Consider the following 238,697-nt stretch of genomic DNA (forward strand, 5'->3'; position numbering starts at 1 on the left):
AATCGATATGGCATTATCAAAGTTTTCATTGCAATCAATAATATCACCTGGCATTAGTAATTAGCATTACATAGAAAACAGTATCCCCACAAAATTACCCTGAACATGCAGAGTAGCAAACCCTCATGGAATGAAATCTCCACCGAATCCCAAAAAACTCAAAACCGACAGCAATGAACAATTGAGCTGCGAATACAATTCAATCAAAACTCAAACCAAGATATTATATATATCAAATCTTTCCAAGTAATCAGCTAGATAATTAAATCAAACCCAAATCAGAAAAACTAAAAATATAAACTCGTTCCTGGTGGCGAACTCGACGCCAATGGTAGACTTGGACTCCAAATTAAACTCGTTCCTGGTGAACCTAGAAAACAGGTTCGACTTTCCCATCCTAGAAAGTCTTGGTTACGCCGATGGTAGACAGTAGCCGTCGAGGGAGTCGAGGCTCGAGGGAGTGACGGTGGAGACTGGAGAGGTGGGGTGGGGTGTGGGAGTGAGAGAGTGAGTAGCAGGGTGTGTGTGCTTGTCTGTATGTGTGGCTTGCTTGTGGTTGGCCGGAGTCGTGTCGGAGAAGGTGGACGAAGGAGTGGCGCCATGGATTCGAGAGAGCTGAGAGGGTTAGGGAGTGTTGGAGAGATCGAGATTCGAGAGTTACTGAGAGTCTGAAACTGATTTGGATTTTGGAAACCTAAGTTACAAATTAACGGTTCAGATTGAATGATAGGTTATCATTCAATCTCGATCGTTGATTATAATTAGAAACGGGCCGGTCCGGGGCCTCGTTTTTCTAAAGTTTAAGAACCGGCCCGCCCCGTAAATAACCATGGCCCGCCCCGCCCAGCCCCGTTTGTTCCCAAAAAAAAGAGGACTCGGCCTGTACCCGCCCCGAACCTACATTACCCGCCCCTACCCGCGGTTCCTTTACCCGTTTGCCCACCCCTACTTTGTATATATTTTAAAGGTAAAGTTTAAGAAACAAGTTATCTAAAGCTGGTTGGAGAGGGCTAACTGTAGAAAGTGTGACAGTTATGAGACAATTAGATAGAGAGAGACGGAAAGTTTAGAGAGAGATTGAATCTAAAGAATGTATTCTCATTGACCATCTATGAATGTACATGTAGAGTATTTATACATAAATAACAATATGCCCACTATACTTGCTGACTAAGCAATTTTACATAACTAACACATACTGCATACAAGCTAATCTAACAAGTTAGATACTAATCTGGTGCTTTACTCCTAATACACCCTCAAGCTAAAGGAAGGTGAACGAACTGGGAGCTTGTGAGATATTGTAGCAAATCTGTCAACAAGAAGAGACTTGGTAAAAATGTCTACAATTTGAAGAAGAGAGGCAACATGTTGAACCCCAATATTTCCAAGAAGAACTTTGTCTCTAATGAAATGGTAATCGATCTCCACATGTTTAGTCCTTACATGGATGACAGGATTGAAGGCCAAAGCTATGGCACTCTTGTTATCACATAATATAATAGGAGTTTTGAGAAGAGGAAAATATATGTCTTGAAGAATTTTGCATACCCAAGTGAGTTTTGCAACAATGTTGGCCAGAGATCGATATTCTGCTTCAATTAAGGACCTGGCCAATGTATTCTGCTTCTTGGCACTCCATGATACAAGATTTGGACCTAAGGAAACACAATATTGACTAGTAGACCTTATATCAACATGGAAACCTGCCCAATCAGCATCAGACCAAGCAGTGAGGTATAAAGGACCTTTAGTGAACCATATACCTGAACCAACTGTGCCTTTAAGGTACTTGAGGATCCTTTTTACAACCTACAAATGAATAGACTAAGGAGATTGCATGTACTGACAAACTTGGTTGACAGCAAATGCTAGATCAGGCTTAGTCCAAGTAAGGTATTGGAGAGCACACATTGTGGAGAAGATGGGATCAAACAATAAAGTTCCAAAATGATCTAATTTGGAAGAACTAACTAGAGTACTATAGGGCTTGACACCAAGCATATCTGTCTTTTTAAGCAAATCCAATGCATACTTAGATCGAGGCAAAAAGAGACCTTTGGATGATCTCTAAACCTCAATTCCCAAAAAATAATGAATATCCCCTAAATCTTTTATAGGGAACATTGCTTGTAATTGAGAAATGATGGATTGACAAACACAAGAAGAGGTAGTGATGATTATATCATTAACATACACTACAAGAATGAAACGAAAAATCAGGATTTCCATGGAGAATAATGAAAACCACGGAAGTAAAAATGAGAATTATAAGATTTGAATAATGTGAGGGTGTATGTAGAAAATGTAAGCTGTATGTTAAGAATGTGGGGTGTAAGGGTGTTATGGGAAGTATGTGAGGTTTATTAAGATAATTTTTAATGAAAAAAAACAAATATGAGGTGCATTAAGTATGTGGGGTGTTAATATAATAAGCCTAATACTAAATAATTTTAACTTTAATATAATGACATTAAATAAGATATCTATTAAATATTAAAACAAAAATATAATAAAAATTTGAATTAAGTACACATTAGAGAACTAAAATCAATATCTAATCTAACACTAGATTTTTATTAAATTTTAATCTTTTTCCAGAATTAAAGTTCAAAAACCCATATTCCTTTTTAGCTGGCCACTTTCACCAGAATTCGGCCTCAATGTCGAGAGCTCACTCTCTAATCTCACTTGAAATCACTGTATTTTATTCCTTTCATTCTTTTCAGCCCACCTATTCCTTCGAATTCCATTTCTTTTATTCCTTTCTTTCCATCATGCTAGATTCCCCACCATAGAAATATTTTCTTTCCATCGTGCTAGATTCCCACCATAGAAATATTTTCTTTCCATCATGCTAGATTCCCCACCATAGAAATATTAATTCTTGCAACTTTCGGCTAATGGAGTCCAACTGGAGTGTAGGTTCATTCTTAAACCAAATGGAACACATTTTAATGGGCTACTTGTTTGAGAGGAGCATTTGTTCTTCCGTTTGCATATTTTTCCACCAAAATCAATGTGGTGTGAGAGGTAGTCATGTCAATGTAATTCCAAGCTCCTTTAAATCATCATATGTAAACCAATGAGCTATTCATGGGACAAACACTATTCACTCATATTTGTGGATTAATTTGTCTCGCTCAAGTTATCTCATTGTACATGCTTTCATATGCTTGCTTGTCCACCTAACTCGATATCAATGATGTTGCAACCAAATTCGTGCACCTTCAAGCAGCTTGCAAAATTGCACACAACCGTGAGCAAGCCTAAGATTGGGGGTGTGTGCAGGCCAAAGGCCCTCCGACGATAAAGTTAGTGGATGATATGAGACTCCAATAGTAGGCTAGAGAATTAAAGCATTTAGATTGCGTTACCTATATGAACCCTAAGAGGGTGTATTTATATCATGGGAGAGAGACATTTTTGGGTATAGAATCCTTGTTCTAAGCCGAGAGAATCATGAAGGATATCTAGTAAGTAGATATTGCTTCATTTTAGGGGTTGTGATCATTTACGGCACATGCATGTTCCTAGATTGTAGGAACTCCAAGACTTATAAAATTTGATTGTATCCAATTCCAGATCAGATCACTTGTCTTGCAGAACAAGCATGGTCATCTAGTAGAATCACTTGGACTCCACCTAGTGCCCAGGAGTAGAGTGATGGTGGCACCATGTTCCGTCCGGAGCTGAGTTCATGACTAGACTCAGGGGCTGAGCCACCAAGGGACTAGGGTAGTCCCTGGCCCATCCTGACTTCATCTGAGGTGTGAACCTCATGGAAGAAGATGAAGCAAACGATATCGTTGAGCTGTTTTGATTTTAAATCTTTTCGGATGTCTAATGAAACAATAAGTTTGACAGAGGAGTTTTAAAAGAGATGTGCAATTTTAAATGGAAAAAGTAACCCCACTTCCTCTCACCTAACAGTAATATACACTCTATAATTTTCTAAAGCAACCCACCTTCTTTATTTGCAAACCTCTCCCCCTTTTCCTTCTTTTTCTACTTCTTTGTATTTTCTTTAGCCTTCCACAACGTATCTCTTACTTGGTTGTTTGGGTTTTTACATTTTCTCCTTCTTAGTATTGAATTTAAGAGATTTTTTTTCAGTTTTGTGAGGATTACACAAATTGCATATGTCAACATGTTACGAATTCAACTTTTTACACTCATATATATATATATATATATATATATATATATATATATATATATACATATTTGTGAAAGGCCCCTTCTCATTCAGAATTCTGGCTCCGCCACTGACTAAACTTATGAGGTAGCAGCATTCAGATTAGCCTTCCTCTAGCCCTAGAAAATCATGGTCCCACAAATAAAAAGTAACAACTCAAATTAAAGGTCTTCAACAAAGTTATAATCTGGTTGAGGGATAAATGGCTAAACAGAAAAAGTTATAGAAAACAAAGTCTAAGGAAAACGTAGAGCATAGAAAATTTCTTCACAATAGAGAGATCCAACTGCATTGTAGAAACTTCGAAGCACTTACAACATAAGAGCATCACCATTTTTTCGTTTTTTTTTTTTTTGAATTTCATGGCACAATTTTTTCTCTCTTTTTACTTTTTTTCTTAACAGAATTTTTTTTATCACTACATTCATCCTTCATGGCACTAATAATTTAGTCCATCATACCTAGGATGTGATGACGGTGGATGTTGTTGGGATGGTTATACCAAAGCGTGGCAATTTAATAAAGTAACCGCGGCCAATATAGAAAAAGTGACACTAGTGGCGCATCTTTTGAGTTTTTACCACGCTTCGAACTCTCCAGACCTTCTTGTTCAAAAAAGTTGACCAACAGTACAGGAAGCACAGAATGGCAGGCAATGGAAAAAGGAAAATTATCATAACTATAACCAAATCGAATAACAATCCCGATAAGGTTCACACTGATATTCAATCATACCATACATATGAAACACGGAAATCAAAGCACATTTGTAAAAATGCATGTGTGAAAGACGGAAATCGATCAAATCAAGCGTAGCAACTCTTGAGCTGACTCCCTTGAATGAAATAAATTGTCCATGTAGCGTATCAGAGGATCCAATGCAATAACTGTCCTTTGCATCAGAACAAAAGCCGAAGCCTCTGATAAAATAGAATACCAAACAAATTGTGTAACCAATTAAGTCCCACCCTAAAATACCCATGTACATATAGCATTCATAGTAAATTCATGTTAATTATATATGCTCAATATTTGAACGAAAGATTTTTTTTTTTCTTCTTCTTCTCTATATCGGATATGAAAAAAAGAACCTGCAACCGGCCACGGTAGCTACCGCTACCATGAGCAGTCGAACCTATCAATCCCAAATCTCTAGCCTAATGTCAATATATATAAGCTAGTCTGCTAGAAGCCTGGGTTGGAAGCAGATAATATGACAATAATGAGTTACATACTAGAATAGTCTTACCATCTAATTTTAGCCTTTTCAAGAACAGTGACTTTGTAGGAAGAGTGTGCAGTGCACCCGCAACAGCCTTTCTGGTAGCCCATCCGTGGTAGGGGTAAAAAACTTGTTTATATGCTGTGTTAACCGGATCCATGATTGAATATCCGCTGCCCAAGTAAAAAAAGAAAAAGAAATTCAAGTTATAAGTAACTGTGAATCTGTGATAGTAAAATAACAGCTAGCTGCAAAATTATAGACATACAAAAATTAGAGATAGCAGTCATTGATTTAGGGTTTGTTCTTTTGTGAATAATTAATTCAAAGATTAGTCAATAAATAATTATGTGCCTTAAGTAGACTATTTAAGTCATGGTATAATGGATATCATGGGTTTAGAACGAGGAGTCTATGAGCTCGTTTGGAAGTGATTTTAAAATGATTAAAAATGCGTTTGTTGAGAGTACTTTTGAAACTAATCCTTAGTAAAAATACAAGTGAATCCCGAAAAAACATTTGAAGTGCTTCCTACAAATCACATAATTGGATACTTCTTGCAAGAAGCACTTTAAGTGCTTTGAAACCCAAAAAAACTTTCATTAAAAGTGTTTTCAGTTATTTTAAAAACACTTAATGAATATTAAATATTAAAAAAAATTCATGATGAACGGAAATATAGAATTAAGTGGATATGAGAAAATAGAACATATGAGTGGACGTAGAAGCACACTTAAGATGAAATTGCATTTGCAAACGAAAATGATTTTAGACATGTTAATGAAACAATGAATTCAGAGAAGATCGAGGCTAGGTTTGAGATAAGTCAAACCTTGAGGCCATAGTTTGCTCGAATATTATCTTAAGCATCTCAAGTGAACGCTTCACTCTGATGAGAATTCTCGAACCACTACTGTGGCGCTTAATGGTATTCTGTTGTATTTCACGGTCAAGCAAATCTTCTAGGGTATTAACTGACTTTCCTGCCTTTTCAATCCCACTAACCTGGCAACCACCACATTAATCAAAATTTAATTAGAAAAAAAAAAAAAAAAAACCCAAAGAAACACTCACAAGGGGAAGTATATATGAACAAAATCAAAAGGAAAATATAAATAATTAAGATCATCTTTGAAATATGTAAAATGTCTTAAAATGTGTATTATGTAACTTAAAAATATATTTCAAATTCAATGCACCTGAATTTCAATATCGAAATTACTCACCCTCGCCAGAAGATGTAAACAAAAAGGTAATTTTTTACATCTCATGCATCACGATACATAAGAATAATACAAAATATTTAGGAATTAATATAATTGATTTTTTTATTTAGTATTTTTGCCTTCCTTTTATTATTTTAAAGCAATGAATAAAAATTTCATCACATTAAATTTTAAAAAAAATCAATAACAAAAAAAAGTTAGATGCATTTCATTTTCATCATGAAATTTATATTCTCCTACTAGAGCAAAACATGTCTCTAGAGTTATAACATGTTCATTTACATTCTCAATTTTACATCCTTGCACAGGAAGTTGCTCTAAGAAACTAAATTAGCTGAAACCATTAAATCAACATGTGATTCAATATCTCTTAAGTGTAAATGGTGTTGGGTTTCCACCCATTCCGAGTTCGAAACTCTCCCTCTCCTAAATTATTGTAATAGTTTAAAACCCTCTCTCTCCCATTAATAATAATATTTTTTTATAAAAAAAATCCATTAAATCAAAAGGAAATATGAGAAAATCATTTATAAAGTTGAGGAACACTGAATAAACAATAAGGACGTATATAATATAAAATTTGGTCCCTTTTTATTGGCTGTATAGTATCGTCTAGTTTTATTATTTATTTAAAAATGAGTAACTCATTTAATCATGTGTATATTTCCCATGAGTCAAATGCACCAAAGAAATCAAAGCACTCATCAATCACAATCCACCAAACCCTAAAGAACACCCAAGTTTTCCATCAAACTTTTGAAATTTGATTCAAATGTAGAAGACAATGACAAGGTTGCAACCTAAATCTCTCCATCACCAAAAAGCATCAAACTCTCAAGTTTAAGAGATGAATAATACCTTATCAGAGTACTCTATGTCGGCGAACTTCATAGCGACGCCTAAGTGTCGAATGAGAGGAGAAACGAGACGACATGCTTGGGTGAACTTGCCAATTTCCATGGTGATCGGTGTCGGAGAGTTCAGATGAGCGGCCAGTTGTTCGAACTCATCTGCCATCCTTGTCAGAATTCTCTCATCTTTCCTTATCACTACCCTTGCCATTCTATAACTTTTTTTCACCAAGTCTCTGCTCCTCTCTCAGACACTTTCATTTTATAGGAAAATTTGGACCCCAAATAAAATTATAGCCATTACTTTAAAACTTTAAATTTATAATAATTATAACCAAAAGTTGATACGAAAATATTAATATACCCTTAATCACTAAATTCTACTCTTTTTCTAAACCCATTGGGATGCTCTTTGTTCATTGATATATATTAGCCCACGTTGCTTAGATCTAATGCTAAAATATCAATATGTCGCTCGAAAAGGAATAACTTTTAGGAATATATGCTCCTCATATTCTCTTCTTAAAAGAAATTCCTCGTGTCCTTATTTGCAGCGGCAATCCAAAAGAGGAGCCTGGTGCAATTGTTTGCAGAATTTCTCGATCCTCAGTTAAAATCAAATTAACTTGCCGAAAAGAGAAGTACCTTCTTCATCCGGGTTTTGATTTCGGATTTCCGGGATTTGTTGTAAATCCTCCTCTTTTCGGCCTGCCAAGCTCTCTTCACAGCAGAGTCGCGCTTCTTCGTGGCGACCTCACAAACAACGGAATGTCGAACCGGCCTCTGAAGTGGGCTCACAGCCACATACCTTGAAACAGTGAATTCAGAGAAGATCGAGGCTAGGTTTGAGATAAGTAAAACCTTGAGGCCATAGTTTGCTCGAATATTATCTTAAGCATCTCAAGCGAACGCTTCACTCTGTTGAGGGATCTCGAAGCACTACTTTGGTCCTTCATGGTGTTCTGTTGTATTTCACGGTCAAGCAAATCTTCTAGGGTATTAACTGACTTTACTGCCTTTGAATCCCATTAACCTGGCAACCACCACATTAATCAAAATTTAATTAAAAAAAAAAAACAACAAAGAAACACTCACATCAAAGGGAAGTATGTATGAACAAAATCAAAAGGAAAATATAAATAATTAAGATCATCTTTGAAATATGTAAAATGTCTTAATTGTGTATTATATAACTTAAAAATATATTTGAAATTCAGTGCACCGGAATTTCAATATCAGAATTACTCACCCTCACCAGAAGATGTAAAAAAAAAAGTAGTATATTTTCATTTTTACATCTCAAGCATCACCATACATAAGTATAATAAGAAATATTTAGGAATTTATGTAATTGAGTTTTTATTTAGTATTTTTTTTCTTCCTTTTATTATTTTAACGCAATGAAGAAAAATTTCATCACATTAAATTAAAAAAAAAACAATAACAAAAAAAGTCAGATGCATTTCATTTTCATGAAATTTATATTCTCCTACTAGGGCAAAACATGTCTCTAGAGTTATAAAATGTTAATTTACATTCTCAATTTTACATCCTTGCACAGGAAGTTGCTCTAAGAAACTGAATTAGCTGAAACCATTAAATCAGCATGCGGTTCAATATCTTAAGTGTATATGGTGTTGGGTTTCCACCCATTTCGAATTCAAAACTCTCTCTCTCTCCTAAATAATTGTAACAGTTTAAAACTCTCTCCCTCCCATTAATAATAATACTTTTTTATATAAAAAAAAATCCATTAAATCAAAAGGAAATATGAGCAAATCAATTATAAAGTTGAGGAACACTGAATAAACAATAAGGATGTAAAAAAAAAATTTGGTCCCTTTTTATTGTCTGTATAGTATCGTCTAGTTTTATTATTTATTTAAAAATGAGTAACTGATTTAATCATGTGCATATTTCCCATGAGTCAAATGCACCAAAGAAATCAAAGCACTCATCAATCACAACCCACCTAAGCATAAAGAACACCCAAATTTTATATCAAACTTCTGAAATTTGATTCAAATGTAGAAGACAATGACAAGGTTGCAACCCAAATCTCCCCTTCACCAAAAAGCATCAAACTCTCAAGTTTAAGAGATGAATAATACCTCAGCAGAGTACTCTATGTCGGCGAACTTCAAAGCGACGCCTAAGTGTCGAATGAGAGGAGAAACGAGACGACAGGTTTGGGTGAACTTGCCAATTTCCATGGTGATCGGTGCCGGAGAGTTCAGCTGAGCGGTCAGTTGTTCGAACTCATCTGCCAGCCTCGTCAGAATTCTCTCATCTTTCCTTTTCACTACCCTTGCCGTTCTATAGCTTGTTTTCACCAAGTCTCTGCTCCTCTCTCAGACACATACCTTGAAAATAGTCAAGAACCTGCACCAACAATTAAAAACAGACAAACACAACATGATTGAAGAACACAGATCGGAATTAGAAGCGATCTAATTTTGGGAAAACCGTATAGAAGTTACCTGATGCACTGAGGAATCGTTTTTGACCAGCTTCGACACGGCCTTCGCCGGAATCGTAGCAAAAAAATTCGGAAAGCGGAGGAACGTAACAGGAATGTACTGCTGAGAAAAGGGTGGGATGGGGGGATTTGACGAAGGGAAAGAAAAGGGGATGGAAACGGACGGAAAAGTAGTCAAAGCAATCCACGATGATTGACGCGTGGGCGCCCTTCCACTGTGCAAAGCGGTGACAATTTCGTAAATAAATTAAAATTTACAATCTGAACGGCAGTGAAGAAGTGGTGGCAATTTTGTCAATAACTCAATATCCACCCCCAAGCCACTGTTAATTTGAACAGTGCAATTGGAATCCTCACTTTAGACTAAAGTACTGAGTAGAAGCGAGAATTTATCTTTCAACACAGGCAACGAAGAAGTTCTTGATCTGACATCTAACAAGTATGATGCAGGTAACCATTTTTCCGTTGGAGTAAAGGTGTTGGTGCACAGTCCTACTTGGTTCAGTAGTTTTGTGAGAAGTTTTGTTTTCCTGGCCAAGTTAGTGGTGTGGTGGCCTCCCATATCGGGCATGGACAGTGATTAAGATGGGATGGTAAATCTCGTGTGTGCAATGTACACTTTGAACTAATTAAGATGCAATTGGCTTCTTCAGCTTCTGCTGTTGATACTGCCGTCCGTGCTGCAGCACATTACTCAGGGACCATCTTATTATTTTTAATAGGACTTCGTCATTGTGTATCACAGAATGTGATGATTTGATGCATCGCCAGTTTCTCTCTAGCTTATATAGTTTTTAGCGCAACATTTCTGCCAATGTGGTTGCTACAATTGAGAATGGCATTCTCACTTTATGCTGAACCTTGGTCTTTTCTCTCATCTACCCTTGCCGCCACTCTGAAAATAATTTCTGATAAAAGTTCTACACTCGGGCGTACTTAATTACTTGTTTTTATGAACTTCGCTCCCATCATAATTTTTTTAACAGCTTGGGTGGTGCAGGTTGTTGAGAGTATTGCTTCCTTGGTTGCCAGATGGCAGGGGGTTGGTTTTACTCACGGTGTGTTGAACCCTGACAATATGAGCATTATGGGTCTTACAATTGATCATGGTCTTTTCGGATTTCTGGATGCATTTGCTCCAAGTTACACGCCGAATACAACGGATCTTCCTGGGAGGGGATATTGTTTTGCAAATCAGCCTGATATTGGCTTGTGGAATATTGCACAATTCACCAGAACTCTTGTAGTTGCCAAGTGTTGGCATGAGTCAACTATATGTTTTAGGAATGTCATCAGAATAGGATCACATGATTGATTCATTGTATATTTGGGATTCTTAATTCCTAAACTATAGGACCTCTTGTACAATTATATATGTGCTTCCTAGAGAGAAGAATAAACAGAACAATTAAACCCTAAACACATAGACTTTTATCTTGGCATCAGAGTAGGTTTCGCCCTGTCTCTTCCCAAACCAAACCCCAAAACCAGGCAAACGTGCAAACTGCAACCAAGGTTGCATCACAAGCAACTTCTGGTGTTCTTAAAATTTGAACCCAGGAATCAAAAATCTATGTGGCGTTGTAATCATCAAGGCTGCATCAAATTCAACCTTATTAAATTAAAAACCAATTTGGTTCGATGGCTGAAGAAAGAAAAACTAGTGACTTGGTTACCATCCAATCCGTGTCCATTCTGAATGAATCTACCAACATCAGTGGCATTCCGTTTGGATACAGATTGAACGACACAAACTAGAAAGTGTGGTCGAAGATGATGGAGGTCCATGCTTCAGGCCTCGGCAAGCATGGGTATTTGACTGGAAAAATACTAGTTATTGTGTAAGACTCTTAGGGATACACCAAGTGGGTCACCGAAGATGCTATTGTGCGAGGGTGGCTATTGAAAACCATGGAACCACACCTGTTGAGTCTCTTCATTGATGTGCCAACAGCTAACGATATATGGAAAAGTGCAAGCCAGATGTTCCATGAAGGATCTGACGAGTCTTCGCATTATGAATTGAGATGCAAGGCTACACAGACTAGACAAGACGGTCGTCCGATAAATTTATATTTTACAGAACTAAAGGGATTGTGGCAAGATCTTGATAAAAGGCGTCTTATCAAGATGGTGTGTGCGATTGACCTTCAAACTCGCAAGGAAGAGCTGTCAAAGGACAAGGTGTATGCTTTCCTTGCCAGAATGGCTTTTACCAAGTCCGGAGTGATATCTTAAGAACGAAACCCATTCCTGGGATTAAAGAGTGTTTCATTTTGGTTGGACATGAAGCACAAAGACAGGCCACCATGCTTGGAACAAAAGCCACGATAGCAAGCTCTTCTATGACAATGATCACCAAGTCCCCGTCACCATCCCTACGTCCATCAACCATTGGAGCACCTCGCCCAAGTTGTACCCAAGAAGACATTGACAAGGACAAGCTTCATTGTAATCACTGCAATGGAAATAGGCACACTGAAGAAACTTTTTTTGAGATCCACGAGTACCCAGAATGGTACTGGGAAAGAAAAAAAGAATTGAAGGCAAAGAGGAGACTCAAGGGTCAGGCCAAACTGGCCGAGTCTGGAGTTGGAGAGGCTTATGTGGTAGCAAGCCAAGCAAGGCCCAATTATGATGTTGGGAAAGTTACTATTGCAACAAGTCGTCCTGGGCCCAAGTCAAATGTTGATGTCTAAGACATGGAGGAAAAAAAGGGCCAAAGCCTTTAAAAAAGGTCACCGCTTGCAGCGCCTCAAGAGGAAAATGACCAGATGCTATCTTTAATTAAGCAAATTTCAAATGAGGATCCGGGTAAAATCGATATTGCACTCATAGCATCCACTAAACGAGATTTTGGTTGGATAATAGACTCTGGGGTCCAGAAATTTACGAAACAGAAGGGTATTTTCGTATTTTCACTTTGGTTAGGTTTCATTTGTTTAGAATATTTCTTTTTAGGTCTTATTTTGTGTGCCACTTAGGGCCACTTTCCTTTTTGGTTCCCTTTTGACACATCCCGACTGGAGTCAAGACGTGTTGGCAATCACTTGAAGGTGACTTAACCAAAAGTGCAACAGAGTAGGTCAGCTATCTAGGACCTGGAGGGGCGAAAAACAGAAGGGTGAGTGGGCACAAAAGCAAGAATTTAATAAAACCATTTGTTTTATGAACATACTAACCCTTCGTCGTAAAACAAGTATGGTTTTTCGAAAATCATATTACGTATAAGTATGAAATCAAATGCTTGCCAACAATAAATTCAGAAATATGCCACAGCAGAATATCTCAATGGCAATATAAATATAATCATGTACTTAACAAGCTATACTAGCACACAAGTCGGAGTCACCCAATGTGACATGTACGACACACGAGTCGGGGCCCCCTAATGTGACATGTACGACATGGCTAGGTGTAATAATATACGCTCTAGTGCTATGATCACGTGAAGGCTAGCGCTATGCGTGTCACCTACAAGTCGGAGCCTAATGTGACCTGTACGACAGGGCTAGCACCTACTTGAATTCAAGGCGAGCGTGTGGTGTGAGCTGAACATCAAGTGAACGACTGGCCCTAGCTCGGGGCGGAGCACTAACACTGGGTGTAACAATGATGAGCCACTATATGAAAATGAGCATGCTATAACTCAAACATTCCAAATAACACAATAAACTCACCTAAACTTACATGCGCGACCTGTAGAATTACTTAGCATTTCATAATAACATAGTATTTATAACAGGTAAAATGCATATGAATATGCCATAATCAAATATAAATCTCAACCACCACAGCATTATTATAAAAGTAAGTAAAACGTGGCATAACATGCATAAATCAACTTAAAAACATTTGTGGAAACTATACAATATATATATATATGAAAACAAAATGCCCACTCACTGGTATGTCGTAGGATCGTAGCCTCTAGTCTCGCTTGTCCTCGAATATCCTCGGGGTAAGTCTCCCTTATATGCGAAACAACTAAATTAAATTAATTAATAAGGACATATAATAAAAACTAGGAATAACTCCCCATAATTTGCTCAAACGGAAGGTTTGAATATACAAAAATGTTCTACTCGAAGTCACGAACTAGTACGTGTTAACCACTCGCCAGCCAGAAGCCGGACGAGCCCTCAATCGCCTTCCAACCCACGACCATACTCGCAGGCAGAGACTGACGGAGGCCTTAACAGCCATTAAGAATATTTCATTAAATGTTAACGCCTTTAGGATATTCCGTCATAGTTGACGGAATATTTCGTCATCTTCGTCGGAAGCTGGAAAAACTCGTTGGTTTTCTGGAAAATTTTCAAACCTTTATAACTTCTTCATTTCTCAGCCATTTTCCATGAAATTTATATGGATTTGAAGCTTATGAAGAGTAGAACAAAGTTATACCTTTCAAAAGTCCAAAAGTGGATGGGAAATGGCCTGATATGGCTGGAAGGTCTTGGCCAAAAGCTCAACTCTTTGAACGTGCTTGGTTCGACGTCAACACCTCACCAAAATTGGTCTAGGAACCTTAAGGAGTTATGTATAAGCTTTCCTGAGTCTTAAAACTTTGTAACTCAGTCGGGATCGTGTTGAAGCAAAGTCCATCGAGTTGGCAAGTCAAAACTCGTCCAAATTGTGATCTGAGGGTACGGTTGAGTTCGTGGGCTTAAGGGGAGTACCATGGAGGTAATTTCAGCCTCGATCTATGAAGGTTTGATGTTGATCTTGAAGGTTGCAGAGAAAGAGAGCTTTGGTGAGGGAGAAAGAAAAAAGAGAGAATGAAGGTCAGTTCTGATTGGACAAGAGAGAGGGAAGTGTGTCTGATTGGTAAGGGAAAATAGGAAGGAATTTGATTGGTGAAAAGCAAATGGCATGGGTCCAATTTAAAAAGGACAAGGGATATGATTTTTCAGATTTCCTATAGTAAAAGTAATAAGAAAATCTATCCAGAACAGTGTTTCTAACACTAATAAATTAAACGTACACTTGTAACAACGAGTACAAAATAATTATGATAGCGAGAAAAAAAAATTAAGAACGAATAACCACGTCCACGTCACTTGCCAACGAGGCAATAAATGTTAATTAACATACTCGGAGAGAAATTACATAGAAAATTAAGGATGGGTCTTTACAACCTACCCCCTTTATGAAATTTCGTGCCTGAAATTTCAACACTGACTACATATTAATCAAAGAACAAATGTGGATACAAATCTCGCATGCGCTCATCTGTCTCCCAAGTAGCTTCCTCAACTGAGTGGTTCCTCCACAAGACTTTAACCATTCGAATGGTCTTGTTCTTGAGAACTTTATCTTTCCAATCAAGAATAGTCATTGGAACCTTGTCATAAGTCAAGTTTGGATTAATCTCTAACGACTGAGGAGGAATCACATGTGACAGATTAGCGACATATCTCCGTAGCATCGACACGTGGAACACATTATGTACCCTCGATAACTCTGGAGGTAGATCAAGTTGGTAGGCAACTTCACCAACTCGTTCAATAATCTGGTACGACCCGATGTAAAGAAGGTTTAGCTTCCCTTTCTTCCCGAATCGTACCACTCATTTCCATGGTGACAACTTCAAGAATACCCAATCACCAACCTTATAAACTATGTCGGTGGAATGTCTATCGGCGATACTCTTCTGCTGATCCTAGGTTGCTTGCAAGTTAGTTTTTATCACCTGAATATTCTGCGTCGTCTCATCCACAATCTCAGGGCCCACCAAAACCCTTTCGCCGACTTCTGACCAACACAATAGAGTACGACATGGTTTTCCATACAACACTTTAAATGGTGACATAGCAATGCTAGAATGGAACTGTTGTTGTAGGCGAATTCTATCAACGACAAGCACTTGTGCTAAATGTCTCCAAACTGCAGAACTGACGATCTCAACATATTCTCCAGTGTCTGAATAGTTCTCTCTGATTGCTCATCGGTTTAAGGATGATAGGCGGTGTTGTAGAGTAGTCTCGATCCCAAAGCTTCTTGAAAAGCTACCCAGAACTTCGAAGTAAATTTGGGGTCCTGGTAGAAAATAATGCTGACTGGAACACCATGATACTTGACAATTTCAAAGATGAACAGTTCCGCTAACTGACTCAACGAGTAATTTTCATGAATGGGTAGGAAGTGTGCTAACTTGCTAAGCCGATCTATTATTACCTAAATAATGTCATAACCATTTCGCGTACGAGGTAACTTGTACACGAAATCCATTGTGATATCTTCACCTTTCCACTAGGGTATCGGGAGTGGCTGTAGCAATGGCTTCTTTCTTTCCGCCTTGACCCGCTGACAAACTGCACAACAGCTCACATACTCAGGAATTTATCTTTTCATACCTGGCCAGTAGTAGAAAGGTCGGATGGTATGATACATTTTGGTACTCCTAGGATGCATCACATAAGCTGAAATATGCGATTCTTCCATTATTTCTTTCTTCAGTTATTCTACATTCGACACATACATCTGATCGCCTTGCATCAGCATGCCATCAGACATTCGTAAATCAAAATTGAACATAACTATAGCTGGACCAAATTTCACTAAAGGCCGGGAAATAGCCTAATACAAATTTTAATAAAGCCCATTACTCAAAATTAAATCCAAATTTCATAAGAAAATAAAGAAAGAAAAACAAACTTACTAGTCGAATTGAAGAATTTAAGTCAAACTTAGTAGACAAAAATCTAAATTTCAGAAGAAAATAAAAAAGCAGCAAAATCACTAGTAAAAATCAATAAATTTTTATGCCTGGACTTCTCTTTGCTTAATATTAAAATTTTGGTTCCCTACTTTGGATGTTAGTACTCTTTCAAAAACAATGTTTAATTCTCTGCCAAACGTACCCTAAGCATAAAAAATCTTCTTGTATTGTTAGTTGCTCAAAGCAACTCCACCCCTAAAAAATGCGCCAGCACCCAGCCCAGCTAATCCACTAAGTGAACAGTGATAAACCCAATGAATAGTAATTGGTCAAAAACATCTCCACCCCTAAAAAATGCACTGGCACAAAGTCTAAAAAATGCGCTGGCACTCAGTCCATTTAAACTATTATTAATTTTTTATGAAATAATAAATAAATAAAATTTAATTTTAATTTCGAATAAGATTTTTAATCAATCTTGTCGCGCCACATGTCATTATCCGAAAGTACTATTTTGTGGATAGATGTTCGATAAGATTTTCAACCAATCCCGACGAGCCACATGTCACTATCTGTTTACAATAATTTAGCCAATATTTCGATCATATTTTCAACCAATCTTGTCACAACACATGTCATTATCTGAAAGTATTATTTTATGGATAGATTTCTGATAAGATTTTCAATCAATCCCAACGCGCCATGTGTCACTATCTGTTTATAATAATTTAGCCAATATTTCGATCAGATTCTCAACCAACCATGTAGTGCCAAGTGACATTGTCCAGAACTTCATCCTTTTTTTGTCCATATAAACCCTACATCCATCCTCATTCATACACCAAACTCAATCTTTTTTTTTTTTAGCTTAGAATCCTTCTTCATCGTTTTTAAACCTTGAGTTCTTACAATGTCTTCTTCAAGAAAATTGTATGAAATCGATGAGCATGGGAAAAACTTGTTGGCACAATATGAAGAATTGTTCAATGTGGAGGAAGGTGGAGATAAGGCTTTCACAATGGAAGATGATGAGGATGATGAAGATAGAAGACAGAGGGCTCACATTCCCGTCGTGTCATGGAAGCTGTGGGTCAAATAGCCAAACCCAGACGTGCCGCAAACTTCGATAGAAGGAGGGAAAGATGAGGTAAAGATCTATTTGAAGATTATTTTATCCCTAATAGTGTATTCCTTGATCATATTTTTAGACGTCGTTTTAGAATGCAACGAAGTTTGTTCGACAAAATCATGAGTACTGTTTGCAACCATGATCCATACTTTGTGCAAAAAAAAATATATGTTTTTCATGTTCTAGGTCTTTTTCTTGAACAAAAAATTACGGATGCCTTGCGGATGCTTGCGTACAGAGCATTTGTAGATCAAGTGGATGAGATAGCGAGGATGGGAAAATAACTGTTATGGAGTTCCTGATGCGGTTTTGCTCCGCAATCGAAGCCCTGTACACCAATGAGTACCTTTGGAAACCTACACTAAGGGACATGCAAAGGCTTCTGAAGAAGGATAAGATGTGAGGCTTTCCTGGCATGATTAGAAGCATAGACTGCATGCATTGGACTTGGAAAAATTGTCCAAGTGCGTGGCAAAGAGCTTATGGTAATAGAAAATGAGCCAAAAGTATCATTTTGGAAGCGATAGCTTCATTTGATACATGGATTTGGCATGCTTTTTTTGGTGTTCTAGGAACTCAAAATGACCTCAATGTCTTGGCCCAATCTCCAGTGTTCGACAAGGTTCTGCAAGGAAAAGTACCGAGGATATTGGGTGAATGACCATACATACGAAGGAGTATACTACCTAGCAAACAACATTTACCCAAGGTGGTCAACATTTGTCAAAACAGTGCCACATCCACAAAGTGAAAAAGAAAAACACTTCGCAAAATGTGAAGATGAGTGTAGGAAGGATGTGGAGCGTTGGTTTGGTATCCTGCAAGCTCGTTAGGCAATTATCAGGGCTACTGCCAGAATGTTTGTTGTCAAGGATCTTCAATCCATCATGATGATGTGTATCATCCTCCACAACATGATTGTGGAAGATGAGTATGATTATGATGTCGTTAAGGAATACGAGTCAGACACGATTAACAACTCAAGGACATGCATTTATTGTGCTCATAACCACACCGAAGATCATGTGCAACAGGAGCCATTGGAACGGGATAGATGTTACAATCACTTGATCGTGGAACGGTACACAAATATGCAAATACCATACTGGCACTTAACCGGTCAAACTGACTTGATTGAGCACCAGTGGAGATTGCAACAAAGTGAATATTAAAAAGAGCTTGTGGTGGAAGAATACAATTATTAGTTTATGTAATTTTAAGTTTATTTTAAAGTTATTCGTGTGTTTTAAGTTTATTTGGTACTAAAAATAAATAAGAAATTACATCTATTACTAAAAATAAATAAGAAATTACATAAAGTACTAAAAATAAATAAGAAATTACGTCTAGTACTAAAAATAAATAAGAAATTATACAAAGTCAGAGGAGCTAGGATATGTGGTGCTAGGATCTTTGTTGTTAGGATATGTGTAGCTAGAACTTCCTCGACTTTTTTCCTCGTCTCTTGCACGCCTCATTCGCACCACATCTTTTTTTTCCGATGTCCAACAATATTTAGAATTCGAAGACATTCCTTCTAAAGGCTTGTTCATAGTGTCACAATCTGATTTAGCCATCCTTTATTCTCTAAGCAACTGGCTTTCTCAATTAAGTATTTCTCTTTGTCTCTCATTAGCCGCATCACATCTCTCAGTAGCTATTAAGATTGCTTCCATAGCCACAACTTTTGTCTCATCTCTAGCCGCTTCCCATGCCATGTTCGGTTCACATTGGCGCACAAGTTCGCCCATATATTTTGTGTATTCATTTTTGGAAGAATTCATTTTTTTCCTTTGCAGCCTTTTTACCTTGAGGCCTTAGGGACTGACGAGTTGGCTGCGTCTCCGGCAATTCTTTAGGAGTCCCTTCCGTCTCTTCAAATGCGTCGTCTTCCTATTCCGCCATGTGTGCTTCTGGTGAACTGTGAGGAACACCGTGCATGACAACTTTTGGACCGATTGGCACAAATTTGTATATGGGACAATATTTGACAATTTCCCAACATTCCCATTTGTTGAATGATTTGTTGTTGTTCTTTGCATTGTAGAATGCTTGTGCTTGTAGTGTTTATAAATTATGGGTGTAACACAAATAAATAATTTAAAATTTTGATGTGGGTGTAACACAAATAAATAAATTAAAATATTGATGCGGGTGGAATACATATAAATAAATAAATAATGTTGTCACTTAATCCGCTAAACTTGTCCCACTACGCAGATTAGTGGAAGCATGAGAGAGAGCGTTTTTCCAACAAGTAAACGCTATGTTGAGTTTTTTCCAACGACCTTGAAGACCTTGACTACTTCTTGTGCGATCTCCAAGCTTCTCGCAAAACTCTTCCCTAATTCTACTCCACATTTCTCGCAACTCCATCTCATTACCCCTAAGCGAGTCATGCATAATGTGAACCTAACATTGACACAAAGTAACATCTTCGATGAGCTTCCACGTAGCCATTTTTTGAACAAAAAAAATATATGAAAGCTTTGGTTGAAAGTGTTGAAAATATTGAAATTTGGTTAAAGGTGGAAGATGATGGTTAGGTATTTATAGAAAAAAAATTTAAATTTTTTTTTTTTTGTATTTTTAAACAATTTTGTATTAATTTTTATTAACTTAATTAATCTGGACCGTTGGATTTGAAAAAAGATTCAAATCCAATAGGCCAGATGTTGACACATGGACCAACGGTCATAAGTCTGATTGTTTGTTTGTTTTTTTCAGTATTTTTTTAAACGAAAATCGTCGATCGTTGATCTTGGATCGGACAACCCAGAAAGCGCCACGTCAACTAGCCGTTAGGTTCAAATTCCAAATTTTTTTTACTGTTGAAAATCCAATGGCCCATAACGAGCCACATGGCCACTCACAGGTGCAAATTGGTGAGCTGCAATGACGGGCCCCACCACCTTTTTTTGTTTGGGACGCGCCCCCACTCGCGCGTGTTTCACATGCACCTGACGCAAAAAAAAATTCAATGGGCTTTGACGTCAGGTTGATGCAAGCCTGACGTTAGATGACCCGTCCCATAGCTCATCACATTTTGGGCTGGCCTGGATACTGGCTTGTCTGGGTGCCAACCGGGCTGGAGCGAAAAAAGGGAATGTTGGTCTATTTGTGTGCTGTGAATCGGCCTATCAACATAGAGTGGGCTTGCTCTCAGACAATTATAGGCTGTCTAATTTGTTTTGGGTTAGATAAGTAAATTTAATTCCCATAGTCAAATTAAGAGGCCAAACAAAGGAAAAACACCCATATAACTTAGAGTTCAATACATAACAGGCTCTTTCTCTGCATTCTTGCTGGATGGTGATCTATATTTCTCCCGCAGTCATCACTCTTAGTGGAGAAGGACTTATGAATACCGAGTTCGTCACTATATAGACATTGAATCAATAACATGATACTATATAAAGAGATATTTATACTAGTCTATATTAACTCAAGACGCCACATAGTTTTCGAGGCGGGCACGCAAAACATACCTACCAACTTGGGTTGCTGAGGGCTTCCCCCTATTTTTCCTTCGTCGTTGTTTCGATTGGTTGTTGAGGGTGTATTTGGTATGAAAGGAAGCAACAACTTTTTAAACTATATGCAAGTACTCATACATACCTTTATAGAAGTAGGATTCTCTCCTCTCATATTTTGATCTCCTTTCTTCCTTCCTCTCGCACTTTGGTTTTTGTCTTATTATCTCTATAAAAAAATCAATATAAGATGTTGAAGTGACTTAATTGTAACGGTCAATTAGGAGGGGAAGGAATGAGAGAGATTTTTGTTTTTTCTTTTTTTTGGGGGGGGGGGGATCCTCCTCCTTATTTTTTTCAATTATCAAGGACAAACTGAACACAAAAGTATATTATGAGGCTAAACTCACCCTTTTTTTCTTAGTGTAGATAATATCGTTTGTTAAAAATATTGAACACAAAAGTCACTGAAAAGATGCTTGTTGAAAAAACAATTTTGATGAATTTAAGTAATGGTTCATCTTTAATTAGAAGTTAAATTTATTTGGTTTTTTATGTATGAAATACGTGGTGGTATTACAACTATTAGAAAACAATTCGAAGAAGTGGTTGGTGTATTGGAAAGCTATATAAACCAATGTGAAGGAGTGGGTATGCCAGTATGTCTTTCTCTTCTCTAAACCCTAAACTGTAGCAGGTTCAAGTCCCGTTCCACACGAGCCCGTCCCTTCTATGTTCTTTTCTATATTGCATTGTCCTTCTTTGCTTAAAATAGACTATTAAAGGCTACTCCTTATTGGACGTACGGACCATATATTCTTTAAACGCAGGGGAACTGTAAAACCTCTCCCAAAAGATTTCCTTGTAATTTTACAATTAGTGAAATTTGCAATATGGTACCTTGGACACTTACCCTATCCGGACCCTTTTGGGATTTCCTATCTATCATGACTTGCCACGTGGCAAGTCCCCAACTCCTCCCCCTCATTTCCCCGGTCTCTCTTCTCTCTCACTCTCACTTTCAGTTTTCTCTCTCTCTTTCACTCTCTAACTCTCTCTCTCCCCGATCGAATCCACACCCACACCACTACCTCGACGAAGTCACAGCATCACCACCACCTCGAGGACCTTCCTTCCCTCTCTCTCTCGTCTCCGTGAAGTGGGAAAACCCAAAAAACCCCAGACAAACTCCCGTGGGTTTCGAACGAGATTCTGGCCACCACCGGTTTTTCCACGGTGAACCCCTGGTACCAAGTTACTCATCTCACCTCCCTCTTCAATTTGACACCTAGATCATAGTCTAAGGTTTAGTTTTGACGTCGACCGGAGCACAGGAGGTTCCAGCCTCCTCCCGTTGAGAAATGGGTCGGTGACCCAAGTTCAGTGAAACCAGGCCTTGTGGGCCATTTTAGAACTCGGGCTTAGGCCCGTTTGAAACCTAACCCAACCATTTCTTTTTTTATTTTATGTTATTTATTTAATTCTAAAACCTAAAGGCCTTTGGGTCATTTCCTTTAGGGTCTTAGGCCCGTAGATCCTTTTAACCCAAAACCTTGGGCCAGGCTTCTAAGCCCATGCTCATGTGAGCAACCCAGGGCTTCAAGCCCTTTCAGATAGGTCTTCGAGCCCTTTCAGATAGGCCTTCGAGCCATGTGAGAAGTCGGGCCTTAGACCCGTTACTCTTTTAACCCTAAACCCTAATCGGCCCAACCCATTACCCTTTAAACCCTAAACCCTAATCGGCCCAACCCATTACCCTTTAAACCCTAAACCCTTAAGCCCAAACCTTAAACCCCATGGCCCAAAACCCTTAGGGCCCAACCCGGTCCTACCCTAAACCGATTTGACCTGACCGTTGACTTTGACCCGGACCCTTTGACTTTGATCGGTCAACATTGACTTTTAGACCGTTTTTCGAGTTTTTGTCCGGGACCCCTCATAGGCTAATTTCAACGTCCTGGACCAGTTTATGACATCCGTTTTCCCAAATTCATTTGTTTGAGTATAGTTTCATTAATTGTACTCTTATGTGCTTTGTGCAATTAGGGGCAATTCTGTCATTCTTATTTTGTATGGCTCTTCTACGATGGAGTATCTATGAATGAACCCCTTCCAAAATGCATGTTTTATTAGTAGAAATGCATACATGAAAAACATGATTTACTGAATAGGTTTTGTGAATGTTTTATGAGAAATTGATTATCATGCTATATTGAGCTTACTTTGGAATACCATATTTTCTATCGAACCCATGTTCTTGTAGGGTATCTGATGGATGACGATATACTATTTAGAACATGTTTTCACACACTTCTTTATAGTATAGATGATGGATGACTTTATACTATGAAGATGATTTTGAGATATATGTACGCATGTTTGAAAATATTATGTTCAATGTTTTGTGTGTTTCTAGTGGTCATTATTCTACCTGGGGCGAGGATCTGGTGATGGCATGTGGGCCGGGAGAAATAATCCCTGGCTTCGGGCCGAGGGACATGGAGCTAGCAAGGGGCCTGGAGAAATAATCTCTGACTTCAGGTCGAGAGACATGAAGCTGGCAATGGGCCGGGAGATATTATTGTTTGATACCACTATTTAGCACACTATATACGAGATATGCTTTTTGAGATGTTTTATGGCATGCTAGGTTTTCAGAAAACCTATCACTTATTATGCTATTAATTTTCATAAAACTTGGGGGTTAGTATATTGATAACTGTTTTAGTAATATTATATACATCAACTTGGTCCACTCATGTTTGTTTTGCACCCCCTCATGACCTAGGTACGAGGAATACAACCCGAGCTATGAGGCATTCCCCTACTAGTTACATCGTGTTATTTTCTCTCTGCTTTGGCATCTATTGTAATACCACTTCTCTATCTTACCTTCCACTTGTACTCTGTATTAGTTGTATGCTCTGAACATGTCATGCATTATCATAACAATTCATTGTTGGCAGTTGAATCTTAGTTTTGTGTTAATACTCTACTACTGCATGAATAGTCACATCTTCTTGTCTAGATACAATTTATGTGCATGTTTACATGTTCTCAACATTTGCATTAATTAAATGGCTTTCGTCACCCTCAGGTTTGGCCAACACGTGACCATCCTAATGTTTCGAGGACATCGAGATCAAGGCGTGTCAAGAACCAGGCCAAGCGACCAAACCAAAAAGACAGTCAACAACCCCAAGCAAAGTGGAACATGCATGAGGGAATCAGAAGCAAGAAGCAACACTGGCCAAGCAAAACAATATTACTCATCGCTCAACTATGAGGGATATATTCCATGGCTTCCCAAAGGTGGAATTTGCAACTATTGTTCGTGGTGCAGACATTAATTGTTCTGGATTAGGCTTGTTCATATGAGGTCGGCCCAATTGATATCATGTGTGGTCAAGGGGGAGATATATTGTGGAGCCAAAAATATTTACTAGGCGACACGTGAACTTTTGGACAAAAGAGGACAAAAATACCCTTGAGGCATACCGGGATTCCTACACGCAAGCAGCGGGCAATTATCTTTCAACCAAGTCAAAAGTGTCCAAAATAGGTAACAATTTAAAGCCTATTTCATCAAATTCTTTCTATAAGGTAATTCCCAAAATCTAATTTATTCTATATGTTTTATATTCCATTATTTAGTTAATAAATTAGCTAAATAATATATTCCTTTCATATTTCCTAAAATTGACTAATTAAGGGATAATTACCTAATCAATCCCTTAATTATCAATTAAACCACCAAATTATAACCAAAAAACATACCAAAGGCCGGTTACCCAGTAGGGCCGGCCATGCCTTTTATTTTTTGCTTTTTGCTACCATTTTGTTCCCTTTTATGACATTCAAATAGCTAGTTAATTAGGTTATTATTATTTTCTAATTAACTAGCCAATTATTTCCATAACTCCCCAAAATAACTAGCCGATTATCTCCATAACCCCCAAAAATAAATCATCATTGGCCTAATGGCCGGCCACACCCTTCCTCTCCTATATATTGGTTCCCATTTTCACCAAACACTAATTCCAATTCTCTTACAAAAAAATCCTAAATACTCTAAACACTATTTCTCTCTAAAATTCTAACTTTGGCATCGGAGGTTCTTCGGCCAAAGTCCCCCCATTCATTGTGGGCGCGTGAGGCTTTTGGCCTTAACCTAAGATACTAGTTGTTTTGTAGGTGCAAAATCGTCCAAGATCGAGGAGGAGAAAATTTGCATCCACATATATTATTTCATGTCATGCCACATTAGATTTGGTTTCTCGGTTGGAAAATATTTCTTACCATTATTATTGATTTGAACATTTTGACATCTTATTTGAAGATGCTCTTAAAAATTTGTACTTACTCTAACAAGAAATTTCTGAGTGGCTTACAGTTTGAGTGTTGTTAGTTGGGTTAGCTTAATTCGGCTATGGAACTGTGCCATTGATAGGTTTGATTGTGCTTTCATTTCTTGCTTTGAGTAAGTACAAAATTCTAAGCAGTTATGTAGAACATTTAACAACTTTTCCGATTTGGGCATGTGCAAAATAATAAAAGAAGAGATGTTTCGAGAGAGAAAGGAATAGATTTCCAATAAAAAGAAGATAAATTACTAATAAAATATTAATACATATGAATTGAATAATATAATATTAGATTTTATTAATTATTTTATTTTTTAGTCTGATACTGTACAAAACGCTTTACTAAATCAGTCAAGCTTATTTCGTGAAGCAATTTCAATTTAAAATAGTCTGATGCAACAAACGCACCCTCAATGTTCGTATTCAGATCTGTTTTTACCTCTGCACAAGAACCTTGTGGTTTGTACTTTAGGAAATTGGATCAGTGTGTAAATAACATGACACTGCTATTATAGCTCGTATGTGGAAATATGGTAAATTAGTCTCCCAGATATTGTAATACTACTCTTCTTGTGGAACCTGAAAAATCTCCTCTTGCTTTTATCATCAGCTTCTTCTTCCAGGAAAATTAATTACCTCTGCTCCCACAACCTTTTGGTCAATTCAAAATAAAGGAGAAGTATAAGTCAACAATTTGCTTTGGTTTTTGCTCTCCAAACAAATTTATAACTGTTTCTGTAATTTCAAGCTTTAAAAGAAATTCAAAGAAAAAGATAAACAAACTAGCTGCATTATGATAATAAGTTACTCAATTGCTTTAAAAGAAAAGATTTGAATGTATGTAAATGACAATTAGTAATGTTGCTGCAGATCATTAATTGGACCCTTTTTCAATTTATTTTCAAATTTCAATGTCAATAATTGATTGATGAAGGGGGGTTCTCTCAAAATTGAGACTTTCCATGAACTCGTTGCTATTGCCAATTCTCGTGCCAATATTATAAAACATTGTGCTAAAATTATGATGTGACAAAGAGTCTTACATTTGAGAGAATCTCATTAACATTTCTCATTGATTGATTGTTGTCGATAATTTTAATTTTGATCAGTTCAACATTGGTATTTGATTTGTGATAATTTTAGCCATTTCCTTTGAAGGAAATAGAGAAAATACAATGAAAAAGAAAAGACAAATGAAATTTACGCATGAAACAGGTGTACCTTTTCCTTAGGAAGAGGAAATGTTGCTCATTGTTTAGTTGGACTTGCATCTTGCTGTGGAAGTCAGAAGTAGAGGTTAAAAACCGGGGGCAGTCAAGCACATGCAAGTATTCCAGTGAAGGGAACAAAAGTCTAGCACTTCCAGCGGAGACGCTTGTCAGCGATGAAAGACTTTGCAATGCTAAGTTCTTTAGTTGTCGAAAAATGATCTCGTAATCCTGCACTATAAATCCCTCGCTTAGGCCGAAAAGTTTGTCTAAGCTATGACATTCCTCCACCCAAAGCTCTTCCAATTGCCGCAGACATTGAGCTACATCGAATGTGAAGAGAGTTTTCAATTTCTTGCACTTGGAAATCGTCAGAGATTTAAGATTATGAAACATGTCAGGCTGAGAAGGACCGTTCCATATGTTTGTCAGTTCCGGTAGATTCTCCAGTTTCATCTCTCCCAATTTTGTCAAGACCGTTTCTCCTTGTTCAAGCCCTTGAGATTTGAATATATAATCGATACCAGTGGCACATACAATAAGTACTTCAAGATTTTGTAGTCTCTGCAACAGATTAGATGGAACAAGTGCCTCCGCCACACCTTCACACTGCTCCACCTCCAAGAACTTGAGATTTCCAAGCGACCCCGGCAGTAATTCACCAATACATAACTGTTGCAAGCAGTCCCAGCAGAAGACATGCAACTCTTCCAAGCTCTCGAGCACAGGCTTATTTGGAACCCTGGTTACTGTGTTTATCAAAGTTACTATCTCACGGCACTCTTGGAGATGCAAAAACTTGAGTCCATGTAACTTCCCATGATCATACTCCACAAGAATGTCAGTTAAACTTCTAGGCTCCAAGTAGATTATTTTCTCCACTCTCTCCGTAACTGTGGTGTTAAACCAATCCGGCAGTGTATTGATTGATGTGTCCAGAAACAAGGCTCTTGAATATGGAGTAACAATATTCTTTGATAAGTGGACATTCATGGACCGATGAACTGGGTCTCTGCTGATACATATATCGAAATTTACCCAATTTCGAAGGAACCCTACATTTTTCGGAAGGCATTCTGCATCAGATATGTCAACCTTCAAAATGTTTAAGGAAGACAAGCTAATTAGCTCATCAAAACTAGCATTAGTTTTGTCATCTTCTCCTTCAACTTTCTTGCCCCAATCAGCGAAACTCAGTTGCATGTATAGTTCTTCTAATTTGGACAGCTGCGATATCACTTTGGATGGAATTGTTGCAATGTAGGTACTCATAGTGAGATCCAACATCCTTAAATTGGTCAAATGTCCAATTTCTTCCGGCAATTCCTCAATACCAGATTCTCTCAAACTAAGAACCTCCAGTTTTTTCAGTTCTCCGAGAATTGATACATCCGTTATTGACTGACAACGATCTAGATGCAGCGTTTGGAGCTTGGTTAAGAGATTAAATGATGATGGTAATGAAGAAATTTCGGTACTACTTATGTCGAATACCCTTAATGCATTTGGGCTTTTGAAAAAATCTTCTGGGATCTCCTGTACTTCAAAATTTGACTGTAGTAATAAAATCTGGAGTTTTGGACATACCAACTCGTCAGGAAGATTGCAAATTTCATTCCCCATTAGGGAGATTGCAGAGTAGTCTTCAAGTGAATTCGTTGGCCAATCCTTTAAGTGGCAGCCAGCTTTTACGAAAAATCCTTGGCCATCCCCAGATGATGCAATTCGCATTGCCATGTCCCGAATCACATCATGCATTCTTACACATCCATCTTGTTCACCATCCAAAACCAAGCTACAAGCTTTAAGGTACTTGGCCACCAAATGTGCTGTGCTTCTGGCATCTTGCATTGAATTGGCATCTCGAAACAATCCTTTCCCAAAACCATACTTCAGCAAGTCTTCGATTTGGATATCAGAGTCCTCCGGGAATAAGCAGCAAAGTAAGAAAAATGACTTCGCGTCATTGCCTTTCAAGTAATCGTAGCTCAGCTTTATACATCTGAACACATCCTCCTCGTCATCAAGGTTGGTAGTTTGGGACATCTCTAGTCGTCGAGCTGCTTCTCTCCATTCTTCCAAGTCCTTATCTCCGAGTGCTCTTGCAACTGCAATCAAAGCAATTGGGAGACCACCACATTCTCTGGCTACCTTCCTTGCTATGTCACATAAATTGGTTGATTCAAAAGACCTGTTTGCCTTCTTCACAAACAAGGCCCAAGAATCTTCTTCTGAAAGGATATCGAGATGGATCTTTTCTTGGCTCTTCATGGCATGACATACATTCCATATCCTTGTGGTGAGTAGGACTTTGGAGTTGCAGTTTTGGAGCTCGCAATGATCGGGGATCCCTATGCGAGACAAATCTATTGTCCTCCAAATGTCATCTAAAATTATAAGGATCTTTTTACCTCTCATTATTCTCTCCTTCAATCTAGCTGCTCTGGCTATTTCTGTCTGCTCATTCAAATTCAAGGCGAGCATTTCAGCAAGCTGTTGTTGAATCTTTACCAGGTTTGGGTTTTGGGAAATGACAGCCATAATAACATGATCAAAGAGCTTGTCTTTACACGCTTGCACACCAACATGTTTCACCATGGTTGTCTTGCCTATGCCTCCCATTCCATGAACCCCGATGACAGTGATGTTATCATCTTTCAGCGCCTTCATGACCCCATCCATGGCTTGCCTTGTTGCTTCAAATGCTTCGAAATCTCCTGTTGACATGGTGGACTCAAACTCAACGGGTCGGCGAACTTGAAGCGAAACTGTTTCAAACCTTTTCTCTTCTTTAATCTTGTTCAATTCTTCTGTCTCATTAACTGCTCTCTTGCTTAAAGTGTAACGCCATTTCAAATTCGGGCAGCAGCCACCAAGACATGTTTTGTTTTCTCCGGCTTCATTATTCAGTCTTTTCGCATCGATTATGGCCTTTTCAGCATCCTTGAGCCATTTTTGAACCTCGGACCTAACTTCGTCTCCATTCATTAACGCCGCATCCACGCTTCGCTGGTAATCATTCTTCGTGGTCTCAAGCTTTTCTACCAGAACTTCAAGAGACTGTATGTGCCTCTTGTAATGCACCAAGTAACCCACATTACGCTTCACTGGATTCCATAACAACTCACCAACTTGTAGTACGGAACTAACAATTTCCATACCTGTCCTTTTTTTAAAAAAAAAAATTAACAGAGAAAAAAAATTGTAAGATTCAAAGTTCAAACAATGAATAGGTATCACCGAAAACGGAGAAAAACTACGTAGGACTTTGACAACTAGATGACTAACCTGGATCTTCTTTAGCTTCAACTGGTACAGACTTTGAGAACGTTTTGTGCCTCGGACGAATCTCAATGACTATGAGAGGATGGTTAGGCTTAGTTTCTGATGTCTGATAACAGAAAAGGTAGACGAAGGATCAGCAGAGAAAAGAATCCAACTAATTTTTTTTTTTTCGTTTGTAGTTTTTGGAGTAGGACTGGGAACGGACTCTTTAAACACTTTCGAGCATCTCTAATCATTCTTCGAGAAATTTTCAGTTTGCCGAGAGCATGCCCGGGTACCAAGCGTCATAATACAATTGATTATAAATTTTTTTATTTTCAAATTTTCAACCAGTTATATTATGTCACTTTATGCACTGTGCATCAGCCATTTTCTCTTCACACTAAAAATCTCTCTCATCCTTCCTATTTTGAAGTTAAATTAAATTTTAGCTAAACTTCAACTGGACTTTCTGGTTGTCTGTTAATTAAAAAAGGATACTTTGGACTTTCTAGTTGTCTGCTAATTAAAAAGAGTTTGTTTAGATTCAGTCCAAAACTCTAATTTGTTTTCTAAATTGAGTCTAATTGTAACATACCTAAATTATAATAAGACTAAAAATATTTCAACCGAAATATATTTAAGATAGTATTGAATAGGGGTGTGCTATCCACACACTCTTGTTTACTTCTCACACATACCTTGTTAATTTATGTCCATTGATCTTCTTCAATTCATCCGATCCGACGATCAAAAACAAAAAAAAAATGTGGGAGAAGTAAAAAAGAGTGTGTGGATATCACACCCCTATTGAATATAACTAATTATAAAGGGGTAGATTATAAGCAAAAAATATCTATAATATAAGCAACTGTTGTAAACTTTTCTAGTTTATGTGTGATTGTGTAAATCCTAAATTAGATTTGATTATGGTTATTTTTTCCTATTAGGACTTCTATTCCTTGGAGGAGAATGATTTCTTCTCGACCCTCGACCTAAAGCCCAGGCTTTCCCCGTCGATTTTTCAGACGAAACACGATCGGCAGTCGTGTGATTTGGACGAAACTCATCGTTTTCACCAATGATTTTTTGAAATTCCAGAAGAATTTCGTGAGTTTTTAATCAGATTTAATCGAATCCCTTTGGTTCCTCCCCCATGGACATTGAGATTCCACTTCCATTGTTCAATTTTGGTTCTCCGATGAACCAACGGCTTGCACTGACCATGGAACACTGCCTAAAGCGGTGCCGTCAACCAGCTTCTGTAGATCCGCACATCCAGTGCCGCTAGGGTGGCTTGAAGGTCCCACTCGAGCCCTAACGGGCCACAAATTCCATTCGGTCCATTCGCACAGTAACCTTATTTTTTGGCCTGCTTGTGTCGAGAGTTTTGACCCACATCACCAGCCTTTTGGGCTTTGGTAATAACCCGGCCCGAGAACCAGTTGAGCCCATCTAGGCTCTTACCATTTCTCTCATGCATTGCGTCACATAGAATCCTAGCTTCTACTGGTGTGTGTGTGTGTGTACTGCACCGGATCCCAACTTCACTGGAGTATCTATGCTCCCGTGTCTGCATCACAACTGATTAGTGCCCTTCATGGGCCCCTATTTTGGGCTTGCACATGCAACCCACTTATTTTGTGATGTTGGGACAGCCTGCATGATTGGCCCAAGACCAAACCTGCCCAATATTTGGGCTTGGGACGCACGACACCTATTTGATTAGCCCACCCGTGGGCTTTAGCCTTATTTTGGACCCTGAGTTTAATTGCCTAATTATTTTAGGCCCAATGAGTTTTTATATTTTTCTCCCTCACTTTAAATTTGGCCCAAAGTCCAAATAATTAATTCAATTATAATTATAGATTTTAAGTTCTATTTGCATATTTTCTTGTTGCATATTTATGTGTATATATTTGTGTTTGCCTGCAGGAACATAAGAACCTGAAGTTCATAATTACTTCAAAACTTGAAGTTTCTATAAAAATGCATTGTTTGAAAACCTGAAGTTTTTCATTAGAAACATCACCCATGAAAACCCGAAGTTTTTCATGCAAATTTAAACCAATACATGTCTATTAGAACTAGAATGTTCTACTCATATGTGAATGGATTGATTTTTCTCCATTACACTAACCACATCTTGTCCATCTATTTTGTGATAGGAACATGTCCAATTTGAACAAACTCAACTTCACCACTTTGAACTGGAAGGAACTACCTCAAGTGGGTCCAAGATGTGAAACTCCACCTCACTGCAAAGAATTTGCGTCCTACCATTGAAGATGAGACGGACAATCTGGTTGGCAAAGCTGAGAAAGCCACCGCTATGATCTTCATCCGATGACATTTATAACGCTCTACAAACTAAATATCTTGCTGAGAAGGATTGGCGAACACTATGGGTCGCTTTGGCTGATCGTTTTGATCACCAAAAGAACATCTTATTGCCTAAAGAAAGACATGATTGGCAACATTTGTGCTTCTAAGACTTTAAGTTTGTGAATGAATATAATTTTGAAGTTTGTCGAATCCAATCACTTCTCAAGTTTTGTAATGAAACTTTGACCAAATAGGATCTCTTAGAGAAGACCTATTCGACCTTCTCTGCTACTAATATTGTCCTGCAGCAACATTATTGAGCTCAGAAGTTCACTAAAGTTTTCGGATTTGATCTCTATTTTACTTCTCGCTGAAAAACAAAATCAGTTGTTGATGAAGAATCATCAAGCTTGACTTACTGGGCGACTGTTGTGCTTGAAGCACACTATAGCACAAACCAACGCCTAAAACGCCAAAAGAGGCTTGGTAGGGGCGGTCAGAAGCCAACCCGTCAAGGTCGACAGAGTCAAGGCCCACTTAAGAAAGGAAACAAAGCCCATAAGCGCCCAAATCTCGCTCCCAATGCCCTGAACTTCAAGAATAAGGGTAAAGCACTTGAAACCATGGATGCAGATATGTGTTATCACTGTGGTTCAAATGACCATTGGTCCAGTGTTTGCCGAGCTCCCTATAAGGTTGTAGCTGAATATCATTCTCGTCATAAGAAATTTGAATCACACTTTATGCAAGTGGACGAACCGGAGATTACAAAGATGAAGGTTTCTTACTTTCAAGAAGATACCACCCCTATGGAAGATTAGTATCTTAGACATAAACTATTTGTTAGTTGAAATAAGATGTTGGGGCCGAATTCCACATGATGCGGCTAAACCCCCCTTGTTTTTTAGTTGAATTTTGAACAATTTTTTACTTTATGCTTGGATTATTTGTTGGTGATTTGTTTTTGGATATTAAGTTTTTAATTAATTACCATCCTTGAATAAATGAAATTATTTTGAATGGATATTTGTTTTTAAGAACTTTTATGCATGTGACCAATTCAAATTAATTTTTCATTCTAGGTATGACTAGTGAGGAAGTTAGTTGTCAGGCAAATAATGCAACCACGCACATTGTTTTGCATGAACGCATCTATTTCACTAACTTTATACCTAAGAATGCACATCTGACAACCCTTTCAGGCCATCCAACCTGATTGAAAGATACGATAAGGCACGTATAATGTTGTACAATGGTACAATCTTGACCATTGATGAAGCACTTTATTCTCCACGTTCCGAAAGAACGTTGTTGAGTTTCAAGGATATTAGAGAAAACAATTATCACGTAGAAAATAGAGTTGAATTTATATGCATAACATCTTACGAATATGGCTAGAAGTATATTCTAGAGAAGATTAAGCATGTCTTGAGTGGTCTGTATACTACGACCATACGCCCCATAGAATGCCACTATGTGGCTAGCCCTACCTCTGGTACTGCACATGAAATTACACTTTGGTATGATCGTTTGGGACATCCTGGGTGAATAGTGATGCGCCGTATCCTCAAATCATTACATGGGTATCCACTAACCCGAAGGTTAGGTTCGATTCAAGGAATCACATGTCAAACCTGCTCCATATGAAAGCTTATCATTAAGCCTTCTTATAACAAGATTCGTTCGAATTCTCCCATTTTTCTACAACGGATTTATGGGGACATGTGGACCGATTCACCCTTTATGCGGACCATTTAGATATTTTATGGTTTTGGTTGATGCTTCCACACGTTGGTCACATGTGTGCTTGTTGTCCACAAGGAACGCTGCATTCTCCAAACTGTTGGCTCAGGTTATCAAGCTTATGGCTCACCACCCTGATTATCCGATCAAATATATTCGATTGGATAATGCTAGAGAATTCACATCTAAAACTTTTGATGACTATTTCATGTCGGTTGGGGTTGAAGTTGAACATTCTGTACGCCATGTTCACACCAAGAACGACCTAGCAAAGGCATTCATTAAGTGCTTACAAATGATTGCTCGAACGTTGGTCATATGTACCAAGCTCATAATCGCTGCTTTGGGCCATGCAATATTGCACGCAGCTAAGTTAGTTTGTCTAAGGTCTGTTGCAACAAAATCATATAGCTTCCTTTAGTTGGTTACCAAATACAAACTCGACATATTGTATCTGCGCATTTTTTGTTGTGGTCTATATGCTGATTTCGCCGCCCTTACATACAAAAATGGGGCCTTAGAGAATGATGGGAATCTATGCTGGATATGATTCTCCTTCGATCATTTGTTACTTAGAACCTTTGACAAATGATCTGTTTACCGTTTATTTTGCATATTGTCACTTCTATGAGACAATCTTCTCGTCGTTAGGGGGAGATAAGAATGTCAACGTTCCTGAATAACGACACGAATTATCGTGGACGACTCCCACTTTGTCTCATTTAGATCCTCTCACCACTTAGTCTGAAACTAAAGTGTAGTGCATATTAGATCTCCAGAGCATAACTTAGAGCATGCCAGATGCTTTCAACTGCAAAGATCACATATTCCAATTGCAAATACGCCTGCAAAGATAGATGTACCAAATGTAATACGGACTTCTCTCATGGAGGCCCGGGACACCACTTTGGCTGATCCACGTACATTAGAAGCTAGCCAATCATCTACCCCTACACAAAAGTATGGCAGACCTCTTGGTTCAAAGGATTCACACCCCCAGAAGAGGAAACCCATGATACAGGCACCTAAAGAGCCTACTGTGAATCCAATTGTCGCTTACTCATTCTATCCAACTCATGAGGAAATTCTAGATTATGGAAACGTCCTTGAAATGACGAATCCTTCTTTCGAGAATCGTGAGATTTCGGTCTATTATGCTAGCTTAGATGATTTGTGGTGTAGAAATGAGATGATCGTCGACGATGCATTGCATTTGCAGTAGTTACTGAGATCATGTTGAATGATGACATTGAACCGTATTCCGTTTATGAACGTCGATGTAGAATTGATTGGTCAAATTAGAAACAAGCAATCCAAGTCGAACTCAATTCGCTTGCAAAACATAAGGTGTTTGGACCTGTAGTTCCTACTCCTCGTGAAGCCCGTTGGTTACAAGTGGGTTTTCGTTTAAAAACGTAATGAGAAGAACAAAATTGTGCGTTACAAAGCTCGTCTTGTTGCACAATGCTTCACATAATGCCCTGGGATTGACTATGACGAAACTTATTCACCCATTATGGATATGATTACTTTTCGCTACTTTATCAGTTTGGTAGTTTCCGAAAAACTGAATATGCAGCTGATAAACGTAGTAATTGCATATCTCTATGGGGATCTTGATACGGAAATTTACATGAAAGTTCCCGAAGGACTTACATTGACTAGATCAAATATTTCCAAACCTCATAACACACTCTCAATTCGGCTGAGGCATTCACTTGATGGTTTGAAGCAATCCGGAATAATGTGGTATAACCGTTTGAGTGAGTATTTGACTAGTCAAGGATATGTGAACAACGAACTATGCCCCTGTGTGTTCATTAAGAAGTCACATTCCGGATTTACGATTGTTGCAGTATATGTCAATGACATGAATCTTATCCGAACTCCTGAAGAGATCGCGAGAACTGCTACGCACTTGAAGTCGAAATTTGAGATGAAAGATTTAGGAAAGACTCGATATTGTCTCGGTCTCAAGATAGAGCATTGTTCGGATGAAATCTTAATTCATCAATCAAACTACACCCAGAAGGTGTTGCGCCGCTTTAACGAGGATAAAGTGAATCCTTCGAGTACTCATATAGTCATTCGATCGCTAGATGCAAAACGAGGTCTCTTCCGTTCGAAGGAAGATGATGAAGAGATTTTGGAGCTTGAAGTTCCTTATCTAAGTGCGATATGCACTTTATTGTACTTAGCTCAATGCACTAGACCCGACATATCTTCGCTGTTAATCTTTTGGCCAGATACAATAATGCACCAACAAGCAGACACTGGACTGGCATTAAAGACGTATTCCGTTACCTTAGGGGTACTACATATTTGGGCTTATTCTATCCCTACGGATTCTTGAATGATGTCGCACCCCCTGCTTCTCGAGTCGATTCTCGCCTTGTTGGTTATGATGACGCAGGATACTTATCTGATCTGCACAAGACACGTTCTCAAATGGGTTATGTCTTACCGTTTGAGGCACCGCAATCTCTTGGAGGTCAACTAAATAGACCTTAGTTGCCACTTCGTCTAACCATACTAAAATTCTCACCTTACATGAAGCAACTCGAGAATGCTTTTGGTTGAGAGCAATAGTGGGCCATATTCGAAGCTTCTGCGATCTTTACCCCGTTGTAGATGTCCCGATGACAATTTATGAAGACAATGCAGCATGCATTGAACAGCTTAAGAAGGGTTACATCAAAGGAGACAACGCCAAGCATATTGCGCTACAATTCTTCTTCTTACATCAACAACAAGAGCATCAGAATATTGAAGTCAATCAAATCCATTCACAATACAATCTGGTCGACCTCTTCACCAAATCACTGCCGAAGACGATGTTTCAGAAGCTTGTTCAAGGAATTGGAGTTGTAACATTACTAGTTCTCTTTGGAATTGTGTCAAACTCAAGGGAAGTATCCTAAAGTATACTTGTTTGATCTTAATGTACTTTTTTTCCCTACGATTCGGAGCATTTTTCCCATTGGGTTTTTGCTACCTAACGAGGTTTTAACGAGGCACCTCCCTTGGGCTGGTCATATCCCTAATGACGTCTCATAGACGTTTCTTTTGACTTTATATTTCTCATGCATTTTTCCTTAAACTGAGGATTTTGTCTCTACTTGGGTTTTTTACCATAGCCATAGGATTTTTTGTGAGACTTACTTCCTTATGCAAGTTCATATCTTATTGAAAATAAGCGTTGTTCCCATAATCAGTGTCGACGAGTTGACTTCCTCAACCTCTACATGATGCTGAATCTACTTGAGTATTTACACACTCAAGGGGCAGTGTTGTAAACTTTCCTAGTTTATGTGGGATTGTGTAAATCCTAGATTTGATTTGATTCTAGTTATTCTTTCCTATTAGGACTTGTATTCCTTGGAGGAGAAGGATTTCTTCTCTACCTTATTACTATAAATAAAGGCACTACGTAGGGGGAATAATATATCTCTCAACACACATTCCCCTACAATTCTATAAACGCATCTCTCTCCTTGCCGCCGACCCCCTTTCCCTTGTCAGATAAAATAGGCTACAACAACAACAAAATTAAATTTTAGCTAAACTTCAACTGGACTTTCTAGTTGTCTGTTAATTAAAAAAGGATACTTGGACTTTCTAGTTGTCTGCTAATTAAAAAGAGTTTGTTTAGATTCAGTCCAAAAATCTAATTTGTTTTCAAAATTGAGTCTACTTGTCACATACTTATATAATAATAATAAGACTATAAAATGTTTCAACCGAAATTTATTTAAGATAGTATTGAATACAACTAATTATAAAGAGGTAGATTATAAGAAAAAAATATCTATAATATAGGCAACTAAAAACGATTTATTCGTGATATACGTAAATTATTGACAAAAAAGTTAATATATCAGTATATTTTTTTAGTCAAGTAATAGCATTACTGCATTAGTAAGTTAAATGTTATATTAGATACCGATGAAGTTCGAACCACGTAGTCATGCAAGAGCATAACACCTTTCCACCATTGTGGTACAGAATCACTTGCATTAGTATATTATTTAGTACAGAGACTGAATGCGCTACAGTTGAAGGAATTTATTTTTCCAATTCCTTAAAATTTTCAGTTTTATCACTGACTTAACAAAAAGATAATCAATGGACCTATTTTTAGAAATTAGTCATTCCTAATAATAACATCACAAAATTGGATTTATATTGAATTTATCCTTAAAAAGAATACCATGATGTCTAGTTTCTGAGAGTTACAACGACTAGTGGCCTATATAACTAAACAAAAGATGTTTATTAGTGATTGTAATTTGGAGTGCGTGATTACTATTTTTAAGTATTTACAACCATTAAAAAAGATATCTATAACCTATTTACAAGGAACTAGTAGAGTTCATTTTTAAGATGGTAGAGACTTAGTGCATATTATGGTTATGGTTGGGCTTTTAAATTCCAACTTTAAATTTCAAGTAAATAGTTTCATTTCTAAATTTTTACAAGTTATAGTTATCATCTCCTTCACTCTTACACACCCACTACCCAAGACTCTATCACCATCATGCCACAACCACCTTGCCATCACCACCTGCACCACGCCCACCATTATCGTCGTTAGTGCCGCTGCTGCAACCGTTACTCCACTCCCATCACCATTGTTGTAAACACCACAACTATGACTTCCACTATAAACACCGCTACCAATCATCAAACCGCCGTCACCACCCACTAGACTATCACCTGGCCCCTAGCACATTTACCAATTACCAACCTTCTTTATTTAAATTTTATTATACTTTTAAATTGGGTAATGTTAGGAAAATCAAATTCTAAATCTAATTTTGTAAAGCAAATGATTGAATTATTACTTAAGTGTTTTTTAACATGTTTATTTTTTATTAGTGACATGTCATTGGTTTGCAAATTTAGTTTAAAAAATTAATCTCCTTAACATTATCCTTTTAAATTATTAGACAAATAAAAAAGCGCACAAATTCTAAAAATATTAAAATCCATAATTTCAAATTCTGTTATTTTGAAATTAATTAGTAATTTTAAATCTCCTCTTCTGGACAGAGAGTTAAGAAAATAACTTAGAAATAAAATGACATCCGTAATTCACTCTCAATATCTAATCTAAGTAAATTAAATACATAATTTCCAACAGGTTGTACATTTGCGTTTTCTCTTTATACCTGACAACTTGATGATCTGAGATTTGATTCACCAACTAGACTCCGCCGCCATGGCCGTCCAGTTGAACTTCGACTAGGTTGCTGTTGGGGTGGGGTGTTAGCACAGCTATTCACTCAGATAATTCTCTCTAGTTGTAGAGCTGTAGATGGACTCACTGTTCTAAAATTCGGTCACAAGATCGTAAAGCATATTAGACGGACGCCTGGACAGAATTAGGCGGAGCTGGCAGGGGCTGGGAGGACGTATATGGAGAACGCCGAAATCTGGAAAAAAATATTTGTTGCAGAGGCTCCGTTCGGTGTTCGCGCGAAGAAGAGCCTCCATTTTTATCTCTTTGAGATGGGCCCTCCATCTTCTCTTTTCTTTCTTTTATTTTCTTTTATTTTATTAGCCCCTTGTCATCTTCTCTTATACTCCTAATCTCACCAAAACAATCATTTTATGATCTTAAATTTTTTATTAGGTATTATTTAATGAATTTTTTTAGACCACACCAAGGAAGAAAATATCGGTAATATCGGAAATATCGGTAGTCCGAAAACACGGAAATATCGGGATAATATCGATATCGATAAAAATTACATGAAAACCACGGAAATTGTAAGAAAAACTTGGAAATTTTTATTGAAACTTTGCAGGATGTTTATTTAGTCAATTATCTATTAGTTTATCACAAAAAATTGGAAGGAAATGCATTACATGATGGATTTAACTGATTTAAGTTGATTATACAGCGTGCTGGCAAACACTGTGAGTGAAGAAAATATGTAGTAATTAATGAAAAAAAAAATTAAACACATCATAATCATTTATATATAATGATTTACTACAACTTTCGAGTAAAACTCATATTTTAGTTTTTAAATCTACCCTAATTCTGACATACTGCCGCACCCATCGTTTCTCTTCTACCTTTCGTCCTTCTTCACGTGGGATGTACCTCCCTCATTTTCTATTATTTCTTTCCTTTCCACACACACACGCGCACACAGACACACCCTACTCTCTCATTTTCTATTATTTCTTTCCTTTCCACACACATATTTTCTATTATTTCTTTCCTTTCCACACACATACACACGCACAGACACACCCCACTCCCTCATTTTCTATTATTTATTTCTTTCATTTCCTTTCCTCCACACACAGACACACCCCACTCCCTCATTTTCTATTATTTATTTCTTTCATTTCCTTTCCTCCACACACAGACACACCTCACTCCCTCATCTCTCGATCCATCTCTCAAATCCTCCTCGTCCGCGTCTCCCTCTGCTCCTCCCTCGCCTTCCTTCTCGTCGAGCCCGTCCCGTGACCTCTACCTCTCCTCCGTCGTCCCCATCGGCGTGATCCTCCTCATCCGCGTCTCCCTCTGCTCCTCCCTCGCCTTCTTCCTCGTCGAGCCCGTCAATATGTCCCGCGACCTCTACCTCTCCTCCGTCGTCCCCATCGGCGCGATCCTCCTTGTCCGCGTCTCCCTCTGCTCCTCCCTCGCCTTCCTCCTTGTCGAGCCGTCGCCGTCTACTCCATCGGCGTCGCCTTCAAGCAATGTCGCGATAATATCGCTAATATCGCGATATTATCGATATTATCGATATTATTTCGATATTTTGACGAAAATCTATTGGATATGTGTAGAAATATCGGACTTCCAAAAAAAAAGATAATATCGGCGAAATATCGCCGATATTATCGATTTTTTATACCATGGACCACACCATATAATATGTACTCAAAACTCTCACCTTAAACATCCATGGTGGGTTATGTGTGTTAAAGGGTTAATAACTTAAAAATTAAAATTTTCCACCACTAGCATAAAAACACGTGGTGTACCATCCCTATCCCGTCACAACTAAATTTTTTCCCTTTCTTTGCATTCTTGCTAGATGGTGATCTACAAGCTATTCCGCCACGAGCAGTCATTCCACATGCCCCTGAGCACAAAAACTTCTGGAATATAGACCCTATTGGCCCAGAAGACAGGACAACGATTTGGGGACAATGACATGGGCAGAAGGGAAAATTCATATTGAAATTCTACTCTGAAATTCAAAGATGTGGTAGAAAGGCTAGCTACGTCATCCACAGGGGATCACGTCGTAAATGGTTGATACATTTCGGAAAAAATACAAGACATGTTGTCTGAACAAAACCACATCAGATGGCATCCCTTCTTACTCCTATAATTGACAAGAACTTATCTAGACCGAGTTCGGCGCTATGTTAACATTTTAAATCAATAATGCAGTACTATATAAAGAGATATTTACACATATCAGTCTATATTGGATCAAGACGCCACGTAGTTTCCCGAGGGGTGCATGCAAAACTTGCCAACCCGCTTGGGGGCTGTTGAACTTGAGGGCTTCCCCCTGTTTTGCCGTCGTCCTTGTTTTGATTGGTCGTTCCGGGTGTGCTTTGATATGAAAGGAAGCCACAACTTTTTCCAATTATCAAGTTGGACACAAAAGTCCATGAAAACATGCCGTGAATTGACGTAGCATTTGTCATTATATAAGGGCAGAGGAAAGAATTTGAAATGAGGGTGGGCTAATATCTATAATCCCATCCTTCAACGTTGGATTTGTTATTTTCTTTCCTTTTTGCTGCAAAACCCGACCATATGGGACCAGGGACATGAACCTTCCCTGCTTTCCGCACACAGCCAACCCTTATCCTTTTTTTTTTCTTTTATCAAACGTCAACCCTTAAACAACCAGTCATAACCCTAACTCAACCCAAAATTGAAAGGGAAAATGAAGTAACAATTTTAGCTTCACACGTGAAACTCAAATGCGAGCTATTAATGAAAATTTTAATTTTGGGTTCGAATTCTTACGGACTTATCCATAAGAGCTTAATTTCTAATTATTTTATACAGGGTTATCTTCTAAATACTCTATAACCACAAAAATTATTAATCCAACTTAGCCTATACTTAAAACAAATAATCTAGCCCATATACCTAAGATGTGATGTGTAAGTGCACTACAAGAAAAGGGAAAATACCCACGGTGGATGTTGTTGGGATAGTTATACCAAAGCGTGACAAAAAGGTAAAGAACCCGTGGCCAATATGAAAAGGTGACTTGTTACCACGCTTCGAACTGTGGCCAGACCTTCTAGTTCAAAAAAGTTGACCAACAGTACACGAAGTATGGAATAGAATGGAATGGAATGGCAGGGGCAATGAAGATAAGAAAAATATCATAATTACAACAAAATCAAATAACAATCTGATTCCTTATAAGATTCATCACACTAATGTAACATCCCACATCGCCTAGGCGGGTGGATCATGTAAGTCTTATACGTATATTCTCATATCTACCTAGCACGAGGCATTTTGGGAGCTCACTGGCTTCGCGTTCCATCGGAAATCCGAAGTTAAGCGAGAATTGGGCCCAAGCATTCTCAAGTTGGGTGACCCATTGGGAAGTTCTGCTCACGTGAGTTCCCAGAAACAAAACCGTGAGAGCGTGGTCGGAGCCCAAAACGGACAATATCGTACTACGGTGTAGTCAAGCCCGGAATGTGGTGGGAGCCCGGGCCAGGATGTGACACTAATATTCAATCATACAATACACATGAAATACGGAAATCAAAGCATACTTGTAAAAATGCATAAAGTGCGAAAGAATGAAATCAATCAAAGCAAGCATAGTAACTCTTGAACTGACTCCCTTGAACGGAATAAGTTGTCAATGTAGTGTATCAGAGGATCCAATGCAGTAACTGTCATTTGCATCTGAACAAAAGCCGATGCCTCTGACAAAATAGAATACCAAACAAATTGTGTTACCAATCAAGTCCAACCCTAAAATAGCCATGGATCAATATAGAACTAGGGTTACAGTTATAGCAAATAAGCAACAAGTATACCAAGACATGCATGCAGTGCAAAGCAGAAGCACTTACATGCAGTGCGAAGCAGAAGCACTTACATGCAGGCATGGCCATTCTCGGTGCAAACAGAAGTAGTCTTCTACTTCCTATGGACTCTATTAACGAAATAGGTTTGTAGTTTTGTGAGATTCGACTGGTATGGAAGCAGGGACTGCTACCTTGTTTTATAGCTAGGGCTTTCATCAAATCCAGCCCATTAACGAAAAAGATTTCAGCCCAAACTCTATTAAATCAATTAGAGTCCCATAATAATTCTATATCTTGTGTTTACGTAATAAGGGTCCTCATAGATTGTATAGGGTTAAGGCTCCAATATATTTACTCCATTAGGGCACAGAGAATCCTTGAGAGTCTAATGTCTTGTAAACCAAGTCATCTAGCCTCCCAAATATTCTCGGCATAATTCATTGTCACTGATATTAGAATTTACATATATAGCATTCATAGTAAGTTCATGTTAATTATGCTCAATATCTCAACCTAAGAATTTTTTTCTTCTTCTTCTTCTCTATATTTTTTTTTTCCAATTGTTCTCTATATTGGATATGAAAGAAAGAACCTGCAACTGGCCACGGTAGCTATCGAAACCTGGTTTGGGAGCAGATAGTATGACGACAATGATGAGTTACATACTAGAATAGTCTTACCATCTACTTTTAGCCTTTTGAAGAACAGTGACTTTGAAGGAAGGTTTTGCAGTGCACCCGCAACAGTCTTTCTACTAGCCCATCCGTAGTAGGGGTAAAAAACTTGTTTATATGCTGTGTTAACCGGATCCATGAGAGTATTTTCGCTGTCCAAGTGAAAAAAGAAAAAGAACATGTGAACGGAAATATAAATCAAGTGGATATGAGAAAATATAACATATGAGTGGACGTAGCAGCACAACTACGGATGAAACTGTATTTGCAAACGAAAATGATCTTATAAGACATGTCAATGAAGCAACGAACTAAGAGAAGATCGAGGCTAGGGTTGAGATAAGTAAAACCTTGAGGCCATAATTTTCTCGAATATTATCTTAAGCAGCTCAAGCGAACGCTTCACTCTGATGAGCATTCTCGAGCTACTACTAAAGTGCTTAATAGTATTCTTCTGTATGTCACGGTCAAGCAAATCTTCTAGGGTATTAACTGACTTTCCTGCCTTTAACACCCCACTAACCTGGTAACCACATCCACATTAATCAAAATATAACCACAAAACCCAAAGAAACACTCACATCAAAGGGAAGTATTGAACAAAATCAAAAGAAAAATATGAATAAAATCATCTTTGAAATATGTAAAATGTCTTAAAATGAGCGTTTTATAACTTAAGAGCTTGTTTGAAATTGCTTTTAAAATGACTAAAACTATTTTTAGAGAAAGTATTTTTGAGTTTTAGAAGCACTTGAAATGCTTTCTGGAATGATCACTCTTCTAAGAAGCACTTGAAGTGATTTTTCCGAATTTAAGGATTGATTCTAAAAAATATTTTCATAAAAAACGATTTCAGATGTTTTAAAAACACTTAAGAAATCAAACCCCTCATCAATCACAATCCACCAAAACCCTAAAGAACACCCAAGTTCTGTATGAAACTTTAGAAACTTGATTCAGATTAATGTAGAAGAAAATGACAAGGTATCAAGCCAAATCTACCCATCGCCAAAAAGCATCAAACTCTCATCAAGTTTAAGAGATGAATAATACCTTAGCAGAGTACTCGATGTCGGCGAACTTCATAGCGACGCCCAAGTGTCGAATGAGAGGAGAAACGAGACGACAGGATTGAGTGAACTTGTCAATTTCCATGGTTGGTACCGGAGAATTCAGCTGAGCGGCCAGTTGTTCGAATTCATCTGCCAGCCTTGTCAGAATTTTCTCATCTTTCCTTCCCACTACCCTTGCCATTCTATAATTTTTGTTCACCATGTCTCTGCTCCTCTCTCAGACTTTTATAAGTACCAGTTGGAAAATTTTTTAGTTGTGACAGAAACATGGATGGTACATCACGTGTTTTTATGTAAGTGGTGAAAAATTTTAATTTTTAAGTTATTAACATTTTAACATACATAACTCATCATTTATATAAGAAAACGTGGTGTATCACTTCGTGTGACGAGAACACCGAAAAATCTCTTCAACCAGTCAAAATTTGTAAACAAAGACTTCGTTGACGCAGACTTGTCAAATGGTCAGTTTATATTTAATTTTAATAATTTTTCTATTGTATAACAAAAATTATTCAATGTATAAATTAACGGTGGTTGATCGTTTAGAGCAGTTCCATCCCTTCCAATTGGGGCATTCAATCCCCCAAATCGACAAAAGCATCTCTAGCCCACGCCCATCAGTTAGGCGATCTTGTGGGCCCAACACCGACGGTCCGAGCCATCGGGCTATTCCCACCCACCTCAGCGCCTGAATCTATTTGATGTCAATGTCCCCCTCCTGCACACCAAGCACTGAGTCGCAATAACCAATGAACCTCTGGAAACGGTACAGAGCTCCAGCTACCTCTGTGGCTCGGCGACCTGTGACGGTCGACGACGCTCCAAAAACCAGATATCAGAAATCCCAAAAAACAAAAATAAAAAAATTGAAGAAAACCCAAAAATCCCAACAAACATTGAACAAAAATCAGAAATCCCAACAAACCTTGAACAAAAACTAGAAATCCCAGAAACCTGATCTACAAAACAGAAATTCTAGAGATTGGCATTTCAGCCAAACTGGTCATTGAAGTTGGCATAACTCTTAACTTTGGTCACTGATATTTGAAATTGATAGAATTGGTCTTTAACTTTGTCCACGGTCAATCATTTTAATTATTTCGTGAAAAAATGAACTAAAATGACAAAAATATCCTTTATTTAATAAACAACAGGCCATAATGACGTGACAAAATATTAAGAGTATTTTTGTCATTTTATCTTTATTTAATGAAGATTTTTCGCATAATGACTAAAATGATTGACGGTGGAAAACTCATGAAGTAATTCTATCGATTTTAAATTTCAACAACCAAAGTAAATAGTTATACCAATATAAAGAGCTATTTTGGCCAAAAAACATATAAAATATCCTTACATAATTGTTGACCCTAAAAACTATCAAGCCTACTTGGCGCGTAGGCCTAGTAATTAATAAGCTAACTACGTCATTCGGTTGTGTGCGGGGTGTGTCAACTTGTCAATCGAGCTCGGCCAAGAAGTAAAATATGTTGATGTTGCGTTGAGCGCGCTGCTGACTTCTTGATCTTGCGATTGCAGCCGAGGAAGGAACACGTCTCGACCCTTGGGTTCTAGAGCCTGAAGGCAAGGCTGCTAGTTTTGCGAAGTTCAATATCAGATTCGGCTTTCAATGTGCCGAATGTAGTAACCTGCTAACACCTCACTTTGCCTAGAAGGCTGATGAGATGACATCTACCAAAATATTATATTAATTAAGGGTTTAGGGAACTACTGATTCTAGCTAAGTAGTCCAGTCTAGTGAAACTTAAGCCGGCCAAACAAACGCGCCCGTAAAGTGTTAAGTTTTAATTTTAATAAGAGTAGTGTTATTCATATATCTCTTTTTATTTCTCACACACTATTGTTGATTTGTATCTATTGATCTTCTTCAATTCATTTGATATGATAGTCGAAAATTAAGAAAGATGTGTGATAGGTAAAAATGGGTATGTGGATACCACCCTTTAATAATTCTTCTTTTGCATAAGAATAATTTATAGCTCATTTGGATATGTTTTTAAAATTACTAAAAACACTTTTAGTGAAAATGTTTTTGGAACAAATTTTTAATAAAAATGCAAGTAAATTCTGAAAAAATACTTAAAGTGCTTCCTGGAAGAAGCACATAACTGGTGCTTCTTCCAAAAATCACTTCAAGTGCTTTTGGAACCAAAAAATATTTTCTCTAAAAGTGCTTTCAATCATTTTAAAAGTACATCCAAACGAGCGCTTAATGTATAAATTAACTAAGCAGTCTGAGCTTGTAGCTCAAATGGTTACGAACGTGCCTTATCTAGGTCCTACGTAGGAGTTTTCTCACTTAATATTGTTTATATATATATAAAAAAAAAGAACTATTATTAGCACTCCAAAAAATCTCATTCTACACTCCTCATAAGTGTATTTGTCTTTCTAATTATAAGAAGTTTGGAGTGCCAAATGAGATTTTTGAAATGCTAATAACAATTACAAAAAAAAAAATCAATTATTTAACGACGATAGTGTTAAATGTTAATGTTCAAGTTTTAGTATTTTTGTTTTGGCTTATCTCCTATTTTCTATAATCTTAATATTTTGACAATTTCCAATTGCAAGAAATTGAAAAATGGGTTCATATGACCAGTTTTCCATAGTTGAAGAACTTAGCATTGCAGTCTTCCACTGCTCACAAGTGCTGGTATTGGAGCTGGAATAACGATATGAACACTCATATAAATATAAGAAATTGCGGGCCACAGACAACTCCTTCTTTTACACATCCCCCTCCATCATCTGCATCTTTTGGTTCCGCCACCTTTATCCTCAATTTCGGTTGGTTATCGCCTTCGTTTACTGTGAGTTGTTCTGCATCTTTGGCAAGGTGTGTGGTGTGTAGAGTTTTAGCTCGGGTACTTGCACTACCACCATTGTTGACCATTATTGGTCCTGCTTGTTGTTCACCCTTATCGATGATGTTGCTCGTGCATTCTCCCTGTGTGCTTCCTTGTTCTCATGGCGGTGGTTCCTGCTGGTTCTTTGAGGATGTTGCGGCCTCTTGCTTCATCAATTCTGGGGTTCTTGATGGTGTGATCTTAGGTGATTGTGTTGGGAGGTGGTTCGTGAAGATTGTTGAGTGGTTCTCTGGCAATGGCAAGAAGACTAGTTTTCTAAGGTTTTTCTATTTGCTTGGTTTGTGTGTGCTGGGCTCCAAGGGTGGTCTTGGAGCTTTGTTTTTTGTGTGTGTTGTGGCCCATTTTTGTTTGTGCTTAACTTGTTTTGAGCCTTTGTTGTACATATGGTTGTGGTAATGAAATTTACCCTTTGACAAAAAAAAAAAAAAAAACAGCAGACTTCAAAAGTCACAATCAAGCATTGACCAAAAAGAAAAAAAAAATCACTCATACAAATATAGAAATCTGAAGCAAACTCTTATTTTTATAGGCAACGTTTCCAAATCCTAATCTTACAAGCTTACTCAGAATATTTCCTTGCATAATAATGAACTAGGTTAAATTTATCAACACTCCCGTAAAACTCATGATGGTAATAGCATGAGTTTGCCAACAAGAAAAACGACATGAAAATGCATATGCAAATTTCCACGGCAACAATACACTAATCAGATTACTATGCGGGGAAATGCTTACGAGAATTTCTCAAAAGTGAAACTCACTATAGACTCTCTGTCATCTTTTTTTTTTTTGCATAGTGTTTTATAATGTGGTCACTATAATTGACGTTAAACTATGAAATGACAGAGAGTACATGAAGAGTCTCACTTTTAGAGAATTTACTTAACATTTCTCTACTATTCCTATATGCAAGAAACCTTAATCAATTGAGACAATAAATAATCAGAAATCAAGAAGGAAAATATGAAAAAGAAAAAGAATTAGAAGATGAATAGCCCTAATCAACTTTTTGGCCGAAATTCGGCCTTCCCTTCCGTTTAGATTCGGCGAGCAGCAACCACACCAAGCCCTTTGAGCCGTGCACAAACAAACACTGTATCTGAAAAGAAAAGAACCAAAATCTAGAAACAGTGACTTAAATTTCAGAAACAGTGACTTAGATTCCAGAAACAGTGTTACTTAAAATCCAGAAATAGTTTATTTTTACATTCCAGAAACAGTGACTTAGATTCCAGAAACAATATTGCTTAAAATCCAGAAACAATTTATTTTTACATTCCAGAAACAGTGCCCGTCGTTCTTTTTGAATAACATGCATATCTCAAATATTTTTTCTGGAGAAACAAATGATGAACTTCACTGACGAAGAAAAATTGAAAAACAGTACCTCGAAATGAATAATAACGACGATTACATTTCAACGAAATAATACAAAATATAAATTAAATAGCATGAGGATCTATATTTTTGTTTCAAAGAAAAAGAAGAAGGTTTGCAACCACATCAATTGAAAAATTTGCAAAACCCAAAGAAAGAAAAGAAAAAGACTAAAACCAAAAACATGGTTTTTTATTAAACAAAACTTATAACATGGTTTTTTTATTAAAACTAAAACTTATAACATGGTTTTTAATTAAGCAAAGTTTTCCTTTAAATTTTTACACTTGGATTATTTTATTCTTTAAATGTTTCAGAAAAGAAAAAGAAAAATAATCCTGAAATCAAGAGATTAAATACTTGTGTGATAAATTTGGTATAGAAATAAAGATGTGGGGCTCATCGGACCTATTTCAATCGTAACAAATAAAGTGGATTATTTATAAAATTGGCTAACAAAATTGTAGTTATATTCAAGGTTCTAAAAAACATTAAGCGTTAGTCAGGCGGTAAACAAGAATAAGAGTTTAGATGAGGCAGCCAAGATGGTTGTTTGTACCATACATAGGGCCTCCGTATTTAGATCTCGTATAAATACTCGGAAGACTCAAAAGTAATTATATAATAAATGAAGGGGCAAATATGTAATAAGTGAGAAGCCTTTATTCTATAAAAGGACTCATCACCCTCCTCATTAAGGAGGGCCAAATCTTAGGCCATGGGAAGAGAGCACACGACATCTAGCCTTCTTGTATATTCGCCATTCAGAGTGAAACAATATCAACATCAGTGTGAACGTAGCCCAAACATTGGGATGAACCACGATACATCTTGTGTTCTTTACTTTCTTGCAGATTCAAGGTTGGATTTACGTTGTTCCAAGACCCCTCCGGTTTTGTGCATCAACAATGGTTATTATATATATTTTTTAATTTGAATTAAATTTATTATATAATATACAAATAAATATCTATTTATATTATAAAAAATATATAATTGTATTCGACACATAAATTGTAAAATAAATGACATAAATATTATAAAGTATAGAGCATATTGAAAACATGTGAAACAAACATGTAATGAGTGTTCATCTAAATATTCAACAAGTCATTACAATTTATTGTAAAAATAAAATGCAAAATGAAAATTATCTATGTTCTGTTAAAGTAAGAGTCGTGACCTAAGAGAGTTTAGACGGATGTCTAGGCAGATCTAAAAGTTTTTTTTTTAATTTTTAAACGCCTATTAATTAAAGGAAAACTAATGAAAATGACTTGAAAACTTTGAGTTTAAACGATAAGGACAAAATAAAGGATAAAGTGAATAGTACCATGATTGACTTTTTAGTATAAAAATATGATTTTTCGTTAAAATGAACAGTAATAAGAACTTTTCATTAAAGTTCACGTAAATTAATCGAATGATGCCAATCACTTAACGAGACCTATGTGGCGCTAGTCGAAAATTTTTAGAACAATGGTTATATCAATTTTACTCATATTTTATTTAGATAGACGAAAAAGCCCGACAGAAGAAAATGCAAATCCTTTCGCATTTCTCCTCTAAAGCCTCCTCCACACTCTCCTCACTTTCCCTCCCACGCCTCTCTCTATCTACCGCCCTCAACTTCCGCCGTCGCCCTTCCAAATTCCCATTTTACCCCTCCAACAACTTTGGAATTCCCAGGCTGCCCCTCCTCGCATGCAGCCTCAGCTCCGGCCGCAGCCAACAGCAAGCTCCCATGGACTCACCCCCGCCGGAGGCCACCGCCGCGTCGGTCGACTCCGTGACGCACGATTTGCAGAATCAGAGCTTGGCCGGCGATGAGAAGATTCGCAAGAGCGAGAGCAATGGTGTAAGTAACACTCAGAGGGTTAGGTTGAAGCTCGAAGATCTAAATTGGGACAACTCTTTTACCAGAGAGCTACCTGGCGATCCCCGGACTGATACGATTCCACGAGAGGTTAGCTTTGATTTTTTCTGTGTATTAGGAATTGGGTTATTTTCTGTTTGGTTGCTGAGAAAGTGAAGGAAAAAGGAAAGTGTATCGTACATGTGGGGTGTGTGTTTGCTACTAGCTCAAGGCTTCCACTTGCATTTTTTATTTGTGCCAACTCGGAAAAGTTGTTAAATTTAATCATAAATTCTTTGAAAATTGTAGTTACTCAATCGAGAAGTGGCCAAGTGATTTACGATTTTTGATTGTGAATTGGGTTCTGTTTGGTTGCTGAGAAAGTGGAGAAAAACCAAAAGAAAATGAAACATATGTGGCGTGTATGTTTGTGTACTCGTTAAAGGCTTTCACTTGCGCTATTGTTTCGTCCCCAAATTGGAAAAAGTTGTTAAATTTATACATAACTGCTTAGAAATTTGTACTTACTCAATCTAGAAATTTGTACTTGCTCATTCAAGAAATTGCTGAGTGGCTTACAGTTTGAGTGTTGTTAGTTGGGTTAGCTTGATTTGGCTATGGAACTGTGCCATTGATAGTTTGATTGTGATTTGATTTCTTGCTTTGAGCTCCAGTTTGATGATAACTAGCTGAGGGGGGGTGTTATGTTGTGATTAGAATCGTGAAAGACAGATAGATCCTTATCGCCATAATTTGGCTATGGAACTGTGCTATTGATAGGCTTGATTGTGATAGATCTCTTGCTCTGAGCTATACTTTGAACTTTTTTCTAGCTGAGGGGGTGTTATGTTGCAATTTGATGTTATGCATTCTGCGTTTTGATTATCAGGTGTTGCATGCTTGTTATACAAAAGTGTCCCCGTCAGCTGAAGTCGAAAATCCTCAGCTTGTTGCATGGTCAGAATCCGTCGCCGAGTTTCTTGATTTGGATCCTAAAGAGTGAGTATTTGTTTCTTGTGCTCCTGGGAAGTGTTAATGCTTTTCTAGAACATGGATGAGAAAATAAACTTCATCTTAAGAGTGAGTTTAGTAGAATAAGAAAGAGGGAAAGATTGTGTTTGACAGCATGTATTATGGATAATGGTTTTGATGGTCCTTTGATGTTCGAATGTGGACCTGTTTTCACCTGTGCACAAGAACCTTGTGATTAGCACTTTAGGAAATTAGATCATTGTGTAAATAACATGACCTACTATTATAACTCATATGTGGAAATATGGTAAATTGGTCTCCAGATATTTATACATATGGAGTCACCACATTTTCACATGGTTTGTCAAGATTCCTGTTATTGATAGAAATTTCCTTTTCTTCGAGTGCTGATATTTTCCTGAGATTATTGTTTCCTATGCACATGTGTTTTTCATCTTGTATATCAGATGATTGCTTTGGTTTACTGCTGTGCCTTGAACCATTGACTGATATACCATAGTACTTCACTTTGATGAATGATGCACGAGTACATATGTTTTGCACGTGTGGTATGCCATGTTTCATGGGACTAATTTGCCACCTCGTTTGGAGTTACAGATTTGAAAGGCCAGACTTCCCTCTTTTATTCTCTGGGGCGTCTCCTTTAGTGGGATCGTAAGTGCTTCTCTGAATATTATGTAAGGAGATTCAAATTTGGGCTTTGTTGTCTTTTTTTCATGCAGCCTGGATGGATGCTTTATTTATGCAGGTTGCCTTATGCTCAATGCTATGGTGGACATCAATTCGGCATGTGGGCTGGGCAGTTGGGAGATGGGCGGGCTATTACTCTTGGGGAAGTTCTTAATTCTAAGTCTGAGAGATGGGAACTTCAGCTTAAAGGTGCTGGGAAGACTCCTTACAGTCGGTTTGCAGATGGCCTTGCTGTGCTTCGCAGTAGCATCCGGGAATTCCTCTGCAGTGAAGCAATTCATAATCTTGGAATTCCAACAACTCGAGCTCTCTGTCTTGTGACCACAGGAAAATTTGTCACGCGTGACATGTTCTATGAGTATGTTAATTAGATTTCTATGCAATTGAGTAGTTTTCTACCCAATCATGTTTTACTGTGAGAACCATACACACCATTTTGTTTTTTGAGATATATTAGCCTTGTTGGTTTGATCTTATGTTAAACTATCACTCTCTTGCTTGAAAAGGAATAAATTTTAGGAATATATGTTTCTCATGTTCTCTTATGAAAAGAAATTCCTCATGTCGTCATTTGCAGTGGCAATCCAAAAGAGGAGCCCGGTGCAATTGTTTGCAGGGTTTCTCCATCATTTCTGCGTTTTGGGTCGTACCAAATACACGCCGCTAGAGAAAAAGAGGACCTTGAAATTGTTCGTACTCTTGCAGACTATGCCATTAGGCATCACTTTCCTCATATAGAGAACATGAGTAGAAGCGAGAGTTTATCTTTCAACACAGGCAATGAAGAAGTTCTTGATCTGACATCTAACAAGTATGCAGGTAATTGTTTTTCTAATTTTCCTTTAGAGTAAAGGTGCTGGTGTCATTGTGGATCACAGAATGTGATGATTTGATGCATTGCCAGTTTCTATCTGGCTTATATAGTTTTTAGTGATAGATTTGTTAGTGCAAGATTTCTGCCAATGTGGTTACTACTATTGAGATTTTTATACTGAACCTTGGTCTTTTCTCTCATCTACCCTTGCTGCCACTCCGAAAATAGTTTCTGATAGAAGTTTTACACTCGGGCATACCTAATGAGCTTTTTTTCTGAACTTTCTCCGATCATGGTTTTTTTAACAGCTTGGGTGGTGGAGGTTGCTGAGCGTACTGCTTCCTTGGTTGCCAGATGGCAGGGGGTTGGTTTTACTCACGGTGTGTTGAACACTGACAATATGAGCATTTTGGGTCTTACCATTGATTATGGTCCTTTTGGATTTCTGGATGCATTTGATCCAAGTTACACACCAAATACCACGGATCTTCCTGGGAGGAGATATTGTTTTGCAAATCAGCCTGATATTGGCTTGTGGAATATTGCACAATTCACTAGAACTCTTGTAGCTGCCAAGTTGATAGATGATAAGGAGGCGAATTATGCAATGGAAAGGTAATTGTCATTCCTACACCTTTATCCTAATTAAATGTATGTTGAAGTAGGAGTTACCTAAATTTTTTATTTTTCGGGGGATCATTTACAGATATGGAACCAAATTCATGGATGACTATCAAGCTATAATGACCAAAAAACTTGGTCTCCCCAAGTACATTAAACAGCTGATCAGTAAACTTCTTAATAACATGGCTATCGACAAAGTGGATTACACAAACTTTTTTCGGTTGCTATCCAATATCAAAGCTGATCCTAACATTCCCGAAGAGGAGTTGTTGAACCCACTAAAAGCTGTTCTATTAGATATTGGGCAGGAGCGAAAGGAGGCATGGATCAGCTGGGTGAAAATCTACATAGAGGAGGTACGCTGAACTCTGGTTTTCTTATGATTTCTATCTCGGAAAAGTATATTGGTTTGCTACCAACATTGTATTCATTATAAAAATTGTTTTGCTCAGAAGATGTATTTAACTCGTCCAGTGCCTAGTCTCATCAAAAGCAACATATATCATATGATTTTCTCACACATTATGGTTGTTGCTTGCACAGCTGGCCTCTAGCGGCATCTCAGATGAGGAGAGGAAGGCATCAATGAATGCGGTGAACCCTAAATATGTTCTTAGAAACTACTTGTGCCAGAGTGCCATCGATGCAGCTGAACAAGGTGATTTTGAGGAGGTTCGGAGGGTGCTTAAAGTAATGGAACGACCATATGATGAGCAACCGGGAATGGAGAAATACGCTCGCTTGCCCCCTGCGTGGGCTTATAGACCTGGAGTTTGCATGCTGTCCTGCTCTTCATGAGTATGGTTATCTGATTACCATGTTATATAGATGGCACAAAGAGATTTTTGTTTTGTTTTTCCTCGACAGTTTTATCGTTCGTCATGTCATAGTAAGTTATCGTATATAATAGTCAGATTCGGATTTTTGTTCTCCGTCGTTTACATCGGACGATAAAATAAAGTGACGATGTTGTACGATTCATGTTTCTATACAATTGATACAGCTTATTGAAATGCAAGAAAAACCAGCTCAAAGGGAACATGTTCCTGAAAGATTGGCTATGAGTTTTTCAATAGGAAAGAACTATTGAAGCTACAATTTGTATTGGTGTCTGAGTTCAAATTTCATGATCGGCAGTTACTAAATCAACCATAAACTTAAAAGCGGAATAAACTTCCTCGATCGAGATTTGAGACTATTGCGAAGCGGCTGGTGCTTGTAGCTCAAGCGGTTAAGAGTTAAGAACAGTTATTTTATCTGTACTTTTGTATTCTAATCTCCCGAGCATGGATACTTTCTAAGAATGCGTATTCTTGCTCATACTGATTTTTGACCAAGCATGCGTTTATTAACACACCAGGAGTAAAGAAAATAAGTGAGTTTCATATCAAAACCGGTTATCCCTTAAGAAAAAAACATGTATGATTGCTTGTTGGGAAGTGCTTTTAAAATGATCAAAAGCACATTTTGTGAAAATGTTTTTAGAACCGTTTTATAGTTAAAACACAAGTGAATCCTGAAAAATTACTTGAAATGCTTCATGAAAGAGGGAGTATTTAAGTGCTTTTAGATCCTAAAAGCATTTTCTGATAAAAACAGTTTTAGTCATTTTAATAGCAATTACAGACGATAAACATGCCAATACGCACAAGTAAAACGCTGCGTTCAACTTTAGCAGATTAGATTGCGCGAAGTGCTGTCACAGCCAGCAAAGTCCGGGTCCCTCTGAACCACCCTCTCTCTTTTCTCTGCAGTGACTGGTTCAGCTTTCGTAAGACTCTTAATTTTGTTCTTTTTATTGCTTGAATCAATGAATCAACGCTTAACATTCGATGCCCATTAACTGTTAGATGAAATGCTTCTTTGAACTTTGTATCATTGGTATTTGGTAGTGTAAATTTTGAATCTTTTGCTACATTGAATCTGTGAGCTCAAGCTTAACATTTAATGCCCATCAACTGTTTGATGAAATGCCGCTTACACAATGGCCTTTGAAGCGTATTGGGTTTAATCCAGTTTGCATTTTGGTTGTAGCTCTATCCAAATTGAGCTGCCATGGCACCCCAATTGTCAAGCTTTAGTCTGTCTGTGTATGTTTAAACAGGAATTCTATGTGCGGAGAACGGACTGTATTAATATTCTGGGAAATGCATCGAAAACCATCACGAATTTCCGTTTATAGCGCCAAACTTCGAGTGATTTAAATTTATTTCTCCAGTATCTTACAATGTGCCAACACTTATTCCCCCATTTATAGAAAAGTAGAGAACAAGTTTGCTCAAATTCGTATATCATCTCTTCAGTAAACTCTGAAGTTCTTGTCTTTTCACTTTTCTTTGGAAAACTTATATCATGCCTTATCAGCTTATACCTGGAAGTTGAGTTCTTGTCGACTTATATCATGCATTAACTGTAAAGTTCGTGACTTGGAGTGATTGCTCTTTGTCCCGAGTGACTTCACCCTTCTCTTGGTTTATTCTGATCTATGAATTTGTAACATGCCAATCATTTCTTTAGAGTCTATATACATCATGTGATATGAAGTTGGAACAAGTTATGTTGAGTTAATTCCGTGCGATGATAAAACTAAGATGCATAATTGGTTATACAGTGGTTTGCAGGAAATGAGGGTTTCACGAAATCTTGAGGTCTTGAAAATGGGCACTATCAGCTATCTGGAAGCACTTAAGCTGCAGGAAAAGCTGGTAGCTGATAGAAAAAGTCATAACATTCCAGATACCCTTGTGACCCTGCAACATCCACCTACGTATACCCTTGGCAAACGACGAACCGATCACAATCTGTTGATTCCGGAGACTGAACTCAAAAGAATAGGAGCTGAACTGTACTACACACAAAGAGGAGGAGACATTACATTTCATGGTCCACATCAAGCCATCCTGTATCCCATTATTGCTCTTCATGATATGGGGCTTGGTGCTCGTAAATATGTGGAGAAACTTGAGTCGACTATGATTGGCTTGGCGTCTCTGTATGGCGTGAAAGCTTGCCCTGGAAATAAATGTGAAACGGGGGTTTGGGTTGGAGAGAGAAAAATCGGAGCCATTGGTGTACAGATTTCGTATGGAGTGACCTCTGATGGGTTGGCATTCAACATTGATCCATATTTGAGCTACTTTAAGCATATTGTGCCTTGTGGAATTGCAAATAAAGACATTACATCATTGAGAAGGGAGATGGGCTTGGTGCTGCCTACGGAAGATGTAGTTCTGGACCAGTTGATTTCTTGTTTTGCAAGCCAATTTGGTTATGGTGATCTTGTATGGAAGGATGCTGCTTCAGTATCGTCAGACAATGGGGAAACTGAATGAGGTTACAAATGTATGCCAAAGATGATTAAACGATGTAAGTGTTATACTCTTCCATTCATTTGTTTGTTGAAACAATTGATTTGAAAATTGCTGGATTTGTATATCTTGCTTAAAATTACGTAATTTCTGACATAAATGTATTCACTAAATCTTTAACCATAACAAGACTTTAATTAATATTCTTTGAAAAACTGAGTTATTGATTAATTAAATAAAAGATTTAATTTTGAAAAATCTTCAATGCGTTTGAAAAGAACACGCCTTAGACTTAACAGAAATTGTACCTCAATAGTCGAACTACAATGGTAGACTACTAAAGGAAATACCATGTCAATTCAAGGAGCAAATGATGCATCGAGACATTTTCCAGACCAAACGAAGCAAGTAAGGGTGCTCAAGGGACAGAACTAGCATAACATTAGACATTGAGGATTTCAATGGTTAAAATACTTACCATATTTGGAAGTTAGTTGCACAATAACCTGAAACTCCAAACTTAACCTTCAACCCTGCATAAACATATAAAAATGGAAATGTACTGCAACTGCTGAGTTACTAATGCTAACCGTTGACAACCATTCAGTTTAACTCTACCATTGGTTTAAGGGATCCATGATCATACATGTATGTATGTTCTGAATAATGTAAATTTCCTTACTTCTAATGAAATAAAACACCGACGAATGCGGCTAAATTAGGCAGATAGTAACATGTGTGTAATAGTTTTCCATGTGCCACACGTTTTACACAATACAGGTCCTATATCTGAACCACTAACTCAAAAGTTCCAAACGAAAATTCCACTGGAGTCACTTGTGCTAGTAATGGATCCATGTGGCACATGGAAAACTATTACACACTTGTTACTATCTGCCTAATTTAGCTGCATTCGTAGGTGTTTTATTTTATTAGAAGTAAGGAAATTTACATTATTCAGCACATACATACAGGTATGATCATGGATCCCTTAAACTAGTGGTAGAGTTAAACTGAATGGTTGTCAGCGGTTAGCATTAGTAACTCAGCAGTTGCAGTACATTTCCATTTTTATATGTTTATGCAGGGTTGAAGGTTGAGTTTGGAGTTTTAGGTTATTGTGCAACTAACGTCCAAATATGGTAAGTATTTTAACTGGTTTTTTAACCATCGAAATCCTCAATGTCTAATGTTCTGCTAGTTCTGTCACTTGAGCACCCTTACTTGCTTCGTTTGGTCTGGAAAATGTCTCGACGCGTCATTAGCTCTTTGAATTGACATGGTATTTCTTTTAGTAGTCTGCTATTGAGGTACAATTGTTGTTAAGTCTAAGGTGTGTTCTTTTCAAACGCATTGTAGATTTTTCAGAATTAAATCTTTTATTTAATTAATCAATAACTCAGTTTTTCAAAGAACATTAATTAAAGTCTTGTTATGGTTAAAGATTTAGTGAATACATTTATGTCAGAAATTACATAATTTTCAGCACATATTGTATCTCAAAACTGTGTTTTATATCAAACAAAATTCTTCCATTTTAACATGAGTCTGGAACGTGTGGCTTTATCTACCTTTTTTGCTAATGCACTTGTTCACTTTTAGCATACTTTGTTTATTGCTGAGTTTTTGCTGTCACCATTTTTCAGATTATTGCTGTACTTGTCAGTGTGTTAATTATTTACGAAATTGGAAAATCTTACTCCAGGTCCCAAATTCTTGACAATGAAAAGCGAACTCTAAGTACTACAGTTTGACCATTCACTATGATTATATGAAAAACACTATCTAATCTGGTCATCTCTTGTACACGGCATCTATATGAAGCATAACTGGAAATAAAGATAGTTCTACACGTGTAGTAAATGCGTTTCAGTAATGTACACGTTACTAATGAACAAGAAAATCCGCTGGTTACATTGATTTTCACCAACTCTTCCTGAGGAATATATACCCTAACCCTCGTAGTATTCGCCCTGTAGAATTCCTCAGCAAACTTCAGTCTTAGCTCTAATTTCTTGCTTTTCCTTTGAAATTTCCTAGATAAAGATGAGAATTCAAAATAGCCGGTCAAATTTCTCTCAGATGACTCCACCTGACACCACACCTGCGGCTGCTCATCTTCGTTCACAACATGGTTCAGATGATCGCTTTGTAGTTGAAGAAGAGAATCGGCGCATTGGATGGTCCAGCTATACAAAAAAAGAATTCCCTGCTCAAGTTTCAAGTAAGGATCAATTGCATGATGAGTTGGAAGCAGCAAGCAGTACAGAAATTGGGCCTTTGAACTGTCTTGATAAGGGGAAAGATGTGAAACATTGCATGCAAATGAATACAAATCTGGTAATTAATCTTTTACTCATCCTTTCATTTTCACTTTAGGAATTTGCGATTTGTTGATTTTGCTGAAGATCAATTTTGTTATTGTTTAATTAGTGTATTCTTGTTCAAGCTTCATCACACTTGAGAAGTTAAGAGCAACTAAGATCCTTTCATTTACAAAAGGTATGATATAAATGTTATTTTGCATTTAGGCCTCAGAAGGGCAGAGTGAAGGAGAAGCAGATAAAGGGAAACAATTTACTGCATGTGCTGGTTCTCAGGGGTAACTATTTCTTGTCCTTTCTCATCTCTTGAACCTGTTGAATTTATATTCGCCATTTATTCATTCTAATTGGGAAATATGGATTCTTTTCTAATCTGCAATTTTGAGATCTGTGATGAATACATAGTTATTTTACACATCCCTTTTCACATTCTCTTGTGATGGAACATAAATTCCAGATCTGTTTATTTATAATTTAAATAGTCATAAATTGATGGCGAAAGTAAAATTTTCCATTTACTCATTGATTTCTATGCAGAAGTGCAACTTGTGATCTATAAAATTGAAATAACTATGGTTTTGCTGCAGGGGTGGAGAAGGCGTAACTTCTCCAGTTACAGCTGGGATCGCTCGTCCTTTTTCTTTTTCCCACCTAGGTAAGCTACTCTTAAATTAGATTCCTCATGGAGACCAAGTCTTGAGGGTAATTTTTCAGTGAATTTCTTGTTGATTTAAGAGATTTGTCATATCAGTTCTTATGATTGGGTTGAATTGAAAGGAATCCCAGTACTAGGCGTTCACTGTGGAGTACATGATTATACATCTAATATATAGAGTCATATGATGCTAGCATATGGGAAATGTAATGATAGCTAAAGCCATCTTGTGTGTGTAATTACTAGGTAAACATGAGGTTTTCTATTTTCTTACATCAGTCGGCATGTGATGTATTTCAGCTCGATTGTTCTTGTTGCATTTATAGTTTATATAGGTATCAATCGAAATCGATTATAACCCTTAGAGGTGACATGTGCAAGGGACTAACAGAAAAGGTTCTGAGACCGAAGCTGCATTTCTTTACATGTCTTTTTGGCTCTAAGATTTTCTTGTTTCGTTGACATGGAAAATTTGTTGTTCTAACTTTATATATTGAATTATTGATTGATGTTCTGAATCAGGTAACAAACTTCCGTTTAAGAAAAGAAGACCTTATAACTACACAGAGACTGAAGTAGAGATGGAAAGAGAGAAAGTAGAAGATGGATTGCTAGAAGTAAAAGTGGAAGATGCGGTAATGGAAGCAAAAGAAAGATGGGTGCCTGTAGAAGTTGAAACGGAAAATCAGTTAGCAGAAGTTAAGGAAGATGAGCCAAAAGAAGTGAAGGCTGATGATGCAACAGCTGACAAGGAAGATGAATCACTCGAGGAGGGGGAACTGAGAGAGGAAACTGAGGAGGAGACAAAAAAAATGGGTGGGCATGAACTCTTCAATGAAGATGAAGATTACCAGAGGACTCAGAGCATTATCCGCACTGTTACCTGTGGGTCGTATGTACCTCATCTGGCCATTGATGAGAACCAGGAGGACAGCAAGAAAGAAGAACTTGGTCTAGAAGAGACAGCAGGTGAACCAATTGAGAAGCCAAGAAGGGGAAGGAAGAGGCGCAGATCTGGTGCTAGCTCTAGCAGCGATGAGCCTCGTCAGTAAGTACCCCGGATGAATACAAAATACTCCCATTAATGCTTTCTATCATGAAAAATGGTATGACTTTCACTGCTATGGATGTTCTGTTTTTCCCCTGATGGTTCACAGAGCTGATGTTCTTGACCTTTTCTTTGATGGACTCATATGTAGGTATAGAATTGCCACATAAAGTTCTTCCAATCCTTTAAGAGAGTCTGGAAAGAGCTCATATATAATATCATCTATGGTTTTATCTACTGCAATGCGTTCACTTAAGGACATTGTTGTATTTTCAAATATACTGAGACATAGAGTAAATTTTGAAATGCAAAGGCGACCATGTATATCCATGAGATGTTCACTTGCTCCTTCATCTCCGTCCATTTAATTATATTTGCTCATGATACTCTCACGATGTGTTTGTGCATCTACAAAAACATGGTCATCTATGTGTATGGTTTTCTAGTGGGTTTGGAGAAAATTAATAAATCTGACCATGAACACACAGGGGAAGGCGAGAACTAAAGAGAGGAAGGGCAAAGAGGATGCAAGATCCAGTTGAGGCAAATCAAGGGTATATTCGCATCCCTCCCTCCCCCTATGTTCTCTATGTGTGTGTGTTTGAACATGTGTTTCGGATCCAATTTATGTGTGTTGTGTGCATGCATATATCCTCTGCCCGTGGACATAATAAACAACAATACTTTTGCTATGAAGGTGTGTAGATATTGCCCCAAGAAGAGGTCGCTCCAAGGGGGATACAGAGGCATCATTTCATTCATACAATAGGTACCCAAGAAGAGGTCGTTACAAGAAGGACACAGAAGAGTCCTTTTCTTCAAACAAAAGGAAGCCAAGAAGGGGTCGCTCCAAGAGGAGCACAGAGGAATCACCTCATTCAAACACTAGGCACTCTCTCGATACAGAGGAATCGTCGTCTTCAAACAATAGGAAGACAAGAAGGGGTCACCCCAAGAGGAGCACAGAGGAATCACCTGATTCAAACAATAGGTACTCTCTCTCTCTCTCTCTCTTTCTCTTTTTCTCTCTCTTTCTCTCTCTCTTTCTCTCTGCGGGTTAGAAATCTGTGGCTAAAAATTTAATAAAACAGGAATGCTGAAATGCCAAAGCCTAAGAGGGGAGGCCAAAGAGGGTGAAGGATTAACCAGCCAGCCAGTTAATGTAAAACGTAGGGACTCCGATGTCTTATATCATTATAAGACTTTGGTAGAGTTTCTCTTGTAATAAATGACTCCATAGTCTGCAAGTATATTTCTATGCCTTAAAACTTTTAGGATTTATGTTTTATGGTCTATAACAGAAGAGACCAAAGTGAAAGCTGAAAACTTGTATTTGTAGTGCATATTTACCAATGTGTCAATGCAATATGCTATTATCAATTATCTCGCCATCCTGATTATAAAAGTAACAAAATATTGTTGGTGGGAATTTAATGCATCTCCTTCAGTTTCGTTTTGTTATCATTGACAGATTGTCCTGCCTCACATTTTTCAGTTTCATTTGTATACCTGTGACCTATGATACATGGTAGGCATAGATCAAAACAATGTTTTTGAGTATATCGGGATATTCATATAACCAAAAAACAAATAAAAAATGAAAACTTCTATATTTTTTATATCCTGAATATATTCAAGGACATTTTTTTTCCCAGAAAATTAGCATCGTGTCAGTTATATATCCATGTACATTTTTTCCAGCAAAAGCATTACTAATCGACAGGTCTTCTTTGTGTAAGCAATCTTGTGTTTACCTGTATGGCCAATTTAGGCATCAAAATTGTTTAGTTTTGCTGCATTGAACTCTTGTATGACTTGTCCTTTGTTTTCTGCATAGACATTTTCATTGAAACAGCCTGATTTTCTTACAGGGAAGTTACATGCTATCCTTATTAGGTTACCTAATATGTAGAATTGCCATTTCATATGAAATTTATGACCATATCTGCTACGATTTTCTTCTATGTTCTCAATGGAAATTAGAAATATCAAAATTTAATGACATCTAGTCTCACATTTAATTTTTAGTCTTTTACTCTTTACGGGTTGAGGGGCACCATGCGACCTAGTAAGGTGAGAGCCAGGCGTCAGACCATCCACCAGGTGTAAGTCATGGAGAAATTTTTGCTTAAAATGCAGTCTAATAAGTCTAATCTTTCTGTTTCTTTCTGTCTGTATGTGAGTTTCTAGGTCTTTCCCTTTTACTCATCTCTTGCTAGACATTGATTTTTCCTTCAGATTCATTAGTTGAAACAACGATCTTTGAGGAATTGAGTGTATACAACGAGATCATATTTTGGTACTCTTGGATAATTTTGAAAATGAGAATCAGGGGCAGACGGATCGTCAAACCACCTCCTCCTCAAACTAGCTCAGTTGGTTCATCAGAAGATCCCCCAGCACAGCAAGATGAGCAAGAGGTTTCATCATTGCCCTTCAATGGTGCTATTTTTCTGTCCTACCAAAGATATCTGCATGATCAGTCCATTAAAGAGGTAAAGAGGGGTTCAGGATGTGCAAATCTGTTGTGATTTTGAGTTATTTTTATGTTAATTGAATAAACCAAAGATCGAATCATAGGTAAAGAGAGGATTCAGGATGCGAAATCCATTGCGATTTAAATTTAGTTTTGTTAATTGAATAAACCTAACATCAAATCAGAGGTAAAGAAGGATTCAGTATGTGCAAACCATTGCGATTTTAAGTTCTTTTTTATGTTAATTGTTTTCTACTACCTCCTACTGCCTCTCCAATTTTATTCACTGGTTCTACAATTCATCGGTCTTTGGAATCTCAGATCTAGGTATAACTCTAAAATTCTAAATCAAAATCCACTCAGTTTGTTGTTATCATGCAACAAATTCTGCTCCACAATCCCAGATCTAGGTATCCTTGCCTACATCTTTAGATCCAGGCAACGCTATATTTTCTGAAGTTCGGGCTGGTGTAACACCCGTAGTCTCATCTGTTTTTTGTTACTATGCACTAATTCTGTTCCACATCTTTTTTATAGAACACTGCTGGATGTGTATCTGAAGATAAGGTGATCTCAGATTCCTGTGCTGCTCAAAGGTAAGTTATTTTCTTTATGTAATTATGTGGATTAATTGAGCAGGGCAACGTCCCCATGGTTTGTAGGCTTGAAGTTGACAGGAGACACAGTATCGTCATCTTTCATGTGTCCATCTGATTTAATAAAAGTAAAGGGGGTCATCTCTACTCAATGTGTTTCATAAAGTATCAAAATAAGGTTCCTGCGTACTCATTCAATACGCACCTAAAATTTAAATTGCATAAGTAGTAAATTCAAACTGATACTTTGAAGGAAACTAGTTGTTTTATCGTGATTGTGAGAACATTTGAATCACTGTGTACACATTATTAAATGGATTTCCTTTTTGGTGATCATAAAGGAGGGGAAACATCTCAAATGCAGCTGTACCTGCCCAACAGAATGTAATCGTCATATCTTCTGATGATGGTACGCCTTTTTCACTTTCTTTAAAGAGTTCAAATAATGGTTATCAGGAAATTAATAAATTTTGTATCAAGCACTATTGATATAAAGTATGCTTTTGGGAACATCTTTGTACAAAATTCTCAATGCAGAGAAGATTAATGACTTGTAAACTAGGTGAACTTGTCTGCGTCATTTAATAGCATTATAAAGAAATATGATAGAGGTCGCACTTGGTGCGATGGCAAGTGCCTTCGCCCATGAGCGGTAGGTCTTGGGTTCGAGACTTGGGAGCAGCCTCTTCATAAAATGGGGGTAAGGCTAGCCGACATTCACCTCTCCCAGACCCTGCGTAAAGCGGGAGCCTTGTGCACTGGGTACGACCTTATAAAGAAATATGATAATTCTTCGGAATATTGAAAAGAAATTCTTCAGATTATCGAAAACTGTTTTTCTTTTTCTTTCTTTCTCTGAAACCCTTCAAAGCATCAGTTAGCTCCTCCAAAGAATAGCCTACCCGCCATCAGTACTATTTTTAGCATTCCTTTTTAGGATATTCTCAAAATGCAACAGCCAAAAAGAAAGCCATGTCGTTGGGAAACTTCCACAACCCGCCACGAACCAGCGTATATATGTTACAATGGTGATTTGCAAATCAGGTTAGATACAGATTTCCTTAGCTCCCATAGTAAAAGAAGCATGGAAATAAAGGTCAGATATGATATCTTATTCAATGGATGAACTTTGTCAAGAAAACACATTTTATTGATATTTAAGCCTTTTCCCAACGTATCGTTTCTGTTCTAATAACTTTGCTTAGTCTTGAGGGGGAAGATATTTGGTGTTGGCTTGCTTTGTACTTCATGACGTTCACGTATTATAATACCATCTCACCATTTTCATATATGGAAATGATTTTGTGGATCAAATATGCATATTACCAGACTACTTAGTGTCTTTGCTAATAATAATGATGCATATAGATGGTCCGCCTATTCTTCTTCTAGAGTTTTGTTCTTGCTTTATTATGTGTCATCCACTCGATACTTATTTAAGAAGTAAATACTTTAGCTTCTTGTGATCTGATTCTCAAAGGCCGCGAGATGTGAAATTGCAAGAAAATTAGCCTTAGCGTTTGTTGTTATTATTAGGTTCTGTTTCGTCGTATGCCGTTTCTTATTGGATTCTTAATTTATTAACATGGAAAAGCAGATGAACCTGCACTGAGGAACGAGAAGGTAGACACGGATGAAGTTACCAGCAGAAGGATTCGCAGGAGAATGGACAGCAGGGATGTCAATATGGGAAGATCGAACTGCGCACACAATGAGATGACTCAGGCGGGACATGCACGCGTACGCACCTCAGGTGTGGCAAGAGCTAGGGGCATGCACAGCCTTATGCGCAACCTGAACCTAATGCCTTCTCGTCCCAGATTTGAAGAGGAGCTCATTAAGAACGTTAATGGTGAGGCAAAGAATGCGCAAAGGAAAAGGTTCAGGCTTCTGAGCGAATTCTATGGTGTTTAGAAAAAGCTTGAGGCAGTGAGGAACCTCATTTGGACTAGAGCAATGGTTTTCTGAGTTGCATGTTTTTCCGTTTCCTAGTGTTGTTGTTTCCGTCTTAGTTTTTTGAGGAGGTTTGGGCTGTTAAACTAAAACAATGCTTTTCTGAGTTTCATGTTTTTCGATTTCGTAGAGTCATCGTTTGTCTGAGATTTGTTAAAATTTGGTTTTCTGATTTGGACTTGAATTTCATACCATGATTCTATGCACGAGTGTTCAATCTTGAGTGACCTCCACATGACTTGGAGCTTGCTCTACCTTTACCTCATCTCTTACCTTCCTCTGCAGTATCGAATATGGGTCAAGTGGTAGGCAATGTCCAACCTGGTACGAAATGGCTGGCCCGACCTGATGAGATGAAATGGCATATCAGCCTTGTCTTGATCTATACGGGCTTCGAATGCTCGTCGAACCATGCCTGAAACCGGTGATATCTCAGCTCGGCCTCCGGTGTTTTACCCTAACGATGTATATCATACAAGTTTAAAAACTTTAGTTAGTACTTAGTTTTTGGTGAATACATAAATGAACAGAGATGTTTGGCATTTTTCAAGAGTCTATCACTTGAAGACTTGGTAGTTTTTGTTTGATCATGGAAGTCTATTTTCCAAGTTTTCCCCAGTTATGTCCTACTCCTGCCCCACTGAAAACATGAACTTCAGCTTTGACACCACCTCTATCCGTCCTCTAATTTGCATTTACTTTTCACATTTTCCGGCTTCGATGGAAGGTAAAGTGAAGACGGGATTCAAACTCTGATCTCGAACGCAAAGGTAAATGCTTTCAATTCAACCACCCGAAATTGAAGTCTTCTTACCAATCTTTGAATTTTGCTGCTTGTCCTTTGTTCTGGTAGGCTTGAATGGTCAGCAAATGATTGAGTCATGCTCATATTTACTATAGTTTTTTGGTTTGAAACATTCATATATATATATACACACACACACACACACACACACACACACTATAGTATTTTTGGTTTGAAACATTCACACATACATACGTATACATATATATAATATTAATATAATATTGTATAGTCGAACGTAAAACTTCGAGTGTAGTGGTAAATGTTCTTAACTACTTAAGATACAAGTCATTTGCTAGTTTGAAACATTCATAAGCGCTTAAGTAAGTAGAATTGTAAAATGAGTGAGGGACGAGAATATGATGAAAAAAGATTTGAGAAAGACAAATCAGCGGGCCGTTGCTAATCACATCAATATTGCCCCAACTTGCATTCTCTTACCACCTATTAGCAAAGTAGTTACGGAGTAGGTATCAGTTTCATTAAATATAGAACTATTCAATTATATTATTCTCTCAAAAAGTGGAATTCTTGTATTTTGAACGAGGACTAAATGTGTATTATATGTGCAGGTTAGGAGAAATTGTTGTGTGTGAAGCTAGCGAGGGGAGGCCATGCGTGGTTGTTGGCTAATATATACTTAAAGAAATGTGGTACACGCATTTACTTCCAGGAAAAAACTTAAGACAATGACAGGCATGGAGATTAGTCAAGCCTAATTAAGATATATATTTAATTAAGCTAGGTTGAAGAAATATAGCTCATTAAGCTAGGTTGAAGAATTGGTGCTTTGCAATGGCAATGGCTTTTTCTGTACGGATGCTTTTGTTCTCCTCATTGTTTTTGCTACCAATTTATGTGTTTTCCCAAAATAATGGAAGAGTAGTAGTTGGGAGTTCTCTAACTGCAACTACAGGCAACTCCTCATCATGGCTTTCTCCATCCGGTGATTTCGCGTTTGGATTTTCGCCCCTCGGAAACAATGATCTTTTCTTGCTTTCGATATGGTATGCGAAAATCCCAGACGAAACCGTAGTTTGGTATGCATATGACGGTAACAACCCCATCGTTGCACCAAGGGGATCAGTTCTGAACTTGACTGCCAACAGTGGACTAGTTCTTAACAATCCTCAGGGTGGAGAGATATGGAAATCCGAAACAACTTTCGGGATTGTTGAGAACGGGGTCATGAATGACACCGGAAACTTTGTCCTTCAAGACCAAAACTCAGGGAGCTTGTGGGAGACCTTCAGCAATCCTACAGACACCGTTTTGCCTGGACAGACAATTGAGAAAAATGGGAAGCTTTCGTGTAGACAATCGGAGACAAACTACGCAAAAGGGCGGTTCCAGCTGCGCTTGCAAGATGATGGAAACCTCGTGCTCAACACCGTCAACTTGCCAACAGATTATGCCAACAACCCTTACTTCGCCACGAACACCACCGCAGGGACTGTAGAAGGTAGTCAAGGTAAACAATTGGTGTTCAACAGCTCAGGGGACATGTTTGTTCTGAGAGAAAATGGTGGAAGATTCACTCTTACAAGGACACAGGGAGTTTCGGTGAGGGACAACTACATAAGGGCAACTCTTGATTTTGATGGGATTTTCGCTTTATATTCTCACCCGAAAAATTTCACTGGAAATGCAAGCTGGAGTAATCCTCTGTGGTATAAGCCGGATGATATTTGCCTAACACTTCGTGAAGTCCTGGGCGTTGGTGTTTGCGGATATAACAGTGTCTGTAAGCTCAAACCAGATAATAGGCCAACCTGCGAATGCCCAAAAGGGTTTTCTTTTCTTGATCCGCAGGATATATACCGAGGCTGCAAACCCGATTTTATACAAGGCTGTGAAGAAGATGAGCTACGAAGTCCCAGAAAAGATTTGTATGATGTCGAAGTGCTGACAAATACTGATTGGCCAACCTCAGATTATGTGCAGCTAAACTCTTTTACCGCAGACGAGTGCAACGAGTCCTGCTATCAAGATTGTTTGTGCGCTGTTGCTGTTTTCAGGTCTGAAACCTGCTGGAAAAAGAAGTTACCTCTCTCAAACGGGAGAGTGGATGTCAGTCTTAATTCACAGACCTTCATAAAAGTCCGAAAGGATAATGCCACTCTGCAGTCTCTTCCAAAGCCAATTCCAGATGATAAAGAGAAGAGACGGAAATCTGTGATACGAGTGGAATCAGTATTATTAGGTACCTCTATCTTTGTTAATTTTGTCTTAAGTTCTGCTCTCTGTCTTGGGTTTTTCTTCATATTCCGGAAGAAACCTGTAAGACCTGGTACCGATATTGTTTTGGACTCGAATTTGCGCTCTTTTAGCTATGAAGAGCTACGAGAAGCTACAAATGGATTCAAGGAAGAATTAGGAAAGGGTGCTTTTGGAGTGGTTTTCAAAGGGGTGATGCAAATTGGTTCTGGTGTCGAAGTGGCGGTGAAGAAGCTAAACTGTGTTATGGCAGATGTCGAGAAGGAGTTTAAAACAGAAGTGAATGTAATTGGTCACACGCATCACAAGAATCTGGTTCGTCTATTTGGATATTGTGACGAGGGGCAGCAGAGATTACTAGTTTATGAGTTATTGAGCAATGGCACATTGGCAAGCTTTCTTTTTTCTGATATCAAACCAAGTTGGAGACAGCGAATTGAAATCGTTTATGGCGTTGCGAAGGGGCTTTTGTACTTGCATGAAGAGTGCAGCACGCAGATTATCCATTGTGACATAAAGCCGCAGAACATACTTCTCGATGAGTATTACACCGCTCGGATCTCTGATTTTGGATTGGCAAAACTTTTGATGATGAATCAGAGCCAGACTCATACCGCCATCCGAGGAACAAAAGGTTATGTTGCACCTGAGTGGTTCAGGAACTTGCCAATCACTACCAAAGTTGATGTATACAGCTTTGGTGTTGTGCTGCTGGAGATCATTTGTTGTAGGAGAAGCGTTGACATGGAAGGTAACTGTGAAGAGAAAGCAATTTTAACGTACTGGGTTTATGATTGCTACATTGAAGGAGTACTAGATGATGTTGTAGATCATGAAGTCGAGGCCTTGGGTGATCGAACGACACTGGAAAAGTTTGTGATGGTTGCGATTTGGTGTATTCAGGAAGATCCGTCTCTTAGGCCTACTATGAGGAAGGTTGTGCAGATGCTTGAAGGAGTTGCCGAAGTGCCTGTTCCACCATGTCCATCGCCATATACCAGATAAGGTTGAACCACCGTTGTATATATTGTCACAGTAGTAGCTAGCTTGTTTCCTTCTTATCAATCTTTTTTTAGTTTAACAATTTGTGGCTTTGTAATGTGATGATTTGTTACGAAAACATTTTCATTTGCTTAATCTATTGCTGCTGATGAAGTTTGTGGTTTATCTTGTACGGATTGGAATTATCGCTGGCCCCGCTACTCCCTACTGTTCTTTGTAGAGAGGGTGGCGGCGAATTATGATCCTTTTTATCGGCAAATACTAGTTCAGTATAGTTTTCAGCCACGCTACAAACTTCATTCACATTGGAAAGAGTAGCAGATTCTGAATTCAAAATGAACACCGCTGCAGTCTCATTACACGAAATTGCAGCTGGATATTACTCCTAATTCCTTCCATTCATCGTTCCCCTCAGACGGGTTTTCTTATATCTTCACTCTGATTTGGTTTTGTTGCTACCAGTTTGCTTCTACTCTACGCAAGCAGATAAACCTTGCTTCATTTAAATCCTCCTAAAAAGAACAGATGAATTGCCCTTATTTCAACACTGCTTCTATAAATTGCCCTTTGTACTAGTTTTATAGAGACAGCCCAGCGGCCCACTACTAATTACCATCAATACTGACCTTAACTTAACTACATGTGCAATTCAATAGGTGTGGTTTATACAAAATTAAGCAATTAGTAGTCGAACTTTTCTATATAAGAGGATTTAAACTTTATCAAGTTTCCGATGTGGCCATGTGGGACATGCTTCAACATACTTAATTGGTATAAACAGAAAATACACTTCTTTGTGTGTTTTGGACAAAAGGCTGGTTTCTCCATAATCTAGACATCTTGGAGTCCCAAGTACAAATCGTGCAGTGAGCTGCTTTGAAGTGGAATAGTATTTTTCCTGTTTGCGGGGTGACTTCCATTGTGAAAAGTCAGAACCGAGTTATAGTGTCGAAGAAGAAGATTTGAAGGCTCTCCCAATTTTCCCATAAAGTATGCGACCCCTGTCCTTGAAGAAGACATCTAAGATCTGCCAAAACGTACTTCTCTGAAATTTTCTAGATCAAGAAAAACCTCGAAAACATGCCTACAACCTGACTGATGCGCTATCTAGTCAAAGTAGGATTTCTACAGTACTCTTTTTATTTGGATTTCCTTTTATGTTTAAGGTTTTGTTTTGCATGGGATAGTTGTCTAAATCCTGAAACTGAAATTTAAATAAGACCGGCGAAAGGACATACAAGAGAGAAGTGGAAGACGGGAGAGTAATTGGGAGTTTTGGAAGTGCTGGTTGCTTATATCTAAGTAATAAAGGATATGTATGATAAAGTAAGGAAGTAGTAAGAACTCATGAATGACAAATCGAAAGCTTTCCCATAATCATAGAGTTACACCAGGGCTGAGCTTTAAGATCTTACCTTTTTGCATTAGTAATGGACGAGTTAACAAGATACATTCAAGATGATATATCTTGGTGTATGCTTTTAGTAGATGATATAGTCCTGAAAGATGAAATGCAAGAAGAAATTGCGATGGGATGTGTTGGAATCTAAAGGTCTCCACCTAAGTAGGTCAAAGAAAGAGTATATGGAGTGTAAGTTCATGGGAATGGGGATTCAAATGAGTAGGGGCGAGGATTGGAGATCAGAAAGTTCAAAGGCTAAGTGCTTAGGATGAGTGCTTTCATTATCTTGGATTTATCTTGCAAAAAAACAAAGAATTGGATAAAGATCTCAACCACAGAATACAAGTTGAACGGATGAAGTGGAAAAGTACATCGGGTGTGTCGTGCAATAGTCATATGCCGCCAAAGTTCAAGGAAATTTTTTATAGGACGGCAATAAGGTCAACAATGTTTTAGGGCACGAAATGTTGGGTGGTCAAAAAATAACATGTGCAAAAAATAATAACCGCAGAGATGAGAATGTTTCAATAGATATGTGACCACATGGGAAATGATAAGATTAAGAAGGAGAATATCTGAGGTAAAGTAGCAGTGGCTGCAATTAAAGATAGTATGAAAGAAAATCAGTTAAGGTGGTTAGGGCACGTAAACCAAAGACCTACTGACACACCCTGATCCCGATATTCTACGAACACTAGGATAGGCACGTGCTGGCTAACACCCGAGGGTGACGAAAGCCATTTATTGAATGCAAATGCTGAGGATAAGGAATAAATAAGACTTATAAATATAAATATAATGAATATGCATTTAAGGAACATGTTCAGAGCATATAACTAACTAGAATACTAAAAGAAATAATATAAAATTGAATGAATAAAAGAATGGGTCCTACACCGAGAAGACTCGAAGATGCCGATGTGGAAATGCGTTGACGCCAGGAATGTATGCCTCAATTCTAAGTCCTGAAAGGGGCACAAAACAAACATGAGTGAACCAAGTTGATATATATATATATATATATATATATATATATATATTAAAACAGTTATCAACATACTAACCCCCAAGTTATATGAAAACACATATAACATGATAAATAAAATAGGTTTTCTGAAACCTAGCATGCCGTGCAATGTCTCAAATCAAAACTCATATATATCATAATTAATGAATGTCCCTCCAAGCCCCATGCCAGCTCCCCGTCTTTGTGCCAATTGCCAGACGAAAATCACCCCTAGGCCCCGTGCCAGCTCCTCGTCCCTGTGCTAATAGCCAGAGGAAAACCATATTCAAGCCCTATGCCAACACCGTAACGGTCACCCGAGACGGAATCTATCCTTCACCCCGTAGCAGAATAGGGACCACTAGGTAAGTACAAAATCATTGAACATACATATATTTGAAAAGCAACTTCATAGCATAATGTCATCTATCATCTATACGATAAAGAGGTGCTCTAAACATGTTCTAAATAGTATATCGCTATCCATAAGATATTCTATAAAGAACACAGGTTATAGGAAAAATAGTAGTAATTCAATCTAGCCTCAGTAAGCATGTTATCCCAAAGCGTTTCATAGAACATAATTGTTAAATCATGCTTTTTCATGTATGCATTTCTACTATCAAAACATGCATTTTAGAAGGGTCCACTCACAGATACTTAGCCACTAAAGAACCACGCAAACTAGCGAACACGGAAACACCATAATAATTGCCTCTAAGCACATAAATGGTCTAATTAATAAAACTCTATTACAACAACTGAATTTGGGAAAACAAACATCGAAAATAGATTCAGGACGTCAAATTACCCTAAGAAGGGTCCTGGGTAAATTTCGTATAAGTCAATAGAAAGATTATTATCTGACATAATATTCCCTAATGGAATATTTCCTAACAGAATATTCCCCATAAATGGGCCGATTAGGGTTTAGGTTTTGAAAAATTAAAGGGTTTAGTGGTTAAGGCCCTAGGTTAAAAGGGTTTGGGCAAGGGTGGAGCCGAAACCGAAGGCATGAGCTGCTAGAATCTCACGTATGGTGTCGTCGTTGTCGTCATCCATGTCCTTGATCCTGAACCAGTCGTAATACACTCTGCATCTCAAGCTCCAGAGGCTATGCCGCTTCACTCTGAGGTTCCTTAATTGGGGACTGGAGAAGTCCAGTTTCCAATGCTACCATCGCCAGAAGTTGCAGCCTCAGCCACAAAGAAGGAATCTTGGCTGCAGTATCTCCAGAAACTTCTCGAATTCCAACACCAATGTTTCTCTCTCCGGCCAGTCTGGTGGCCCCAGCCTCCGCCACTTCGTCACTCAAGCTACTTTCATCGGTGCTGAAGCCTAGCCTTAGTGAGTCCACAGTTCACGCCCACACACAGTGTCTTTCAATGTTTTTGTTAATTTTTTAGGAATTTATGCAATGATTCGAATTGGGTTGTCTTGGAAAGAGGATGGTGGTGGTGATGATGATGAAGGTGGCGGTGGGATCTTACATGTGCTATGGTCTGCTTCATTAGAGGAGCATTTTTGGGGAGTTCAGAAACGGTAAAGTTACAAATTAAAAATCAAATTATTAATTTTTATTATTTTATAATAAAAATTAATAATATTTTAATAAAATTGACTAGGCTATTTAATTTTAGGGGTGGAGATGCATTTGGTCTATTACTGTTCATTGGGGTCTATCATTGCTCACTGAATGGATAAATGCGTTGGGTGCTAGCGCATTTGTGTTAGGGGTGGAACTGCTCTGAGAGAGAAGAGAGAGAGAGAGATCAGGGGACACAAATCAGGGGGTGGGTCCCTTGGGCTCACCAATCAAGGCCCTAAAAATAATTTTTAAATAAAAATCCAAAACTATCTTTAAAATCGGGGGTGGGGTGTAACACCTACACATGCTTCGGTTAGACGATGCGAGTATGAGACAGAGACTCGAGTAAAAAGGGATAGAAGAAGATCTATGAAGACTTGAAAATAGACTTTAAGAAAATATATGGAATACCTGGTGCAAAACAGAGACTGTTCTAGGATTCATACAACCCACCCTATTTAATGGGATAAGGGTTGGTTGTTGTTGTTGTGTGGAAGAGTGCGGCAAAGTCATTCAATTTTTGTTATTTTTCTCTTCTGCTTTTGCTTATGACAATTATAATGACTATGAGTAACTAAGCTCTTTTTGCTAGGGCATGATGCAACCCTAGTATTACAATCTATTGATCATCTCTGCGATGTTGGATTCTTACTAATAGTGAGCAATTCTAGGTTAATTAAGAGTTAAATTCTAGGTTGAAATTTTGTATGAAAGCACTAAATTAGATATAGAGTATGTTTTTGGAAACATCTTTGTACAAAATTCTCAACGCAAGAAGATTAATGACTGGTGAACTAGGTGAATCTGATAATTCTTCGGAATATTGAAAAGAAATTCTTCAGATTATCGAAAATTAAGCGATTTTTTTTCCTAAAACCCTTCAAAGCATCAATTAGCTCCTCAAAGAACAGCCTACCCACTATTAGTATTATTTTTAGCCTTCCTTTTTAGGATATTCTCAAAATGCAACAGCCAAAGAGAAAGCCATGTCGTTGGGCAATAAAATAGAAGCATGGAAAGTTGGAAACAAAGGTCACATATGATATCTTATTCAACGGATAAACTTTGTCAAGAAAACGCATTTTATTGATATTTAAGTAAGCCGTTTCCCAACGTATCATTTCTGTTCTAATAACTTGTGCAGATTGTTTTATTGGTATAGGAAACTGTATCTGTTATGTACTTTGCTTAGTCTTGAGGAGGAAGTATATTGATGCTGGCTTGCTTTGTACTTCATCCCGTTCACATATTAAAATACCATCTAACCGTTTTCATTCCATGGAAATGATTTTGCCGATGCAATACGCATAATATCATACTAGTTAGTGTCATTGCTAGTAATAATGATGCATAAAGGCGGTCCGCCTCTTCTCCTACTAGAGTTTTGCTCTTGGTTTATTATGTATCATCTACTTGAAACTTATTTAAGAAGTAAATACTTTAGCTTTTTGTAATCTCAACGGCCGCGAGATATGAAATTGCAAGAAAATTAGCTAAGTTTTATTGTTATTAGTAGGTTCTGTTTTGTCAAATGCTGTTTCTTATGGGATTCTTATATTTATTAACATGGAAAAGCAGATGAACATGCACTGAGAAGCAAGAAAGTACACCCGGAGGAAGTCACCGGCAGAAGGATTCGCAGGAGAATAGACAACAAGGATGTCAATATGGGAAGATCTAACTGCGCACGTAATGAGATAACTCAGGTCGGACATGCACGTGTACGCGCCTCAGGTGTGGCAAGGGCTAGGGGCATGCACGGCATTGTGCACAACCTAATGCCTTCTCGTCCCAAATTTGAAGAGGAGCTCATTAAAACGTTGATGGTGAAGCAAAGAAGGCACAAAGGAAAAGGTTCAGGCTTCTAAGCGAATTCTATGGTGCTTAGAAAAGCTTGAGGCAGTGAGGTACCTCATTTGGACTAGAGCAATGGTTTCTGAGTTGCATGTTTTTGTTGATTATTGACTCAAACATGTAGTCAAAGTCTAAATCTTTGGGCTACTTTGTGGTAATGGGAGGCAAACAAGATTTGTGCCTAACTCCTTTTGACTTGATGGTAGGCCTTTGGCCATTGATGTCTTTGAGAAGCTTTTCTTTGGCTATAAAAGGAGAGCAAGGTGCAACCCATAAGCATGGAGAAGTAGAGAAGAACAAGGAAGAGAGAAAAATAGCAAGAAGCCATTTGGCATAGAGAAGAATTTTCTCAAATTGTCTTGCTTTGTATTTTTGGTTTTCTCTTCCTATTGTAAGTGTGAGAGCTTGGGGTTATTTGGGTCTTTGGGAAATTGAGTGATAAACACTATTGTATGTTCTCATTGATTATAGTGGAATACTCCGTCGTCTCCAAACTGGATGTAGGCATTGCTGAACCAGTATAAATCTTGGTGTTCTTGTTGGTGTTGTTTTTATTCTGTTCTGTCTTACTATTCACTTACAGTCGAATGCCGCTTCCGCACAACAAGTGGTATCAGAGCCCAGTTCCGTGAATAGTGTTGGCGCTACAGTTCCGTGAACAGTGAACTGCTACAGTATCTGTGAATAGTGCCGAGTAGATGGCTGGAGATAAAGATGAATCTGTAAAGAAGGGGTCAGCATCGTCTTCATCTAATAGACATTCAACCATTACTACAAGGTTAGAGGTTGATAAATTCAATGGCTCTAATAATTTTGGTATGTGGCAATGTGAAGTTATGGATGTGTTGTATCAACAAGAGTTGGATATGGTTCTGGAAGATAAACCAGAAGATATTGATGACAAGCAGTGGACGCGAATTAATCTTCATGCTTGTGCTGCTATTCGATCATTCCTTGATAAGGAGTTGAAATACCCGTATATGAAGGAAACTTCTGCTAAGGAGTTATGGACGAAATTGGAGGAGAAGTATATGACCAAGAGCGCAGAAAATCGTCTCTTCTTGAAGAAGCGACTCTTCCGATTTCAGTATCATCCAGGTATCTCTATGCACGAACACCTCAATGATTATAATAAAATACTTGCTGATTTAGCAAACCTTGATGTGAAAATTCCTGACGAGGACAAGACATTATGTTTGTTAAATTCATTGCCTGATGATTATGATCATTTGACAACTACTCTATTGTATGGAAAATCCGAGGTGAAACTTGATGAGGTGTCTGCGGCATTGGTGAATCATGAGTGTCGTAAGAAGGAACTGAAGACTCACAATTCACAAACCGAGGCATTTGTTGCAAGGGGTCGAACAGAGGAAAGAAAATCTGGGAAGCGGGGAAAATCTCGTTCAAAGTCACGAGGGAAGTTTCCTGCTAAAGATGAATGTGCTTTTTGTCGCCAAAAGGGTCATTGGAAGAAAGACTGCCCCAAATTGAAGAACAAAGAGAAGGAGAAAGCGGGTACTGAAGCAAATATTGCAAAATCTGGAGATGATGATTTCGAGTTTGCTTTGGCTAGTTCATATGCTGATGGTCACTCAAATGAGTGGATTTTGGATTCAGGTTGCACCTATCATATGTGTCCCATTCGGGAATGGTTTTCTAATTTCGAGGAGCTGGATGGTGGAGTTGTTTTGATGGGTAATAATAATGCCTGCAAAACACAAGGGATAGGCAAAATCTGTTTGAAGATGCATGATGGAACAGTCAGAGAATTAAGTGATGTTCGGTATGTACCCGATATGAAGAAAAATCTCATCTCACTGGGTGCATTGGAATCCAAGGGTCTCAAGATCACCATGGAGGGTGGAGTTCTTAAAGCTGTGTACGGGGCACTGGTGGTGATGAAAGGTACAAGACGAAATAACTTGTATTTCTTGCAGGGGAGTACAGTTATTGGTGGAGCAGCTGTCACCGAAGCTGCTGACGCAGATAGCACAGACACCACGAGGTTATGGCATATGCGTCTTGGGCATGCTGGTGAAAAAGCGTTGCAAGGATTGGTGAAGCAAGACTTATTGAAATGTGCAAAGGCATGCAAATTGGAATTCTGTGAGCATTGTGTGTTGGGTAAGCAAACTAGAGTAAAATTTGGCACTGCTATTCACCACACTAAAGGCATTCTTGATTATGTTCACACTGATGTTTGGGGACCTTCCAAGAATGCATCTTGGGGAGGTAGCCATTATTTTGTCTCCTTTGTTGATGACTTCTCTAGAAGAATATGGGTGTACACCATGAAGCGTAAAGATGAAGTCTTGAAGATATTCCTGAAGTGGAAAAAGATGATTGAAACGCAAAGCGGTCGAAATTTCAAGACTCTCAGATCAGACAATGGGGGTGAATATAAGTCTGATCCTTTCTTGAAAGTTTGTCAAGATGAGGGTATTGTGAGGCACTTCACGGTTAGGGAGACACCGCAACAGAATGGGGTGACGGAGCGCATGAACCGTACTTTGCTTGAGAAAGTTCGGTGTATGTTGTCTAATGCTGGATTAGGCAAGGCATTTTGGGCTGAGGCAATTACTTATGCAAGCCATCTTATTAACAGATTACCAGCTGCTGCGAACGAGGGCAAAACGCCCATGGAGGTATGGTCTGGTAAACCTTGTACTGATTACAAGTTTTTACACATATTTGGTTGTTCTGCTTACTATTATGTCAGAGAAAGCAAGTTGGATCCAAGAGCAAAGAAAGCTCTATTTATGGGCTTTAGCACTGGCGTGAAGGGATACCGACTATGGTGTCCAGATGAGAAGAAATTTGTTGTAAGCAGAGATGTGACTTTTGATGAGGCTGCTATGGTTAATCAGAACAAGCATGAAGGTGAAACTAAAACGACCGAGACCATGAGTAGCTCAAAGCAGGTGGAGTTACTAAAGACTCCAGTTGTTCCAGTAAGGTCTGATGTTTCAAACACTAGTCCTACAGTTAATTCTGATGATGAGGACGAGGATGATGAAGAGGAGGCACCTACCCAAGAGCCTCCACAGCAACAAGACTATATTGCAACCAGAAGATCGAGAAGGGAAATTCGAAAGCCTGCTCGATTTACTGATATTGTGGCATATGCACTTCCCGTTATTGAAGATGATATTCCATCCGCCTACAAAGAAGCTGTCATGAGTTCAGAGTGCGAGTTGTGGAAGAAATCTATGGATGAGGAGATGAAATCTCTTCATAAAAATGAGACTTGGAAGCTGGTTCAGTTACCAAATGGGAAGAAAGCAATTGGTTGTAAATGGGTGTATGCCAAAAAGATGGAATCTTTGGGAAAAGACAATGTAAGATTCAAAGCCAGATTGGTAGCTAAAGGCTACGCTCAGAAGGAAGGCATTGACCACAATGGGGTATTTTCTCCTGTAGTAAAACATTCTTCTATTCGTATTTTGTTGGCTTTGGTTGTGCAGTTTAACCTTGAGTTGGCCCAACTTGATGTCAAAACTGCATTCTTACATGATGATTTGGAGGAGGAGATTTATATGTCTCAACCAGAAGGTTTTAAGGTTGCTGGAAAGGAAAATTGGGTTTGCAAATTGGAAAAATCATTGTATGGCTTGAAGCAGTCTCCAAGACAATGGTACAAGCGATTTGATAGATTTATGATCGGGCAGAAGTACATAAGAAGTCACTATGACCATTGTGTATACTTTCGCAAACTACAAGATGGAACCTTCATTTATCTGCTTTTATATGTTGATGATATGCTTATAGCATGTAAGAGCAAAGTGGAGATTACAAGGTTGAAGACTCAACTAAGTAATGAATTTGAGATGAAGGACTTGGGATAAGCTCGGAAGATACTAGGTATGGAAATTGAAAGAGATAGAGCGAAGGGCAAGATTAGTCTGTGTCAGAAGCAGTATTTGAAGAAGGTACTACAACGTTTCAGGATGAATGAAAATTCAAAACCGGTTAGTACACCTCTTGCCTCTCATTTCAAACTTAGCGCTTCTATGTCTCCTAAAACTGTTGAAGAGAGTCAGTACATGGCTCAAATTCCTTATGCAAATGTTGTTGGTAGTTTGATGTATGCTATGGTGTGTACTAGGCCTGATATTTCACAAGCTGTTAGTATTGTCAGTAGATATATGCATAATCCAGGAAAAGGGCATTGGCAAGCTGTGAAATGGATTCTACGGTATATTCTGGGTACTGTGGATGTTGGTTTATTGTTCCAGCAGGATAAAGTTACTGGTCAATGTGTTGTTGGATATGTGGATTCTGATTACGCAGGTGATTTAGACAAGCGTAGGTCCACTACTGGTTTTGTATTCACTATTGCTGGAGGTCCAGTAAGTTGGAGGTCGATTCTGCAATCTACAGTTGCTTTGTCGACTACTGAGGCAGAATACATGGCTGTGACAGAAGCTATAAAGGAAGCCATCTGGCTTCAAGGGTTGCTTGATGACTTAGGAGTTCAACAAGACCATGTGGATGTTCATTGCGACAGTCAGAGTGCTATTCATTTAGCAAAGAATCAAGTTCATCATGCACGTACGAAACACATTGACGTGAGGTTCCATTTTGTTCGTGAGGTTATTGACGAGGGAGATATTCTTCTTCAGAAGATTGGGACCGCTGACAATCCTGCGGATATGTTAACAAAACCAGTTTCATTGCACAAGTTTAAGCACTGCTTAGACTTGATTGGCATTTGTAAAATTTGTTGATTGCCCCATGGGGGATTGGGAGACGACTATTAGGAGTTCTACTTAGAGGGTTTGAGTCAAGGTGGAGATTGTTGATTATTGACTCAAACATGTAGTCAAAGTCTAAATCTTTGGGTTACTTTGTGGTAATGGGAGGCAAACAAGATTTGTGCCTAATTTGTGCCTAACTCCTTTTGACTTGATGGTAGGCCTTTGACCATTGATGTCTTTGAGAAGCTTTTCTTTGGCTATAAAAGGAGAGCAAGGTGCAACCCATAAGCATGGAGAAGTAGAGAAGAACAAGGAAGAGAGAAAAATAGCAAGAAGCCATTTGGCATAGAGAAGAATTTTCTCAAATTGTCTTGCTTTGTATTTTTGGTTTTCTCTTCCTATTGTAAGTGTGAGAGCTTGGGGTTATTTGGGTCTTTGGGAAATTGAGTGATAAACACTATTGTATGTTCTCATTGATTATAGTGGAATACTCCGTCGTCTCCAAACTGGATGTAGGCATTGCCGAACCAGTATAAATCTTGGTGTTCTTGTTGGTGTTGTTTTTATTCTGTTCTGTCTTACTATTCACTTACAGTCGAATGCCGCTTCCGCACAACAGTTTTTCCGTTTCCTAGTGTCGTCGTTTTTGTCCAAGTTTTTTAAGGAAGTTTGGGTTGTTGGACTAAAACAATGCTTTTCGTGGTTGCACGTTTCGGTTTTGCAGTGTTAAAATTTGGTTAAAATTTGGACATGAATTTGATACTATGATTCTATGAACGTGCGTTCAATCCCGAGTGACCTCCACATGACTTGGAGCTTAGCATCGATCGAATTCGGATCGAGCTGAGGTGGGCTTTACACACACCAGGGTCCAGATTCATCATCTAATGAGCCCATGAGTCCATTTGGTTGCGGTAGGCAATATCCAAGCGCCTGACCAGGGATCCAATTTGGTACGAAATGGCTGACCCGACCTGGTGAGATGAACCACACCTCAACGAGCTTCAAATGGTCGAACCATACCTCAAACCCGAAATCAGATCTTTCCGAATCTCGCAATCCGGAGTCGATGGATCACTGTTCAAGAGAGGTGAGAGAGAGATTCGGACCCTTTGTGTGAGGTGGGCAAAAAAAATAAGCTAATAAGGACTATATGATTTAAAATGAGAATCTGGATCTTTGCAACCGTCGATGCTGGACTGCGAGATTCAACTCGCCCATCCTTTTGGGCACAGGGACCGGAGAACCAATCCCAGAGGATCTCGATTCCTCAAACCTGTGATTATCCCAGCTTGGCCTCGGGTGTTTTACCCCAACGGCGTATATGTTACATTAAAGACTTTAGTTCATACATAGTTTTTCGTGAATACATAAATGGAGAGAAGATATTTTTGCATTTTTCAGAAGTCTCTATCACCCTAAGACCTAGTCCTCTTTGTTTAATCATGGAGGTCTGTTTTCCTATCTTTTCCACAGTTGTGTCCATACTCCTAGAGAAATATTTTATTGTGACGGAAATATGACACGTGTTTTTATGTAAGTAGTGGAAAATTTTATTTTTTAAGTTATTAACATTTTTACATATATATTTCATCATTTATATAATAACAAATAATATACCAGCTCGTGTACCGATCAAACTAAAAAATCTCTCATACTCCTGCCCCGCTGTATCCGTCCTCAATCTCCATTAACTTTTCACATTTTCTTTGTCAGCCCCATTGTTGAATTTTGACTGGTGGACTTGAATGGCCGGCACATGCTTGAGTCATGGTCGTATTTAATAAAAGTCTTTTTGGTTCGGAACATTCATATATATTATTATATATTATATAATTGAACCTAAAATCTCAAAGTCATAAGTACTTTACCGGTTTGGAACATTCATAAGTGCTCATAAAATAGACGAGGGACGAGAAAAAGATGAAAAGATATTTGAGAGAGACAAGTCAGCGGATCATTACTAATAATCACATCAATATTGGCTCAACTTGCAACATTACAAAGAGTTGAGAGAGACAATGAGTTCTATCACAGAAACTCTTAGTGTCATTATGTATAGAACTATTCATTATATTATTTTCTCAAAGTGAAATTCTTGTATTTTGAACAACGATTAAACTAATTTGACCAAGATATGTGTAGGTTCGGAGAAACTAATGTATAGGCTCGGAGGAATTATTATGTGTGACCGTAGCGGGGTCTGAGGTCATGTCGTGGCTGATGGTTAACAATGACTTGAAAAAATGGGGTAGTCAAGCCTAAACTATGGTGCACGCACATTTATATGAAGAAATAACAAGGAACCAATGCTTTATCAAGAAATATGGCTAATCAATTAAGCTAAGTTGAAAAATTGCTTCTTTTGCAATGGCAGTGGCTCTTTCTGTAGAGATGCTTCTGTTCTCCTCATTGTTTTTGCTACTAATTTCTGTGATTTCCCAAAACAATGGAAGAGTAGCAGTTGGGAGTTCTCTAACTGCAACTACAGGCAACACCTCATCATGGCTTTCTCCATCCGGTGATTTCGCGTTTGGATTTTCGCCCCTTGGAAACAATGATCTTTTCATGCTTTCGATATGGTATGCGAAAATCCCAGACAAAACTGTAGTTTGGCATGCATGTAAGGATAACAACCTCGTAGTTGCACCTGGGGGATCAATTTTGAACTTGACTGCCAACAGTGGACTAGTTCTTAACAATCCTCAGGGTGGAGAGATATGGATATTCGGAACAGCCTCCGTGATTGTTGCGAACGGGGTCATGAATGACACCGGAAACTTTGTCCTTCAAGACGAAAACTCGAGGAGCTTGTGGGAGACCTACAGCAATCCTACAGACACCGTTTTGCCTGGACAGACAATTGAGAGAAATGGGAAGCTTTCGTCTAGACAATCGGAGACTAACTACACAAAAGGGCGGTTCCAGCTGCGCTTGCAAGATGATGGAAACCTTGTGCTCAACACCGTCAACTTGCCAACAGATTTTGCCAACAAACCCTACTTCGACACGGAAACGACCGCAGGGATAGTGCCAGGTAGTGAAGGCAAACAATTGGTGTTCAGCAACTCAGGGGAAATATTTGTTCTGAGAGAAAATGGTGGAAGATTCAATCTTACGGGGACAGAGGGTGTGTCGGTGAGGGACAACTACATAAGGGCGACTCTTGATTTTGATGGGATTTTCGCTTTATATTCTCACCCGAAAAACTTCACTGGAAATGCAAGCTGGAGAAGTCCTCTGTGGTATACGCCGGTTAATATTTGCCTAACACGGGGCGCTGGTGTTTGCGGTAACAACAGTATCTGTAAGCTCAATCCAGATAATAGGCCAACCTGCGAATGCCCAAAAGGGTTTTCTTTTCTTGATCCGAAGGATATATACCGAGGCTGCAAACCCGATTTTAAACAAGGCTGTGAAGAAGATGAGCTGCAAGGTCCCAGAAAAGATTTGTATGATGTCGAAGTGCTGACAAATACTGATTGGCCAAACTCAGATTATGTGCAGCTAAACTCTTCTACCGCGGACAAGTGCAACGAGTCCTGCTATCAAGATTGTTTGTGCGCTGTAGCTGTTTTCCGGTCTGAAACCTGCTGGAAAAATAAGTTACCTCTCTCGAACGGGAGAGTGGATGTCAGTCTTAACTCACAGGTCTTCATAAAAGTCCGAAAGGATAATGCCACTCTGCAGTCTCCTCCAAAGCCAATTCCAGATGATAAAGAGAAGAGCCGGAAATCTGTGATACGCGTGGAATCAGTATTATTAGGTACCTCTATCTTTGTTAATGTTGTCTTAAGTTCTGCTGTCTGTCTCGGTTTTTTCTTCATTTTCCGGAAGAAACCTGAAAAACCTAGTACCGATATTGTTTTGGACTCGAATTTGCGCTCTTTTAGCTATGAAGAGCTACAAGAAGCTACAAATGGGTTCAATGAAGAATTAGGAAAGGGTGCTTTTGGAGTGGTTTTCAAAGGGGTGATGCAAATTAGTTCTGGTGTTGAAGTGGCGGTGAAGAAGCTAAACTGCTTTACGGGCGATACGGTGGATGCCGAGAAGGAGTTTAAAACAGAATTGAATGTAATTTGTCAGACGCATCACAAGAATCTGGTTCGTCTTTTTGGATATTGTGACGAGGGGCAACAGAGATTACTAGTTTATGAGTTCTTGAGCAATGGCACATTGGCAAGCTTTCTTTTTTCTGATATCAAACCGAGTTGGAGACAGCGAATTGAAATCGCTTATGGCGTTGCCAAGGGGCTTTTGTACTTGCATGAAGAGTGCCGCACGCAGATTATCCATTGTGACATAAAGCCGCAGAACATACTTCTCGATGATTATTACACCCCTCTGATCTCTGATTTTGGATTGGCAAAACTTTTGCTGATGAATCAGAGCCAGACTCTTACCGCCATCCGAGGAACAAGAGGTTACGTTGCACCTGAGTGGTTCAGGAACTTGGCAATCACCACCAAAGTTGATGTATACAGCTTTGGTGTTGTGCTGCTGGAGATCATTTGTTGTAGCAGAAGCGTTGACAATGAAGGTAACTTTGTAGAGAAAGCAATTTTAACGTACTGGGTTTATGACTGCTATATTGAAGGAGCGCTAGATGCTGTTGTAGATCATGAAGTCGAGGCCTTGGGTGATCGAATGACACTGGAAAAGTTTGTGATGGTTGCGATTTGGTGTACTCAGGAAGATTCGTCTGTTAGGCCTACTATGATGAAGGTTGTGCAAATGCTTGAAGGAGTTGCCGAAGTGCCTGTTCCACCATGTCCATCCCCATATACCAGATAAGGTTGAACAGCCGTCGTATTTATTGTCACAGTAGTGGCTAGCTTGTTTCCTTCCTGCTTATCCACCATTTTTTAGTTTAACAATTTGTGGTTTTGTAATGTGATGATTTGTTACGATAACTTTTTCATTTTCGTTTGCTTAATCTATTGCTGCTGATGAAGTTTGTGGTTTATCTTGTACGGATTGGAATTATCGCCGCCCTCGCTACTCCCTAGGGTGGCGGCGAATTATGGTCTTTTTATCGGCAAATACTTGTTCAGTATAGTTTTCAGCCACGTTACAAACTTCATTCACATTGGAAAGAGTAGCACACTCTGAATTCAAAATGAACACCGCCGCAGTCTCATCACACGAAATTGCAGCTGGATATTACGTTAGTCTAAAGTAGGAGGGGAAATTGCACTATTCATATGAACAGTGTTTTGTAAAACCTCGACAAAACACAATTCCCCTTCTGCAAAAGCTCGAGAGTTTTCTCTCTCTGAGAATTAAAAAATGTGAGCTCGCTGATCTCTCTGAGAAACCATGGCCTCCATTTTTGTCAAAAACCAAACTCAGGCCTTGAGTTCACAAAAGCTGGAGAGCTTTCTCTCTCGCTTTGCTCTCTATGTAAGCCCGAGAGAAATTCCATGGAAACATCACGCCTGCAAAACGAAGTTGCAGGCTCACACACAAGCAAACTCCATCTGAAAGCCGAAGAATCCAAAGGTAAATCCCTTCCAACTCTTCGATTATGAACATCCATCGTCTTCCACCTCATCTTCTTCTTCTGCTGCTGCTTCGACCAGTAGGGATACTTCAGGCGGTGCTGCTGCTGCTTCCGGCGAAACATCACCACAGAACCATCACCATTCAATTCAAAACCAATAAGTAATGATAAGTACATTATTGTCTTTCCCAATACACAACAAATTGGAACAAAAACTATATATATATATATATATATAACACTTCCATATGCTTATTTCTCTTTCTTAGATGAAATTATCCATAAGTCAAATAAACCATAGTGGATAATTTCACTTCATTATATATAACACTTCCATATGCTTATTGTTGGTATTCACAAGAGTTTACTAACTCAATACCAAAATATGTGGGTGATAAGTTTACAAACTCTATCACACCTCTCACTTTGCACTCTCAATAAAATTGGACAAAGAAATAGAAAAAGGAGGGAAGCTACAAGCTTTGGCAAACAATGCACTTTGATATATTTAAAAAAGTTTGCAAACACACTTCTGAAATGGAATGACAAATCAGAGACATTTTCTAAAGCCTTACGAGAGGCTTATTTATACAAGTAGAAAATGAAGGACCACTCAAGTGCTTTTAATAAAATAAACACAACAGCACACACAAACATATCATATGAACTTTGGACAGTCTAACACACATATGCAGCTATCTTTCCAGCTTGCAATCAACACACTTTCGGCTAGCACATCGCATGGCAGCACACTGCTATCTTGTAATTAGCTTTAGGCTAACAGATGGAGGGAACAATGTTGTTTGTAGTTGCTGGAAACAACCTGGAAAGAATAGTTAGCATCACATGGACAGACAGCTAGACATCACATTGCTTTTTTATTTGAATTTCCAACACTTATTTCACTTCATTATTTTTTGCATTCCAGTTGGTCTTTGTTTCGTTCTCAGACAATTATTGGCATAGATAAAGTAAAATTTCGTTCTTGGCTCTCTTTTTCTTTACTGTAGCACCTGTTTATCTGTTAATGTAAATTTGGGTTATGTTGGATTTTTCAATTTGATTCTCCAATATATTTTTTTGGTGACAAACTGTTCTAATCAGTAATTCCCCACTCTGAGAACTTGAGACCTTGGACTAATATGCATTTATGAGATTTTCTGGTATACTCACAGACCCCTGAGATTTTCGTGTCTCCAGAGTTCTCCAGCCAACCACAGACCCCTGGTTGATGTACTTTCGTTGCATGCAGATCTTCTGGTATACTCACTAAGCATAAATTTAATGGTTTACAGAAACTTTTAATAGTTCCATCCTAAATATCTTCCTTTATTCTTGATGCCATGCTTACTTGCTCGACCCTTTCTTGCATCAGTTGTGTAACCTAAAATTAAAATGAAATGAAATAGTTTCCCTACATGCTTAATGTTGTGAATGCCGCTGATGTTAGAAATTTAGTGATTGTTGCTCTCTTTAATATATCTGTACTCATGTGTTTTACAGATGCGCAGTTCAAAAGAACTGGTTACTGCTTGAGAGGTGTATAATTTCATTAAAAAAAAAAACTGTTTTGGTTGCTGGTGGTGGTTTATCTGTATTCTTGCTTTGGAGTTGGATGCATTTTGTGTAATGGATTGTGATTTGTTTGAAAATATCTTTGGTGATGATTTTGAGTATAATGTGTTTTCCTAATACTATTTTTCACCCTCTTTGTAGTCCAATCTTGCAGAAGACATCTCCATTAACTGGTAACAGATGAAATTGTTTGCTGTCGAGGTTCCCGTGCAGAAGAGCCAAAATGCTACAAGTGGCGGGTAGATAACAACTCAAGACACATGGTATGAGGGTGCAGGTAAACTGTACATATGCATCTGGAAAAAGTAAAAAGTTAAGGCGGGTTGGTTGTAGCTTATCCTTCTCGCCACAACAGAAAATATTTTTGAACTGCATTAAACTGTTAATAAATTAAGCGTAAGCTATATTTTACTTATCAAAAATGGGTAAACTGTTTTAAATAGGAAAATTACATCCTTATATCAGGTAAACTGTCACTTTTACAAAGTTTTCTGGTAAATTAGATATATAGTTGAATTCGAAGAGTTGTATTGACCTTTACTTTTGTTAAATTATATAGTTTAATTACGTCCCTTTTGTCCAATCCCTATATATATCTGCTCAACTCTTGGGTCAGTTATTTGCCAGTAGGAGTGTTTAATTGCTTGATCAATGATGTCGATTCAATTTGAAGAAGAAATAGGACTTTTGTTCAATAGGGATTTGAAATAGGGATTGAGACTTTCACATATGAGTAAGATGTCTCAATTGTTCATTGATTCTTAGGTGCTACATCTTTTTAGTTGCTTTGCGTGGAAACTATTCATACTTGTTGCAACTAATACATTCAAGTCCCGCAGCAACGCGCGGGAATATTTTCTCGTTACTTTAGTCTAAAGTAGAAGGGGGTACGGCACTGTGCAATTTTGGGGAAGATTTCATTTTATTTACGAAATCGCCACTGAGTCTCCCTGCCCCCTGATTTAATGTTATTTGCAAAATTGCCACTGGGCTTCAGGAAGGGTTTTGGGTCTTTGGGCTGGATGTGGTCTTTCACTCGGGGAGAGAGACGGAAGGGGGACGGAAGGTTTGACGTGTTGGAGGGAGACGTTCGCCAGGATTTAGGGGAGAGGATTTCGGCAGGGTGGGCGTCCTGTGGCTGATGCATCGGTCAGAGGGTTGTTGGAGGGATGAGAGTTTCTCTCTCTCCTCTCTCTCTGTGCATTAGACATGCTTTCAATTTTTCTGCAGAATCGCCGGCGGAGTTCTTTGCGGAGAACAAGAACATTGCTGGGTTCGATAATGTATGCTTTTTCTTTTACATTATTGTTTTACCATTCTTTTTTGGACGAAAGTTGGAATCTTTTGGTTTTTAATTTAAAGACTAGGAATTTGAATGGTGTAGTGGAGGTTGAAGTTGTTTCCCACAATTTTGTTATGAATTCTCAATGTTTGATGAATTCGGGAAATCAATTGTGTTATCTTTTATGCAGTTATGATCGTATGAGTTGGAATTTGGATTTTCACACACACATGTAAACTGAATAAAGAAAATAGACTTTCGTAATTCGAAGTTAGCTCTAAACAATAGAAGCATGGAAGTTTATGTGGACCTTAGATTGTATTGAAAAATAATTGATTGATTCAAGAAAGCAAAGAGCTTGGAACCTTAACTGTCTCATTGTAATCCTTCACCAAGTTCTGGTAATTTATGTTCTATTTATTCTGTCATCTGAAACTGAATTGCATTTGGGTGTTTGTGTTTGATGCTATTTTTTGGATGTAGGTAACTAGATTCTTATTCTCTGGGAATTGTATTCGTTTTTTGGATGTGGGTGTCCTGTGGCTGATGCATCGGTCAGAGGGTTGTTGGAGGGATGGGAGGCCATGCCGCTCTGGGATCGAGATAGAGAGACAGAAGAAGAGGGAGACAGAGCGACAGTGAGAGAGCGGGAGAGGGAGGAGTGGGGATCCTCGATTTCATGAGTGGGAGAGGGGGTACAGTCAGAGAAAAGCATGGGGGCTGTCGGGATTTGAGGGGTAGGCTGATTTCCAGGGATTTCTCAAACCCTCCTTGCCTCTTCCGTCTCGCAGACCCCGTGAGAACGACGGTCTCGCGCCTCCATCCTATCCTCCTCTCGCCTCCGTCGTCTTACTCCTCCTTTCTCTGTCTCTAGAATCGATCGATCTATTCGAATAGGATCGACAGTTTTTTTTGGGGCGAAGATTTGATTGGGAATTTGAAATGGAAGCTCGAGGGAGCAACAAGAGCCAGACGGAGCCTAAGAAACGCCAATCGAAGACGCCCAGAAAGCCCAGAGATAGTGTTCTCGAACATAGTTTCTCTCTCTCCTCTCTCTCTCTCTCTGTGCCTTCGTTTTCTGTACGCATGTTTTAGTTTGAATATTCATTATATTTGATGTTATCTTTCTTTTTGGATACACAGACTGCAGAATAGAATCCCATTCCCATCTGCTTTTTGAAGGATGTGATTTACTTTTCTTTTTTTTGAATGGATTTGTTCTTCTTTAACTGTTTGGAAAGATAGGGACATTGGTCCAACCATATAAGACATTTGGGGTCTAAAAATGGCGTTTTGGTAAGAAAGATATTGATGGCTACAGAGAGAGGGAGAGCACCATGGAAATGTAATAAAACCACCATGCCGTTAGAAATCTCTTCGATTCTCTTTCTCAGAAACTATCGAAGCATAACGACCTCTTGCTGAAAAACCGTGAATTTGGTCCCAATTCGAAGGAAATTTTAAGCCCAGAAAAGCCTTGGTTTCCTGGTGAGTTCTCCGGCCGATTTGAAGTAGGTAATTTTGTGATTTGCAGTTTATTTTGAGAAATGATTGACGGGTTTGCAGTTCATTTTTCCATTTCATTTTGCAGTTTATTTTGGGGGTTTACACTCAAATTGAGAAAGCACGTATGAACGCAAAGGCTCGAGGATGTACGACAACTTGGATATGATAGGGTACAAGTTGTGACATTTCTACAAATTTAGTTTTTTTTTTTTAGATATATATATATATATATATATTTTTTTTTTCATTTTAGGGGGTTTTTTAACTGTTTAGTTTTTGGGTTTTATCTAATTTTTGTGGTCTGCTTTATAGATTGTTCTCTTTGGAATTCTAGCCTTGAGCTTCTTCTTGCCTGGTGCCTTCTCATTGAGTATTGGAGCATTAAAACACAGGTGTGTGTTTTGTCGACGTAAGAGGAGAATGACATAAGAACATCTGTTTTTGTATTTTTTTTGTGCTTTTTCTAACCCATCAATTTCTTTTGAGTCAACCAAATAGTCCCAGCTTGCAACATATGTTGTAAAGTATTATTGTCTGAAAAATTTAAGTATGTATGTATATTTTATGTGTGTGCGCGTGCACACCTCCGCATGGTGTTAATCTCTGTGGGTCATCTATATATATGTAGACATATATGTGTGTGTGTGGAATACAACTTATCGGATTTAGGTTATATTGTGCATAGTTCTATTGTCTATTGTTATCTGTGCTATACCATTTCTATGCAGGCTCTGAAAGTTATTCATGAGCTTTATAAGCACTTTCCATAATTTAAGCAGTCTGTTGTGGGTTCTTTTCATTAGGTCATTAGCTACTGATTAATGGAGAAACGAGGACCATGCCACTGATTTTGGGTTCTGTCTCTAATTTTTTGATTTTGGGGTTTTGCAGGGGGTTCTGATGTACTGATTTTCTGGGATTTTTTTTTTGTCCTTGCAGGATTTTTGGTTTTTGAAATGGGTACGTGTTGTTTCTCGCATGTTCCGTTCTTCGTTGCTTTGTGATTCTCATTTTTCAGTGTTGGGTGATGAAATTTGTAAAAATAGTTGTAGTTTTTTTTTTTTTTTTTTAGAGAAAGTTGGCATTTTTAGTTATATTTTCTGTTTAGAGAAAGTTGGCATCTTTTCCCGATTGGTTACAAGGGTTATGTTCTCTTCAATTGGTTCACCTAATTTTGATTGGTTATAAGTTTTGTCTTCTGTGCTGTAATGAGAGATTTCTGTTGGCCTTTCGGATTTCGGCATGAGAAAGTTCACTTATTTGTCTAATTAGATTGCTTATGCGTTCGATTCTTTATTTAATTGTTCTGTTTGCATTCGAGTGTGATGGTCTAAAATTTTATGTTTGGAATTATCCACTTAACACCAATTTGTTACATTCAGGTCTCCACTCCACATTTCATAAGTTCAAATTCCATAGAAGTTGATTCTGCATATTGCTTCTTAGTTACACTCAGATGATAATGTATTTACAGTCCTTGACATGTTTTTGAAGTTTGCATTTTTAATGCATATTTCATTAACTAAGCTTTATCAGTGGGATATCATCACAAAATTTGTTACGGAAAATGCTAGTGCATTCAAGTCCTGCAGCAACGCACGGGCATTTTTTCTAGTTACTCCTAATTCCTTCTGTTCATCGTTTCCCTCATACGGTTTTTCTTATATCTTCACTCTGATTTGGTTTTGTTGCTACCAGTTTGCTTCTACTCTATGCAAGCAGATAAACCTTTCTTCATATGTATCCTTCAAAAAAGAACAGATGAACTGCCCTTATCTCAACACTGCTTCTATAAATTGCCCTTTGTACCAGTTTTTAGAAGACGGCCCATCGGCCCACTACTAATTACCATCAATACTAACCTTAACTTAAGCACGTGTGCAGTTCAATAGGTATGGTTTTATACAAAATTAAGGCCTCAAGGCAATTAGTAGTCGAACTATCTATATAAGAGGATTTAAACTTCAAAAAGTTTCCGATGTGGCCATGTGGGACATGCTTCAACACACTTAATTGGTATAAACGGAAAATACACTTCTTTGTGTGTTTTGGACAAAATGCTGGTTTCTCCATAATCTAGACATCTTGGAGTCCAAGTACGAATCGTGCCGTCAGCTGCTTTGAAGTGGAAAAGCAGATGAACATGCACTGAGGATGAAGTCAAGTTTTGTTGTTATTATTAGGTTCTGTTTTGTCAAATGCTGTTTCTTACGGGATTCCTATATTTATTAACATGGAAAAGCAGATGAACATGCACTGAGGAGCAAGAAAATGGACCCGGATGAAGTCACCAGCAGAAGGATTCGCAGGAGAATAGACAGCAGGGATGTCAATATGGGAAGATCTAACTGCGCGCGTAATGAGATAACTCAGGTCGGACATGCACGCGTACGCGCCTAGGGTGTGGCAAGGGCTAGGGGCATTTACGTCATTGTGCACAACCTAATGCCTGCTCGTCCCAAATTTGAAGAGGAGCTCATTAAGAACGTTTCTGGTGAAGCAAAGAAGGCGCAAAGAAAAGGTTCAGGCTATGGTGTTTAGAAAAGCTTGAGGCATTGAGGAACCTCATTTGGACTAGAGCAATGGTTTTCTGAGTTGCATGTTTTTCCGTTTCCTAGTGTTGTTGTTTTTGTCTTAGTTTTTTAAGGAAGTTTGGGTTGTTGGATTGAAACAATGCTTTTCGGAGTTGCATGCTTTTCGGTTTCGTAGTGTTAAAATTTGGACTCGAATTTGATACTATGATTCTATGAACGTGTGTTCAATCTCGACTGACCTCCACATGACTTGGAGCTTACTCTACCTTTATATCATCTCCACCTTCTCTGTAGTATCGATTGAACATGGATCGAGCTGAGGTGGGCTTTACACCCACCAGGGTCCAGATTCATCATCTAATGAGCCCATGAGTCCATTTGGTCGCTGTAGGCAATATACAAGCGCCTCGTCTGTCAGGTCCATCTTAGGCGAATGAAATGGCTGGCCTGACCTGGGATCCAACCTGGTTCGAAATGGCTGACCCGATCTGATGAGATGAACCACACCTCAACGGGCTTCAAAAGGTTGTCGAACCACACCTCAAACCCGAAATCAGATCCTATCTGAATCTTGCAGTGCTAAATCGACAGACCAATATATTCAAACCGTTCAAGAGAGGGGAGAGAGAGATTTGGACCCCTTGTGTGATGTGGGCCAATAGGATATACTAATGAAGGCAGTTTGATTTAAAATAAGTGGCCAAGATCTCTGCGTCCGTTTGCGCCATATTATGACATTCGGAGAGGATCTCGATTCCTCAACCCCGTGATTATCTCAACTCGGCCTCGGGTGTTTTACCCCAACGACCTATATCATACATTAAAAACTTCAGTTAGTACTTTGTTTTTTGTGAATACATGAATGGAGACGTAGTCGTCTTTGTTTTTGTGAAGATATTTTTGCATTTTTCGTTAGTCTCTTATCACTAGAAGACTTAGTCGTCTTTGTTTGGTCATGGAGGTCTGTTTTCAGATTTGACACCACCTGTATCCGTCCTCAATCTGTATTTACTTTTCAAATTGTCTTTGTGAGCCCCATTGTTGAATTTTGACTGGTGGACTTGAATGGCCGGCAGATGCGTGAGTCATGCTCGTATTTACTAGTCTTTTTGATTTGGAACATTCATGTATATTATATATTATATACTGAAACCAAGAATCTCGAGTGTAGTGATAAATGTTCTTAACTATTTAAGTTACAAGTCATTTGCTGGTTTGGAACATATATAAGTGCTTAAGTAGAATCATAAAATGGACGAGGGATGAGAATAGGATAAAAAGAAATTGGAGAGAGACAAGTCAGCATGCCATTATTAATTACATCAATATTGCTCCAACTTGCAACATTACAAAGAGTTGAGAAAGACAGTAAGTTATATCATAAAAAATCTCGGTGTCATTATGTATAAAACTATTTATTATATTATTTTTTTCAGAGTGCAATCTTGTATTTTGAACAATGATGAAATGTGTAATTTGACCATGATATGTGTAGATTCGAAGAAATTATTGTGTAGGCTCGGAGAAATTTTTGTGTGTGACCGTGGCGAGGTCTGAGGTCACGTCGTGGCTGATGGGTAACACGGACTTCAAAAAATGGGGTAGACGCCTTTAATTCCAGAAAAAAAAACTTAGAAAATGACGGGCATGGAGATTGGTCAAGTCTAAACTATGGTGCAAGCACATTTACTTAAAGAGATCTATTCAACAATATAATTTGTGACCTCGAATGGTCTACGGATTTTAAATAATTAATTTCCTGAAAAATATAAAATCTCAATAATATCAATACGTATAATATAACAGTGAAATTCAGGAACGGGATTTCACATTCTTCCCCCTAAAAAAAATTTCGTCCTCGAAATTTCAGTACCAATCCATATCCACTAATGCCACATATCAAATAGATAACAATTCACAATTTGCATTCACTCTTTAATTATACTCAAATTTAGCTAGCATCAAACTCGACAATATCAAACCATTGCTCGCAAATACAATTATCATCGTCTCAATACGATCTCAACACCCATCTTTATACAAGCATCGAAAACGCCACTACTAACAAGAATTCTTTGATATACTCATGATTATGACAACCAAACCAACCAATTTGCAATTACGAACTTTCTCCAACGTTCCATTTATAGTGAATAAATTATAACCTCAACCTAGGAGTTTATTCAAGCTCAAAATAAATAAATCAACGAAGATCATCGTGATTCTCACCCATATACTTAGATTCCTAGCAAAATTTATTGGCAGAATAATTATCAGGAATTCTAGCCATACTCATTGTCAAAATATTTATCAAACATCAAGTCGCAGTCTTCATAACTTAACTAAATTATCAAATCACATTTACTATTGGTTAGACAGACACTAACATAATACTTACAATCATTGGTAACCCATCCACAATCATTGGCTATACATATTCGTAACTACGATTCTTTCTCAAAATTTCTAGTCACATTCCTTGCAAAATAATATCAACCTTAAGCCATAAGTCTTGTTGGCTAAATATTAAAATTGACAAATCAAGGTCCAAATTTCCAACCAAAATTATTGGAATTTCCAATCACATCACTAGGTAATGGAAAGAAGAATACCAAGTGATCACAAATGAATCGAATTATGAGTCATTGATCAAATTATTTCCATATCATCTATTATATGCTTATTTTTGCTCAAAAGCAAAATTTGACATTTCTTTCGTGTTGTTTTCAGAGCATACCTACGTCATATTTTACTACACAAGGTACGAGATCATAAGTATCAATGTGAACGTTGTGAAAACAATCTTTGAATCAAGAATAGCTATCATGGCAGCAGTTATTCTCTTTCTTACGAATGAAGGGTTAAACTTTAGTCAATATGCCACATTTAACCAATTTGTTCCCAATCTTTCACCAAACAGATTATACAATCAGTTCATGTATCAATTTAAAGATAGTCTGAATCATAGAACTAACTTATCTCACATTGACAAAGTCACATGCCAAATCTCAAACCATGACTAACGTGGCTAACAAAATATCGGAATTTCACACCATAATGTGTTAATGGCAAACCAACCAATCAAGTTTATAATTATCAACCTTTCCGTCAATTCTTTTCATCAGGCGAAGAACTTAGTTGGGGAAAGCATTTATATTAAATGAATTCAAAATTTTCATTCCATAGTTTCATTCATATTCACCCACCATTCTCATTATAATGGCAAACCATAATTACAGTTTATAATTTCATTCCCCTTCAACAAATCACCATATCTTCCTTAAATATTAACATTTCCAACCACAATTATCGTTGCACGCCCTGATTTTCGGGTCGGGGTGTGTCACGTTGGCCATAACATTTTAAAATTTCTATCCACACTTATCATTGACAGAATAATGATTCCACCATCATTTTCTTTTATTTCAATATGTGACTAGTAGGCTGGAAAAGATTGTAATACACCTGACCAATACACATCACACTTTCTTTTTTCCTTTCTTCTTTGTCTCCTTCTTCTTCTTTTTTTTTCTTTTTTTTTTCCTCACATCTACGGACCTTTTCCGTCCATTTTCACATCTACGGGCCTTTCTCGCCCAATTTCACATATCCACCCTTATATCCACGGCATTTTTGCCCAATTCAATTTCTCAAGTGCCAGGTGTAATACAAATTCTCCATCTACTTACCACCACCTCACAATCACCTTAACATTCAACATTTTCATAATATATAGAAAATAACTAAGTAGGCAGTGACGTGACTCCCCAACGCGGATTAACCAAGCAGAGTCATACCTAAAGAACTGTTAGGCAGTGATCACCCAATGCGGATTAACCAAGCATGATCACCCCTAAGTATAAATGGCCATAAGGATCGCCCAATGCAGATTAACCAAACGTGATCCATATATAGTATGGTCTCCCAATGCGGATTAACCAAGCAGGACCACTAATGACCCCCTGTCGCGGATATACCAAGCAGGGTCATGGTCTCCTACTAGCCCTCAATTTAACAACCATTCCAATATGCAATTCAATTCACTTTTCCAAAAATATTATCAATCCAATTTACTTCACTTCATGATGATTCACAACATAAATATACTTCTCACATAACTTTCTCATTACTCAAAGAACTTAGCGAATAATGCAATACCAATGCAAATCATAATATCCATTAATGAGATTTTTCATAATCACCATGGAAATTTCACCACAAACACAATGCAATTCATATATGTATCTCAAATATATATGTGTCCATGTATCACATGAATGCATCTTTATGCCAAAAAATTATAAAATCATGCAACCACAATGCATATCGTAATTCACGACCATAGAGTAGGATCATTTGCTTTGATACCATTAAAATTGTCACGCCCCGATCCTGACATACGTCCAGGATTGACACGTGACGTCACCAAATACCCGTATATCTAACATACCCGTCTCCGAGTTATGTACCAAGCACATGCCATGCCTCGAATTGCATAGTAATTTTTCGAATACTTTGTGGCTGCATCTAACATCCTCGTTAGATTGCCTACGTACCCTCAATAGGGATCAAGTCGATCGTAGTTCGTCTTTCACTACCCATCTACATTTACCACAGTACGTTCAAGCCGAAAGATATAACATTCTTCAATCAATCATTAGAACTTGACAAGTATGGAAGTACTAGATTCAGGGCTACATAACAATCTAATATGACAATCAACATTTTCACTTCATCTGTCTTATAAATCACTATGTTTTCAACATGGAACCTAAATCCACCACATGTAACATATCCAAGAACCAACAAAGCACAATATTATTCTCAAGCCACTTAGAGCAACGAAACTAATCATAATAATAACAATCATATCCCACATCATTCCGCAATCATTCTACTTAATCAATTCTGAAAATCAAAGGTACGTGATATCTATAATTACTATGCTATTCAATCAATAAGGTCCCATATCACTTCACAAATTTTAATAAGGGATCCCTACATAATTCCCCACCTGGATTTCAAGTACTAACATGATAAGTCTAATTTATGCACAATGTCTACTGTGAACAATTCATATTCACTCGACTCTAAGGTCGGACTACCCTTATGGAAATGAGCAAGAGTAGGGATTCCAGATGACTCAACAGAATCCAACCAAAATACCAAGCGATCTCTTGTAATCTCTTCAGACTTGACATCTATACAATCAGTGCTTACACCATGAGAATGGTGCATCGACATCAAGAACTCAGATAAGCTGCGATGCTCGGGTGAGTTATAATAATGCAAGTATGTGATAATAATGATAAAGCCAGCCATCAATCACAGTTTACATCTCTTGAATATAAATCATTCATAAGAATTCAATACCACACATTTGTAAACTCCGAATGAGTCACCCAAACATCCAACGGTTCGTCTGAACAAATCACAACCGCTCACAATCATAATCTCATACAACACAATGAAAAGTAGGGTTAAAGTGACACAGTTCGGCCAAAGCCTACATCTATGAAGCTATCTCAATTCAAATTCAATGAATCCTAAGGTGAGTACGATCTCGGACCATCACTCAACGGAATTGCGAAATAGGAGGGATTCCGGACCATCTCTCAACGGAATCCAAGTGGATACGATTCCGGACCCTCACTTTACGGAATCGCGAAATAGGAGGAATTCCGGACCATCTCTCAACGGAATCCAAGTGGATACGATTCCGGACCATCACTCAACGAAATCGCGAAGCACAATGCATAACCACCACTAAATGAAACCCAAGTTAGATACGATTCCGGAACATCACTCAACGAAATCGCGGATTAGAAGGGATTCTGGACCATCTCTCAACGGAATCCAAACAAGCATATGATTCCGGACCATCACTCAACGAAATCACAGAATAGAAGGGATTCCGGACCATCACTCAACGGAATCCAAGCAAGCATATGGTACCTACCAAATGTACCAGGTATATCTAAACCTCATCATCTCCATAATTACAACGTAGTCACCTACCATATTCACTTCTCGTGGCCACCAACTAATATGTTCCACCAGCATATAAGTTCCACATAATACTTCTAATAGGATTCTAAGATCACATGGTCATAACATTTATCATACTTATCATTCCCATTACTAAAAGATAATTAACACACATATATTACAATCCTCATCAGTAAACAAACCAAATCATATTTAATAAATGTAGGTCTATGACTAAATATATATAAATCACATTTTTATAGAAATCACATTTATAAAACCAAGTCGTAATCACAATTGATATTAATATAAGAATTTAAGGTAATCACCATAGCCCATATTTTCAAGTCACTCTCTAACCAATGTAGGCCCACTCGGCCTCACTGCATTTCCCGTAGTACCAATTTTTGTATTTAGAACATTTCGAGACATGTTGACCAAAAGTCACCTCTCGATCAAATGTAAGGTTCACATTTCTACATAACTCGATCCATAAGATCCGCACATTGGATTTCAGATCTGAAACTTTCTAAAGTCCACATTATGCTTCTAAAACAACCTACCAAAATTTCATCATGATCCGATGGTCGGATCCCCGCTAATTACAATTTCAAGTGACAACCATTGCTTGATTTTACAAACTTAGAAATCTAATTCGGGAAGATCCGTACATCGGATTCCCGATCCGTCAGTTCCAGTTATCCTTAAATATTATGTTCTGTAGCGCATTAAAGTTTGGTGACGATGCAATGGTCGGATCGTCGATTCACATTTTGACCAAGTAAGGTATCGTAATGAAACTAAGTCCAGACAATCAAATTACGCCATACGGATATCAATTATGAAATCAAAGCATCTATTTGAACTTAAAAGGACATCATCGGCCCACTGGCCAGGCCGCCATCGCACGCACCGTCGCACGTGGCGATCGGCCGCCTCGACTTGCCGGAAAATTTCAACTATTTTTTAAAATGACCAAAAATTACAGAAATGAAGATCTCAAAGAGTAGAGAAAAATGTATACATGTGGCCAAGTCCAATTTGGCCGGGAAACACCTCAATTTCACTCAAACCTGCTGAAACCCTAGAAAAAGGGTGTGCTTTGATTCGGCTTCCAATCGAACTCCGACGCCTCCAACACTGATTGGGCTTTGTTCAGGGGCTCAAGGGAAGTCTTTTGGTGGTGGTCATTGGGTGTAAACATTTTGGATTTGGGAGATTTGAACACACACACCCGCCGCACCCTTAGTGCGATTTCTCCCTAATTCAAGTCCAAAGCCTTTGATGTTTGGGGTGAAACATGTAGAGGGAAGTTCAAGGGAGTGTTTCCAAGTGGTTGTTTGAAGAAATTCGTCGGAAAACCGTCGAAAAATGGAGATGGGTGGCCGGCAATACACACGGGTCGTACAGACCCGTTTCTTTTTCCTTCTTCCCCTTTTCTTTTCTCACGCCACCCCCGTGGCATTTTTTTTCCTTCTTTTCTTTTAGCCACTGCCGTGGCTTTTTCTTCTCCTTTCATTTATTTTTTAATTTTTTTTAGCAACGCAACTTCGAACGTCCGTAATTATACCGTTATAATCCGGACTCGCAAACGGTTTTCACCTATGCGTTCGTGATCTCGATATCTATTCAACAATATAATTTGTGACCTCGAATGGTCTACGGATTTTAAATAATTAATTTCTCGAAAAATATAAAATCTCAATAATACCAATACGTATAATATAACACTGAAATTCAAGAACGGGATATCACAACAAATCTTTTGCTGGTTTGGAACATTTACAAGTGCTTAAGTAAGTAGAATCATAATATAGACAAGGGAGGACAATAGGATGAAAAGAGATTTGAGAGAGACGAGTCAGCGGACCATTACTAATCACATCAACATAGCTCCAACTTGCAACATTACAAAGAGTTGAGAGAGAGAATAAGTTCTATCACAAAAAGTCTCGGTGTCTTTATGTATAGAACTATTCATTATATTATTTTCTCAAAGTGAAATTCTTGTATTTTGAACAATGATTAAATGTGTAATTTGACCACGGTATGTGTAGGTTCGGAGAAATCGTTGTGTAGGTTCAGAGAAATTATTGTTAGGCATAAATTTTTGTCTGTGACCGTAACGAAGTCTGAGGTCACGTCGTGGCTGATGGTTGACACGGACTTCAAAATGGGGTAGACGCCTTTACTTCCAGGAAAAAAAACTTAGAAAATGCCAGGCATGGAGATTAGTCAAGCCTAAACTATGGTGCACACGCATTTACTTGAAGAAATAACAAGGAGTCAATGCTTTATTAAGAAATATAGCTAATCAATAAAGCTAAGTTGAAAAATTGGTGCTTTTGCAATGGCAGTGCCTCTTTCTGTAGAGATGCTTTTGTTCTCCTCACTGTTTTTGCTACCAATTTCTGTGTTTTCCCAAAATAATGGACGAGTAGCAGTTGGGAGTTCTCTGACTGCAAGTACAGGCGACTCCTCATCATGGCTTTCTCCATCCGGTGATTTCGCGTTTGGATTTTCCCCCCTCGGAAACAATGATCTTTTCTTGCTTTCGATATGGTATGCGAAAATCCCAGAAACCGTAGTTTGGCATGCATATGAGGATAACAACCCCGTAGTTGCACCTGGGGGATCAATTTTGAACTTGACTGCAAACAGTGGACTAGTTCTTAACAATCCTCAGGGTGGAGAGATATGGAAATCCGGAACAACCTCCCGGATTGTTGCTAACGGGGTCATGAATGACACCGGAAACTTTGTCCTTCAAGACAAAAACTCAGGGAGCTTGTGGGAGACCTTCAGCAATCCCACAGACACCGTTTTGCCTGGGCAGACAATTGAGAGAAATGGGAAGCTTTCGTCTAGACGATCGGAGACTAACTACACAAAAGGGCGGTTCCAGCTGCGCTTGCAAGATGATGGAAACCTCGTGCTCAACACCGTCAACTTGCCATCAGATTTTGCCAACAACCCTTACTTCGCCACGGACACGACCGCAGGGACTGTGGAAGGTAGTGAAGGTAAACAATTGGTGTTCAACAGCTCAGGGTACATGTTTGTTCTGAGAGAAAATGGTGGAAGATTCATTCTTACAAGGACAGAGGGAGTCTCGACGAGGGACAACTACATAAGGGCAACTCTTGATTTTGATGGGATTTTCGCTTTATATTCTCACCCGAAAAACTTCACTGGAAAAGCAAGCTGGAGTACTCCGTGGTATATGCCGGATGGCGATATTTGCCAAACACTTCGTGAAGACACGGGTGTTGGTGTTTGCGGTTACAACAGTATCTGTAAGCTCAAAACAGATAATAGGCCAACCTGCGAATGCCCAAAAGGGTTTTCTTTTCTTGATCCGAATGATATATACCGAGGCTGCAGTTCCAATTTTATACAAAGCTGTGAAGAAGATGAGCTGCAAGGTCCCAGAAAAGATTTGTATGTCGAAGTGCTGGCAAATACTGATTGGCCAACCTCAGATTATGTGCAGCTAAAGCCTTCTACCGCGGACAACTGCAACGAGTCTTGCTTTCAAGACTGTTTGTGCGCTGTTGCTGTTTTCCGGTCTGAAACCTGCTGGAAAAAGAAGTTACCTCTCTCGAACGGGAGAGTGGATGTCAGTCTTAACTCACAGACCTTCATAAAAGTCCGAAAGGATAATGCCACTCTGCAGTCTCCTCCAAAGCCAATTCCAGATGATAAAGAGAAGAGCCGGAAATCTGTGATACGCGTGGAATCAGTATTATTAGGTACCTCTATCTTTTTTAATGTTGTCTTAAGTTCTGCACTCTGTCTTGGTTTTTTCTACATTTTCCGGAAGAAACCTGTAAGACCTAGTACCGATATTGTTTTGGACTCGAATTTGCGCTCTTTTAGCTATGAAGAGCTACTAGAAGCTACAAATGGATTCAAGGAAGAATTAGGAAAGGGTGCTTTTGGAGTGGTTTTCAAAGGGGTGATGCAAATTAGTCCTGGTGTCGAAGTGGCGGTGAAGAAGCTAAACTGCTTTACGGGCAATACGGTGGATGTCGAGAAGGAGTTTAAAACAGAAGTGAATGTAATTGGTCAGACGCATCACAAGAATCTGGTTCGTCTTTTTGGATATTGTGACGAGGGGCAACAGAGATTACTAGTTTATGAGTTCTTGAGCAATGGCACATTGGCAAGCTTTCTTTTTTCTGATATCAAACCGAGTTGGAGACAGCGAATTGAAATCGCTTATGGCGTTGCGAAGGGGCTTTTGTACTTGCATGAAGAGTGCCGCACGCAGATTATCCATTGTGACATAAAGCCGCAGAACATACTTCTCGATGATTATTACACCCCTCTGATCTCTGATTTTGGATTGGCAAAACTTTTGCTGATGAATCAGAGCCAGACTCTTACCGCCATCCGAGGAACAAGAGGTTACGTTGCACCTGAGTGGTTCAGGAGCTTGCCAATCACCACCAAAGTTGATGTATACAGCTTTGGTGTTGTGCTGCTGGAGATCATTTGTTGTAGGAGAAGCGTTGACAATGAAGGTAACTGTGAAGAGAAAGCAATTTTAACGTACTGGGTTTATGATTGCTACATTGAAGGAGCGCTAGATGATGTTGTAGATCATGAAGTCGAGGCCTTGTGTGATCGAACGATACTGGAAAAGTTTGTGATGGTTGCGATTTGGTGTATTCAGGAAGATCCGTCTCTTAGGCCTACTATGATGAAGGTTGTGCAGATGCTTGAAGGAGTTGCCGAAGTGCCTGTTCCACCATGTCCATCCCCATATACCAGATAAGGTTGAACCACCGTTGTATTTATTGTCACAGTAGTGACTAGCTTGTTTCCTGGTTATCAACCATTTTTTAGTTTAACAATTTGTGGTTTTGTAATGTGATGATTTGTTACGATAACTTTTTCATTTTCGTTTGCTTAATCTATTGCTGCCGATGAAGTATGTGGTTTATCTTGTACGGATTGGAATTATCGCCGCCCTCGCTACTCCCTGGAGTTCTTTGTAGAAAGGGTGGCGGTGAATTATGATCTTTTTATCGGCAAATACTTGTTCAGTATAGTTTTCAGCCACGTTACAAACTTCATTCACATCGGAAAGAGTAGCAGACTCTGAATTCAAAATGAACACCGCTGCAGTCTCATTACACGGAATTGCAGTTGGATATTACTTTAGTCTAAAGTAGAAGGGGGAACGGCACTGCGCAATTTTGGGGTAGATTTCATTTTATTTACGAAATCACCACTGAGTGTCCTTGCCCCCTGATTTAACGTTATTTGCAAAATTGCCTCTGGGCTTCAGAAGGGGTTTTGGGTCTTTGGGCCGGATGTGGCCTTTCACTCGTGTTGGAGGGAGACGTTCATCGGGATTTAGGGGGAGAGGATTTTCGGCAGGGTAGGTGTCCTGTGGCTGTTGCATTGGTCAGAGGTTTGTTGGAGGGATAAGAGTTTCTCTCTCCCCTCTCTCTCTGTGCCTTCGTTTTCTGTACGCATGTTTTAGTTTGAATATTCATTAGACATGCTTTCAATTTTTCTGCAAAATCGCCGGCGGAGTTCTTTGCAGAGAACAAGAACATTGCTGGGTTCGATAATGTATGCTTTTTCTTTCACATTATTGTTTTACGGGTTTTAATCACAAATGGTCCCTGACATTAATTAAACACATTATTTTGATCCTTGACATTGAAAATCAATAGAAATGGTCCCTGAGACTGTCCACCATCCATCATTTTGGTCATTCCGTTAAAAACTCCGTTAAGTGTCCCGGAGCTCTTGGCCGGAAGTTTGGGCAATTTTCAAAGGTTCGTAACTCAATCGTTTCTTAACAAAATTTGACCCATAATATATCAAAATGAAGATAGGAAAGTGTAGAATAAGATTATACATATTTCTAAGCCCAATGGTTGCCGGAGATGGCCGGAAAATAGCCTCAAAGTTGACTGGTCCGAGCGAAAACTAGAAAACTCGCCGGAAACTGGGTAAACTTTAAACGTTCATAACTTCTTCAATACTCAATAAAATCAAGTGATTCAAAACAAAAATCATACTTCTCGATGAGATGAAAAGAATGGTACCTTTTTCGACTGCTAACTCGCCGTGGTTTGGCCGAAAAATGGCTCGAAAGTGGCTAACTCGAAACCAAGACAGCCACTTTCGAGCCGTTTTTTGGCTAAAAAACGGCGAGTTTGCCGTCGAAAGAGGTACCATTCTCTTTGTCTCGTCCAGAAGTATGATTTTTCATTTTTGAATCACTTGATTTCGTTGAGTATTGAAGAAGTTATGAACATTTAAAGTTTACCCAGTTTCCGGCGAGTTTTCCAGTTTTCGCTCGGACCAGTCAACTTTGAGGCTATTTTCTAGCCATCTTCGGCAACCATTGGGCTTCCAAATGGTATAATCTTATTCTACACTTTCCAATCTTCATTTTGATATATTATGGGTCAAATTTGGTTAAGAAACGATTGAGTTACGAAACTTTGAAAATTGCCCAAACTTCTGACCAAGAGTTCCGGGATACTTAACGGAGTTTTTAACGGAAGGACCAAAATAATGGATGGTGGACAATCTCAGGGACCATTTCTATTGATTTTCAATGTCAGTGACCAAAATGATGTGTTTGATAAATGTCAGGGACCATTTGTGATTAAAACCCTTGTTTTAACTTTCTTTTTTGGACGAAAGTTGGAATCTTATGGTTTTAAATTTAAAGACTAGGAATTTGAATGGTGTAGTGGAGGTTGAAGTTGTTTCCCACAATTTTGTTATGAATTCTCAATGTTTGATGAATTCGGGAAATCAATTTTGTTATCTTTTATGCAGTTATGATCGTATGAGTTGGAATTTGGATTTTCACACACACATGTAAAATGAAAAGAAAATAGATTTTCGTAATTCGAAGTTAGCTCTAAACTATAGAAGCAGAAGTTTATGTGGACCTTAGATTGTTTTGAAAAATAATTGATTGATTCAAGAAAGCAAAGAGGTCAGAGATTTTGGAAATCTATTGGTATGCATTTTCTGGGAGTAAATGATAGAGGTCAAAGATTGCTTAATATTTGGGTTTTTCACACAGCTAATGTTTTATCTCCTACGGTTTTATCTACTTCAAGTCAACATATTACTATTCAATTTTTAGTAGCTGGCAATGCCCACTGTATTACTTTTGTTTATGTTGCTACAACAGTGGTGGAACGTCGACCACTTTGGCTTTCTATTGCTCAAGTTTGTGCCGGCTTTTCAGGTCCTTCACTTATTTTGGGTGATTTTAATGCGGTTCTTGGCGCGCATGAGAAAATGGGGGGTATTTTGCCTCGTTGAATAGCATGTGAGGAGTTTCAAGCTACAGTGGATACATGTGGTTTGGTTCCGATTGATGTTAAGGGCTCCCCTTTCACTTGGACTAATGGACGTGGCATATCATCTCATATTGAAATGTTATTAGATCGGTGATTTTGTTCTACTGCATGGATGAATGCCTGGCCTATCACCAATTACTCCACGTTGGTTCGTCATTCTTCGGATCATAATCCTCTTCTAGTTTGTTTTCAAAAGTTTGTAGCACAAGTACCTACTCCTTTTCGCTTTCATCGCATGTGGTTAGATCATCCTGATTTTATTAATTTGGTTTTTTTTTCATGGCAGTCTATTCAAGTTTATGGTTGTCCTATGTTTATTCTTCAACAAAAGCTCAAGTTGCTAAAGCCTATTCTAAGACATTGGAATGCTGATGTTTTTGGAAATGTCAATGTTACCGTGGACAATGCTAGAGAGGCTTTAGAAACAATTCAGTTAGAAATCTCCACAGAGGGTTTTACTGATGAATGTCATGAGGCTGAATTACAAGCTCATTCTACTTTGTCTCATGCGCTGCTAGTTCAAGAAAATTTTTGGCAGGATAAAACACGATCTAAATGGTTGCGAGATGGAGACCGTAATACGAGTTATTTTCATACTTTGGCAAAAATTCACAGGACTCGTAATTTTATTTCTTCTTTGCGTATTGATTCGGAATTGGTTGAGGATGTTGAGATTTTGCGCAATCATGTGGTGGAGCATTTTTTTTAATGCTTTTCATGATGATGGTCTTGCTATTGACACAGGTTTGGTTACTCGTCTTATTCCTCCTTTGGTTACTACACCTGAAAATGATACTTTGTGGGCTATTCCCACATTGGAGGAGATTAAACAAACTGTATTTTCTATGAATCCGGATAGTGCTCCAGGTCCAGATGGTTTTGGTGGTTATTTTTTCCATGCTTGCTGTGTTACAACCACCCCAAATAATTACATTATTGATATTTTCACCCCCATTTGCCACGTGTCATCATCAAACTCTCATTCTTTTCTTCTTCCCCGTCCCCCACCCCCGTGACTTCCTTTCTTCTTCTTCTCTCCCTCTCAACTCTCCCGTGTATCTCTCTCTCCCTCTCAACCTCTCGCATCTCTCTCTCTATCCTCCTGGACTCACGAAGGCCATACCATCCTCAGGAGAGGCTTGTAGCAAGCCCCGGACTTCCCCTGCCCGCGAGACCGACGGCACGGAGCAAAGCTCCGGCGAGTTTTCTTCCATTTTCCCGTCGGGTAGGTCTCAAATCTCTCACTCTCGTACCTAGATTGTGGTTTGGTTGTGATTTAGAAGCTTGAACCTTACCTTTTTACGTAGGTTTTTGCTTCGGAACTGTCGTGGGTGAGCACACCCATTTTCCGGCGAACAGTGAACCTTGGGAGCTTTTTCCGGTCACCTCCGACCGAGTTTCGGCGTTTGGAAGGTAGAAATCTCTTCCTCTCTCCTTGTTCTTCATGTTCGTACCTAGATCGGAGCTTGAAACCATAGTTTTCGGGTGACCGGAGCTGTAGCAGCTCCGGCCTTCTTCTTCCCCCGCACCAGGCCAGTTGGCCTTTCCCCATTTCCTTCCATGGGCCTTAGGGCCTTCTTCAGTTAATTGGGGCTTAAAGCCCGGTTGTTGGGTTCTAGGCCTACGGGCCGTGTGGTGTGTGTGTGTGTGTGTATGCAGGCTGTGCATATATGTGTGTGTGTGTGTTTTATTGTGTGTGTTTGGGCTAAAGCCCAAACCCCAATTATTTTCCATCCTTAACCCTTTTAGCCTAAAACCCTAAGTTCCTAAAACCCTTTTAACCCAAACCTTTAGGTTTCTAAAATCCATTTAAAACCCTAAACCCATCCAAACCCAATTCTCTTATTTTATTTAATTCAAACCCAATCTTTTAGAAAATCCTTTTTATTTAATTATTAATTACATTCTTGTTCTTAGGTAAAATTGCTAGTGGAGAAATTCTATATCCTTATTTGCACGACTCTTCTGCTAAGGAATATTTGTGAGTGGACCCCTTCTAAAATTACATGATTTTATAGAAATTGCATAAATGATTAGCATGCCTACGAATTTTGTGAATTGATTTATATCAATCATGTTTACTGAATTTATTGATTATCGTCTCGTGTTTTGGTGAAGAATTAATTGTTAGCCTATTTTGATCTATATTTTAATATATCGTATTTTCTATAAAAACCATGAACTGGTAGACTATCTGATAGATGCTGATAGGATGCTAGAACATGTTTTTGAAACCCTCTTTATAGTGTAGACGATGATCGGTGACCTATACTATGAAGTGGTTATTTAAGAGAGACGTAATTATTTGTGCGTACCTAGTAGACACTATGCCGCCTGGGGCGAGGATCTGGTGTTGGCATTTAGGCCGGGAGAAATAATCCCTAGCTACGGGCTGAGGGACATGAAGAGGCATTGGGCCGGGTGGTAGTTATCTCTGGCTACGGACGCAGAGACTTAGGTGCAGGCATTGGGCCGGGAGTTATATTTATTCGGTGATCCTACTAGCAGCACACCGCGGTTACGAGACGATTTACGAGATGTTTTACGCGATGATTTATATGATGTTTTCCGCGTTATGGCTTTTGAGATATTTTGGCATGCTAGAATTTTTATTAAATCCATCATTTATTATGCTAGTAGTTTTCATTATATAAACTGTGGGGGTTAGTATGTTGATAACTGTTTATTATTATTGTATATATGAACTTGGTCCACTCACCTTTGTTTTGCGCCCCCATTCAGGTCATAGAAACGAGGAATACGACTGGACGTACGAGGCATTCCCCTACCAGTAGCACTCTATCACCCACTTGTGTGATATCTTGTAATGTTCTTTCTTTTTTGTAAATCTCGTTTTGAATTGTGTTTAGTTCGTTCTAGACACTTCCTTGAACGTCGTTTATTACTCTTAAATTCTGATGTTATTCATGAATATTTTCTTCTAATCATTTCTCTTATAATCAATTAATGGCTTTCGTCACCTTGGGTGTTGGCCAGCACGTGTCTATCCTGATATTCGAAGAATATCAGGGTCGGGGCGTGTCATGCTGGGATTTTGTTGGATTTGAGGTTTCTTTGGCCGTCCAAGATTTCTTCAAGACAGGTTATATTTTACCCAATTTGAATTCTAGTTTTGTGGCTCTAATTCCTAAAGTCCAAGAGGCAGATTCTATCTCTCAATTTCGACCGATAGCCATGACTAATTTTATATTCAAAGTCATTACAAAGATTCTTGCAGATAGGCTTGCTCTTGTGGCTACTCGAATTATTTTGCCGAATCAATACGCATTTCTTAAGGGCATGCATATTTCAGATTGCATTTTGTTGGCCTCGGAGTGTGTTAATTTATTGGACAATAAGTGTTTTGGGGGTAATGTTGCTATTAAGTTTGATGTTGCTAAAGCTTTTGATACTCTCAATTGGGACTTTCTAGATCGGGTGCTTAGAGCTTTTGGTTTCCATGACACTTTTGTTCAATGGGTTTGTGTAATCCTTTCCTCAGCCCGGCTATCTATATTATTCAATGGTTCACCTGTTGGATTTTTCGAATGTAGTAGGGGTGTTCGTCAGGGGGATCCTCTATCCCCTCTTCTTTTTTGTCTTGCTGAAGAGGTTTTTAGTCGAGGTCTAGTGGATCTTGTAAATTCTGGAAAGGTTAAACCCATTTCTTCCCCTCAGGGAATGACTGCTCCTTCTCATATTCTCTATGCGGATGACATAATGGTTTTTTGAAGAGGCGACAAGCGCAGCCTTCTGAACCTTATGCATTTTATTGAAGAATATGGTGTGAATTCTGGTCAACGTATTAGTAAAGTTAAATCTCGTATTTATATTAGGAAATCAACTTCTGTGCATCGTTTGTGTATTTTATCATGGCTCAATGTCTCTGAAGGTGAGCTTCCATTTACTTATTTAGGGGTTCCTATTTTTAAAGGCAAACCTAAGAGGGCATATTTCAAGCATTAGCAGATAGAATACGTTCTTGTCTTTCTCAATGGCAAGATCACACTCTCTCAATGGCTGGTCGAGTTACTTTGGTCAAGTCAGTTGTGGTAAGCATGTTGTCTCATTCTTTCTCGATTTATTCTTGGCCACCTACGGTATTAAATCAGGTTCGTAGTTGGACTCGAAATTTCATTTGGACGGGATGTGCTGATTCTTGTGGATTTTCTATTGTGGCATGGAAAAAATGTTGTGTTCCTTTAAATGAAGGAGGTCTTGGCATTCGTAATTTTTCAGCTTTAAATAAGGCTTTTTTGTTGAAAAAGTTTTGGGATATTTTGGTTACCTCATCTATGGCGTCACGGTTTTTTCAAGGTCGGTTTTTTAATTGTCTTGGACAGCTGTGTTCTACATACAAGAGTTCCTCCATTTGGCCTGGTTTACGCCCTATTTTTTCAGATATTTTTCATGGATCAAAATGGGTGATAGGTTATGGTCAAAATATTAATTTTTGGCATGCGAGATGGTTAGATTTTCCAATAGTTGATAGGTTTGGTATTCCACCAGATTTATGCAAGGCTTTTCGAGCTAAAGTTTCTGATTTTATTGTGGATGGTTGTTGGATTCCCCCACCTACTTTACATTCATGGCTAGCGCCTATTTGGGATGATATTTCTATTGGGCTTCCTTCAAAGTACGGGATTGATGAAAAAATGGTTTGGTTGTCTGCTTCAAATGGTGACCTTTCTTTATCTTTGGCTTATGATTTTAAGCGTAATAAACAACCAGTGGTTCAATGAGATCGATGGGTTTGGCAATCTTGCTTTCGCCCTTGTAATTCGGTTACATTGTGGAAGTATTTACATGGTAAGATGTTAACTGATGATCTCTTGCAACAAAGAGGTTTTGCTATAGCATCTATGTGCTCTCTTTGTTGTGAAGGTATGGAAACTGCTTCACATATTTTCTTTGAGTGCTCTTTTGCACGTCAAATTTGGTCTACTGTTTTGGAATTATTCAGAGTTCAATATTTATTTCAAGATATGTTTAGCCTTTTCCATTATCCTTTACAACAAGGTTTTGGTACCCAAGTGCAACTGCTTTGGTGGGGTATGATTGGAGTTGGTTTTTATTCTATTTGGCATGCTCGCAACGTTGTTCGTTTTCATGAGGAGGTTGTTTCCATCAATTATGTTGTAAGGTCTATTAAATGTCAACTCCTTGATATTGATTCTCTCAATTCCGGCTGTATGAAGAATTATGTGGAAGAGCTTTGCATTCTTCATTCTATTAGTGTTCGTGGACATCCTGCTAAGGCTCCAAAAATTATTGAGGTGTTGTGGCGCCCGCCTTCTCAGTCTTGGATCAAAGTGAATACTGATGGTGCTGCAAGAGGTTCCCCTTGTGTGGCTGCATTTGGTGGTATCTTTCGGGATTTTACGGGTAATTCTCTTGGTTGTTTTGCGGGTTCAATAGGCTTGGCCTCTTCTTTGGATGCCGAACTACGCGCTGTTATTCATGCTGTATCTTTAGCTTAGGATAAAGGTTGGCATTCCTTATGGATTGAATGTAACTCCTCACTAGTTGTTCATCTTCTTTCTTCATCCTCACCTTCCTTGACATCTATCCCTTGGAGACTGTTGGTCAGTTGGTGTAACTGTCGAGTTTTACTATCCTTCATGCATGTTTAGATTTCTCATATTTTTAGAGAGGGTAATCAAGTTGCTGATTGTTTGGCCAATTATGGTGTTGATCACCCCGGTGTCCATTGGTGGGATTCATGCCCTCCTTGTGCTGCAGTTGCTTATTCTCACAACCTTTCTAAGCTTCCTTGTTTTTGCTGAAAGAGGTTTTGAATTGTTGTTATGAATTCTTTATTGGTTTGGGTTTGGCCTCATGTTCCTCCTGACATATTGTATTTTTCTTGTTTATCAATAAATTCTCCTCAAAGTCTCTTCCCATGATAGCAATGCTGGAGTGGGACGGACTTTGCGGCCAAATTAAAAAAAAAAAAAAAAAGAGCTTGGAACCTTAACTGTCTCATTGTAATCCTTCACCAAGTTCTGGTAATTTATGTTCTATTTATTCTGTCATCTGAAACTGAATTGCATTTGGGTGTTTGTGTTTGATGCTATTTTTTGGATGTAGGTAAATAGATTCTTATTCTCTGGGAATTGTATTCGTTTGTTCAATCTCAATATTTTACCAATATTCTCATGATGTCCTTTGTTTTTAATCTATAATTTATTTTGTCCAATTCATGAAATTTCCTTCTCTTTTTTTTTTTGACGATTTAAAATAAATAGGAGCAATTTAATTATCCGGCTTGGAGGGTTTTGATCTAATTGCAGTATTTATCTGTTATCTGTAGGTTTGTGAAGGTCTGTGAATAACAGTTGATGAAAAAGTTGCAGTTTTGGAAATGACTGTCAGCAATCAAGACGTGAAAAAGAAGGTTTCTTTTCCTTATTTTTGTTTCCAAATTCTTCTTCTTTTCTGTTATGTGGATAAAAAAAAAAAAAAAAAGGATCTTTCGGCAAAAAGAATGGTGTTTTTTTTATCAGATTTTGTTAATTAATTGGATTTTGTGTTTACCCTTTTGTTTTAGTCTTTTATTCATAAAATGTTCACCACAAAGGAGAAAGAAGGAAGCGGCTCTTCTGATTTCTCAGGTGAGTCTCTAATGTGTTTCTTTCTGGTTTCAATTCAATCACTTATCACCATTATTTTCCATTGGAGAAAATCTAGAGAGAGAGAGAGAGAGAGAGGATATTCCTTGCAATTGGGGACTCATATTATAGTTGATGTTATCTTTCTTTTTGGATACACAGACTGCAGAATAGAATCCCATTCCCATCTGCTTTATGAAGGATGTGATTTACTTTTCTTTTTTTGAATGGATTTGTTCTTCTTTAACTGTTTGGAAAGATAGGGACATTGGTCCAACCATATAAGACATTTGGGGTCTAAAAATGGCGTTTTTGGTAAGAAAGATATCGACGGCTACTGAGAGAGGGAGAGCACCATGGAAATGTAATAAAACCACCAAGCCGTTCGAAATCTCTTCGATTCTCTTTCTCAGAAACTATCGAAGCATAACAACCTCTTGCTGGAAAACCGTGAATTTGGTCCCAATTCGAAGGAAATTTTAAGCCCAGAAAAGCCTTGGTTTCCTGGTGAGTTCTCCGGCCGATTTGGAGTAGGTAATTTTGTGATTTGCAGTTTAATTTGAGAAATGATTGACGGGTTTGCAGTTCATTGTACCATTTCATTTTGCAGTTTATTTTGGGGGTTTACACTCAAATTGTGAAAGCACATATGAACGCAAAGGCTTGAGGATGTACGACAACTTGGATATGATAGGGTACAAGCTGTGACATTTCTGCAAATTTAGTTTTTTTTTTTTTAGATATATATATATATATATATATATATATATTTTCATTTTAGGGGTTTTTTAACTGTTTAGTTTTTGGATTTTGTCTAATTTTTGTGGTCTGCTTTATAGATTGTTCTCTTTGGAATTCCAGCCTTGAGCTTCTTCTTGCCTGGTGCCTTGTCATTGAGTATTGGAGCATTAAAACACATGTGTGTGTTTTGTCGACGTAAGAGGAGAATGACATAAGAACATCCGTCTTTGTATTTTTTTTTTGTGCTTTTTCTAACCCATCAATTTCTTTTGAGTCAACCAAATAGTCCCAGCTTGCAACATATGTTGTGAAGTATTATTGTCTGAAAAATTTAAGTATGCATGTATATTTTATGTGTGCGCGCGTGCACACCTCCGCATGGTGTTAATCTCTGTGGGTCATCTATATATATGTAGACATATCTGTGTGTGTGTGAAATGCAACTTATCGGATTTAAGTTATACTGTGCATAGTTCTATTGTCTATTGTTATTTGTGCTATACCATTTCTATGCAGGCTCTAAAAGTTATTCATGAGCTTTATAAGCACTTTCCATAATTTAAGCAGTCTGTTGTGGGTTCTTTTTCATTAGGTCATTAGCTACTGATTAATGGAGAAACGAGGACCATGCCACTGATTTTGGGTTCTTTTTCTAATTTTTTTTTATTTTGGGGTTTTGGAGGGAGTGGAGGTCAAAACGAGTTAGGGGTGAGGATCGGAGATCAAGAAATACCAAAGAGCGACCGTTTTCGTTACCTAGGATCTATCTTGCAAAAGAACGGAGAATTAGATGGAGATCTCAACCATAGAATACAAACTGGATGGATGAAGTGGAAGAGTGCATCCGGCGTGTTGTGTGACCGCCGTATGCCACTAAAGCTCAAGGGAAAATTTTATAGGACAGCAATAAGGCCGGCGATGCTGTATGGCACAGAATGTTGGGCGGTGAAGCATCAACACGTACACAAAATGGGTGTAGCGGAGATGAGAATGCTTCGTTGGATGTGTGGGCACACGAGAAAGGATAAGATTAGGAATGAGGATATCCGGGGTAAAGTAGGAGTAGCCGAAATTGAAGGAAAGATGAGAGAAAATCGGTTACGGTGGTTTGGACATGTGCAAAGAAGGCCTACTGACGCTCCGATTAGAAGATGCGACTATGGGACAGAGGTTCAGGGCCGAAGGGGTAGAGGAAGACCTAGGAAAACTTTGGAAGAGACTCTAAGAAAAGACTTAGAGTACTTGGATCTAACGAAGGACATGACACAGGACCGAGCACAATGGCGTTCTAAGATTCATATAGCCGATCCCACTCATTGACTTGGATTTTCCAAGTCTCTAACCGAGAAGTTTTCCCCACTCAGGAAATTAAGGGAACACTACCTCAACCTACATGCTCCACTCACAAAGCTTCAACAAAAGAAAATTCAAAGAACTTAGCGAAGAAGGCTTTGGTGTATTTAACACAATACGTTGAAATGAAGGAAAGCTTATTTATTGATATTCCCGATAAGCTACAAATATGTACATATACATAAGTCAAAATAAACAAACAAGAGGGAGCCTTCACAAAGGTTGCTTAGGAGAAGTCTCAGCAGTCGGTAGAGCCCCAGAAAGAGAAGGCACCGGAGGGGGATCATTCGGAGCCTCAGTACTGGACAGAACCCTAGAAGGAGGAGGCATCAGAGGTTGATCATTTGGAGCTTCATTACGCGGTACAGCCCCAGAAGACGAAGGCAATAAATGCCTTTGGAATAAACCCACAAATCTCTGATGATCAAGTAAAACCTGACCATCAGATTCCTTCATCTGGTCAAGCTTCCTCTTCATGTTTGTAGCATAGTCATGTGCGAGCCGGTGCAACTGTTTATTCTCATGCTTGAGCCCTCTAATCTCCTATTTGAGACTCATCACTTCAGCCGCCAATGATTCAACTTGGCGGGTTCGAGCAAATAGGCGTTGGGCCATATTAGACACAGAACCTGCACACTGAACACTGAGAGCTAGAGAATCCTTAACAGCTAACTCATCAGACCGTTTGGAAAGTAGTCTGTTATCTTTGGGAGTGAGAAGGTTCCTGGCCACCACCGCAGCGGTCATATCATTCTTCATCACGGAATCCCCAACGGTAAGAGGACCAGTAGGGGAGACGAAGGATGGACGCCATATGTTGTCAGGAGAAGGCGGGGCTGCCTCTTCAACAAGGTTCAAGTCAAAACGACGGTCGGAGGGGCCAGACATTTTCAAAGGTGTTGAAGAGAGAAGAGGTCGGACAAATCAAGATCTTAGAAGTGCAAGAATGGAGCTTCTACTGGTGGAGATTCAAGTGTGCTTTGGAACTTAATGCCAGCCCCTATAAAAATCTGCACTCGACGGAGCTTTAGAAATCGAAGAGGCGCCTGCTCAGAAATCGAAGAGGCGTTTGCTTTCTCAAAAGCAAGGCTGCTCAGATACCACGAGGGTCGATCTCAGAAATCGAAGAGGCGTTTGCTTTCTCAAAAGCTGGGCTGCGCAAAGACCACGAAGGCCGATCTCAGAAATCGAAGAGGCGCTTGCTTTCTCAAAAGCTGGGCTGCTCAGAGACCACGAGGGTCGATCTCAGAAATCGAAGAGGCACCTACTTTTCCAGCCTTGTCAGCACCTGTCACACGCACACTCAGCTTTGCGGAAATTATGGGCATTCGGTCGAAGACTTCTGGTGAAGTAGAAAGCACATGAGTCTTACTGTTCAATCACCCACTTCCCACACGCAACAGTAGCTCATGGGTACCACAGATAACTTTGCCAAAGTTCTCTGCCAAAGTTGAACACGTGAAGCTTGCAGCTCCCACTACATTGCTCTGACCAAGAAGGGTAAAGAATAGCAAAGAAACAACACTAACAAAGTTTAGACACATAAATTTTGAAGGTCTAGCTACCATATTATTACCCACAAGGGTAAAGGAACAGTACCACTGCTGGATAATTGGAAAGTCCCTGTGTGTCAACCTCTGTGTTTCGTGGCAAGGTAGACTAGCAAACATGCCCAACCTTTAATCACATTCGAGAAAACTCCCAACAAGATTGCTTGCTCCAAAATCGAAGAGGCACCGTCCTCCGAATCTCGAGAGCCAGACTCCCAACATGACTACTTTCTCAAAAATCGAAGAGGGTAAAGGAACAGTACCATTGCTGGATAATTGGAAAGTCCTTGTGTGTCAACCTCTGTGCTTCGTGGCAAGGTAGACTAGCAAACATGCCCAACCTTTACTCACATTCGAGAAAACACTCCCAACAAGATTGCTTGCTCCAAAATCGAAGAGGCACCGCCCTCCGAATCTCGAGAGCCAGACTCCTAACATGATTACTTTCTCAAAAATCGAAGAGACACCGCTCTCCGAATCTCGAGAGCCAGACCCCCAGCATGATTGCTTTCTCAAAAATCGAAGAGGCATCGTTCTCCGAATCTCGAGAGTCAGATCCTCGATAGGATTGCTTGTTCGAAAACCGAAGAGGCAACACTTTCCCAACTTCAAGAGCCGGATCTCCTTGGATAAAGCTGTCTGTAATCTTCACACGCAACATCAGCTTTCCAGATACCACAAACCACTTTTTCAAAGTGCTCTGACAGCGTTAAAACATGTGAAGCTGACAGCTCCCACTACCGTGCTATGACCAAGTAGGGTAAAAGAATAGCATTACTACTTGTTGTTAAGGATACTCCTATATATGTCGACCTCCATCCCCAACGGACAGGCAGACCTGCAAAAATGCTCAACCCTTCCTCATATCTGAGAGGGCACTCCCAACGAAGCCTTTCGAAATATTCAGCTTTCTTTCCCCCCGATAATACCTCTGCAAACAAGCTATACTAGAGCAAGAATATCTCATATCATCAGGGTTAAAAGCAAGAGTATCCCATATCATGCTTTTTCCCTGTCTTTTCCTTTGACCTTGTTCTTACCTGCAAGACAAGGAGAAAGAGAGCAATCAGTTAGTACTTGGAATCAAGCTTCCAGCCAGGAACTGACTGCCTGGAACCCCTTACCTGATTACTTACCTGACATTGCTCTCGAGTACTCATCTTCAACATCTTATGCTTCCAGGGAAGATACCGCATCTGCCTGAGGAACAGATAGGGCAAGGGAGAAGGATACAAGGAAGCATGTGGAGACAAGCGTAACAGCACACGTGCCGATACATCCATTACTCTGTCAAAGCAAAAGTATCCCATATCAGCAGGGTCGAACGTACTCTAGATTTGATGGACTTGTTTTGACCCTCAAATTCTTCAGTCGGCCTTATACTCTGGAGGAAACCAGAAAACCCTCCAGCTCAGTTCAAGAATAAGCCTGTGGAAAGTTACTTCTTCAAAAGCAAAAGTATCCCATATCATCTCTTCTCATTTTCTTCTCTTTATCCTTCATGCTGCCTGCAAGATAGGGAGACTGTGAACAATCAGCCGGAGCTATGATTGCTTACCTTGTCTGTCACCTCTTTCAGCAGATCCCCTAGCTCGGCGACTTGGGGGACTCCTACTACATGGTTTGTATCGCGCTTGACCAAGCCTGAAACTACAAGTAAGCTTCAAGTGAAATTGATACATTACCTTGTGCATCTCCACCAGTTAAAGATACCACCCCTGGATGGAGGAAGAGTACTTCCAGAGAAGATACCCCATCTACCTATGAGATAGATAAGACACGTCAAGACGATACCACACTCCGATACTTAGAAGTTTCGTGATCACGAGATCATTCTCCCACAATATTTCCTAATGTCATTTGTACTAAATCATTCACTTGTACTCACTAAAGGAGAGCTTGAACCTATGTACTTGTGTAAACCCTTCACAATTAATGAGAACTCCTCTATTCCGTGGACGTAGCCAATCTGGGTGAACCACGTACATCTTGTGTTCGCTTTCCTATCTCTATCCATTTATATACTTATCCATACTAATGACCGGAGCAATCTAGCGAAGATCACAAAAAGCGACCGTTTTCGCTACCTAAGATCTATCGTGCAAGAGAACGGAGAATTAGATGGAGATCTCAACCATAGAATACAAGCTGGATGGATGAAGTGTAAGAGTGCATCCGGCGTGTTGTGTGACCGTCATAGGTCACTGAAGCTCAAGGGAAAATTTTATAGGACGGCAATAAGGCCAGCGATGTTGTATGACACAGAATGTTGGGCGGTGAAGCATCAACACGTACAAAAAATGGGTGTGGCGGAGATGAGGATGCTTCGTGGGTTGTGTGGGCACACGAGAAAGGATAAGATTGGGAATGAGGATATCCGAGGTAAAGTAGGAGTAGCCGAAATTGAAGGAAAGATGAGAGAAAATCGGTTCCGGTGATTTGGACATGTGCAAAGAAGGCCTACTGACGCTCCGGTTCGAAGATGTCATTACTGGACAGAGGTTCAGGGCCGAAGGGGTAGAGGAAGACCTAGGAAAACTTTGGAAGAGACTCTAAGAAAAGACTTAGAGTACTTGGATCTAACGGAGGACATGACACAAAACCGAGCGCAATGGCGTTCTAGGATTCATATAGCCGACCCCACTTAGTGGGAAAAGGCTTTGTTGTTGTTGTTGTTGTTGGGGTTTTGGAGGGAGTGCTGATGTACTGATTTCTGGGATTTTTTTTTTGTCCTTGCAGGATTTTTGGTCTTTGAAATGGGTACGTGTTGTTTTTAACATTTTGTTTCTCGCGTGTTCCGTTCTTCATTGCTTCGTGATTCTCATTTTTCAGTGTTGGGTGATGGAAATTTGTAAAAATAGTTGTAGTTTTTTTTTTTTTTTAGAGAAAGTTGGCATTTTTAGTTATATTTTCTGTTTAATCCCAAATGTAAGACTGTAAAATAATTGAAATGATAGTTTTCTAAGAACTCTTAATTTTTTTTCGGGGATTTAAAAGCATCTTTTCCCGATTGGTTACAAGGGTTATGTTCTCTTCAATTGGTTCACCTAATTTTGATTAGTTATAAGTTTTGTCCTCTGTGCTGTAATGAGAGATTTCTGTTGGCCTTTCGGATTTTGGCATGGGAAAGTTCACTTATTTGTCTAATTAGATTGCGTATGCGTTCGATTCTTTATTTAATTGTTCTGTTTGCGTTCGGGTGTGATGGTCTAAAATTTTATATGTTTGGAACTATCCACTTAACACCAATTTGTTACATTCAGGTCTCCACTCCACATTTCATAAGTTCAAATTCCGTAGAAGTTGATTCTGCAGATTGCTTCTTAGTTACACTCAGATGATAATGTATTTACAGTCCTTGACATGTTTTTAAAGTTTGCATTTTTAATGCATATTTCATTAACTAAGCTTTATCAGTGGGATATCATCACAAAATTTGTTACAGAAAATACTATTGCTAGATTCTGATATATCTACTTTAGTTTTAAGGATTCCACATTGTTTTACGATATAAAATAGATGTTCTGCCTTGATTTGATGCTGGTGTATGCATTAGCTAACATTAATTCTGCTTAGTATTTCTCAAATTCTATGGTGTGGAAGACTCTTTCTGAGAATGGCTGACTGCAACTGAATATCCTTCTTCCTTTCTTCTTTATTTGAAACAGTGATAACTCAGTCAACTATGAGTAGATGTATAGCGCGGCCTGCTTCAGTGCTCACTTGGTAAAGTTTTTTGGTCACTTAAAGGTGCTGGAGTTGGGAACATTTTGGATCTTAAATCATTGGTTGCCGAACATTCTCTATATCGAAAGGCATCATTTTTGTTACCACATTCTATATATTTTAGACAATGAATTTGAGTGCAGTGGACTATGAGTCAGTGAACAGGGAGTTAATTTTGTTATGTGAGATTTGGTTAAATGTCTAATACACATAGTTGCTTAGGTTTGTTTACATTGGTGGTAAATTCTTGCTTTCTTTTCAATTTTGTTTTATTGTAATTCGTCTTGGTTTATGGATCTTGCATTGCTTACGTGAAATGGTTATATTTCAGTGTTTGTGAGATGTCGAATTGTGTGTTTGTGGCATAGTGAGAGTTAGATTTAGATTGTGTAGAAAATGTGGACTTCGGAGTGTAACCCAATTAGCAATTTGGAGTGATTGAGAAGAAGTATTCTGAGCTGCAGTGGGACTTGGTGAGACCATGCCGTCGGGAGAGAGAAGAGAGGGAGAGATATAGGGATTTGGTGAGAGGAAGAGAGAGGAGGGCTGCGAATTTTGACTCGGAGAGAGATGATTGTGCCTGTTGCTTCGGTCAGAGCGTCGTTGGGGGAGGACAGAGGGACTGACAGATTGGAGAGAGATGGGAGCTAGGGGTTTCGACTCAGTGAGATTGTGAGGGAGTGGGGGATGGCAGAGACAGATGAGAGTGTTGGAAATTCAAATAAAAAAGCCATGTGATGTCTAACTGTCTGTCCATGTGATGCTAGCTTTTCTTTCCAGGTTTTTTCCAGCAAATATAAACATCATTGCTCCCTCCATCTGATTAACCGAAAGCTGATTACAAGACAGTTGTGTGCTGCCATGTGATGTGCTAGCCGAAACTGTGTTGATTGCAAGCTGGAAAGATAGCTGCATATGTGTGCTAGACAGTCCAAAGTTCATATGATCTGTTTGTGTGTGCTATTGTGTTTATTTTATTAAAAGCACTTGAGTGGTCCTTCATTTTCTGCTTGTATAAATAAGCCTCCCGTAAAGCTTTAGTAATTTGTCTCTGATTTGTCATTCCATTTCAGAAGTGTGTTTGCAAACTCTTTTAAATATATCAAAGTGCATTGTTTGCCGAAGCTTGTAGCTTCCCTCCTTTCTCTATTTCTTTGTCCAATTTTTATTAAGAGTGCAAAGTGAGAGGTGTGATAGAGTTTGTAAACTTATCACCCACATATTTTGGTATTGAGTTAGTAAACTTTTTGAATACCAACAATTGGTATCAGAGCCAGAATACCATTCTGGCAGGTGCAGCAGTTATGGCATCCAACTTAGTGCAGCTCCAAGTTCCCACATTGAAGAAAGAAAATTATGAAAGATGGTGCATCCAATTCAAAGCATTGTTTGGATCACAAGAGCTATGGGACATTGTCAGTAGTGGGTATGTTGTACCCACTACCGAGCAAGAAGCCACATATACTGCAGATCAAAGGAACACTCTCAAGGATTTACGAAAGAAGGACCAGAAGGCGTTGTATCTTCTCTATCAAGGATTAGAAGATTCAACGTTCGAGAAGGTTGCAAAAGCAACAACGAGCAAGCAAGTATGGGACACACTCAGTACAATCTACAAAGGAGTAGATCGAGTCAAGAAAGTGAGGTTACAGTCACTTCGAGCAGATTTTGAAACTGCTCACATGAATGAAGGGGAGAGCATCTCTGACTATCACTCAAGGCTCATTGTGATAGTAAATCAGATGAGGAGAAATGGCGAGAGACTCGATGAAGTACGAGTTGTGGAGAAGATACTCCGGTCACTCACATCTAAGTTTGAGCATGTGGTGACTGCCATTGAGGAATCCAAGGATTTGGAGGCGATGAGTGCAGAGGAGCTACTAAGATCCCTCCTAGTTCACGAGCAACGTATTCAGAAGAATGCAAGCCCCACAACGCTAGAGCAAGCTTTGGAGTCAAAGTTGAATATTGACAAACCAAATAAAGGTCGTGGGCAGTGGAACTCACGTCATGGGAGTTCATCCAACCGTAGCCGAGGAAGAGCCCGAGGAAGAGGTCGAGGCTATGAACAAAACCGAGGTCAATCTCAAGAGTGGAGATCTACCCGAGGAAAGGCGCATATCCAATGTCACACTTGCAAGCAATATGGACATTATGCAAATGAATGTTCGTATAAAAATGGTGAGCATGTCAACATGGCAGAATCAAATGGAAATGCTGGTGAGGAATTTACAGTCTTACTAGCACACCATGATATCAGTAGCCAACAAGATGTTTGGTATTTAGACTGTGGTGCAAGCAACCACATGTGTGGAAAGAAAGAGTTTTTTGCCGAACTCAAAGATGGGCCTTATGGATCTGTGAGTCTTGGTAACTCCTCAAAGTTGCCAGTTGAAGGCAAAGGAAAGATCAAAATCATCCAGAAAGATGGTAAAGAAAAATACATCTCCGATACCTACTACATACCAGGTATGAAGAGCAACATTCTGAGCATTGGTCAACTGCTCCAGAAAGGGTATGTTATACATATGGAGGATATGTTTCTCACTCTCAGGAATGCAAGGAGAAAGCTTATTGCACGTGTTCAAATGTCAAAAAATCGAATGTTCCTGTTGAAGTTGAACACAAAGATTGGGAGTTGCAACATCGGTGTAATGGAAGATGAGTCATGGAAATGGCATCTTCGGTATGGCCATCTTCATTTCAATGGCCTAAAGTTGTTGTCAAATGGAGGAATGGTTCGTGGTCTACCCCAAATTGAAGCCACACGCCAAGTATGTGAAGGTTGTGGGCTTGGCAAGCAAACACGACTATCATTCCATGTTGGTGATACATGGAGAGCAAAGGCACCACTACAGATGGTACACACGGATATATGTGGTCCATTGGATCCTATGTCTTATGGAGGTAATAGGTATTTTATTACTTTCATTGATGATTTTAGTAGGAAGACTTGGGTTTATTTTCTCAAGGAGAAGTCGGCTGCCCTAAAAATCTTCAAGGAGTTCAAGGCACTCACAGAGGCTAAAAGCAACCACAAGCTTGTGGCTGTGAGATCAGAGAGAGGTGGAGAGTACACCTACAATGTTTTCCAAGCATACTGCAAAGAGCAAGGAATTAGGCATCAATTGATTGCTACCTATACACCACAGCAAAATGGGATAGCCGAAAGAAAGAATCGAACCGTCCTTGACATGACAAGGTCCATGCTTAAGGAGAAGAATTTGCCAAAAGAATTATGGGTAGAAGCTGTAGCTTGTTCGATTTATTTGTTGAATTGATGTCCAACAAAGAGTGTTAAAAAGATGACACCACAAGAGGCTTGGAGTGGATATAAGCCGAATGTTGCACACCTAAGAGTTTCTGGGTGTGTTGCATATGCTCAGGTTCCAAAAGCCAAGCGGAGAAAGCTCGATGATCGAGGTGAAAAGTGTGTGTTTGTGGGCTATAGTGAAGAGTCCAAGGCATACAAGCTCTACAACCCACTAACTGGCAAATTAGTGGTCAGTAGAGATGTCATCTTCAGTGAAGAAGAGGCATGGAAGAGGAACAACAAAGAAGTCAGTAAAGGGAAGATCGTCTCCACTGATTTTGAAGAACCAGAAGTTGTACCACCTGTTGAGCAACAACCTACTCAAACAAACACAACAACTCCATTGCACATAACTGCAAGGAGTGGTCCTACATCCAGTGAAGAAAGCAGCTCCTCAACTCCAGTGAGGCTAAGAAGTCTTACCGAGATATATGGACAAGAAGAAGAAGAAGAAACCAACCTTTTCTACTTGTATGCAGACCACGAGCCTCTCTCATTCAATGAAGTTGTGGAAGAAGATCGTTAGAGAATAGCCATGGAGGAAGAAATCCATGCTATCGAGAAGAATGACACTTGGGAGTTGACAAAGCTCCCACCAAATCAAAAGGCTATTGGTGTTAAGTGGGTTTACAAGATCAAACGCATTGCAGATGGGAGTGTGGATCGATACAAATCAAGGCTTGTAGCAAAGGGCTACAAACAGAAGTATGGAGTGGACTACGATGAAGTCTATGCTCCAGTTGCAAGACTTGACACGGTAAGATTACTAATCTCTCTTGCCACTCAGCATAAATGGAAAATTTATCAATTAGATGTCAAGTCAGCCTTCCTTAATGGAGTTCTTGAGGAAGAAGTGCATGTGGAACAACCAGAAGGCTTTCAAGTACAAGGAAAAGAAGATAAGGTGTATCGTTTGACGAAGGCTTTGTATGGCCTCAAGCAAGCACCACGAGCTTGGAACTCAAGGATTGACAACTACCTTCACCTAAATGGATTTCAGAAATGTCCATACGAGCATTCAGTTTACATGAAGAATGGTGCAAAAGGGGAGTTCTTAATTATTTGTCTCTATGTAGATGACTTGTTGTTTACAAGAAACAATGAAGCAATGTTCAGTGAGTTCAAGCAATCCATGTTCAATGAATTCGAGATGACTGACAATGGATTAATGTCATACTTTCTTGGCATAGAGGTGAAGCAAGAAAGTGATGGTATCTACATCTCTCAATAAAAGTACATGAGAGATATATTAGAGAAATTCAATATGGACAAGTGCAATATTGTCAACACTCCAGTTGCAACTGGATTGAAGCTGTCTAAGGAAGGAGAAGGTGAGTTTGTAAACTCAACCGTGTACAAAAGCTTGGTTGGAAGTCTAAGGTACCTTACAATCACAAGACCTGATATAGTTTATGGTGTTGGACTCGTGAGTCGATACATGGAAACACCAAGGGAGTCTCATTGGCTGGCTGCCAAGAGAATTTTGAGGTACATAAGAGGTACTCTAAACTATGGTCTGTTTTATAATTTTGGTGAAGATGCAAAATTATTTGGTTATTCAGATAGTGATTGGGGAGGCGACCAAGATGAAAGGAAAAGCACAACTGGCTATGTGTTTTTTCTAGGATCAACAGCTTTCTCATGGACTTCAAAGAAGCAATCAATTGTTGCTTTGTCATCATGTGAAGTCGAGTATGTTGCTGTAGCCTCAACAGTGTGTGAGGCAATTTGGTTAAGAAATCTATTGAAGTCAGTGTGTCATCCACAAGTAGAATCGACTGTGATTCATGTGGATAACATGTCTGCAATCAAGCTTGCAAAGAATCCTGTTCAACATGGAAGGAGCAAGCACATTGATACCAGGTTCCATTTTCTAAGGGACCATGTGAAGCAAAAGACAATTGAGCTTGTCTATTGTCACACGAATAAACAAGTGGCAGACATCTTCACTAAGCCACTACCAGTTGAATCATTCCGGCTGCTACGTGAAATGCTAGGCATGAAGGCGTTTTAATTTGAGGGGGCATGTTGGAAATTCAAATAAAAAAGCCATGTGATATCTAACTGTCTGTCCATGTGATGCTAGCTTTTCTTTCCAGGTTGTTTCCAGCAAATATAAACATCATTGCTCCCTCCATCTGATTAACCGAAAGCTGATTACAAGACAGTTGTGTGCTGCCATGTGATGTGCTAGCCGAAACTGTGTTGATTGCAAGCTGGAAAGATGGCTGCATATGTGTGCTAGACTGTCCAAAGTTCATATGATCTGTTTGTGTGTGCTGTTGTGTTTATTTTATTAAAAGCACTTGAGTGGTCCTTCATTTTCTGCTTGTATAAATAAGTCTCCCGTAAGGCTTTAGTAATTTGTCTCTGATTTGTCATTCCATTTCAGAAGTGTGTTTGCAAACTCTTTTTAATATATCAAAGTGCATTGTTTGCCGAAGCTTGTAGCTTCCCTCCTTTCTCTATTTCTTTGTCCAATTTTTATTAAGAGTGCAAAGTGAGAGGTGTGATAGAGTTTGTAAACTTATCACCCACATATTTTGGTATTGAGTTAGTAAACTTTTTGAATACCAACATAGAGGGAGCTGGGCATGGGAATTGCAGAGAGAGAAAGAGAACTCAGAAGATATTTTTTGTTGAGAGCTGACAAAAGAAGGGGAGAAACAACGACAAAGTGACCGAATCTGAGAATCTGAAGCAAAAAATGATTAGTGGGGTTTTAGCTTCTGGCACTTTCTTCCCTGCTTTCTAAACCCATTTTTCTCTGCACGCCTTCAAATTCTAGAAGTGTTCGCACAGATTGGAGCTCAAAAGCGTCAGATTTTATGGAACAAATGGTCTCAGAGAAGCAGATTACACTGCGCAGTAGCAGCACAGGACCCGGTGGGCCTGGTTTGGTATTGTTCTTACCTCTGTTTCTTCAATTTTTTTTAATTTCTTTTATATGCAATTTCTGTGCTTGCTGTTGAAATGAATATGGTAGTGGAAACTATTGTTTTATATGAATTAGGTTTTTCACTAAATTAATAAAGATCAAATCTTTGTGGTTCTTTGTTGTTTATCTCAACCTTGCTTCGCCTGCAGCCGCTTGAAGATGACGTGGTCCTGATAGTTGGTCACTTCGGCGACAGTTCCGAACAAAGGATTCGGTTCCCAAGCTCCGACGATTGTCTGTGGCAAAGAGAATTCAGGAAGAGTGGAAGATCCTGGAGAAGGATTTGCCAGGCGAGTTCTTTTGTTTTTTTATTTTGAATTTCCTTTTAAATAACTGTTTTGAATTAATGGTAGTGAAGTTTTCCCATACTTAGCCTATTCATTTTTATCAAATATTTAGCACCGACTATTTCATAATGCTGTCTGCGTTTCGAAAACGTGTTTTTAAGGTACCTTTAACTCCTAATTGCCATTTGGCATTCAATATACTCAAATGCTTGCTGGGGTTTACCCTTTTGAGCATTTTATTACGTTTCTTCTTGCTCTCTGACTGAAAATTTTAAATGCTATAGGTGAATGCAAACGTTGCAAAACCCGGTCTAAAAAACGGACGAAAGCCAGCATTTCGACTTGCTGCTGCAATACACAGGTGTATTGAAAACTTTCCCAAATCCTCTGTGCTTACACAATTATACATGTGTATATATGTACAGCTTTATACATGCATTTGTGGAAATACATACGTTGGAGCCTGGTTTTTGTTTTAGATTTATATGCTGGTTGTCAGGTTCTGCCTATGTAAAGTTTATGTCTTTAATTTTAATTTTTTTTTGAAGTAGCTCATGTTTGCTTACCCGGCGGTGGTTATTCTAATTTAGTGGTTAAAAATGGAAATTTCACTCGCAGTAAGGGATTAATTGAGGTTCATGCATGCATCCTTGGTGTAAATTTGAGAGATGGAATAATATATGTGTGTAAAGTCCCTTCTTTCAGTTTTTTATTGCATTGTCTAGGTGGTGAATTGCACGGAAAATGGGGGAAGAGAGGGGTACAATTTATTTAATTTGAGCAAAACAATGACATTTAAGTTTAGTTGGTTAGTGAGGATTAGAGTCAATAAGGCGCCATCTGTCTTTATCTGAAATCTGAATTCGTTGAATGATGAATGAGGTTGTAGTGTGAGAGAAATTGAGAAAGTAAAGAAAAGATGGAAGATGAAGCTACAAATATATGACAAACAATAGTGATAGATCAATTCATCTATGTTGGTGTATTAAACTTGGTCAAGCAAGCCTTTTGTTTTTATTGGGATATAGTTTGGTACTTTCGTACTAATTTCCATAGTTTATAATAGTTAACCAACCAAAGGTGCTTTCTTTTCATTATTTTCCAATATATTTTAGCCAGTTGACAATCTTAAAAGATTTACTTAGACAGACAACAAATCTGTGTATTATACACATACCTAAGATATAATGCTAGATGTCTTTTTATAGTTGTCTCATATTATATAAAAAAAAATTAAGTACTCTCTCTGTGCATGAATTTGAAACTTTTTATAATTTCTAGAAAGAGAGACAATGCAATTGCGTTTTATTGTTAGAGAAAAAGATGTGTCAGCTTGGGTTTGACTGATTAATGGGATTTCACTCAATTAGACCAAATTGATTTGATGTTTTTGTATTTGAAGTTGAGGAGTCAGATTGGTGGGAAGCAATTCAGTGGCACGTCGTCTTCTAACTGGGTCGTCGTCGTCTTCTTTCTTCACTTATGAGTTTTTCGGGTTGAAGGAGTCATCTGCTTCTTCTGGGATTTTCGGGGCCATATTTGCGCCTTCTTCTGGTGTCGTTTATTGGTAAGTTCTAAAACCTTTGTAGACCTCATGTTCATTTCAGATTTTTGTATCAATCTTTGTACTATAATGGAATTGCAAATCAAGTATATCTTAGATTCTTAGTTGCATACTCACCTTCTCACAACTATTATAATGTCTCTTGACCGGATGAATTTTTATAATTTCCTGGATCTACGGTAACAATGCTTTCTATCCTTTTTGTTCGTTTATGATTATATTGAATTTTTTAAGGTTAAATGTGTCTTATTCATGTAGTTAAGGCTGGTGCATTCAAGTCCCGCAGCAACGCACCAGGGTCCAGATTCATCATCTAATGAGCCCATAAGTCCATTTGGTCGCGGTAGGCTAATGAAATGGCTGGCCTGACCTGGGATCCAACCTAGTACGAAATGGCTGACCCAATCTAATGAGATGAACCACACCTCAACGGGCATCAAAAGGTTGTCGAACCACACCTCAAACCCGAAATCAGATCCTATCTGAATCTTGCAGTACAAAATCGACAAACCGAGATATTCAAACCGTTCAAGAGAGAGGAGAGAGAGATTTGGACCCCTTATGTGATGTGGGCCAATAGGATAGGTTAATGGAGGCCATATGATTTAAAATAAGTGCGTCCGGATCTCTGTGTCCGTTTGCGCCAGATTGTGAGATTTGGACCCCTTATGTGATGTGGGCCAATAGGATAGGTTAATGGAGGCCATATGATTTAAAATAAGTGCGTCCGGATCTCTGTGTCCGTTTGCGCCAGATTGTGACATTCGGAGAGGATCTCGATTCCTCAACCCTGTGATTATCTCAACTCGGCCTCGGGTGTTTTACCCCAACGATGTATATCATACATTAAAAACTTCAGTTAGTACATAGTTTTTTGTGAATACATAAATGGAGACTTTGTCGTCTCTTATCACTTGAAGACTTAGTCGTCTTTGTTTGGTCATGGAGGTCTGTTTTCAGATTTGACACCACCTGTATCCGTCCGCAATCTGTATTTACATTTCAAATTTTCTTTGTGAGCCCCATTGTTGAATTTTGACTGGTGGACTTGAATGGCCGGCAGATGCGTGAGTCATGCTCGCATTTACTAGTCTTTTTGGTTTGGAACATTCATATATATTATATATTATATACTGAAACCAAGAATCTCGAGTGTAGTGATAAATGTTCTTAACTATTTAGGGTTTAGGTAAGTGCTTAAGTATTTAAAAAGTCATTTGCTGGTTTGGAACATTTTTTGGTTTCGACGTTTATAAGTGCTTAAGTAAGTAGAATCATAAAATGGACGAGGGACGAGAATGGGATAAAAAGAAATTGGAGAGAGACAAGTTAGCAGGCCATTACTAATTACATCAATATTGCTTCAACTTGCAACATTACAAAGAGTTGAGAAAGACAGTAAGTTATATCACAAAAAATCTCAATGTCATTATGTATAAAACTATTCATTATATTATTTTTTTCAGAGTGCAATCTTGTATTTTGAACAATGATTAAATGTGTAATTTGACCACGATATGAGTAGATTCGGAGAAATTTTTGTGTAGGCCCGGAGAAATTTTTGTGTGTGACCGTAGCGAGGTCTGAGGTCACGTCGTGGCTGATGGGTCACACGGACTTCAAAAAATGGGGTAGACGCCTTTAATTCCAGAAAACAACTTAGAAAATGACAGGCATGGAGATTAGTCAAGTCTAAACCATTGTGCACGCACATTTACTTGAAGAGATAGCAGGGAGGGAACCAATGCTTTATTAAGAACTATAACTAATCAATAAGGCTAAGTTGAAAAATTGGTGCTTTTGCAATGGCAGTGGAATCAGTATTATTCAGTACCTCTATCTTTGTTAATGTTGTCTTAAGTTCTGCTCTCTGTCTCGGTTTTTTCTTCATTTTCCGGAAGAAACCTGCAAGACCTAGTACCGATATTGTTTTGGACTCGAATTTGCGCTCTTTTAGCTATGAAGAGCTACAAGAAGCTACAAATGGATTCAAGGAAGAATTAGGAAGGGGTGCTTTCGGAGTGGTTTTCAAAGGGGTGATGCAAATTGGTTCTGGTGTCGAAGTGGCGGTGAAGAAGCTAAACAGTGTTATGGCAGATGTCGAGAAGGAGTTTAAAACAGAAGTGAATGTAATTGGTCAGACGCATCACAAGAATCTGGTTCGTCTTTTTGGATATTGTGACGAGGGGCAACAGAGATTACTAGTTTATGAGTTCTTGAGCAATGGCACATTGGCGAGCTTTCTTTTTTCTGATATCAAACCGAGTTGGAGACAGCGAATTGAAATCGCTTATGGCGTTGCGAAGGGGCTTTTGTACTTGCATGAAGAGTGCCGCACGCAGATTATCCATTGTGACATAAAGCCGCAGAACATACTTCTCGATGATTATTACACCCCTCTGATATCTGATTTTGGATTGGCAAAACTTTTGCTGATGAATCAGAGCCAGACTCTTACCGCCATCCGAGGAACAAGAGGTTATGTTGCACCTGAGTGGTTCAGGAGCTTGCCAATCACCACCAAAGTTGATGTATACAGCTTTGGTGTTCTGCTGCTGGAGATCATTTGTTGTAGGAGAAGCGTTGACAATGAAGGTAACTGTGTAGAGAAAGCAATTTTAACGTACTGGGTTTATGATTGCTACATTGAAGGAGAACTAGATGCTGTTGTAGATCATGAAGTCGAGGCCTTGGGTGATCGAACGACACTGGAAAAGTTCGTGATGGTTGCGATTTGGTGTACTCAAGAAGATCCGTCTCTTAGGCCTACTATGATGAAGGTTGTGCAGATGCTTGAAGGAGTTGCCGAAGTGCCTGTTCCGCCATGTCCATCCCCATATACCAGATAAGGTTGAACCGCTGTTGTATTTATTGTCACAGTAGTAGCTAGCTTGTTTCCTGCTTATCAATCTTTTTTTAGTTTAACAATTTGTGGTTTTGTAATGTGATGATTTGTTACGAAAACATTTCCGTTTGCTTAATCTATTGCTGCTGATGAAGTTTGTGGTTTATCTTGTACGGATTGGAATAATCACCGCCCTTGCTACTCCCTAGTTTGTGGTTTATCTTGTAATGTGATGATTTGTTACGAAAACATTTCCGTTTGCTTAATCTATTGCTGCTGATGAAGTTTGTGGTTTATCTTGTACGGATTGGAATAATCACCGCCCTTGCTACTCCCTAGTTTGTGGTTTATCTTGTAATGTGATGATTTGTTACGAAAACATTTTCGTTTGCTTAATCTATTGCTGCTGATGAAGTTTGTGGTTTATCTTGTACGCATTGGAATTATCGCTGCCCTCACTACTCCGTGTTCTTTGTAGAGAGGGTGGCGGCGAATTAGGTTCCTTTTTATCGGCAAATACTTGTTCAGTATAGTTTTCATCCACGCTACAAACTTCATTCACATTGGAAAGAGTAGCAGACTCTCAAATTCAAAATGAAAACCGCTGCAGTCTCATTACACGAAATTGCAGCTGGATATTACTCCTAATTCCTTCCGTTCATCGTCCCCCTCAGACAGTTTTTTTATATCTTCACTCTGATTTGGTTTTGTTGCTACCAGTTTGCTTCTACTCTACGTAAGCAGATAAACCTTGCTTCATTAAAATCCTCCTAAAAAGAACAGATGAATTGCCCTTATCTCAACACTGCTTCTATAAATTGCCCTTTGTACTAGGTTTTTAGAGACGGTCCAGTGGCCCACTACTAATTACCATCAATACTGACCTTAACTTAACCACATGTGCAATTCAATAGGTGTGGTTTTATACAAAATTAAGGCCTCAAAGCAATTAGTAGTCCAAATTTTCTATATAGAGGATTTAAACTTCATCAAGTTTCCGATGTGGCCATGTGGGACATGCTTCAACACATTTAATTGGTATAAACAGAAAATACACTTCTTTGTGTGTTTTGGAAAAAAGGCTGGTTTCTCCATAATCTAGACATCTTGGAGTCCCAAGTACGAATTCGTGCCATCAGCTGCTTTGAAGTGGAAGAGTATTTTTCCTGTTGGCGGAGTGACTTCCATTGGAAGTCAGAACCGAGTTATAGTGTCGAAGAAGAAGACTTGAAGGCTCTCCAGACTTTCCCATAAAAGTATGCATCTAAGACCTGCCAAAACGTACTTTTCTGAAATTTTCTAGGCCAAGAAAATCTCTAAAACGTGCGTACCACCTGACTGATGCGTTATCTAGTCAAAGTAGGATTTATACAGTACTCTTTTTATTTGGATTTCCTTTTATGTTTAAGGTTTTGTTTTGCATGGGATAGTTGTCTAAACCCTAAAACTGAAATTTAAATACGACCGGCAAAAGGACATACAAGAGAGAAGTCGAGGACGGGAGAGTAATTGGGAGTTTTGGAAGAGTGCTGGTGGCTTACATCTAAGCAATAAAGGATATGTATGATGGAATAAGGAAGTAATAAGAACTCATGAATGAAAAATTGAAAGCTTTCCCATAATCATAGAGTTGCACCAAGGCTGAGCTTTAAGTTCTTACCTTTTTGCATTAGTAATGGAAGAGTTAACGAGATATATTCAAGATGATATATCTTGGTGTATGCTTTTAGCAGATGATATAGTCCTAATGGATGAAATGCAAGAAGGAGAAAATGTGAAGATTAACCTTTGGTGGGATGTGTTGGTATCTATAGGTCTTCGCCTAAGTAGGTCAAAGATAGAGTATATGGAGTGTAAGTTCGTGGGAATGGGGGTTCAAATGAGTAGGGGCGAGGATTGGAGATCAGAAAGTTCAAAGGGTGAGTGCTTTCATTATCTCGGATCTATCTTGCAAAAGAACGAAGAATTGGATGAAGATCTCAACCACATAATACAAGCTGAACGGATGAAGTGGAAGAGTGCATCGGGTGTGTCGTGCAATGGTCGTATGCCGCCAAATCTCAAGGAAAAATTTTATAGGATAGCAATAAGGTCAACAATGGTTTAGGGCACAAAATGTTGGGTGGTCAAAAAATAACACATGCAAAAAATAGTATCCGAAAATATCCGAGGTAAAGTAGCAGTGGCGGCAATTAAAGATAATATGAGAGAAAATCAGTTAAGGTGGTTTGGGCACGTAAACTGAGGACCTACACATGCTCCGGTTCGAAGATGCGAGTATGAGATGGAGGCTCGAGTCCAAAGGGGTAGAGAAAGACCTACGAAGACTTGGCAATAGATTTTAAGAAAATATATGGAATACTTGGTGTTAACGGAAGACTTGATGCAAAACATTGAGCATTCTAAGATTCATACAGCTGACCCTACTTAATGGGATAAGGGTTAGTTGTTGTTGTTGTGTGGAAGAGTGCGGCAAAGTCATTCAGTTTTTGTTATTTTTCTCTTATGCTTTTGCTTTAAGCGATTTTTTCCTAAAACCCTTCAAAGCATCAGTTAGCTCCTCAAAGAACAGCCTACCTACTATTAGTATTATTTTTAGCCTTCCTTTTTAGGATATTCTCAAAATGCAACAGCCAAAGAGAAAGCCATGTCGTTGGGCAACTTCCATAACCCGCCATGAACCAGTTTATTTATGTTACAATGGTGATTTCCAAATCAGGTTAGATACAGATCCCCTTAGGCCATCTCCAATGATGGTTGGCTAGATGGCTCGTTTTAGCCATCTGGTCCTCCAAGATATTAATATTTTAATGAACAGTACATGACCATATTTGCCTCCGTCTCCAACCGAGGGCCATAGGGCTCATTTTAGCCCTGTCACAAAAAACCGTCTTCAACCGATGGCCAAAGGGCCAAACATAATTTATTATATAAATTTAAAAACTACAACAACTTAAATTCAAAGGCCCAAAAAACCTATAAAAAAAATTAGGACTATATCATCTGCTAAAAAACCTATAAAAAAAATTTCAAATGCAACGGCTAGCGTCAGCTAGCCGTTGCATTTGAATTTTTTTCTTAAGCATTCATGTCGGTTATAACCGACAGGAAAGATGATTTTTCTGGCCAGCCTAGGGCTGGCTGGCTAGCTAGAAGTGGCCAGCCCTCTAGCCTTGACACGCCCCGATCCCGATATCCTCAGGATATCAGGATGGTCACGTGCTGGCCGACACCCGAGGGTGACGAAAGCCATTTATTGAGTGCAATTGCTGAAAATAAAGGATAGATAAAACTTATAAATGTAAAAGAATAAGGAATATGCATTTAAGGAACGTGTTCAGAGCATACAACTAACTAGAACACTAAAAGAATGATATAAAATGGAATGAATAAAAGAATGAGTCCCACACCAAGAGGACTCGAAGATGCCGATGCGGAAGTGCCTTGATTGTCGGGATTGTACGCCTCGATCCTAAATCCTGAAGGGGGCGCAAAACAAACATGAGTGGACCAAGTTGATATATATATAATAAAACAGTTATCAATATACTAACCCCCAGGTTTATGAAAACAAATATATAATGATGAACATAGGTTTTCCGAAACCTAGCATGATGTGCAGTATCTCAAATCATAACTCATATATAATAATCACTAGTGAATTGTCCGATAACCTGCAGGCCCCATGCCGGCTCCCCGTCTCTGAGCAGACAGTCAGAGGAAAATACACTTCAGGCCCCATGCCGGCTCCCCGTCCCTGTGCTAAATAGCCAGAGGAAACACACTCCAGGCCCTATGCCAACACCAAACCGTCGCCCGGGACGGACCGAAATCTATCCCTACGTCCCGTAGCGGAAAGGACCACTAGGTAAGTACAAAACCATTGAACATACATATATTGAAAAACAACTTCATAGTATAAAGTCATCCATCATCTATACTATAAAGAGGTGTTCGAAACATGTTCTAAATATCATATCGTCATCCATCAGATATTCTATAAGAACACGGGTTATAGGAAAAATAGTAATAATTTAAGGTAGCCTCAGTAAGCATGTTATCTCAAAACGTTTCATAAAACGTAATCATTAAATCATGCATTTCATGTATGCATTTCTACTATTAAAACATGCTTTTGAAGGGGTCCACTCACAGTACTTAGCCGCCGAAGAGCCACGCAAACTAACGTCACCAATAATTGCCCCTAAGCACATAAAGGGTCCAATTAATAAAACTATATAATAGCAATTGAATTTGGGAAAACGGACGTTGGAAACGGATTCAGAACGTCGAATTACCCTAAGAAGGGTCCCGGACGAAAACCCGAAAAGTCAACTCTAAAGTCAATGTTAACCGGAGGTCAACGGTCAAATTAGGTCTAACGGGTTTTAGGCTTGAAATCCGGATTAGGGTTTAGGTTAAATAGGATTAGGATTTATTGGGTTTTGAATTTAGGGTTCTAAGGTTAAAAGGGTTTAGGGTTAAAATGGGTGGTTTGGATTTCTAAGGTTTTGGGTTAAAATGGTTTAGGGTTAGGAAAGGGGTTTGGGTTTAAGCCCAAACACATACATATAGCCCAAACACATACATATACTATAAACACACACACACACACACACACACACACTACACAAGGCCCTAAGGCCTCCTAACAGAAATCAGGGCTTTAAGCCCTTGGTTGAAAACCGGCCCAAGGCCAACCAAAACTAGGGCCCAAGCCCTTTGGGTTTTAAAAACATATAAACTAAAAATAAAAACTGAATGGGTTAGGGTACTGGGCTAAGGCAACACGGGCCTAAGGCCCGAGGGAGAGGGAAAGGCCGGATGGCCTGGGTTTGTCGAAGGAGAAGGTCGGAATTTCGGCCGGGAAACCACCCAACTTTAAATGGCCATAACTTTGTCAATACTCAACGAAATCAAGCAAGACAAAAATGAAAGTTGTAGCCCTTGAAGAGACGAAGAGAATGGTACCTCACACGACGTCTAACTCGCCGTGGTTTGGCCGGAAAATGCCTTGAAAGCCGTCGGACTCGCCGGAAACTGGGTAAGATTCAAATGAGTATAACTTCTTCAATACTCAACGAAATTAAGTGAAACAAAAAGGAAAGTTGTAGTACTCGACGAGACGAAGAGATTGATACCTTACACGCCGGCCAACTCGCCGTGGTTTGGCCGGAAATGGCCTCGAAAGGGGCGGTGCTCGCCGGAGCTTACTCCGTGTCGTCGAACTCGCAGGGTAGGGTCCGGGGTTCGTTGCGAGCCTCTCTTCGATGGTGACTCGGTCCTAGTGAGTCCAGGGGAAGAGAGAGATGCGAGAGGTTGAGGGAGAGAGGTACGGGATAGCTGAGAGGGAGAGAGCTAAGGGAGAGTTACGGGGGAGAGAGACGAAGAAGAAGGAAGAGAGAGATGGGAGGCTGGGGACAGAAATCAGGGGTGGGTCCCCCTTGGCTCACCAATTAAGACTAACAATATTTAAAAAAATGGGGTGGGGTGTTTCAATCTACCACCCTTATAAAAAAATTTCGTCCTCGAAATTTAAAACAACATACTACACCGAAAATACTTGAAAATAGGAAGAAGAATAATATATATATATATATGTAACGAAGAGATCAGGTAAGAGCGGTTTCACAAAAGAGAAAATGCCACGCCGTCGCGATCGGCTGCAATGATTCCATCTTTCATGCCTCCAGGCTCAAACTTTTTTTTTTCCATCAGTGTAAAAATAGAACACATACTTTAATAAAATATAAAGTTGAAAACACAAAATAGCTTAAGGCCAGATAACGTCAAAATAGATATGTACTAACATATAGTTCAAAAACTCGAATCAACTTAAAAATGAAAACAGAAATACTTTTCCAAAAACATTTGTAACGCCAAAACAATTAACTAGAGTAAAGGGAGTTCAAAATACTTATACTGAAAATCAAAACTGAAAAATGAGAGTGGGTCTCGCCCAAGAATTCGAAATGTCATATATTCCGAGAATAGATGTGCCTTTAGGTCGAGTCCCAAGAAATACAAATTCTGAATCTGCATCAGCTGCTGTAGACGAATCTTCTTGCCCACTTGCTTAACGAACCCACCAAATAAGTTATCGATATCACAGTCTGCAGCCCGCAATATCGACCTCACATTTGTTGTCTCGATAGGCAAGTAGTAATTTCTCAAATGGTGTACAATTTCACATATCGTAGGATCGATCCTCCAAATACAAGTTCGCAAGACTTTTCAGTCAACCAGTGTTTTCCATGAAAAACTATCGTACCAGGTCGTAAAAAGTACCATACACCAAACCGAACAAAACAGAAACTGTCGTCGTAACACTCTATCCAGCACCAAGCATCCTATCCTCCTCAGTTCTTCCAAATGTGACCAACTACTTCAGAATTTCACCAGTAAGGAACCCATTTGAAAATTGTACCTTGGGATTCAAGAGAAGTGGCTACCATGTTAGTAGTAGACCCAAAAGCTCAAATCAAGCAAGCAGAAAACGAGAAGTCATCTTCCTCAACACGCAGTATCTCTTACGAACTGTTGTAGTGCTCAATCCACCTCTCCATTTTTGCTTAGTTGCAGATTTCAAGTCAAACAAGATCAAAGTTGGTGGAAAGAAGAACGACTCGCAAATGGTCATCCTAACAACCAAAGACAACACGCACATTTCGAGAGAAGTGTAAAGATTATCCAATTCTCGCTTCGATCGTCCTGTAGTGCCATCTCAGAATGCACCAAACAGATCTGCTAGAAATGTTTTAACAACCACGTACTCACAATAATAAGGTTCAGAAATGAAGCAGTGGAAATATGCGTCGAGACGAACACATATAGTTGGAAAATAACCAATGTGATGCCTATGAATTCTAGTAAGATGGTGATACAATATGCTGACCTTCTGCACCAAAATCTTCACCAGTCTCTTACCAAAATACAGCTTAAACCTCATACCCACATGGAATTCTTTATGGTAAGTCTGGTAAGCTTGTGAAAAGATTATGCTCCCAACATTCATGTCCGAATCAACACGAACTGGGTGCCCACTTTCACCGAAACGATCGATTGTGAATTTCTCACTGGTTAGGCGAGAAACCATGTCGAGAAGGCTAAAAGAATACTCAAGAATTTGAGGATCAAAACAAGTCCATAAAAAGATAGATTACAAGAAATCAGGATTTGAACCAGAAACCACGCCAAGAACAAGCTCATATTGTTCCGGCATGATTCAATTTTTACATTGAGAAACCAACAAGCGAAGGAAGATAAAGATGCAGAAATAGAGTCATTGTTTCTGATTATTTTGCAAATCATCACAGTATGGTCAACTGGTTCTTAGCCAAAAGGAAATAGGGCTAAGCTCAAGGATAGTTAAGAACTGATAATAAGATTTGACGAGGTCAAAAACATTACGAGATTCACAATACTTTGTGAGAGTTGTTTCAAAGTTCAGAAATTAAACATAGAACCTCTGAATCAGCAGAATGACGAAGAAGAAAGATACAAAGCAACCTGCGTATGCATGCAGTGACACGATTGGCTACCTTAAAATGATGCTCTTGAGCAAACCAAAGCTCAATGAGTCCAGAGAAGTTTAGAGTAAAGTTCGATCTTCGTACAATGATAAACATGGTAGAGTCTCAAGCCATTACAATGAAAATTACAAGACTGAACATTTAGGCTGCAAGCAATAGACTAAGTTCACCTTCGCCAAAAAGTACGCGGACGAGGAACTAGGGTTTGCCACCAGGTACCCAACCCAGGTGAAATTCAAGGAATCTGTTTATCCAAACAAAACTGGATATTCATCATCCAAATCCAACTACAACAACAACAAGAATTGCAACTCAATTTGAAAATTGATGAGAATAACGTCTGCTACTGAGGAGTTTCTCAAGATTTCAATGTAGAGCCGACTCCGCCCGCAATTCCTAGGGAACGCATGTTGCAGAGTGGCATCGCCATTTCAAATCTACAGCTGGTCTTAACCAGAATTCCTCAAATTGAGATTTCTAAAACACGTCGCTGAGTATTGATCCGATGCTGAAAGTCGTCCAACGATTCAAACACGTCACCGATGAGGCACAATCCCGACACGAATTCTTGAATTTCAACAAGAAGGTGACAATTCAATCAGAGAGAGATTCACACAACTGCACCGACTAGCACAAAATCCGGAAGTCGTGACATCCAAATGATGTCAAAACCAACACTTTAAGATAATAGAAAAGAACCCTAAGTATGCTCTGAACAAACCACGCTCTGATACCAATCTGACACGCCCCGATCCCGATATCCTCGGGATATCAGGATGGTCACGTGCTGGCCGACACCCGAGGGTGACGAAAGCCATTTATTGAGTGCAATTGCTGAAAATAAAGGATAGATAAAACTTATAAATGTAAAAGAATAAGGAATATGCATTTAAGGAACGTGTTCAGAGCATACAACTAACTAGAACACTAAAAGAATGATATAAAATGGAATGAATAAAAGAATGAGTCCCACACCAAGAGGACTCGAAGATGCCGATGCGGAAGTGCCTTGATTGTCGGGATTGTACGCCTCGATCCTAAATCCTGAAGGGGGCGCAAAACAAACATGAGTGGACCAAGTTGATATATATATAATAAAACAGTTATCAATATACTAACCCCCAGGTTTATGAAAACAAATATATAATGATGAACATAGGTTTTCCGAAACCTAGCATGATGTGCAGTATCTCAAATCATAACTCATATATAATAATCACTAGTGAATTGTCCGATAACCTGCAGGCCCCATGCCGGCTCCCCGTCTCTGAGCAGACAGTCAGAGGAAAATACACTTCAGGCCCCATGCCGGCTCCCCGTCCCTGTGCTAAATAGCCAGAGGAAACACACTCCAGGCCCTATGCCAACACCAAACCGTCACCCGGGACGGACCGGAATCTATCCCTACGTCCCGTAGCGGAAAGGACCACTAGGTAAGTACAAAACCATTGAACATACATATATTGAAAAACAACTTCATAGTATAAAGTCATCCATCATCTATACTATAAAGAGGTGTTCGAAACATGTTCTAAATATCATATCGTCATCCATCAGATATTCTATAAGAACACGGGTTATAGGAAAAATAGTAATAATTTAAGGTAGCATCAGTAAGCATGTTATCTCAAAACGTTTCATAAAACGTAATCATTAAATCATGCATTTCATGTATGCATTTCTACTATTAAAACATGCTTTTGAAGGGGTCCACTCACAGTACTTAGCCGCCGAAGAGCCACGCAAACTAACGTCACCAATAATTGCCCCTAAGCACATAAAGGGTCCAATTAATAAAACTATATAATAGCAATTGAATTTGGGAAAACGGACGTTGGAAACGGATTCAGAACGTCGAATTACCCTAAGAAGGGTCCCGGACGAAAACCCGAAAAGTCAACTCTAAAGTCAATGTTAACCGAAGGTCAACGGTCAAATTAGGTCTAACGGGTTTTAGGCTTGAAATCCGGATTAGGGTTTAGGTTAAATAGGATTAGGATTTATTGGGTTTTGAATTTAGGGTTCTAAGGTTAAAAGGGTTTAGGGTTAAAATTGGTGGTTTGGATTTCTAAGGTTTTGGGTTAAAATGGTTTAGGGTTAGGAAAGGGGTTTGGGTTTAAGCCCAAACACATACATATAGCCCAAACACATACATATACTATAAACACACACACACACACACACACACACACTACACAAGGCCCTAAGGCCTCCTAACAGAAATCAGGGCTTTAAGCCCTTGGTTGAAAACCGGCCCAAGGCCAACCAAAACTAGGGCCCAAGCCCTTTGGGTTTTAAAAACATATAACTAAAAATAAAAACTGAATGGGTTAGGGTACTGGGCTAAGGCAACACGGGCCTAAGGCCCGAGGGAGAGGGAAAGGCCGGATGGCCTGGGTTTGTCGAAGGAGAAGGTCGGAATTTCGGCCGGGAAACCACCCAACTTTAAATGGCCATAACTTTGTCAATACTCAACGAAATCAAGCAAGACAAAAATGAAAGTTGTAGCCCTTGAAGAGACGAAGAGAATGGTACCTCACACGACGTCTAACTCGCCGTGGTTTGGCCGGAAAATGCCTTGAAAGCCGTCGGACTCGCCGGAAACTGGGTAAGATTCAAATGAGTATAACTTCTTCAATACTCAACGAAATTAAGTGAAACAAAAAGGAAAGTTGTAGTACTCGACGAGACGAAGAGATTGATACCTTACACGCCGGCCAACTCGCCGTGGTTTGGCCGGAAATGGCCTCGAAAGGGGCGGTGCTCGCCGGAGCTTACTCCGTGTCGTCGAACTCGCAGGGTAGGGTCCGGGGTTCGTTGCGAGCCTCTCTTCGATGGTGACTCGGTCCTAGTGAGTCCAGGGGAAGAGAGAGATGCGAGAGGTTGAGGGAGAGAGGTACGGGATAGCTGAGAGGGAGAGAGCTGAGGGAGAGTTACGGGGGAGAGAGACGAAGAAGAAGGAAGAGAGAGATGGGAGGCTGGGGACAGAAATCAGGGGTGGGTCCCCCTTGGCTCACCAATTAAGACTAACAATATTTAAAAAAATGGGGTGGGGTGTTTCAAGCCTTTTGACCCTTTCCGATTCAGTAGGGCCCTCTGGCCTAGCCCTCGGTTGGAGATGGTTTTCGGGCTATTTTCGGCCATCTGACTCTTTGGACCCTTCGGTTGGAGATGGCCTTAGCTCCCAAAGTAGAAAAGAAGCATGGAAACAAAGGTCGCATATGATATCTTATTCAATGGATAAACTTAATTTGTCAAGAATACACATTTTATTGATATTTAAGTAGCCGTTTCCCAACGTATCGTTTCTGTTCTAATAACCTGTGCAGATTGCTTTGTTGGTATAAGAAACTGTATCTGTTATGTACTTTGCTTAGTCTTGAGGAGGAAGTATAATGGTGCTGGCTTGCTTTGTACTTCATGACGTTCCCATATTAAAATACCATCTGACCGTTTTGATTCCATGGAAATGATTTTGCGGATGCAATACGTATATTACCATACTAGTTAGTGTCTTTGATAGTAATAATGATGCATAAAGGCGGTCCGCCTCTTCTTCTTCTAGAGTTTTGTCTTGCTTTATTATGCATCATCTACTTGAAACTTATTTAAGAAGTAAATACTTTAGCTTTTTGTAATCTCAAAGGCCACGAGATATGAAATTGCAAGAAAATTAGCCAAGTGTTTGTTGTTATTATTAGGTTCTGTTTTGTCAAATGCTGTTTCTTATGGGATTCTTGTATTTATTGCCATGGAAAAGCAGATGAACATGCACCGAGGAGCAAGAAAATAGACCCGGATTAACTCACCAGCAGAAGGATTCGCAGGAGAATAGACAGCAGGGATGTCAATATGGGAAGATCTAACTGCGCATGTAATGAGATAACTCAGGTCGGACATGCACACGTACGCCCCTCCTGTGCGGCAAGGGCTAGTGGCATTTACAGCATTGTGCACAACCTAATGCCTGCTCGTCCCAAGTTTGCAGAGGAGCTCATTAAGAACGTTTCTGGTGAAGCAAAGAAGGCGCAAGGGAAAAGGTTCAGGCTATGGTGTTTATAAAAGCTTGAGGCATTGAGGGACCACATTTGGACTAGAGCAATGGTTTTCTGAGTTGCACGTTTTTCCGTTTCGTAATGTCGTTGTTTTTATCTTAGTTTTTTAAGGAAGTTTGGATTGTTGGACTGAAACAATGCTTTTCGGAGTTGCACGATGCACGCTTTTCAGTTTCGTAGTGTTAAAATTTGGACTTGAATTTGATACTATGATTCTATGAACCTGTGTTCAATCTCGACTGACCTCCACATGACTTGGAGCTTACTCTACCTTTATCTCATCTCCACCACCTCTGTAGTATCGACCGAATATGGATCGAGCTGAGGTGGGCTTTACACACACCAGGGTCCAGATTCATCATCTAATGAGCCCATAAGTCCATTTGGTCGCGGTAGGCAATATCCAAGCGCTTATCTGTTGGGTTCATCTTATGCTAATGAAATGGCTGGCCTGACCTAGAATCCAACCTGGTACGAAATGGCTGACCCGATCTGATGAGATGAACCACACCTCAACGGGCTTCAAAAGGTCGTCGAACCACACCTCAGATCCTATCTGAATCTCGTAGTCCAAAATTCACAAACCAAGATATTCAAACCGTTCAAGAGAGGGGAGAGAGAATTCGGACCCCATGTGTGATGTGGGCCAATAGGATAGGCTAATGGATGCCGTATGATTTAAAATGAATGGTCCGGATCTCTGCGTCCGTTTGTGCCAGATTGTGACATTCGGAGAGGATCTCGATTGCTCAACCCCGTGATTATCTCAACTCGGCCTCGAGTGTTTTACCCCAATGACGTATATCATACATTAAAAACCTTCAGTTAGTACTTAGTTTTTTTTTTAATATATAAATGGAGACTTAGTCGTCTTTGTTTTTGTGAAGATATTTTTGCATTTTTCATAAGTCTCTTATCACTTGAAGACTTTGTTTGGTCATTGAGGTCTGTTTTCAGATTTGACACCACCTGTATCCGTCCTCAATCAGCATTTTCTTTTCAAATTTTCTTTGTGAGCCCCATTATTGATTTTGACTGGTGGACTTGAATGGCCGGCAGATGCGTGAGTCATGCTCGTATTTACTAGTCTTTTTGGTTTGGAACATTCATATATATTATATATTATACACTGAAACCTAGAATAGTGATAAATATTCTTAACTATTTAAGTTAGTCATTTGCTGGTTTGGAACATTTATAAGTGCTTAAGTAGAATCATAAAACAGACGAGGGACGAGAGTAGGATGAAAAGAGATTTGGGAGAGACAAGTCAACGGGTCATTACTAATTAAATCAATATTGCTCCAACTTGCAATATTACAAAGAGTTGAGGGAGACAATAAGTTCTATTACAAAAAGTCTCGGTGTTATTATGTATAAAACTATTCATTATATTTTTTTTTTTCAAAGTGAAATTCTTGTATTTTTACCAATGATTCAATGTGTAATTTGATATCAATATGTGTAGGTTCGGAGAAATTGTTGCGTAGGTCCGGAGAAATTTTTGTGTGTAACCGTAGCGAGGTCTGAGGTCATGTCGTGGCTGATGGTGTAACACGGACTTCAAAAAATGGGGTAGACGCCTGTAATTCCAGAAAACAACTTAGAAAATGACAGGCATGGAGATTAGTCAAGTCTAAACTATGGTGCACGCACATTTACTTGAAGAGATAACAGGGAACCAATGCTTTATTAAGAAAAATATAGCTAATCAATAAAGCTAAGTGGAAAAATTGGTGCTTTTGCAATGGCAGTGGCTCTTTCTGTACGGATGCTTTTGTTCTTCTCACTGTTTTTGCTACCAATTTCTGTGTTTTCCCAAAATAATGGAAGAGTAGCAGTTGGGAGTTCTCTGACTGCAAGTACAGGCGACTCCTCATCATGGCTTTCTCCATCCGGCGATTTCGCGTTTGGATTTTCGCCTCTCGGAAACAATGATCTTTTCTTGCTTTCGATATGGTATGCGAAAATCCCAGAAACCATAGTTTGGCATGCATATGACGATAACAACCCCGTACTTGCACCTGGGGGATCAATTTTGAACTTGACTGCCAACAGTGGACTAGTTCTTAACAATCCTCAGGGTGGAGAGATATGGAAATCCGAAACAACTTTCGGGATTGTTGAGAATGGGGTCATGAATGACACCGGAAACTTTGTCCTTCAAGACAAAAACTCGGGGAGCTTGTGGGAGACCTTCAGCAATCCTACAGACACCGTTTTGCCTGGACAGACAATTGAGAAAAATGGGAAGCTTTCGTCTAGACAATCGGAGACTAACTACACAAAAGGGCGGTTCCAGCTGCGCTTGCAAGATGATGGAAACCTCGTGCTCAACACCGTCAACTTGCCAACAGATTTTGCCAACAACCCTTACTTCGCCACGGACACGACCGCAGGGACTGTGGAAGGTAGTCAAGGTAAACAATTGGTGTTCAACAGCTCAGGGTATATGTTTGTTCTGAGAGAAAATGGTGGAAGAGTCACTCTTACAGGGCCACAGGGAGTCTCGACGAGGGACAACTACATAAGGGCAACTCTTGATTTTGATGGGATTTTCACTTTATATTCTCACCCGAAAAACTTCACTGGAAATCCAAGCTGGAGTAGTCCTCTGTGGTCTAATCCGGATGATATTTGCCAAACACTTCGTGAAGACATGGGCGTTGGTGTTTGTGGTTACAACAGTGTCTGTAAGCTCAATCCAGATAGTAATAGGCCAACCTGCGAATGCCCGCAAGGGTTTTCTTTTCTTGATCCGAAGGATATATACCGAGGCTGCAAACCCGATTTTATACAAGGCTGTGAAGAAGATGAGCTGCAAGGTCCCAGAAACGATTTGTATAATGTCGAAGTGCTGACAAATACTGATTGGCCAACCTCAGATTATGTGCAGCTAAAGCCTTCTACGGCGGACAAGTGCAACGAGTCTTGCTTTCAAGACTGTTTGTGCGCTGTTGCTGTGTTCCGGTCTGAAACCTGCTGGAAAAAGAAGTTACCTCTCTCAAACGGGAGAGTGGATGTCAGTCTTAATTCACGGACCTTCATAAAAGTCCGAAAGGATAATGTAACCCTGCCGTTTCCTCCAAAGCCAATTACAGATGATAAAGAGAAGAGCCGGAAATCTGTGATACGCGTAGAATCAGTACTATTAGGTACCTCTATCTTTGTTAATTTTATCTTAAGTTCTGCTCTTTGTTTCGGTATTTTCTTCATTTTCCGGAAGAAACCTGTAACATCTAGTACCGATATTGTTTTGGACTCGAATTTGCGCTCTTTTAGCTATGAAGAGCTGCGAGAAGCTACAAATGGTTTCACGGAAGAATTAGGAAAGGGTGGTTTTGGAGTGGTTTTCAAAGGGGTGATGCAAATTGGTTCTGGTGTCGAAGTGGCGGTGAAGAAGCTAAACTATGTTATGCAAGATGTCGAGAAGGAGTTTAAAACAGAACTGAAAGTAATTGGTCAGACGCATCACAAGAATCTGGTTCGTCTTTTTGGATATTGTGACGAGGGGCAACAGAGATTACTAGTTTATGAGTTCTTGAGAAATGGCACATTGGCAAGCTTTCTTTTTTCTGATATCAAACCAAGTTGGAGACAGCGAATTGACATCGCTTATGGCGTTGCGCAGGGGCTTCTGTACTTGCATGAAGAGTGCAGCACGCAGATTATCCATTGTGACATAAAGCCGCAGAACATACTTCTCGATGATTATTACACTGCTCGGATCTCTGATTTTGGTTTGGCAAAACTTATGCTGATGAATCAGAGCCAGACTCATACTGCCATCCGAGGAACAAAAGGTTATGTTGCACCTGAGTGGTTCAGGAACTTGCCAATCACTACCAAAGTTGATGTGTACAGCTTTGGTGTTGTGCTGCTAGAAATCGTTTGTTGTAGGAGAAGCGTTGACATGGAAGGTAACTGTGAAGAGAGCGCAATTTTAACGTATTGGGTTTATGATTGCTACGTTGAAGGAGGACTAGATGCTGTTGTAGATTATGAAGTTGAGGCCTTGGGTGATCGAACGACACTGGAAAAGTTTGTGATGGTTGCGATTTGGTGTATTCAGGAAGATCCATCTCTTAGGCCTACTATGAGGAAGGTTGTGCAGATGCTTGAAGGAGTTGTCGAAGTGCCTGTTCCACCATGTCCATCCCCATATACCAGATAAGGTTGAACCGCCATTATTTGTATTGCAGCGAAGGTGTATTTATTGTCACAGTAGTAGCTAGCTTGTTTCCTCTTTGTCAATCTGTGTTTAATTTACCAATTTGTGGTTTTGTAATGCAATGATTTAGATCAAAACGGTAAATGCTTTATGTATGTAACACTTGTTATGAATGATAAAGTTTGTTATGAAAACATTTTCGTTTGCTTAGTCTGTTGGTGCTGATGAAGTTTGTGGCTTATCTTTTACGAATTGGACTTATCGCTGCCCTCTCTATTCCCTAGTGTTCTTAGTAGAGAGGGCAGCGATTTACGATCCTTTTTATTGGCAAGTACTTGTTCAGTTTAGTTTTCAGCTGCCGTACAAACTTCATTCACATTGGTAAGAGTAGCAGACTTTGAATTCAAAAAGAACAGCAGCCGCAGTCTCATTACACAAAATTGCAGCTGGATATTACTCCTAAATCCTTCCGTTCATCGTCTCCCTCAGACGGTTTTATATGTTCACTCTGATTTGGTTTTGTTGCTACCAATTTGATTCTACTCTATGCAAGCAGATAAAACTTGCATCATTGGAATCCTCCTAAAAAAAAACAGATGAATTGCCCTTATCCAAACACTGCTTATACAAATTACAATCCATTAGCTAATATCAGCAGGATCCTGATAGGTTCATAATTCACTTACATTGTACTAGTTTTAATTAATTTGCAGGAGAGAAGTGATTCAAAAGGACATATTTCTTTATTTTATCTATTTTCAGCTTTCAAACAAACTTTTGGAGACGGTCCAACGGCCCACTATTAATTAACATCAATACTGACCTTAATTTAACCACATGTGCAATCCAATAGGTCTGGTTTTATACAAAATTAAGGCCTCAAAGCAATTAGTAGTCGAACTTTTCAATATAAGGGGATTTAATTTCATCAAGTTTCCGATGTTGCCATGTGGGACATGCTTCAACACACTTAATTAGTTTAAGCAGAAAATACATTTCTTTGTGTGTTTCCCACAAAAGGCCGTTTCTCCATAATCTGGTCATCTTGGAGTCGAAGTACGAATCGTGCCGTCAGCTGCTTTGAAGTGGAAGAGTATTTTTCCTGTTGGTCGAGTGACTTCCATTGCTGAAAATACAGAACCGAGTTATAGCGTCGAAGAAGAAGATTTGAAGGCTCTCCCGATTTTTCCATGAAGTATGCGACCCCAATCCTTGAAGAAGACATCCAAGACTTGGCCAAAAAATATTTTTCCGAAATTTTCTAGACCAAGAAAAAACCCTAAAACGTGCCTACAACCTGACTGATGCGCTATCTATCTAGTCAAAGTAGGATTTCTACAGTACTCTTTTTGTTTGGATTTCCTTTTATTTTAAGGTTTGTTTTGCTTTGTGCCAAATGTTCTGACCCCACTCATCCGACGAAGCTTTGTTCTTCTAGTATCCCAGAGTTCAACCAGGAGCAAAATGATCCTTATCGAATAATGCAATTACAATGTTGGCTGTAAAGACCTTCTAACTTTCTCCTTGAACAACCAACAAGAAGTTTGTCATTCATCTCTCGAAAATCTGAATGCTCAATTAAAGCAGGCCACCCAACAACAAAATACAATAATGCAAGCTTCCATCACCAAATTCCCCAGCCAACCTGAAATAAAATTCGAGTCCAAAACAATTTTGGGTTCAAATCTGTGTTCTTTTAGCTATGAAGAGATTCAAGAAGATACTAACGGATTCAAGAGGTAGCTAAAAGCCATATTGGTGCTGTTGTTTCTATACGAAACTTGTGTGAATTTGGTTAGAGGCAGCTATCCTGACATTATACTTTAACTGAACTGCAATTCTGCCTCCTTTATAGCAGCATTCCTTTCCAAAAAAAAGGGGTAAGAGAAGAAAGTTAGTGCTCATGGACCTCCTTGTTTTGTTGAGAACTAGGACAGGGTGCTTTTGGAGTTATTTACAAAGGGGTAATGCAAATTGATTCTGGTGTCGAATTAGTGGCAGTGAAGAAGGTAAACTATGTACTGCACGACATTGAGAAGGGTTTACAACATAATTGAATGTCCTTGGTCAGATACATCACAAGAATCTGGTTCACCTTTCCGGATATTGTGATGAGGGACTAGTTTAAAAATTCTTGAGAAATGGCACATTAGAAAGCTTTCTTTTCGCTGAGGTGAAACCAAGTTGGAGACAACGAATTGAAATTGCTTATGGAGTTGCCAGAGGACTTCTTTACTTGCATGAAGAGTGCATCACGCAAATTGTCCAGTGTGATATAAAGCCTGAGAACATACTTCTCGATGATTATTACAATGCTCGGATCTCTGATTTTGGATCACCAATTTTGACAATGAATCAGAGCCAGATTCATATTGCCATTCGGAGAGCAAAAGGTTATGTTGCATGTGCACATGAGTGGTTTCGTATCTTGCGAATCACTATCAAAGTTGGCGTGTACAGCTTCGATGTTGTACAGCTAGAGATCATTTATTGTAAGAGAAGCGTTGATGTTGAAAGAAACTGCAAAGAGAGCAAATATAACAGATTGGGTGTAAAACTGCTAGTTAATGGAGAATTATGTGTTGTAGTAGATTATGAACCCCAGGCCTTTCTTGAACAATGGAAACTGCAAAAGTTCGTGATGGTTGCGCTTTGGTGTGTTCAAGAAGACCAATCTCTTAGGCCTACCATGAGGAAGGTTGTGCAGATGCTTGAAGAAAAGGTGGAACTACATGTTCAACCTTGACCGTGTCCATTCCCATATACCAGAACTGGTTAAAACCGGCGTTGTTTGGATGGCATGGCATCCAAACTGTGGGTTATCAATCTATTGTTAGTCGACTAATTTTTGGTTTGCTTTCCAAGTCTTGCTTTAGTTTATGATATCGTATCAAGAACTATAAAGTTTGCTACGAAACTGTGTGTTTTCCCAAGCGATTGGTATTGATGAAATTTGTGGCCTATCTCTTTTCCTGTTTAGCATTCTCGCCACCCTCTCTACTCCATTGTCTTCTCTTTGTAGGGAGGGCCTGAATTATGATCATGTTTATTGGCAAGAACTTGTTGAATATAGTTTTTAGCTGCGAGCGCAACTCCATCCACATTGGTTAGAATTCAAAATGAACTTCTGCAGTCTGAGACGACCTTGTCTTCACTGCTTTGTGAAAACAATGGCCATGGCTTTTGCTTCTGCCAATAAAAATTCCAGAATGGAAAGTATTCTCACTGCAGGTGAAGAGCCTGCTTGGTGGTTTTCAACTTACAGTGATTTTGCGTTCAGGTTTCGAGTACTTAACAGCGATGTCTTCTTGCTTGCCATATGGTATCAAAAGATATTACTACAAACGCACAACTTTGGTCTTATCGAATTATAATGGCATCCGAATTTTGATTTTTCAGTTAGTTTTTTTCCTTAGGAACTCAAAAATGCAAAAATTTGGTCTTATCAAAACATAATGGCATCATATTTAATTTTCAGTTACTTCTTTTTTCCTTATGAACTCAAAACGCACACATATTTGGTTTTGTCAAAACATAATGGCATACCCTTTTTTGGCATCTTTCGTTGGTTCAATCTTTATTCTCTGTGGAAAACTCGTGAAATTACTATCGTAACCTATTGAAAATACACACAAATTTGGTCTTATGGTAACATAATGGCCTTAGATTTTCATTTTTCAGTTACTTTTTTTTCTTATGAACTCAAAACACACGATTTGGTCTTAGCAAAGCATAATGGTCTTCCCTCTTTTGGCATCTTTCGTTTGTTCAATCTTTATTCTCTATGGTAAACCACATGAACTTACACTTACACTCATGAAAAAACATACAGATTTGGTCTTATTGAAACATAATGGCCTCAAGTTCTATGTTTCAGTTACTCTTTTTCCTTGTAAACTCAAGATGCACAAATTTCTTCTTACCAAAAGGAAGTGTTGTTCCCTCTTTTGGCATCTTTCTTTGGTTCAATCTCTATTGTATGTGGAAAATAACTCATGAATTTATTGTTGTAACCTCTTGAAAATGCATAGATTGGTCTTATCGAAACATAATGGCCTCGTATTTTAAATTTTCAGTTACTCTTTCTACTTATGAACTCATAATCCATAGATTAATTCTTATCAAAACGTCTTCCCTCTTTTCACATCTTTTGTGGTCCATTATGAAATTGGCATCTATCATTAGATCAGTAGGTATCATGTGTGGAAAAACAAGAAGTTAATTTTTTTTAGTTACTCTTTTTCCTTATGAACTCAAATCCCATAGATTTGGTCTTATCAAAACATAATGGCCTCCCCTCTTTTGGCATCTTTCGTTGTGTAATATCCCACATCGCCCAGGGAAGTGATCCTTAAATGTATATTCTCATCCCTACCTAGCACGAGGCCTTTTGGGAGCTTACTGGCTTCGAATTCCGTAGGAACTCTGAAGTTAAGCGAAAAGAAGGCCATAACACTCCCAGGATGGGTGACCCATTGGGAAGTTACTCGTAAGTTTCCAAAAACAAAACCGTGAGGGAATGGTAAGCCCAAAGCGGACAATATCGTGCTACGGTGGTGGAACGAGCACTGGATGTGGTGGACCCGGGCCGAGATGTGACAAATTGGTATCAGAGCCAATCCCTAGCTGGAAGCGTGCCAACGAGGACGTCGGGTCTCTAAGGGGGGTGGATTGTAACATCTCACATCGACCAGGGGAGTGATCCTCAAATGTATATTCTCATCCCTACCTAGCACGAGGCCTTTTGGGAGTTCACTGGCTTGGGGTTCCGTATGAACTTCGAAGTTAAGCGAGAAGGAAGCTAGAGCATTCCTAGGATGGGTGGCCCACTGGGAAGTTGCTTAAGCGAGAAGGAAGCCAGAGCACTCCTAGGATGGGTGACCCACTGGGAAGTTACTTGTGAGTTCTCAAAAACAAAACCGTGAGGGAATGGTAAGCCCAAAGCGGACAATATCGTGCTACCGTGGTGGAACGGGCTCGGGATGTGGTGGACCCGGGCCGAGATGTGACACATTGCTTCAATCTTTATTCTTCGTGCAAAAATCTGAAACTAATGTACCGACATCCCAAGAAACACACACATATTCAGTCTTATCGAAACATAATGATCTCCATTTTTTTTTTAGTTATTATTTTTCCTTATGAACTCAATAACATAGGGATTTGTTCTTAGGGAAACATAATGCTCTTCCCTCTTTTGGCATCTTTCGTTGGTTCAATCTCTATTATTTGTGGCAAAACAAGTGAAATTACAGTTATGCTCTTGAAAAAAACACACATATTTGGTCTTATTAAAATGGCCTCAAGTTTTATTTTTCAGTTACTATTTTTCCTTATAAACTCAAAAGGCACGGATTTTATATTATCAAACTATAGTGGCGTTTCCTCGTTTGGCATCTTTCATTGGTTCAATCTCTATCCTATGTGAAAGATAAATAGTGAATTTACTATTGTACCCTCCCAAAAAATGCGCGAATTTAGTGATCTTATCGAAACATAATAGCCTCATATTTGAAATTTTCAGTTATTCTTTCTCCTAATGAACTCATAACGCACAAATTTATTTTTTTTCGAAACGTCTTCCCTCATTCGACATCTTATGTGGTCCATTATGTATTTTGCCATCTTTCATTGGACCATTATGTATTTTGGCATCTTTTGTTGGACTAGTAGTATTAATTGAAAAAACTTGTGAACTCCTCTTGAAAAACGCATAGATTTGGTTTTATCAAGACAATTGCATCACATTTTAATTTTTTTGTTACTTTTTTTCCTCATGAACTGAAAGCCCACGGATTTGGTCTTATCAAAACATAATGACCCTTACTCTTTTGGCATCTTTCATTGGTTAAATCTTTATTCTTTGCGCAAAACTCGTGACACTACCCTTGTACTGGCATCCTGAGAAAACGCACAAATTCAGTCTTATCGAAGCATAATGACCTGATTTTAATTTTTTAGTTACTTTTTTTCCTTATGAACTCAATAACACACGGATTTGACCTTATCAAAACATAATGATCTTCCCTCTTTTTGCATTTTTTCGTTGGTTCAATCTCTATTCTCCGTAGTAAAACACGTGAAATTACAGTTATGCTCTTGAAAAAAACACACAAATTTGGTCTTATTGAAATGGCCTCAAGTTTTATTTTTCAGTTACTATTTTTCCTTATAAACTCAAAAGGCACAGATTTTATCTTATCAAAACATAGTGGCGTTCCCTCTTTTTGCATCTTTTGTTGGTTCAATCTCTATTCTATGTGGAAAATAACTTGTGAATTTACTATTGTACCCTCTCAAAAAACGCACATATTTAGTGATCTTATCGAAACATAATAGTCTCCTATTTTAATTTTTTAGTTACTCTTTCTCCTTATGAACTCCTAATGCACAAATTTATTCTTATCGAAACGTCTTCCCTCTTTCGACATCTTATGTGGTCCATTATGTATTTTGCCATCTTTCGTTGGACCATTATCTATTTTGGCATCTTTCGTTGGACCAGTAGGTATTAATTGATAAAACTCGTGAACCTCTTGAAAAAAAACGCATAGATTTGGTTTTATCGAAACAAAATTGCATCAAATTTTAATTTTTTTTTTGTTACTTTTTTTTCCTTATGAACTCAAAGCCCATGGATTTGGTCTTATCAAAACATGATGACCCTCCCTCTTTTGGCATCTTTCATTGGTTCAATCTTTATTCTTACACAAAACTCGTGACACTGTTGTTGTACCGGCATCTCAAGAAAACGCACAAATTCAGTCTTATCGAAACATAATGACCTGATTTTAATTTTTCAATTACCTTTTTTCCTTATGAACTCAATAACGCACGGATTTAGTCTTATCAAAACACAATGGTCTTCTCGCTTTTGGCTTCTTTCGTTGGTCCAATCAGTATTCTCCGTGACAAAACTCGTGAAATTACCGTTGTCACTTCCCAAGCAAGAATTCATCCCAACCTCCCTATATAACCCAACATGGTGAAAGCTAAGACGAACAAACATATCGACCATTCAAGTCATTTACCTTGTGTACCTCGCTCAACTCTCATGGTTTATATAATTGAGTTTCGAACTCAATTATTTCAGCGTTCTTTCACCATCCAACTTCTCCAATCCACTTCAATCAATCACATCACGGATTCATTCATGATGATCATCATCCTCCTTTATGATGAAGTCATGCCTAATGACGCCAGTCCGCAAAATCCCGACCCTCCAACTCCTGATATCCGAGAGTCCAGTCTTGCCAAGGGAGTCCACCGTCCGTCAGACAAAGACGACGGCCGTGGTGATCAAGAAAATGTTTCCATTGATGATGAGAATATTATTTCTCATCTGGGAGATGATGATGGACGGATACACAGCCTCCCTCAAGGAGGGGTGGATCGTGACGATTTTGTGGTGCCGTTCGATCACCGGAACAGAAGCACTCTGGTGGTGGGTCGTCATGATCACGAGGCAAACTTGAAATTACCGTTGTACACTAACCCATATTCTAAGCTCCTAGCAGAACGCTACGACAGAACAAAACGGAGAATAATCGTACTTTACCCAAATTCCCATTTCCGTCAACCTTCATCCCACCTTCAATTTAACATGTCATCCTCATTTCCCAAACTCCATTTCCGCTAAGCAAAACAATGGATCCGGCAGACCCGTCAGCAGCACCACCACAACCAGCAGCAGCAAACCATCTTGGTCAGTCGGCTGATCCACTCAGCTTTCACCGAGAAGCTCAAACCCCAACTTCACCAGTCCCGAGGAGCATGCCTATAACGACACTATCAAGGAGGGGCTGCAGCGCCACCACAACCAGCAGCAGCAAGCCATCTTGGTCACTCGGCTGATCCACTCACCTTTCACTGAGAAGCTCAAACCCCACCTCCACGGGTCCAGAGGAGCATGCCGATAACGACGCAATCAAGGAGGGCTGCAGCACCACCACAACCAGCAGCAGCAAGCCATCTTGGTCACTCGGCTGATCCACTCAGCTTTTTCCGAGAAGCTCAAACCCCACCTTCACCCGTCCCGAGGAGCATGCCAATAACGACGCTAGGAGGGGCTGCGGCCGCTTGATGTGGAAATTATTTCTCATCTGGGAGCTGGTGAGCGGATACTCAGCATGAATTCGGTCATATCAAAACATAATATCCTCGGATTTTAATCACAGTTACTCTTTTTTTTTCTTCTGATGAACCCCAAACGCACGAATTCGGTCATATCAAAACACAGTAGCCTCGTATTTTATTTGCAGTTATGCTTTTTTCTTCTGAACTCAGAATGTACTTTTGGTCTTATTGAAAACATAATGGCCTCATATTTTAATTTTTCAGTTACTGTTTTTCCTTATGAACTAAAAGGGCTCAGATTTTAATTTTCCTTATGAACTCAAAACACACAAATTTGATCTTATCAGCTACTAATTTTCTTATATACTCAAAATGCACAGATTCAATCTAATCGAAACTTCTTCCCTCTTCTAGCATCTTTTGTGGTCCACTATGTATTTTGGCATCTTTTGTTGGACCAGTAGGAATTATATGAGGAAAATTCGTGAAGTTACGATCGTACCCTCTTGAGAAAATTCATAAATTTGGTCTTATCGAAACAAAATGGCCTCAATTTTCTTTTTTGTTACTTTTTTTTCTTATGAACTCAAAATGCATAGATTTGGCCTTATCGAAATATAATCATCTTCCCTCTTTTGGCATCTTTCGTTGCATCAATCTTTATTCTTCAAGCTAAAATTCGTGAAATTACCATTGTATCGGGATCTTTAAAAAACGCATAGATTTGGTCCTATTGAACATAATGGCCCCACATTTAGAGTCTTCAGTTACTCATTCTCCCTAGAACTTGTAACGCACATAATTATTATAGGAACGTCTTCCCTCTTTTGGCATCTGTAGTGGTCCACTATGTATTTTGGTATCTCTCATTAGACCAATAGGTATTACCTGTAGAAAAAATTGTGAAATCACGGTTGCACTTCTTGGAAAAACGCATGGATGTTTGATCTTATTGAAACAAAATAGCCTTAGATTTTAATTTCTATTTTACTCTTTTTCATTATTATACTCAAAACACACAGATTTAGTCTTGTCGAAACATAATGGCCTTGGACTTTAATATTTTTCACTTACTCTTTCCTTATGAACTCAAAGCGTAATTATTGGTCTTAATTATCAAACATAATGCTCCCGTGTTTTAATTTTCAGTTACTTTTTTCCTTGCCATACTCATGGATTTGGGCTTATCGAAACAAAAAGATTTCGTGTTTTAATTTTTCAGTTACATTTTTTCTTGAACAACAAACATGTGAATTTAGTCTTATCGAAGCAAAAAGATCCCGTGTTTCAAATTTTCAGTTACTTTCTTCCTCGAACACCAAACACGTGAATTTGGTCTTTTCGAAACATTACTACCATTTTTTTTTATGACCTTGTTCTCTTAAGAACTCAAAACGCACAAATTCGTTCTTATCAAAACATATCGATCTCATGTTTAATTTTTCATTTACTCATTTTCCTTGTGAACTCACAATGTACATAATAGATCTTATCAAAACATCATGGTCACAGATTTTAATTTTCAATTCCAATTTTTCCTGGTGAACTCAAAATGCGTGGATTCGGTCTTATCGCAACATAATGGTCTTAGACTTTAATTTTTTTTCACTTACTCTTTTCCTTATGAACTCAAAACACACATTTTGGTCTTGTTGAAACATAACGCTCTCGTGTTTTAATTTATTTAGTTACTCTTATTCCTTATGAACTCAAAAAGCACAGATTTCATGTCTTAATTTTTCAATAACTTTTTTCCTCTAACGCCAAACGTATGGATTTGGTCTTATTGAAACAGAAAGATTCCCTGTTTTAACTTTTCAGTTACTTTTCCCCAAACGCCAAACGCATGGAATTGGTCTCATCAAAACATAAAGATTATGTGTTTTAACTTTTCAGCTGTTTTCTTCCTTGAATGCAAAATGCATGGATTTGGTCTCATTGAAACATAATGGCCACATATTTTATTTTTTTCAGTTACTCTTTTTTTTTATGAACTTAAAATGCACAGATTCGGTCCTATCAAAACAAAAGGGTCTTGTGTTTTAATTTTTCAACTACTTTTTCCCTTATGAACTCAAAACACACATATTTGATCTTATAAAAACATAATGGCCACATATTTTAATTTTGAGTTACTCTTTTTCCTTATGAACTCAAACACACACATATTCAGTCTTATTGAAACATAATGGACTCGGACTTTAATTTTTTTTCATTTATTCTTTTTCCTTATGAACTCAAAACGTACATATTGATCTTATCGAAACATAACGCTCTTGTTTTAATTTATCAGTTGCTTTTTTTTATTATGAACTCAAAATGGCAAGATTCCGTGTTTCGGATTTTCTGTTACTTTTTTCCTCTAACGCCAAAATGAATAGATTTGGTCTTATCGAAGACAAAAGAATTATGTGTTTTAATTTTTCAATTGCTTTTTTTCCTTAATGCCAAACGCATGGATTTGGTCTTTGTCAAAACCAAAAGATTCTCGTGTTTTAATTTTTCAATTACTTTCTTTCTTCAACGCCAAACACATGGATTTGATCTTATCAAAACATAATGGCCACATATATTTTTTTTAGTTACTCTATTTCCCAAAACACAAAGATATGGTCTTATCATAACATCTCGTGTTTGAATTTTTCAATTACTTTTTTTTTTACGCAAAAAACGCATAAAATTTGTCTTATTGAAATATAATGATCTCAGATTTTACATTTTCAATTGTTCTTTTTCCTGAAACACAAAACACACATATTCGGTCTTATCATAACATCTCGTGTTTGAATTTTTCAGTTTTTTTTTTTAACGCAAAAAACGCATAAATTTTGTCTTATTGAAATGTAATGATCTCATATTTTAAATTTTCAATTGTTCTTTTTCTTGAAACACAAAACACACATTCGGTCTTATCGAAAAAAATGATGACAGGTTTTAATTTTTTGTTATTTTTTTCCATATAAATCAAGGTTCGGTAACAAAAAGGCCTCGGGATTTTAATTTTCTTTGTTGGTCCAATCCAATTTGTATTCTCCGTTACCAAAAAAAGAATTCATGAACTTACCATTGTGCCCTTGCGAGAAAGAATTCCTCCCATGCCTCTCTAATCTCTATATAACCTAGTAAGGAGAAGCCTAAGAGAACAAAACAAATATCGACCATTGAAGCCATTTATCCTGTGTTTCGCTCAACTCTCATTGTTTATATAAATTGAGTTTCGAACTTAATTATTAAGGTTTTCTTTCACCATTCAACTTCTCAAATTTTCACTTCAATCAATTGCATCGTGGATACATGCATGATCATTGTCATCAAAACTTGATGTCATCAAAACTTGATGTCCCTCGCCCAGGGAATCGATCATGTGAAGGAACAGATCTATGCCGGCCAACGTTCTGATAAAGAATTGGTCTGCCATAGTTGGTATTAGGTACAAATCTCCACGAGGTTTGAGCTCTTTCAGGTTTCACCGAAACCCCACCCCTTACCAACAGAATGGCGACGATGATGTCGAGGAGGAACTTCAGTAGAAGTTTGACGATATCGAGGAAAATATTATTTCTCAAATGGGAGCTACACACCGCGGATCAAATAATTGGTGCAATTGTCCAATATGCCTCGGAGTGTACGAGTCACCACAGCTAATCTCGGCTCACACCGGCGTTCACTACAGGGCCCTGAGCACTGCAGCAAACGCAATAAGATTCCGTCGGAAGCACAATAGGGAGATTCAAAACTCCAGCTTCTGGAATTTGACGACGGCAGTGTCCCTGTGGTGCCTGTAAATCCTACAAGCACCATGGCAAAGAAGAGAGGCCGGAAGAGGAAGATCAATCTTCTTGTTGATGCTGTTGCTGCTCTCTGTGGAGGAGTGCATCATTGGAATGGAACCAGTCTGGTGGTGGGTCGGCATGATCACGAGGCGAGTACGAACTAATTAGCAAAAGAGAGCTCGGGCATTAGGTATTGGTGGTGGTGTTGCTGAGCCTCAGTCCGGAAGAAGGGTGCACGATGACCATAAGGTGTCTTTGATGACTAGAGGACCAAAACCAAACCTCTCTGGTTGTGGCTGCAGAAGAGCATGCCGCTAGTACTTCAGGCTATGTCCATGAGTCCATAAGAACCAAGAAGAGAAGAGCTCGTGCAATGTCAGCACGACGACAGTACTTCCGGCTATGTCCATGAGTCCATAAGAGCGAAGAAGAGAAGAGCTCGTGCAATGTCAAGTTAGCACAACGCTAGTACTTCAGGCTATGTCCATGAGTCCATAAGAGCGAAGAAGGGAAGAGCTCGTGCAATGTCAAGTTAATTTGTAATGTTTATAAGTTAATTTGTAACAAATTGGTAGTCCATATTAATTAAATTTTCTCAGAACATTTTATCTCTTATTACCTTTTTACCAGTGCCATTCCAAATTACCGTCAAGAATTCCATTTTTTACTGCCCAAATAAGGGCACAATACAATTGGGAATTAGCTAATTAAGCACCATAGAATTTCGATTTATTATACCAAAAAAAAAACATAAAATTGCACTTACAAGATAAAATAAATTGTGCAGATGGAAATTTCATCTCCTTTTCATACCAAAACACTAAATCTAAAAACTTCATAGTCGTCGTCCCCTTGCCACTTCTCCTAGCCAACCTTCCTCCTTCCTCTTTTCATTGATCGTTGCATTTTTGTTTTTTGCTTTAGTATTTCCGTCTATAAGTGCCTTTTTTGATGAAGTATTAGTATCCCTTAGTGATTATTTTAATTTTGTGTTCATGTATTATGGGCTTCTAGTGTGTCTACTTCATTGTTACTGGTGGTTTTGTTAATGGTGCTGAGCACAAAATTCATGTTGGTATGGACACTCATTGGTTCCTTGCTAGTTCCTCTTTAAAGTTGGCACTGCTCGTTGTCAAAGAGTGTCCTCATGTTCGTTATATTACAGTTTTTGTGCACAAAATTTTTTCAAGCACCAAATCGCAAAGTGTTTGACCCTTTCACTCGGAATGGAGTTCATTTGGAGTGCCATCTCAATTTTCTGAGTTTGTGTGTAAACGATTTCAAGACTTGGATGCTTTCCTTAGCTTATTTTCAAGCATGTATCGCCCTCATATTTTAATTTCAATAACTATTTTTCCTTATGAACTCAAAACACACAAATTCGTCTCATCGAAGCATAATGGCCTCGAATTTGTTCGTTCAGTTACTCATTTTCCTTTTGAGCCCAAATACATAGATTCCTCCTTATCGAAACATAATAACCTGATATTTTAATTTTTCATTTACTCTTTCCTTTCACATATTCTGTCTTATCAAAACATATGGTTTCGGAATTGAATTTTCAATTACTCATTTTCCTTATGAACTCAAAACGCATAGATTCAACCTTATTCAGACATAATGGCCTCAGATTTTAATGTTTCAATTACTCTTTTTCCATGTGAGCTCAAAATGCACAAATTCAATCTTATCGAAATATAATGGTCATGAATTTTAATTTTTCAATTACTTGTTTTCTTATGAACTTAAAACACACAAAATCAACCTTATGATAACAGACTCAAATTTTAATTTACAGTTTCTTTTTTTTCTTTATAAATTCAAACACACATAACCAACCAAACGGCCCCCAAATTTTATTTTACGGTTTCTCTTTTTCCTTATGAATTCAAAACGCACAAGTTTGGTCTTATCTAAACATAATGGCGGTCCTCTCAAATTAAATAGAATTCATCCCAACCTCCCTATATAACCCAATAAGGTGAAAGGTTAGACACAAAAGATCGACCACTCGAGTTATCAACCGGTATTGAACATCGTTGTGGAGGAAAAGTGTTGTGGTGACTCGTACACTCCGAACCATGTCAGACAAGTGTACGAATCATTGAACCATCGATGCAAGCTGTACATCTAACTTCCTCTCCCAAATGAAAAACAATATTTGCAACATCAACAAAAACTGGGAGACAAGTAGATATACAGCTTGCCTTGATGATTGAATGATCCATACATGTCCGGCATAAAACGAGAGTGTACGACTTCACAACTCTTTGCCGCCCACATTGGGATTAAGACAACCACAACATAACTTCACAATTTAATTAAACAACTGCAAACGTTTCATTTCAAATCACGAAAAGATATACAAATTCAAGCCCAGCAGCTAATTCATGATTGTGAGTAACAATCAAATTCTTAAAACCCTAAATCAACTACAAGTTATCGAAACAAGAAACCCAAGAAATTGCGGATTTTTATTTTCTTAAGCCCTCTCGCCTCTGATCCTACGAGCGAGCTGGATGTCCTTGGGCATGATCGTGACCCTCTTAGCATGAATGGCGCAGAGGTTGGTGTCCTCGAACAGACCCACCAAGTACGCCTCCGCCGCCTCCTGAAGCGCCGCGACAGCACTGCTCTGGAACCTCAGATCGGTCTTGAAGTCCTGAGCGATCTCCCTCACAAGCCTCTGGAACGGAAGCTTGCGGATCAGAAGCTCAGTGCTCTTCTGGTACTTCCTGATCTCCCTCAGCGCCACGGTTCCGGGCCTAAAGCGGTGGGGCTTCTTCACTCCTCCTGTCGCCGGAGCCGACTTCCGGGCAGCCTTGGTGGCCAGCTGCTTCCGTGGAGCCTTGCCTCCGGTGGATTTGCGAGCAGTCTGCTTCGTACGAGCCATTTGGGATTGGAGTTGGGAAGATTGAAGGATTTGGAGGGATTTGGGATGTTTTGGGCTGTTTGTTTCTCGGGAAAATCAGTGAGAAAATGCGATGAATTTGTGAATTTTGAAGGATTTGATCGGATTAATTTATACAGTGGAAGAGTAGAAGAAGCGGCGAGTTTGAAATATTTGGGGAATTTGAAAATTTTGGATGAGGTAATACAGAGCGTTGATTTGTTCTTGTTATCAACGGTGAAGATTGTTTTTTGTAGAGTGAAGCGGATAGCGATCCGTGTGCTCCGCACGCTAGCCAATAGGATTTGTTTTTACAGCGGCTACTGGATTTTCAGTGCTTTTCGACTTTTAGAGTTGGCGAGTCACCAGTTTTCAGTATCGCTTTGTAACAAAAAAAAGTTGGGGGGTCAAGTTTTCATTTTTTTGGGTCAGATGGCGGGTCAAGTTTTGGGTGTTCTGCACATGGGCTGGACCGGAAAATTATGCAAATGTGAAAGGGGCCCAATGAGATGAGATTCATGGAACATGTGAGTTTAAACTTTAAGCCCAAAGATGGGGGAAGGGTTGAACTCGATAGGGGTAAGGGTTTGGACTCAGAAGGGAGGTGAGTTTAAATTCAAAATGCAGTGAGTTGAAAAGAATCAAAAGGTACTATAATCATCAGAACAATTCACTATTGTAGGCTAAGGAAAATACTTGGAGTAATAGATCTTCAAATTATCAATGACCTGACTCCCCCTTCTCCTCTTTCATCGTAGTTCATCTTTTCATTAAGAATCTCACAATTTTTTAGTAGTTCACGCGAACTGCTGCCATGCGTAAGAAAGAGAGAATGATCGATTGTTGACTAAATAAACTCGAACTTAGGGCATAATTGCATTCTTGTATGATCATTATTGTATTTGTATTGATGAGATAAGACAAATGTCCAAATGAAAATTGTTGTGCAATGTACTTTATCACAATGTCAAACGAAACTATCTATTGAATCGTGAGTCGTGAGAATCATTGATAACTTGATATATAGTCGTTCTTAATTGAGACATAATTTGAGTTTCATCTCGGAACATTACCGGGTTAGGAGTACTTGTGTAAGTTATTTGCGTACGTAATATATATTTTAAGTATAATTACTTGTTCATGGTTACATCATCACAGTTTTAGCCTTTTTCCAAATTAAACGAGATCGACTACATAAATTATTTCCCTCAATCTTAATTACTATAGCATTATCATTTTTGCAGACTTGTAGCAACATTTCATGTTGTGTTACTATCACATACAATAATATTTTTATTTTACACTGCATAATTTCTTTTCAACTTAGTTTTTAGGATTACGTACGGATCACTATCTAGTTTTTTAGGTGATTCTAATTTAGTCATAACTTTTTAAAATATTCCTAATAACTATGTAACTTTGAAAAGTGGTCGACGTATGTTAGCTTTATTAAGGATACTAATGTAAATACAATAGTTAGTTAATACTTAGAGATATAGTTCAATATTTGTTAATTAGTTTAGATATGTAGTTAGTTGGTTGGAGAGTAGTTGACAGTGATATGTGTAAATGAGTTGTATATATACAACTATCTTGTAATTTTATTCATTGAAATGAAAAGTTATTCTTTCTCAAACATGGTATCCCTCGCCTCTGTCTAACGACTCGATCCCCTGTCTTTCGCTACAACGTTTTCTGCGACTCTGCGAATCTTCCTTGCTAAGCTTCCATCTCCATGTAGCTTCTTGCATCTGAAACCCTAATTTCTTCTGTACTCTTCCATGGCGACATCGGCTTCTCCCTCTTCTGACTCTGATTCTCACCTTCATCCTCCTCCAATCATCGCTTCCAGCCCCAATCTCTCTACCACATCTCACGCTCCTTCCATCACGATCCAAAACATTGGATCTCTGGTACTGATCAAACTGACCACGACGAATTACTTGACTTGGAGTGCCTTATTTGCTCCAATTTTCCGTCGGTACAATCTTACAGGCATTGTTGATAGCTTGGTTCCTCCACCGCCTCAATTTCTCACTGATGCAACTGGATCTCGTGCTCTGAATCTAGCTTATGTTACCTGGTTTGAGAATGATCAGAACATTCTCATCTGGATCAACTCTACACTCTCTGATTCACTGATTCCTTACATTGTTGGAGTCACCTCTTCCAAAGAATTGTGGGCAAAATTGGAATCAAGGCTTACAACTGCTTCTCAATCGCACATTCATGAACTCAGATCTCATCTTCGCAGTCTGACTAAGGGAGATTCTTCTGCTGCACGATTCCTTCAACAAATTGAAGAAATTGTTGACGCTTTTGCCAGTGCCGGAGCTCCAATTGAATATTCCGAGCTAATTTCTGTCATTTCATGGACTTCCAGCTGAAAACGACTTATGTGTTAACGCAATTCAGTTTCACCTCGGTTCCACAACAATTGATGAACTTCATGGCCTTCTTCTTAGTAAGGAGATTCAATTAACGAATTGGAATAAAACATCTCCGTCTTCGCCATTTCAAGCCTTTAATTCCTCTGCTGGTCTTCTTCCTACGCCTCATTCTCAAGCTCTTATGGCAGCTCAACACTTCAATTCTCAAGGCCGTGGTCCAAATCGCAACAATTCTCAAACTCGAGGTTCAGTCTACACTCCTTGAAATTTTCAAGGTCGCAGCAATTTTCGATCTAATAATTTTCGCCAGAATTCCAAGCGCTGAGGCTATCACAATTATAATCGCGATGGTCGCTCCAATTTCTCCTCATCTGACAAAAAGACTTCTTGTCAAATTTGTCAACAATTTGGCCATGAAGCATTTGTTTATCCTTAGCGAATGAATCCAAACTTTTCTGGTCATTCTTCTCCCTCTACAATGGTTGCCAGTACAACTTCTTCTTCTCCAACTTGGCTTGTGGACTCTGGCACCAACACTCACATGATGAATTCGTATACCAATCTCCAGAATCCAGAACCTTACACATGCCCTGAGCAAGTTTTTATTGGTGATGGCAAAGGTTTGCCAATTCTTCATTCCGGATCCTCTCAATTACCTACTTCTTATTATAATTTTCAGCTTCGTAATGTGTTACATGTTCCTGTATTGAAACATAATTTGCTTTCTGCAAATCAATTTCTCATTGATAATTGGTGTTCTATGCATCTTTATCCCTTTCACTTCACTATGAAGGATATTTCTTCGGGGAAGATGCTCTTTAAAGGACCAGTGCGAAATGGTTTCTATCCTTTTCAACCTCTGAACTCTGATTTGGTGATTGATCCTCATCATGCATTTGGTGCTTCTGTCAATTCTTCCAGGGATGTCTGGCATCAACGATTAGGCCACCCCCTCTACTAAGATTCTACATAAGTTGAAATCTGAGTCTTGTATTTCTGTTTCTGGTAATACTCATACTACTTTCTGTAATGGTTGTGCATTAAGCAAGAGTTCTAGGCTACCTTTTGTTACTGTGCCAAGTTGGACATGCAAACCTTTAAAACTCATTCACACAAATGTTTAGGGGCCATCATCACAAGTATTATGTCATCTTTGTGGATGATTTTACCAAATATTGTTGGTTATTTCCTATACAATACAAATCTGATGTTTTCAGTATCTTTGTGAAGTTCAAAGCTCATGTTGAGAATCTGTTGTGCACCAAAATTATAACTCTGCGTTCTGACTCTGGTGATGAATATTTGAGTTCTCAATTTTCTAATTTTCTTGTTGAGCATGGCATTCACCATTAACTAAGATGTCCGCATACCCCGGAGCAAAATGGTTGCTCTGAATGTAAACATCGCCACTTAGTGGAGACTGCCAGGACATTATTGACAGTTTCTCAAGTTCCTCACATCTATTGGGATCATGCTTTTGCTACTGCAGTTTATTTGATCAATAGAATGCCTACTGCATCCAAGGCCTCTCCATGGGAATTGCTATTCAACAGAACCCCCTCTTATCACACACTGAAAATATTTGGTTGCAATTGCTTTCCTTGGTTGCAGCCTTATTCTACATCAAAGTTGGATCCTAAAAGCAAACAGTGTATCTTTCTGGGTTACAGTCTTAACCACAAGGGTTATAAATGTCTTGATCTCACCTCTCAACGGATCTATGTGTCCAGACATGTTATCTTCAATGAGTCAAGTTTTCCATTTCACAAGCAAGTCTCTGCAACATCCTTCCCATCATGTCCTGCTACTCCCAATCCCTCTATTCCATCTCAATTAACCTTTTTTACCACCACAATCAACCCAAGTACCTCATCTCCATCACCTTATATTCGTGCCCTCCATCACCTCATATTCGTGCCTCTTCAACTCCATCACCTCTTATCTGTGCCTCTCCATCACCTCCACCTCCACATTCACCTTCTCCCACAAATATTCATCCTATGCAAACCCGATCTAAATCTGGCATTTACAAGCCTAAGGCCTTAACTGCAACCAAGTATCATCTACCTTCTCATCTTTCTCATGACTTTATTCCCATTACATATCTTCAGGTTTCTAAATATCTTCACTGGGTTAAAGCTATGCAAGATGAGTTTCTTGCACTGACACAAACTGGAACCTGGTCTTTAGTTCCTCTATCTCACTTTACCAATGTAGTAGGATGCAAGTGGGTTTTTCGAATCAAAAGGAAACCCGATGGTATAATTGACAGGTACAAGGCACGTCTAGTTGCAAAAAGTTTTCACCAGCAAGAAGGATTAGACTATATAGAAACCTTTAGTCCGGTTGCTAAACCAGTCACTATTTGAATTCTTCTCACTTTGGCAGCTCAATATGACTGGTTTCTAAATCAGCTTGATGTCAGCAATGCATTCCTGCATGGTAATCTCTCTGAACAAGTGTTTATGCAACAGCCACCTAGCTTTGAAAACTCTACTCATCCCAATCACATTTGTCATCTCCATAAGCCTCTCTATGGCCTAAAACAAACTCCCCGAGCTTGGTATGAAAAACTTCATGGAGCACTGACCTTTTTGGGATTTACTAGTTCTCAATCAAATCACTCTTTGTTTGTCAAGATAGATCCAATGGTGTTCATCTTAGTTTATGTTGATGACATTATTGTCACTGGACCGTCTGCTTCAGCCTGTCAACAAGTTATCACTCAACTTAGTTCTATGTTCCCTATCAAGGATTTCAGTGCTTTACACTATTTACTTGGCATTGAGGTGAAACGATCATCCAAGGGCATTTACATATCACAAACCAAATACATACTGGATTTGTTGAAGAAATCTCAAATGGATAGGGCAAAACCTTGTGCCACTCATCTAAGTACATCAAAGCTCGATCATACATCTCCGTAACTTACAATGCTGCAAACTACCGATCTCTTATGAGAGCTCTTCAATACTAAACCTGGACCCGGCCTGATCTTTCCTTTGTTGTGAATTTAGTGTGTCAATATATGCATAGTCCTCTTCCTCTATCAATCATAGCATTCTCTGATGCTGATTGGGCAGGTTATCCTCTTGACAGAAAGTCCACTGGCGGCTTCTGTATTTTCCTTGGTTCTTTCCTTATTAGCTGGAGTGCTAAAAAGCAACCTACTGTTGCTCGCTTATCCACTGAGGCTGAGTATCGGTCACTTGCCAATACTGCTGCAAAAATCACTTGGATATGCAAACTTTTAGTGGATATTGCCTACAAACCACCTTCTATTCCCCAACTGTGGTGTGATAATGTCTCTACTCTTTCTCTTGCCAAAAATCCATTGTTCCATACTCGTACCAAGCATGTTGAGATTGATTACCATTACATTCGAGAGAAAGTTTTGGCCAAAGAAATCTTTGTTCACTATATTTGCACTCAGCAATAGATTGCAGATATCTGTACTAAGGCTCTTGCTAAGGACTGTTTTCAAACTCTCAGATCCAAACTCTCTCTTCGAACTCCTCAGCTCAGTTTGCGGGGGGATATTAAGGATACTTATGTAAATACAATAGTTAGTTAATACTTAGAGATATAGTTCAATATTTGTTAATTAGTTGAGATGTGTAGTTAGTTGGTTGAAGAGTAGTTGACAGTGATATGTGTAAATGAGTTGTATATATACAACTATCTTGTAATTTTATTCATTGAAATGAAAAGTTATTCTTTCTCAAACAAGCTTCACTAGCATTAAGTGATGATATGAAAAATAGGTTTTTACTCTCAAGTCATCTATGGAGCTTCTTTTTTTCTTTTTTTGTCAAACGATAGATTTTATTAGATTAGATGTTAGATTAGCCACTAATAAGGTTCAAACCCACGTCATCATGCAAGGGCTTAACATATTTCCACAAATGTGGTAAAGGGCCACGTCATCTATGGAGCTTTGAATGGACGTAGTTTAGCTAATCAAATTTATGGCTTAACTTGGCTAAAAGGAGTCAATTTAGAGAATTAAAGCTCCAAAAACGACGATTAGTAGAGACCAAGATTATGGACTGAAACTTGTGGTTGATAAGAGTATTTCAAGATTATGTGTGGAGATGGATTCAGATCTTGTGGTTAATTTGATTAATAATATATGACTAATATCAGCTTTCATTCTCTTGCCAACATCATTGATCAATGTGGACAACTTATGATATGCATAGCCGAATGCGAGTTAGTGCATGTTTACCGGGAGAAGAACATGGTGGCAAATGACATTTCCAATTGGAGCTATAATATGGATCTTGAGTACCATTATTTTGATAATCTTCTTGATTGGATTGGAACTCGATTATTTGATGATATGATGGGAGTCCCTCGAACTTGCATTATCTGTAATAACTCTTTGAGCTAGTTTTTTTTGGGTGGTCCACCCCCTTCTGTTACCAAAAAAAAAAAAAACTTTAGTATTTGTCTTCATCATCATTTAATGCTAGAAACATCATCGTTTAGTGTTGGTAAAGTCATCACTTAATGCCGGTGACCTAACATATGTTTACTTTTTAAAATGTTAAATAATTGAAATGTTTTAAGAGATTAAAACTAATTTAGAATCACCTCGAAAGATTAGTTAGTTATTTGTACTTGACTCTAGTTATCTCTATACTTATAAGGCATAAGAAAACATATTACAGGCAACTAGATATGAATAATTTGAGCTTCCAACACTTTTCAAGTTAGCTTTTTGTATTGCATTGAAGTAGTGATTCCTTCTTTGAATTGAAAACACAACTTTAGGTTCTTTCATATTAATATAAAAAAGTTCTACCTCCAATGTATTTGTTGGGTGAAAAAGGTTCAACATAAAGAGTGGCTACTGCTTATACAGTACAGTCGGACATCGACATTTCAATTTAGAAGCAAAAAGTTACCCAAAAAGCTACCAAACCAACTTTATAGAAAAGGGCTGAAAGTTGGTATATTTAAGATTGAAGACAAGAGTGTCTAATCACGGGTCAAGATTAAGATTGGCATGACTAATTAGGCACCTAATTAATTACTTCTCCTGTAGGATTAGGAGATATTTAACTTATTTTATTTGTCTTGGTTGTTATTTCTTTTACAAATTAAATCAGATCAACTGTATAAATTATTAGAAAATATAAAGGAGAGTACTTTAGAGATATGATTAAATTTGAGATTTGATTTGATTTGATTTGGTATAAGTTTTCTGTCTTGTGGACAAAAGTTTTATATGATTTATTTTCTATTAGGCTCCTTTGTAATCTTATAAAAAAAAAAAAACTCTTTATGTACAAGAATAAAGTATTTGATCGAGTTTGTGAGATTATTAAATATATTAGTCATAAATGTTTTATTTTCAATTTGATATCAAAGCAGAGTTCAATTATTGGTTGAACTTTGTTGTGAGCGTTTACCTGTGAGTGCACAAAGTTAATTTTTCTTCATGCACCCACAACCAAAAAGGAAGATTGTCTATGATTGTCAAGAGATTTATTTATAGGGCATTCGGAAAAAAAAGAACGTTATGGCCTTTCGAAAAGAGACATTAGTTTCAAGGATTATGATTTGTTGGTCAAGCAAGAAGTGTTTGTTCTAATTGGGCTTTCGAAAAGATTGGTGCTTGTTTCAGCTAAGCATTCAAAAAGAGACGTTAGTTCTGACAAATTATGATTTGATGATAACAAATTATAATTTGATGAGCTTTCGAAAAGATTAGCATTAGTTTCAGTATATCGACAAAGAATTTCCTACACACGTTGCTCACTAAAATGTGTGGTTTCACGTGATGGGGTTGAATTTGCTGAGTTTCAAATTCGATTTGATTTTTTTTCTTGGCTATCATGAGTTTGATCTCTCTTACAGATCCTCCCTACTTCTACTAATCTCGAGGGTACTTCATCTTTTTACACAATGTCAAGATACACAACGTAAATGCTCAAACGCCATAGCCCTAAACAACCGTCATTGTCGTTTCAGAAGCAACCTCTCTACTTAACCATCGGAAAAAATTTCTTTAGCAAATACCACTACGTCGTTCTCCAACTCCAGTGCCCATTTTCCTGTTCATTCTGTAGGGTTATTATTTTAAATAACAAGAAATATTCTATACTAAATTCATATAAATTACGAGAAGAATAATTTAAATTTAGATAGTATATAGGGAACACTTTATCGTGGTCAACTTCGCTAAACTCAAATAACGAAACACAACTTTAGGTCTTACATGTTGAAACGAAATACTATCTTATCTTTCAGCAAAACTGGCAAAGGAGACTCAACATAAAAGAAAAGGTCAACAAAATTGGATATTTCGTTGTAGAAGCAAAAAAGCTGCCCTAATCTACCAGATTAACCAACTCTATAGAAAAGAGCTGAAAGTTGGTATAGCTCTGAATCTGAAGAAGTTGTGCGGAAGAGTGTAGACCGGAGTATCCATTTCGTGGGCCAAGATTAAGATTGGTATGACTAACGACATTGACAAGAATGGTATGACTAATGACATTGACAAGCTAGCTTAACTAATCCAACACTAGCCCGTGAGTCTTTCATGGTGGGCGTAAATATGTGATATAGTCCGGATTGCTCCATAGCACAGAAAATAGAGGATCATGATTGAATTAATTACTATTTTTTTTCTCAATTGCCAATCCAATTGATAAATAGTTGAAATCTTGCTGATTGGAGACAAACCCGTATAACTTTAGGTAGTGTTCTTCACACAACTATTTTTACTTTTCACACACCACTCTCAATTTGCAACCATTGGATGGAATGAATTGACAGATCAATAACCAAAATTAACAAGAATGTGCGAGAGAGAAAAATAAGTGTGTGGATATCCTTGTCCTAACTCTATATAGTTCACTATCATGCATTAGGCATATGACCCAAATGAAACCACAAGGGCTCCCCTCGTCTAGCTAGTCTTTAATAAGTTAAAAACAATTAACTAACCCATGTGAATTTTAATTTAACAATTCCAACATCAGGAATTTGAAAAAAAAAATGGCACTCAAACTGCTATGCTTAGGCCTTCCACAATAGTTTAAGTGAGTTATATGACTATATATGAGACTTATGCAATCTGAGTTTGGTAACTATAACACTATTACTACACTAGTGTTATTTCAATATATTGATATCACATTCATGAGTTTTATATATCACAATCATGAGTTTAATATATTGAACTCTCATGAGTTCTATATTATATCACATTTCACAATATATATGGGACACTTTGAATGCGGTCCCTAGCTATCAATATTATTTGATTGAAACCTTGTTAGTTTTTAGTTTTTGATTGAGGTCCCTGACATTAATGTAATAATGTAAGTTACTATATTTTTTTAATTAAAAATTAAAAATTAAAATTTGTAATTGTTTATATTAATGAGATTTTAAATAAAACCCATAATTTATGGGATTAAAAATAATAAAATATAAATTATACCCTCTATTATATTGTGTGTGTGTACTGTGTACATATATGTATGGGTACATTAACCAAAATTAACAAAAAAAGTTATTGTACCAAAACATGGATACATTCTCAAATCAACGAAAAAGAATGTACTCATATAAGTTTAAACATGGATTAAAAATTTTGAATGGATTTTATATTAAAAAAAGGGTACATTTTACATATAACAAATTGATATATTTGAGAATGGGTACATTTAAGATTAAAAAAATTGAAAAATTATATGAATGGGTACATTTAAGATTAAAAAATTGAGAATCTTTTTATATATAAAAAAAACTAATAGGTACAAACTTAATTTAATTTAATTTTTTATTATTTTGGAAATGTTTGAATTGAAAATTAATTAGAAGTTTAATAGAGGTGTGAGTATTAAACCCTAAATTAATTACTAATTTTTATATTAAAAAATTATATAATAAACATGTAAATTCATTATCACATTAATGCTAGGGACTTGAATCAAAATTTGAGAACTAATAAGGTCTTAGTCAATGAACAGTAAAAACTAGGGACCGGATACTAATTTTTCCTATATATATATATATACACACACATATATCACAGTCAAATTCTCTCGCATACTGTAAGAGTGTGATTTCTTTATGAGTTCAATATATTGATATGACATTAATTTTTTCCAGTCTACTATGGAACATCCATAATTCTAATTAGGGCCTAAAGTAGTATTATTTCAATGAAGCTAATTGGTAGGAGGAGTAGTAGTTCCTCAACTTGTACGATAGCAATGAACGATATTGACAAGGCAATATGTGATCCCACATTTTCGGATAAAAATCCACTCTATATGGCATGAAGACAGCTACACAAACAAAGAAGAAACAAAGAATCTGTATTATTTACTAATTAAGAAGAGAAGAAAGAAACAAAACAAGTACCCAACCCTAATTGTAACCCTAATCAATTTCTTTAAGAAGAACTGCAATTTAACAGACACAACGTGGATCCCCACAAAGAACAAAGACACGGGTAACAACAACGGCATGAATGCTATAAAAAAAAGTAAAAACCCTAGTTTTTGTAATGAAGAGAGGATGATAAAATAAGAAAACAACAAAAACCCTCGGGAATCCACTTTTACTAGGATCAAACAATCAAAACATGACAAAATTCAAGCATCATCCGAAGAAGTCCAGCAAGAATATTAGTACAGTATCTCTTCCTGCTTCTTGCTTTGAACTCAGCTTTGTAAAAAGAATATGTACTTTAAAATGGCAGAATATATTTTTGTACTTATAGGTATATATATGCGTGTATATACAATTATGTATATGTATATAGAGGACACATTGCACAAACCACGCACAAAGTGATAGAGCAGAAGAGGTGGTTTTGATATTTGTGGTTGGTATTTTCACTGGAAAATATAAAGTACCATCAAGCTAGGGTTTAGGGTTATCTGCCTGCAATATTATTTTCTATTATGATTATTATCTATGTCCTTATTTTTAAACAAGAAAAAGGATGTCCTTATTTTAAGAAAAAGGATGTCATTATTTTTTGTACAATGCATTTTACCAATTTGAAACCGTCTATATTTGAAGTCCTTCAATGTTCACCCCTACCAAAAGTCATATTCGAAACTTTTTTTCTTTTCGAATACTTTGTTAGATGAAAAATATAGTTAATCAAATAACTAAATGAATGCTTCAGTTAGAAGATATGACTATAAGATGAAGACTCAAAATAAAAAGGGTTAAAGGAAAACCTAGGAAGACTTTGAAAAGGGCTATAATAAAATATATGTAATATTGGAGCTAACGGAAGACTTGACGTAAAACCGAGTGTAATTGACGTTCTAGAATTTATGCAGTTGACCATACTTATTAGGATAAAGAATTAATTGTTGTTGTATTAATTTTGCTTAAATACTTAATTATGACTTAAATAAATTAAATGATAGAAAAAGCCTCAAGCAGATGTATACATCTGTTTATATTATAATATATTACAACCATCTTGTTAACCATAATTTTTAATTATTGGCCTATTAAACTTGAAAACTATAAAAGTAAGAACTGATTGCATATTATAATTCAAATGGACAAGAATTGTCTGCCCTCCCACTTCCGGTGGCCTCTCGTGCCCTTCTATTTGTGTGGTCACGGTTAAGCCACGTCAACATTTTATATTACTATTCATTTTTGTCTTATTATCTCTATAAAAAGACAATATAAAATGTAGACGTGGGTTAACTGTGACCACACAAAACAGGAGGGCACCGGAAGTGGTAGGGCAGACAATCCTTGTCCAATTCAAATACACCGTGACTTTTATTTAGGGAGATTATATTCACACACCTCAAATTACTTTTCTCACATTGTTTTAATATTTTAATATTTTTCTATCTAATGTTAGTGGTGTGTAGAAAATATTAAAAAATTAAAAGGGTGTGGAATAAGTAATTTGTGATATATGAATATAATCTCTCTTTATTTAACTCTCAGCACATTTGAACACACATGATACATGCAATGCCCATCCATCCACGGTATGATTAATTATGTAAGATAATCACCAATTTTTATTGTAAATATCAAGATTATTGTAAAGTATAGAACTTAATTATGTTGAACCAACATGATTGGCAGACAGTGTAGTGAGTAGCAAGCAATGGGAAACCCTAAGGTAGTATGACTTTCCTAAAGATGAGAATAAATATATATAATTTATTGGACCATTTGCTTCTACAACAATTTAAGATGTCAATGAATGGAAATAAGTTAGGATTTTTGTGTTTTCTATCAAAGGTGTATCAAATTCAAAGTGTATAGCTAAAACCAATAAGAAAACGGCTGCGTGTCAATATCACATAGTGGTGTACACAATCACACCGAAAAAGTCGCCAATTATAAGGCATAATCAAGTGAACCTTAAGACAACAAATTTGACATAAACTAAGCCAACCTTAACTCATTCTAAACAAGAAACTAATAAGTTCAAATCTATTTCATTGAGGACAGAATATGCAAGATTTCAAATCTATTTTATTTTTTTCAAAAAGACAACTTTGTGATTAATTTAAGCATAATCCATGAAATGAAGTTAATTAAAAAAGAAAATAAACACTTTTCTGCATGTGGAGGTTGACAAACCACTCTAGCTTTTGGGTGGGGGGTTGGTGATCATAAAGTTAATCTCATTAGTCACTTCTTCTAAACAAAGTTATTGAAAGAAAGTAGATCGGAAAAAGTAAGTGTGATACAAATATATTTAACTTGTACAGGAATCATATTTTAATAGTGGGTCAAATAATTTGAATGTGATATATTAAACTCATCAGTGTAATATCAATATATTGAACTTCCACTAGTATAGTAGTAGTATTGTAAGTATCAAACTCGGGTTGTCTAATTTCTATATATATGTAATATACTCACTCAAACTAATGTGTAAGACCAAACAACGACACAAACTTTAGATATTTCCTTAATCCTACATGGAATTCCTTTTCCAAAATAAACAAAGGGCCTTCCAATAAAGTCATTATTTCATTTACCAAACTACCCCTGCTTCTTTCATTCCCATGACTCCCAACATGAAATCTAAGCATGGGTAATTTGGTAAATATACTGGGAGAGAGAGGGCAATGACCCGTTTGGTCCCCGCTGTAGCACTACTTTACAAGATTCACTAATTACAGAACAGCAAGACAAGGAGTGTTTGGAAGGTTTTCGATATTTCTGTCCCCAGTCCCCAACTCCCTTTCGGCCCTTGGACAGCTCAGAAAAATTTTATTTATGGACCAAACTACCCTTTCCTCAATCACTTAATATAAGACCCTCATTTATTTACTTTGTCTTCAAACTTTTTTCTAAAAATGTATTGTCTAAAGCTAGATGATGGAAATGAAAGCTTGATGGTGGAAATGAGAGCATGAGAATCGATCTATGATTGTAAGTGCATGCAGAGATAAACACTCTATCATTTATACTCGTTCTGATTGCAAGTGCAGAGATAAGTACTTTACCACTAATTCATACTTTGACGATAAATCCATGAAGAAATGCTCTGCCACTAAAATTAAAATCTTTGTACTAGGAATTATATTTCTTCAAATGCAAACATAAACGATAATATACTTCCAAATGATTTCCAAACTATTTGGAGAGTAAAAGGTATTACTAAGTAAAAAAAAACTACAGTTTCATGAGATTTCTTTTCATATGCTCATCTTCTTGAATTTTAGCTTTAACCAGACAAAAATTATCATCGTGAGTTTTGTAGCTCTTATTGTCGTCAATTTAATCGCATTCTTTTCATTTTTGTTTTACCCTATTGAAAGAAGAAGCAGCATGTACAATCACATGAACTTAAAAGGACCAACTCACTTAGATCATTAATTGCCATGATAACATAAAGAGTATTTCACAATTAAAGTGGGCATCATCACTTCTTGAAAGTCCAAACAATTGAGTGGAATATAGAGAGAGAGAGAGAAGAATTTCTTCTCATAGTACCAAGCAATCATGTTCATAGTAGTACCAACACGTCATGTTTTGGTTACATGGTTATTTTAGGAAACTATGGCCCTAAGGGTATTTTGGTAATTTCACTTTACAACGAAGCCATGTCTTCAGTGAGTAAGAATTACCCTCTCTCTCTCTCTCTGCTTCACATGCTCACATTCTATCAAAATCCACTAAGAACCAAGAGAAAAGCTCATTGGCCTTAGGGTATCCCTCTCTCTCTCTCTCTCTCTCTCTCTCTAACTTCTCTGGTTTTCCAAGATTCCACTGTAGATATGATCTTCATCTCTTCACATCAAATCCAACCATTGGATTCCCACTCCTCCATTCTCTTTGTTCGTTTCTCTCCCTGAACAATCTCACCCCACTCCTCCTCTGCCCTCCCCTGTTTTTCTCTCTGGTTTTTCATGGCTTCTTTTACTACAAATAGTAACAATTTTCAATCCCAAGAGAATAACTCCCATGTCAAAAATGATGTCAGCAGGCAGGAAATACAAGCCGCCATTGCCAAAGCAGTGGAGCTGAGAGCTCTCCATGCTGCTCTGGTTCAAGGAAGCAGCCCTGCAAATCTCAGGTTCCCTTCTTCTTCCCCTGCCTCCCGCCCTGCCTCTCAGTTCTCTGCCCAAGACTACCCTGTTTTCACTCCGGTGAGTCGAATTTTTCGACATTCTGCATTTCTCATCCTCTGGTTTCTTGAATTTGTTCTGTTTAACTTACTTGTTGTGAGCAATTTTTCCTTTGCTTTTAACCAATATTTTTGGTTTATAATATGGTTTTAATTTATAATGAGGGTGATTTTTTGTGATTGCGAGCGTGCCACTTTTCTGTTAAAAAATTTCGCAGTAGAAATTTTTTTCGCCATTTTTCGTTTTCATTATCTAACCTCGAATTTGCTTTGTTTTCTTTGTTATTGTGAGAAATTTTTGTTCTTGGTTTTCTAATGAACATTTTTGGTGTATAATGTAGTTTTAGTTCCCAATTATCTTTTGGACCACTTGAATTGAGAACTAAAATATAATATTCCAAATAATGTAGTTTTAAACTTTTTTTATAGAACTAATGAGTGAAAGGGAACATTTTTTTATTATAATTTTATTAATGGTGTATTTAGAGCTAACGGAATATTTAGTGTAAAACCAAATGTAGTGGCGTTTTAGGATTTATACAGCCGATACCACTACATTTGTTTTTTACTTCATCAAGTTCCTACATGATAGACCAACAATTCTTTGGTTGAAGTTATTATTCTCAGTTAAATGAAAGGTGGTGATTTTTTGCAATCTTATTTTCTGCCCAACACTTTGTTCTAGCTTTTGGATTGGATTTATCAAAAGCAAATCCAGAACATAAAAAAGGGACTGACCGAAGGAGAAAATTGGAGCGTGAAAATCACAAACCCTTCGCAACCTAAATCTAATGCTCAAATGTTGTATTATATGCATATTTGAGTTAGGCCAGTTGGCTAGGTCCTTAAAAAGTTTGGATTCGTCCCGTCGTATATTAGAGTAGTTTAGATCTTCGTATTTAAAAAAAAAAAAAAACAATTAATAAGGATTGTATTTTGTGGTTTCTAAGTGCTGGAAGAGTTCACTAAGTTTGGAGACATTTTACAGAGTTATGAAGATGAACCATTGCCTGGATTTCAACAAATTCCGACGATGAATCGAACGTTATCCGAGAGTTGGGACGAGTACAGTGGGCTAGAAGGAAATGGGGATGAAACAGTTGCATCAAATTACAAGGAAAACTCATCTTCAAGAAAAGGGTTCCCTTCCGATTTCGCCAACTTAGAGTCCCATGCTTGTCCAGCTGAGGATCACAAATCTGTTACAAGCTCTTCGTGTGCAAACAACATCACCGTGCTTCAAACATCACCAGCCAATGAATACTTCAGGTCGAGAAGGCGAAATAGTTTGGGGGATTTCAACTCGGTTTCATCATGTAATCGATGCAAGCCTGCGACCATAACAAGCGATTCGGAGACTGGGATGAGGAACTGCAGGAATTCTAACATCGTTGTGCCGTTGACAGATTCACATTCGTCTGTTCAATCGCAGCCAAAAAGCCGGGGAGTGATTTCGTGGTTGTTTCCGAAGTTAAGGAAGAAGCACAAGAACGAAAGCTCTCCAAACCGAACAGAATCAGAGGAAGTTTCTCAGGTTTATAGGGAATTGGGGATAATGTCGATTGAGACGTTGAGGAAACAGCTCATAGAAGCGAATGAGCATAGAGACGCCGCGTTAATGGAGGTTTCGGGGATGAGATCTTCGCTCGGGGAGCTGAAACAGAAGATGGACTACTTGGAAACTTACTGTGAAGAGCTGAAGAGAGCTTTGAGACAAGCAACACATACCAAGATCCAAATCCCTGAAAAGCTTGGGAACTTTCCGAAGAGTGGCAAATCCAACGATGGGAACGCAGAAAACCTAATGCCGGTCAGCGAGGAAGTAATGGTGGAAGGTTTCTTACAGATAGTATCGGAATCAAGACTGTCTGTAAGACAGTTCTGCAAGATCCTTGTAGCGCAGATCGAAGTAACGGATAACACCCTGGTGGATAATTTGAACATGCTTCTCGAGCCGTTCAAATTGTCATTGAGTTCCAAGTACTCCAAGGCAGTGTTGTACCATTTGGAAGCCATCATCAACCAGTCACTCTACCAAGACTTCGAGAACTGTATGTTTCAGAAAAATGGCTCGCCGAAGATTTTAGACCCTCACCAAGCACGCCAAGCGCAGTTTTCTTCCTTCGTTGCCCTCAGAAACTTGAGCTGGAATGAAGTATTAAGAAAGGGAACGAAGTATTACTGCGAAGAATTCAGCAAGTTTTGTGATCAGAAGATGAGTTGCATCATTACAACACTAAATTGGACAAGGCCGTGGCCGGAGCAGGTTCTTCAAGCATTCTTTGTTGCTACCAAGTGCATTTGGCTGCTTCATTTGCTTGCATTTTCGTTCAATCCGCCTCTCGGAATTCTGAGGGTGGAGGAGAATAGGAGCTTTGATCCACACTACATGGAAGACATGTTCATGGACAGGCAGAGATCGCATGGTCCGAGCCGGGTTAAGATTATGGTGATGCCGGGGTTTTATGTTCAGGATAGGGTTTTAAGGTGTAAGGTTCTTTGCAGATACAAGTCTGCAGGTTCAGTAAATTGATCCTTTCTCTTTAAATTTTTTTCTTAGTTTTTTATCAATCAATTACTGCCTTCTTTTAGGTTTTTTAATTTATTTTTTATGGGCTAATTGTTCAACATGAGGAAGTATGTACCTTTGATGTTTAAAGTAGAGGCTGACATAAAGATTGGTTTGTTATTTTGTTTTTCACCATGCCTCCTTTAATATTGACCTGTTGTCCGTCGATTATGCCTTTCGACCTGATCTTAGGCCCTTTACTCACCCTCCGTAGACGAACCTTGGGGAGGAACCCTTCGGTTTTCGGGGTTTGATTCTCACCAATATTTTCATAACTCAAGCCAACATTCTCGCTTCCGCTAGACATATATCGTCTAAGACAATTCATACTTTCAATTATATAGTTGTTGGTATTGTGTTAATATGGTTATCAGTGAAAGTCTACATAGAAATTACTAGCGACGTGGCATTAGTTCATTAGAATTTAGATGGTCGAACCAGTCAACTGGTCAGGCGGTATGGCCCAAGTTTTTTTCCCCCTTAACCAGAGCCTGCTTATAAATGAGACAATTCACTAAAAGCAAAAAAATATTACCACCATTAAATTATGCAACTTTTCTTCTTTTTTGGCTAAACCACTGATCTCATGGATTCTGAAGCAAAAAAAATATAACTGATATTGTAGAATAACCATTGTATTGAACCAATTAAAGCAAACAAAACAAGAACAAACGAATCAATTGGAGCAAAGTTTCGAGCGTGACAAATATTCATCTCAAAATTTCAGTTGCTAACAGCATCATGACTAGAAAAGACGGGGTGGAACTCCTAACAAGTTTTTGGCAACCGTAAATGTTAATCCCATAGATACGAGCAGAGGCTGGACTTGTTTATGACAATTTGAACCCTCGCCCCCTCAGGGCATGCCGTCCATCAACTGAAGCTCAGTGCAGATACCTTCATGCATTTACTTTTACTTTCTTAATCAGCTCTATGAATTCGCTAAAAACTGCAGCAAAAACAAATTAAAAAAAAAAAAAAATCCCTTTTTAACTTTTTTTGTAATGTAACGTTACACCATATGTAATTTTATAAAGAAATGGTATCGTAAGTGTGATAGAAAGTAGCTAGAAAGAAGCAACAGGATAAAGAAAAGCCGCCATTGCTATGAGCTCCAGTTTCACCTTTCAGTAGATGATGAAATTCCTAGATTTCCTGTTAAAAGTGCATGTCTCTAGTTGGTGCAAGCACCTACCACATAAAATACTACTAAATTTAATGTTTACTTATCAGTATGTAGAAACACAATTCACATTACCGTAGTCTGAATCATGAGGTCCCGGGGATGCTTCAGGGTGGTACTGAATAGACATGATGTTTCGTGCAGGATAGGCAAGACCAGCACAACTTCCATCATTGAGATTAACATGAGTTACTTCTACACCCTCGGGAAGTGATGCAGCCTCAACTGCGTAGTTGTGATTCTGCGACAAAATTAAAGAGGTTCACAGATGCTTGACATGTTTACTTCAGGATGACAGTTCAAAAATTTCGAACATCATAAAAATTATATGATTGAGATACCTGAGCGCTTATCTCAACATCTCCAGTACGAAGATTACGGACTGGATGATTTCCTCCATGGTGGCCAAACTTCATTTTGAAAGTTTTACCGCCTAATGCCAGGCCAAGCAATTGATGGCCCATGCAAATTCCAAAAACGGGAACCTTCCCAAGAATTTCCTTGACTGTTTCAACAGCATAAGGAACAGCAGATGGGTCTCCGGGGCCATTGCTGAAAAGGACCCCATCTGGTTTCATTTTCAGAGTCTCTGAAGCTGGCCATGTTGAAGGCACAACAGTGATTTTACAACCATACGAAGCCAAGCGCCTGAGTATATTATGCTTGATTCCAAAATCATATGCAACAACCTTCAATTCATACCGAAAGGAATAAGAAAAAAGGTCAACTAAGACCAAAGTACCAACATCAGAGCAAAACTGGTCCGTTAGCAAATGTGTTTGCCTTTTGTTTTCTAGTTAAGGAGATAAAGGGATGGAGGAGGAGAGAAACAAGATATGAGAGGTGAGTGGTCACGAAGAGAGTGAGAATAATAGGATACAATTAGAACTAAAGAGCATTTACTTCCAAAACCATCCTACATATTTCCCTTCATCTCTGTTCTCATTCTCCTCTCCTTTTTCCCTCTCTTTAATTTAAAAAAAAAGAACGAAAATGATACCAAACATTCCGGAAGGAATTCAAATTTAACTCAATGCTGACTTACGTGAAATGCATCTGCATCTCTTTTGCTGGAGTTAAATGCCCACTCTGAATGTGTTTTATCAACCCATTCATGAGGGACCTTACATGACACACCACTTATTAGATCCACCCCTGCAAAATTAAAACAATAAATCTTGGAACTTTAATCCTTTGACATTGTTTTTCTTCTGTTAAATCCTTTGACTTATTCAACTAGCTTGATTTAATCCTTACCAACAATGTCCCACGAACGAGACATTTCCAATAGTTCTTCATCTGATTTTGTCTGTTCTGTGCTCAAAACACCAATAAGGCTTCCATCTTGCCTTAGTCTTCGGGTGATAGCACGTGTGTCAACATCATCTGTTGCATAATCAATCAGCATGGGACACAGAGAGTGAGATTTACACACATACAGCTTAGCACACCAACTAACAAAATTCTGCAAAATATTAGTGCCTTAAATATTGATGACCGGGTCTAACTTACAAATTCCCATGATGTTTCTTTCTGCTAAATAATCACCAATTGTTTCTGCACATCTCCAATTTGATGTACTGCAAATTTTTAAAGACACACAGTTTAGTTTATTGTCAAAACTGAGCACAGCTCAATCACGGAAGCAGCTGATATTCCTACAGCAAGGAAGCACACCTGATACTTAAACTTCGGATCACTAAACCGGCAAGGAAGCATTTCCTTGATTCTTCATCATCTAATAAGGACAACACCAATTTCATAATTCAGCATATCCAAGACAGCATAAATTTCAAAAGTAGAGAAAGAAAACTCCACCCACCAAAATTTACACCAGTGTTTCCAATATGTGGGTTTGTCATCAGGACAAATTGGCCAGCATAACTAGGATCTGTAATAATTTCTTGGTACCTGCGTAAACATGTAAAATGCATGTGTATCAGACTCCATATATGACTCATGCTGAACTTATCAACTCTTGGACATTGATGCCCAACCAAAGACGAGGTAACTAGTTCAATAATACAAGTACCAAAATTACGTTAACCAAAGTGTGATCATCACTACAGAATGGGAAAAAGAAACACAGGAGCTTTGTGAATTTCACATAATCGCTCAGGTTGAAGACAGTCCAAGAAGGCTAACAAATAATCACCTAGTACTCTGGTTATTATACTACCAAGCTCAAAAGGTTATTCCTACAAAAGAACAATTTAAAACGTTACAATGTTAAGACATGCAGCTAAGTCCCACGAATATGCAGCTAAGTTCCACGAACAGAAAGAACCCGACATCAAAGTTAAAATGTTAAGATAAGTTGCTGGTACATACAAAATCATAAGTTGTCTCACCCGGTCAAGGATGTGTTGAATACAACTTCACCAACTTGGGTCCCTGAAGCACCAAACGACTTTGCTCTCCAGATTGAACCATCTTCAAGCACTAGCCTAGCATCTGAAGTCTTCCAAGGTTTCTCTGCCAAATCTAAACCCCAACAAGCAATGCAAAACACAAAGAATCATACATTTTTAATAATAAAACTACATATTTAATCTGTATTATCAAAATATTAACAACATTAAGTCTGAGAGTGAATGCTGAAGCCTAAGAACAAGAATTTCTATAAAACTGAATAAAACCATCATTATTTTTCCTTTTTTTAAAATTTTTTTTTTTCAAATTTCTGGACATAAAACTGGATTTCCATGGCACCCAATTAACTTGTTCTCCCATCTTATTACCGTCAAATATACACACTCTTTTTTTTTCTAATAAAAAACAAATCTTTTGAATATTCATCCGCATTAACGTAACGGGAAAGCTGGAATACTGAAAGCAAAACAATTGAAACAAGAGGTAGCGGCAGAGCAGCACCTGGGACGGCGGTTGAGGTGGCGGAGGAGCATCTGAGAGTAAAAGCTCGAAGCTTTAAAGGTTTTGGAGACTTGGGATTGAATAAAGTCGACGGATTTCTAAGAGCTAATTCCATAGCTGCCGTGGCCATTCTCCTCTCTGTTGCGGCAGTGGATTATTTGGCTTTGCTAACTGAGAGAGAGAGAGAGAGAGACGTTGTTCCCTTTTTATGGTCGGACACAAAGTAAATGCTACAGCCTATAAGAGGTAAATCTTACATAGAAACGACCTAATAAAGGGTATTCATAAAAATCTTTTAATTTTTTTGCTGTTGGATTAAATAAAAGAAAACTAATGAAAATGGTTTGAAAATTTTGAGTTTTAATAATAAAGATTAAAGTGAAGTTGTTCATTTTTGTGGTCGGACACAAAGTAAATGCTATAAGAGGTAAATCAAGAATCTTTTAATTTTTTTTGCTGTTGGATTAAATAAAAGGAAAACTAATGAAAATGGTTTGAAAATTTTGAGTTTTAACAATAAAGACAAAATAAAGGGTAAAGTGAATAATATTGATTTTTTAGTGTAAAAATATGGTTTTTCGTTAAAGTGAACAGTATCAGGGGCTTTTCGTTAAAGTTCCCTTAAATAAATTGAAGAGTTCTTTAGTATTACAGTTTTGTGGTATTATTCTTTATTTATAAGTGAGATGTATTAGGTTTGATTCTTGTCAAAGACAAATTTGAACCATATTATTGCAAGCCCATTGTGAGGCGCTTAGCCACTTCCCCACCCCTTTAGTGTAGATAATATCGTTTGGTCAAAAAAAAAATGAAGAAGATCTATGACAAAAAATTAACAAACGTATGTGAGAGGTAAAAATGAGTGTGTAAATAGCACTATCCATTTTTTTTTTTGGAACAAAGGTACCATTCATTACTAACAACAAACATTACAACACAAAGGCCCAAAATTTACAACATAGAGGCCCAAAAACAAAACACAAACAAACAACAGAGGCCCAACCAAAAGTTGAGACCAAAACAAAAGAAACATAGAAACAACCGGATCCATTGCGTCTTCCGCCATAACCGTCGCTACAACCACCAAAACAGTAGCCGTGCATGTCGATCCAGCCAATTTCGTTCCCCAAACTAAGCCTCGCCTCATCGATACCAGCAGCCAATCCTAAGCTTCACTCCTAGCACAGCTACATACAACTGAGAATCTGCAGCCAAGTGAAAAAAGCTTATGGCAATCCACGAGCAACACTGCCAACAAGGGCAGACATCAAAGAGAAGGTGGTGGTGCAAGGAACACCCGACCTAGTGCAAGGAACACCCGACCTAGTGCAAGCACCAGCTCAATATACACCAACTCGAAACACAAAAACAAATTTTGGCAAAGGGTACTGAAGCTCGAAAATTGGATGAATATGGATGAGAGACAGCAGAGGGGAGAGAAGAAGGCAAATCGGCCAATAAAATCAGGGAAAAAAAAACAGCGGATGGAAGAAGAGAAAGAGAGAGAAAGAAAGAAACGAAAGAAAACCCACCGATCCCAGCTGGAGCTAGGATCGACGGTACCGAAATTTGACTTGATTGGGAACGACTCACACATATTGGTGAGAATAACCCTTAAACAGAGGGAAGGTCTCTCACAGAGAGAGAAAGGGAAAAAAATATATTTTTCTAACACTATCCATTTTTAACTTTAGAATTGACCCAAATCTTTATCCTAGTTTATAATTTGGACATTTGTTCATTAAGGTTTCTGAATGTAACAAAATATTATCATTCGTTCATGTCATCAACATTGGGACGAAGCTACGAACATGCAAGTCTATCTAATTCATCACTTTCCTCTCTTGATTTTCATTGATTTCTTCAATAGATTGGCAGCTTTAAGTTTGAGATAGGGTTCCTCCACAAGGTTTGTCCACGAAGGGTGAGTCAGGGCTTAAGATCATGCCAAAGGCATAATCAATGGACAATAGGTGAATATTCTTGTACCACCCCTTGTTGATCCCGAGGGATGGAGGAGGCTAAGTTAGTCGGAAGATGGTTATCGGTTCAAGGACGGGGGAGATTGAGTTAATATGTGTTGAAATGTCTCACATCGACCGTATCAATGATAAAAGAAGAGTTTAAATACCCTAATCCCACTCCAACTAATATCGAGGCCTTTTGTGATAAAACCTCACACGTGACGGATTATGCAGGTGGTAATTACCAAGTTGGAGACAATATCGGTGTTGTTGGAAGTGGGTCGTATGACCCTTTTCTTTGATAATTCTACATGGTATCAGAGTCAAGGAGCGGGCCCGTACCGTATTGCCACGTGATGGGTGGGTCCCTTGGCCCCGCGCGATGATGGTGGGTCCATTGGCCGGCGTGTAGGATGAGTCCCCTTGGCTCCACGTGGTTGTCGATGTGTGGATCTCCCACGTGTGACCTGATAATTGGGTCCCACGTGAAGGGGCGTGTTGAAATGTCCCATATCGACCGTATCAATGACAAAAGAAGAGTTTAAATCCCCCTCCAACTAATACCGAAGCCTTTTGTGAGAAAACCTCATACATGACGGATTGTGCAGGTGGTAATTACTAAGTTTGAGACAATATCGGTATTGTTGAAAATGGGCCGTATGACCCGTTTCTCTGATAATTCTACAATACGAAGCTATTGTCTTGGATCGATTATGTAACGTTTGGAAAGAAAGGGAAGATCTCGATACCTGAGTAATAGTTTGCCGAATCTTTAACTAACCTTCGTTGACTTTTGCCGAACTCTGGAATTAAATTCGGTTGGATCTGCCGAAAGGCTTTATGTAACTAGGGTTTGCACAAACACGGTAAACTAAAAGTGAAGGAAAGAAAATAGTACCGAACGCAGGGTTAATTAATTTGTTGTCTTGCTCCTTAGCTCTTCAGCATTCAGTAATTCTTCCATGGCTTGGACAGAATCCCCCCTCATCTTTTATGGCATTTCTGATCATGTCCCTAACCTCACAAGTCACAAGCATTCTTTATTTTAACCATGCAGATGCAGCTCCGCCCTCTCGCTGCCTCCACGCACACGCCGGCCTCTTCTCCCAAGAACTTAGCATTGTGAAACTGTTCAGGTTCAGCTCCCGAAGGCCACCCATGTATCACCTTCCCATGACAAAGTGCTTCAATCACCGAGTTCACATATACTTAGTTTAGTTTGGTTGCACAGTTTCTCTAGATCATTTTTGTCTTTGCATTCGGATTCATTAAAAAGTTAATGTTGATATTGGCCAATGGGAAAGGATTTAAACAATATTTGGTACCATGTTTGCTGCTCATATAAATTTCTCTTGCAGTTGTTACCTGACCATTAAGGCATGTTAAGCAAAAAGTTAGGTGCATCAAGAAAGAAATAAAAAAAGCAAAGATAAGAAGAATTAAGCATAGGTTTGAACAAGTGGAGAGAAGTTCGGCTGGGCTAACCCACAAAGCCACCCTAGCTCCCAACCATCTCTCTCATTCTCTTTAATCTTTGCTGCTAAGATATATCAACTGTTGCCGGCAGGGTTGGCAGGTCTCAAGTTGCTAGGATAGAGGGAATGAGATCCCCTATGGATTTCTATGTTTGAAAACCGTGGATCCAGAGATTCGGATCGTTCAAAAAGAGAGAAAGAGATATGGGCCGTTCAAGTTTTTGGATTTTTGTGAAGTGGGCAAGTGAAATGGACTAATAGGAGTTGTATGATTAAAATTGTGTGGTCTGAGTGATCCGAATCTCTCGGTCTCCAGGCAACAGGCATAAAAATCCAAAGTGGCTCCCAATCCAGGATGGTGCATGCATGCTAATTAATCCCAAAGGAACCCTTTAATAATCTCCATTCTCTTCACACACACACACACACACACACACACACACACATATATATATATATATATATATATATATATATATATATATATATCACAGGTTCTGGTAAGGAATAGTAAGCAACACAATATCCATCTATATTTTTCATTCAATTTTCAATAGCAATGGCAGAAATCAAGGAACACATAGTTATGTTCCCATTCATGGCACAAGGCCACATAATTCCATTCCTTGCCTTGGCCCAACAACTAGAGCAGAAAAAAGGTTGCACCATAACCCTAATCAACACCCCACTCAATATCAAGAAGCTCAGCTCCTCCCTCCCTCCGAACACCACCATTCGCCTCCTCGAAATCCCTTTCAAGAGCTCCGACCACGGTCTTCCCAGCGACGCTGAAAACACCAATTCCCTATCCTACCATCTCATCCTCAAACTCTTTCAAGCTTCCTTGTCACTCAAGCCTTCTTTCAGAAACCTAATGCACGGTCTTGTCCATGAAAGAAATGGACTGCGCCGACCGGTTTGCATGATCACTGACATCTTCTTTGGGTGGACGATTGAGATAGCTCATGAGTTTGGCATGTCCCATGCTGTGTTCTCCACAGTTGGAGGGTTCGGCATGGCGTGCTATTACTCGTTGTGCTTGCATTTACCTCATCTGAAAGCAAAATCCGGAGAATATGAATTCACACTGCCTGATTTTCCAGAAGCTAAGAAATTTCATATATCCCAGCTCTCAGAAAGTCTTAAACTGAGCAATGGCACCGACCCCTTTTCAGTGTTTGTGCATAAATCATTCAATGAGTGCATGAAAACTGACGGAATGGTAATCAACACGGTGGAGGAGCTAGACAAAACCGGGCTGATGTACCTCCGGAAGATCTTTAAATTGCCAGTTTGGGCAGTTGGACCGCTTCTTCTATCATCCGGAAATGGGACTAAAAGGGCAGGAAAAGAATCCGGACTCACACCAGAAGCATGCAAAAACTGGCTTGATTCAAAGCCACCCAGGTCAGTTTTGTACATTTCATTTGGTTCTCAAAACACAGTTTCAAAGTCTCAGATGATGCAATTGGCAATGGCATTGGAGTCAAGTGGTAAAAACTTCATTTGGGTTGTTAGGCCACCATTGGAATATGATGTTGATTCAGAGTTCAAGGAGAAGGAGTGGTTTCCGGAAGGGTTCGTGCAGAGGATTAAAGCTCGAAACAAAGGGCTAATTGTCGAAAAATGGGCACCTCAGGTGGAAATACTGTCTCACAAAGCAACCTCTGCTTTTTTGAGCCATTGTGGATGGAACTCGGTGATCGAGTCCCTTGTTCATGGGGTGCCTTTACTCGGGTGGCCTATGGCTTCAGAACAGTTTTTCAACGTCAAGTATCTGGTGGAGCAAGTCGGAGTTTGCGTGGAAGTAGCGAGGGGGAAGAGTTGTGAGGTTCAGAAGGAAAATATAGTGGCGAAGTTGGAGTCAGTGATGAATGAGACAGAGAAAGGGAAGCAAATGAGAAGGAAAGCTAGCGAGGCAAAGGAGATTATTAGGGATGCCATGAAGGATGAGGAGGGATACAAAGGTTGTTCTACTAAAGCTTTGGAAGACTTTCTAACAGCCGCTGCAATGTCATACAGGGTCGAAGAAAACAGTGGACTCAAAACCAAATGAAACGTTACTAAAGAGGAGAGAAAAACTAGCGCTTAGAAAGTAAAGAATTTAAAGGTCGCGGTTCTTAAGAGTGTTTCCGTTTATGATTTTTTTTCTTTTCTTGGCTTTATAATCTGTCTTGTTAACTTTGATTTCCTTCTCTGCAGTTAATGTTCAGTTTCAGTTAACAATTAATCACATATATTTGATACAAGTACAAATCAATCGCACATAACATGATCAGAAAATGTCCAGCAGCATAACACCGTAAACCAAATTGAACGAATCTGACTCAATTAATGAAACGAGAGAGAGAGAGAGAGAGAGAGAGAGAGAGAGAGAGAGAGAGAGAGAGAGAGGTTGAAATGTTATCCTAAAAAATGTTGTAACAGTTACTTCACAATTGAGACCTCTGTGAGTCTGATGATATGCTGTAAAACTCAGCAGAATTGCTTATACATGATAATGTAGTCTTGTTGCAGCTGAAAACTGCCCTGTCCACCAATAATAAAAAACAATCAGCAAGACACAGCTGGGCTTCCATCCTTCGTCCACCAAAAGCTTCGAACTTAATACCACTACACTGTAAAAGCTATGAACTTTCATACTCACTCCACCAAAAGCTAACAGAGAGACTTGGCGTTAGAGATCGCACATGGTGCCACCACTTTGGTGGGATATAAATCATATTACCTTCCTCTAAAATGCAGTCATGAAATTCCTAGTCATGCATCTTTGGGAACTTGTCTAGATCAACCTTCAAACCAAAGTCTTTTCAATCAGTATATATAATTGAGCTTCAGAACAGGGAATCCGATTCCATCTATATGATCTACATTGACCTCATCAGAGATAAAGGAATCGGCATGCATGGCAAGGCACTCATTGTTTAGAATGGAAAAACAACGTAGCATCGGTAAGCTAAGCACAACAAAATAAGAAGGTCAAGAATGTAATTACCTGGCTTGAGTTGCATAGCATGGTCTCAGTGTATGGATAGAGTTCCTCGGACAATGATGCAAGGTAGAGCCTTACATACTTTTTGCCAACTACCTGAAAATGAGCAATGGATTTGAGTCATACAGATGTTTGGATCATTTTATTCTAGTAGCAAGAAAATAACATGCATATACAAATAGACAACGGATACATGTGCTCGGGCACGCAATCAAGTATAGCATGTCTGTGCCTGGAATGAAGCATGCAGAACATTCTTGCCATTGATGATAGATTGAAATCATTCTGCAATTTGGAGCCAGAGAACCTAGGCATGTTCTATGAAATTATCAGCTTCTTTAAATACGCACATGGTTTTACTTTTTAGAGATGGAACTGTGACAATGCGTTTAGTATACAATCCTTTGTTTTCTTTCCGTGAGATTCGTATATCCACCATCACACACAACAATCCCATTACAATTTCTTTGTTACCCTAGAAAAACTATGAACGAACTCTGGAACTCATAACTGAAACAATTTTACGGTAAATCCAGCTTACTGGATGATTATTCTACTAAGTAAATCATAACACTCTAGAAGGCAACATCATGATGTAAATACTTAAATTTTAGGAAACTGAATCTAATATACCTGAGCAAGAACATTATGGTGTGGATCGTGGTGTAATGGAGTTACTGTTCCAGCAGACCTTAGTTCGCCACCACCGGCAAAACAATAGTCAGGAATACATATGTCCTCACGTAACTCGTGTATCTGCATATCAATAATGGGATATCAGATATACGAAGGTGGAAAATTGGCAAAGTCCAGCCCAACAAGTAGGCATATCGCCATTACAAACATGGTAACGGTGTAAAATAACACACCTGATCAAACAATGGATGCTGAGCAAGGTATGTTGGGGCAGCAGAAGCAGAGCCATTAGCCTGAATCCTCTCAAGAAACTGGGAAAACGTAATAAGCTCTTGCTTCCACTCCGGGTACAAATAATTTTTCCCGACCTGCAGTGCATTCAAAACTTTACCAATTTTCAGTTATATAACAAAAAATCAACGAAAGAACGAAGTAAGTAATTCAATCAACCATCAATTTTCAACAAACTAGTACTACTACATTATGAAGAAAATCACCTCAACTGGCACGGTGCGATCACCGGCAACCTTTGTTAGATAATCCTGGCCGGCCAATGATCCATGCCATCGGTTATTACCACCGGACAACCCGGAAACAAGTATTCGCTCAAAAATCCCTCCAAAGATAGACCTGATCTCTTCACAACCATTTTACAAGAAAGTGACTTTCTGCGCCAAACATCAAGCAACTGCAAATCAAAATGTAAACACAGTAAAAATCAATGGTAATTTGAAAGAACCCAGTAATTTTCAAAGCTACCCTTTTGAAAACAGAGGACTTTAGGAATTGGGATATCATTAATGCTCTGAATTGCAAAGAAAGACGCTTCCTTTGAGCTATGAGAGTTAAAAAGGCTGTGAAATTTGATATCAAATGACGAACCTCACCTCCTCCGAGACGACGTCTTGCCGGCCCAATCGGCGGTCCGAATTGGGACATTTCTGCTGTTGCTGACGAACCCTAGTTGCCCTGGCTTTGGCGGCGACGACGGAGACGAGGGAGTGCAAGTCGGGCTTCAAGAGCGGGCCGCCCATGATGAGGCCCATATTGAGAGCACGGAGGGCGTCGCTGAACTCACCGGCGGCGACATGGAGCTTGGCCACGTGAAGGCAGGCCATGGAGTAGGCGTCGCGCAGCCCGTTTCAACCGGGATGGGTAAGGTTCGGTTCATATAAATGTAATCCCCGGCCCGCCCGATGCTTTTCCTTTGAACTCAGGTCTAGTCCGGTCCTTCAAAATTGGGCTGGCTCGGCCCGTGCCCACCCCTAGGCTTAACCACTCCCCACATTTTTAGTGTAGATAATATTGTTTGGTAAAAAAAAAATGAAGAAGATCTATGAAAAAAAATTAACAAATGTATATGAGATGTAAAAATGAGTGTGTAAATAACATTATCCATTTTTTTTTTTTTGAAACAAGGGTACCATTCATTACTAACAACAAATATTACAACACAAAGGCCCAAAATTTACAACACAGAGGCCCAAAAACAAAACACAAACAAACAACTGAGGCCCAACCAAAAGTTGAGACCAAAACAAAAGAAAACACAGAAACAACCGAATCCGTTGCGTCTTCCGTTATAACCGCCGCTACAACCACCAAAACAGCAGTCATGCATATCGATCCAGCCAAATTCGTTCCCCAAACCAAGCCTTGCCTCATCGATACCAGCAACCAATCCTAAGCTTCACTCCTAGCACAACTACAAACAACTGAGAATCTGTAGCCAAGTGAAAAAAAAACTCATGGCAATCCACGAGCAACACTGCCAACAATGGCATACATCAAAGAGAAGGTGGTGGTGCAAAGAACACTCGACCTAGTGCAAGCACTAGCTCAATACACACCAACTCGAAACACCGCAACAAATCGCGGCAAAGGGTGACTGAAGCTCGAAAATTGGATGAATATGGATGAGGGACAGCAGAGGGGAGATAAGAAGGCAAATCGGCCAATAAAACCAGGGAAAAAACAGCGGATGGAAGAAGAGAAAGAGAGAGAGAGAGAGAAAGAAATAAAAGAAAACCCACTGATCCCAGCCAGAGCTAGGATCGACGGTACTGGAGTTGGACTCGATTGGGAACGACTCATACATATCGGTGAGAATAACCCTTAAACAGAGGGAAGGTCTCTCACAAAGAGAGAAAGGGAAAAAAGATATTTTTCTAACACTATCCATTTTTAACTTTAGAATTGGCCCAAATCTTTATCCTAGTTTATAATTTGGACATTTATTCATTAAGGTTTCTGAATGTAACAAAATATTATCATTCGTTCATGTCATCAACTTTGGGACGAAGCTACGAACATGCAAGTCTATCTAATTCATCACTCTCCTCTCTTGATTTTCATTGATTTCTTCAATAGATTGGCAGCTTTAAGTTTGAGATAGGGTTCCTCCACAAGGTTTGTCTACAGAGGATGAGTCAAGGCTTAAGATCATGTTGAAAGGCGTAATCAATGGACAATAGGTGAATATTCTTGTACCACCTGTGAAATCCCATCCCCGGAATTTCACTATTCGTTACTTATCACGTAATTTAAATTCCTTATTTCGCAATTATGTTATCTTTATCAGTTAATTTCAATTCCGTTAATTTTTGGAATGTTAATTGATTGGTTATTGAGTTTGAAGTTTCGTAATCAATCTTTAACATTCGTCGACCTTTCGAAGTTATAACTAGTGTTTTTAAATAGATCTCGACCCCATGAATGCATAGGCGAAAGTCGTTTGAGAGTCCGAATTATAATAGTATAGTTATGGACGTTTGAAGTTGTGAAACTATAGATAGTAGGAATTATTTAACTTCCACTTGTGGGTAAAAGGCCCAAACACATATTTGGGTTAAGGGACTGATTAATTAGAAGTGGAAAGGGACCAATTAGAGTGTGGAAAAGATTAGACAACAATCAATCAAAAGGGAGGAAAAGAAAAGAGGATTTTTTTTCCATTCCATTTCGGTTGACCGTACACCCCAACCACACCTTCAGCCGGTTTAAATTCCGGCCATTTCAGGTGATCTTCAACCATCCCACACCTGTCACATCTTTCATTACCTCCCATCTACCATATCCCTACAATTTCGAAGGAATTTAAAGCCCAAAAACCATGTAAACTGTGCGGGTGAACGAAGGCTTTTCACGGCGATTCCATCATTCCGACAAGTTCTACCACCCACCCTCACTCTTAATCAACTTCCTTTGGACCCTGGATCAAGACCCAACCAGTTGTAGGAGCATTGGAACACCGAGGAATTCGAATTGAAGAACACCTACCTTAGGGTTTCCGACGGGTGCGAGCCAATTTGGGGTCTTCCCGGCCAAATTGGACTTGCCCACAGGTATAAAGTTTACTCTACTTGTTGAGATCTTCTTTCTTGTAAAATTTGAGAATTTTTGGAAAAGGTCGAATTTTCTAGTGTGTGACATCCGATTTATGAAATGTTGATAGTTGAGTATATTTTCAATAAGGTCCGTCACTTGAATATTCTAGCAATCGATGATCCAACCATTGGATCGTCACCAAATTGTAGTATGCTATTGTAGATATTATTTAAGGATTTACTTTTGGGTTATCCTGAAAAGTTGCGGGATTTCGTTGTGTCTTCATCGGTAGTTTCAGCAAGACTAGAGATTTATTGACTAGGGCAAGAGAGAACAAAGAAAGGAGAAATCTTTGAAGAATAAGCTTAGCTTTGTGAGAAAGATTAGCATGTTATATCAGGGTGGCAAAAATGTGGCAGTATTCACGACGTTTAGTTAAGAAACTATGGCGTTCAAATTTGTGTCAGTGGTAGTGAAATTGAAACCTCGTCGCGTACTTAGCTGCTTGCCCTAGTTCAGTTACAACAGCGGTGTGTGTAGAGTTATTTGTGATAGTCATAAGAATTGGTGCTGCTTGTTGAATCTATAGTAGGAAGAACCAAGCAAAATCTTTGTTTGAGTAGCAAATGGAGTATTCCGAGTTCTTTTGTGCACACCGGCAACCTTGTTGAGTAGTCAACATTAATTTTTTCAGTGTTTTCTTTTGAGATTTGTAAAAGAAATCCCTGTACTAATTTGCGGGTCTGTTTTATTTTGGGTTTCCGGGAGAGAAATAAGAATAGGAAGCTCGGTATTATATACTTTGGCTTGCTTATGAGTCATGCATACGGTTTAGTATGAGGTGCTTTTTTCCCCCCAGAGTTATCCCTTTTGGGTTTAGATATTTGAGTAGCTTCGATAGAAGGTGAAGTATTAGGTATGTTCTAAATTACAAATAAAAAATCTAGTGATTGGATCTTACGGAGCAAGTGAAGTAAGATCATGGACCCTACCTTAGAACGACGGTTCGATTTCTCATTAAATGTTATTGTGGGAGACATATGAGAGTTGTTGGGTGTGTGAATTATCGAAGGAAATCTAAATGTGGACTTGTACTTTGTTTAGGCGGTGAGAGAGCGTGATGCCTTGACTCTTGTGCTAGGGTGCATTAACGCGGACTCCAGGTGAATGATTTTAATTTATGTGATATTGGTGATTTCCCTGTTTTCGTAATTGTTATCTTGTGTGGATATGGCTTGGTTTTATAAATATGTTTTCCATTGAATTGTTATTCTTAATGCTTAGCCATTGATTTAAGTTTATGAAATGAGATTTGACGTGTATATATTGAAATATGGTTTGATTTGTTTGATTGGCATGTTGTGATGAAATATGAGGGCTAGTGGTGGATCGTTAAACCATTGGGATGAGGATTTGTTGCTTCGATATTGTTTCATTTCCCGCTTCGTTATTCGTTCTAAATTTAGTGTGTGCCTTATTTCCCTTGGTTGAGCTTTGGTAAATTAAGTAACTTGTGCTTGTCTCATTTCCTTGAGCCGTTGTACATTGAGTGATGGTTCGGAATCGTATCCACTTGGATTTCGTTGAGTGATGGTCTGAAATCCCCCTACTCCGTGATTCCGTTGATTGATGGTCCGGAATCGTATCCAGTTTGGTTTCATTTAATGGTTGTTATGCCTTGTACTCCACGATTCTGTTGAGTGATGGTCCGGGATAGTATCCACTCGGATTCCATTGAGAGATGGTCCGAAATCCCTTATACTCCGTGATTCCATTAAGTGATGGTCCTAGATCGTATTTACCTTGGGTTTCATTAAATTTGGATTGAGATAGCTTCAAAGATGTAGGCTTCGGCCGAACTGTGTCGCTCTAGTCCTACTTTTCATTGTGTTGTATGAGATTATAGTTGTGAGATGTTGTGATTTGTTTCAGACGAACCGTTGGCTGTTTGAGTGACTTCTTCAGAGTTTTCAAAGGTTTGGTATTGATTCCTTATGAATGATTTATATTCAAGGTTTATAAATTGTGATTAATGGCTGGGTTTATTATTAGTATCACATACTTTGTATTATTGCCACTCACACGAGCCCCACAGCTTATCCGGGTTGTTGTTTACCGATGCACCATTCCGATGGTGTAGGCACTGATCATACAGGCGACATGTTTGAGTAGACTTCGAGAAGTTTGTAGATGGGGGTAGCAGTGCAGTTATCAGAGACTTGAAGCGTTAGGTTACCCTTGATCCACTCTTGTACTTTATCTTTTGGGACTTTCTTTTGAACACCTCGAACTTGTTCTTAGTCTAGCGAGGGTTGTGCTTCTTTTTGGAATGTGCATATTTGTAAATACCTTGTGGAGAACTTAGCCACCTTCATATTATTTTGGTTTATCAGTTAAAGTATTTCATTCCGTAACTTATACCGTATTCATCGAACGTTATTTTCCCTTGTCACGCGTCAATCCTCGATGTATATTAGGATCGGGACGTGACACCACCCCTTGTTGATCCCGAGGGATGGAGGAGGCTAGGTTAGCCGAAAGATGGTTATCGGTTCAAGGACGGGGGAGATTGGGTTAGTATGAATCTATTGTCTTGGATCGATTATGTAACGTTTGGAGAGAAAGAGAAGATCTCGAGACTTGAGTAATAGTTTGCCGAATCTTTAACTAACCTTCGTTGACTTCTGCCGAACTTTGGAATCAGATTCGGTTGGATCTGCCGAAAGGCTTTATGTAACTAGGTTTGCACAAACACAATAAACTAAAAGTGAAGGAAAGTAAACAGTACCGAACGCAGGGTTAATTAATTTGTTGTCTTGCTCCTTAGCTCTTCAGCATTCAGTAATTTCCATGGCTTGGACAGAATCCCCCCCTCATCTTTTAAGGCATTTCTGATCATGTCCCTGACCATTAAGGCATGTTAAGCAAAAAGTTAGGTGCATCAAGAAAGAAATAAAAAAGCAAAGATAAGAAGAATTAAGCATATAAGGTTCGAACAAGTGGAGAGAAGTTCGGCTGGGCTAACCCACAAAGCCACCCTAGCTCCCCACCATCTCTCTCATTCTCTTTAATCTTTGCTGCTAAGATACATCAACTGTTGCCGGTAGGGTTGGCAGGTCTCAAGTTGCTAGAATAGAGGGAATGAGATCCCCTCTGGATTTCTATGTTTGAAAACCATGGATCTAAAGATTCGGATCATTCAAAAAGAGAGAAAGAGATTTGGGCCGTTCAAGTTTTTGGATTTTTGTAAAGTGGGCAAGTGAAATGGGCTAATAGGAGTTGTATGATTAAAATTGTGTGGTCTAAGTGGTCCGAATCTCTCGGTCTACAGGCAACATGCATAAAAATCTAGAGTGGCTCCCAATCCAGGATGGTGCATGCATGCCAATTAATCCCAAAGGAACCCTTTAATAATTTCCATTCTCTTCACACACACATACACATATATATATATATCACAGGTTCTGGTAAGGAATAGTAAGCAACACAATATCCATCTATATTTTTCATTCAATTTTCAATAGCAATGGCAGAAATCAAGGAACACATAGTTATGTTCCCATTCATGGCACAAGGCCACATAATTCCATTCCTTGCCTTGGCCCAACAACTAGAGCAGAAAAAAGGTTGCACCATAACCCTAATCAACACCCCACTCAATATCAAGAAGCTCAGCTCCTCCCTCCCTCCGAACACCACCATTCGCCTCCTCGAAATCCCTTTCAAGAGCTCCGACCACGGTCTTCCCAGCGACGCTGAAAACACCAATTCCCTATCCTACCATCTCATCCTCAAACTCTTTCAAGCTTCCTTGTCACTCAAGCCTTCTTTCAGAAACCTAATGCACGGTCTTGTCCATGAAAGAAATGGACTGCGCCGACCGGTTTGCATGATCACTGACATCTTCTTTGGGTGGACGATTGAGATAGCTCATGAGTTTGGCATGTCCCATGCTGTGTTCTCCACAGTTGGAGGGTTCGGCATGGCGTGCTATTACTCGTTGTGCTTGCATTTACCTCATCTGAAAGCAAAATCCGGAGAATATGAATTCACACTGCCTGATTTTCCAGAAGCTAAGAAATTTCATATATCCCAGCTCTCAGAAAGTCTTAAACTGAGCAATGGCACCGACCCCTTTTCAGTGTTTGTGCATAAATCATTCAATGAGTGCATGAAAACTGACGGAATGGTAATCAACACGGTGGAGGAGCTAGACAAAACCGGGCTGATGTACCTCCGGAAGATCTTTAAATTGCCAGTTTGGGCAGTTGGACCGCTTCTTCTATCATCCGGAAATGGGACTAAAAGGGCAGGAAAAGAATCCGGACTCACACCAGAAGCATGCAAAAACTGGCTTGATTCAAAGCCACCCAGGTCAGTTTTGTACATTTCATTTGGTTCTCAAAACACAGTTTCAAAGTCTCAGATGATGCAATTGGCAATGGCATTGGAGTCAAGTGGTAAAAACTTCATTTGGGTTGTTAGGCCACCATTGGAATATGATGTTGATTCAGAGTTCAAGGAGAAGGAGTGGTTTCCGGAAGGGTTCGTGCAGAGGATTAAAGCTCGAAACAAAGGGCTAATTGTCGAAAAATGGGCACCTCAGGTGGAAATACTGTCTCACAAAGCAACCTCTGCTTTTTTGAGCCATTGTGGATGGAACTCGGTGATCGAGTCCCTTGTTCATGGGGTGCCTTTACTCGGGTGGCCTATGGCTTCAGAACAGTTTTTCAACGTCAAGTATCTGGTGGAGCAAGTCGGAGTTTGCGTGGAAGTAGCGAGGGGGAAGAGTTGTGAGGTTCAGAAGGAAAATATAGTGGCGAAGTTGGAGTTGGTGATGAATGAGACAGAGAAAGGGAAGCAAATGAGAAGGAAAGCTAGCGAGGCAAAGGAGATTATTAGGGATGCCATGAAGGATGAGGAGGGATACAAAGGTTGTTCTACTAAAGCTTTGGAAGACTTTCTAACAGCCGCTGCAATGTCATACAGGGTCGAAGAAAACAGTGGACTCAAAACCAAATGAAACGTTACTAAAGAGGAGAGAAAAACTAGCGCTTAGAAAGTAAAGAATTCAAAGGTCGCGGTTCTTAAGAGTGTTTCCGTTTATGATTTTTTTTTCTTGGCTTTATAATTTGTCTTGTTAACTTTGATTTCCTTCTCTGCAGTTAATGTTCAGTTTCAGTTAACAATTAATCACATATATTTGATACAAGTACAAATCAATCGCACATAACATGATCAGAAAATGTCCAGTTCGCCACCACCGGCAAAACAATAGTCAGGAATACATATGTCCTCACGTAACTCGTTTATCTGCATATCAGTAATGGGATATCAGATATACGAAGGTGGAAAATTGGCAAAGTCGAGCCCAACAAGTAGGCATATCGCCCTTAAAAACATGGTAATGGTGTAAAATAACACACCTGATCAAACAATGGATGCTGAGCAAGATACGTTGGGGCAGTAGAAGCAGAGCCATTAGCCTGAACCTCTCAAGAAACTGGGAAAACGTAATAAGCTCTTGCTTCCACTCCGGGTACAAATAATTTTTCCCGACCTGCAGTGCATTCAAAACTTTACCAATTTTCAGTTATATAACAAAAAATCAACGAAAGAACGAAGTAAGTAATTCAATCAACCATCAAATTTCAACAAACTAGTACTACTACATTATGAAGAAAATCACCTCAACTGGCACGGTGCGATCACCGGCAACCTTTGTTAGATAATCCAAGTCATTTCATTTACTCCTGGCCGGCCAATGATCCATGCCATCTGTTATTACTCCAAGCAACTGCAAATCAAAATGCAACCAGGTAACAAGTACTCGCTCGAAAATCCCTCCAAAGATAGACCTGATCTCTTCACAACCATTTTACAAGAAGGTGACTTTCTGGGCAAAACTCCAAGCAACTGCAAATCAAAATGCAAACACAGTAAAAATCAATGGTAATTTGAAAGAACGTCAGTAATTTCAAAGTTACCCTTTTGAAAACAGAGGACTTTAGGAATTAGGATATCATTAATCTCTGAATTGCAAAGAAAGACGCTGACTTTGAGCAATAAGAGTTAAAGAGGCTGTGAAATTTGATGCGAAATGACGAACCTCACCTCCTCCGAGACGACGTCTTGCCGGACCAATCGGCGGTCCGAATTGGGACATTTCTGCTGTTGCTGACGAACCCTAGTTGCCCTGGCTTTGGCGGCGACGACGGAGATGAGGGAGTGCAAGTAGGGGATGGGCAAAATACCATGACTACGGGACCCCAAGTTGACGGTTATGGATAATATGAAATTTAAATGGACAGTTATGGGTATTATCCACGGTTATAACGCGTATTCATCGATTATAGGTAATATTCATGGTTATAATAGCTATCTATTTACCCATTTAATTTAATATATGTAAAATTAAAAAAAAAATTAAAAACCCTCAAAGAACTTACAACTTGTAAGTTACTATTATTTGTTGCTTCCCTTAGGGCACATCGGTTATGTGTTGCTTGCCTCCGCTTCTGATCAGCAGCAGTCTTCTCCGGCTGTTGCCAAGTTAGTTATCTCTTTTGACCCTATTGCCGAGGTCAGAGAGGTACGTTTCTTTTTTTTTTCTTCTTCTTTGTACATTTGTATATTGTTGACCCTAGAAACTACAAAGCCTACGTGGCGCGCAGGCCGAGTATATTCTAAGCTAACTACGTCCTTCGGTGATTGCGGGGCGTGCCAACTCATCGGCCGAGGCTCGGTCGAGGAGTAAATTTCATGATGCTGTGTTGAGTCGCGCTACTGACTTCTGCGTCTTGCGATTGCGGCCGAGAAAGGAACACGTCTCGGCCTCTTGGGTTCTCGAGCCTGAAGACAAGGCTGCTATTTCTTACAAAGTTCACGAACCGAATTCGGCTTGCAATGTGCCGAGTGTAATAACTGTGACACCTCACCTCGCCGAGAAGGCTAATGAGATGACCTCGACCAACAAGGATTCGAAAACCCTTCTCGACCGAGACTTGGATAGGTAACCGACCGTTCTCGCCGCAGTGCTGTTGATGCCAACGGAAGATACTGCGAGACCGACCGACTCTACGGTGACAGAGCTATCTATGCCGACTTAAGATACCACCGGTTGCTTCCACAGTGCTGTTGATGCCAACGGAAGATGTGTCAGCGAAAAAGGAAAAGAAAAAGATCTCAAGTTGTGAGAGTTTGCGCAGGGCAAATTTGTATTGATTTTGTGTGTTTTTTTTGAATGATGCACTGCCTCTGTATTTATAGAACCTGATGTACTTGCTTGGCACGGCCTGACTCTTATTTCAAATTCCCTTGATCTTTAAAGGATTTGATCTTTGGTGACGTGGCTTCACCACTTGCTTTCCTCCATCCATCTTTACGGAACCAACCCAAGAAATAAGCATTAAAAACCTAGCCTACCTTATCATCACATCACCAAAAAGACCTACGTTCCTAGGCTTCCTTTAAATGAATATTAAATTCATTTTATCTCATAATTTCATCCCATCCATGCATCATGCATGCATCTCAACAAACCATCTTGATCGATTCCGAGCTACGTGCTCAACAACATTTATCCACCATTTATCACCCACTTTTAAATGGATAATAACAATAAAATACTCCAATGCTCTAATCTACCACACGTTTAAATCCCAAGAACCCCAAATTAAATTGAACTGTACTGCTCACTTTGAAGATATAATTTGCACCTCATCTTGTACAAGAAAATATCAAGATAATTTTTTAAACGATAAATATCATGATAAAAATCATAATATTATCCTTTAACAATAAAAATTATCTCCACTTTTCCATCCGACGGTTGAGAACTACGTTTTCTCAACGGCCTTGATTACATGGGCCGATGGTGTAAATTTGGGTCCAAACATATATATATATATATATATATATATATATATATATATATATATATATATATAGACACTCACATTGAATTGTCATCGTTTTTGTGTTTTGGGTTTTTATGTTCTTCCATGCATTGTCGTTTCGGGCCATGATATTTGTTTGTTTCTTAATCTTTTACTTTTTGATCCTGATTTCATGGTTATGGGTGTAGCAGAAAAATATCGTTCGTAAACTATTATTTCAATTATTGGAATTATATGACGACTTAAATGATTAAAATATGAAAATGTATGCTAAAATGTACTTATAACGGTGATTAATTGTCAGAAAATGAAAATTATGACAAAATTTTCTTTTGTAATTTTCAAATTGTTAAAAAAAATAATGTAGACGGGCGAAAAAGGTTAAATGGGTAAAAAAATGATAAACGGGTAAATGGTTATGATTAAATGGGTAAATGGGTACACCGTTATGAGTATGGATAACCGTTTATAAACGGCTATGGTTATGGGTATAACCATTTATGTAATTACCCGACGGGTAAACGGTTATGCGGGTATGAACATAAATGGTTTTGGGTAAATAACCGCGGTTACCCGCTCGTCATAATCGTTGCCCATCCCTAAGTGCAAGTCGGGCTTCAGGAGCGGGCCACCCATATCCAGAGCACGGAGGGCGTCGCTGAACTCACCGGCGGCGACATGGAGCTTGGCTACGTGGAGGCAGGCCATGGAGTAGGCGTCGCGCTAAACTGGCAGAACGGAGTTCCAGGGACCAAAGTGGAGCTGCTCCCAGGCCATCTCGCTAGCGACCTCCCCTACGTGGAGGTCCCTGGCTGCGACTCGAAACTCCATTCTGACGTAGAAGTAGCCGCCTTGCTTGAAGATGGATTGAAGAAGGTGGGTCGACTCGGAATCCAGAATTGGGGTGTCGACATGGTGGTCGGAGGTGGCGTCGGATATTTTTCTAACTAATAACTGATAAGAGATCCAAAAATTATTTCCTTTATTGATAAAAACTATAAAGTGTATATGCGATGTGTTGGCGCGGTTTTTTGTTTCCATTTTTTCTCTTTTCTGTTTTGTTTTTTTTTTGTTGTGTTTTATTTTGGATCGATGTGTCGAAATACAGATCGGTATACTAAATGTAATAATATAATTAATTGAAATATTTACATTATGATACTTGGTGTATCAGATTATTTTTCTATTGCATTGAAAAATTTCTCCAAGTGCCAGCTAAGGGAGGGCATGGGCCGAGCCATGCCCAAATTTGAAGGAATCGAACTGCACTCATTTTAAAATGTAACAGGATGGGTCGGATCAATTATAAGAAATTTGATTTTTGAAACCGGACATAACCTGACCCATTTAAAACGGGTTAAATTAGAACGGGTCCATGGGTCCAATCCTTTTTTTCTTACAGAACAGTTAGATTAAATCAACAGCTTCGTCAAACAGTCAGATTTAACAATTAACGCATTCTCCAATTATCCGAGAAATTTAAAAAAAAATCTATAAAAATGATGCAAATTGTTGAGCGTGCCAGTGACTTTCTACCACTCCACCTGCCAATCCACCACTTTATACATTTTTGTTATGTTTTCTTTTATTTCTCTTACCAATACAACAAACTATCATATTCATGTTATTCAAATATATTTTTCCATGCAACATCTATTACAATTCGTACTTAAACATTTGTAATCAATGATTTAAAACCTAAATTTAAAGATATTTAAACCCTTTTTGTTAGTTTTTCTTTTATCTAAATCTAAACTACATATTACTAGAATCCACATTATCAACCAAAAGTAGGTGAAACACTATTTAACAAAACAAAATTTTGCCATTTTTTTATTTAAGCCTCACCTACATGTGTTTTTAAAAAATATACATTGAATATACATTTTAACATCTCTATATTTTTCACTTAAATATCTCTACATTTTAACATCTAAATATTCTACCAACACACCCCGACCCTAATCGAGGCATACTGGCCGTCATGTGAGGGTGATGTAGCCATGTGCGCTGTGCGGAAGTGAACGTGATATGAAAAATACGGATAAAAAAAACCAACTAGCTAATTTACACTAGACTAACATATCAGTGCAAGTGAAAGTGTTTAGAGTGTAGGTACACACACAACTAGAGTGTAGGTATCAGAATGCAGTCCAGAAGTCTAATTACTAATTATACATATTACAAAAGAAACCCTACACTAATGGATGTTTGTCAGAACCGCTGTGGAGTCCTTGTGAGCCACCAACAAGAACTTTTATCTAGAACCTGGAAGGGCGCAAAAACAGAAAGTGTGAGTGGGCAAAATAAAACTTTTCAAAAACAATTTATCTTTACAAAAGTAATAACCCATCACCGTAAAATCCGTATAATTTCCCAGAAAATAGTACTATGTACGTATATAAGAACCATGCTCGAGAATATCAAAACTCACATGTATGCCATGTCAATCATCTCCACAATGCATAAGTAAGCCAAGTGAAATGAACCAATATAAAATGACATATAATCCGAAGTCACCTAATGTGACATGTACGGCTGAGTCTATAACTTATCAGTCAAGTCCTGCACACGAGTAAGAACCACGTAATGTGGTTTGTACGACAGGGTAGGTGTAAATGAATATGCTCAAGTGCTACGATCACGTGAAGGCTGTGCAAAATATCGCAAGTCACCTACAAGTCGAAACCATCTAATGTGGTTTGTACGACAGGCTGACACCTGCCTTGGATCCAAGGTGAGTGTACGGTGTAAGAGGTGAATGATCACGTGAAGGCTAAGCCCTGGCCTTGGGCGGAGCACTAACACCGATGTGCAGGATAATGAATTCTACGCACAACATTTCATCACTAACTACTACGTAATCATACCAACAATGTGTACTTACTTAAACTTACCTTGGCCTCCACAATAGCATGCAATATTATGCAAAGCTATACTAAATCATACGCTAAAATATAAAGCAAATATGACATTGCATTTTAAAACGTAAAAACCATTTAAAACTATTTCTAGGAAAACGTAAAGCATATATACGTATATATAGAAAATCAAAAGCCCACTCACTAGTATGTAGCTGGGTCTTAACCCCTAGTCTCGCCTGGCTGCGCTAGTCCTCCGAAAACGTCTCACCTATATGTGAAACCACTATTTTAACGTCAATTTTAAGCACATAACCAAAACCGTGTAATAATTTCTTATACGTTGCTCAATTGAGGTATTTGAATATACCATCATGGCTTACTCAACACCACGAACATCCCATATTTTTAGAAAAATTTCCTAACATCCCACGCGTTGGCTAAGCGTAGGCACGTGGACGGAATATTTAACACCGTTAGAGAATATTCCGTCATATTTACCCGACATTGTTAGCATATTCTGTCAAAGTTGACGGAATATTCTTCTTTTTTCTCCGATGGTTCACCGGAATCCTACGCCGGCCATCGTTGCGTCACTGGAAACTGGAAAATCATAAAACTTCAATATCTTCTTCGTTTTTCAACCAAATTCCACAAATTTTATATAGATTTGAAGCTCTCAAAGAGGAGAACAATTTCTTACCTATTTGAAGTCCCAAAACCAACGAAAAATGGTTGGAAAATCTCTGGGAAAATTCCGGTTAAACTGGAACTTCCTAAACCTATGTGTTTCGACGTCCAAACCATTCAAAACTTGTTCCAAGTTGCTAGGGAAGGTAGAAGAACACCTTTTTAAGTCTCAAAACCAAGAGAATCATTTGCGATCACGTCGGAGGAAACTGGATCCCTCGCCGGAGCTTGGGTTTCTCAAGTTCTGCAAGTCTTCCCTTCAAACTAATGGTACGGCTAGGCTCATGAAGTGAAGGAGAGTTCGAAAACGTTGTCCTTAAGCTCGATCTGTGTATGTGTACTGGTGTTTGAAAGTTAAAGGGTTCAGTCATATGGACGAATGAAGGATCGAGAGAAAATGGCGAGGGTGAAGGTATGTACGTGTGCATATGTGTGTGTGGTCATGGTTAGGCCTAGATAAAAGGATCTTAAGCTCTAGTTGGGCCACAATGTTTAGGGCTCAAACAATTAGGTCCAACTAACAAGAAACCAACCCAAATTCACTTATTCATTCGTAAAATTTTCGTTACGAACCCGATTCGGCCCTAACTCAAGTCAACATGCACGTGACAACGCGTACAATTTAATTCGTCAGCTAGAAAAATAATTTGAAACTATATACGTACATCCACGTCACTACAACTTGAGGGTATAATCATCATTTCCACACATTTAAGGATGAAATATATTTTAATTCGAGATGGGTTGTCACATCTACTAAATATACTCTTGTTGCTCAATAAATCGTAAATCCGCTTCGAAATGCATTATATAGGTTTCCTTAATGCTGATGGAAAGTATTTCAAGAAAATAAAAAAAATTTACATTTTTTTACAAAAAACGTGGATGTTCATGGTTTTCAATCGGTTTTGTAAATTCATACATAAATCACTATTCAATCTATTTATTTTCACCTGGCCTCACTGTGAAGTTTTGAAAATTAAGTTGAGATTCTTGAGTGTAGAACCCCACTTGACAATGTTCTGGGCCTCACTACTATATTTTCCACCTATTTTTTTAGTTTTCAGCTTAAATCTTCTACTAAATATATATTTTTTGCTCAATAAATAGTAAAATTGCTTCCAAATTCCTTAAAAAGTTTAGCTTAATGCTCAAGAAAAATATTTTGCGAAAATAAAAAATTTGCATTTTTGTCAAAACACATGGGTGTTAGGAGGCCTTGACGCACACAAAATAAGACGGACTTAGCTCACACAGAACGAGGCGAACCATGGCATGTGAAACAAGGCGGGCTCCCCTCATAGAAAATGGAATGGGTTTCTGGCACAGAAAACAAGGTGGGATACATCGCACGAAAAATGAGGCGGGGTACGTCGCACAAATTGAGGTAAGCCCAGTGCACAGAAAACGTGGCTGGCTCCGTGCACACTAAAACGACGCAAGCTCCTTGGACGCAAAAAAATGGTGGGCTTTTGGCATGCAAAATGATGCGAACACCTCGCATGCAGAGCGAGGCAAACCCAGGCACACAAGACAAGATGGGGTCCACACATGCAGAATGAGGCAAACTCCAGGGTGCTCAGAAAACAAGTTGAGCTCTAAACAAGCATGTTATTAGTTCGAACCGTTCTCGAAAGATCAAGACGAAGCGAATGAGATCATGAAGTGGCTGAGACAATTTGAGATGAGCCAAGATAAATTGTGAACTATGCCCAAGTCAGAGAAAATCTATTGGATGTGAGTAGTCATTCTAGCACCTGCAAGAATTTAGAACCTTCTTGTACATTTTTGGTAGTTTTTCTTTTATTTCTCTTACTATAATAATAAACTATCATATTCATGTTCTCCAAAATATATTTTTCCATGCAGAATCTATTATAATTCGTATTAAACACTTGTAATCAACGATCTAAAACCTAAATTTAAAGATATTTGAACCTTTTTTTTTGTTAATTTTTCTTTTAGCTAAACTACATATTAATAGAACTCTTTTTGTCAACCAAAAGATAGTGAAAATACTATTTAGTCTTCTATCACAACAAAATGGTTAAGGACAATAAAGTAATTTTACAAAACAAAAATTTGTTTTTTTTTGTTAAAGCCTCACCTACAGGTGATTTTAACATTTTTAATTTTTTTTGTAATTTTACAAAACAAAAATTTGCTTTTTTTTTGTTAAAGCCTCACCTACAAGTGATTTTAACATTTTTAATTTTTTTTAAATTAAAAAATAAAATAAATAAAAAGTAAAAATAAACCTCTCCCTCTCTCCCACTCTCACGTTCTCTCTCACTCTCTTCCTCTCTCCAATTTAAAAAATAAAAAATAAAAAATTTCACACGCTTTGTGTGTGGGCATATACTAGTGGTGATGAAGAATAGTGTTAACCCAAAAAGGGGGATTCTTTCATTCAAACATTAAAGTTTATAATGTAAAAGCAGATGTATTTTAAGACAGGTATGTATAATAGTGTGTTAGTCCCCTCATGCTCGAGTTTGAATCACCTTCTTGTAGATTAAAGTAACTTAGTATATCACTTTATGAAAGAAAAGATAATAGAAGTAATATTCGCACTCATTTTCTCTCCCCGCACACACAGATTATTTCTAACCTTTATCTTGAATAAACTGAAAATCAAATATGAAATATGCCGGAAAAAAAAAACTCAAAAAATGTGCAAAAATCATTTCCCGAGAAGAAATTATAACATCGAAACGTAAACTCAAGCAAGCCCAAGCCATGCGCAGCCCAAGATTTTGGCCCCCTTCCTTATAATTGGGCTCAAAACAAGAGCTAAGCTATTGTTACATAAAATCCCACCTTCCCACATCATCAAATTCATCATCATCATCCTCAACTGAATTTGTTTTTGTATCCAGAAGTCAGAAAAATCACCATAAATGTGACACTAGCAAAAAAACATTCCTTCTAATTTTCTGCTCTTTTTTTTTCCATGTTTCCAACCAGCATTCATAAGTCATAAACCTTATTAAATTTAAATAAATAAAAAGGGGAACCCACAAAAGGAAGAAACAAAACCCTAATCCTCTGATATATTAGCTTAAAGTATAAGAAAATTAGAGAAGAAAAGAAACCCAACATTTTAAATCCTTACATTTTCTCAGAAAACAAGAGAGAGAGAGGTGTGTGAGATTTAAGGACCAAGGGGGTTGCTGTTATGGTGGAGAGGGTCCGGCCCACCTGGAACTTGCCTCGCCATGTCCTCCACAGCTTTGAAAACTCTGTCTTCTCTTCCCTTCCCAAATCTCTCAGCCTCGTAGATATGCATCCCCTTTTCACAAACATTAAAAATAAATATAAACAAGGGAAAAATAACACTTTTTGGAAAATAAAAGTGTGAGTTTAGAGAGAGAAAATGCGGTTTGTAGAAGTGTACAAGAACATATGGGGGGAAAGGAGGGTTTTTCTAAAGAAATTATCGAAAGACTTTAACTTTGAAATTTGTTACCTTTGAGCCTGTTTTCCCTGCCATAGTTGGTGTTCTTCCTTGGAGACCTGAAAAAAAGATGTTAGAGAGAGAGAGAGAGAGAGAGAGAGAGAGAGAGAGAGAGAAGGAGGGAGAGGAGAGGAGAGGAGAGAGAGAGAGAGAGAGAGAGGCTTACGAGAAGGATGGACAAATGGTATTGAAGCCACCATTAGAACGAGTATGAAGGTTGAAATCCCAGCAAAAATGTGAGCTTTACTCTTTCCCATTTGATTTGTTGATCCCAGAAAATTGCAGAGGAGAGAGAGAGAGAGAGAGAGAGAGAGAGAGAGAGAGAGAGAGAAGGTGGTGATGAAAAATGTACGTTCTGCAAGGGGTACGAGACGCCCATTTTAAATACTGATTATGACAGCGCCTGGTAACGCAAAGAAATGGGGTGACGATGACATGCAATTTTGGTAAAAATGTTTGGATGAAATGTCCAAATCGCCCCTCAATAAAAAAAAATTATGATGATATTCTTCTTTTACACACGAAAAGTTCTTGGTTGCTAACGATCATACCACTTCGTTGTGCAGTCTCGTATGTTCCTCTGCAAATAGAGATCATCCTAAATCTTTATAATTTGGGTTTACTCTTATTACATACCATCTTATACAGACATCTGGACTAAAGAATTTATCTTTATCCAAAGATTGATGAAACTGACCAATTTAACACTTGGATAATAAGACTTTGTACCTTTTAGTAAGGATTCAGGAATTGACAAAACGAAGCCTAAAAATTATCAATCTTGACACCATTGGTTGTTTTATCAATCTAACTTCCAAATGAACCTTTATTTTTTAGACATAGCAATTTCGTTCTCTCATTCTTTTTCTTACATAAGCGTGACTTCATCTAGTCCGATGATACGTGCATTAACATATGTCATATGGAAATCAAATACGAAATGATTTCAATAATAAATAAATAAAAAACCTTAACAATCCAAATAGTAAATACGATATCAAATGAATAGTGGCCAACGTGACTCATCAAGCGTCAACACTCAAAGGTCAAAACATAGGCCATCGATCGCTCTGCAAAAATTTGTAACTTTAAGAGTTATTTTTTGCAATTTTCAAATATTAAAGACCACATTGCAATCACAAAACAAAGAACAATGGAAAAATGGAAGAGGGCATGGTCGTCTTTTCACAATCCAGGCACTTTTGGGCTGGCGCGCGTAATGAAAACCAGTAGAACACGCGTCGGTCTGTACATCCTCGTACGGAGGGTGTGGCGGCGCCCGGTGAAGGGAGGAAGGACACGTGTCGGGGTAGTATTGGAGGGAGCAGGGCACGATTAAGGAAAGGACTGGGTCTGCGTCTGAGCCTCTGAGGCTGTCTGCCACAAGACAGGCGTCGTAAAAAGCATTGCCACTTAGAGAGACAGAGAGGAGAGAGACAGATAGAGACAGAGAGTGTGAGGGCTGCCTTCGTCCAATGAATTCCAGTGGGGCCCAGGCGATCACACTGGTCTTGTTTCTTCAACTTTTAATTACACATATGACCTCGGAAGTTGGAACAACGAAATTATCGATGAGCTTTGTGTAGGTTGAGGATAAAAACTTCAAGAGATCAGCTTGATCGCGGTAGCTTCATGGTCACAATGTCATAAGGAGTGGTAACTGGTCACACTCTCACCAGGTCATAAGGAGCGGGACTTGTGCATATACATAGAGCGAAATTGCATTCAAATTCACGAGACGCAATCTAACTTTGTAAAATGATATGACCAAGGCTGAGTTAAGTTGCTTTAATCCTTTTAACAATCTTCATTTTTCCTATTAAAATGACAAATAATTGTACTTGTATGAGGATTTGCTTTGTGACCGAGTGCACATGTCTTTCTCCATATTTCACAAATCACGTGATGAATGAAACAAAAAGAACGTCCGAGGGTGCCGCATTTCATGATTTTCATCTAACGTTGAGTTGATTTCACAATGAAGCATTAATTGGATTTGCACAAACTCATCCCAGATACACAAAACATCCCAAAATATAAATAATTTCTAACCAACTTCAGAAGAAAAAAGAAACAGAAAAAAAGAAAGAGTTGTCATTAGTCAAAGTCAATTGGAAGTCAACCATGGAGTTGTGAAACAGACAGACACAGATCTGCTGGGAGACCTTGTATCCTGTCTGATTAAGGAAACATTAAATGTTGAAACAAAATCCTACCGAGGGGGTGGACTTTCCAATATTAACCTTCATCCTCCTCTCTCATCAAGACAACCAACCAAATCAATGAACAAGGGAAGAATATTCTCATCTAACAGATTTCAACAATTCAAATCAGCCTGGATTTTAGGTTTGGAATCCAACTGCTGAAGCTCGAATCATCAATCAACGGTAAAACTGTCCGAGACATTCATTTGATTCGTGGCTGCTTTCGATGGATCAGGTCTTAGCCGGCATAGTTTTCACATAAGTTGGAGAAAGTCTTCAACAGATGCATGATCACGTTAACCATAGGGCACTCTCATAATAAATCTGGGCCCTTGAGACTGGAGTGGAGTCAGGTGGGACCATTATGCAGGGGGTTCCGTTTGGTTGTGACTTGTGAGAGGTGGCGTACAAATGACGTGGTCCACCTATCCCTGCACAAGTTTTTCTCCCTAAGTAAGCGTAGAACATCCTAATTACAGGAAAACAACTGAACTTAAAAACGGCGTCCTACTAAAGGGATAAGTATTTTAACATGCTATTGTTTGGTCTGCTTACCTTCTTACGATCCTAATTCTAAGAATGTCATTCGTTTCTAACTTCGATCCTCTGGTTTTTTTTTTGGGAAACTAGGCTCAATTCCTTTTGACAGAGGTACTACAACAAATAGCATATACCATTTCTACCTTACTAAGAGCAAGGACTAATAAGAAAGCAGTCATTTTGTGAATAAAGCAATCCGCCAAACGAAAGTGAAACAAAAATTGCAGGAAAAACTAATCAAATGGATGCAGCACACTCACAGTTACAAAATACGAGCATCAAAATATGTGGACGGTAACTATGAGCATAGCTGTATTAAAAGTCATGTCGTGCAAACAACTGAAGAAATCATCATAACTTAGTCATTTATCCAGCCTAACAGATCAACTCATTTACACTGACAGTTTCATTCTTATTGAAGATAATTGGAGAAAACCATAGAGCAGAATCACATCATGCCGGTCACTCTGGTTCGAAAATTATGAGCTACGAAAAAAAAAAATCATAACTTAAAGTCTCGGAATACACAAATTAGAAAACCCAGATGAGAATTTGTCCCACAAACAGCAACAGAGTTATTGCCAGGTGGGGAATGAATGCAACATTTTTGCAGTCCCTAAAACGAAAATAATAATTAACAATAAGATTAGTTATTCACAAGTTATAGACAAGGTGAGAAACACTTTCTTGATCAAATTATTAAGACTAGTTGTTCACAAGATGCCATGAGAAACATTGAGAAATAAGAATCACTTGATCAAATTCTGAACACAAGCTATAAATATGGTAGAATATAAGAAGGAAAAATGACTTACAATCTAAGCTATGCGGAATATAGGATCTATTAGACTATGCTGCAAAGTACTCCATCATTTCATCGAGTTCAAGGTCATCTAATGAACCGGTGCCGTCAATTCCAAAGTTGAATGGGCTGTTGAATAATCCATAATCTAACGACAGGCTATCAATTGGAGACCCAAAGTTAGCATTGATAGTTCTGTCTTGCTCACTCTGAAATGTGTCCTGAACAAAATTTGGCAAATCTCCTCCAGCAATTTCACTTCCATTTCTATGTACTGGTACATGGACTCCATCTGCTGGTATAATCTGCGGTTCATTCATTACAATCTGAGGCGGCTGCCGGTCATGACTTGGGGGATATTGTGTTGATGGGTTATAGAGGTTAAATGTATCTCCATGATGCTGGTTAAATGTATCTCCATGATGCATGTCAGCATCTCGCACCCCATGATAAAGCAACGGTGTTCCACCAACATGCATGCCCTGTGTCGTAATTACATTGCCAGAAGGTACACCAGGGTAGTTAAACTCTGGCGCTGGTCTTTGTGCTTGGACATCAAGATCATTCTCCAGCGGCCGCAAAGTTGTAATGGCACCATTTTCCTGTTGATTTTCATGAACCTGAAGTCCAATCATCTGTACATCAGTGTGGTTTATATCAGGCAATGCACCTCTTGTTGGAACATGAAGATGCTCATTGTGAGATGGTGCAGGACGTTGTTTGACAGGGCTTGCTCTGACACGTGCCCTTTTTCTCCTGGGTTTCTTTTCACCTTGCTCTTTATCTTGGACATTATTACGAGCATTATTGTGTAGATTGCTTGATGGATCCACATCCATCACCTGATTCCTCCTATCATCTTTGGATGAAGAAACAGAGCCTACCCCATCATCAGTACCATCAACATCATAGTCACTATTACTGCTAGCAGCACCTTGCTTTTCGCCATGGCCACTTTGTGGCATCTCAGTAATGCCAGATGTCCCATTATCACTACTAGGCTGCCGAATGAGGGATTCTTCTCGGCTTAAAACCCCTAACCAAATTGCACTTTCCTTTGCTGTCATCTTATCCTGTAAGCATTTTGACTGGCGGACATGCCTCCTTATCTTTGCAATATCAGGTGACATATGCTTTATCACAGCCGTTAACACTCCAACTTTCCACATCTTCTTTAGGTCGTGTGGCTTCTTATAAGGAGGAATCTGACCATGGGCTAACCCTAGTTTCACCCACCAATCTTCATTTCCTGTTGGCCACCAAGGTGGTGGAACTCCCTTTTCTAATGGATACTTCCTTTGAGGGGGGTCACAGTGTTGCATCAAAGAAGACAATAGAGAACCAAGAGTTGCATCTTGTAGATCTTGGAGGATGCTTTGAGAATTCCCATTTCGATTATTATCTGCATCACTCATGGCAAGACACTCCGCTTCATGCTTGGCTATGGCTGCAGGACCATTCTTATCGAACTTCACCTTTTCTTTCCACCAAGCCCTGATGTTATCTGAAGCACCGCTCACTGGCTTGCCCTTCTCAGGAATGATACCATACACAAAACCACGAGCTTTGCACACTTCCATCAGCTTCAACATATACTTAAGAATCCCATCTTGTGCTCTTGACATTTTCTTTCTCCTAGCCTGATCAGTGGTCTGCTTGGGCTTCTGCTTTTCAGCAGCTTGTTGAGCTTCAAGTTTCTGTCTTTCTTTAAGCCTTTTGAGTTTAATTCGATCCTTCCACATTCGCCTCTCCAAATCTTCCGCTTCAATCTCTTCGTCACTGACATCTTTCTCCGCAATATTATCGCACCTCAAGTCTTCTTCTATATCCGAACTGTCATTAGCAATAAAAAAAAAAATTGCTCCAATCAGCAAAACTACAAAAACCCACTGTGCTCAGCTGCTGAGAAACTTGATGGCAAGAAATTGATTCGAAAAATTGATTCTTTAGCAATCAACGCCAATCAGCTGTATTAGTCTTGGTAAAGTGGACATTTTCTCTTCTATCCCCCCCCCCCCCACTTTCTCAGCAGCCAAACAGAACTTGGGAAATGATAACAATCCAATATTTCTCCAAAAAAAAAACCCATCTTTTTCTATGATTTACCTCTAACAATTCCTACAGCAATTAGATTACAACAAATGAAACTAACATTATATAATCCAAAATCTCACATAGAGAACAATAAAAAATAAAAAAAAACCCACATCCCCAATTCCCCATAAAGTTAAATACAACAAATTTTGATCAACATGCAAACAATTCATAGAGACCAATGATCAAAATCATGATAAAAAATTATGAAATTAATAAAACAGTGAAATTTACAGAAACCCCAATAAAACTGAATTACTGGGCACACCAAAAACTCAAAAAAAATTATTCGGAAATCTTACCTAATATCAGGTCCAATCTCTCCAACGTCACCCATCTAATCTAAATTTGCGCAAACCCAAAAAATCTGAGCTTTTCTTCTTCTTCTTCTTTTCTGTTACTGAATTCTCTCTCTTCTCAGAAGAAGCTGAGAATATAAGGGATTGAAGGGTGAATCCAAATGGGGGAATTGAATCCCTAAAAGGGATCGATTGCATAGAAAATGGCTGGAAAAATCTGTACCGAGAATTAAAAGGGCAAAAAATTCAATGCAAAATTAAAAGAGGAGAGAGAAAGTACATTTCTTTAGAGAGAGAAAGTGATGAGATGCTAAAGCGCGAGTAGCGAATTGGGAATTGCTCGGCGGCCGAAAAATCGAACAAAAAAGGTGACACAAATGGATGAGAACTCCTCTGAGTTGCCAATACAGAGGCTGCGATCCTCTGCGTCGCGTCTATGAAATTATTATTTTGTTGATGACCTTCGTCTTTGTTTGATTTCGTAAGTGCCTACGAGGCGTTTTTGTCTTTAGTGGTTGACTCCTTTTGGAGAAGATAAGAACGGATAATTTTTTCAGTGTGTTTGAAATATAATTCAGTATATTAAGTATCATAATACAATAAATGGAAATGTTTTTTTTTTTAATTTTAACTGAGTATATTATTACGCTTGATATATCAAACTGTATACTAATACACTAAAAAATCTCGCGTAAGAGAGGAAAGTAGATAGCGTTACTCTTTGATATGTTACTAATACACTAACTAAGATTTAACATAATCATGTCTACATTTTGACTTTATTTTAATCAAAAATTTATTAAGTAAATTCTGACCACACATTTAAAACGTGTATCTGCTTATGTCTAAGAAATTTATAATCTTTTGCATCTCTCTTAAGCTGACTATTATTTTGATTTTCACGTATAATTTTGAGTGAATTATTTTCGGGTATTTTGTGTACAAAAAGTTGATAATATGTAAGGATATATTAACCATACAATGAAGTTAACAAATTTAACCACAAAAATATTGAAGAAAATAGCTGAATGTATTTGTCCGTGGATTTAGTCTACGTGCTTTATCAATAGTAATTATCTTAGTGGTGCCCCAAGAAAGGAAATTACATATTCAAAGTCCGGATAGAGAGAAATTATGATTACAGAGCAACACTTGTTAGTATTTGCAACCAGATAACACTATGGCGTTCAGTTAGTGTATTTTATAAATGAATATCAAACATATTTTCATCTGAGTAAAAAATGAACATACTTTAACTAAATCAAAACAATGACCACCATATTAAAAGTTTGGCATACTTTTGGCATCGGTGTAGTAGTAATGTTTTTTTTTTTTTTTTGACAATTTAGTACTACTTGCTCATAGTATTTCCTATAGTATTTCCTCAAGAATCGTTTAATAACCATTTCATTTTTAATTTTTAATTTTTCGTTTGATAATCATTCGATATCGATTGTTATTAAATGACCTTTTAACTATTTATAAAAGTGGTCTTAAATTTGTTGAGGAGGGCACTTGCTCCACAAGGATCCTCTTTGTGAGGATTCCGGGGATCCTCAAATCGTGTTCGTTCATCGTACATCGTGCGGTCAATTTTCGTCAAGTATTGTTCATGTTTAATTCTAAATAAAAGTATTTAAAATAATTTCTAACCGCACGATGTACGATGAACAGGTACAATTTGAGGATTCCCAAGATTCTCACAAAGAGAATCCGGAGAGGATCCTCATTCGGCACGAACTTTGTTGTGAAATACTTTCAGGATGTCAATTAAATTTGTTTTGATGTTGTTGTAATCAAATCTCTAATTAAGTCGAGAGTAATGTTAAGAGAACTCTCTTAAAAGTGAAATTCTTTATGGATTCTCTGCCACCTCACAGTTTAACGTCAATTTTCACACCAACATTATAAAACATTATGTAAAAAACATGAGGTGTTTTAAGAGAATTCCCTTAACATTTCTCTTAAATCGGTTGTTTATCTTTGTTATATAGTTTGCATACTTATACTTTTTAATAATTAAAACCTAAAACCTAAAAAATTTCTTCATAATTAATCATATCTTTTGAAAATAAGTCAACATAGATATGTGATCAAGGTATTAAATATCGATGATATCGGAAATATCGGTAGTCTAAAAACACGGAAATATCGATGGAAATATCGGAATATTATCGATATCGATAAAAATAATATGGAAACCACGGAAATTGTAAGAAAAACTTGGAAATTTTTATTGAAACTTTGCAGAATGTTTATTTAGTCAATTATCTATTAGTTTATCACAAAAAATTGGAAGGAAATGCATTGCATGATAGATTAACTGATTTAAGTTGATTATATAGCGAGTTGGCAAACATTGTGAGTGTAGAAAATATGTAATAATTAATAAAAGAAGTTTAAACACACCATAATCATTTATATATAATGAATTAGGACAATATTTTACACTTTATGCATTGCATGGTAAGATACATGAGTGACTTAATACCACATAGAGTGAACGTGGTGAGTAGTTCAAAAGTAGATACTTGAAAAGAAATTAATCAAATTTTAATATGATGTAATTATTTGGACTTTATTTTAAATAGAAATTTATCATATATAATATATGTAACTGAAAAAAAATTAATCAAATTTTAATATGATGTAATTATTTGGACTTGATTTCTCTCTTATACATATATTCTTCTTCCTATTTTCGAGTATTTCAGTTTAGTAAGTGATTTTAAATTTCGGGGACGAAATTCTTTTAAGAGGGGTAGATTGTTACACCCATCCCCAATTTAAATTGTATTTTCACTAAGTTTGAGTTTATCTTGCTTTTAAAATTATTTTTGGGTCTTAATAGGTGAGCCAAGGGGGGCCACCTTGCTTTTGTGTCCCTGGTCTCTCTTTTCTCTCAGTTCTCTCTTTTCCCTCACTCTTTCATCTCTACCCGTGCTCTCTCTCTCTCTGCACTCTCTCCTTCTCCCCCGTGAACCAACCCACACCCTCACTTCCACACCACATCAACAAATGCGGTCTCTCTTTTCTCTCAGTTCTCTCTTTTCCCTCACTCTCTCATCTCTACCTTAGCTCTCTTTCTCTGCACTCTCTCCTTCTCCCTGTGAACCAACCCACACCCTCACTTCCACACCACATCAACGAAGGCGACACCACCTCATCGCTCTCCTCACCTTCTCCCTCTTCACCATCTCTGCCACCGCATCAAGGCCCTGCAAAACGGAAGTTATACAAATATTCATCTCGTCTTCTATTTCATTTTGATACCTAGATCGGAGTCTAGGGTGCTCTTTTACAGTCGGCCGGAGCTGTAGAAGCTCCGACATTCTTCTCCAATTTGCACATATCCAAAATATCACGATATTATCGGTAATATCGCGATATTTTGACGAAAACCATTTGGATACCTATTAAAATATCGGTAACGCAAAAAACCGATAATACCGGCATTTAAGACCTTGTATGTGATGGATTTGGTTTGACATGACACTACAAGCAAGCTAACCTTTGGGATTGATATCCGAGGCAATTAACATGCATTTTGGATAATGTTTGACAACCCATTTTTTTAATTATAAACAATATTTTACACTAATTTATATTGGTCTTTCATATTAGGCGGGACAATTGAGTATGATTCTAATTTTATAGAAATCAAATTTCTTCGTTGTGCCAGAAAATTTGAGTTATATGAGATTTATTCTAATATTTTTAGTTCAATATCCAACTTATGAGTTTGATGCCTGTACATAAATGATCTGCTTTGTAAGAGAGAGAGAGAGAATAAGGAAAAGCAATAGTAGGTTTGGAAGTTGGTCTCACAATTAGTGGATTTAACTTATTTCTATCAAATTTAACGTTTGTAAGGCCTTCCACAGTAGTAGTTTGAAAGTGATACCAATATAGAAATCGGGCAACTTGAATTTGATATTTATAATATTTCTGCTATACTAGTGTGAGTTTAATATATACTCATGAGTTTAATATATTGAACTCATGAGTCTAATACAATGGTATATTCAAATTTTCGGCCTATTTTTAAGAGTTTAATTTCTAAATAAGTTTAATATAGTGATACTACACTCACTTTTTTCGGCTTATTGCGTTATAGGAATCAAATTTAAGGTGCATGATTCATGTATATACGAATCAAACCCGCTTAAATTATTGTGGAAGGTCTAAGAAGAGGGGAAGCGAAACACAGTAACATGAAAACAAAAAAAAAAACTTAACTATCATTGCAATCCACGGCTTGCTAGTTAGTCATTCACCATTGGTTGGAGTTGATGGAGACCACTATTAATAACTGATATAACAGAAATGCCACATGACATTATTCTAGTGGTTGAGTTTGTTAATATAGTTAGAAGGTTATCATTGTAATTGGGATATATGACTATATAAGGGATTGTATTTGTATACATTTTCTCTAATCAATCAATACAATCTCTCTTGTTTCTCTCTTCCTGTGTACCAAGTTCATCTTTTGCAATGTAGTTCACATGGTATCAAACTAGTGGGGCTTTAAAATCATTTTATTCAATTAATTATAATAATCTTTTATAAAATTAGAAGATTTACAGCCACCAACCACAAAATAATCAAATGTCACCCACTAAAATATGGTGCATCCACTAATCGTTTTCTAGCATGCATGGTGATATTCAGATTGGATTCTACACTATCTAACCACGCTTGTTTATTGATATATCTTTAGCTCAAATTGTGAATTACTAGATATATAGTACCTCCCATTTTTATAAGCCAAATCTATAGACATACCAAATGATATACATATGTTATGTAGAGGGTCGTGTTCTTGAGTTTTTGATACATTAAAAAATCTCTTAAATTTTACTGTTTTAATCTTCTCTCTCTACATAATTCTTAGACCATTCCAATGGAAATATCAAATGATAATTGATGGCTAATATATTTTTTTTCAAATTCTAACTGATTATATTATTACATTTGATCTACCGAACCGTATACTAATACACTAAAAATTCTCGCGTAAGAGAGGAAAGTAGCTAGTATTACTTTCTGATATGTTACTAAGACACTAACTTAAGATTTAACATAATCATGTCTACATTTTGACTTTATTTTAATAAAAAATTTATTAGCTAAATTCTGATCGCGCATTTAAAACGTTATGTATCTGCTCATGTCTAAGAAATTTATAGTCGTTTGCGTTTCTCTTAAGCGGACTGTTAATTTGATTTTCACGTATAGTGTTTTGTAAATTATTTTCAGGTATTTTGTGTACAATTTAGCGGTGTGTTTTTTCCTTCAATTTCTTTTGTTATTGTGACATACCATTTTTTCAAAGATTTTTTCAAAAAGTTGATAATATGTAAGGATATATTAACCATACAATGAAGTTAACAAATTTAACCAAAAAAATATTGAAGAAAATAGCTGGATGCATTTGTCCGTGGATTTAGTCTACATGCATGATCAATAGTAATTATCTTAGTGGTGCCCAAAGAAAGGAAAATAAATATTCAAAGTCCGGATAGAGAGAAATTATGATTAAAGAGAAACACTTGTTAGTATTTGCAACCAGATAACACCATAGCGTTCAGTTAATGTATTTTATAAATGAATATCAAACATATTTTCATCTGAGTAAAAAATGAGCATACTCTAACTAAATCAAAACAATGATCACCATATTAAAAGTTTGGCATACTTTTGGCATCGGTGTAGTAGTAATGTTTTTTTTTTTTTGACAATTTAGTACTACTTGCTCATAGTATTTCCTATAGTATTTCTTCAAGAACCGTTTAATAACCATTTCATTTTTAATCTTTCGTTTGATAATCATTGGACATTGATGGTTATCAAATGACCTTTTAACTATTTATAAAAGTGGTCTTAAATTTGTCGAGGGGGCACTTGCTCCACAAGGATCCTCTTCGGATCCTCAAATAGTGTCCGTTCATCGTACATCGTGTGATCAGTTTTCGTCAGGTATTGTTCATATTTAATTTTAAATAAAAGTATTTAAAATGATTTATAGCCGTACGATGTACGATGAATGGACATAATTTAAGGATTCCCAGGATCTTCACAAAGAGAATTCGAAAAGGATCCTCATTCGGCACGAACTTTGTTGTGAAATACTTTCAGGATGTCAGTTAAATTTGTTTTGATGTTGTTGTAATCAAATCTCAATTAAGTTGAGAGTAATGCTAAGAGAACTCTCTCAAAAAATAAAATTATTTATGGACTCTCTGCCACCTCACAGTTTAACGTCAATTTTCACATCAACATTATAAAATATTGTGTCAAAAGCATGTGGTTTTTAAAAGAATTCCCTGAGCATTTCTCTTAAATCGGTCGTTTATCTTTGTTATATAGTTTGCATACTTATACGTTTTAATAATTAAAGCCTAAAACCTAAAAATTTTCTTCATGATTAATCATATATTTTGAAAACAAGTCAACATAGATATGTGATGGATTTGGTTCGACATGACACTACAAGCTAGCTACCCTTTGGGATTGATATCCGAGGCAATTAACATACATTTTGGATAATGTTGGACAACCCATTTTTTTTAAAAGAAAACTAATTAAAATGATTTGAAAATTTTAAGTTTTAACGATAAGGATAAAATAAAGGGTAAAATGAATAATAACATAATTGACTTTTTAATGTAAAAATATGATTTTTCGTTAAAGTAAACAGTACCGGAAGCTTTTCGTTAAAGTTCTATTTTTTTAATTATAAACAATATTTTACACTAATTTATATTGGTCTTTCACATTAGGCGAAACAATTGAGTATGATTCTAATTTTATTGAAATCAAATTTCTACGTTGTGCCAGAAAATTTGAGTTATATGAGATTTATTCTAATTTTTTACTTCAATATCCAACTTATGAGTTTGATGCCTGTACATAAATGATCAGCTTCGTAAGAGAGAGAGAGAGAGAGAGAGAGAGAGAGTAAGGAAAAGCAATAGTAGGTTTGGAAGTTAATTGGTCTCACAATTAGTGGATTGAACTTATTTCTATCAAACTTGACGATTGTAAGGTCTTCAAAGTAGTTTGAGAGAGTGATACCAATATATAAATCAGATAATTTGGATTTGATATTTATAACATTTTTACTACACTAGTGTGAGTTTAATATATTAAACTCATGAGTCTAATATAATGGTATACTCAAATTTCCAACTCATTGTTAAGAGTTTAATTTCTATATGAGTTTAATATAGTAGTACCACACTCATTTTTTTTCGGCTTATTGTGTTATAGGAATCAAATTTAAGGTGCATGATTCATTTATATAAGAATCAAACCCGCTTAAATTATTGTGGAACGCCTAGGAAGAGGGGAAGCGAAACACAGTAACATGAAGAAAAAAAAAAAAAAACTCTTAGAGATCATTGCAATCCACGGCTTGCTAATTAGTCATTCACCATTGGTTGGAGTTGATGGAGACCACTATTACTGAGAACCAAACTAGTGGGGCTTTAAAATCATTTTATTCAATTAATTATAATAATCTTTTTATAAAATTAGAAGATTTACAGCCACCAACCACAAAATAATCAAATGTCACCCACTAAAATATGGTGCATCCAATAATCGTTTTCTAGCATGCATATGATATTCAAATTGGATTCTACACTATCTAACCATGCTTGTTTATTGATATATCTTTAGCTCAAATTGTGAATTACTAGATATACAGTACCTCCCATTTTTATAAGCCAAATCCATAGACATACCAAATGATATACGTATGTTTTGTAGAGGGTCGTGTTCTTGAATTTTCGATGTATTAAAAAATAGGAAAACTAATAAAAATAGTTTGAAAACTTTGAGTTTTAACGATAAGGACAAAATAAAGGGTAAAGTGAATAGTATCATGATTGACTTTTTAGTGTAAAAATGTGATTTTTCGTTAAAATGAACAGTACCAAGAGCTTTTCGTTAAAGTTCCCTTAAAAAATCTCTTAAATTCTATTGTTTTAATCTTCTGTCTCTACATAATTCTTAGACCATTCCAATGGAAATGTCAAATTATAATTGATAGCTAATATGGCAATTTGAAGTCTAGTGTTACATTTTGTGTTTCTCCAACCAAATTGTCAAATATTATTTTCTGATTAATGTAGAGTTTTAAATGGTTGTATTTATTAAAAAAATTTGTTGGAACACAAATTTCTATTGGTTGAAATGTTAGTGTCACAAAGGACCCACCTTTAAGCTAATCAAAGATAAATTTGACGTTGATATTAAATTTCACTTCTAATCACAAAAGGTTCAAATCCAGTTAGCAAATAACACTTCGGTTAGAATGATTTTTATGTCAAATATGCACAGTGACATCTCCACCTTCAGTTTGACAGTTGAAGACACTCTTAATAGTTTGGAGGTTAGTGTGTCTAGCAGCGAGAAGAAGATATTGTGAAAGCTCTTGTGACACAATCCGAACACGTTACTTAAACTCACTTTGGTAACTTAAAAACATGGAGAGGATCCGCTTCGGATCCTCTTTGTGAGGACTCCAAGGATTCTCCAATTACGTCCGTTCATCGTATATCGTGCGGCCAGTTTTAATCAAGTATTATTTATATTCAATTTTAAATAAAAAAATTTACAATAATTTCAGACCATACGATATACAATGAACGGACGTACTTGAAGGATCCCGAAATTCTCATAAAGAGGATCCTCGTTCAAACATGAAGAGGATCCATCCTCATTCTTAAAACCATTCGTAAGCTTTTTCGTGAACATTGTCAGAAAGTGCTATGAACTCTTATGTACACAATTTCAAACACACAATAAGCTTCTTCTTTTTTTTAGTGCGCGATAGAATGAGAATATGCAGTTGATTCGATTAATTGTTGTAAAAAGGTATTAATCATATCATCAGTTGTATCGATCATTGTCTTCAGTTGGAATTGAGATCGGAAAGCATCAAGTCACATTTTGAATTCATTATTCATAGATCGATAATATTCCTGTAGCAATTTGACCCATGGATTGCTTTTCGGACATTCCAATTTGCTAGATGGGGACACATGCTAATTGCCACATACATGTATTTATATATGTGGGCGGATTCACGGTATCATTTTTTTACACAATTTTTTACACATGTTTTTTTGTGAGGCTAGCTCCGTAATGTATTTCAACGATTCGAATTATTAAGATATTCATTTGTAGTGAAGGAAATTGACGAATATAGTTTTGCAAAGAAACCCTAAAGCACTTAATCTAACTGTGATATAGTTTCGGATTTGGATGATTTTTGGTAAACACGATCTTTAAGAGAAAAACTAAAAAACAGACGGTTCAGTTCATTTTGAAATACGTTACAGAGTAAGCCCACAAAAATACGTGTCAAAAATTGAATAAAAATGTAGTGCCACAAATCCGCCCATACATATATCGATGGAAATTGTGATTTGGATCGGAGTCATGTTGTAATCCCACATCATGTTGTATATATTACACTTGATATTATTCTGTTACGTATTATGTTTTGTGTTTTAGTTGACAAGAAAGATGAGAAAACGAGATGAAACACGACATGACATGTAAAATCTACCAATAAGCTTGAGCTTATATATATTAGACACAAAAGCTAACGGATTAGGTTTCTAAGAAAACTTTCATACATGAGGAGCACGATAAAACTCGACATGTTGCCAGGTCTAAAATTAATAATTTTATTTCAGTTGAGCTGAAAAATTTTCAAAAAGTTCCAGCCAGATTTGCATCAAATGTAGGCAACAAAGTGTTGCAACTTTTTATTTATCATGGTATAAATATTAAATATATGAAATTGCATCAAACCCTTTTCACCTTGACATGATAATTTCTTCCTTCATGGCAAGGGAGAGAGCACTAAGACTTCCCCCAACTTCCACTCTCACTCCGGGCATTGCTATTGCTCTACTCCCTACAAACCCACCTTCTCCTACACTGATCTTTCCAAACTTCACTTTCCCCTCATCACCTTCATATATGTGTCCAAACAAGAGAGCTTCTCGTCCCACGCACCCGCCTCTCTCGATCTCCACCATTTCCGGGTTTAACAACGCTCCCATGCCGTCTACATAAGCGCCTTGGTCCAGCTCAATCTCCGAACCCATAAGCTTCATCCACAGAAGGAAGAAAATTGACCCGCTTGTCATTTCTGCGAAATAGCTCCCAACTAGGGTTCTAAATGCCTGCCATGTAGTGTCCAAAAAGACCCCTATGCTCCAAATGTGCACAGTTTCGCCTTCTTTCTTCTTTCCGACTAGTAACCATTTAGCCACAACGCAAGCTAATCCGGCCAAAAGACCCGAAGAAACCCAAAACAAGGGTAACAACCAATGTAGAGTGATTTTTTGAGCATTCTTCAAGTGGAGAGTCCAGTTCAAAGGAGCGTAGATTACTAATGCCAGCAGGAAATGAGGCAGCACTGTTTGTAGTAGAGGTTGAGCAAAAGTGGCCCATAGAGTCTGAAGCAAAGTTCTTTCCAACGTCACTTTTTGCGCATCTTTCTTCATCAATGATGCTGCCATTGGACAACCCGAAAGGTCTACTTTGACATCGGACTGCTCTAGGAAGATTTTCCAAGCCTCTGGAAGGGGTGCACCGTTCCTCAGGTGCTGGCATATCTCATAGATCAATGAACGTCCATGATCAATCGAAGCACTCTGGGAGCATGATGAAGCTCGGATGACATCCACTTCATGGCATCGAAGAAATGGATTAAAGTCCAACTGTTCTGATTGTTCTGCAGATAGATTATGGTTGATGTTAACCTCTCCAACATCAATATATGGGAACTCAGACTCACTCCATGGTTTCGTGCAGTCAAGTGCAATGTCACGGGCAGCTTCATCATGTGGAACTGGCCGGACCTGTAACTGGAAAATATAACGGACTCCTTCAGTGTTCACACGGCTTTGGAAATCTTTAGCAAGGAAAAGTAGAGGACGAGTATCATTATCATTCCTCGGAATTGCACCTGTATCAGGTGGAAGAATTCCAATTGGCTCCACCTTACCAGCTTCCTCACCTATATTCTCATCAGAAGGCCTCAACTTGAACTTGACATACATTTCTTGTCCATCTTCGAACCGGAACAGCCTGCAGATATTTGAGTAATAATGTAGTTCAGCATATGAGTTTGCATGGCGCAAGGAAGTCCATACTGCATCCCGCACATGTGGGGCTCGCTTAACATACTCCTCCCGTGCAGGAAGCCCACAGACAAGCCATGTTGCAAAATCTGCAATTGTGCGGGCGTAGAATGCCTTTCCTGTCTTCAGTGTCAGGTCAAAGAGTGAAGACTCACTACTTTCATCTGAAAGTATTCTTATAGCTGCACCCCGTGCATCAATCCTTGCATCATCATCAGCGCTCAAGCTGTTGCTATGCCGAACTATGACAGGGTAGCTCTTTCCTGGGCAGAAGATTTTGTGGTCTGGCAAGCCTTTGATGTTGTCATATATCTTCAAGGTTCCCTTCCCACTAACACCAATTCGATGGAAATATCTTGACTTAACCTTCAGAGTTGTGGCAGCCAAATTTGCAGCAAGGTTACCGACAATTTTCTTATATTTCATGTCCATCTCTTCTATTCTATCCTCCAACGAATGCATGGTGTTCTTGATCATCATTGGAGTTTGAGACCCAATGTAAACACCACCTGCTTTGAGCACTGAATTCACCGGTGCTACTGACAATGCACCAAGAATAACATCTTTCTGAAGAACTGAACCAGGAAGGACCACACTTTCACTCCCAACTACTGAATTATCATGCACCTCAACTTTCCCACTAACAAACCCATGGGAGGAATAATACCCAGCAATGATCCGACTGAAATCACCAAGATGGACACCAGAACCGAGTGAAATCAATTTCGGGTCTGAAATTGGGTTGATGGCCCTGATAGAACAATGTTTCCCAACCTTTGCACCAAGAAGGCGCATGTACATGCAGAATGCTTCAGTTCCAGACAGAAGCTTCGCAAATCTGTGGTGGCAGGCAATGGTGATTCGGTGGCAAAGCCACATTCTAAAATGGGTTGTCTTTTTCTCTTGGTTACTAGAAATAAGACGGGTCAAGGCGGCTGTGAGGAAGCTGAGTACTATGCCATAAGCCAAATAAGCAACTGCCATTGAGATGGATGAGTAGATTATGCCTAATGGGACATTAGAAAACATGGTGGCATACGCTATGACGGTGTAAGGCATCCAGTGAAAGGCCCCAAATAAGCAAGCAAATGCAAATTCTCGAGGAGAAAGAGGCTTCTGAGACAGCCAAATGTAGACCAAGTACACAATAGAAGCTGAAAGAGTACTGAGCAACCCAACTATGTAGATTCCTATGAACTGGTAAAGAACCCCATCTTGAGTTTCCTTTGTAACATTTGGCGGCATTTTACCCTGAAACATGTATAAGAAAAATATTGAGTTGATATTAGTTTCTAAGTTTCATTGCATGAAAAGCGTTCACGAATTAATAAAAATAAACTATATAGCGGTGTTGTACATCGAATATCTAAGGAAATAAAAAAATTTAATTCCAAAATAATTACGAGTTAAGGAAAATCTAATCATGATTCAGAAAAAAGATTAGAATTCATGATGGTTGGATAAACATGCAGCAGAAAGGACACTTACATTTTGAAGATTTGTAGCCTTGGCAGCAGATTTGCCTCCCGATTTTTGCAAGGCCATTACTTCAAGGTCTTCTCCCAAAATTGTTCCCTTTTGGACAACCGCGTAGGGACCAACTGACGAGTTTTGGCCAATTCTTATTGGGAGGAAGCTTAATACTCCATTCTTCACTTCATGACTTTGAATCAAAGCCCCTTCTGCGATCACAGCTCCATCTCCAATCGAAACTAGAGACGGGTCTGTTATGTCAACTGTGTCAAGAAAAACTGAGGATCCAATCCTAGCTCCAAGCATCTCGAACCAATACTTGAGGAACATGGTTCCTCGCAGATGCTCTGCCAAAACTTTCGAAGCAACTTCGTGGGCCTTGTAAAGCGCCCACCACTTAACAAAATCCACTGACCAGATGGAAACCTCGGGGTTCAGGGCATAGTTTGGTTTTAAGAAAGAGTTCCCCAAGAAAGCAATTGAAACACAGGTAGAAAGTATGCATAAGATCCAAGCAAGGGGAGCAAACGTCAGAAGGATCAAATAATCTAAGTAGGGAATTCCTTGTACCAATGCATGGGTGGCTGAGACGCATTTCATAAAAGCAGATACTGATATGTATGCGGGAATGGAGAGCATAAAAGCAATGTAAACAAGAGCCAGAAGTTGGAAACACCAGATCACCAAGTGGTGAGATTCCGGAAGTTCCATCACAAGCTCAGCGGAATCAGTCTCAGTCTCAAGATGTGAAACATTGGATGGAGTTGTTGACAGTTGAGGTTGAGAATTCATTACCAGATTCTCCGAGAAGCTTGCCAAGTCTGCAATGCAAGTTGCAGTGAAAATATCCACAGCTCCTACTGGCACTCCAAGAAAGTCAGAAAGTTTTTGAGCTGCTCTAACCACACCAATTGAATCGATTCCATAAGACACTAGACTTTCAGTGTTTGAGATTTTGTTGATTGAAATACCAGTCTGCTCGGAAACCAGGCGTTTCAAGAAGTCTACAATATCTTTATTACTTATCTTGGGGCTTGGTGGTGGAGAACCTCTCACAAACTGAGGACGAGGGGTTATTCCCTCCTTGCATGTTCCTGTAGTGAAGGACCGCATCAGTTTTTTCTTTGTTAGAATTGGTTCTGGAACGACATTCAATGTTCCATCAATAAACTGTTGGAGGCACTCAAATCTTTTGATTTTTCCTGACGTTGTCTTACTAATGGTTTTTGGCCTGATCATCTTAACAGAAGCAACGGTAACCCCATGTTCTTCTGCAACACGAGCTTGAATTTGTTCAACAACATCCTTGCCAACAGGTTTACCGTCCCTAACCTCCGCAATTACGACCAAACCAACCTGGTCAGCATTATCTGGAACAGAAATACCTTTCATTGATAGGATTTCCATGGGAACAGAAATGACAGCGCAACAACCTGGACGTACAACTTCTGCTGCGCTCTCCACTGTCTTCTCTACATCTGCCGAGTAAATGTTCCTTCCAGCTACAATGATGAGATCCTTGATTCTTCCAGTGATGAACAATTTTCTGTCAATTATTCGTCCTAAATCCCCTGTTCTTGTGTAGATACGTCCAGGATGGTCAGAAAGCTTGTTTCGGTAAGTATTCTGGCTTAGTTCTTCCCTAGCCCAGTACCCAATTCCAGCACTGGGACTGCTGATCCAGATCTCTCCTTCCTTTCCCGCTTCTTTGAGCTCCTCACCACTCTCTGGATCAACTATTCTGATGTCAACATCTTCATCGCCGGGATTCACATACCCACAACAAACTCTTCCTTGCCAATCTACCATGATAGGCTTCCCTTCACCATATGCACAACTGACAAACACACAATTTTCTGCCAAGCCATAGCCAGGTGCCATCACCTCTTGAGATAGACCAAAAGGACGAGTGAGCTCGACAAATCTTTTCAGAGTTTTCTGCCTAACTGGTTCAGCAGCAACCATCAGGAACTTCATGGAAGAAAGGTCGTATTTCCCGTTCTTGTCCGACTCCAGCCTTCGAATGACTAGCTCAAAGGCAAAATTGGGGCCAGCACTGTGAGTAGCCTGATATTTGCTCATGATTTGGAGCCACAATAATGGGTTCCTGATGAACGTCAATGGGGAAAATAAAACTGCAGTTCCACCACTAACAAGAGCTGTGAAAAGTCCTCCGATCAGCCCCATGTCATGGTACTGAGGGAGCCAGCTAACTAGAACCGTCTTTGAGGTGCTGTTGTATCTCTTTCGCATCAACTTCACATTATGAATGAGCCCACCGTGAGTTATCATGACTCCTTTAGCATCACCGGTCGAACCTGATGTGAACTGCAGAAAGGATACTTCATCGGGCTGTGGTTCAATTCCATCCTTGAAATCCTCCACAACCACGTTCTTGGAGTTCTTAATCCAAGAATCTGTATGTAACCAAGGAAGATTGGGCCAATGACCTGAGGATTTCGGCTTTTTAGCTGTCAATGAGATCATATTTTTAACGGAACCTGCCTGGACAGCCCAGTGAAAACTAATGGTAGAAAGAATTGCCACTGCACCACATGATTTAGCAATGTTTTCAATCTTCAAAAGTGCTTGACCGCCTCTTTGTAAAGGATCTGGAGGTAGAACTGGGACTGGTAAGACGTTTGCTCTTAAGCACCCAAAGAAGGCATCTACAAAGTCGAGACCTGGGACATGGACCAGGAGAACCCTGTCACGAGGCCTGATTACTGGTTTCTTGCATGTCAACAGCTTTTGAGCAATGCAAGAAGCATTGGCATGAAGTTCTGCATAAGTTCGCTGGCTCATTACCGCCCCTTCTTCATTAATCCAAATATAGAGTGTCTTGTTTTGAGTGACTCCGTGAGCTCCCCAGTGCTTCAGATAGCCATCGAGGGAAGACAGATTCGGGAACTCCACTCCTGGTACTTCAGTCATGCATTTAGGGCTTCCTCCCCACCGTTGTTGCAAGGTAAACAAACTCTGCAAAGAGACATGTTTATACTATGTAAGGAATTTATCAACTTTGAATTTTCAATGATTTCATTTTGATCAATTATTCGTCAAATTCAACACTTAGATGCGGGGTTACCTTAGCATAAGGAAATTTTGGCACAGAATTGTCATTTGCAAAGTGCTTGCAGACTAAACCCATAGCATATGACGAATTTCTCTCGGTCAGTTCAAAAGCCATAAGACCGCCGACATAGTAAGTGTTCTTGAAGCCTTGAAGTTCAGATTCCAATTTCTCATAAAATCCATCCTTCATCTCTGTATAGAAATAATTAAAATTAGCATTCCTAATATGCAGGGAGATATGGCGTAAAAGCAAATCATTGGCGTACCTTGGCTGCCAACGTGAGGAAAATACTTAAATCGTCGTTGGAGAACCACCTCCATAACTTCTGCTCCTATAAGTTTAGCAGCATCAATTGCAAGCTCTGTCACAGTAGGTCCCGTAATATCAACAGAATTTCCATAAGACCAGAATAACAAAATATCAGTGTCAGCATAGAATTTCTGCATTGCAACTGGATTTCCGATTGTTGCAGGATTGCTCATATATTCTTCAAAGTAGAAGAAACCGATCGGCATATGTTCTATTCCTTTAACCTTCAAAACTGTAGTGTAGTAGTCAATTGTCTCTACTTTGCTAAACAACTCCTTCTCGACATCACCCATCTCCATCACTTCACTTCCATGTTCTGTTAAGAGAATTCTTCATTAGGCATATCAAGAAGATAAAAAGGAATTGCAATGATAATAATCGAAGAAAAAAAATGGAAAGGGAGTAATAAATAAACCTGTAGGATGTGAAGGTGATCTGTATATTCTTCCGCTATTCAAAGGAAAGGAACCAGAAATGATGATCTTATCAAACTCCATAGATTTAACTTCTCCATCACAACTTTTTACAACAACGCTGACACTATCAGAATAGCGTCTGATTTCCAACACTTCGGTGTTGCAGTGAACCATTGGGAGTGATTTACTGATCTTCTCCCAAAAACTTGTATATCCACCTTTGAAGCGGCGAATTTTACCAGCCATGGAAGTTCGTGTAAACTCATGAATGTAGGCATATGGCATGTCTTGAACAAATCCATAACCAGAAGCAGTGTATCCATAAGCCACGGATTTGGGAACAGAACTAAATCCTTGATGTTCAAGATATACAGGAGTTAAGTCTGACGCATATTCACTCACAGCATGGACCCCAATTCGACCCGACTTTGCTGCCTTATCCTATCAAAGGTAAAATGGAGATATCAATATTGCCGAGCGGAGAAATCAAGAAACTAAACAGGGTGTAAGGTACTAGGTATCAACCTGGAGTTCTAAAGTCAGTGAGATCACAGATACATAATCATCTGCAACTTTTATATCTTGATACTGCCCTGATTTGTCAATAAGCGCAAGCTTGTGGGAGTCCATTTCATCTAGTTCAGACCCAGTCTCCTTTGCCAAGTGAAAGATGACAGGGGCGCTGTTTGCAGCAAGAACTTGGCCACCAAGATCATAAATTTTCCCTGTAAAGGTAGTACATGTTGTCAAACTCAATTGCATAACAAAGTAGGCATAAAAGACACCATCTTATATTTCTAACCTTCAATATCGACTGATTCACACATGCCACCAACGGTATGGTGCTTCTCTAACATGGTCACATTGCTGTAACCAACCTTCACCAGTGCATAAGCAGATGATAAACCACTTGGACCACCGCCTACTATCCCAATTCTTGTATTCAGTGGAAGGCATGGATGCAGCCTGGAGAACTGGTCCTCTACTGATTTTCCAGGGTCCATCTCCCTTGTTGTTCAAGCCTTCTGGCTGTACATATTGAGATCAAATAACAAACTGAGTTCAACTTTGTTCTAGTTCTAACTCCCAGTTACAGGTACACAAGATTGTCCATAAATAGCATAAGGTTATAACTACAGTTGGTGATAAACCCAAATCTACAGTTCCAGAAACCGAACTCTTATGTGTATCATTGTTTGTTATTACACGAAAACAAGGGCATTTGTGCAACTATCCAGTAAGGACAGCGAGAAGAACAAAGAGAATAAACCGATGTTGGAAAAACCTGATATTTCAAATGAAGCTCAAAGTCTAGAAGGCTGAAATTGGAGCTAGGTACATATTCTTAGTTTTTATAACTCATACAAGATTTCCCGTGCAGATAGTCCAACAATGCATACAACAATGAATGAATAGAACATCTTGGCTTACACCATTTATTATTTCACAAAGTAGAATATGTTATGTAAGTTTCACATTTCATGCATAAACACAGCACCATGTGCTTCGAAAATTCTCTGTCAGACTCAATAGAGTATGAACTGATGTAACAATCTGACTTTTGGAAATAAGAACAGGTCATTTTCGTGAGAAGATTGGATGGAAAGTAGAAAATGGAAGGGTCGATTATGAAAAGAAAAGAGGGGAAAACCAAGTTGTTGTTCCTGGATTTAGACACTGTCTAAGCAATCAATTGCAAGTATTCAAATTTCATACATTGGTACAAAAATTAGTTATACTATGTTTCTGAAAATTCTCCGTCAAACTCAATAGAGTACAAATTGATGTAAAGAGCCGACTTTTGGTGACAAACACAGAAGGTTACCCCAAGTGCTAATTGCCTAGTCTATAAGACTGTAAAGCTCCATGTGCCTCTATCCATTTGAACTGTAGAATAGTTAAAATTCGAGTAAAAATGGCAACTAGGCTGAAAGCATGCTATTCATACATTTAAGAGTTGAATAAGAGAGCACAATAGTTGTTACATCACATACGAGCGAATTACTTATCTTCTGCATATAGCAAAAATGCAGACACAAGGGCAAAGACTAGAGAGGTGAATGAAAACATACCTTGCACTTGTGAGAAACGGACAGATTGTAGAATATATAGTTTACGCCTTCCAAAGGCTGCAGCTTGATCAACTCACTATACGAAATAGTCCCTGAAACACCATTACCACCTCAAGTTCAGAAAACAAACGCGGAAACAATATCGAAAGAAAGCACAGATTTGCACACACCCTTTTAGCCTCACATACCAGTTGTACACCAATCCACTCCACAATATACATAGCCAACACATTACACACAAACACGAAAGGAATATCGAAAGAAAGCACCGATCTTTACCCACCCATTTAACATCAGAAACTAGTTCTACGCTCCAATTCACAATATACAGCCAACACATTACAACACACTACTCCTTTAGCTAATCTACTCTCTTTCTGACCAAAGATCAAACATTTCTTAAGCATAAATTTCCTCTGCTCCCCACCCACCGACACATTCATATATACTACGAAGTTACCAACTCTCTCTCTCTCTCTCTCTCTAGACTGTAATTTCCACACCCAGATAATTGTTAATCACCACCACCATGTAAAGGACTCACCTGGGCAATTTGAGTTGATCCAGTTGAATGCCAAATGGCATGTAAAAATGGTAAAAAGCCGTTCTTCCAAGCAGAAAAAAGCAAGCTGCTGATCTCATTGTTTTTTACTTGCAACTTTCTCAGATATTTAAATCAACCCAGAAGCCTCTTCCCGCCAACAACAAACAGACAAAAAACTCCATGACTGTTTCTTTTGCTTCCGAAAATCCCAACTTCCTCGGTGACTCCGAGAATTTACAATCCAAAGATTCAGATATTCCTGAATTTCCTGTCTTTATATTTCACGAACGTTGTCACTCATTTGTATTGAAAACGTCGGACACGCGTACAATATTCAGTACTGTACGAGTAATGTATGGAAGACTAAATTTGTACACAAAGTTTTGGAAACTAAAGGACATGAAAGTTGATGATTGGTTTAATACTTAAACGTTGATAAACGTGCTTATTGCTATTGGTGACACATCATTTAGTTTGCAAATTTAGTCTCTCTAGCATTACCCTATTCATTATATTCTCTTATTAAGTTTTCATGTACATCGAATAATGCTAAGGATAACAAATTTTTAAACTAAATTTGTAAATTAAATGACATGTCACTAATAAAAAACAAACACGTTAATCGAAACCTCATTAATAATTCAATTATCAACAACCATGTCATTTAGTTTGTAACTTCGTTTTAAAAATTTGGTCTCCCATTACCCATAATACAAGTCATGCATTTTTTTTTTTTATAATTAGTAGCCGAAGATGAATAATTGAGATTGAAAATAGAAGATATAATCATTGTGATAATGAAATTTAACTGTTAAAATAGCCATAGAGTGTTACTTAGCATTGAAGCCACGTCCAACATTATGTATCATTTTACGTGTAGCTTAACTAGCCATTTAACAATATTGAGTAATACTACTTCCAAGCCAACAAGGTTCCCCGCATTACGAGGGTAAGGGGAATATCTATCGTACGCAACCTTACTTTTACTTTGCAAATTGGTTGTTTCTATGACTCGAACCCGTGAAATTTCGGTCACAAAAGAGCAACATTTCCGTTCACCAAGGCTCGCCCTCACTATGTATTGAGTGACAATACCAACAATTGAAAATTTAAATTCATCAAACGGCAGTGATAAAGAGGGTGGTTAAAATTATCATCACTTAAGAGTAGTGAACAAAATTATTCTCATGTATAATAATTAGGAAAAATTAATGATAAGAACGCAACGAGTTTTAAGTGGTTAGTTATGTCACTCAACATAATTAATGACAAACTAAGCCCTATACAAATTTATCGGGAATGATATGATTGATATATCGCATCTATATAATTATTAATTAAGAAAAAAATTAGTGCAACATTGGGAAGAGGATATGCTGGATAATAGAGGGATTTGTGGGCACTATGTAAAATGGAAGTTGGATTTTGGGGAAGCAAACTGTCGTGTGGTGACGGATATCACAAGCCAATTTTAGTGTTTTAATATGATTCTCTTTATCCTGTTTTGCAATTTAATATGGTTCTCTTTATCCTGTTTTGCTACTTTGTATAGGAGGGGAATATTGGAGGGTGGGTAGTGGGTTTCAGTTTTTTTTATTTTTTATTTTTTATATAACTAACAATAGCGGTAGCAAGTTAAATTGTTAGTTATTAGGTGCATGACATAATTAACTTCCATCATTGCGATAAAATGTCATCTACGATAGTGGAATTAAAGTTATAATTTGCTACTTATCATTTGAAAGCTTCATTTTATCCGTATTTTTGCCACGTGTATACGTACCTAATGCAGGTAAAGTAGCTCTCACATATATGAATTACCGTGATAAAATTTATGCACGAGGAAGTCCATGCAGTGCATTAGAAAATAATTTGACTTTAACAATGTTCTATGTACTAGGATTATCTTAGAGTGGTCATAAGATTTGGTACTAGGCTCATTGTATTGGGATTAATTGGGTCCATCCATCACGTTAATTTGGGTGGTGAGTTCAATGTATGGGATGGAGGATAAAGCCTGTAAATCTCTGTACGCCTAGATTCGCAGCGAGTTTTTGGACGTTAAAGTAAAAGCAAGAGTTTATTCTTTTTTGTTCTATCAACTTGGGTATTCCGTAGGAATCAGTAAGGCATAGATTTCCTTTGTTCCTTGTGATAATCAACTAAAATAATAGAATGATTTCTCTTATTTTTCTTCGACAAGTGATTTTTCAAAATAGTCTAATTTGTTAATAGGGGGAACTCCAATTTGATTGCAAAATGACGAGTGGTAGGAGACTTTTAGGTCGAGGTGGACTTGGATTTTAAGAACATCCTCGTGTCTCCTTTGGTTCAGATTTGTATCAAGTCCCGGAATATCTCGAAAGAGTTAGCTTATCTTATGAAATATCCCGTTAACATCAATGACTCGAAGATAACATGATTGATCAAGATAATGACTTGCTTAAGTGAAGCGTGGTGTGGAAACTAGAAGATTATCGATTTAACATGAGAGAGAAGGGATTTGCATGGTTGCATGGCATTCTTGGTTGGATGATTTGGGCTTTCCTAGGATAATAGTACGGCTTCTAACGGTTGAGATGTTTAATGGAAGGCTGTAGGAGTTATTAAGGTTGCATGAATGATGATGCTTGAGGCTTGAAGAATGCTTCTGGGCTAAAATGGAATTCTCTAGGCTTTTTTTTTGGGTGGTGTTCTCCCTGCGTTCTCTTCGGTCAAATGGTTTCTCCCTCTTTATGTAAGTGAAGGGCTCTTCTCTAGGCTTCAAGGGAATCTCCCTTTGTGATTTGGTCTTCCCCTTCCTTTCTACCTAGCCCTCCTACTATTTCCCTTTTGGTGAAACGTATTTACACTATTGAGACCTGCATTCTGCTTCTTTTTTAGGTGCAGCTTTCCCAGGCCGGCCTTTTGCAGGCGTTACTTCTAGTAACGCTGTTAGGATGCCATATGGCATTCCTCCATTGGTTTGTAAATATTAGTTACTTTTACTTGTATTTTCTTTACTATGGGTTAATTGTTTGTTGATATGTCTAACCTTGGTTAGTTGTTAGTTTGGTTATTGTAAACTATGTTTAGTTGTTGTTGTTGTAAGTCGGTTAGATGAGCTGAGAAATAGGCTATATAGCTATCAATTGTAATCAAGGTCGGTGTGAAGAATTTGTATTAGTGTCCTTGTCCAATGAAAGCTGTAGTTTTCCTTGCAATTACAGTTAAGGTCGATTGAGGTCTTATCAAGCGCGCTTCATGGCTTTTGTGCTTTGGTTATCTGTGCAAGCTGAGAAGGAAAAGTCAACATTTGACTTGTTGGGTTTAGCATACATTTAATGCAGTAAGCCAGTTTAGTCCTACCTAGGAGGGTTGACTTGCTAGGAAAAGAGGTAAACTAGGCTAGTTCTCTCTCAACGTTGCCTTCGTGAGATGCATGGGTATGAGCTTGGATCTTTGGACCCCCAAGCAACCCAAAGTCTTCCATAACCCCTATTCTACGTAGGCCCAATAACCTTCCGGAACCATGCACACTACAATCCACTTGACAAGTCCCGAATATGTGACTTGAGCTTGGCATGAATAGTGACTAGCATGAGGAAGCTTGGCGTGATGAATAGGCATGAGCATGGCGTGATTTATGTGAATATCCGGCTTAATTACTGTGGCATGGCTTGTTTGTAAATGTATTTTGTTATCAATTTTGCACCCCGGCATATGTTTGGGCTTCAATGAAGGCTTGCATGACAAATGGGTCTTAGGTCTTGGGACTAGTTGGATTGGTGTATGACATTTTTTGGCTCCAACAATGAGTATATTGTTATAACTAATTAGTCTAAACTACATTAAAAATACAATGATTAAATTGAAAAACCAGTTACCAAAACAAATATTATCCATAAACACAAAGATCAACAATGTCACATATTTTAAGGGATGGATAGATAAATAGTTTTTTTTGGGTTTTGTTGTCAAAATGGATAAGTAGCTTTTTAGTGAAAATGTATTTAGAAAGTAAACGGTGGAAAGCTAAGATGATGTCAATACTTTTTTTCTATAGAATAAAATGATGTTATGTTTACAAAAGAACAATAATATGATGTCAAATATATATATATATATATGTTTCCTTATTATTTATTTTGAGAAATCTCTTATGAGTTGTGATATTTGAATATTTCCCACTTAGTTTAGTTTTCGAATTGTAGAAAATCAGATTGTCGGATTCAATAAAAACATTATGAATCATCTATCTATTCACTACAGTTGATTAAGTAAACAATTTTAGTTTTAATTGATTTTTTTCAATAGATAATATTTACAAAACGCCTTTTATCATAAACATTACACTCTATAAACCAGCCACTTGTTTTTGTTTTGATTTGAGTCGGAATTTCAGATTTTCGTATGTTTCTTGCACGGTTAAAATTTTAATATACTGTAATGACAAATCGAATTCTGGTTCTGCACTGGCTATATTCAAATTGAATATGATAAATAACATGCGTTGT

General features: G+C 38.4%; 16 protein-coding genes, 2 long non-coding RNA genes and 4 pseudogenes across 34 annotated transcripts; 10 read left to right on the forward strand and 12 right to left on the reverse strand.

The window, feature by feature from the left end:
• Nucleotides 1-4,854: 4,854 nt before the first annotated feature.
• LOC126589260 (accelerated cell death 11-like) lies at nucleotides 4,855-10,157 on the reverse strand. 3 transcript variants are annotated; one of them, XM_050254513.1, is made up of 7 exons: nucleotides 9,978-10,129; nucleotides 9,609-9,879; nucleotides 8,143-8,530; nucleotides 7,505-7,751; nucleotides 6,253-6,425; nucleotides 5,448-5,593; nucleotides 4,855-5,118 (listed from the first exon to the last, which is right to left on the reverse strand). In XM_050254513.1, the coding sequence occupies exons 4-7, from the start codon at nucleotides 7,706-7,708 to the stop codon at nucleotides 5,000-5,002; spliced, it is 642 nt and encodes a 213-aa protein (XP_050110470.1). In that variant the 5' UTR covers nucleotides 7,709-7,751; nucleotides 8,143-8,530; nucleotides 9,609-9,879; nucleotides 9,978-10,129; the 3' UTR covers nucleotides 4,855-4,999. The 3 variants fall into 3 exon arrangements, with proteins under 3 accessions (XP_050110470.1, XP_050110468.1, XP_050110471.1); XM_050254511.1 differs by having other exon boundaries at nucleotides 7,505-8,530; XM_050254514.1 differs by lacking the exons at nucleotides 7,505-7,751; nucleotides 8,143-8,530 and having other exon boundaries at nucleotides 9,978-10,157.
• A 15,722-nt stretch (nucleotides 10,158-25,879) lies between these two features.
• On the reverse strand, nucleotides 25,880-39,821 carry LOC126589248 (disease resistance protein At4g27190-like). 2 transcript variants are annotated; one of them, XM_050254483.1, is made up of 4 exons: nucleotides 39,318-39,821; nucleotides 30,103-30,205; nucleotides 26,828-29,975; nucleotides 25,880-26,257 (listed from the first exon to the last, which is right to left on the reverse strand). In XM_050254483.1, the coding sequence occupies exons 3-4, from the start codon at nucleotides 29,971-29,973 to the stop codon at nucleotides 26,239-26,241; spliced, it is 3,165 nt and encodes a 1,054-aa protein (XP_050110440.1). In that variant the 5' UTR covers nucleotides 29,974-29,975; nucleotides 30,103-30,205; nucleotides 39,318-39,821; the 3' UTR covers nucleotides 25,880-26,238. The 2 variants fall into 2 exon arrangements, with proteins under 2 accessions (XP_050110440.1, XP_050110441.1); XM_050254484.1 differs by having other exon boundaries at nucleotides 26,828-29,980.
• A 2,690-nt stretch (nucleotides 39,822-42,511) lies between these two features.
• Nucleotides 42,512-45,153, reverse strand: LOC126589259 (accelerated cell death 11-like). Its single transcript, XM_050254510.1, has 4 exons — nucleotides 44,922-45,153; nucleotides 44,219-44,391; nucleotides 43,875-44,020; nucleotides 42,512-43,089 (listed from the first exon to the last, which is right to left on the reverse strand). Exons 1-4 carry the CDS (start codon nucleotides 45,141-45,143, stop codon nucleotides 42,971-42,973), a joined length of 660 nt encoding a protein of 219 aa, XP_050110467.1. The 5' UTR covers nucleotides 45,144-45,153; the 3' UTR covers nucleotides 42,512-42,970.
• A 5,569-nt stretch (nucleotides 45,154-50,722) lies between these two features.
• On the forward strand, nucleotides 50,723-55,286 carry LOC126589254 (uncharacterized). Its single transcript, XM_050254493.1, has 8 exons — nucleotides 50,723-51,178; nucleotides 51,957-52,066; nucleotides 52,658-52,714; nucleotides 52,809-53,108; nucleotides 53,328-53,569; nucleotides 53,873-54,179; nucleotides 54,271-54,544; nucleotides 54,732-55,286. The coding sequence occupies exons 1-8, from the start codon at nucleotides 50,753-50,755 to the stop codon at nucleotides 54,984-54,986; spliced, it is 1,971 nt and encodes a 656-aa protein (XP_050110450.1). The 5' UTR covers nucleotides 50,723-50,752; the 3' UTR covers nucleotides 54,987-55,286.
• A 536-nt stretch (nucleotides 55,287-55,822) lies between these two features.
• On the forward strand, nucleotides 55,823-62,906 carry LOC126589256 (octanoyltransferase LIP2, mitochondrial-like). Of its 6 annotated transcripts, none has more exons than XM_050254501.1 (8): nucleotides 57,406-57,554; nucleotides 59,537-59,836; nucleotides 60,028-60,098; nucleotides 60,408-60,475; nucleotides 60,998-61,523; nucleotides 62,012-62,077; nucleotides 62,221-62,514; nucleotides 62,615-62,906. In XM_050254501.1, the coding sequence occupies exons 2-8, from the start codon at nucleotides 59,543-59,545 to the stop codon at nucleotides 62,658-62,660; spliced, it is 1,365 nt and encodes a 454-aa protein (XP_050110458.1). In that variant the 5' UTR covers nucleotides 57,406-57,554; nucleotides 59,537-59,542; the 3' UTR covers nucleotides 62,661-62,906. The 6 variants fall into 6 exon arrangements, with proteins under 6 accessions (XP_050110464.1, XP_050110463.1, XP_050110461.1 ...); XM_050254502.1 differs by having other exon boundaries at nucleotides 57,421-57,554; nucleotides 59,579-59,836; XM_050254503.1 differs by lacking the exon at nucleotides 62,615-62,906 and having other exon boundaries at nucleotides 62,229-62,433.
• Nucleotides 62,907-63,038: 132 nt separating this feature from the next.
• On the forward strand, nucleotides 63,039-66,750 carry LOC126589262 (uncharacterized). 2 transcript variants are annotated; one of them, XM_050254516.1, is made up of 4 exons: nucleotides 63,039-64,018; nucleotides 64,537-64,595; nucleotides 64,937-65,004; nucleotides 66,190-66,750. In XM_050254516.1, exons 1-4 carry the CDS (start codon nucleotides 63,845-63,847, stop codon nucleotides 66,507-66,509), a joined length of 621 nt encoding a protein of 206 aa, XP_050110473.1. In that variant the 5' UTR covers nucleotides 63,039-63,844; the 3' UTR covers nucleotides 66,510-66,750. The 2 variants fall into 2 exon arrangements, with proteins under 2 accessions (XP_050110473.1, XP_050110474.1); XM_050254517.1 differs by having other exon boundaries at nucleotides 66,193-66,750.
• Nucleotides 66,751-68,115: 1,365 nt separating this feature from the next.
• LOC126589251 (G-type lectin S-receptor-like serine/threonine-protein kinase LECRK3) lies at nucleotides 68,116-86,088 on the forward strand. Of its 2 annotated transcripts, XM_050254491.1 has the most exons (3): nucleotides 68,116-70,216; nucleotides 85,558-85,662; nucleotides 85,741-86,088. In XM_050254491.1, exons 1-3 carry the CDS (start codon nucleotides 68,149-68,151, stop codon nucleotides 85,914-85,916), a joined length of 2,349 nt encoding a protein of 782 aa, XP_050110448.1. In that variant the 5' UTR covers nucleotides 68,116-68,148; the 3' UTR covers nucleotides 85,917-86,088. The 2 variants fall into 2 exon arrangements, with proteins under 2 accessions (XP_050110448.1, XP_050110447.1); XM_050254490.1 differs by having other exon boundaries at nucleotides 85,558-86,088.
• Nucleotides 69,134-146,495, reverse strand: LOC126589266 (uncharacterized). Its single transcript, XR_007611783.1, has 3 exons — nucleotides 146,354-146,495; nucleotides 102,988-103,086; nucleotides 69,134-69,281 (listed from the first exon to the last, which is right to left on the reverse strand). It is a non-coding gene; the product is annotated as an uncharacterized LOC126589266 (long non-coding RNA).
• Nucleotides 101,836-147,755, forward strand: LOC126589252 (G-type lectin S-receptor-like serine/threonine-protein kinase LECRK3). Its single transcript, XM_050254492.1, has 2 exons — nucleotides 101,836-102,309; nucleotides 145,571-147,755. The coding sequence occupies exons 1-2, from the start codon at nucleotides 101,861-101,863 to the stop codon at nucleotides 147,546-147,548; spliced, it is 2,427 nt and encodes an 808-aa protein (XP_050110449.1). The 5' UTR covers nucleotides 101,836-101,860; the 3' UTR covers nucleotides 147,549-147,755.
• Nucleotides 130,428-132,213, forward strand: LOC126589257 (G-type lectin S-receptor-like serine/threonine-protein kinase RLK1). The gene has a single exon (XM_050254508.1). The coding sequence runs from the start codon at nucleotides 130,748-130,750 to the stop codon at nucleotides 131,789-131,791; it is 1,044 nt and encodes a 347-aa protein (XP_050110465.1). The 5' UTR covers nucleotides 130,428-130,747; the 3' UTR covers nucleotides 131,792-132,213.
• Nucleotides 135,088-142,346, reverse strand: LOC126589267 (uncharacterized). The gene is made up of 7 exons (XR_007611784.1): nucleotides 142,025-142,346; nucleotides 141,855-141,923; nucleotides 141,038-141,088; nucleotides 136,929-140,363; nucleotides 136,759-136,827; nucleotides 135,941-135,991; nucleotides 135,088-135,266 (listed from the first exon to the last, which is right to left on the reverse strand). It is a non-coding gene; the product is annotated as an uncharacterized LOC126589267 (long non-coding RNA).
• A 1,757-nt stretch (nucleotides 147,756-149,512) lies between the features above and the next one.
• On the forward strand, nucleotides 149,513-150,291 carry LOC126589193 (G-type lectin S-receptor-like serine/threonine-protein kinase LECRK4; annotated as a pseudogene).
• An 11,419-nt stretch (nucleotides 150,292-161,710) lies between these two features.
• LOC126591618 (histone H3.2) lies at nucleotides 161,711-162,400 on the reverse strand. The gene has a single exon (XM_050257376.1). The coding sequence runs from the start codon at nucleotides 162,285-162,287 to the stop codon at nucleotides 161,877-161,879; it is 411 nt and encodes a 136-aa protein (XP_050113333.1). The 5' UTR covers nucleotides 162,288-162,400; the 3' UTR covers nucleotides 161,711-161,876.
• A 14,394-nt stretch (nucleotides 162,401-176,794) lies between these two features.
• Nucleotides 176,795-179,976, forward strand: LOC126590648 (IRK-interacting protein-like). The gene is made up of 2 exons (XM_050256126.1): nucleotides 176,795-177,297; nucleotides 178,264-179,976. The coding sequence occupies exons 1-2, from the start codon at nucleotides 177,058-177,060 to the stop codon at nucleotides 179,806-179,808; spliced, it is 1,785 nt and encodes a 594-aa protein (XP_050112083.1). The 5' UTR covers nucleotides 176,795-177,057; the 3' UTR covers nucleotides 179,809-179,976.
• A 487-nt stretch (nucleotides 179,977-180,463) lies between these two features.
• Nucleotides 180,464-184,124, reverse strand: LOC126590649 (carbamoyl-phosphate synthase small chain, chloroplastic-like). Its single transcript, XM_050256128.1, has 10 exons — nucleotides 183,902-184,124; nucleotides 183,379-183,511; nucleotides 182,850-182,938; nucleotides 182,705-182,765; nucleotides 182,540-182,607; nucleotides 182,285-182,413; nucleotides 182,073-182,182; nucleotides 181,369-181,716; nucleotides 181,103-181,268; nucleotides 180,464-180,793 (listed from the first exon to the last, which is right to left on the reverse strand). The coding sequence occupies exons 1-10, from the start codon at nucleotides 184,029-184,031 to the stop codon at nucleotides 180,744-180,746; spliced, it is 1,284 nt and encodes a 427-aa protein (XP_050112085.1). The 5' UTR covers nucleotides 184,032-184,124; the 3' UTR covers nucleotides 180,464-180,743.
• A 3,701-nt stretch (nucleotides 184,125-187,825) lies between these two features.
• Nucleotides 187,826-189,596, forward strand: LOC126590523 (UDP-glycosyltransferase 92A1-like). Of its 2 annotated transcripts, XM_050255969.1 has the most exons (2): nucleotides 187,826-188,747; nucleotides 188,859-189,596. In XM_050255969.1, exons 1-2 carry the CDS (start codon nucleotides 187,900-187,902, stop codon nucleotides 189,394-189,396), a joined length of 1,386 nt encoding a protein of 461 aa, XP_050111926.1. In that variant the 5' UTR covers nucleotides 187,826-187,899; the 3' UTR covers nucleotides 189,397-189,596. The 2 variants fall into 2 exon arrangements, with proteins under 2 accessions (XP_050111926.1, XP_050111925.1); XM_050255968.1 differs by having other exon boundaries at nucleotides 187,826-189,596.
• A 135-nt stretch (nucleotides 189,597-189,731) lies between these two features.
• LOC126589194 (lysine-specific demethylase JMJ30-like) lies at nucleotides 189,732-192,110 on the reverse strand (annotated as a pseudogene).
• A 1,726-nt stretch (nucleotides 192,111-193,836) lies between these two features.
• Nucleotides 193,837-199,514, forward strand: LOC126590522 (UDP-glycosyltransferase 92A1-like). Of its 5 annotated transcripts, XM_050255967.1 has the most exons (5): nucleotides 193,837-194,312; nucleotides 195,400-195,458; nucleotides 196,228-196,271; nucleotides 196,436-198,669; nucleotides 198,781-199,514. In XM_050255967.1, exons 4-5 carry the CDS (start codon nucleotides 197,822-197,824, stop codon nucleotides 199,316-199,318), a joined length of 1,386 nt encoding a protein of 461 aa, XP_050111924.1. In that variant the 5' UTR covers nucleotides 193,837-194,312; nucleotides 195,400-195,458; nucleotides 196,228-196,271; nucleotides 196,436-197,821; the 3' UTR covers nucleotides 199,319-199,514. The 5 variants fall into 5 exon arrangements, with proteins under 5 accessions (XP_050111924.1, XP_050111919.1, XP_050111920.1 ...); XM_050255962.1 differs by having other exon boundaries at nucleotides 193,838-194,312; nucleotides 196,436-199,514; XM_050255963.1 differs by lacking the exon at nucleotides 196,228-196,271 and having other exon boundaries at nucleotides 193,838-194,312; nucleotides 196,436-199,514.
• On the reverse strand, nucleotides 199,472-200,642 carry LOC126589195 (lysine-specific demethylase JMJ30-like; annotated as a pseudogene).
• A 10,635-nt stretch (nucleotides 200,643-211,277) lies between these two features.
• On the reverse strand, nucleotides 211,278-215,578 carry LOC126590526 (ETHYLENE INSENSITIVE 3-like 3 protein). Of its 2 annotated transcripts, XM_050255974.1 has the most exons (4): nucleotides 215,421-215,578; nucleotides 215,144-215,268; nucleotides 212,761-214,580; nucleotides 211,278-211,836 (listed from the first exon to the last, which is right to left on the reverse strand). In XM_050255974.1, the coding sequence occupies exons 2-3, from the start codon at nucleotides 215,176-215,178 to the stop codon at nucleotides 212,795-212,797; spliced, it is 1,821 nt and encodes a 606-aa protein (XP_050111931.1). In that variant the 5' UTR covers nucleotides 215,179-215,268; nucleotides 215,421-215,578; the 3' UTR covers nucleotides 211,278-211,836; nucleotides 212,761-212,794. The 2 variants fall into 2 exon arrangements, with proteins under 2 accessions (XP_050111931.1, XP_050111929.1); XM_050255972.1 differs by lacking the exon at nucleotides 211,278-211,836 and adding an exon at nucleotides 212,234-212,561 and having other exon boundaries at nucleotides 215,144-215,566.
• A 9,290-nt stretch (nucleotides 215,579-224,868) lies between these two features.
• Nucleotides 224,869-233,675, reverse strand: LOC126589867 (uncharacterized). Its single transcript, XM_050255304.1, has 8 exons — nucleotides 233,658-233,675; nucleotides 232,388-232,614; nucleotides 232,111-232,310; nucleotides 231,585-232,026; nucleotides 231,126-231,485; nucleotides 230,873-231,051; nucleotides 227,800-230,763; nucleotides 224,869-227,562 (listed from the first exon to the last, which is right to left on the reverse strand). The coding sequence occupies exons 2-8, from the start codon at nucleotides 232,587-232,589 to the stop codon at nucleotides 224,977-224,979; spliced, it is 6,933 nt and encodes a 2,310-aa protein (XP_050111261.1). The 5' UTR covers nucleotides 232,590-232,614; nucleotides 233,658-233,675; the 3' UTR covers nucleotides 224,869-224,976.
• Nucleotides 233,676-238,634: 4,959 nt separating this feature from the next.
• Nucleotides 238,635-238,697, reverse strand: part of LOC126589196 (FT-interacting protein 3-like) — a 2,177-nt pseudogene continuing 2,114 nt past the window's right edge.

The sequence above is a fragment of the Malus sylvestris genome, chromosome 11 (genome assembly GCF_916048215.2).
Source record: "Malus sylvestris chromosome 11, drMalSylv7.2, whole genome shotgun sequence".
In the NCBI taxonomy this organism is placed as follows: domain Eukaryota; kingdom Viridiplantae; phylum Streptophyta; class Magnoliopsida; order Rosales; family Rosaceae; genus Malus; species Malus sylvestris.

What these genes read in the sequence shown, in the direction of transcription:
- LOC126590522 (XM_050255962.1), top strand. Translation starts at nt 197,822, where the DNA reads ATGGCAGAAATCAAGGAACACATAGTTATGTTCCCATTCATGGCACAA.
- LOC126589251 (XM_050254490.1), top strand. Translation starts at nt 68,149, where the DNA reads ATGGCAATGGCTTTTTCTGTACGGATGCTTTTGTTCTCCTCATTGTTT. An exon ending in AACAAAAGGTTATGTTGCAC is followed by an intron (nt 70,217 to 85,557) that starts CTGAGTGGTTCA and finishes GTTACGTTGCAC; the next exon opens with CTGAGTGGTTCAGGAACTTG.
- LOC126589262 (XM_050254516.1), top strand. Translation starts at nt 63,845, where the DNA reads ATGAGAATCAGGGGCAGACGGATCGTCAAACCACCTCCTCCTCAAACT. An exon ending in ATGATCAGTCCATTAAAGAG is followed by an intron (nt 64,019 to 64,536) that starts GTAAAGAGGGGT and finishes TCTTTTTTATAG; the next exon opens with AACACTGCTGGATGTGTATC. An exon ending in GATTCCTGTGCTGCTCAAAG is followed by an intron (nt 64,596 to 64,936) that starts GTAAGTTATTTT and finishes GTGATCATAAAG; the next exon opens with GAGGGGAAACATCTCAAATG.
- LOC126590648 (XM_050256126.1), top strand. Translation starts at nt 177,058, where the DNA reads ATGGCTTCTTTTACTACAAATAGTAACAATTTTCAATCCCAAGAGAAT. An exon ending in ACTACCCTGTTTTCACTCCG is followed by an intron (nt 177,298 to 178,263) that starts GTGAGTCGAATT and finishes GACATTTTACAG; the next exon opens with AGTTATGAAGATGAACCATT.
- LOC126589256 (XM_050254501.1), top strand. Translation starts at nt 59,543, where the DNA reads ATGAGAATTCAAAATAGCCGGTCAAATTTCTCTCAGATGACTCCACCT. An exon ending in TGCAAATGAATACAAATCTG is followed by an intron (nt 59,837 to 60,027) that starts GTAATTAATCTT and finishes TTTTGCATTTAG; the next exon opens with GCCTCAGAAGGGCAGAGTGA. An exon ending in CCAGTTGAGGCAAATCAAGG is followed by an intron (nt 62,078 to 62,220) that starts GTATATTCGCAT and finishes TTTGCTATGAAG; the next exon opens with GTGTGTAGATATTGCCCCAA.
- LOC126589867 (XM_050255304.1), bottom strand. Translation starts at nt 232,589, where the DNA reads ATGGACCCTGGAAAATCAGTAGAGGACCAGTTCTCCAGGCTGCATCCA. An exon ending in TGAATCAGTCGATATTGAAG is followed by an intron (nt 232,311 to 232,387) that starts GTTAGAAATATA and finishes CTACCTTTACAG; the next exon opens with GGAAAATTTATGATCTTGGT. An exon ending in AGGCTACAAATCTTCAAAAT is followed by an intron (nt 227,563 to 227,799) that starts GTAAGTGTCCTT and finishes TACATGTTTCAG; the next exon opens with GGTAAAATGCCGCCAAATGT.
- LOC126591618 (XM_050257376.1), bottom strand. Translation starts at nt 162,287, where the DNA reads ATGGCTCGTACGAAGCAGACTGCTCGCAAATCCACCGGAGGCAAGGCT.
- LOC126590523 (XM_050255968.1), top strand. Translation starts at nt 187,900, where the DNA reads ATGGCAGAAATCAAGGAACACATAGTTATGTTCCCATTCATGGCACAA.
- LOC126589254 (XM_050254493.1), top strand. Translation starts at nt 50,753, where the DNA reads ATGCAAATCCTTTCGCATTTCTCCTCTAAAGCCTCCTCCACACTCTCC. An exon ending in CTGATACGATTCCACGAGAG is followed by an intron (nt 51,179 to 51,956) that starts GTTAGCTTTGAT and finishes TTTGATTATCAG; the next exon opens with GTGTTGCATGCTTGTTATAC. An exon ending in CTTGATTTGGATCCTAAAGA is followed by an intron (nt 52,067 to 52,657) that starts GTGAGTATTTGT and finishes TTGGAGTTACAG; the next exon opens with ATTTGAAAGGCCAGACTTCC.
- LOC126590526 (XM_050255974.1), bottom strand. Translation starts at nt 215,178, where the DNA reads ATGGGTGACGTTGGAGAGATTGGACCTGATATTAG. An exon ending in GAGATTGGACCTGATATTAG is followed by an intron (nt 214,581 to 215,143) that starts GTAAGATTTCCG and finishes TGCTAATGACAG; the next exon opens with TTCGGATATAGAAGAAGACT.
- LOC126589248 (XM_050254483.1), bottom strand. Translation starts at nt 29,973, where the DNA reads ATGGAAATTGTTAGTTCCGTACTACAAGTTGGTGAGTTGTTATGGAAT.
- LOC126589252 (XM_050254492.1), top strand. Translation starts at nt 101,861, where the DNA reads ATGGCAGTGCCTCTTTCTGTAGAGATGCTTTTGTTCTCCTCACTGTTT. An exon ending in TCAGGGAGCTTGTGGGAGAC is followed by an intron (nt 102,310 to 145,570) that starts CTTCAGCAATCC and finishes CTTGTGGGAGAC; the next exon opens with CTTCAGCAATCCTACAGACA.
- LOC126590649 (XM_050256128.1), bottom strand. Translation starts at nt 184,031, where the DNA reads ATGGCCACGGCAGCTATGGAATTAGCTCTTAGAAATCCGTCGACTTTA. An exon ending in CACCTCAACCGCCGTCCCAG is followed by an intron (nt 183,512 to 183,901) that starts GTGCTGCTCTGC and finishes GTTGGGGTTTAG; the next exon opens with ATTTGGCAGAGAAACCTTGG. An exon ending in AAGAAACATCATGGGAATTT is followed by an intron (nt 182,414 to 182,539) that starts GTAAGTTAGACC and finishes ATTATGCAACAG; the next exon opens with ATGATGTTGACACACGTGCT.
- LOC126589257 (XM_050254508.1), top strand. Translation starts at nt 130,748, where the DNA reads ATGGCAGTGGAATCAGTATTATTCAGTACCTCTATCTTTGTTAATGTT.
- LOC126589259 (XM_050254510.1), bottom strand. Translation starts at nt 45,143, where the DNA reads ATGGTGAACAAAAATTATAGAATGGCAAGGGTAGTGGGAAGGAAAGAT. An exon ending in ACATCGAGTACTCTGCTAAG is followed by an intron (nt 44,392 to 44,921) that starts GTATTATTCATC and finishes TGTGGTTACCAG; the next exon opens with GTTAGTGGGGTGTTAAAGGC. An exon ending in CAAAAGGCTAAAAGTAGATG is followed by an intron (nt 43,090 to 43,874) that starts GTAAGACTATTC and finishes CTATTTTGTCAG; the next exon opens with AGGCATCGGCTTTTGTTCAG.
- LOC126589260 (XM_050254513.1), bottom strand. Translation starts at nt 7,708, where the DNA reads ATGGCAAGGGTAGTGATAAGGAAAGATGAGAGAATTCTGACAAGGATG. An exon ending in ACATAGAGTACTCTGATAAG is followed by an intron (nt 6,426 to 7,504) that starts GTATTATTCATC and finishes GGTGGTTGCCAG; the next exon opens with GTTAGTGGGATTGAAAAGGC. An exon ending in GAAAAGGCTAAAATTAGATG is followed by an intron (nt 5,119 to 5,447) that starts GTAAGACTATTC and finishes CTATTTTATCAG; the next exon opens with AGGCTTCGGCTTTTGTTCTG.